The 288,358-nt window shown below is 37.3% G+C and overlaps 10 protein-coding genes and 1 long non-coding RNA gene across 19 annotated transcripts in view; 7 read left to right on the top strand and 4 right to left on the bottom strand.

Moving 5' to 3' along the window:
- Window positions 1–15,782, top strand: part of prkchb (protein kinase C, eta, b) — a 24,765-nt gene extending 8,983 nt beyond the window's left edge. Inside the window, exons 3-14 of the mRNA XM_083561956.1 lie at window positions 1–106; window positions 1,166–1,200; window positions 1,364–1,443; window positions 1,581–1,710; window positions 2,555–2,688; window positions 2,814–2,948; window positions 3,487–3,660; window positions 6,015–6,169; window positions 10,982–11,120; window positions 11,223–11,411; window positions 14,971–15,117; window positions 15,313–15,782. The exon at window positions 1–106 is cut by the window's left edge and continues 51 nt beyond it. Coding sequence (XP_083418082.1) covers window positions 1–106; window positions 1,166–1,200; window positions 1,364–1,443; window positions 1,581–1,710; window positions 2,555–2,688; window positions 2,814–2,948; window positions 3,487–3,660; window positions 6,015–6,169; window positions 10,982–11,120; window positions 11,223–11,411; window positions 14,971–15,117; window positions 15,313–15,459 — 1,571 coding nt within the window. The 3' untranslated portion in view covers window positions 15,460–15,782. The remainder of the gene's footprint in view (window positions 107–1,165; window positions 1,201–1,363; window positions 1,444–1,580; window positions 1,711–2,554; window positions 2,689–2,813; window positions 2,949–3,486; window positions 3,661–6,014; window positions 6,170–10,981; window positions 11,121–11,222; window positions 11,412–14,970; window positions 15,118–15,312) is intronic.
- A 5,115-nt stretch (window positions 15,783–20,897) lies between these two features.
- hif1ab (hypoxia inducible factor 1 subunit alpha b) lies at window positions 20,898–35,623 on the top strand. 2 transcript variants are annotated; one of them, XM_083561944.1, is made up of 15 exons: window positions 20,898–21,501; window positions 28,455–28,657; window positions 29,141–29,280; window positions 29,360–29,444; window positions 29,570–29,679; window positions 30,012–30,214; window positions 30,835–30,941; window positions 31,098–31,245; window positions 31,353–31,672; window positions 32,385–32,608; window positions 32,755–32,874; window positions 32,980–33,275; window positions 33,745–33,850; window positions 34,025–34,142; window positions 34,283–35,623. In XM_083561944.1, exons 1-15 carry the CDS (start codon window positions 21,470–21,472, stop codon window positions 34,432–34,434), a joined length of 2,364 nt encoding a protein of 787 aa, XP_083418070.1. In that variant the 5' UTR covers window positions 20,898–21,469; the 3' UTR covers window positions 34,435–35,623. The 2 variants fall into 2 exon arrangements, with proteins under 2 accessions (XP_083418070.1, XP_083418071.1); XM_083561945.1 differs by lacking the exon at window positions 20,898–21,501 and adding an exon at window positions 23,328–23,347.
- LOC310737628 lies at window positions 21,328–28,889 on the bottom strand. The gene is made up of 2 exons (XR_014536860.1): window positions 27,649–28,889; window positions 21,328–26,730 (listed from the first exon to the last, which is right to left on the bottom strand). It is a non-coding gene; the product is annotated as an uncharacterized lncRNA (long non-coding RNA).
- Window positions 35,624–36,418: 795 nt separating the features above from the next.
- snapc1a (small nuclear RNA activating complex, polypeptide 1a) lies at window positions 36,419–41,170 on the top strand. Of its 2 annotated transcripts, none has more exons than XM_083562016.1 (11): window positions 36,419–36,495; window positions 36,572–36,716; window positions 38,851–39,010; window positions 39,090–39,230; window positions 39,437–39,541; window positions 39,750–39,893; window positions 40,010–40,066; window positions 40,195–40,260; window positions 40,556–40,697; window positions 40,855–40,917; window positions 41,008–41,170. In XM_083562016.1, exons 1-11 carry the CDS (start codon window positions 36,486–36,488, stop codon window positions 41,043–41,045), a joined length of 1,071 nt encoding a protein of 356 aa, XP_083418142.1. In that variant the 5' UTR covers window positions 36,419–36,485; the 3' UTR covers window positions 41,046–41,170. The 2 variants fall into 2 exon arrangements, with proteins under 2 accessions (XP_083418142.1, XP_083418143.1); XM_083562017.1 differs by having other exon boundaries at window positions 40,198–40,260; window positions 41,008–41,169.
- A 2,959-nt stretch (window positions 41,171–44,129) lies between these two features.
- Window positions 44,130–54,434, top strand: sgpp1a (sphingosine-1-phosphate phosphatase 1a). The gene is made up of 3 exons (XM_083561997.1): window positions 44,130–45,084; window positions 48,394–48,483; window positions 51,785–54,434. Exons 1-3 carry the CDS (start codon window positions 44,446–44,448, stop codon window positions 52,334–52,336), a joined length of 1,281 nt encoding a protein of 426 aa, XP_083418123.1. The 5' UTR covers window positions 44,130–44,445; the 3' UTR covers window positions 52,337–54,434.
- Window positions 54,435–56,763: 2,329 nt separating this feature from the next.
- ppp2r5ea (protein phosphatase 2, regulatory subunit B', epsilon isoform a) lies at window positions 56,764–72,627 on the top strand. The gene is made up of 14 exons (XM_083561993.1): window positions 56,764–57,377; window positions 63,858–64,018; window positions 64,718–64,914; window positions 65,015–65,116; window positions 65,271–65,363; window positions 65,539–65,669; window positions 65,780–65,839; window positions 65,928–66,036; window positions 66,931–66,984; window positions 67,075–67,125; window positions 67,476–67,595; window positions 67,696–67,823; window positions 71,288–71,389; window positions 71,479–72,627. The coding sequence occupies exons 2-14, from the start codon at window positions 63,862–63,864 to the stop codon at window positions 71,579–71,581; spliced, it is 1,407 nt and encodes a 468-aa protein (XP_083418119.1). The 5' UTR covers window positions 56,764–57,377; window positions 63,858–63,861; the 3' UTR covers window positions 71,582–72,627.
- Window positions 72,628–79,889: 7,262 nt separating this feature from the next.
- rhoj (ras homolog family member J) lies at window positions 79,890–99,142 on the bottom strand. Its single transcript, XM_083562025.1, has 5 exons — window positions 98,234–99,142; window positions 87,410–87,468; window positions 83,724–83,888; window positions 82,622–82,717; window positions 79,890–82,518 (listed from the first exon to the last, which is right to left on the bottom strand). The coding sequence occupies exons 1-5, from the start codon at window positions 98,439–98,441 to the stop codon at window positions 82,372–82,374; spliced, it is 675 nt and encodes a 224-aa protein (XP_083418151.1). The 5' UTR covers window positions 98,442–99,142; the 3' UTR covers window positions 79,890–82,371.
- A 1,509-nt stretch (window positions 99,143–100,651) lies between these two features.
- On the top strand, window positions 100,652–222,253 carry kcnh5a (potassium voltage-gated channel, subfamily H (eag-related), member 5a). 2 transcript variants are annotated; one of them, XM_083561934.1, is made up of 12 exons: window positions 100,652–100,969; window positions 106,453–106,576; window positions 111,960–112,066; window positions 113,044–113,172; window positions 119,143–119,258; window positions 119,684–120,076; window positions 125,163–125,243; window positions 128,368–128,797; window positions 154,478–154,677; window positions 156,810–157,062; window positions 158,465–158,661; window positions 179,370–183,918. In XM_083561934.1, exons 1-12 carry the CDS (start codon window positions 100,897–100,899, stop codon window positions 180,534–180,536), a joined length of 3,270 nt encoding a protein of 1,089 aa, XP_083418060.1. In that variant the 5' UTR covers window positions 100,652–100,896; the 3' UTR covers window positions 180,537–183,918. The 2 variants fall into 2 exon arrangements, with proteins under 2 accessions (XP_083418060.1, XP_083418061.1); XM_083561935.1 differs by lacking the exon at window positions 179,370–183,918 and adding an exon at window positions 221,204–222,253 and having other exon boundaries at window positions 100,653–100,969.
- A 7,544-nt stretch (window positions 222,254–229,797) lies between these two features.
- Window positions 229,798–253,515, top strand: ptk2bb (protein tyrosine kinase 2 beta, b). 5 transcript variants are annotated; one of them, XM_083561938.1, is made up of 32 exons: window positions 229,798–229,825; window positions 229,997–230,159; window positions 234,349–234,583; window positions 235,982–236,160; window positions 236,371–236,458; window positions 236,567–236,646; window positions 236,812–236,874; window positions 238,701–238,755; window positions 239,404–239,544; window positions 239,662–239,736; window positions 240,654–240,755; window positions 240,844–240,961; window positions 241,229–241,268; window positions 241,392–241,438; window positions 241,554–241,601; window positions 241,724–241,821; window positions 241,918–241,999; window positions 242,157–242,257; window positions 243,192–243,307; window positions 243,406–243,506; window positions 245,186–245,275; window positions 246,151–246,355; window positions 248,672–248,777; window positions 248,881–248,940; window positions 249,041–249,163; window positions 249,311–249,460; window positions 249,618–249,653; window positions 251,424–251,448; window positions 251,565–251,611; window positions 251,796–251,930; window positions 252,033–252,113; window positions 252,375–253,515. In XM_083561938.1, exons 3-32 carry the CDS (start codon window positions 234,398–234,400, stop codon window positions 252,612–252,614), a joined length of 3,018 nt encoding a protein of 1,005 aa, XP_083418064.1. In that variant the 5' UTR covers window positions 229,798–229,825; window positions 229,997–230,159; window positions 234,349–234,397; the 3' UTR covers window positions 252,615–253,515. The 5 variants fall into 5 exon arrangements, with proteins under 5 accessions (XP_083418064.1, XP_083418063.1, XP_083418067.1 ...); XM_083561937.1 differs by lacking the exon at window positions 229,798–229,825 and having other exon boundaries at window positions 229,917–230,159; XM_083561941.1 differs by lacking the exon at window positions 229,798–229,825 and having other exon boundaries at window positions 230,038–230,159; window positions 241,727–241,821.
- A 1,545-nt stretch (window positions 253,516–255,060) lies between these two features.
- Window positions 255,061–263,372, bottom strand: chrna2b (cholinergic receptor, nicotinic, alpha 2b (neuronal)). Of its 2 annotated transcripts, XM_083561972.1 has the most exons (7): window positions 263,026–263,372; window positions 262,758–262,903; window positions 260,581–260,732; window positions 259,179–259,223; window positions 258,744–258,853; window positions 256,648–257,815; window positions 255,061–255,440 (listed from the first exon to the last, which is right to left on the bottom strand). In XM_083561972.1, exons 2-7 carry the CDS (start codon window positions 262,858–262,860, stop codon window positions 255,315–255,317), a joined length of 1,704 nt encoding a protein of 567 aa, XP_083418098.1. In that variant the 5' UTR covers window positions 262,861–262,903; window positions 263,026–263,372; the 3' UTR covers window positions 255,061–255,314. The 2 variants fall into 2 exon arrangements, with proteins under 2 accessions (XP_083418098.1, XP_083418097.1); XM_083561971.1 differs by having other exon boundaries at window positions 262,758–263,372.
- A 2,231-nt stretch (window positions 263,373–265,603) lies between these two features.
- On the bottom strand, window positions 265,604–270,863 carry LOC310737618 (uncharacterized protein). The gene is made up of 3 exons (XM_083562027.1): window positions 270,655–270,863; window positions 267,014–267,574; window positions 265,604–266,380 (listed from the first exon to the last, which is right to left on the bottom strand). The coding sequence occupies exons 2-3, from the start codon at window positions 267,526–267,528 to the stop codon at window positions 266,239–266,241; spliced, it is 657 nt and encodes a 218-aa protein (XP_083418153.1). The 5' UTR covers window positions 267,529–267,574; window positions 270,655–270,863; the 3' UTR covers window positions 265,604–266,238.
- Window positions 270,864–288,358: the final 17,495 nt, after the last annotated feature.

Raw genomic sequence — 288,358 nt, 5'->3', positions numbered from 1 at the left:
GACAGAGGGCTTTAAAGAGGAAGGTGCATCAAGTCAATGGACACAAGTTCATGGCCACTTTCCTGAAGCAGCCTACATTCTGCTGCCACTGCAAAAATTTTATATGGTGATGTTATCACACACACACACACACACACACACACACACACACACACACACACACACACACACACACACACACACACACACACACACACACACACACACACACACACACACACACAATCATAGATACATAAGTGTCATAGATAAATAAATGTGTTGTGAATTAGTTGAATAGATGAATGATGTCACAGAGGTCAGAATTTTGGGGATGTTTTAATTTAAAACAATGGTAGATATCATAACCCATCAGGTCAAAATCTGTGTATGTATGTATGTATGCATGTATGTACGTATGTATCTATGGTCACTTGACTTAGATGGGTTAATTTCTAGCTAAATAAGTAGGTCAATAGTTAAAGTGCATGTAAACAGTGACTGTTTATCATGTCCAATAAAACTCTAGTGTTTCAGAACCTTTTCTTAACCATTTTATCTCGTCCACTAGCCTGGACATTTAAGACAAGGCAGGTTGGAATGATGGATTCATGCTGGTCACACCAAATTCAAATTTTACAATCTGTGTACCTCAGAATAAAATAGAGATTCATCAGACCAGGCAATGTTTTCTAGTCTTTAACGGTCCAGTTTTGGTCAGGTTGTGCCAAATGTTACCTCGGTACATTGATATTTGTGACAGAATTGGTCCAATTCAGCAGTTCATTTTGGCCAATTTCGCTTGAAATGAGTACTGCCCAAAGCAAAGATTTTTTTCACTGCACCTCTGTTAAATGATTGGCTGAATAATTGCATAAATAATATGGGTATACAGGTGTTCCTAATGAACAAATCAGGAAGGTTAGTTTGGTTTTTGGTTGGGAAATTCAGCATTCAATGCAAATTATCAAAAGCAAGAACAGTTAATATGCTTTAAAAAAAAACTGCATTAATTATGACAGTGACAATAGAAAACCTTGGACCCTTACCTTCTTTATTATCTGTCTTTGACTGGTTAAGTCAAACTTCACCAAGGAAAAACTCCATAAAGATAGACAGTGGCTTAAATGCGTGGCCTCGGTTTAACTTCGCAAATCCTGAATGTTTATCTACTATCTCTCTACAGGGGCGTTTTTGGCAAGCAGGGCTACCAGTGTCAAGGTAAACCTCTTTAGAATTGCTCAGATTGTTAAAATACCTTACATGCTCACCAGCTTTTATTGCAAAAAAAAAAAAATAATCTGTAAAATTGGAATAGAGCACATCCAGGAGCAAGGATTGCAAAAGTTCTAACCCAAATACACTTTTTTCCCCAATATGTCAGTATGCACCTGTGTGATCCACAAGAAATGCCACCATCTGGTTGTTAGTGAGTGTCCGAAGATGAAAAAAATAGCAAGTGAGGTATGATTCCATTTTTCCCTGTAATTAACTAAAATTTTCTGCCCAACCCATGAGAATATTTTATAGGGGGGGCAAGAGGGAAGGAATTTGTGAATCATTGACAATACCCAATCATTATAATCTTTTCTTTCTCATAGGGTCCCAGTCAAGGCTTTGGCATCAACATACCTCATCGATTTCATGTACGCAACTATAAAGTGCCCACTTACTGTAACCACTGTGGATCACTCCTGTATGGTCTGGTGAAACAGGGTCTTCAATGCAAAGGTAACGCAAATGCAATGCATGTCCACATTAAAAAAATTTAGTTGAATGGTAACTTTATAGGGTCTTCATAACACATTTATAAGCACTGTGAAATTTATATAAATAGGTGCAACATTTATGAAAGGTTCATATAAAAACAAAGATAAGTTTATGTGACATATTAACTTTATTCATATTCATATTTACTCATACGTTACTTACGTTACATACGTTATTTTATCTTCCTTTTCTTGAAAAGTGTCACAGGTCATATGTCAGTAACAACTCATTTATCACATTGGATGGTAATAAGGCAGGGATACACCCAATGAGAAGTCAGTCTATCATGCATATACACATTTAAATTCGCACAAAGCGGCAATATTTATTAGCCAGTCCACCTATTGGTATGTTTTAGAGAGGTTGGATTAAAGTAAAATCCCAGTGAGAGTGGTACCTCATTAATTATGATACTAGACTTGATATAAAACCAATGTGATGATTTCATAAAGTTTCCTTTAACCCTTACCTGCTTAGCTGTATAAAGGAGATAAATGTAAGTTATTCTGGATATGGGCATCTTGCATATGCCATATAAATATTTCAAATCAGGGACCGTGAAACAATGAGGTGTTAACATTGCTTGCTGGCCCCCTCTGAACCAACCCAGCCTATCCAGTATTATTTCCTGAATGTGAATGGTCTATGAATGTAAAAATATTATGAAGGCTAATTGTAAGAACCATTCAGAAACTAACATTCTTTTATGTTTATTTCTTACTTGCCTCTTGCCTTCCTATATCTGATTTCACATATGCTTCTGAAAGTAGTGTGTGCAAATAAAGCATTTTTTATTTATGGTCAGGTTGTAAGATGAATGTGCATATTCGTTGTGAAGACAATGTTGCTCCCAATTGTGGGGTGAACAGTGCAGAGCTGGCAAGCAAGTTGGCAGAGATTGGCTTGGAAGCAGGCAGACTCAGCAAGCGCCAATCCCAGGTAGAAAATCAGATGTATTATGAAACATGCAACTGTTAGACCATGAAACCAACTAAAGTAAGTACATGTGTGTCTATTGACCTTTTTTAAATCTTTTTTTTTTTTTTTTTTTTTTTTTTCAATAGATAAGCATTTCCACAGTAAAGCCTACAAGTATTAAAAGTCTAGGACAACCTGAGGAGGCTAAGGAGGAGGTTATGAGGGTAGGGATTGAGGATTTTACATTCCTACAGGTCCTGGGAAAAGGCAGCTTTGGCAAGGTGAGTCTCACTAACCTTACAATACAATATAAATATATAGTAATATGCTTTACTTATTATACTTAGAATTATTCTATACTTAAAATACAGTAGCTTGATTTTGTTTCTAATAACACGATGATTGATTATTTATTTTTTATATATTGGCCTTGTTGAACAATATCTATATAACTCATCTACATATTTCTGATCTAGATTTATTTTCAATCTCAAAATGTTTGAGTTTTCTCTATTTATAATATACCATAAGCACTGTTGGCTGGGGTTTTTTAAAAACAGGAAGCAAAGATGTCTATTATTGAAGTACATGACTCAAGTGTTCTATTTTTATTTAAGAATATCACAAGCTCATAAAAATTGTGTTGTTTGCTATAAACAACTAAGAAAAAAAATTTTTTTTATGCAAAACCATCCGATCCTCGTTTAAGGTTACCACCAAATAAACTATGCTTTCAGTCAGGATAGAAAACACCTATTGTTAATCTATGTTTCTGTTAAAATTCAGTATATGTGAATTTGTGTGTGCACACATGTACAGGTGATGTTGGCTCGCTTGAATGGTGATGAACAAGTGTATGCTGTGAAGGTTCTGAAGAAAGATATCATTCTCCAAGATGATGATGTGGAGTCCACCATGATTGAGAAGCGGGTTTTGGCTCTGGCCCACCATCACCCATACCTTACACACCTCTACTGCTGTTTTCAGACTGCTGTGAGTGCCTGAAAAGAGTGTCAAACTCAGGTCCTACAGTAAATCATCCGTCTCCACACCCCCCTGTCCTCTACATCTGCCTCTGTCACACAAACTACATGCATGTCTTCCTTCACCACATCCATAAACCTCCTCCTTGGTCTTCCTCTTTTTCTCCTTCTTGGTAGCTCTATCCTCAGCATTCTCCTACCGATATACCCCATGTCCCTTCTCTACACTTCTGCACAAATGCACTAAATTCACTGAAGAATTAGCTAAATTATACTAAACTCATGCTGCTGGATTGCTATGATCCTCATTCACATGAGGATTTAAAAAAAAAAATTATATTATAGTTATTTCAAATTTTTTCCTTTTACTTCTTTCTTCTAATAGATAAATGAAATTGGATGTAAATTTAAAAGTTTAACACAGCTCATCTCAATTCCTTAATGTTTCTGGCTACATAATAAGCTATCTAGGAGAGATGTGACTCACCCTGAGCATTACCTTGAAGCACTTTAACACAACAGGCAGTTGTTAGTAAATATCAAAGTGTCAACTTAGATTTGCTACAGAGCTCTCACACTCTAAAACAAGAAAAGATTTACCTAGTCTATATAACTTGGCTAGCTAACAGTTTCCGTCACATTTTTCCACCCGCTGGTTATTGGGGTTTGGTTGACATAATGTGCAGATCATTAAAACTGAAGAAATACACCTGATCATTGGGTTTATTTATGCACATATTTTTACTCTGTCAGATAACTAAGCATTTAGCACTACCAGTGTAATAAATATTTATGGAAATGTGAATGTATTTATTTTTTTTTTATTAGAGTTTTTAGCTTGTATGCATTGTTTGATCTATCACACCTGAAACACCTGAAACACACCTGAAACACGTTAATTTTGACCAAAGGTGGCAAAGGTACACACATCCTTCGCTTAAGTAGAAGTACAGATACTCATGTTTTAACTCTTTTTACTCTAGTAAAAGTTGAAGTACTTACTATACTTTTTTACTTAAGTTACAGTAAAAACGTTTGGGCTCTGAAATGTACTTAAGTAAAAAGTAGATATTGCTACTACCTGTTTTAGTGTCACGCTGGTAACTGGACCTCACTTCTTATTAATATTAGGGCTGTCAATCGATTAAAATATTTCATCGTGATTAATCGCATTATTTTTACAAGTCAACTCACAATTAATCATACTTAAGGGCAAGTTAATACTTTTCAAGTTTTTTTATACTTTAATCAACAAGTTCATGGACTAATATGGATGCTTTATTCAAATGTATGTTTATCATTAGTGAAACCATACTCAACATAAATCATTAGGACAAAAATTATTGTAAATGTTTTAAATGTTTATTTTGTGGTGTTTTAAATGACATAAATCATCATGACAGCAAACGAAACCTCTGCTATGTTTCCACACGGACGGTTAATAAAGTGATACCGGAGAAACTACCTTTTCTAACTTTCATACGTATTACATAATCAGAGAATGTAAATTGGTTTGTTAAAAACTAGACCTTTCGAGCCTTTTATTCGAGCCTTTTATGATAAAAAAACATAAAAATCACAAAACGTGCCGGCGCGTTTGCCGACCCGAGATGGTAAATTGTTTGCATTATGGTAGATTTTGGTGCTGATTTGGTAGTTGGTGGATCAGTAAGTAAATGTTTACTGATTGAAAAAAAAAATCGGTGGAGTTTATTTATTTATTTTCATATCTGAGTAAAGAAAGGGCGTCGTGATTGAACGTGTGTTGCATTGGTTTTAATTTAGTTTTTTTATATTTATTTATTTATATCTTTAAAAAAAATAGTCCAACAGAAATGACCGCTGCATTAATTAATTAATTGGGTTAAAGTAAAAAAAAAAAAAAAAAAAAAAAAGAAACTGGAGTATCCCTGTGAGTTCAGGTAGTTCCTTTCCGATCCTTTGATAGCAGTCATTTATTTATTTATTTATTTATTTATTTATTTATTTATTTATTTGAACAACCATATTCAATCAGTAGATGGCAGCACGTGATACATTTTCAGTGCGAGCTTGAAAAAAAAAAAATCTGTCTTCCCGTTAAACACGTGACTCTCTCTGCATACCAGAACTGGCCTACACAAGCCTGTTTTAGCCTGTGCTACTACTCAGGAAGTTCAAGTTCTCAGGCACTGACATAATGACCTGTAATGATTTCTACTGCTTCTTAGCATCTAAATGTCAACCCACACTAAAGCAGGTTATTTACCGCATAAAATAAAGACCAACTACTTAAAGATGAATATGGTATTTGTGCTGCATTTTTATTTTAAACAATAATATTCAACAGTTCATTACATTAGTTGATGTCTGTGTTTTTGCTAGGACCGTTTGTTCTTCGTCATGGAGTTTGTAAATGGTGGTGACCTCATGTTTCACATCCAGAAGTCTCGACGGTTCGATGAAGCCCGAGCACAGTTCTACGCTGCTGAAATAACCTCAGCTCTTATGTTCCTTCACTCCAAAGGCATCATATACAGGTAAAGTACTGCTTCTCAATTATTTATATACTACTATTTGTTTTCAGGTTTGTTCACTCTGTGTGTTTGAATGCTTGGACATAGAGCTTATGATATGTAAATCTTCAAAGTGTCACCCAATGTTTTTGGATTTTTATTAGCTTGATGTCATTCATGAGTGTCTGCAAAAGCAAACTTGCTCTTCACTAACTGTACGTCACAAGTTACTCATTTACAGAAGAGGCTGTTTCACCTGCCGTACTTGTTTGTTTAAGAGTGCGTATGTTTGTACCTGTCTGTGCTGAATTTTACTGGATTGACACACCCCAGCTGATGTTTATGCCCATAGTTGGGTAAACTACAAACTCATCTCACCTTTCCCCTGCTTTTCCCTGCATGATCTATTAGCTCCTATTGGTTCAAGGAAGAAATCCACAACAACCCAAGCCCAGTCAAACGACAGGCCATTGTCTCCTGCTTATTGCACATCTCTAATGGGAGCTTTCATTGGAATGTTTTTGTAAACCTCATTATCATCCAGTCCGTTGCACACTCGTTCCTAGGGCAATTTAGAACAGCCGATATAACTTGTATGTTTTTAGGAGTTGGTAGAAAACCAGAGACCCCACAGGAAACAACCATGCAAACTAAACACATGATCACACCAGGAAGTCAGCAGCTGTGACAAGTGAGCGAGTAAACACCTGCTAATGAAGAATTCTAAGTGGCATTTTTCATTTCCTTCTAAAATCTTTAAAACATGTTGAGGCTCTGTACTGTTCTTTCTATCAATTTCTTTTAACATTTACAGGTATCCTAAGCTAACTTTGGTGTTATAGAAAGTTCTATTTGTTAGTAGTTCAACTAGTAGACTTTATCTTTCTGGAAGTGACAGGATGGTAATAAATTATTAAAAACATTTGCTGATGCAAAAATGATCTGTGACTGCATCAGCAAATTTGTATTCTTCCACGTGGTTAGTTGTGTCACTTAGGAATGCTTGGTTAGGTTATCTGTAGGACAGGATTGTTTATTGCTCTGCCTTTGTCAACCACCACACTTTAAATAAAAACGAAGTATAAACTTACGGGAAATTATTGAGATGGGTAAATATTGACGGAGCATTTTTGCATGGCGGAGATGATTAGTAATGGGTGAGAAATATTAGCCCCTCCATAGGAACAGGTTTAATGTGACATTAATATGAGGAATTATTAATGCTTTTAAACTCCTTTTTCATTTCAGTGTTCAATACAAGTTGCTTGCCTTAGTTTATGCTGTGTGGTCATCGGACAGAGTGCTCACTGACCCACTTAGCTTCCATAGATTAACAATATATAAAGATTAGATTTTAATATAAAAATCAATTAGATTTAAATAGGAAATGCACCGATTTCATTATTTAACTAGTTTAAATAGGCAAATCATTAATGGAACTATATGAATTATATATAATTTTAAATACCTTCATATAACATAATTCCGAGCACATGTTTTTATTAGCTGTTGGTTAGTCATACAATTATTTCAGCTTTGATTTATAGTGTTAGTTAGTAAGGCACTATAGTGTTTATAGATTTGATTTTGTGCTTTTTTTTTGTTTTAATCATTTTGCATAACCATCCTCATGTAAGATGTAGATAACATGTTTCTCATCATGCATCACTGAATGTACAAGAAACAGCGATGCAGCCCCTCGTTGTTATGCTGTGCAACTAGGTTGAGCTTGTCTGTGGTCTGGTTTTTGTTTTTGTTTTTTTTTATTTCTATGCACATACTGTATGCATATCTCATCTGTCTACAGTTAATCCAGTAGTGCTGTAGAGCATGTAGGTGTTGTTGTAGTTTGTGGTTTAGTCTACGTCAGCCTGCTATGAACTCTACTCATGTTCGGGCTTGTTTTTTTTGTTTTTTTAAGATAGACACACGATTACGAAGAAGTGCATAGGAAACATGTAGATTGTTAGTTGACACTTTACAATTGGTTTACCAGTCTTATTTGATCCTGGTGGATAGCTGGTTTTTTTTCCTATTAATTTGTATGGTTTCCTAAGTGGTGATTGGCTGAGCGTAAAATGAGGCCAGGTGATGATCAGGCTTGTGTTTGTTCTAAATGTCATGTAAGGTTTTCACTTATAAACTACACCCATCTATTTCTTGTTTCCATGGTCACTTATTTTAAGTGTTGGTTAATCTCAGTTTATGCATCATACTGTTTTATTTAAATAGATTTATGAAATCTTTTGTTCAGTAAAATATTCAGTGGTGCCTTTGTGTTTTTCTGTTTCTTGCTAAGTGGAATGGTTCACCTTAGGACACTCATTCCTGTAAGTATTCCATCAGTCCTTCAGCCACAGGATCCTACATACATTTCCTCTGCTCTGACACAGAGAATGGAGTGCATGCCTGTATTCGACACACAGCGCACCAAAAGGAAATGAGTCACTTCACAGAGCCATTGCATCATAATCCTGTGCATGAATTCAGTGTTTGTCTAATGAAATGTGGGAATTTTTGCCATCAAAAATCCTTTGTTTTGGCATCAGTGGGGTTTTTAAGATGAATAGTCATTACTGATATGCATGTTAAATATGACTGTCTGTTTCACCATTCAGTCTTGTGGGCAAATGATCCTGGATTAGGAGTGTACACACTTTAATCCAGTGTTAATCTGTCTTTAATCTAATCTCAGGAAGAGTTGGACTAGAAGTTCTCCTGTGGCCTGCTTTGCCCACAGCTTGCTATCTGTGTCCTCTCTTCTCCTAGCCCAGTTCTTAAAAAAGAATGCACTTAATGAAGTATTGAAATCTTTTTTTAATGTTTCTAATGGTGCTTGGATAATCTTTGAATAAGCATTAATATTTTGCATATATCCTTCCCTTAAATCACTGTAACTCAATTTCACTGGGATAAGTCTACGACTGGCAAAGTTCAAGAGGTGAAATTGAAGAGATTTCTATCAGTACACTTTTATATTAGATGGCTAAATAGCTAAAAAAAATAACTGGAAAAAAAAGATCTGATGTGTCTGATGCAAACCTTCCCTGTCTCTCTCCCTCTAGTTTGTGGTTAATGCTTGAAATAGTTACTGCACTGCACCGTACACCCCAGTGCCAGCAGTTCACCATTGTAGACGTGAGAAACTACATGATTTTGGCGTGCCTGCAATTTGCAGCTTTCCACAACTTTTTTTCTCGTCTACAGAGCTGGCTGTCTTCTAAGCCTGGCTTTAGACATCTTCAGTCACTAAACCTGTCTGGGGTATCAGTGAAGTTCAGTGGCCGGCCGTGCATTTGGTACCTGGGCCTCCTGTGGGGACTTACCCGACTTAATTCTCCTCTTAATACCACCACTATAACGTCGCTATTATAGAAACCATCAATACTATATGAAAATGCAATATAACAACGCGTTGCTTTACAGAGAGAGAAGCATTTCACATACGGAGAGTGAATACCATTTTCAGAATCAGAATCAATATTTGTCTAATAACATGACAAAAACATAAAAGATTTAAATAAAATACAACCTACTCACCAAAGATGTGTAATCATAATTTGCACCGCTCTTCAGAGGCTGTAATCCAGTGGTCTGAAATCACTTTCTCTTCCTCCGTCATTCGTTGTGGGCGAAAAAACTTGTATTAGTGTGTGCAGAGCACTACAGATGTGTTTTTCTACACCAAACAATCAGAGGATGGAAAAATGCTAAGGCTAATCTGGGCCAGCTGGGCTAGCTGGCCCTGTGAGGCAAATTTGAAATCTGATTGGTTAAAGAAACAGACCCATTGCTAATATAGTCTAAGTTACATCGGCCAGCACTACTGATTCTGAAGGCCCTGGGCAGATTATACTGACATGGGAGCACATAGAGGCTGAAATCTAATTGGACAAAAAATCTAACATACACATACTGGAAGCAGTGTAGCCAAAAGAAACACTAGGAAATGTTGGGAATAAATTATTACAATACAAAAATTAATTTATGTTGTAAATGTAGGTCAGTGCTTCTGATAGTGTTTAGGCCAGCAGAGAAGGCTTTTATCCTTATTCTGGGTTGTAACAGTATGTAATTACAACTGCCATCTTTTTGTGCCAAATTATTGCCGTTGGGATTCAGAATATCCGTGGCCCTATTTCTTTGTTCGGAATCCAAGCAGTTGTTCTGCCACATGATCAACATTTTGTGTTAATGTGCCCCACCTGTAAGCACACCCATATCTGCTTCCTATCTTCTCTGTTTTGTGGAAATGTTTAAAATGTGTGTAGACCTAAGACAGATAACTGACAGACAGGAAACGAGCCCCATGTGATGCATCGCTATTGCATTATAACACTAACAGTCCATCTGGTTTACAGTACATTACAGCACAGTGAAATACTTTTCACATTTCAGAGCACAGGGTCAGCCATTATATAGCATCCCTGCGGCAGAGAGGCATCTTAAGCACTCATTGCTTTGGGGCCGAAAAGCAGCATGTCTTTTCACATCACTTGACAGTGTTATAGTTCACTGTAAAACATCATTACACCTATTTTACAATTTTATGCAGATTATCTCATTTGTACAACTTAGCAGTTGAGCATCCATTTGAATACTGAAAAATAAAGTCAGCAATGTACGTGGGTCTGATTATTTATACATTTATACAGTATGTACATATGGGAATGTATGTATATATGTGAATTTTGAATATAGGCTTTTAGATTTGTATAATTTTTTTTGTATCTTTGTGCCGTTTTCGATGTCCTTGTTTGTATTGTATAGTAAAGCTAATTTGTATTGTAACTAATTGTAAAATTCATTACTAATAAATTTTATATATTGGTATAGAGACCTGAAATTGGACAACATACTACTCGACAAAGATGGCCACTGTAAACTGGCAGATTTTGGAATGTGCAAGGAAGGGATTACTGATGGAGTCCTGACTGCCACATTCTGTGGGACACCAGACTACATTGCACCTGAAGTAAATATTTTTGAAGAGTAAAAATAATCTAATGTCTGTTTTATGTGTAAGATACACATAGTTTGATGTGTCTGCCACATCTGGCGTGATTTCTTCTCTTAGATCATTCTAGAGGAACCATATGGCGTGTCTGTGGACTGGTGGGCTATGGGTGTCCTTCTGTTTGAGATGCTCTGTGGACATGCACCATTCGAAGCAGAGACGGAGGATGAATTGTTTGAGTGTATCCTCAGGGATGAAGTGATCTATTCATCGTGGCTTAGCAATGAGGCAGAGGACATCCTTCGAGGGGTAAGCTAAACCTTTACCTTAAAGATAGAGTTAGTAAGTTTAAGATTAGGTCAGTGCCTTTACAGTAATGTTTGGCAAAGTTGTCTGTAAATGAGGGGGAAAATAATTAAAAATAGACGTCCAGTCTTTCAAGAAAAGTTCAAGTGTTGCTACAGGCCTGAAAACCTGTACTGGGGTGTGGAGGTGTGAAGTCATCTCTCAAAACAACAATTTCTTTATATTTTGACCCGTGCATCACTTGTCAATCTACATGAGTCATTCAGTTGTATGTATTGCTTAAGTAAAAGCTGATTTCCAGTTACCCATGCTGACTCTTTTGTTTGAAAAACAAACAACACAAGTCACAAATCTTTTTTTCTTTTACAATAGCAAGATATGCTCTGTAAAAATGATTTCCTTCTCCACTTCACTTTTAGACCTGTTTATTCTCTTCCCTCACCCCCAACCAGCCCAAGCATTCAATTACAAATTTGTCCTATGTAGTGGTAGTGCTATTTATAATGCTATGTTCCACTACATTCTATTCTACAATCTTTTATTTTTAATAAGAGCATGTTGTAAAATTGTTTGGATATAAACATGGTAACTTTTAGTGTCAAGATTTTATAGACGAGATTAAGCATGAGGAAACTCTGACCTTTTCCACAAATCAGTTAATATGGTCAATATCATACATTGAATTCAATTTAAATAAATAAAAGATAGTACAGAATCCATCATATTAAATATTCACAATATTGAAAATCTACTTTGTCTTAAAACATTCTTTATTTCCAGTTTAAAATATGGTCTCAGACTGTATACAGTGAGGAAAATAAGTATTTGAACACCCTGCTATTTTGCAAGTTCTCCCACTTAGAAATCATGGAGGGGTCTGAAATTGTCATCGTAGGTGCATGTCCACTGTGAGAGACATCATCTAAAAAAAAAATCCAGAAATCACAATGTATGATTTTTAAACTATTTATTTGTATGATACAGCTGCAAATAAGTATTTGAACACCTGTCTATCAGCTAGAATTCTGATCCTCAAAGACCTGTTAGTCTGCCTTTAAAATGTCCACCTACACTACATTTATTATCCTAAATTAGATGCACCTGTTTGAGGTCGTTAGCTGCATAAAGACACCTGTCCACCCCATACAATCAGTAAGAATCCAACTACTAACATGGCCAAGACCAAAGAGCTGTCCAAAGACACTAGAGACAAAATTGTACACCTCCACAAGGCTGGAAAGGGCTACGGGGAAATTGCCAAGCAGCTTGGTGAAAAAAGGTCCACTGTTGGAGCAATCATTAGAAAATGGAAGAAGCTAAACATGACTGTCAGTCTCCCTCGGACTGGGGCTCCATGCAAGATCTCACCTCGTGGGGTCTCAATGATCCTAAGGAAGGTGAGAAATCAGACCAGAACTACACGGTAGGAGCTGGTCAATGACCTGAAAAGAGCTGGGACCACCGTTTCCAAGGTTACTGTTGGTAATACACTAAGACGTCATGGTTTGAAATCATGCATGGCACGGAAGGTTCCCCTGCTTAAACCAGCACATGTCCAGGCACGTCTTAAGTTTGCCAATGACCATTTGGATGATCCAGAGGAGTCATGGGAGAAAGTCATGTGGTTAGATGAGACCAAAATAGAACTTTTGGGTCATAATTCCACTAAACGTGTTTGGAGGAAGAAGAATGATGAGTACCATCCCAAGAACACCATCCCTACTGTGAAGCATGGGAGTGGTAGCATCATGCTTTGGGGGTGTTTTTCTGCACGTGGGACAGGGCGACTGCACTGTATTAAGGAGAGGATGACCGGGGCCATGTATTGCGAGATTTTGCGGAACAACCTCCTTCCCTCAGTTAGAGCATTGAAGATGGGTCGAGGCTTTGTCTTCTAACATGACAATGATATGAAGCTTCACAGCCAGGATAACCAAGGAGTGGCTCTGTAAGAAGCATATCAAGGTTCTGGCGTGGCCTAGCCAGTCTCCAGACCTAAACCTAATAGAGAATCTTTGGAGGGAGCTCAAACTCTGTGTTTCTCAGCGACAGGCCAGAAACCTGACTGATCTAGAGAAGATCTGTGTGGAGGAGTGGGCCAAAATCCCTCCTGCAGTGTGTGCAAACCTGGTGAAAAACTACAGGAAACGTTTGACCTCTGTAATTGCAAACAAAGGCTATTGTACCAAATATTAACATTGACTTTCTCAGGTGTTTAAATACTTATTTGCAGCTGTATCATACAAATAAATAGTTAAAAAATCATACATTGTGATTTCTGGATTTTTTTTTTTAGATTATGTCTCTCACAGTGAACATGCACCTACGATGACAATTTCAGACCCCTCCATGATTTCTAAGTGGAAGAACTTGCAAAATAGCAGGGTGTTCAAATACTTATTTTCCTCACTGTATATCTTTCTACAGTTCAGAGGCCATTAACCAGCAGAAGATTTACATAACCTTTTACATTAACCCAACATCATGAGGTTGTAAATATTAGCACCAATCCTGCACCATGAAGCCTGGCATCTGCTAGACTATGAATAGAGAGAATAAATGATTTACCTCATTATCTTGGTATGACCCAAACCTCTACTTGCAATTCCATTATCCTGTCTAAAGCCTTTGGCAGGATTCGCCGCCCTTACTGGATGGACAAGTAGAGACAAAGTCAAAGACATTCCAGATCAATTTTTGTTTTAACAGATCTATGCTATACCATGATTTCGAGTCAGTAATTGTGGGGACAGTGTATATGGGGAAAATGCAGCACATTGTAGTGAAGAGATTTGTTTTAAACTAGTTAATAGATTAATTGCTAGGAGATTGTGAGGGTTTGATCTGGATCATATTAAGACTGTTGGTCAGGGCAAGTTTCATTTATGGTTATTTAATCCCGTTCCACTTCAGTAAGGGTTAAAAGGCTGTGCCTGCATGGATCATCCCCTGCAGCCTGTGACTCTAGCTCTGTGGAGAGAAGATTAGAGGGACACACACTGAGGTTTATTGCACCCAGTGCTATACAGTTTCCTTTGGCATGCTGTTTCCTTTTATATTCCTTTGCAGTTTTTTTGCTTGCCAGGATTTGTATTTATTGCTACTCACTGTCTGAATTTGGATCCTTTCAGGTATAAAGAGAAAATAGAGCATAAATTATGGCTTAGAACACATATAATAATGTAATTACCTGTTTCTGCAGTTAAGTGCTATAGTAGATAGAAACACAAGTCATCCCAGCAACACAGTAAACAGTGATTTTCCCCGGTAGTGCATTCGCTTTGATTCGGCTTCATCCCTAATCCCATGTGGACGAGGTTCCTCGTTGATTTAGAGCTCTGGAGGAGAAAAATCTTTAGTTTCCATCTGTGCATAATAAAGTTTTACACTTTCTGGGTCAGCACAAAGGGTAAGAGTTTGACTTTTGCTGACCTGTAGTAAATAGTTTACCCCTTTGGTCTTTCACATCACTATTCAAAAGACCAAATATCCAAATATGAACTGGATTCAGACTGGATTGCAGAATTCAGCAGTGAGCACATACTCTTTTGATTTTCTCCAGTTCTTGACGAGAGACGCTTCATGTCGGCTGGGCTGTGCAGAGAGGGATGGAGGGGAGAAGGCCATTACTTCTCACCCCTTCTTCAGAGACTTGGACTGGGAGAAGCTGAAGAAGCGTGAGTTGGATTCACCCTTCAAACCTCGAATAGTAAGCCAAGCCACCCAACACCATGACACCATCTTGCTTTCAGCACCAGCATTAGGATTTTCATTTAGACTTGTGCTAGGCCATAACTTCTTTAAACCTAAATGCCATGACTGATATGTTGAATGCAGCTGTCTAATATGAAATAGTTTACTGCTTTATTTATAACCACTGCCCTTTTTGCAATGTACTGTGCAGAAATCCTCAGAGGACGTGAACAATTTTGATCCCGACTTCACCCAGGAAGAGCCCACACTCACCCCTATAGAAGAGGCACTAATCCCACTGAATCAAGATGACTTTAAAGACTTCACATACACAGCTGAAGAGCAACCGCATACTTAAAACACAAATATGTCTGTAGTGCTTATTTATACTTAGGGTCATACATGAACAAATTTTAAACATGCCAAAACATTTTTAGTCCTACAAACAATGAAAGTGTTTATTGGAATACGACAGAAGGAATTTGTGCACTGTTTGATTCACTGCTGTCCAAACGCCCGGGAAAATGTAGACCTTATTTTATTTTTAACCCCAACTCTGTCCTGGAATCCTCCTGGAGTACCCATTTTAGTGCTGTGATTCAAAACCTTGGTTGTTTTAGATCCAGAATGTTGTGTTTTCCCTGCTTAATCAAACACATGATTAAATCTGTTCATTATAAATCCTATAATCAACGAGTAATTTTTTGTTATGTTTTAGAAAAACACAAATAGTATTTAATGTGACTTTCCCATGAGAAGACTTAAGTGTGACAAGCCTGACTCATCCCTCAGAGGACTCGCTAAAGAGTCTATTGTCCTCATGTGTTTTATAGAAGAGAAAACATGTAATTAATCCAGAACTGTTGCTTGGAAACCGACTAAGCACAAATACTTTCAATCCAGCGACTAGGAATTGCAGTGAATCCTCTATAAGTTAATTTGTGTATGTTTTTATAATTCATTTGCTTGTTTGTTTAGGATTATTCAAATACTGTGCGTCTGGGTTTAAGGTAGATTTAACTCTTACATGAAACAGGCATCTTGTTTCTTTATGTTCATAAATACCTTATTGCACATTGTACATACGCAAATAACTGTGCACTTACTGTAAATGCCAAAATGGGTACACTTCTTTATTTTGGTCATGATGTTGGCACTGTATATATCAACTGAAAAAAGACTTTTTATGAATTGACTGAAAAAACTGGATAGTTTATGTACACTGATTTGATTCGGCTTATCACCTGCTCTGAGTGTGAACAGAATAAATCAGATTGCATTTTTTCCTACAGTCGAGTTTTTATTAACTACAATCAAAATCTGTATTCAAGAGATTTTAATTAGATAAATAAATAGAATAATTGAACTATTTCCTTTTAGTTTTTTGCCATACGTTATCATTTCTTATGTATCGTGGTTCAGTATACAATGGCAATACATTTTAGGTAAATTATTCATCATGTATTACTTAATTTATGTATATGCAGTAATATATAGTACAGACAAAAAGATCACTTATTAATATCTCAAAAATTAAAGCTTTAAATCCAGAAACAATGTCATGGAGAAAGTCATTGCACGTTTGGAATCCCGGAATTTTACCAAGCAGACTCATGACGTTATTTAGGTATTGTTTTCGTTGTTGTCGTTTAGTTAAAGGAATTGTGAATGTTGTTGCAGCCTGAACACCCTCACATCCCATCTCCTTATCGCCTTGTGCCTGATATCTGTTAGGCAGCTGGAGTTCTTGCTTCCTACAACCTAAATTTAAACACTTTCCTGTAACACTGAGATGGAACAGCCAAGTGTTAGAGCTGCAAACAGCAAGGTGCCATATCTCGATGAAGAGTGTTAGACACATAGACCTCTAGATCAAAGATTTTTCTTAGTGATGCAGCACTACTTTACATAATTCATGCAGTTATTTTCTAAAGGATTTCACAGACATCTGTTGCTACTAGTTGGCTTTAGAGAAAGCATCCCAACTCTCAACATACTCCCATTACCCCCATTACTCCCAGCTGGTTTCGGATAAATGGTTTTAAATTTATTCCGATTATTACAATTTAATGTGATCACAATTTTTATGATCTTGCCCACCCAGAAATAACAGAAATAAAATAATGCTTACTTAAATGATTTTTAAAGCATCATGTGGTGGTTTGCGGAAATGTATTTAATTTCATTTTTGTGGATGGCAAACCGGTTCTCCAGCTGGGGCCCAGGCAAGAACTAGTCTTGTGCTACTTATGAAAGTTTAGCCATGCGTTCAGTAGGGCTGACGTTTTCCACAGCAGTTATGACTGCCAAAAACTGCCTCAATGTGGTTGAATGGTGTCTGTGTGACTCAGTGCACTGAGTCACTGGACTGCCGAGAAGTTCACTGGGTTCTTCACAGATGTAGGCTAATGGAAGTTTCTAGTAATTTGAATTACAAAATATTCTGCACGTTTCGAATGTGAACATCTTTGTCATTAAATTACATCAGTATTTTGGGGTATTTATATTTCAAATGGTTATTCTATATGCTGCAATGATTTCTATCAATAACTTTGTTGTCTGGCATTTTACCTGTAATGAAACCAAGTATTTTTGACCACATTCAATTTTAAAGGTAGTGTATGTAAAACTGCATACGTCCTTATAATGACCATACCACAGTAGCAATAGCTCATGGGGAAAAAAAGCTTTATCTTTAAAGTAAATATGATAGGTATGTTATGTTTGCTTTTTGTCATGCCACAGTCTCTGTTCTTGTCTTTGCGCCCAGCCTATATTTGCATAATAAATGATAACTTTATGATGTACAAGTCATCATAAATAGCTTCTAAGATAATTAATTGACTAACTATTTGACTATATGTACCGACACTGTGAATTTGTTGGCTTATCTGATTAGAAGCATTAGCTCTCAGATATATAAATAATAAGTACAAGACATGAAGTGATTTAAAAGACCAACTAAAGCACGATTTGATAGGAGAAAGGGATAAACTTCCAACCACATCCGTTTACCTATTGCCATAATAATCTTATATCTCATATATGGCCATATATCTTGTATGGGTTTTATAATCCTGCACCCAATATTAAAAAAAAACAATATTCAAATTTGTTTGAAAATGAAAAGTCTTTCATACTTATATTTTACGGCCTACTTTTTACTGTTAGCTAGTTTCTACCATATTTTAGCTGAGTGGGCTCAGATTTCTTTTCGCTTATTCTTACTTTTTCTTTTCAAAGTCAAATAATTTGATATGGATTTGCAGTTTCAGTTCAGTTGTTAATTTTTTTTTAATTACAAAATAAATGAATGGTTATAATGTCACTTTAGTAAAGTTTATCTTTAATTACAGTCGTTTAGTTACATGCATGCCCTATCTAAAATATTGCAGAGGTTCTGGCCACAGTCAGTCTACATTGCTGCTCTGCCTTCTTAATAAAACACAGTGATTTATAGATGAAAGCTCTAGAGATGTTGAGTTCCAGATTCTTATGTGGAAGCAAAATGCAGAAGAAAGAGAAAGGTTAAAGGCTAGAAGCAAAAAAACGAAATGTTAGTGTACTTTTCCTAAAAACAAATGAACAAATAAATAAAGAACCCATGGTAAATATTACAAATTACTCATTCAACTTTGCAACTTTCTGCAAAATATTTTGTTCATTGACATTAGTGAAGGTTTTTGATCATATACTAGCACTATTTAATAACACTATTGATGGATGCATCAGGCGTGTTGACCTTCGTAACCAAATCTGTTCACAAAACTCACTTTATCCTCCTCTCTGACAGGTCAGTTGACTGTACTGAGTGATGTGTAGCATGTGTCTTTGAAAAACAGTGCTATTGCTGGGGATGATATTACACAGGTGGGGGCTAATTAGAAATGAAGGACATATTGACTTGGAGCAGGAACATTTGTCAAGTCATTCAACATTTGTCATTTTGAGGGTCTTTGCTGATAGATGACTGTGATTGTGAAGGTCAAATGTGTGATTGCGGAGGTTGTATTTATCCATAACTACACTCTGTTGACAGTTTATTAGGTACACCTTCATACATACATACATACATACATACATACACACACACACACACACACATGCACACGCACATACACCGATGTACATGTATAACTTTATGACCACTGATCAGGCACAACATCATGACCACCTGCCTAATATTGTGTTGGTTTCACCTTCTGCTGTCAAAAAGGTCCTGACTTAACAGCATAAAATTTTTCAGTAATTTGAGCTACTGAAGCTTGTCTTTTGGATCAAACCACGTGGGCCAGCCTTCACTCCCCACGTGCATCGGTGAGGCTTGGCCGCCCATGAGCCTGTCGCCGGTTCACCACTGTTCCTTCCTTGGACCACTTTTAATAGATACTGACCACTGCAGACTGGGAACATCCCACAAGAGTTGCAGTTATGGAGACGCTCTGACCCAGTTGTCTAGCCATTTTGACATTTGGCCCATTTTAGACTCGCTCAAATCCTTACACTTGCACATTTCTTTTCCGCTTTTAACACATAAAATTTAAGGACAGAATGTTTACTTGCTGCCTAATATATCATACCTACTAACAGGTGCCATGATGAAGAGATAATCAGTTTTATTCACTGGTCATAATGTTATAAAGTCATAATGTTATGCCTAATGTTATGCGGAATCGAAAAGATTTGATGCTTGTTAGGTTGTGTTGTCGTCTATAAGCTGCAGCTTGATAGGTTGTCCAACATTGTATGCTGTCCGCTGCTTGATGTAGTTAATTCCTGGTGAATTTTTCTTCTAGTAGTAAAGCATAAAATTACAATTTAAAGGAAAAACGTTCCGACACGGTCATAACGTTATAAAGTCATAATGGCATGCCTAGTCGGTGTGTCACCACACATGTATAGAAACATCACCTTGTGACCTTGTGTAGGAAAAGCGGTATAGAAAATGGATGGATGGAGATCCAATTAAAATATATATATATATTTTTGTAGAAGCGTATCTTTGGAAAGGTTCTGATAGGCCTTGAAGACAGGTGACTCCTGTTACTGTGTAATGGCTCGGAGAGTTATATACACACAACTTTATTGATTAGTTGGGTACAATGATATGGATTCTGTATTTTGAGGCATTGGGTAGGTATAGACGTATATGGGTATGGTTTGTGGGTGAGTGAGGGTGGACCCTAACCCTAGTGTCGTTTTCTTGCAGTGGATGAAATAGATCACCGTTGGTTGCGGAAACTGAAAGGTTCGATGCTTGTTAGGTTGTGTAGTCGTCTATAAGCTGCTGCTCGATAGGTTGTCCAACATTGTATGCTATCTGCTGCTCGGTGTTCTGGCCTTTTAAGCACACAGCTGAGAGCAGTACACTGTAATGTCACAGAGATAACATCAGGAATTCATTGTGAATTTTCTTCTAGTGGTGAAGCATGGAATTACAATTCAAAGGAAAGACTTTCCTACACGGGTCATAACGTTATAAAGTCATGTTATGCCTGGTGTGTGAATGTCACCACACATGTGTATAGAAACATCACCTTGTGACCTTGTGTAGGAAAAGTGGCATAGAAAGTTGATGGATGGAGATCCAATTAAAATGAATATATTTTTTGGTATTGTTTGAAACACTATGTCATTTTGACTATATTTCCCCTTGCAAAGTTTTTGGCAGCTCAGGCAATTGTACATTGAATTTTGAAGAGGTGCTGTAGGTCCTATAGTCCATCTGTAGTTATACCCCAATGATCAGGCTCCCCTCTATACTTCATTCATCCCTTTTTAAGAGATCACCACACGACAAGCAGTGGGCAGATACAACATGCATATAAGCTCTCACACTTCTATATTTATGTCAGATGTCAATATTGTGCTTAGAGGAAGAGGTTGTGGTGACAATTCTTTTTTTTTAATCCACGTGGACATTGTTTGTTTCCATCTTTAGCCTACACAGATCCCATGAAAAGAGCTGCATTGAGAGAGAGCTTTCAGTGACGTTTCTTGTCTCCATGCCAGGGAGGCATGTGATTGCGCGCCCCCGGAATCATGAACGCGCCGCATTCAGAGTAGTGAGAGTGTGTGAGAGTCTCTGCGTCAAAGATACCCGAGTGTTGGAGTACGAATGTTTTGACCTTCGGGTTTTTCGAGGGCCGACCTCCCTCTTGAAATCGACTGATCGGAATATCGGATCGAGAGCGTCCCAGCCGTGTGGCCCGTGTGTGCCATAAAAAAAAAAGCGTTTTATTTGTAAAGACTCTTGGACGCGTCCTTTATTCTCTCGGCCTCGGGAACCAGGCTAGCGTTAGCCACTCGTTTTGTTGCGGCGTTGGTACGGGGGTAAAACCTTACACACTAAGAGGTTTCACCCAGGAATGGATACAGGAGTTGTCACCGAAAAGAAAAGGTAGAATGAGCGTTTTTTTCTCTCTCTTTCTCTCGTGCATGTATTGTGAGTTTAAATTCCACACAACGCATTTTTAGCGCTAACGCGTCGAGCTAAGTTAGCAAACAACATGTCTATTAGCCGGGTCGCCATTTTGCGTCGAAAGCTCCGTCTGGGGGGCATTTATTTCACTATTTAAGTTTGCACACAAAAACCAAAAAATAAATTGTTGTTTATTAAATTATAAGTAAATATCTGACCAAATCCTGGGGACGCTCCTGTATGAATTATAGCTCCTCTGTGTCCGTTGGTTTAACACTGGATTTGCTTTTTGCGGATTATTATTAGCTAAAAGTGCAGATACCTAAATTTACAGTCTGATCATTACAATGTTGATCATAATGTCATCATTTTTAGACATTTTTAGAGACCAGGTTTGTCTATATTTTATAATAGTTGTATTCAGCGTGTATGTCGGCGTGGCATGAGTTGATATGGAGTATGTACTGTACCAGACTGTACTCCTGCTCCTCATTCTCATCTCTTTATTATTACTATTATAATCCTCTATTATCACTATCTCTTTCTTTAATGAAGTTTGATATCTATGATGATGTTTATGATTTTGACGTTTTGAGTGCATGTTGAATGGGGATCGTAGTTCTTCAGTAATACCTGTGTATTTTTCTTTTTTCTTCATTGTGTAAGTGATGACATTACATTTCACTCATATTTTAGGTGTCACATTCATATCCGACTTCTGTTCAACCCTGATTTACACTCGTATCTAATTCAGCATAGGCTTTGACGTCAACGGGATTTCCTGCTTAGGCTTGTGGCAATACATTTGCCTGCTCTCTACCAGGAATAGGAGTAACTTGTCTGCTATACTTCCTATTTATTCTCAGTTTTGGTATGTTTGGTTTGGTGTGTGCGAGGTCAAAGCCGCAGTAAAAGTTATCATAGTAACACCGAAATGATCCCATTTGGGGTTTCTTTTGTTGTAATTAAAATGAGACGGCATGTGAGACATGCTGTGATAATGAAACAATGGTTTGGCAAGACACAGTCACATTAACTACAATATCTATTAATCCAGGACATACGAGCGTTACGACGCACGGTTTCTCGTACTGTTAGGATTAGTGTAGTGACATTGTATTAGGTGTGATTTCCCCCCCCCCCCCAAGCAGCGTGTCTCATTGACTACTTGGCGATTAACATAATTACAAATAAGCTCATAAGCCACTTAACAGCCTCGTGTTAAGTTTTCTCCACTTTGAGGTTGGTGTCTGCTACTGACGGATAATCCTGCTACTGTTTGTCATCCTTGTGATTTATCAATAGTTTATTAAGTCCTATTGATAATTAATCACAGGAAAGATGTCTGTTAAACAGGGGTTTCCACCGTCTAGACTTAAAAAAAAATAAAAATACAAGTTCGTATACCATCTTCACTCTTAAGCGTTACATTTGCGGCATTTAGCAGACGTCCTTATCCAGAGCGATGTACAAAAGTGCTTTGAGTCTCTAGCAATGAATAAATCTACACTGGTTTGCAAGATTACAAACTTAATATAACTACAAAGCAAACTTGGAAAGTAATTGAAGTGTTTTAGGAAGAAGTAAGTCTTCAATCTTCGCTTGAAGATAGTTAGGTCACGGACATCTAGGGGGGGTTCATTCCACCACCTCGTTGCCAGAACAGAGAAGAGCCTTGAAGTATACTTACCCGTCATTCTGAGAAAAACATTTCTTTACCCAGTGTTGCAAGCGACGCTTTTTTAAATTATGAACCGATCTACCGAGCACAAGATGGCTCTAGTGTGAGACTGAATCGTGTGATTGGGTTGCCCAGGCTAAAAATGTATAGTTTACCTTGGTGCATTAATACATACTAATGGAAGCAAATTCAGACAGCAGCATGCAGCCATGTGATTATCTCTCATTATCTGTGTGTCTGATGCTGTACAATTTGTTTTGTATGTTTGTTGACCAGCAATTTGTTATAAAAGTTGTTCCCGTTTTGTGTTGTACGTAAAAGATAATAGTAGAGTCTGGCTAGCATCATTATTATTATTATTATTATTATTATTATTATTATTATTATTATTATTATTATTATTATTATTATATAACCCCCAAAATGTGTAACTGTATATGTTACTGAAAGGTTATGTGCATAGAGAGTTGAAATCCTGACCGTGTCTAAGCAATCGGTGGCTATTAGTCCAGGAGAGCATATTGAGGTAGGTGGGAGGGATGGCATTGTCTCTCGCTTTCCAGGCAGATAAAAAGACACTTGAAAATTGTGGGTCCCTGTGAACTCATCTAAGCATATAAGGCAGTAAACAGCATTTTCTGAGTTTCTTGCACTGCCTTGCATGAGCAGCTGTTTGAAAAGATTCAGCTGATTGACTTTGCATGTCTTGTAGTAAGCACACACTCTTCACCCTCTCTGGTTGGAGGTGGACAGGTGGACAGTATATTGTCTGACACCAATTTAGCCCTTGACTGATGTATGTAGTGCAGCAGTTAGATAATACAGTGTTAAGTCACCATACATCAAACCACATTGAGTTTAATGCAAATATTGGATTGAAACATGGTCTTCTGGTTGTTGGACTTTTCTCTATTCCAGCAAGGGATCTGAACATTAAATTCGTTTTAATTCACCCCTGAAATTAAGATTTTTTTGGCTAGTTGTCTATTACAAAATAAGGTTTAAAATATGTCGTTTTTATTACCTGATGAGTGAAACCATACTCGGACAGCCAGAACAAGCGGCTTGAATCGATTTCGCCTTCCTGCTATTAGAAAACCTGCTGTGGGGGGAAATGCATGGCGATGATTCTGGTAGTTTGGAATAATTCCTTAGAAATATTGCAGTATCGCAGTGATATCGTATACAGCACATCATCTGAGCTTCAGCACCTACGAAAACACTACACAACACGGTGTTCGGTAATTAACGAGTGCAATGGCTTTTACGGTGGTTATAGTAAAAATTTCAAAGGTTTTAGATTTTTTGATTTCTGATGACTATGATCATCTTAACATAAGTTCACCCAAGATATTTATTCATTCCTAAATAGGCTTGTTGGCTGTTTATCTTTAACTTCAACCGAACACTGTGCGTAGGAAAACAGTTTTATATTGTTGATATAATAGTATCTGTTGATATACAAAATATCCAACTTGGGTCATTTTCCAGTAACCATCGTATAAGAAACAGTTATACAAGGTTTATTACTCAAGGCTATTGTGATAGCTTTGAAATGTCTAGTCTATAACGTTAAATAAATTCATTTTTTAAATACATTTTAGAACTATTGTACTCAGGACGTGAATTTTGAACAAAAATTTAGCTTTAATACCGTAATACTTTAATACACTGTTTATTATGTATGTACTTTATCTGTGTGTGATGCCTATAACAGTTGCTTAATGAAGATTCAGTGTCCCAATATCCTTTTAAATGCAATATCCTCTTTTATGCATTTGTGTAAAAGTAACATCCTTTTTACCATTGTATCGAAACTTATGTTTTTAATTATTATACCTTCTGTTTCACAATCTGCTTTGCTTCCTGGCAGTGTGTTTGCAGTTTGCAGTGTTGATGTATTTCCTTCCCTTTTTTTGTTTTTTTTTGTGCAGGCCACTGACAGCCTGTTCAGTCATTGTTCAAGCAAGTATGATTTTCTAACTCGTTGGATAAGGATAGTGTGACTTGATGACTTGATTTAGGTTGGAAGGCTTTTTATTGTTCTGCTTGTAATATCAGTAGGAAAACTAACCCTGGGGAAAGACATGTAAAAAGCTTCTGACTATTACAGGTTTAAAATGACTTGCCCTTTTATTCCCCTCTGCATGGGAAATTCCATCTTCTTTTCTTCTGTCCTAGCCCTTTCTTCCCCCAACTTTCTAAATGTAATTGGGGCAATATAATGGACAAATGTAGCCATAAAAACCTTCTTTTTGTAAAAGAGGTAAAGATAAACCATTTGTGTTTGACCCCACTGTGCTCAGACATTTTGCCTTGCTCTGTGTTGTCTGCAACAAACAGTGCCTTGAGCTGCATATTCAGTTTTTAGCATAGAAACAAATGAATGATAAATAGTTTGGGGGTGTTTATATATGCAAATGAGCTTGCTCATGCAAGAGCAGAACAATTTAGTTTGTGTTTAGCTCTGCGCATGCACGTGTGCTACATCTCCTCGCGTGTACAGATAGACGTTAAATACGCATTTAGAACTTGTTCTACACACACTTAGTTCAGTTTGACACTTTCAGAAAGACAGGGTGGCTGCTAATGTAAGTCATCAGTGTGGAAAAACGAAGATTCGGCTAATTTACATTTTTATTTAGTTTGCAGGTTTAGACACTCTACCCAGTTCATAGTAATGGCGCAAATCTCATGCTGTTCGTTCACTTTAGCTGCTGCCTGCGTAATTACACACATTGACTGATGATAGCGTTTTACCTTCGTAGAAACTGCGATGATTAGTCGGACTTGTGACGCACATTGACTGACTACTGATTCACCTCATTGTCTAGATTGAAGACTTGCTCCTTGGGGAGAATTATTAACAAGTGAAATAATCAAGACTGTAAATAATAACACAGTAAATGATCAAACCTGTTCTTTTTTCCTAATCCTGTGTGTCAGTCGTCCATGGAAATTGTATTTGCGTGCAGCTTAGAGTGCTAATAAAGAGCAACATTGGGAGAAAAGTGCGGTGCCTTGTTAAAAACAGCACTGTTTTCATAGTGCATGTCTGTTTTTGATGACAGGACTGAAAAGAGTAGTAAAATGGCCACTACCTGGGTCTCTCCAGCATCAAAAAACATGAATTTGAATACGCATTGTGTCAATCATCCATGGCTTGGATTCCAAGAGAGCAAAATTGAGTGAGATGTTGCTCTGCCCTTTGTAGGTTGGAAGCTGTCATGTGATGGGAAAGTGTAGGCCAGTGGCCAAATTGGGTGGTAATCTCAGTATAATTAAATGTTTTTTTCATGTTTAAAGTAATTACATTATATTTAATGGGAGCTGAGATTAGGTGGTGTTTATTTAAGATGCATCACAGCACACCCTGAAGTGGAAAATGTTCTTGGTCCAGCCTCGTGGCTTGCAAATGAAGTTGTATTTTCATGTTGTTAATATATGCATGTAAATCAGTGGGATTTTATTTTTAATAGCGCCAAGTCCATAAGTTTTCGGATGATTCGGATCGTCCAGATTTTTTGCTAGGTTTAATCCCCCCAGTTATCTTTGAGCTTGTGAAAATGTAAGCACTCTGTAAAAATGGCTGTAATTCCTCAATGATTAGTTAAATATTAGCCTGCAATCACATCCTGACTGCTGGATTTAAACCAAATGTGCAGAAATGTTAAAGTGATCGCTTTCATTACGACTTGACTGTAGCGCTACTGGTATTATATAGCAATAAAGCTGTAACATGTATAATGTGTACTCGGCTTCAACTGGTATAGACTGTAGCAAATATGGTCCTTGGGAGATAGAAGATTTTAAGTGCACTCACAGGACACCAGCCCCCTTTTACAAACTTTGCTGCACCTAAGATTGCTGTAGGTTGTTGTGTCTAGAAAAACAATGATTTTGGGTCTTGTGAATGTGAATCCAGCCTCTGTATTGCATCTGCCTTTTAATTTTGACCATGGCCTTGTCAGCACAGTTGTGAATAGCTGTATAGAAGAGCATATGAAGGAAATACAATAGGGATTCAGTCAACAGGGACAAAAACGAATATTTTGAGGACACTTGTTCACACTGTATATTTTTGAAGATTATATTGAGCAATATAAAACAAAAAATAAAAAGAATAAAATTATTTCTGTAGAGAAAAAACTTAGTGTCAACTGCTAGTTCTTTGTTGCCAGATTGTGTGATGTCCTGCTTCTGGATGGCTTTTGTTGCAAAAAAAACACCCCAAAACAATTACATGCTTTTTGTAGTTCTGATTTTGTTGTGTCCACGATGGGATTGTTTTACATTCCCAAAGTTTTATAGTGTGACCTATTTCTTTTCTGCTCATAATTTTAAAATCTGGACATTTTAGTCTTAGACAAATCCAGTTAACTTTTCGAAATGCATTTGGCCAGATTAAGTGCGCTGAGGAAGATCAGGTCCTGCTTCGTTCTGACTTCTGTTTTAAAAATAGTCTTGTTCATCTGCTTCCTAGACAGACAGCGCGCTTGTATTTCACAAGGACACTTGTAGAAGTTGAGCATGTGGGTGGTTACCACAGACCATTTACATTTATTTTAAACTCACTTTAAATTGAAGCCAAAGGGAAATTTTTTTAGAGAAAGTCAGTAAAGGCGTAGGTGAAGCACACGTTCGAGAACGCTACGATAAATTCTTGCGTTAACGGTATTTGATGCATATTTTGCATTGCGCAACTGTGGCGAAATATAGATTATATTTGAAGTGTTGAGATATTAAAATGGCAGGATCTCAATGCATGCTTTTCACCACATATTTTTCTAAAACAATTTTGAATAATTGAATAAATAAATCAGGTTATATTTATATATTTATTACATATATTTTCAGATTTGGCTTGGTTGTGGTATGTGGAAGGAGAAGCATAACTGACCAGAGCATTAACTTGTACAGTAACTTCTGGTTTCACAAGCATTGTATAATTTTAGTTTGTTCTCTGTTTGCAGTGGAAATGTGGAAACAAACTGTGGCAATAACTCACCAAACTTTTGTTTTGGCAACAACGTCTATTTTGCAGCATGAATTTTTTCCACCACATTTAACCAATCGCAACAACAGCTTACATGATCTTTGTTTTTTTTGTTGCCTAAAAAGGAAACATATACATGGGCAATGCAAATGAGATGAAACTGCAGAATGAAACGTGATGACCTTGAATTTAGTCAGGCTTAGCAGGAGCTCTTGTAAATGTACTGCTCTAATAATTTGCTCTTTGTCCTTTCAGGGTGAGCTCAGAGCGCAGGAAGGAGAAGTCCAGGGATGCAGCCCGATGTCGAAGGGGCAAGGAGTCTGAGGTGTTCTACGAGCTCGCACACCAGCTGCCCCTGCCTCACAATGTCACCTCCCACCTGGACAAGGCCTCTATCATGAGACTTACTATCAGCTATCTGCGCATGAGAAAACTGCTGAACTCTTGTCAGTCTAAGGGTCAGTGGATGTTTATAATCCGTTTAGTACTATTTCAGTACTGTGTTATAAAGTCCAAAACCTGTTGCAAAATTTTAGGAATCATATTTAGAGGCAGTGAAAATCCATTACTAATTATTAACTGTAAAGGAAACTATTTTATAAGTTTTGTTCAGGTGTTGGAAGTAGGTGGAATTGCTATTACACTACCATGGAAATCCTTTGCTGGGTAGCGGAATAATCATTAACATTACTAGTGAAGACTTTTATGTAAAGCAAAATCACTTGACACTTGCACAAGTTTAGGTGTTTAAGGTGATCAGTGTTGTTGATTAATTTGTGATCTGGAGCATGGGTTCAGATAATTAACTAGCAGCCCTGTGAAAGTAAGTGTATGAAGAGACTTTATACTAGTGCTGAAGTTGAACAAGCGACATTGGGAAATGTAATAATTGATATGATGATGCTAAAAGTTTTTAACTAGTCTTTTGTGTTTAAATGAAGGAGAGGATGAGTCTGAACTGGAGAGCCAGCTCAACAGCTTCTACCTGAAGGCCTTGGAGGGCTTCCTAATGGTGTTGTCTGAGGATGGAGACATGGTCTATCTCTCTGAAAATATCTGCAAATGCATGGGCCTCACACAGGTAGACATTTACCCAAATTCATGTTCCATCTGCGTGCTCAAAAATGTCCGAGTAATACTGTCGATTTTCTTCGTCTCAGTTTGATTTGACTGGCCACAGCATTTTTGATTTCGCACACCCCTGTGATCACGAGGAAGTGAGGGAGATGCTAGTGCACAGAACCGGTGAGCCAATCGCATTGCCTTGTATCATTTTCATTACATGGTAGCTAAAAGTTTGGTCTTGGTACTAATTAAATTCATTAAGCAAAGGTTAGCTAATGACCATGTGTACCATGCTTAATGTGTAGGGTCCAAGAAAACCAAGGAGCAAAACACTGAGCGAAGCTTCTTCCTGCGCATGAAGTGCACACTGACTAGTAGAGGACGCACTGTCAATATCAAGTCTGCCACTTGGAAAGTAAGTATTAGTGTTCATTACTCCATACCTTCCTAAGCACAGACGTACAGGGAGGCTTAACTTTGGAAACATTGTGAGTCAGGTAAAAGTATCACAATCTTGTGGTCAAACTCCAAGTGTGTATCTAGGATACTAGGCACAGAGACTTTTTCTTGATAGCACTGAATATTATTTTCCTCTTGACTCACTTAACAGAAAAAACATTGTTCGTTACCATGTCAGATTTCTAATGAATTACTTGTTGATATTGGACACACTTTGTCTTTTGGTAAATGTACCATAATTATTCTTGCTCAATCTTGATGATCTGTTGTATTTTTTTTTTTTTTCAGGTTCTTCACTGCACAGGACATGTGCGTGTTCAGGAGCACAGCGACATTTCTGCAGAAGGCGGGTTGAAAGAGCCCTCCATTAATTACCTGGTCTTGATCTGTGAGCCTATTCCCCACCCCTCAAACATCGAGGTGCCTCTGGATAGCAAAACCTTCCTAAGTCGCCATACTTTGGACATGAAGTTCTCGTACTGCGATGAAAGGTGAAGAGAGCTTATTCATACTGTTCTGACCTGTATTTTCTTTTTTAGACCTGTGCCACTTGAATGCATACTACTACTTCTTTTTTTTTCTGGAATTGTGCATAGGTTATAAATCTTTTTATATTATTCTTGCCGCCCATGGATTTATTTATGATTATATAATTTTTAGCCATATTCCTTCAGCCATTCATGAGGATTTAAGCCACAGTCTTGAAAACCAGCTTTCTGATCATGCAGAGTATTTACTGGAAGGGCAGGATTTTGCTTGGCTTTATCACCACCTAGTGGTAGTAAATAGTTATATCCTTAAAATAGTGAAAGACATTTGAACACTGTTCACTTAGTGAAATATCTTGTTCTGATTAGCTCGCATTTAATAATACAGTCTATCAATACAACAAATAGGTTTAAACAGATAACATGCATAGAAATATTTTTTCTATAATTTATATAATTTTCTATGACATTGACGAATGCCTTGAAATATAGGTGGCTTCATTCTTATGTGTTGCAAATTATGGCTAAATTGATGATGTTCTCTATTCCTTGAAAGTGCCAGGAATTAATTGTTCTTGTCTCTTGGGCCTATATCTGAATAATTTTATCATTTTGTCTATCAGAATCACAGAGCTAATGGGACACGAGCCAGATGACCTGCTAAATAAGTCTGTGTATGAATATTACCATGCCTTGGACTCTGACCATCTCAACAAGACTCATCATAATTGTAAGTTTCCCTTAGGTTATCCATGACAACTGACAAGTGTTTTTGCATGCTAATCACACACTAAATAATCAAAGGTTTGTTAGCACTACTAAGAAAATAAAACATTTTTTTTGCCAACAGAATTTTTCTGACTGGGTTTTCTTTCTTTCTATTCAGTGTTTGCAAAAGGCCAGGCAACCACAGGTCAATATCGAATGCTGGCCAAGAAAGCAGGTTATGTTTGGGTCGAAACCCAAGCCACAGTCATTTACAACCCGAAGAACTCCCAGCCACAATGCATTGTGTGTGTCAACTATGTTCTAAGGTAATTTCCTTTTATCTGTAAAAGAACCTGTGGCTTAGGTTGCATTTCTGCTCATTCTGATAAATATGTTTTGCTGTAAAATGTAATGCCACTTGTGTGTTTTACAGTGGTATTGTGGAGGAGGACAAGGTTCTTTCTCTGCAACAGAACTTGCCTGAGAAGGTTGTGGAGAAGGAGAAGGAGAAGGAGAAGGGGGAAGAGGAGGAGAAAGAGAAGGAGAAGGAGAAGGAAGAAGAAGAGCTGCAAGTAGAGCAAAAGAAAAATTCAGTCATGGACATGTTAAAGCACTTCAAGGAGGACCCACTTACGTGCTCTATGGAGAGCCCCAAGAGCCTGTATGACAAGCTCAAGGATAAACCAGAAGCCCTCACACTTCTGGCTCCAGCTGCCGGAGACACCTTTATTTCCCTTGATTTTGACACTGCAGGTTAATACATGCTATTATCTCTACAGTATGAGTACATTATAGAGCCAAAGGTTTGTGGAAACCTGGCCGTCACACTAAACAAATAAAGCATACAATCCTACGGGATGTTTTTGTATGCTTTACTATTACAAATTCCCTTTGTGTGGAACTAAGAGGCTCTAACCCATTCCAGCATGACACTGTCTCTGTGTGTAATGCATATAGTCTACAAAGTTTACCAAGATTGAAGTCAAAGATCTCTATTCACCATCATAAGGATGAACTGGAATGTGGACTGAGCTACAAGCCTCTTCGCCCCAACATCAGTTTGACCTCACTAATGCTCTAATGGCTTAGCGGAAAAAAAAAATCCCAACAGCCATGATTCAGAATGTATTGGAGTCTTCCTGAAAGAATGGCATTTATTCTAACAAAAAAAGGAAGACTAAAACTGGCACCAAAAAGCACTTTGGTGTGATGATAAGGTGTACATCAACCTTTGATCATATAGTACATTTTGAACATGTAAGTGACAGAACATAAAAGTAGTTGCAGTGTTGTTGGTATAGTTGATGACTTAAGTGATTGTTGTTACATGGTATGATTTTCCGGTTATGGGTGGGAAATGTAAATGTAAACCAGTTCTCTAGAAAGGATTTGTTTCAATTAAGCTATTAAACGTAAGCTGAAGCTGAATATACACCAACAGCAGCAAAACCTCAATGTTTTTCAGACTCTGAGATGCATCTGCTGAAGGAGGTGCCCCTTTACAATGATGTAATGCTGCCCGCAACCAGCGAGAGACTTCCTATACCGCTGTCACCACTGGCTCCCAGCGACCCATCTCCAGCTTTGGATAAAATCGAGCCTGGAGCCGAGGAGTTTTCATTGTCCTCCACATCACACCGCACCAAAGACACTGCCAATACTCCTTCCACTTCAGCCAGTTCCTCAGAGGTAAACACTTTTTATATGTTCAGCACTGTTTATACAGAATTTGTACTTTCAGCACGTAGTTGGTGATGTCATTATGATTAAGAAAGATTTTTAATTTTTTTGTTTTGAATGTAAAACAATATTGCTTTCTTGCTGTCTCCCTACAGCCGAGCAGTCCAGCAGATTACTTCCATGCCGATTCAGATATTGGCTCTGAATTTAAACTGGATTTGGTTGAGAAAATGTTTGCTACTGACACAGATGCTAACACCCACTTTAACACACATGTAAGACTGGTGACCATTTTCCAGTTGCCTCTGTGCATGAACACTTTAATATGTTTTCTCTGAATACGTTTCACAGTCTAAAGTGTCCCATTTGCTTTCTTTAAGGAAATGGCCGATCTTGACCTTGAAATGCTCGCCCCATATATTCCGATGGATGACGACTTCCAGCTGCATATCCCCTCTCCTCTGGACCCACTTCCCTCTGTTCCTCAAACTGGTGCTGACATGAACTCCCTTTTCCAGCAGTCACCTTCTCGTCCATCTTCAACATCCAGCTCCAACGGCTCTATAAAACCAGAGCCGTCGTCCCGCGTCCCCTCTCCACTCCACCTGCTGCAGGAAGTGAGCAGCATCTTTGCCCTTGACGACACCCCACAGACGGGCATTCCTCTGGCTAAGAGGTACATTTTCTCCCCACAATTGCCTGTCAGTGTTATTCTTGGTAACGATTGTTTACGAAGAAAGTTTTTTTTTTTTCTCCTCTCTGTGTTAATCATTCACCCTTGACAGAACACATGTCACAATAATTAAAGATGTAATGATCATCTTAACAAATAAAAATGTCAGAACTGGTTGATTGGAAAATGGTGGAACTATTTAAACTATAAGATCTGATTTATGTTTGTATGTTAACATTTTTCTCTGCACAACCAAATTCTCCAAAAAGGTTATTTTTAGAGCGGGAAAAAAGGGAAATATTGCATAAAAACCATACAAATAAAACCATTAGTTTTCAATGCAAAATTGTTTAACTTGACTGCGCAAACAAATTAAATGTTCACGCATTTTGACGTTTATCATGGACTGATATATTTGAATAACATTAATTCTCTTCATTAGTAATAATAAATACCAACTCCTGCTTTCCAGAATGCAAGTGGAGGACCAGGAGCTTTCTGCAAAGCTGTTAACTGCCCAGAATTCCCAGAGGAAGAGGAAGCTGGAGATCACATCACTGTCTGAGGCTGTCGGGCTGGTAAGTCAACTGTGACATGCTAATTGTTTTCAATGAGTTATATTGATACCGTTGTGAAAGTCAGGTTGAAATTAAAGCAAAAAGGGTTATACGTATTCACACAGCAAACAATGTATTTTATAATAGGAATTTTTTCTTACATTTGCATGCACACTAATGTGCCCTTTATCACAGGGTGCTTTGCTCCAATCTGTGGATGAAGCTGTTGAGCCTGGAAAGAGGGCGAAGTTGCTGGAGGTTAAAGGTTCAAGCTTGCTTGGCGGGAACAAAACCATTCTGATACTACCATCTGGTAAGCGATGACCCACTACAAAATAATCATTACTGCTCTTAACAATAGAAGCTGTTATTATTCATAGTAAAATAGTAAATGGAGCACTGTTTGTTTTGCTTTTGTTTTTTAAAGTAATGTCTTGTTGTTTTTCTCTAAAGAAGTGGCCAGTCGTTTGCTGTGCAGCTCATTTGAGATCAGTGGGTTACCACAACTGACACGCTACGACTGCGAGGTCAATGCTCCTCTTCAGGACCGTCACCCCCTGCTGCAGGGCGAGGAGCTGCTACGTGCTCTGGACCAAGTTAACTGAGTCTAGCTTGCTTAGCAATCCTGGACATTGTATCCCTCTCTCTCACTGTATACCCCTTCCCTACTTCACATTACCTACCAAAGTAGAACTATTGCCCCAAGTCTTCACAGTCTGCTGACTGTCCCTACATATTCCATCGCTTTCAGTGGCATCCCTCCATACCAGTGGCCTGGAGGCCAAATCCTTAATGATTTTTAGAGGTGTAATTTATCTTTCTAGTCAAAGCAAAGGATTGTAGCCTCCACTATGACCAAGAGCAAAGTCGAGAGCCTTAATGCTAAACGCACATTTCCCGAATAACATATATTCATTCGTCCCACACACTCTGTGTTCCTTCTGTTTGTGTCTACCCCCCCCCCCCTCCCAGCATTTTGTATTGTAGCTAAAGTCGCACAATAAACTATTTTCGTAAGATAGAATACCAGCAGATCATTGCAATATACGAAACCATTTTTTTATGAATATGTACTTTTAACAATTATTATAACCATGTTTTTTTTCTCTCTCTCTGTTGCTTTTTTTCCTCATTTATCAGTTTTATTTGTATACGGTTACATTTAAGAGTGTATCTTTCCCCCATCCCTAGGCTCCCTGGGATATTGATATTCTTATTGCAATGGACAGTGTAGTTCATCAGCCCACTGTGTAAAAGCAGTTCTCATCAATGTGCAAAAGAAAATCGGAATGCATCGAAAGTGACATTTTTGGCAATGTGCAAATGCCTGTAACAAGGAGTTTCTCACATCCTATCTCAAAGAGGTTGCAACAGAAGTTGAGTTTAATTATGTGATACATTTTTATATTTTTAGCTGTTATTTTGTTTCTGCCATAATAGACGCCTACACTTCACGCTTGTCCTGTGTAATCCAGCAGGGTAGATTTTACTATTATGCTTTGGAAGCGTAATGTAGCGTGACCATGCAACGCTGATAAACAGTTATTCAAGTGTCTAATGTTATATAGAACATTTAATGCTCAGATAAACAAAATGTTTTTCCTTGTGTTTTCCTAAGTTGACTTTGTCCAGCAGATATGTTCATTTTATTATATTTTGCAGAAGGCTGAAGATTTGCTTTTGTGGTGGTTGTACGCTACTGTTCATTTACTTTGGCAGTCTGTACACATACATTTCCTTAACACTAAATGTATTGTTTATTGCATAATCATTAAAGGATAATTGTGGACCAGATTTTAATTTATTCATCATTTATTATTATTATTTTTGGTCCTCGTTTTCTTTAGATTCCCTTTAAAAGAATTGGCAACAGTTAATAAAGTGCTTTCATCAGTAAGCATTGAACAACGTTTATGTAAAATGTTAACACGAGAGCATGCTTTTACATGAATTTATTTTATGTAAAACCCTCCTTGATAAAATATCTAATAAAATAGCACCCATGCCATCGTGTGGCTTACTGCTTTTACAAAACAAGTGCAAAAACAAACGCCAGTGTTCCATTAATGATTTATTATTCCTCATATTTGCAAAGACTGTGGATTGGAATCTGAAATCATACAGAAAGCAAATCGTGGACATTGTATCCCTCTCTTTTCCATCGTATACTCCTTCCCTACTTCACAACACCTTCCCCAACTGTTCAGAATCTGCTCACTCCCTACATATTTCATCGCTTTTAAAGGCATCCCTTCAAAACAGTGACCTGGAGGCCAAATCCTTCACGATTTTAGAGGCGTCATATCTCCTGCTAGGCAAGTCGAAGGATTGTAGCCTCCACTATGACCAAAAAGCAGATGTTTTTCAGAAGTCTCACATGTTGGTGTGATGATCTGGTGTCCAAACACTTCAAATGTTGAATTCTCGACTCTGATTGGTCAAAATTTGAACATTTGTGAAAAAAACAATAGGTTTATATAACATTTATTTTTTAATGAATTTAATATTTAACACACTGCAACCGTAAATTTCACATATTTATTTGCTAGTTAATTACCCGTTAAGCTCCACCCACCTGCTCAGCTTTAATTAGGGCTTTAATTAGGCGAGATTAATTAACGCTAGAACTCCCACCACTTGGCGGGTCTCGTGCGGGATGGCGGCAGGTGAGTTGGATTGTTGTACTTCACGATGCATTATAGCGTTTGTCGTTTTAACGCAGTATTTGATTATTATTTCAAGCTGCCACGAAAACGTGTGACGTCCTTCGGATTCCTTTTAAAAACGACTGTGAGGAGCTTCTGGGGCGCTTCCAACAGGTTGAGTCGGTGCGATATGAGGAGTTTGCGGCCATATGGAGAGCGATGGACTTCTCCAGTGTGTTTTAGTAAGAGCTGAGCTGTGGGGGTTTTGATGTTGATTTTGACTTGCACTCAAGCTTCTAATGAAAATGCATGTACATTTTGTTAATTGTTGCATGGTGCTTTTTAGAAATCGACCACTGGTTAGAAAGTGCTGATTAATTTCCAATAGTTCTGGCTTCAAGACAAATCAGAGGTTTATATAGTCAATGGATTACACAATTAAAAACAAACAGTATGGTCGATTTTTCTTTTATGTTTTGTTAATAAATCACAAATTTTCACCTGAATATCACACTGACCTGTGCTTGTCTTAGCACTGCGGTTAAGGCAGCCGCAGCTTGAAAATACACGGTTAAGACAGCCGCACTTTTTCTTTTTTTTTTCTTTCTTTCTTTTTTTTTTTTTTGTGTTGCGCGTCTAATCATACACTTACGGTATGGGTGGTGGGAGAGGTCAAATTGGATTTAAAGTCGTTTCCGTTATAAAAAAATACATAAAAAATACATAAAATAGCAATTAATTTTTATTTTTTAATTAAAGCACAAATAATACAATTTCTTCTTTGTGGTCTATCTATCTATCTATCTATCTATCTATCTATCTATCTATCTATCTATCTATCTATCTATCTATCTATCTATCTATCTATCTATCATCATCATCATCATCTCAAAGCCCATATTCAAACACTCTTAAATCTTAAAAAATTTTACTGTACAGTTTTTTTTTTTTAAGTAAAGGCAAATTCATTTTAAACATCAGTGCATTTCCAATCATGTTTCACATTCACTTATAAAACATTGTTCTTTTTATAAGTTTAATCAATCTTTCAAATTATTCTCATTTACAGTGTCTCTGTCTGCCTCTGTCTTTAGAGTGAATATGGAACATGATTGAAAATGCACTGATGTTTAGAGTGATTTGGTATAAACTAATAGACAGGGACACTATAAACTGGTATAATTTAAAAGAATGAGCAAACCTATAAAAGAAAAAGTTTAATGTCTTTTAATGTGAAACAAAATGGAAAATGCAGTAAGATTTTTAAATCTTTTGTCTTTTTGTTTATATTTTTTATACCGGAAACGCCTTTGTGAAACGTCGTTACATCTATTTTGACCGCGCCCACCACCAATACCGTAAGTGCACGATTAGACGCGCAACGCAAAAAAAAAAAAAAAAAAAAAAAAGCGGCTGGCTTAAACGCAATTGTCTAGCATACCATTCCAGATCTAGTCTGGGCTCGTCTTGGAAGTCTTTTCACTCGATTTTGGAGTGTGGCTTTGTGCATTTGATATTCAATCCCAAGGTTAGTGAGGTCAGACACTGTGTGGTGAGGACACCTGGAGTGCAGCCAGTTTATACGTATTTATTCTAAAGGTTTTCAGTGAGGGCTTTGTGCAGGCCACTTTTTACTACTTCTTCTACTCCAACCTGGCAACCCATGTCTTCATGGAGCTCACTTTGTGTACAGGCACACTGAAGTGTTGGAACAGTTCTGGGCTCCTTAGTTACAGTGAACCTAATTGTAGTTATACAACATGGATAAACATGTACAATTGTGTTTCCAACTTTGTGACAAAAATCATAGCTCCACAGGTAGATGGGTTTGTCTGGTGTCCACATACTTTTGCCAAAGACGTTTTCTGTAATATACACCTTTTACAATGACCTTTTATTCAAAGCCAAATAATAAATGAATGTAAAAAAAACCCAATTTTTTTTTTAAATGGTCAGATGTTTCTTCTATTGCGAGAAAGAATAGCACTTTCTTTACAATACAATTTTCAGAACATTTTATATGTAACTAAATTAATTTTAAAAAGTCGAAATGCGTAGGTTTATTTTTTGTATAAATTATACACGTATATTTTGTGAAGGATATGAGAAATATTTATGTACTGTCTGGAATATCTTGCCACTCTATTGACTATTTTCTTATAAAAACACTTTTTTTTTTCAGTGTTTCCAGTGGTTTTATTTAACATTGCAGATTTAAACAGTGTACTCTGGAGACTAGTGAGTCAAGTGTTTACATTGCTGTGATGTTCTGGAGGCGTAGCAAGAATCTTTTTCTACATTGCTTCAATATAAAGTTTTAGAATGTAGGCATGCTTTTTGTGTGATTCTTTCTTTGCTTTTCCTCCGTCTCTCTAGTGGTATGATCACAAACTACGAAAAAAGACCCTTTACTCGGCTCGTCTTTACCACAGTGTATGATTACTTCTTGCCCCCGTACAGCTTTCAGATCCGAGTGGGGGCACTGTATATGTTCTACGGCCTTTACTTTACACAGCTTGTCTGGCCAAAGGAAAAGGTGCTTTATCCGACATAGACACCACCATCCCTTTGTCTCGTTTGTTGTTGTTTTATGCATGTCTTCATTTCCCTTGCAGATCTGGATTGCACTGAAGGACTGGATGTGTGTACAGAACTTTCTCTCGGATGCTTTGACCTGTCAACACTTGGATGTTGTATATGTATACAGAAAGCTTTTTTATGAGAAGGCTTTTTTTTATACTGCAATGCCCATCCAGGTTATTGTCCATGGCTGTAGTTTTCCTAACCAAGCAGACAAATACTTGCTGTCATTCATGTTTTCTTTTTTTGAGTACAAGTCGTAAGCCAATATCATGGTGCATGCAAAACACTATTCTTGAACAGATAGAAATGTATGCCAGGAGTGTTTGGCTGTCAATACTTCAAACGTACATACTTCCATGTTTCTTTCTTTGACCAACAGCTCACATTTGATGGAAAGCGCCGTTATAAAAGCAAGAAAATCAATGAGTTGTTCCAGGACCAGAGATCTAGAGTGATGGAACTGGTTAATGCAGGTACAGTGGAGGTGAGCGAAGAGTTTTAGTTGGAAATACATAAAATATAAGTAAAAAAATCACTTTCAGGTTAGTAGAATTTCTATATAGATACCAATAACAGGATATTCCCTTGTAAGATATGATGTCTGTTTATACACTAACCCTCCAAGACCCCCACCCTTCTTTCTCTCAGCACTCCCTCTAGATTTAAGATTGTTACTGTTTGTGTTCTTACAGGAAATCACAAATGTGCATGCTCATTATGAGCGGATTAAGGAGGCACTGCAAGTGTCCACCTCGGTCAGCGTGACACCAGTCAACCTCTCTGTGCAGCTCCAGCAATGTGCGCTTGAGTTTCAGCAGTGGAAGGAGAATACTAAAGTAAGTGTGTTTGTGTCATATTTATTACCAGCACATGTTTGCATTGCATGTGATTGCTGAATGTTGATTATTTCGACAATTTTAAGTGTTGCAATCTCTATGCATTTTGCATCCAGAACTCAAGAAATAAAAGCACTGGCAAAAAAGAGAAGGAAAGCACTCCGCATTTAGAGGTGGGTTTAACCTCGCTGACTAGTAACAATTTGTATTTGGAGCAGTTAATACTCCATGTACTTTAAAGAATATTTAGGTTTGAATCTGAGTAAATGATATTCTTTTTGTCTTTTTTTCCTCTCTCCAGCAGAACTCGAAGAGAGCAGATCAACTGGCTTTAATAAAGTCAAAGTCTTATGGGCATCTAGCAACGGTTTGTCTTATATGTACAAGTGTGTGTGTGTGTCTGTGTGTGTCCTTTAGCCTGGTAAATATCTTATTGTATTAATTGAATATCTCCATATTTTTCTTTTCCATAAGGGAGCACAATTTGGTTTACTGATCAAAATCTTAGGTAGAACCACTGATCTGTGTGTGTGTGTGTGTGTGTTAGGAAGCTAGAAATGAAACAAAGCAGACTGATTGATCAGTTGAAAGGGACATTTGAGGGGGACTGATCAATCAGTCTGCTTTGTTTCATTTCCAGCTTTGTGTGATTTTCATCATAGGCTTCCAAATCAAGACGACACAGACAGGTAGAGATGGACAACTCAGGGTCTGGGACAGACCACACACAAGAGTCATTGTCTCCACACAAACAGAAGCAACTCTCTCTCCGGCAGAGAACCTGGCAAAACCTGGGCAAAAAAGGTCTTTTCCTTTTATTTAAAGATAACTGGAAGTATAATATTCTGTTCTGTTGATTTATTAATACACAAAAAAATTTATATTGTTAAATATAACTATTGATTCTGCAAACAGATTTTTATGAAATTGATGTCATTTTTTTATTTTTCTCAAACCAAAGAGTCAGAAGAACAAAAACAGCAACACTGGCTTCTGAGCACAAAGGAGGAAGACAAAGCTGCTAGTAAGAATTTTTACTACATGAGCCCATAATGAAGATTGTGTGGTAGGATTTCTTGAAAATACTGCTAATTATGAAAATGTTTTATTTTAGTGAAAAGATGCCCACAGAAGAAGAGATTTAAGTGGTGAACTGTGGCACAGTTGTGGGAGTGGGTTTCTTCTCACTCTCTTGCTATTTTTTTTCCACATAATTTTTGATTCTGTAAAAACAGTGGAATTCCTATGAAATAAGAATTCTTTTTTTTTTCTGGACAGCATGTGTATATGCATGTGAAAATGAACATGATTTATTTGTCAAACTGTTTATTAAATAGAATAAATATACTTGGAAATCAATGTTTATTTTAAAGTGGCTATAGTTGTTTTAATGTTTTTTTTTTTTTTTTTTTTTTACATTTAACGGTTATTTATAGATAGACAAACCAATATAGACTCTTGCCTTGTTTTATTAATGTCAAATTTGTCCATTTTTAGACCCTGTCTATTTATTAGAGATCTCTCGCTCTTGCGCTTTCTCTGCCTCCTATTTTTATTTTATTTTTTTATAATTTATTTAGGGAATGGACATGTGTTCCCCATTATATTCTCATGGGCCAGTGATTACATTGGATAACCCAAAGTCTTTATTTGAAAGCAAAAACAGAATAACAAGCTTGTTAAGCACACAAGGTGTGTTTAAAAGTGGCCAGTACCAGTGCTACTCACATTACCATTCAAATCCCCTGCACAGGTGATGCCTCCTCAATTTTTATGCAATATTGTGGCATTTTACCACATCCCTTATCTGTTCTAACCACTGTTTTATTTTATTTAGATCTGGTTTTATAGGAAGGCTACATTTAACTCATTGTCATGTGTAAATCATTTTGTGATCACTTTTGAAGTTGGAGTGCAAATCAGTGTTTGTTTGTCTCTAAGATGTTCACTGGAGTTGCAATCAGGGATCTGTGAAGGATGTACTCATCGTTCATGCAAACCTTTATACGCCATGTATTCATTGTTGCCCGTGCACAGGCATCTTGTGCTAGAATATACACTGACCATGCATAACATTTACATTATAACATTAGGACCGGTCAAGTGAATAACACTATCTCATGGCACCTTTTTATTGAAAGGGATATATTAGGCATCTAGTGAACATTTTTTGTCCTCAACATCTTCAGCTCTGCTACCTCCTGCTCCTCCTCCTGTCTTTTAGTCAATGCCACTGTCTCTAAACCGTACAACATCGCAGGTCTCACCACAGTCCTATAAACTTTCCTTTTCACTCTCACAGATACTCTTCTATCACAAATCACTCCTGTCACTCTTCTCCAGCCCCTGCACTCTTTTCTTCACTTCTCTAACACACTCTCCAGTACTTTACACTGTTGACCCCAGGTACCTGAACTCCACCTCTTCGCCCTTCAAACGCACCACTCCACTGTCCTCTCTCTCATTCACACACATTTACTCTCTTACTTTTACTGACTTTCATGCCCCTTCTCTCCAGCGCATACCTCCACCTCTCCAGGCTCTTCTCAACCTGCACCCTACTCTCACCACAAATCACAATATCATCTGCAAACATCATAGTCCATGGGGACTCCTGTCTGACCTCGTCCGTCAACCTGTCAATCACCACTGCAAACAGGAAAGGGTTTAGAGCCGATCCTTGATGCAGTTTAACCACCACCTTAAACCAGTCTGTTGTTCCTACTTCACACTTCACTGCTGTCACACTGTCCCCATACATGTCCTGCACCACCCTCACTTACTTCTCTGACACACTTGACTTCCTCATACAATAACACAACTCCTCTTGGCACCCGGTTGTACGCTTTCTCTAAATCCACAAATCCACAATACACAATGCAAGTCCTTCTGACCTTCTCTATACTTCTGCATCAACATTCTCAAAGCAAATAAGGCGTCTGTGGTGCTCTTCCTCGGCATTTGCTCACAGATGGTCACCTCTTCTCTCAGCCAAGCTTCCACTACTCTTTTCCATAACTTCATGGTGTGACTGATCAACTTTATTCCCCTGTAGTTACTGCAGGTCTGCACATCTCCCTTATTCTTAAAGATCTGTACCAGCACACTCCTCCTCCATTCATTAGGCATCCTCTCACCTTCCAGAAGCTTGTTGAACAACCTGGTTTAAAAACTCCACTTCCAGCTCTCCTAAACATCTCCACTCTTCTATCAGTATGTCATCTGGTCCAACCGACTTTCCACTCTTCCTCTGAAACACTGCTCTCACTTCTGCCTTACTTAGTCCTATCCACTTCCTGCTTCACCATCTCCACACCATCCAACCCTCGCTCGCTCGCTCTCTCTCTTCTTCTTCATCAGCTGCTGAAAATACTCCTTCCATCTTCTTAACACACTCTCCTCACTAGTCAACACATTTTCATCTCCATCCTTTATTGCTCTAACTTGCAGCACATCCTTTCCAGCTCAGTCTCTCTGCCTGGCCAATCGGTACAAATCCTTCTTTAGTGTCCAACTTCTCATACAGCTCCTCATACGCCTTTTCCTTGGCTTTCGCCACATCCCTCTTTACCTGCTGCCGCATCTCCTTGTACTCCTGCCTATTTTTTTTCATCACTCTGTCGATCCCAATTCTGTTTTACCAACCTCTTTCTCCTAATGCTTTCCTGCACTTCCTCATTCCACCACCATGTCTGTCTTCCTTTCTATTTTCAAATGTCACACCAAGTACTTTTCTAGCGGTCTTACTTCTGCAGTAGTTGCCCAATCAGCACATCTTCACCACCACCACCACCGAGCCTCTCTGACCTCTTCCCTGAATCTCACACCAGTCTTCCGCCTTCAGTTTCCACCATCTAATTCTCCTTTCAGTCCCTGCTCTCCTCCTCCTCTTCTTCACCTCCAAAACCATCCTACAAACCACCATCCGATGCTGTCTAGCTACACTGTCTCCTGCCAACACTTTACAGTCTCCAATCTTCTTCAGGTTGCATCTCATAGAACATAGTCCACCTGTGTGCACCTTCTGCCACTCTTATACGTCACCCTATGATCCTCCTTCTTCTTAAAATAAGTATTCACCACTGCCATTTCTATCCTTTTAGCAAAATCTACCACCATCTGCCCTTCCACATTCCTCTCCTTAAAGCCCTACCTACCCATCACCTCTGTTCCATCTTTATTTCCTGTTTCAAAATGTCTGGAAACAGTTCTGCGGATAAAACACATTGGTGTGATCTTTTGGCCGAGCAGTGCAGGAGCAGTATTCAAAAAGGCTGTCGGCGGGGACCCGCTTATTACGTCATGATTAGTGCGCGTCCCCGTGGCCGTGAGCGCGAGGCTGCAGCCGGATCCTGGAAGCTTGGTTACGTTTTCAGTTGTTACAGCTCGTGAGAGATTAAACCCCGGAACCCATCAGCGGCATGAAGAAGCGGAGAGAAAGTTGGCGTTAGCGGTGTGTTTCTGTTTCTCCGAAAAGCACCATCCTCGTGTCATCGGGTCTGCGCGCGGGCTTGGGATCCGCTCACAGTGGAGGGCCCGTGTCGGAGTAGCAATGGTGACGACACTAATCGCGCGATTCGTCCGCTTTTGCAAGTACCTACAAGACCCTCGACATGTCGCCAGGTTCCAGCAGCTCTGCGGGGTCAGAGGCACGTTTTCCCGCAGATCGGCCGCGCCGGAGCAGACGAGCGCTCGAGATCCGCCGCCTAACGGCGCGTGCATGAAGCGGTGCGATCAAGAGGTCGGGGAGTGTGTAAAACACCACCACGGCGAGAACAACGAGGCTCCCGGGACTAAGAGATTAGACTGCAGAGGCAGAGTAAAGCCTCTCCGTAAGAACTCCCTGACTGATGATGTCGGCCAGGAATTCATTATCGAGAGCAAGTTCCTCTTCTACTTGTTTACGATGGGCACCGAACTGGGCAACGAGATGTTCTTCATCGTGTTCTTCCCCTTCCTGATGTGGAACGTGGACGCGTGTGTGAGCCGGCAAGTGATCGTGGTGTGGGTCTGGGTGCTGTTCTTTGGACAGACCACCAAAGACCTGGTGGGATGGACACGACCTGCTTCTCCACCCGTAGTTAAAGTGGAGGTCTTCTACAACTTCGAGTACAGCATGCCGTCAGTGCATGCCATGACTGGAGCGTCTGTCCCTTTCTGTCTCTTCATGCTCACTTACAACCGCTGGGAGGTAACGGACAGGGACAGAGAGCTGTCATTCAGAATAATGGCAATAATAAAGATCTTGTATACTTTATTTCTGTTAGGGGCATTCTGAAATGTCATAGTGATGCCATGCCAGTGGCATCACTATGACCATGAAACTGATGATACTAAAAAAATAAATAAAAATAAACATATACTATATATATGTATGTGTGTTAATGTTAGTTGTGCTCATTCAACTACAAAAATATTACCGAGATCTCCCACTGATCCTATGTGAAGATGTCTGAAATGCAGTCTATGCACTAGTTTATTTCAAAGCTGTTTAATAGGTTTGAGGTCGAGGCTCTTAAATTGTAAAAACCTTTGTCTCCAGTGACTTTGCTTTGTGCACAGGGGCATTGCAAATCTGTAACAGGTCACCCGAGAGGCCACAAATTTCTGGCAACAGTTTGCAAAAGAACCTCATATAGGCTACATGTACAGTAGTTCACATATATACTGTAGGTCAGGTCCAAATTAATATTTTTTTTTTGTTCGCTATTGAATAAATAATCCCATGTGAAAGTATCTGGAGAAAGTTACCATTTTAAATGGCACATATGCAATCGGTCAATTGAGTAAAATAGTGTTGTAGAAAACTCCAGTGATTTAAAATCTACTCTTTAGCTCTAATTCTCTACATTGGGTGCACATTTTTATACATTTGTCATATGAAAAACAGATTTTTCAGCAGGGAATGTCAGGTGTGTCTTTTGATGCCTTGCTAATGTATGCTAATGCCTTTTGCGCCTCTCGGATTACAGATGTTTATCAGGCTTCATTGCCACCAACCTCTTTGACTGTTCATTGCTCACAGGTTTACCATCACAAGAAGCCTTACAGACTCTTGATATCGAGTTCCCTGTATCAGGCTAGCAAGTTTTTTTTAAACACTTGGATGGCATTTGAAATTTAGACTGATTCATAATAGCCAGTTGTTTTTATCCCGTTCAAGGTTGATGCTGCTCTAGGTTTTTTATATTGAAGTCTTTAGATTCTGTTAATTATTTGACCAATGAATATTGTGTTAGGCACAACTGTATAACATTCCCATCCTGATAGCAGGGTCGTTTAAATCTTAAGGATTTGTCATGATAAGCAACGAGCTGGGGTGTGATAAGTGTATGGCCTCTGAGCTCTTAGATAGTGTGCAGGCAGCTGGGTTCACGGAGGTCATATCCACGGTGGTGTGAGCTCTAAAGTTCATGTAGTAGAAAGATTTTTAATTTTTTTTTTTCGTCCATTCTAAAGGTTCCTATTAGACGTAATATGTACCTGGTGAAAACTAATAGCAAGAGGCTGTACTTTTTTAAGGATCGTGCTTATTTTTGTTAAAAGAATGAATGTTTCATGCATTTCATCCATTATAATTTTTTTATAATTGACAAATGATGTAATATAGGGAGATAATGCATGCTTTACTGAAGGTCTGTTTAATATTTTATTCCGTACCGCTTATATAACAGTGCTTTGTGTTCTGGCCTCACAAACTTTGTTTGCATTAAACTAGTACAATAGAGCAGGTTAAACAAGCCCAGATGTTCTGTTCTGGCTTTATTTGATGTGTGGTTTATTTTTATTTTTTTGTCAAAGTGAATGAATTCCCTGACATTGAGGTGACTTCAGTCATTTACAAAGAAAGATAAGAATAGCAATAGCAGAACACCGAGAACAATGAAGCCGGGTCACGGCTTGACCCTCTTCTCTTTGTGTGTCTTGTCAGCTGTGTTTGCAGATTTAAACATGAAAGATACTGCTTGTACCAATATTTGTGTGAATCAGCAGATATGTGTGTTTCTTTTTTTTTAAACCTCTGTGCAAATCATTCCCATCATTTGCACTTTGGCACACATTTGCTTTGTGCACAGCAGAATGCAAAGCCGTGAAGGTTAAAGCAAGGAGTGGCACTACTGAGCATGTTTACTATTTTGACAGCTTTCTATTAGTTTTTGAATGACTCTCCACTACATTTTAGAAAATGTATATTGCACTTTATCAGATTCACTACAATGACAAAAGTATTGGGACACCATATATTTCCATACCTGGTTCTTCACCAGACTGTTTATCACAAAGTTAGAGGCACACAATTGTATATTGCAGGGGTCACCAACTTTTTTGAAACCGAGAGCTACTTCTTGGGTTCCCGATTAATGTGATGGGCTACCAGTTTGATACACACAGTTTTCAGTTTGAAAACAAATTTGCTCAATTTACCTTTTATGTTATTATTAATAATATTCCTCTATGTGAAAACACTGATCATGCTAATGATTTCTCATAATAATCAACAACACCATGTTGGTGACCCCTGGTATATTGTATATGCCCCCATCACTGTGTAACTGAGTTACACCATTTCTAATAAAAATTGTGCAATCTTTAGCACTAATTGGTTAATTATTTTCTCTTGTGCACACCTCAACATGAGAGGTTGATTTCTTCTTTAGAGAAATAAATGCAAAATAGATAAATTCATTCCTTTTTTTTTTTTTTTTAACTTTCAATTTAATATAGCTTTTTTTCTGCTAATATCCTAATACTGATACTGGATTTACATTATATTGGGGGGAATAAATGTTCGTGGACACCTGATTTTAGGATTTGTGCATGCTTCTTGAACATCCCATTCCACATTTACTCCCCATTTGCGGTTATAATAACTTCCACTCTTCTGGGAAGATGTTTCACTAGATTTTTGAGTGTGGTTATTGAAGTTTGTGCTCATTCAGCCACAAGAGCGTTTCTTAGGTTATGATCTCAGGTTAAGGAGGCCTGGGGTGCAGTCAGCATTTCAGTTCATCTCAAAGATGTTCAATAGGGTTGAGGTCAGAGCTCTATTGTAGGCCAATTAAGATCTTCCATGCAACTCATGCAAACTATATCTTCAGAGAGGTGGCTTTGTGCACAGGGCGGTTGTCATGTTGGAATAGGTTTGGGTCTCCCTGGTACCTGGAACAGTCAGGTGTCACAATACTTTTGTCCATACATTATTATATAAATTAATCGCTGCCTAATTGATCAATTTTCCATTTGCACTGTCTAGTAAGTAGACTCTAGTTTAATGTACTGGTAGTAAAATAAAGCTACAGGGTGAAACTGCTTATGTTGTGTGGGTGTGTGTGTTTGTTTTGAGCTGGCATCTGGCACAAATTATGACTTCTGCAGTTCATCAGTGCCATCAGTAGTAAATGATCTATGTGACAGTTAAAGCAGTCTAAACAGTCTGCATGAACAATGGAAATAGTTGCTTACATTGTCTAAAATGCTTTCTCCTCTCTCTGTGTCTCAGTACCCGTTCCTGTTTGGACTGAGTGTGGCCATATGTTGGAGCTTTCTGGTATGCATAAGCAGAATCTACATGGGAATGCATTCTGTCTTGGTAAGTAAAACTTTCACCAGGGATTCACTTTCATGTCTCACATTTTTACATAATGACTCGAGCATTTTGAAAACATTTTCCTTCCTCGACTCAAAAGCTCAATCATTCACAAAGGTTTGTGATTGTTCGTTCTCTCTCTCTCTCTCTCTCTCTCTCTCTCTCTCTCTCTCTCTCTCTCTCTCTCTCTCTCTCTCTCTCTCTCTCTCACTAAAGAAAGAAAAAATCTAATTTCCATTCAATTATCTATTATTTTCTGTATTCAAGCTTGTTTTGATCCGTTTCAGAATGACCCAGCCAAGACAAAAGAAAAAAAAAATCCAAATAATAAATTCTAAGTTTGACATGTAAAATGAGGATACAGTTGCCCATAAGCTGCAAACAAAAGCTGATTCATAACTGGTATCTGGTACACCTCCGCAGTCCAGACCCCATGGGATGGATATGAATGCTCACAAGCTAAAGCTGTAGATCAGTGAGTCATCATGGATGACTCATAGCATCTGCTCTGCTCCGTTAATAACCGGATGCTGGTTCTGCTAGCAGTTTTGATCCGTTTTCTGCCATGGATCCTCTTTGATTTTGGCACTTATTGTTTTGCTGACAATTAGCGCTTTGGCGGTCTGTGATATCAATTATCCTGACTGTCAGCTTTTAGTCACTGCTGCATTGTGGCAGATCCATGTTACATTTTGTCTGCATGTTTCTTATCTAAACATTGTTTCCAAGTAAAGTTACACTATATGGACAAAAGTTTGTGGACACCTGATAACAAGATTCATATGTGCTGTTTGAGCATCCTATTTCACATTTAGGCCTTTGGGAAGATGTTCCACTAGATTTTGGTGTGCTCGTCGAGATTTGTGCTCATTCAGCCATAAGGTCATTAGTAAAGTCAGGTTCTGATGTGGGGTGAGACGGCGTTCCAGTTCATCCCAGTCGGGTTGAAGTCAGAGCTCTATAGCAGGCCACATAAGATCTTCCACTCCGAACCCGTGTACACCATATCATGGATCTGGCTTTGTGCACAGGGTGATTTGTTATGCTGGAACAGGTTTGGGAGCCACCATATCAATACCATTTTTGTGCCTCCTTTGCAAAAGTAACAGTTCGGAGATCTTGGCTAGAAAAGTAAAGTTTCCCAATACTACACCGAACGCCAATGTCATCATTTGGCTTTGTGTTTAAAGATAAATATAAAAACTAAATATCTACTTTTTATTCATTTTCTTTTTGTATCTATCGATTGCTTTAAGGAGCATGGGCTAACGTATGTTTACGGCACAAAATGTTTTGTATTAGTTATAGATATGAACATTTATTTGGATGTTCAGTGTTCAATGTGTAGTCCCAATCTTCTATCTTTTCTATAGGCTGCATAAAACACATGACAAATTGACATACTTTCATCTGAGATGAGTTATTCATTATTAAGCTCATCTGTAGTTCAACAAGCAATTCAATCTGGAGTTGTTAAGCAATTGTGAAAATGGACCAACATTGTCTGAGAAACCGTTCAAACCGAAATGATCACAAAAACGAACATTGAAGGTATCACTGAGCATGAACACGGATGTGCAAGTCGTTCTGAGTGGATATCTTTACTATAAAAGGTGGTGGTGGTTGTTTTTTATTTATTTTATTTTTTTTTAACTTTCAACAACTCATCATTTCATTACGCAGTGACACGTATACATACGAGATTAATATGAGCTTTAATCTTTCAGCTCATTTCATTCAACGTTCCCCCATACGCCATCAGCCGTCGTGACACGATTGCATGTGTAATGAACGTGAAGAAGGTGCATTGTTTATCTGAATATAGTTTTCCCTAAAAAATGGATTAGGTGAAGAAACTGGAGGGTTAATTTATTGAGCACACATTTTTCTAATTTCTAAAATTTTCTCTATCTACAGCACCATGATTATTATTAATATAATTATTGGTATTAATGTTTTTATGTAGTATTTTATTTAAATAAATGAGACTTTAACGTATCGTATATTAGTAAAGCCTAATAGTTTGATTGTCAGGATACAGTTTATAAACCTTCAATCTAATATCACCACCAGCCACCACTAGTAAGCTGTTAAGTGAATTAGCCCACATGAAGAGGAAGTCAAAACTGCCACGTGAGAGTGAAAACAGGAAGCTATTACGACAGGCCCATAATTACTTCTCTGGAGGTAAACAATCGGTCATTGCTTGTTTTCAAAGCTGGCTGTAGAGTCACAGACTCATAAAATATTTCTATGAATGATCAAAGATGAGGCCTATGAAATTTTGTTTTACTCACCATCTAAGAGCTTGTGACATTTTTGTGTTTGCATGTGGAAAAAAAAGAGCTGTTTGGGGAACTTTTGATTTCACTTCATCTTTAAAAGTGTTGTTAAAGCAGTCTGTTTGGATACGAACACGAAAGCACAAGACCGCACTTCTGGATTGAGGCTCTGACGTAAACTGGGGCTAAACTCACTCGCTCATGCACTTTTGCTGTATACACTCTTATTCACAGGGCACCATAGAAACATGGAAATAAAGGGCACATGCAGCACACCAAGCTGAAATTTGAAGATGGTGTGGATAGATATATGATGCCTAATTGGTAATAATATAATGAACTATCGGGGGAGTGGTGGCTCCAGCGGTTAAGGCGCTGGGCTGCCGATCGGAAGGTCTGGGGTTCAAGCCCCGGTATCGCCAGGCTGCCACTCTTGGGCCCTTGAGCAAGGCCCTTAACCCTCTATGCTCCGGGGGTCCCTTACGAGGGAAATATCAAGGTCCGTGACGTCGGCGTGACGTGGGGCCGCCTTCCCGTGGGCTCACCACCTGCAGGAGGGACCGTAAGGGACGGTGCTGTGAGGATTGGGCAGCAGTCGAAGGCGGGGGCCTGCTTAGACTGCTGCCCCCGCGACCCGAATTACGGATAAGCGGGAGAAAATGAATGAATGAATGAATAATGAACTATCCACTCATCATTTCATTAATCTATTAAGAATCTGGAGAGCTAGAAAATGGTGGCATTCTATAGGAATATAGTGTGTGTCAATATGATTATTTGAACCGGTGCATCGATTCAAAGGGGATCAATTTGCATTACATAATTTGAGTGTAAACTGGGGGCTGAATAATTTAATAAGCCTAAAGAGAAAACAATCTTATGAATAAACAATTTCATGTGGAAACTTGAGGCTTATACCACAAATATTAAGACACCTTATTACAGTTAAAAGTGGAAGACTGGTAGTATTCTTAGTGACTGCTTTTCCATGTTTTATTTTATAAAATTTTTCTGTCTTTCAGGAGGTGATTACAGGCTTCCTGTACAGCTTGCTGATACTGGCTTGCTTTCTCCCTGTGCTGGAAGACATCGATACATTCTACTTATCAGGCAGCATGGCTCCTGCACTCATTCTGCTGCTGCATGTGGGCCTGGCCGTGCTCGCCTTCTCTCTGGATTCGTGGAGTACATCCCGTGCTGACACCGCACAGGCTCTGGCAACCGGTGCAGGGGGTGCACTGGCAAGCAACTTCAACCAGCATCTGGGCCTGCACTTCGACCCACCTGCCTCCTCGCTACCTCTGAAGATGCCCTCCATCACCAGCGCACTGCTGGGACGCTCTCTCCTGCGCTTGCTAATTGGCGTGGCAGTTCTGCTGGCTGTGCGCGCGATCATGAAGGCCATCGCCATCCCGCTGGCCTGCCAGTTATTCGGCGTACCCTCTAACGACGTACGCAAGGCGCGGCAGGACCCTCGTGTGGAGCTTACCTACCGGTTCCTTGTTTATGGGACAGTGGCCTTTTGCTGTGTCTTCCTTGTACCTCTGCTCTTCATCTGTCTGCACTTGGTGTGAAGACACTATCAGGCTTCTGTCATAGTCACTAATGTGGACAAATAACAGTTTTGAGGAGAATATTTTTGGAAGTAGACTGTCTACCAAGCTGGTATTTGAAAGTAACCACTTAATGTTATCAAGTTTAATTTTTATTTTATTTTGTCTGATTTTTAATTTTTTTCTTCTTCTGACACTTAATGTTTATTTTAAATGTTTCTATCCTTAATCTTTTTAAATCTCTTTACTAACCCAAAGTGTCAATGATTTTGCCAGAACACAGAAGACACTTTTAGACAAAGGAGCTTTTTTGCACAACTGTATGAAATGAATGGTGTTTCAGATGAAATCACTAATAGTGAGTTTTAAAATGAGGTGTACAGAAATGTATTAGTGACTGTTAAAAAAAAAACTGTAACTGCTAATACCAGACAGCTGTGTCTTTTACAGGCTTCAACCCAATCTAAAATATGGCAGGCATCCAACATGCAATCCATGTACAAATCCTAAAGTTATATACCTTTTACCTTTCTTCTACCACAAGCCATGGAATATAGGTTGAGCTCTGACTGGGTACTCTAGACCAGGACATGGATTTGTTGCTGAGCCACACTGTTGTCAAATACAAAAATTACAACTAATGCGCCACAGTCAGTAAAAATAAGCCTACATGGTACATCTTTATGGGTGTGGTGAAACTATAACATAGATGTGCTTTAAAACACTGGCTGGGATCCAGCAGTGAACAAAAGCTTTAGCTGAACATAATATTTAGGTGCATTTCTGCTTTGTCTTATGAGGATCCTGTTTGCTTTATCTCCACCCGTCTCCTCAACAGCCTTCCTATTTACACCCATCCTGCACCATTGTGTTCTACAGTACATTGGATCCCTACCAAATTGCACTCTTAAACTTTGCCTGCCCATGTTCAACTTGTATATACAAACCCACTCCTGTGTTGTTTTTTTTTCCCTTATTAGGCCATTTTTTGTTTCCACTATACTTTATCCTGAAGCATTTCTTTTTCTTTACTTCAGAGCAGCTCAATGCAATTGGACTCTGTGTTTGAAGAGCCTCTGTTCTCAGACTAGTAATATGTGGTCATAGTTAATGGTGCAGTGTGTCTTCAGATTTTTATCTTTCATACTCAACAATCATGTCACACTAAATTGTGAGTGAACAAGGAGATGATGATTACTGTTTCTATATTCTGTGTGCATAATTTCAAATATGCTCAATCTAAATCTCTAGCCTCCAGTCTTACATACAATCTCCTGGTTATCAAGTCTGCACGGCCACAGGGACAAAGAGAGAAGACTGTTCTGTGGATCTCTCTCTCTCCAATCTTTAATACAGATGACTGTCATAGGTTTTTTCCCCCTTCTGTTGTGCAAGAAACGATTTCAATCACGTGGTGTCATTTGTTTTTAAAATTCAATAGCCGGAGGATAGATAAATTATAATAAAATGCAATTCCAATACAACCTATACCCAGCCCCTCCTGAGTGTAACATCCAAATCCAATCGAAATGTAAAGTCTGTGGTCGAAATAAAGGTGTTTATTTGACTTGGTTTGAGATTTGATACTGTACATGCAAATATTTTAAAACAATTCATCAATGTCAAAAGTGCATGATACAAAAAGTGTGTGTTATTTCCTACTTTGAATTGGTTTTTTTTTTGCTTTGTTCAGCATGTCTTATCTCAAGTAGACTTGTGAAGTTTACAAAAACATTGTCCCTCTTACAGCCCAGATAAACTTAAGTATTAGACAGTGGTCTTTTTTTTTTTTTTTTTAATAACGCATGGTCAGGGTGTGTCCACAAATATATGATTAAGGAGATTAGGTTTGGGCAATAGAAAGTTATTGGTGGATATTAAATGAAAAACACTGTTTTACTTAAATGAATAATTGTCTAGATGTACTGTTTTTGTTTTTTTCAAGTTTGCAGCTGTTGTGATAGTGATTTTAATCACATTGCTCTAATCACACAACTCAATGCCACTGCTTCCTAATCTGTCTGAAAAATATAACGAGGTGGAAGATATTCACGGAAATGTATTCATGCATACTATGTATATAATATTACTCTACATAAATCACATTATGTTGTACAAATCTCATCTCAATCTGTTTGTATGCGGTTGAAACTTTAGGTGATTATGAAGTGTTTAAGACCAATTCGAGTGTCTTGTATGCAGCAGCTTACGCCACCGACCTTATGGATAGACGACAGAACTATGTGCTTGTGCTGTTCTAAAGCCATAACTAATGTCTGGTGGTTAAGAGAGAATCCTTCAATGCCTGTTATATACACTGCTGTTAATTTCAACTAGATATTATTTCCCAAAAAAATCGGAACAATGTGTAAGTCGCATACAAAGTCCTTAAATGGTCAGATGCTGAACTGAATATGTAAACTAGGCCACAATAAATATAGTATTGGAACATCCCAATATGCGTTGGTAGGTATGTGATGTGATCTGTGCTTTTACAATCAAATATGAGTTGAAGCATACGAGATTTGCTTCATTAGTACTGATTAGGGTAAGCAATAAACTTTTAACACCTAATACATATTTGATCAAAGTACACAAAATGTACAATTATATGCTTCTTATCACTAATTAATCAAATGTACATTTTTTAAAAGACCAGTTGAAGAAAGCTGATGTAACAGTCAAAGACTATTTTCCACAAACATGGGATCGGGTATATTTGGGGAATTTTTCAGAACCTACATTAACATACTATGGTGGTTTTTTTTTTTTTGGATACTTTATAAAGAAACACTTAGTAATAAAATAGGTTTTATTCCTATTGGTTATCTGTGTGCTGTAACATTAAGACTTAGCTTTACTGAGGGACACATACATACATGTTCCAGCATGACAATACTACTTTGGAGAAACCACTATGAAGTCATGGGTAAGGTTGCTGTGGAAGAACTGGAATATGCTGCACAGAAAACTGGCCTCAAATCCACTGATTTTATATATATATATATATATATATACAGTACAGACCAAAAGTTTGGACACACCTCATTCAAAGAGTTTTCTTTATTTTCATGACTATGAAAATTGTAGATTCACACTGAAGGCATCAAAACTATGAATTAACACATGTGGAATTATATATGGAATTATATACATAACAAAAAAGTGTGAAACAACTGAAAAATGTCATTCTAGGTTCTTCAAAGTAGCCACCTTTTGCTTTGATTACTGCTTTGCACACTCTTGGCATTCTCTTGATGAGCTTCAAGAGGTAGTCACCTGAAATGGTCTTCCAACAGTCTTGAAGCAGTTCCCCGAGAGATGCTTGGCACTTGTTGGCCCTTTTGCCTTCACTCTGCGGTCCAGCTCACCCCTAAACCATCTCGATTGGGTTCAGGTCCGGTGACTGTGGAGGCCAGGTCATCTGGCGCAGCACCCCATCACTCTCCTTCTTGCTCAAATAGCCCTTGATGCCTTCAGTGTGACTCTACAATTTTCATAGTCATGAAAATAAAGAAAACTCTTTGAATGAGAAGGTGTGTCCAAACTTTTGGTCTGTACTATATATATATATATATATATATATATATATATATATATATATATATATATATATATATATATATATATATATATAATTATTATTTTTTTGTAGGTTTGGATAGTAAAATAATAATAATAATAATAATGATAATAATAATAATAATAATAATAATAATAATAATAATAATAATAATAATAATAATAATAATAATAATAATAATAACGCCACCTTGTGGTAATTAGGAAGTTTTTTCTTTCCACATTTTTTATTTTATTTTGTTCCAACCTACTAAATTGTAATGAATTAAACTTATTTTATTAGAATTTCTTTATCAGAATACAGTCTTTAGAAATAATTAATAAATAACCTGAGCTGCAAATAATATTATGGAATTTAATTTCATCATACAGTCGCATTTCTGCTCATTATCTATAAAATCATACTGATTAATACCTGTATTGTTTTTTCTAATATCATTATTTAGGAGACTAATGAATCGGTAAGTCATTGGAAATGTTATTTTTATTAATCAGTGTCATGATTTAGGTGAAAAGATCCCTGGTGTGTGTGAAACAAAGGTAATGTAAATCTGTGTTCAAGAATTTCGTGCTTTATATTTTTTTTAATAAATAATAATATTAATAATAATATATTTAAAATAAAGGTTTTGGTTTTCTAACACACTGGACGGTGTTCATCTGAAACTACTCGGATGTGACGTTCCACATTCCACAGCATCCGGGCATTTCTGCTCCGCTCACTTACGCTCAGCCTAACTTGCTAACTGTCGTACGTCATCGACGGTTTACTTTTGTAGGCGTGTCTACTCCCGGCACAAGAGATTGGCAGTTATTTCGACCAATCATTAAACTGAACCTTTTGTCACTAACCAATCATTATGCGCATATTTGACTAAGAAATAGTAAAGTTTGTTGCCGTTGTGTCTGTTTTGAGGCAGAAAAAAAAAAAAGAAAAAAAAAAGGAAAAAAAAAAACTTCGGACGGTTGCTTGTTAGCGTTTGGTTTCAATAAACCGATAACTATTACAAGAAAAAAAATACTACTTAATAACGATAATAATTCTAAAAAGCATGTTAGAGTTCATGTTAGAAGAGTGGGAGATGTAGCCGGTCGGTTTATTCCGTTTACGTTAAGCCGCTCGGGGGGGAACCGCAGCCAGGCTGGGACAGTAGCGGAGGGATTAGCTTCTAGAAGCGGCTAGCCTGTTTGCTAGCTATGTCGAGGCGCGCTCGGGTCGACTGGTAGCTGGCTGCTCCGTCCTTGTTCAGCGCGAACGCTGGCTGCTCTGAGCGGTTTCTTTAATCGCAATACCTGCACGACGGTTATTGCGTTACGGCTGCCTGGATATTTTGTTACCGAGCTGGAGGTTGGATTTGAAAGCTTGCTAGTCCTGTGAAAAGGGGAAAGCTAGCAGGCATTTCACAGCGGCGCTAGCTTACACCGCCCTGAACACGCTCCTGGTATCCAGCCAGCACGATTGGAAAGCTGACGGGTTGAGGTAAATATTGCATCGTTTAGAAGTCGGTGTTTGAGGTTTCAAAACTTTCGACAGTGTTTCGTTCAATCTCTCACACAAACTCTCAATCAGGTGTCATTCTGAAGAATGCAGCAGTAAACCAGAGGCTTTGCTCAGCTCGAGTAGTTTGCATTTGCATGTTATTCTTATAAACTCGTAAAGAAATCAATGATCTTGTTGCATGGGGTTTGCATTTACACGTCATTTATATGCTGCACAAAAAGAGGGTGTGTGTATATCTATGTGTATGTGTGTGTATGTATGTGTGTGTGTGTGTGTATATATATATATATATATATATATATATATATATATATATATATATATATATATATATATATATAGCATTACAGATATATATTGTGTTGATCATTAATGGATCTCAGATTTCACCCTGTGTACCCAAAAGGCTTCATGCACTGTAATTCAGCTCACACAGTTTTTCCCTGTAAACTGCTTGAGTAAGTTATTCCTTATCTGATGTGGTGTACATGTCAAGGGCCTGGTGAGAGAGGTGACAAAGTCCTCCACTCACCCGATTTATTATACAGATTGTCAAAAGATGTTCTGAAGGGATTTGATTTGATCACAAGTAGCATACAGAATGATTCGTCGATCTTGTGTCAGAGCTGCAAATAATAGTGGACTAAAGAAGAAAGTGCAGGCTGACAAAATATTATGGCTTTCACGAACCAAAAGTGAATATGTTGCCTGGTATATGAAGTTTATTTTATGCGTATGCTGAACTGTCTGCATGTCAACATCATTATATTTATTTTGAACACATGCCTTTAATTTGTTTGCAGTCGATATTCGGATGTTTGTTTTCACACTTGAGCAAGAGTTTGTTTATGTTTTCATTGTGTCAACGATTTGCTTCACCTCTAAACCACTAAGCTCATCCATGCACTTTTAGCCAACTTGTTTCCCATGTATTTATTTCATATTTATTTCGTATTGTCTTGAAAATACTATTTATTTATTTATTTATTTATTTATTTATTTATTTATTTATTTATTTTTCTAATGCAAATGCATCTAATAAATAGTCATCTTGTATTCGGGCTTTAGAGTATTACATGTCAATAAAACCATATACCTGCAAAAATAGGTGGCACCAAATACAGGTTAATGAGTTCCCCTGGACTAAAGCAACCTGATAAACTATAGTGGTTTCCAGTACCGGGACTGCATGAGGGCCAGTGACTTTCCAGAACGTACCAGTTCTGCTAAGTGAACCACCATCTGCGGCAAGCGTATGATGCAAAGTTTCAAATCATAGTGATAAATGCAGCCGAGTCATCGAACAACTGTCAAGCAGCCAAAAAAATACGACATGCCAGAATGTAATATACGGAGATGGCAAGCACAAAAATACAGTCTTAAGAAATGTTTAAGTCTAAAGTCTTAAAAATGCTAATACCTGTAGTCAAAGAAAAGCTTACAGTGGTTCTAAAATCGGCCACATCGATGAAATTGACCGGCAAGTATGTTAGTACGTAAGTCTGCTCTGCGATTGGATACTCCAGGCATGGGTACAGACATGTTTTTTCACAATGAGATGGACAGCCTAGGCTCCAGATGACTGCAGGTTATATATAGTATGCCATATGAAAAGTATTTTCAAGTTAAAGCATTTTCTTTATGATAGACAAGAATTGTTCTTCAAAAAGCATTTTTTCCGAAAGGTACACTTTGGGGGGGAAAAAGAGAGGGGGGGGGGTGTCATCTTATATTTAGGGTCTTTTTGTATTTGGGACTATATGGTATAATCCCATATACATTTAAAGTTTGATATCAGCAGATATGTGGTTATTGATTATTTTGACCATCAGAGAATCCATCAATGTGGTATTTTTGTGATTATTTATAAAGTGCATTAATATAAAATATTTTTTAGCTGGCTAGCACAAGGCCTAATCAAATAGGTAATTCTGTAATGCACCTACAGTCTTAATACAGTATTACTGGCATTTATCAGATAAGCATGAGAATGATCAGCTGTTTGTCAAAGCAGATGAACCCAAGGTTACTGCTTTTTTCCCCCCCTGCATCATTTTTTAAATTCCAGCCAGACACATTTGAAAGAAAATCAGAAATATTTGCTGGCTGTCTCATAAGCCCTATTCGAACAGAAATTAATTTACAGGTCCCACTATGTGATTAGATTTTTTCTTGATTGGCCTTGAAATGTTTTTTCTCCATCCTGTTTGGAGATGTTGCCTTTTTATTTTTATTTTCCAAGCATCATTGTAGTCCCATCCGGATATACATCATTATCCTTTGCCAGATTTTAAGCACTTTCTGAAAAAAAAAATGGACACTTCAGGAGAGGCACGACCATAAACCAGTGGTTTCCCAATTAAGCAGCACAGTCGAGATTCTACCACCCAGACCAAGTATATGTTCAAACTGCTAATCATCTCTACTTTTTAATTTCACGTTAGGTATTTAATCGCATTAGGGATTTAAAGAAATGACCATGTGAGCCTATGCGAACATCCAGATTGTTTGCATAGATCCAGATATAGGAAATGCAACCCATTGCCAACTTGTTCCCCCTGTAGAAATGTTTTTGCTGTCAGGATGCAAGCGTTTTATCATTGGAGTGGAAAGGGGGAAAAAATGATGAGAGATATGCACCTGATCCAATCCAAAAAGACTTTTATTTAGACATTTTTAAGGCTTATTAGTCAGTTAAGAACAGTTTTAGCCATTTACTAACACAAAAGCCTAAACTATGGTATTTGGCCAAAAGCGTAGTGTACTATAAATATTTTTTGTGTTATAGAGGAAGAGCTCTGTACCGTTTGTCTGTGCCCTATTTTCCATCCAATATTCCATCAAATACTTTTTGATTACTGTTTTTTTAATTTGACGATGATAAATCACCAAAAGGCTGTTAACACACATCTCATTTGCACAAACTTCTGTCTTGTATCTGGATTTTTCACATTGAAAGAGTCCTTTCTTTTTCTGGATGAAGGCGAAATCAAGTGTTCTTCAGCTGCAGTTGTTTCTGCAGGACAGTCTATTTGGCCATGTTGATGTGTTTTTAGTACAGCTTGCTTCTATCATGAACTCTGTTTGAAGAAAATGCAGTCAAGCATATAGCAGGCAGTCACAGACTACTGAGATCAGGTTGAATTCTTATGCCTTGAGTAGATCTGAAAACCCAAGTCCTCTTTCATTTAAAAGCTTTGGTAAGTGGTCCATTTTTGTTGAGATTGTACCAGTGGTGGCCTCCGAGTCTCAACCTTGGTTGACAGGATTAGTGCAGTATCTGCTACAGCAGGATCCTGGGTTTTTATGAAATGTTTCCCAATGTTTCTTAAATAATCAGTTTTATGTCTTTTACAACGAGTTTATGCATTATGGAAGAAAACATTAAATGTGAGTTGTGGTGGCTGTAATTTGGAGAAACTCCTGAAATGAGCAAGTAATTTGTTTTCTTTTTCTTAAATTTTTATTGCTGAAATTGCAATATGTAAAAACTAAACCCATTCAGCGCATTTAACTGCCATATTACATAAATGCAAATACAAATATATAAATTAAAAAAATGATCAATAAAAATGAATTTCAAATGACTTTTGAAATACAAAAAAAAATGATCCCAAAAGAGCCCCACACTGATTTCTCTCCATTCCTTCATTTTTCATTCTGCAGGATTTTCTGTGTCTACCTGTCCAGGGGTCTCATTTATAAACCTGGCATACGCACAGAACAAGGATAAAAATGTGCCTATGCTACTTTCCATGCAAAGGTTGTAATTTATAAAAAAAAAAAATTGACTGGGAAAAAGTGCACACCTGTAAGTAAACTCTGAGCCCTTCGCATGCACAACCTTCACATGGAAATCTTTTTTTACAAATGAGACCCCAGAGTGGTCCAGAGTTCAGCGGGTGGTGCGTCAGTAATAATGGTCCGTGGGGAAACACAGTGCTCCGTGTGTAGTTAAATAGACTAAACGAAGCATTGAGGCAAATATGTTGCATTTTTGTATTCTAATTAATTGAGTGACTCAAAGATTTGTTTCAGCCCTTCATGCAAGTGATTATTTTATTGTGCTTTTATGTGACAAATAATGCAACTTGATAAAAAGACAGTTTCATGTTAATGCAGGCCAAAAACACAAATTATGTGTAGTGACTGCACATCTAGCTGTTCTGTTACTGCTGCCACTGCTGTTTCCCAGTGGAAATCTTTAAGTCCTGTTCCAAAATATAAGGCTAAATGAGGACCGGTTTTTGCTAATTTACATTTTGTTGCCTGTTTCTGTGGATTGACATAGTCTATTCTATCAGTCTTTATTTTAGAATTTGTTTTATGTTATATAAAGTTGGTTATACCATCATCTGCCTGCAAACTTGATTCTGATTGAATGGAAGGTGTGTGTTTAAACCATTGAATATACAGGCAGTCCATTTAACCACCACTCTGTATTAATGTGCTGCCTTCTTAAAAACTGTAACTATAGTAACATACCAGCATAGTCACATACAGAATGAGGCTTCTGTCCTTTTTACGTGCCATTTAATTTGCATGGAAAATATGGTGATTTGGTAAATGGGCAGAGGCTGAAGATGGAATTGACAAGCTGAAACAGATGATGATAAAATGAAAAATATAACAAAAAGGGCACAATCAGTTGACTCCATCAGAGAAGTCGGTGACATTGGTGCATGTAATTCTCTCTCTCTCGCTCTCTCTCACTCTCTCTCGCTCTCTCTCACTCTCTCTCTCTCTCTCTCTCTCTCTTTCGATCTCACACACACACACACACACACACACACACACACACACGTTTACGAATTACACTGGCAGAATTCTAGATCCAACTAATGAAAATGAACTGTTCTATTTAACTGTTCAGTCAGTTTTGTACTGAAAACTCAATGGCATCTGTGAGTGCTGGCAAATGGTCATGGTAGTAGCATGATAATCCACAGCTACACGTTCAATAATTTTAACATACTCCTTAGAAGCAACCAACTCCAGTTCTTCATCATTCAGGTCATATCATCACGATGTAACAATGAATTGTAAATTACTATTAGTACTGTCAACTAAGATTCATCATTTTGGTTATTACAGGTTATGTAGCTTCTCTCTTTTCCAGTCTTTTAAACCCTTTTATATGATGAATATCAATACAAGACCTTTTTGGGCTCTTCTGTGCTTTTCTGCTTCCATAATCAGAACCCCAGACCTGTATTATTAATCTTAGGCTAGCGCCCTTTAGTCTGGTAGTAATCCACTCATCTTCCACTTCATATTAAATATTGCAGAGTGTCTTGACTAAATTCTGTCTTGAAAACCACTCTATAGGTTTTACCAAATGACCGTATATCTTTTTCATCCTTTCTGCGGGTGTCTCAATATGTGGAAGTTGGTACAGAGACTGTGTTTCTGCAACAAAGTCCATTTTTATGGCTGCTTTCATGCCCAGTAAAAGGTGTTTATTATGGTACTTTACTAATTACTTATATATCCAGTAAACAGTGCAAGATCTATTAGGGAATAACCTGAATGCAGGACTAGAATTTGGGGGTTGATGCTGGACTGATTGTGTATTTGGGGAAAAAAAAAAAAAACACACTTATTCTTTCTTATTTTTTCATAGTTTTAGAGACAGAATGTAATATAACATACTCAAGCTAACAGACCTGAATTTAATGCATAATGCCTTAGAAACCTTACTTCCATTATTAACATCTCTTGTGTGTCTGTTTGCCAAACACAGTGTAGGAATTTCTGTAATGAAATGTGCATCATGACGAAGACCGTTTATAAGATCTGTTAAGGTCAGTAAAGTGTAGACATGTGCAGCACAGGCAGACTGCTAACCTTGGTTATGAACATTTTCAGTTTGGTTGAGGGTCAGTTCTCCTATTAAAAGCATGTCCTTGGCACGCAGCTTTATTCAGTAATGATGTGTGTGTGAAGCATATGGCAGTGAGGAAAACTTCCTGTCAGGTTAGACCTCGTTATTCCCCATCGGGCCTGTGAGGATGTGTTATGTAAGTGTTGACAGTCAGCGGGAAGACCTACATGCTGCTAGCACATCCATCCTTCATCTGGCTAGCTTTACTCGCTGCCTTGGTTTTAACCTGCCAACGGTGTTATATTTCATTGACCAGTGTATGGTATTCATGTGGGCATTGTATTGTATGCTCTATTGAACAATGAGACAACAGTGCTCGGTTTTACCCTAGGGCCAGTTCTTTTGCTTGGGTGAGGCAACCCTGAAAAACAGAAGCTAAAATACAGCCTAACATAACCATAAACATACAGCAGTAACAACATACATTGTGAAAGAAATGCAGAGGGAATGTGAAAGATGTTATTACTTATAAATACAGTGTGTATTCTTTATTTTCCTGACATTTTTGGTTCTGTATGTGCGGTGGTCTTACCTTTGTGATATGGTTTGATATGTTACTTTTCTTCTTTTTTCAGTGCTATGTCTTCAGCAGCCACCACACCCCCATCCGTAGACAAGGTGGACGGCTTCTCCAGGAAGTCAGTCCGAAAAGCTAAGCAGAAGCGATCCCAGAGTTCGTCTCAGTTCAAGTCTCAGGACAAACCCATCGAACTAGTGCAGCTGCCGCTACTGAAAGGTATCAAACCCACCACGTTTCGCGGTCAGGTATTCATTGAGCTCAATACTGCATGAGAGATATTTAGAGAGTTTGTGTGGCCAAAAGTATGTGGACCCTTGCCCATCCCACCCTTATGTGGACCTTCTTAACTGTTCCAAACACAGTTGTATATGTGGGAGCTTTAGGGTTGACAATAACTAAGAAGCCCAAGCCTGTTCCCACATGACTATTCCCTTGTACAAGGTGAGGTCTTTTTAAGGCATCATTTTCCAATGTTATCAGTGCCCTACCCACCACCATGCTCCAGAATGTAATGGATTTCTATTCCTTCCTAGAACTGTAAAACTATTATAGCTACAAAAGTGGTGGGGGCAGAGACCATATTAATGCCAGTGTGGTAATTAAGTGTCTATGCATTTGGCCATAGTTTATTTTAGATGCCTGTTGTTCTGGGGCACAATGTTTTTTCTGTTTAGAGTTCAGGTTTTTTTATTTCTTAAAATAAAAAATAAAATAAAAAAAGAACAACAGATAAATGAAAACTCTGACACAGGATAAGTGTCTTTTAGTGGTTGAGGCGTGGGTTTAATTTCTAACACATCAAGGAGAAAAAGGTGCTGATTTTGTAAAATCATCGGATGTGCATGCACAGAGACACACAGCACACAGTTCTGTTGTTTTTCTCCTCTTTTAATCTCACACTCTCTCTCCCTCCAGATGTGTCTGCCCAGGAGCAGCCAGAGTTGTTTCTAAAGAAGCTGCAGCAGTGTTGCACTCTGTTTGACTTCATAGACACACTGTCTGACCTCAAGATGAAGGAGTACAAGCGCTCTACCTTGAACGAGCTGGTGGATTATGTCACACTAAGCCGTGGTTACCTCACAGAACAGACCTATCCAGAGGTTGTCAAAATGGTTGGTGCTCCAGTCATGTTCAGTTGTCGTTGTCTTCACTTGACATTCGTAAGCAACAGGGCTGTTAAGATGTTTCACCGTGTGTTTGTTTATCTGGTAGGTATCCTGTAACATATTCCGGACACTTCCTCCTAGTGACAGTAATGAGTTTGACCCAGAGGAGGATGAACCTACGCTGGAAGCCTCATGGCCCCACTTGCAGGTGGAATCAAGAGCAACTTTGCAAAATTTAAACCTTTGCACCCACAAATCGTATCATACTGCTCCCAGACATCCTGAGTTGTTTGTAGAATTATGATATCCTAATGTTTATCCTTGGCAGAAAAATGTGACCCAATCCTTGTCTGTTTTTCCAGCTTGTCTACGAGTTCTTCATTCGCTTTTTGGAGAGTCAGGAATTTCAGCCTAGCATTGCCAAAAAATACATTGACCAGAAATTTGTACTACAGGTGTGTGTTTTGTAAATGTATGTGTATTGTACACTTTGCTTAGCTGTTTCTTTTTGTGTGGTCACTGTTACCAAGCATGTATTGCCAGTTCAATATGTGTGTTTCTGGGTGCTGCTAAATAAACCCGCCTGTTGACCAAGTGCCTCTGTCTCCCCTCTGCTTTGTTTGTTCTCAGCTTTTGGAGCTGTTTGACAGTGAGGACCCTCGTGAGAGGGACTGCCTGAAGACTGTCCTGCACAGAATTTATGGCAAGTTCCTCGGTCTTAGGGCTTTCATCCGCAAACAGATCAACAACATTTTTCTAGGGTAAGAAAAGAGAAATCATTGTACTTTATTTAGTAACGAGTCCGATCATATGATGTGGAATATGTCCTCACTGACCTCTTGTGCTCTGTTTTTCATTGCCTTTTCTCCAGGTTTGTGTATGAAACCGAGCACTTCAATGGGGTGGCTGAGCTGTTGGAGATCTTGGGAAGGTGTGTGCCTTTGTAGTCTTTTATAGTAGTGTAGAATGTACACATTCATTCCACGATGAGATTCATGCTATTTTTCTTTCCCTTCTAGTATCATCAATGGTTTTGCACTTCCTCTGAAAGCTGAACATAAGCAGTTCCTAGTAAAAGTTTTATTGCCTCTACACTCAGCGAAAAGTCTGTCCCTCTTCCATGCACAGGTATTCTGGCTTTTGTGCCTGCTTTGCCTGTTTAACTATTTTTTTTTCTTTTTTTGTCTTTTTTTTTTTTGTTTTTTTTTGTTTTTTTTTTGTCTGTGTCATCTTGATCCATGCTGGTGACTAGGATTGCAGAAACTTTCCATGGAAATGAATGTGAATAAACTGGGAATTTAAAAATTGCAGGTTTTCCTATAACATTGTGCCTCCTTCCATACCATAATACAGATATTTTCTTGAATCTAGCACACACAATTTTGTGAAAACATGTCATGTAAATTACATAAATATTGCCTACATTTACGTTTAAATCTTTCTTGTGCCGTGTCTAAGCTATTGTGCAACAAATTATACTAACAGTTTAATTAGTCAGAAATGTTTTTTTTTTTTTATCTGTAGTAGTTTGCATGCATGCCAGCTTGACCTAATAAAATGTTTATATTTGTTTGTATATGATAGTTTGTATACATTTCTAATGAATTCTCATAAATTCCATATAAGTTGGAACCAAATTTGTAATTTTCTAAAATTTCCTAGTTGAAGTTCCCATGCAAAGTTTCCAGAAATTTACTGGAAATGTGCCTCCCCTTTGCACCAATTCTCGTGACCGCTTACTCTTAATTTCACACTGTAAAAAGCAAAGGCCATTTAAAACACGAGATGGATGTATTTCTTTTGCCAAGTTTTGGTGTTTGTGTGATTAAAGAAATTGTTCAGTATCTGAGCAGATTTCTTTAAAAGGGGTGAAATTGAGGACACCCTACAGTAAGTGAGTGAGTGCTCTATAGATTGCCTTGAGGGAGAGCAGTGAGTGGAGTGAGGGGGACTGTATGAATTCTTCACTGCTGCTGTTGTCAGGCCAGCACACACACTTCTCCACATTTGTGTCTCTTACAGCTGGCCTACTGTATTGTGCAATTCCTAGAGAAAGATCCCACGCTAACAGAACCTGTAAGTGACATCCTGCTCACAGCTCTACTGTTTCTGTTTGATAGCTTTTTTGTCCCCCTCTGTGTCTCATTATATTTTTGAACTTTTCAGGTGATAAGGGGCTTGTTAAAGTTTTGGCCAAAAACCTGCAGTCAGAAAGAGGTAAATGACAATTTGTAGCTTGAATTGCCAATATAAATATGCTTGAGCATTTCACAGGAGTTTATTGGGTTCTCTTAGGTAACACTATCGGTGTGTGATTCTTGTTTCTTTGTTGGCTAAGCTAACTGCCAAGTTGTTCACTGAGCTCATGGCTAAAATCAAAACATCAGAGAGGGCCAGTGTGCTGCTCCTGTATCTTCTGCTATGACCCAGTCTTTCGTCTTTGCTCTTGTTGTGCAGAAAAAAAACCCTGTGTAACAACAAAATCGCGCGTGTCGATTAGCTGTTGTTTGCCCCGCGACAGCAGATGCCTGCTCTGTTTTATTATTCTCTTGCTGGCATGTTCTAAGGTTATGTTCCTTGGTGAGTTGGAGGAGATCCTAGATGTGATTGAGCCCACACAGTTTGTCAAGGTCCAGGAGCCTCTGTTCAAGCAGATCTCCAGATGTGTATCCAGTCCTCACTTTCAGGTCATCCCCATACTCACACCTACAAATTTACTTTATACATTTCAGCCACATCTTTTTAACAGCAATTACACTGTATTAACACTTTAAATCTGCTTGGCAGGTGGCGGAGCGAGCCCTGTATTACTGGAACAATGAATATATCATGAGTCTGATAGAGGAGAACTCCAGTGTTATCCTGCCCATCATGTTTGCCAGTCTTTACAGGATCTCCAAAGAGCACTGGAACCCGTAAGTGTACTCAGAATTGGGCATAATTGATGGCTGGATTTCCAGGAGATCTTTATGGCATTTCTGATACATCAACTCCTCTCATGAAGCAAAATGTTTTTTACACTAACTCCCTTTTTTTTAGTGTGACTTTGTTACTTTGTAATGTCCCTTACATGTCTCATAAATTCAAATTTACATTTGTATTTACCAAATACACATTCATACAGAGTACGACATGTAGGTAAATGTTTCTTATCACTGTCCAACATGTAAACTAGACATAGAATATAAAAAAATAAATTAAAAAAGTAAAGTATATTAAAAGTATAACTAAAGTGATAAAATGATAAAAAAAAAAAATAGGTTAAAAATAAATTATTAGGTCTGCAACTAACATTTCTTTTGATAAATCAGTTAATCAGACGATTTTTTTTTATTTTTTAATTGGAGGGCTCCAGACAAAAAATAAAATCAGTTAAGGAGCCATTGGCTCTTATGAGAAAAACAACAGGTGGCAAATTTGTTTTTAAGTGCCACACAAGAATCAACTTTAAAAAATGTAAAACACTTACTTCTTGTCGTGTATACATCTGCCATCTTTTTACAGCATGGCCCGGGAACTGAAGCAATCATATAGGCGGTGTTAAATTGTATTTTTTTTTATCTCTTTCCTTTCTTTTGCGCACGCAGTCCACATGCACGAGACACTGCGAACTCTAACGGTGTTTTCTGTGGCACGCTCTTCGCCATCATGTGATCACGAGACTTTTTATGCTTTTGACTATTGCAGTGTTTTCTTACTGTCTTTTTTTTTTTTTTTTTTTTTTTTTTTTTTTTTTTATAAATGATTTGTTCCGGTAATGAAATCAGTTTTCCCCGCAAATCCTCTGTCCGCATTAGAGCGGAAGTCACAAAACAGTTTCTGCGTCTCGTGATCATACATCAGCCATGAAAACTCTTAGATCCAAAAGGTTTTTCAAATGTCTTTTGGCACTTTTATTTCTGTATTCACTGACAGAAAGATGGTTCTCAGTGTGTCTGTCGTTCTTCCTTTCTCCAGCGCTGGCACAACTGCAGCCTGCTTTTTTAATACCGGTGTGTGTGATCAGAGGAAGAGTTAAACAGAGATGGAGAGTGTTTGTTTGAAAAAGTCGGATATTTTTAGTTTAGTTTAGTTCGATGGGGAAAGCTTTAACTCAAGCCTGCATCTTAGTTTATTACGTCAACAAATTATGTGAGAGGCCATTCCTCACAGAACACCCACATATAAAGTCATAACATGCAGGTTATTCTGTCATAACCTGCAAAATTATATGGTCACAGGTGGCGATCTAGACAGAAATATTACTAGCAATTAATTATTTTTTTGGTCGCAAATGCGACAATTGTATTCGCAGTCTGGAGCCCTGAATGCGATGATTATTATTTTTTAAGCCGTTTTCCTTATTATAACTATATAGAACTGTAATTCAAGAAATGTATGCATAAAAGTGTACTTAAACCTATACTCAATATGTGGCTTTTGCATTATTATTTTTTGTTTGTTGACATTTTAAAGCTTATAGTGGCTGTTTTTTGGAGTGCATGTGGGATTTCTTCTTTTTAACAAATTCACATGTGCTTTTTTGTTTGTTTTTACAGAAAGAAAAGTATTTGAGTATGACAACCATGCTTGGAAAAAATACACAGACATTCTGTTTAGCTATGAAGAAGCTTCTAGAAGAATTTTTTATTTTATTTTGTATAATAATTAAATCATTTGCATAAATGAAATATACACACATTGAAAACAAGCATTTGAAGGTTGTAAAGCCGCAGTAAATCATCTCTGAAAACAGATGTTATGCACAAGCTAACGGGCTTGATTTAAAAAGAGGAAAAAATGCATTACTAAAAACGTGCAACCTGATGCGTGCGAGTCATGACTGAACAGATCCAGTGCTTTATTATCGATTAGTTGTTGAAGCCCTTATACCTGTACATAGCTATACATACACAAATCTATGGCTCATTGATACACGTGGGGAGTGAAGGCTGGTCCGTGTGGTCCGATCCAACAGACGAGCTCCTGTAGCTCAAATTTCTGATGAAGTTAATGATGTTGATGCTGGATGGGTCAGAACTGTTTTGGCAGCAAAAGGGGGACCAACACAAAATTAGGCAGGTGGTCATTACGTTATGCCTGATCGCTGTATATAAAACTATAATCTTAATCAATGACCTGTTAATTGTCTAATTGCCCATGTTATTGTAAAAAAATATGTATGGTGTTTGTTTTCACTCCCATTCATGGTGTGTGTTGTAATTATAATGAATTAAGGCTGTAGCTATCGATTATTTTAGTAATTGATTATTCTACTAATTGTTCCATCGATTCAAATAATCGGATAAAATGTACTTTTTGTTTTGCTTTTTTTATTTGTATTTTATTAAGGCGCAACACTAAATATACAAGAGAAAATAAGAAAGCTCTCTTAAAAGTAACGTTTCCTTTTAGTGCATTTAAGTGCCATATTCCATCAAAATGCAAATAGAAATATATAAATAAATGTCGTTTTCTTTGGTCTGAATCTGTGGAAGCCTGTTTCCACTACATTTAAATATTCTGATTTTTTTTTTAGCTCCCAACTGTGACATTATTTCATGTAAACATCCAACATTTCTGACACATCCACCATGTTGTGGAAGTTTGAAGCTGTTGGTGTATGAACGAGGCTCCTCTGCCTCATCTTGTTCCGTCTCCTCCAGAGCTGATTGTTAGATGAATTAGATGATTGTTAGTTCTCTCCAAGGACTGGAGGCTCAGTTTAATACAATGCGATTATATTGATTGAAAATGAAACGGGTTACAGTGTGTAAATATTTCTTCTACTACAGACCGGGTGACTCTGTCTGATTGGCAAAAAAAAAAAAATTGTAATTTTAAGAATTAAAATATTGTGAGAAAAGTCGGAATTAGGCAAAAAAAAATTAATTTAATGTGGCCCCTCGCAGTTTTCTCTCCGTTCCTCCATTTGTTTCATTCTGCAGCATGTGTTTACCTGTCCAGAGCTGTCCAGAGGTTTAGAGAGTGGTGCATCAGTAATAATGGTCAGCTGTGAAACACACTGCTTCGTGTGTAGTTAAATGGACTAAACGAAGCATAAATAATAATATTTTGACCAAATTTATTTAATTTCTTTTTACATATTCGAATTTCTCAAGTTACTCGAGGAATCGTTTCAGCCCTATAATTAATAGCTGCTGCAGCATCTAAGTGCACGCTGCTCATGCTCAACTGAGGTTGCCATTAGTTTAGTTTTATAAAATCAAATAGTTTATTCGCCCTGGTTGCACTTGTGGTTTGTGTGTTGTTTCTTATGTCCACGGTGAATTTTAATTGCAAAAATCCCAGTGCTGTTTGTGTTCATTCAATGCATTGTTTGCGAACATGTTCATAAAATCAAACTCTCTTTTTTACTTTCCTTTTTTGTGATCACCAGAGCGATATCTGCTTTAATCTACAACGTGCTGAAAGCGTTCATGGAGATGAACAGCGCACTGTTCGATGAACTTGCTGCAACTTACAAATCAGAACGCCAGCGGTACGATTCTTAGCTTTTTGGTCCACACTGGAACTAATTGTGAAAGTCACCTGCAGTCTACAAGTCTCTGGGTTTTCTTTTGGTTTCAGGGAAAAGAAAAAGGATAAGGACCGGGAGGACTTGTGGCGGAAGCTGGAAGAGCTGGAACTGAGACGAGGAATTCAGAACAGCGACGGCATCATTCCCACCTAAACCATTGGACGTCGCTCCATACTTCCATCAAGCTAAAACCAACGTTCTGCCACAGGGACGCCACATCTCCATGTTTCTTGTGCTGCGTACTTTACTGTACACTCCTGCATTTGTTTGTTTTTCCCCCACCAGCACTGTAAAAAAAAAAAAAAAAAACCTTCTCTCCTCTGTTTCCTTTGACAATTTTATGTAAAATTCGAAAAGGACATGGTGTGCTCACACTGGGGGAGAATATACACTTCTTGCCATTACAAAAAAAAAAAAAAACATTCACTGTTAAGGGATGCATTTTGAAAAGCCTTCACCTGAGAACATGAGTCTATATTCTTTTATATATATTTCTGTATAGTGTGTGGTCCCAAAGACTCTCCATAATGGAGTCCCGTTATTTCATGCACTCTTGAGGCCTTCATTCAGTCTTGAATTTCTTTGTCCCATGTCCTTTTTTTGGGGGAAATGTTTGACTACTTGAGTCTAGAAACTTAACACCCAGTACATAAATGTCATTGCAAAATGGATCAACATTTATTCCATTCATGGTGTATAGACAGATGTTGGTCCAGCTCTGGTACCATCCGTGAGTGAGCCACAGCGATCTCTTATCTTACAGCGAAGTGTTTCGCTGTGAATTGCTTATGAAGAATTCAAGATAGACCTTTAAAAGAAAAATAAATTGACCCCATCGAAGACGTTATTCCTCGAAAAGCAGTGTTCAAAACTTCATTCAGTGTACTGGAAAAGTTGATTTGTTTTAACATTGGCAACTCGGACGTCTCCTGCTCATGTCTTTGGACTTTAACGTGGAAGCTCGTAAACCCGTTTGGATTAAGCTAGAATATTTTTTAAGGAGTGTTTGGAATGAAAGCCTGCATATGTGGCGTATTTCTGAATGCTGAACCAGTCTTATTCCTCAATGCCACCCACTATAGTGGCTTAAGACTCAAGCACTTGGAGTTAAAGAGGTTTGTTGTGCTAACAGGATTCAAAATCCTTGTTTCTATTTTATTCTGTTTTATTTCAAATTAAAATCATGGGTGTGGATTTTACATGTGAGAAAGATGTATTTTTTATTGCTCTGTCTTTGGGCCTCTGTCCCTCTCATCAATCTTGTGTGATTTATTATTATTATTATTATTATTTTGGATGGCCCCGCTATGTTTATGTTGAAATTTAAAAGAAAGGGTTTGATGAACAGAATAAATCTTAATTATTTAAAAAAAAATAAATAAATACAGAGACATTAAATAAAACTGTTTTTGTGATAAAAAATAAAGTTGATTTATTTTTATTTTTAATAGGTGCTAAGTTAAAGTTTTTAGATTTCAAGTTTTCTCGATCGTCAGTATAAAAGTTGATGTGACTGACGATTGCTTTAGTATCAGTTATGCTTTGAACGATATGATGATAAAACTGATTTGATTTGCTTTGCAGGTTTTCTGTGGAAAGTGCTGACCACTTAAATACTGTTTTTCAGTTTTGACTTTTTTTCGGCACCAGTAGAGGGCAGTGAACACACAGAATTGAAAAACTATAACTCCTCTAAAATAGATTCCTACAAATATGTATGTAAAGAAAAAGATATTTAAATATCACAGACATATTAAATGGTTTAAAAGTTATATTTGACAAGCGCTACATTATATAGGCAAAAATATTTGGACATCTGAATTGTCCAGTCATTTGTAGTTATTCCAATCTGTTACCACGAAGTTTGAGTCACATCGTTGTATGGAATGTCTTTGGATGCGATTGCATTCAATTTTCCCTTCACTTGAACTAGAAGACGCAAACCTGTTCCAACATTTGGTTTACATGGGGTTGGAGAGGAAGATCTTGAGTAGCCTGCTATAGAGCTCTGACCTCAACCCTACTTAACACTGTTGTGATGATTTGGAACCCCAGGTCTCCTCACCCTACATCATTACCTGACTTTAATAACACCCTTATGGCTTAGTAACAAATCTTCACCACCACATTCCAAAATATAGTGGAACATCTTCCCCAGAGTGGAGGGCATTCTGACAGCAAATTAGGCCTAAGTGTGAAATGTGATGTTCAAGAAATACCGTATTTTTCGGACTATAACCCCGCGGCTTAAACAACGAAGCAGCTAATTTATGGATTTTTTCCTGGGTTTTTCCCGGTATCATAAACCTCAAGCCAAAAAACTGAGCCCCATAACATTAGACCAATGAAATTTCCGAACGGAATCGAAACCACGCACCTCACCTGTGTTCTGAACTTCACGGCATCGGGAGAAAAAAACTTTTTTTTTAAAAAACGCACGACTATGACAAAAGATAAACTGCCGAAAGAAATAGTTGTGAAAGGAAGGAGGAAGACATTGAACAATGACTTTCTTGGTCGGCTACTGTTTAGATACAAGCCGTTGTAGCGCGTTGAGTCTGGGTGAAGGGAGAGCTCACTAACTCCAGTTACAACAGAAATCATATAAGCACAGACAGGTTTCCAAAACTCGTGCTTTTGTATTTTTCTTGGCAACAGCGTTACGGGTTAGTCAAAGAAACTTAGAAATGAGTATTAGAAAATAATAAGCACATAATCCTCTTGAACACACGCAGTAATAGCGGAAAGGCAGGTTATTCCCAAAATAACGCTCTGCTCTTAAAGGAGCCACAACCAGAGGTGGCAAAAGTACACACATCCTTTACTTAAGTAGAAGTACAGATACTCGTGTTTTAAAATACTCGGGTAAAAGTTAAAGTACTGATTATACCTTTTTACTTTAAGTGAAAGTAAAGAAGTCTTGGCTCTGACATGTACTTAAGTAAAAAGTAGTTATTACTGCTACCTGTTTTAGCTGTTAACTGGACCTCACATCATAGATAGATTAGATAGATTAGATAGATAGATAGATAGATAGCCTGCCTAGTGGGTTAATGTCAGTATCCCCACAAGGATGAGTTTGATTCCTGGTCAAGCTGGTTGCTGTGTTGGTAAATAAAACTTCTGGACCTTCTCCCCTCTGAAAACATTTCAATTCCGTGTTGGATTAATTTCTTGATTTCCTGGTCTTTAATGAAAGATAACTCCACCAAATAAAAGGCACTTCTGTGGTAGCTCAGTGGGTTAAAGCTTGTGCCTGAACATGGTCCTTAATATAGTCCATGCTGGTGATAAGGTTTCAAAGCCAGTCCTACATGCCTTCTTTCTTACTGCGCTGGCATGAAACAAAGTATGAACCCTCCAAAAAGCACACATGCTTTTCAGCAGTGGTCGCTCAGTGGTTTAAGGCTTGTGCCTTATCTAAACATGCTTCCAAGTCTGATCTCTTCCATGTTTGAGTGGGTTAAGGCTGGTGCCTCACTGAAGGTGGGGATCAGGGTTTGAATCCTGCTTTCTGCCTGCTAGTTGCGATGTAGGTTATGTTCCATCTTTCTTTAGCTTTATATTCTTGTGTTGATGGTTTAAAGGTAGCTAGACCTGCTCTAAACAACCTTCCTGGCCTGTCTTCCCTGATGGTTCAGTGGGTTAAATCAGGTTTCTTGCTTTTGGTGGGGTTCAGGGTTCGAATCCTGCTTTCTGTCTGCCAGTCACGATCAGGATTCACTTCCTACATCTTTCTTTAGCGATATATTTTTGTTTTTAATGGGTTGAAAAGAAAGATAGACCTGCTTTAAACAAGCTTCCTAGTCTATCCTCACCAATGGTTCAACGGGTTAAGGTTGGTATCTTGCTGGTGGTGGGGCTCATGGTTCGTATCCTGCTTTCTTCCTGTTATTTACAATGTGGGTTCAACTTGTGTTACTTACATCTGTATTCGCTTCCTACATCTTTCTTTACCGTTAAATTCTTGTGTTGATGGTTTGAAAAGAATGATAGACCTGCTCTAATCAAGCTTCCCCATCCTGTTTTTTTCTGATGGCTTAGTGGGTTAAGGCTGGTACTTTGCTAATGTTGGTGGTCAGGGTTCAAACCTGGCTTTCTGTCTGCTAGTCATGAGGTAGGTTAAATTCCTGATTCCTACATCTTCATATTCTTGTTTTGATGGGTTAAAAATAAAGATAGACCTGCTCTAAACAAACTTCACAGCTTGTCCTTCCTGATAGTTCAGGGGGGTAATGCTGGTGCCTTGCTAATGGTGTGAATCAGGGTTCGAATCCTGCTTTGTCATCTGCTAGTCACATCATGGGTTTGCTTCCTATGTCTGTCTTTAGCGTTATATTCTTGTGTTGATGGTTTGAAAGAAAAGATAGACCTGCTCTAAACAATTGTCGCAGCAGGTCCTTCCTGATGGTTCAGTGGGTTAAGACTGGTATTTTGCTGTTGGTGGGGTTCAGGGTTCGAATCCTTGTTTCTGTCTGGTCTGAATTTCTTGCTTTGAAGCCTGAAACAAACGATAAACCCCCCAAAAAAAGAAGGTGTGTTGTGGTACTTGATGGCTTTGTGATAAAAGCCTTGCCTCTGAGCTCAGAGGTTGCTGGTTCGAATCTGGCTTGTCCCCACACTGAGTAAGCTGTGTGGAAAGTAGTGTCTGGTGAGCAATGAGGTAGTTGACCTGCTGCTTCACAGCCTCAGAAAAAGTGAGGGTGATAGGTTTTTGACAGCCTTTTTCCCTATATATGCAAAACTAAGTCGATACTTTTTTGATTGTTTTTGCTTCATAATCCCCTGTTTTCAGCTACTCAGACACCGGGGGGGGCAGATGCCCGGATATTGCCCCCCTGCTTCAGGATACGCCCTCCGAAACCACATCCAACCTTCCACGCAGCCATTTCTGACACCTTCCTTACTACAGCCACCGGAACCTTCCATACTCTTAACTTTGAGCCCTGGCCGGGGTTTGAACCAGCAACTTCTCAACCCAGAGGTAAAGCTCTTCCAATTGAGCCACAGGATCTCCTGCAAGAACCTGATTTTTAGGACCTTTTCTGGTTCTTTAAAAAAAAAAAATATTTTAAACAATTTAAAGGAAATCTAAGGGGTAGGAATCGAACCAGGTGAGTCAGATAGCAGCGACCACTTCACTGACCATTACACCAACACAGGGAGAGGCAAACAAGCCTTTGCTTATTGGACTCTTGGCTTTTCTATAGTTAGGAGACCAGTGTTTTCTCTTAGATCATGATGGTAGAGGGTCAAAACTTCTCCTTCCTGTACATTCTCTCAGTAACTCGAAGTCTATGAGAAGTGACTCAGGTACAAGAACCACATCTTCAACACCTGCACCACTGATATCCCATGATTTGCCAGCAACCAATTTTAATGATCCTTCATTGTTCTGTTTTTAAAAACTTCTTATAATGTTCAATATTAAACTAGAGGTAGGAATCGAACCAGGGAAGTCTTTCATCATAGATCGCTAATGGCATTACTTCAAAACTCAAAACTTTGTTAGACATGTAAATAAGCAGGAAAGACAGAGACAAAGACAAAGAGACACAGACACAGCTTTAGAAAGAGTGAGAAACAAATAGAGAGACAGCAAGAGAGGGACATATACAGTGAGACAGAGACATTTACTAAAAGAGACACAGGGACAATTACATAGAGAAAATAGAGAGACAAAGATAGCGAGATATAGCCACTTCCTGTTGCAAGTGTTTATCCCAAGCGACTCTTAATGATCTCATTTACTAAATGAGCAGCAGTGAGTTAAGAGTTTGCTCAGGTGCCCAAAACTGGCAGCTTGGATGTGTTAAACATTTATCATATTTACAGCATGTGATATATATGTAAGCATATGTACAGTGATTAAATATATATAGGCTATATCAGTGCAGAGACGTGTGGACATCATTTAGAGCCTTTGCTATGTTTCCACACGGACAGTTTGACATATAAAGCACTTAACTGTCTCGCACCGCAGTATCTAAGTGAACTTCTGTACCAGTATGATCCTCCACGCCTACTTAGATCAAAAGGTGCTGGCTATCTGTTGGTTCCTCCAATAATGAAGATTACAGCAGGGGGCAGATCTTTCTCTTATAAAGCCCCGCAGTTATGGAACAGCCTTCCTATCAGTGTTTGGGACTCAGACACAGTCTCAGTGTTTAAGTCAAGGTTGAAAACATATTTATTCAGTCAAGCCTTTAATCAGTAGATATTTTCCTCAGGTAAAGGCTCAGATCTGGAGGGAACATGGATATAGAGTGTTTGGTGAACTGGTATATTTGTATGCTGTCGTCCCCTCACATTCACGTGTTCACTCAGGTTTGTTGATGGTGGTGTGGTGGGTCGTCTCTTATCCCAGAGATCCCTCATGTCTGTGTTGCCTTCTGGTTCTCCCTTTTAGTTATGCTGCCATAGCGAGTCTTGCCAGAGTCCAAACTGCACAGTGACTTTAACTCTCATGCAACAATAGGTACACTTAATAATCCATATCCTTCTCTTCCTGTCACCATCTTTTCCCTCTCTCTCTCTCTCTCTCTCTCTCTCTCTCTCTCTCTCTCTCTCTCTCTCTCTCGTTAAACATGCTCCTGAGGCTCCAGTGACCACTGTTCCTGCCCCTCTCCCCTCCGTGGATCTTCCCACTTCGTCCAGGCCTGCCTCTGGATAGTGTTCTCTTTGACTGGAGGCCACTCTGTGCAGCTGCGGAAGGTTTGTCATCAACGCCTTGGGTGGTTCCATGAAATTCCGGAGTAAGAACGGGAGGATGGATTGGACTGTAGTTGATGTCATCAGTCTCCTACACTGACTCAGGAATACAGTTCGCTTTTGATCATTATCACTGTACTCCGCAACATTTTATACCTGCCACAAATGGACATTCGGTGTAACCCAGATGAGGATGGGTTCCCTCTTGAGTCTGGTTCCTCTCAAGGTTTCTTCCTTATGCCATCTCGGGGAGTTTTTCCTTGCCACAGTCGCCACCGGCTTGCTCATAAAGAACATATTCATTTTTAATCAAATGTTCATTGTTAAAAGCGCTATACAAATAAAAATGAATTGAATTGACAGTTAATGAGGTGATACCGGAGAAAATGCACCTCTTCAAGTCAATTTAGGAAGCTTATATATATATATATATATATATATATATATATATATATATATATATATATATATATATATATATATAAAATTATAGACATTTTACAGATTTAAATGATGTATTTTTTTTTCTGTACGATCAATAAAGACAGTAATTTAAGTTTGTGTCGCAATTATGAGGGAAAAACCCACAAAACGCTACCCAGAGGGTTAATTATGAGAATCATGGCCGATTTTGGTGTTTGATTTGAGACTCAGAAATAAAACAAAAGTTTACTGATTAAAAATATTTTTATCTGGAGTTAATTTATTTATTTTATATCTAAGTAAAGAAAGGAAAAAATTTCGTGCCGTTTAAAATAATTTTGACAGCCATATAATTATATATATATATATATATATATATATATATATATATATATATATATATATATATATATATATATATATATATATATACAAAACGAATTAAAAATGTTACCTAATGAATGTGTGCAGGCTGAAGATCCACATATAGAACACAAGCAGAGAAAAGATGATGATGATCATGATTGTGTCTGTTCTCAGTCATGTTTACATCACTGACTCCCTCTGTCTCATCCACATTAATCCCAAACTTCTTACTGCCTTCTGTGGTGAGTGAGAGTCCGTACTTTATACACCAGTGGATTGAACGTGCAGTAACAGGAAATCGGTTGTTCGGCTGAAATCGGCGCGCAGTGAAAATAAAAAAATTATATTTCACCAAATCAATGGATTAAAACTAAAGTAACAAGTCTGTTTTGAAAATGTAAGAAGTAAAAAGTACAGATATTTGTGTAAAAATGTAATGAGTAAAAGTAAAAAGTTGTCTGAAAAATAAATAGTGGAGTAAAGTACTGATACCAGAAAAATCTACTTAAGTACAGTAACAAAGTATTTGTACTCCGTTACTTCCTACCTCTGGCCACAACATATTTCACCCGTTACACAGACACTTTCGTTAAAGCCTGTGCAAAATTCATTAGTTTCAATGTAGACGGCTTATAGACAGGTGCGGCTTATTTATGGTGCGCTTATAGTCCGGAAATTACGATACATACAAATCTTATGGTAAGGTCTCCACAGTTTAGCATAATCATTGAATCTAAACAGCATAAGTATAAATTAACAGTGATGAAGCTACTTTGCATGATTTCTTGTGTTTCTTGGTCTCTTCTTTATGAATAATCGTAGTATTTCAATATTATGAACGATTACCATGGAACTGTAAAATCCGCAGAAAGTATTTTTTGTATATTCAGTTTCTTAAGTTTTAATCACACCGTATGTTAAAGCTTTAATCATGAAATGTGAGAAGAAAAGCACTCATACACCAAGTTGACAGTTTATTACACATACTGACATAGTAACCAAAACTGCTGTCTTTATGTATAATTGTACAAACCAATACATATACAAAAGTCACCACAATCTAAATTAAAAAAAAGGTTACACAGTTTAAGTTATTGTAAATGTGGCCAGAGCTGCTGCTGGTCCTCTATGTATGATTACAATATACAATTTGTTGCATAGGATGATGTAAGGCACAGTGTCTGAAAAGAAGATATATAAAATAAACCAACTCTGTGCTACATGAAAGGCACGTGGATTCAGGCTCATTCCTCCTGTGTTTAATGGGCCTTTTTCTCTTCGTCTTCGCGAGGAGGTTTCGCGCATCAGAATTCGTCCCTGAGGTGCCACTTAAAAGCAACCAGTGTACAACAGGGCAATTCAGATTAATGCCAGGGCAGGAGCACATTTAAGTAGTACTGAGTAAAGATTTGGGTGTTTGGTGTTATTTCAGAAGCTGGAAAGCTATAAGTGAATGTGAGAATGTATCTAAACTCCTGCACTGTTCTTTTTTTTTTCATTACGAAGCAACACACTAAAGCTCTTGAAGGGAAGGAGTTCAGAGATTTAGCATGATGTAGAGCCCTGGCTGCTCCATGAGACCTTTGGAAAAAAAAATGAGGGAAAAAGGCAAAGCTGTATGTGATTAGGTAGTTCTTAAAGAAGGTCAAAGAAGGAGGTGGATTTGGCAGAAAGGAGAAGTAAACCAGTATATGATTGCTGTTGGAGAAGAGAAAAGAGGCAGGTCTTTGTTGTGTTAAAATGCAAAATCACATCCTGTGGAGTTCCCAAGCACTGTTATTGCAGGAGTGGCAACATGCAAAATACAAATAGACCGTAGCAAATGAATTTTGATCACAAAAGCATTAGAAGAAGAAAAAAAAAAGATAAAAATCTGTCCACTATTTTTTTTAAATAAGCACCAACCAGATACCACGGTCTTGTGATGTTACAGGTCAAAATGTGAGTTTGAATACTGATGATGCCACAGATATCTGTAACCGGAAGGGGGAGTAAAAATTCGGCCTCTTACTCTGGGTACGAATATGGGCATTACTGTCTAACCTGTGCGTGGGAATTATTGCAGAAACAGGGGATGGACAGATAATGTTTTGGTGTTTCCTGTGCTGTAAATATTGGCTGCAATGTTTGCACTCCTGCCACTGAAATCCTTTGTAGTTTCTTCATAAATTACTGTAGAGGATTAAACTTAAGATCCATAATGATGGATTTGGAGTAATTAAAGTAAACAGTTTGCTAAAACGGGTTTAGGTCCACAATTACCTTTAACAGCGTTGCACTTAAATGCCCATCATTAAACAATAGATAACCTCACTAATGATGGAACACTGTGTCACACAGATGAGGATGGGTTCCCTTTGAAGCCTGATTTCTTCTCTCATACCTCATTTCCTTGCCACCAATTGGCTCATTAGGGATAAACTTAGAGGGACAATTATGTGATGCTAGAATTCATGTTCGTAATGTAATTATTTCAGTAAAGCTGCTTTGGGACAATGTCCATTGTTGAAAGAGCTATACAAATAATATTTAATTGAATTGAACAATGTCCTGTGTAGCACCACTAGGGTAAGTGTTGTTTGAAACACTCATCTTGAAAACTGAATTGTTTTCCCATTTCTACCATTTCCTGCCTGTATCTGCTTTCCTATTGATCATTTGGCCAACCTCCTGAGAATTTCCCTTATTAACTATCTCAGACCACAGCTATTCAAAAGAGCATGTTATTGATCCAAGACAATCAGGCTTTTACTGAGTAATAGATTTTCAACATTTGTTTCACGGGCCTTGGAAAGGCCTATAATGTATGAAACTAAAAATAGCTCATGGAAAACAAGACTTTTATTAGACTGGTAATTGGGGAAGTCTCCCTGTGGCAATTCAGAGACCTGTATGCTTGTCTAAAGCTTAAGGTAAGAAAGCAAACTGTCTTTGGTATGAGCACAAGAACAATACTGGGTTGTTGATCGAGGCACTTGTGTCGAGCTTAAAAAAAAAAAAAATCAATATAGTCATCTGTAGATATAGTTTGGAGTTTCCAAATCCCAAAGGAAACTTTTTTGATCACACTATTAGGAGTTGGATGAGAGCACAACTGATAAACACATTGCTTTCATTTATATCCACTCCAAATCAGTAAAGCATGTCTTGTTTGTTCATGTCAACGTCTGTTCGAGTCCAGAAAATGTGCTTTACAGAATGTGTGAAGAAAAAAAAAAACAGCTAAAAGCAGTAAACCCAGAGGGCGGAAAATAATTAATAAAGGAACAGAAGTGTGATTTCTTTTTTTTTTTCTCGTGTTCATGAAAGTTGAGGTGACGCAGAATACTTATTGAACTGAAGGTGCTGAAGGCCCTCGGCTGCGTGTCATTTCCCCTTTCAGGTACTGAAGGAACCGTGTCTTAGACCGATTTTAAAGGGTGATATGCCTCATGGCACTGTGATCATGCAATAGTACAGCAGCTCCTGCATGATATACAGCACCTCTTCTGTTTCTTGGGGCTGAAGATTGTCAGGATGGCCTCGTCAAACACTGTCTTTAGCCCCTTCTGCGTTAGTGCGGAACACTCGAGGTAGCACTGCGCTCCAATCTGCATACGCAACATAAAAACATGTACGAACATGACAGAGACTACCGTCGGTATGCATCTTAGAAAAGGTATGTCAGAGATGAGATGAATGAGATTTTCATACCTCTTTGGCCAGTTTGAGGCCTTGTTCATATGTCAGTGGTTTCTCCTTCATTTGGAGCAAACGGGCAAGTGTCTTTGGATCGTCTCGCAAGTCAATCTGAGACACGCCAAACAAAACGATGTTACAAATGACAACTTTTTTAAAAATATACGTAGCAATATCAATTCTACTACAATCAACCTTAAAAGTGTTTAGTCTAATCTTCGTAATTAGATTGGACTTGAAACCTTTCTTTCTTAATAGTCCACATTTGTTACTGTTAAGACACACTGATAGTCTGTAACTAACATTGACATTTCAAGGCCAGGATGCCAGATTTTATTATTGCAGCTGCAAGGGACTTTCTTTTTCTCTACTCAGCGATTGGAACTGCAAGTCCTATGGTTCACCTGGTGCCATTTTGGCAGTAGCTAAAAACGTTTGCATTTTGATGGACTTTGGAAATGCAATTGATTTAATTGGGATTATTATTTCTTTCATGTACATTCTGTGTAACTGAAAGTGAAAAATAGTTGTTGTACAGAGACACAAAGTTTAATTAACAAAATAAAAAGCAGTCATTTGTTTCTGCAAGTCTTCTGGTACTTGTCTTCATCACCTACACACCAATATCTTTACTCATTCAACTTGGTAAACTTGTTCAAGCTCTGTCAGCCTGAATAAAGATGCTGAACAGGAATTTGTAAGTATTACTACATATTTAAAATCTGTAAAAAAAAAAAAAAAATCAAAATAAATCTCTCATAATAATTAAAACTCCAACATGGTCCTGCATGTCAATATTAGGTGGGCTTTAATAATTTATGTAAAAAGTCATATTCCTGACATTTTTCATTAAGACTTCTGTAATAACCTTTCTGGAACTAGGAAGTATAATGCAATGCGATGAAAGGTAGAGTGATAGGCATGGTGAAATATTCCAGGAAGACCAGTATTCACAGTAAATACAGGCACTCTTGGAACGGTGCTCGACAAATTAAATTAGTGGACGTAAAACTAATTGTTGTATAAATACTTCTGGGTTTTTTTTTGTACATGTTGTTTGGTACAACAGGTGTGAAAAAAAACGTAAAGGTGCAGTCTGTCTGTTCATGGTGCTCACCTGTGTGCCTATGAGGATGTACGGCACACGAGGCATGCAAGACTTGAGCTCGGGAACCCACTCCTCCTGCACGTTGTAATACGAAGCCGGGTTCACCACAGAGAAGCAGATAAGAAACACGTCAGTGTTGGGGTAGGAAAGGGGCCGCAGCTGGTTGTAGTCTTCCTGTAAACAACAGAGGAGATGACAAGAAGCCAAATCCATTTTTTAATCACAGCACGCCTGCTGTTAAAAATCAAACTGTTCAATACAGGAAAGGAGAAAATTAAATATGTTGTACACAATTCATTGTACAATTAGAAAATGCTTGTACACACTGGCAACTTCAATATAATGCAATTATCTAATAAGTCAATCATGTGTCAGCAGTGTAATGTGTAAAATCCTGCAAATTAAGAAAATATATGGTTAATGCTTAAAACATTCATTTCTATTTTTGTATTTTTGTCTAGACGTGACATTTAACAGAAATATGGCAGGAATGTGATTTTATATATTTACTTTTCCCACCTGAGAAAAGAAGAAACCTTTCTATCTAGTTGTGGAGTTCGAGCTGAGTTGGGAATTTTGCTGAAACCTGCCAGTGTGAGTCGATAACACACTGTGCAAAGAACTGGACAGATAAAAAATTGAAAAAAAGGCAACATTTTGCCAATCTTGTTCAGTTTCAGTTCACCTGTGCCCACTGATGCCTCGGATTCCTGTTCTTTCCTGAAGCTTCTCCTGTTGAAGTCTATCCACCTCAACGTTCAGAGTTTTCTGAGATGCTTTTCTGCTCACAATCCTTTTAAAGAGTGGTTATTGTAGTTGCCTTCCAGTCCATATAAACCAGTCTGGCCATTCTCCTCTGACTGCTCTCAAGAACAACATATAGATCTGTTGCTCACTTCATGTTTTTGTTTGTTTATTGCACTATTCGGTGTAAATAAACTCGTTGTGTGTGAAATCTCTAGGAGATTAGTATTTCTGAAATAATCAAACAAGCCCATGGCACCAAAAATCATACCACAATCGATATAAATTTTGCCTGTATTTGCTCTATATTCTGTACATGTTTGATTGATGAAATGCCTGTAATGTTTCTGATAAAGGGATCTGTATCGAAATAGAAAAAAAAAACATTTATAGCACTTATTTTTTTATAGGGCAACATGAGAGCTCTGTCCTGATACTGACTTTTCTTGATAAGAGCCAGACCCTTTAGTGCTGGAGTGCAGTTGATCCCAGGGTAAGTGTTTACTATAGAAGAAGAGTCAAGCATGTTGGAAATGCTCTTCGGTGAAACGCACAATGCCAGTGCAGTGAAGGGCAACACAGAGAGGAATTTCAGTCTGTCGGCACTTCACTACTTCATGGGTATGAAGACTATGTTGTAAAGTGTCATCTACACCCTCTCCAATGATATGAGCTGCCTAATAGCTGCTTAATAAACTGAGGGAAACTTTGGGTTTTAATGACTACATGCTACATGTGTTAAATGGTTTTACATCCACACTTGGCTTGCACAATGTCCTGGTTTACCACATACATACACTCACTGGATACTTATTAAGGAGACCTGTTAATTCCTGCAGTTATCTAGTCAGCCAATTGTGGTCATGCACAATATGCTGTTGTAGCATATTCATCATAATGTGTAATATTTTGGCCATACTGAGATGCTTTTTGTGCTCCCAATAGTTGTAAACAGAGTTACTATACCCTTCCAGGCAGCTTGAAACAATTATACCATGTCCTCTGACCTCAAGGTCACAGCAATCACAGTTTTTTAATGTTACTATAAACAGACACTCTTGACCTGTATCTGCATGCTTTTTCTTTTTTTCATTGCACTGTTGCCACATGATTGGCTGATTTAGTAAATGATTGCACAGGTGTTCCTAATAAAGTGGACAATGAGCGTACATCCATCTAACAAACTACTGCACACAGTAGAAATGAAAGAAAACAGATCTTCAAATAGTGGTCCAATTGTGCGATATTCTTTTATTTTTTTTTCCATATAATGTCTTGTGACTTGAATAAATAATCTTGTGACAGGAGCTACAGACGGGTGATAAAGGAAACAAATGTTAGCTCTGTTTTGCTGTGAAGGGAATTGTACCGCCATGGTTTGGGTCCCCTTTAGACTTTAAGATTTACGACAAATCAATGCAATGTTATTCTGACTGATCTCTTTTATCCTACGATGAAACGTTTCAATGCTAAAATGGAGCTGTCTTCTGTAAGACATCAATTCTCTCTTCCTTAAGGCACAAGGAATAAGGAGTATGGAAATCATATACTGTAAATTAGGGATGTAAAGCAATGCCAATATCTGCAGTTGTTCAGGCCTTCAAATATTCAGATCTGATTCTGTACTCGGATTTAAACTGGATATGAGTGGGGTCATGACACAATGTTGTTTTCATTTACAAATTACTGCAGAAATTATATCTCCTTAACCAGGTACACTGTGGCATTTTCTGGCAAGTTTTCTATCTTCTATCTAATGTGACTGAGTTTGCAAGATAATTATGTACCAAAAATATCTATTTCATCCCCAATTTAAGAAATAGTGATCTTCTGCTACAGTGGACGCCGATAACCATCTAGGAATATTTCATCAGATTTACTTTACTCTTTACATTTTTGTCCAGAAAGATCAAGAAGGTTCACTTTACAGGTAGTCAATCTTCTATTTAGTAACACCCCTATTCATCATATACTGTGACCTTTGCAGTCATCAGATCTCATACGAACTGAACACCTGAGTGATTTTGGATCAATGTCTTAGACAGAGCATCATCATCATCAAGTGAAATAATCATTATTTTAAAATAATGGTCTTCATCCCTTCAATACAGTTGCAGAAATGTGTATAATCTACGAAAAGGGGTTTGGATGGGTTGTCATAGACAAACAACTTATGATACATTTTTCATATTGTTGTTAAATTTGTTACCCACCTGTTACCCAGCTTGGACTGACCCCTTTTTCCAGAGCGACTTACAATGATCTTTTTTTTCTACATTTAAACAGTTGAGGGTTAAGGGCCTTGCTAAAGCACCCAAGAGTGGCAGCTTGGTGATTCTAGTATTTGATCTCACAACCTTAATAAAAAGAAGTCAAACAACTTGGACACTAAGCTACCATGTCCTCACATCCCCCAAAAATGCTGAAGGTAAAATTAGCATTCATGTTCATGCCATCAATCCATCCAGTGAATCGGTACTGCTTGCTTACATTATATCACCCCGTTATGGTGTATGCAACTGACACCACACACTGTAGCCTACAAGCACACAGCAGTTTGAGTGGATAACAACTGACAGCTTTCCTCTCTTCCAGATGGATGCAGGCTGCATAATATTGAGTGTGCCTTTCTTGTGTGTTCCCAATTATGAGACATCTGAAGAAGCTTATTTACTTTGGAGATATTGAGTTATCTGACGCAAAGCAATAAAACCATCAATAACAGTTTGATGATGAAGGGAGTCAGTCCGGAAAAATGGTTAAGGTCATCTATCAAAACGTCAAGTTTATTTGTGAAACAGTCATAATGCATTATGCACAACAGAATGTACCCTTATTTAAGTCCAAACATACTCTATGTACTATTAATGAAATATGTGATTATAGTTTATACTTATTCAAGTATTGTTCTACAAAAAAAAGATAAAATAATTATATAAGTAATCACTTACCTGACCAGCAGTATCGTACAACCCCAACAAGTGCTGTCTGCCAGACACTGTAATATTTACTGTGAAAGAAGCCACATAAAAATGATGAGTTTTTTTGCATCTACAAATTGCAAATAAAATACAGTACATGGTTCCTGAGTAAACCAAAGGCCTACTTCGTTACAAACCATTTAAACATTTCGCTGTAAGGTTTTTGTATTCTTACACGAGCGTATGTTTGTACTAGCATGAGGCTAGCGAGGCAACTGAATGCATCCTACTGTCTACAGAAGCTTGTGACCATAGATTCAGGCGAATCAAAATGACATCATAACAACATAGCCTCAAACTATTTTAAGTTGAGATCTTGTCACGCTTGACTTAAGTTACAGGCTAGCAGCTAGAGATTTTTTTTAAAGCAACCCTGTAACAGGCAGCTGTAATTTTCAACACCAAATATTCAGAGAACAGAAGGATGTACCCGGGTCTGAATGCCCATACGCCAAACCCTGACGAATAGCCAAAGAAAATGCCAAACTGCAAATGATCAAACTAAACATGTCCACATTAACTCACTTAACTCAGTCTTTTAGATGTACACATTTTTTCGATCTCGGCTAATTGTGGTGCAACTGGTGCAATTATGCTCGTTTCTGATTGCTAATAATTGCACTCCAAAGACACATTAACACCCTAGCTAGTTATTAAAATTGCTAGATAACAATGTAGATTAAACCTGCTAATCACATCTTTTCTAATCAGGAAAAAGACTAAAAAATGTGGACGGAAAAAGTTCAAATCTTGATAGAGAAAGTTTATGTCATCATTCCCACTGTGTGCTAGAAGGTATAGAAACAGTACTATCATTAACTGCCCTGGCTGATGCTCCTCCCCATTAAGATTTATAGAATGGACTGCTCTCCCAGTGGGTCTCATTGTTGAAGTTCCCATTTTTAACAATATGGATCTTGATAGATCTGAAAGTGGCAGCGAATGTGCCTCTCCACAATTATACCATATCTACAGAAAGCAACCAAATCTACAGAACATTGTCTTATTTTTTCCCTGGTCACTTAAATACTATAAATTAATGAAGAGGTAATGAAGATTAATATTATTTACAAAGCTTTTACAGTGTATATCTGCCCCACCTGACCCTTCAGATGAGCCACCAGTGCCTACTGTTTACACTGTGGAATTGAGTAGATTGATTGCATTTGGTTAAGTTTGGCTGAAATGTACTTTCTAAAAATAAAAATAAAAAGACAATGGTGATCTTTTGTCTTATCACTTCATTACTTGTACACTCAATATAAGTGGTGTACAATACATCTATCCTTATGGGTGATGAGTCAATAACAGGAGACTAGTGTGATCATAAAGAGGAAAACACACCATGCTCTTTTTTTGGCTTATGTTCTCAACAACCAGCATTCAATAAAGTCATTGTGTGTGCACTAAGCACTTTCTTGGCTCCTTAGTAGGTGCACCACAGGGCTTAGTGAACCATTTGGAACAGAGCCTTTTTCACATCTGATGAAAGCTGTGAATAATAATTGTAACGATCATAACTTCTTTGTCTTTACTGAATTCCAAACCAACTGAATTTTTAATCTACACTGTTAAGCATTTAGAGAAATTATTTGTTCTCCCTGATTAAGTTGATAAAACATGATCTTATAAGAATTGGCCCTTTAGTCAGCTGGAAAAGCTGGAAATTGGCTGGGATTGGAATAAGACAGCTGCTGCAGCTGAAGATGTTTAGTTTTGAAAGTGTCATAAGGAAGGGCATTGTGTGTGTGTGTGTGTGTGTGTGTGTGTGTGTGTGTACAATGTGTGAAACAATATACATCCTTGTGGGTGATAAGCACATAAAAGGACAGTTGTTTTGCTACAACATAGAGGAAAATGGCCAGACACAGCCATGCTTTATTTATTTTTTTTTTGCTGTCTACAACCAGCACTCAGTAAAGAAACAAGTGTGTCAGCTGAGCACTTTCCTGTCTCTTTAACTGCACACTATGCTGTCTCTATATTCCCTAAAGGTTTCACTCTGGGCATTGACACTAGTGCAATGCTTGTAAAAGGCAATATGGTAATTTAAAATTTTCTCCCCCTCATCTGCAGTAGTAATGAGCTGAACTGCTAGAAGCTCCACAGGGCTGGTGAGAAGCAGCAGCAAAATGAAACTTCCCCGCAGATCATGTCGTTACGTCAAGCATTATTGTATCCCTTGGCAGCATGTGGCATAATCTTGAAACATTAGAGATATAATTGATGAGTGACTATGCGCAGTGTGAGGCTTTAGAGCACTTCAGAAATTCGAATCAAGTCAGTCGTGTCTTATATTCACTGGAACGACTGCAAATGGGGCTGCTAAATTTAGCTTCCTCTACAAACGCAGACAAGAGTTCGATCCCAAATACTGCAGGCAACAGCATGCTGAACTGCACTAGGGCGGTGAGAAAGTGCTGAACTCTGCTTCTAAGTCACTTCTACACTTTGGGGTTATCAATTTTTGGTAAGGAACTGAATGACTGCAGCTGTAGCTGATATGACTAGTAAATGGGTGTGAGTGGGGGGGGGGGGGTGAAACTGAGACAGCATTTCATTTGGACATGCTTTGAGGCTGAGTCTCTGTTGCAACGTATCAGCTGTCCCTCACAGCTCCCTATAGAAGCACTGGTCTCCTCCTGAGACACTCTGAATAAATAAGGAGTAGACTGTTGACACACACAGCCTTCCTCTCCTGTGTCCCACTTCGTTGTTTCTGGTGAAGCAGGAAAAGGACAAAGACAAAGAGGAAGAATGAGGGAGAAAAATATTGTGGTTATCTGGGGGTGGTAAAGGGGCCCTCAGCTGTTCCATCCGGTCAGCTGCCTCTCGTCATGGGGCCTGCCTGTTGTACTCCACAGCTTGGAGAGAGAGAGAGAGAGAGAGAGAGAGAGAGAGAGAGAGAGAGAGAGAGAGAGAGAGAGAGAGAGAGAGAGACACATGGTGTTGTTTCAATCATCCCCCTCTAACCAAAAACCTCCACACATGTTGTGTAATGTGATTTGGGGTGTGGATAAGTCTCCAGGCCTCTTACAATGTGGCTCTGTGTAATGCGAGAATGCTTAAAGCGCCACCATGGCTTCTTTAGCTGACCAACCCACTCAGAGGGAAGCACAATAGATAAAATGCTATGAACAGGGCTATTAGTGTAGGTGGGAAAATCCCTCACATTCCAGTACAGTATTAAGCACTGTAACAAAAATATAAACCTGGTAGTGATCGTTGAGCACTTCATATACTAGTGCATATATAAACACATCTTAAACGATTATACAAAAAAATTCACCCTTAACATCTTAGGTTTTTTTTCTTTTCTTCAGTTAAATGATTTTTCAGTGCCCAGTCAACAATTATCAACATTCAACAATGCTTGTCATCTCATTCATGCTAACCTGCAAAGACAAATCTCTTGGTTAGCCAAGATGCACCACATTGCATTCTGGACCTTTAAGTCCAGCCTGCAGATTAAACTACTTCTGCAATTCATTTCTCATTAATCCATTAAAATGAAACTCCTGCTCGTGTCTTGAAGTGTTCATGGTAAAACCTACGCTATATCCCTGATTACTGGAATTGTGCTAGCAACCGCTATCTACTCGTGAGAGTATACTGAAAGCATATTTCATGTGTTTTAGGGGTGGAGTTTTCCGAGTAATGTGGTCACTACTTTTTATGGCTCAGTAGCATAATTCTGTTAAATGCAGCATTTCATTTTGTTATATATTTCTTCACAGCTGGATACACTATACATTACTTTTTTTATACACATATACACATACACACCTCTGTTTTGGTGGAATTTTTGCAAGTGAATGACTTTAAATGTCACTGTTGGAATATAGTATGCCTACAAGATTCCTTTCATCATTATTCTTAAAATAATACTTTTAACTAGTCTTCCTTACATTTTGGTGTGCTGCAGATAGTCACTACAGTCATCACTGGGGTTAAATCATCATGCATGCACAGGGGACAAAGTTTTGTTTAACACCTTTGCTGTATTACCTTGTTTTACGTGCACGAAATGTATTACACAATATATTATTCATACCAGTATAGATTTTAGCATAAACAATATACTTCATTCTCTGCCCATTTGTATATAGAAATGTGTTTATCCACACACAAGAACATAAAGGCGCATTGCATGTTGAAGGTAATCCAGTTATTATTATTGTAATTGATCTTTTGTATTTAATAACAGACAGTCTTTCAGGATATCATAAAGTGCAGGAAAATGAATGTTTCAGCTCATTGATTTTCACTGTGTTTTAGTACAGTTGATTAAACTGGCTAAGAGCAAGACCCAGGTCAATTAATGCTAATTATGCATTTTAATCAAATCATGTCTGTGAAGCTGTGCTCAAACAGTAACGAGGCAAAGCTTTTGATTAGCCGTGCACGGCCATTGCTTACAAACACACTTCGCCAATGTGGACATGGGACTGTAGACAGCAACTCTAAGGGATGTTTCTTGGAACTAGAAATGAATATAAAACGAGTCATAATCAGTTGCTTTTTTTGGCACTTGTTTTTTTTGTTTGCAAACCTGTGGATTTTGAGACTGAGATGCCTTTTGAGACTGCACCTAGATGCACAGCTGGCAGTTGATTGACGCTCAATTTGAAAAATTTCTACAGTCTGGCTTTACATATAAACAAAAGCAGTTTATGCTGGTCACTGCTTAGTATCTGTCTTCGGTAAGGCTAGAGAAGCTATTAAATTATTGATCTATTAAAAACCTGGGTTAATCAGCAATCTCTGGTAGCACTGTCGAGATCTAGTGCTCATGCAAATTGGGCATAAAATAAATGTTGCATTAATGATGCATAAATAGTATGGCATGATGCTGATCTAAGCATAGTGGTGGAATACAATTTTAGCCTGCTGCAGATTGTAACACACTCTATTACGTCAAACAAATGCGTGCTTTTAAACATCAAGTGATATAGCAAAGCCTGCAATCAAGTGTAGGTGTTGACAAGAACTTTTTCAAGGTGCTGAGTGCACTTCATATCCTGCACTCTAATTACACTTTATCTTGACTTTAAATACAGACTTATTTATACAGAAATGTGTTGTTTATACCCTCTCCCAGACTGAGAAGAAGATGAAGCTACTTTATTAGAGACGAACGTATTATGTTTAAATGGTGATTCAAATATTTTTGGAGACGTTGCGGTACGATGTTGCCTAATGCAAAGCATGCAAAGTGTATTATTACTTATTCCACTTATACAGCAGCAGTTTGCCAACAATTATATGTTTCCACTTAACAAATAATATAAAGATGAATTAAATAAAAAAACCTTAAAAATGTGACAAATGTAAAATTTAAGAAATCCAATGTCAATTTTTTGGGGGTTAATAAAATGGTCATTGGTTAGAAAAAACCTGAAGTAATGTAACAGATGGTTCATCAGTGGATGTACGTTTTCTTAGAAAAAGCTGGACATGTATTACGTGTTAGAAGACTTGTGACTGAATGAAATGGTGATGATGGGATAATTGTATAATGTTTTAAACCTTTTGACATTTCTGACATACTTTTTCTTAGAAACATTCTTAGAAACTTAGAGCACATAAAACCCTAAGGACTATCATCTGACACATCCTTGACTCATACTTGTTTAATGTTGTTTAACTTCCACAAGTACATAATGCCAGCTATAAAAATGCTTCATCCTTTGACTAGGATCCCACCCAGATGAGGATGGGTTTTCGAGTCTGGTTCCTTTTAAGGTTTCTTCCTTATGCCATCTCGGGGAGTTTTTCCTTGCCACAGTCGCCGCCCGGCTCGCTTATCGGGGACAAACTTACAAAGAACATCTTAATGTAAAAACATATAAAAACATATACAAATAAAATACAAATACAAATAAAAATGAATTTTATTTAGTTTAATCTGACTTTTCTATGTGGGAAAAATTACATTTGACACAGAATTATGCTTCCAAAAATAAGCTTATTTTTAGACTTAGATTTTGTGGAATGCTTGCCATGCACATCCATGTGAACACTGTAAGAGCGATGCTGTTATCGAACATTAACACCTACTGGCCAATTTGATTTAACAATTTAACAGCTATGTGTTATAAGTAGTTATAATAAACATCATACTCTCATGCAAACTGTACATTACCAATATGAGAAGTAAAAGATGTTTCACTTTTGGTGTGATGTTTTTGCATACATTGTGTATAGACTTTGGATATACAGACTGCCTCTCCTATACAGACATCATCCAATCTTACATAACAGACATTTGCTAGGTAAACTTTTAGCATCTAAAATGTATTTCCATCAGTAATAAGGCCTGTACATTAGCAGGAGAATGAGATCCAACTTATACACAACATGACAACACCAAAATGGTGTTCCTCATCAAAGATGGATATTTTAATTATAATTTTTATATTAGATTCACAATGGTCCCCAAAGTGCCCATGACTTAACAAGGCAATATCACTGGTATATTACATGATTTGTGGCGAGCCGCAAGAGACAATGATTAATCTCGTCAACGTTAACAGTCTCTATGCCGTAGACTGGGAACGCAATCTGTTTGTTTTGGACAAGGGAATTTTGATCCAGTGGGATTTGTGAGCGGAAACAACGGCCTCTCTTCACAGTGGAACTTTAGCCCTACGTCCTTTACAGCCCATGACGTGAGCGAATACATCTAGGAGTGATTCTAAAATGGAAATTTGTTTTAACTGATTGAAAAAGTAATCAGACTTTAAGGAATATAAAAATTGAGTATTTTTTAGAATAAAAAAAAAAAAAAAAATCAATAACTATTTCCTACCATTTTCATGGTACGTTTGAGAAGGTTATCAAACAAACGGGTTTAGCAGCCATTGACCCATATGTGGAGTATATATATGTGTATTGTTTCATCCATTGCAACATGTGTTTAAAAATGTGGTGCCTACTACAATCTCTGCAGTAAACTACTGCTAGTGAAATAATGGCCATTTCTTGTTTAACACTAATACTGCTATATCAACAACAATGGGCTCTATTCAGGGCCATACAAGAGAGCGCTGTGTTCCTTGGCCTAGACATTAAGACACTGTGTGACAGTTCACCCATTTTATTATGATGCTATGTCGAGGCCCTCTCCATGTGGAGAAACTGATGGGGCTAGACCTAAATGGGAACGATTGATAGTCTCTGTGTTTTCACTCAGCCCTGCTGCGCACAACAGAAGAATGTCCCTTCTTTTCCCTCTTGATCTTTTTCTCCCTCTATTTTCTTCTCATCCGTCTCGGTGTTTGAATATCACTGGTAAGGTTTCTAACGTATAGCACATATGAACAAAGCTTGACAAGAAGATTCATAGCATATTTATGACTCCTGATGATTCCAGACAGGCTAATATGGTTCTCCAAACATACCTGGGAATGGCAATGTATAGCTGGACTGAGCTGTCTGAGAAAACTGGATGCAAGTCAGCGATTGGCTAATGTAAATAGATGCAAAGATCTAGAGATTATTACAAGTCCTGCACAGAGATAGGAAGAGATAAAGCAAGACTCCGAATATTTCGCCATCTCAGAGAGTTTTTCCTTGCCACAGTCGCTCATCAGGGACAAACTTACACATAAAAATACCCATCTTATTTATTTTTATCACCCAATTATCTGTGTAAAGCTGCTTCGAGACAATGTTTATTGTTAAAAGGCGCAATACAAACGAAAATAAATTGAATTTCAATATTTAACCATTTCTTATATACACAGCCAGTTAAGGGTTGCTGGTGTCCTTGAATTAACATTCTGGTTAGATATACACCTCGCAGCTGTGGTGTCAAGCCTGTGTCTGTGTTGTTGTCAGAATGGAGGTTCTCCCTGTGTCTACATTGATTTCCTCCAGGTTCTTCAGTTCCCTTCTACCTCCCAAAACCGTACAAGGTGTATTGACTATGCTAAATATTGGCTATGCTATACGTGTGTACGTGGCTCACTGCGATACCATCCCATCTAATGTGCATTCCTGGAATAGACTTCTAAACCTGACCTGGATAAAGCAGCTTTCTGAGGATGAATGAACATGTAAAAACTTTTGACTGACAGTGTATATATTAAATCGTTCTTGCAGTGAGATTATATAGTCGCTGTCTTAGCAACATTTTTGGCAGTAGATTTGAATGCTGTCATGTCAGATTTTCAACAACCTAATCCGAGTAACTCAGTAATATATAATAACAATAACCCAAACCATACATCATATAAGATCATGCTTGATATTTTAGCTTCTTATTTCCAATACACACACACATATTTAGGTACATTTTCCACTCTTTCACGGTATGGGGAGTAAAAGGACAATAAGAAAATAACAAAAGCATCACCACACAGCATCCTTTCTACATTATGATCTGACTACATAACCACCAGCTTGGTTTTAAGAGCCCATAATTGTTTAAAAGGGACCTTAAAATCTGTGGTGAGGTCACATCTGTTTGGCAACGCAGTGTAACTGAACCAATTAAAAATATCTTATACGGCCTTCATTCTTCCGGCTCTCTGCCTTTTAACTGCCACATAAATGCATCAACAATAACAATCTTTCATATGGTGTGGTAGGATTTCTTTTGTCAATTGCCCTGGTGCAATTTAAACAGCACTTCAATTTTAAACAACCGTGACTTGAAACTTTGTGGACATGCTTCTAATTGTTACTTATCCGTCTGTTTATCTAAAGTAGGAGTCACCAAATGAGCTGGACTGCGAGTCACATTTCTTATGAACATATGGTCTTTTCATCACTTTCCAACAGATAATCCCACAAGTATTGAGGCTTTGTGTTTTTCCTTTAAATCTGTGTTTCCTAACTAAAATCCTGGAAGGCAGCAACAAACCTGACATTTGTAGTATACATGAGCCTTGGGAGCAGTGTCAGAAACCAGTACCACTTGTGGGACTATTTAAAAGATCACATCAACAATGGTTAACATTCCATGTCTGGACCACATCTGCAACTCACAGGTTCCTTCATACAGTAAGTGCTGTGATATATCACTATTGTGTCCCCCCCACCCCCACGCTTCTAGCCTTGAGGAGTTCTGCCTCATTAATGCACATTAGACCTTGTAATAAATTTGCCCATGTGCATAAGCAGCTCCAGCCAACAAAAGTTCACAAATAAAATGGTGTCAAGGCCTGGGTGTAATTGTTGAATGTTCTAAATGTATTCTGGCTCTGGACATACTTCAGACACAACTCTGACTGTAAAGAAAAACAGGTGCTCTTTGTCTAGTGTGTGTGAAGATCACAGAGTAACCAATTCATTATTTGTGTGCCGGATTATAATTAGAACGCTGTACAAAGTTTTGTCTTTTTTATAGGGAAGTTTGTGGGGAAAACTGGAATTTTGTCAAATTTCTGTCCTTTTGTTCACTGAGAACTTTTTTTTTTTTTTTTTTTTTTTTTTTTAACAGTGATGAAACTTTTTCCAGTGACGTCACTGTCATGCAAAGAAATAACCAGAATATCAGACACATCGTCCACACATCAGCAGAGTGTAAACAAATCTAAGCAAAAAAAAAATGTAGTTTAATATCTAAACACGTGCTGTGACTGCAAATGTGTTACAAACACTGCCTTGGACTACTTCTCTCTCTCTCTCTCTCTCTCTCTGTGTAGAAAAGGTAAAGAATTAAAATGATAACTAACATATCTAATGGTTGTTAAAGGTGGTGATCATGTCGCCAGACTACAAAACACCATGAATATGTTACAGATTTCAGCTATGGAAAGCGTAAGCTCCACTACAGAACAATCATGTGGTGTCGTAGACGCTATAGCATTTGACATGAGCCTACAATATACAATAAAATGCACTCTAATGAGACTTAATGGGCACTTCTGCTGCCTCACAGTTTCAAACTCTCCATGTAGGTTTCCTCTGTAATCTCTGGTTTCCTCCCTCCTCCAAAAACTTAAAATTTGCAGGTTTTAGTAATGTATAGATTTGGTCCTTACGTTGCCCTTATGTGTAAACATGTGTGTGCACGATGCCTTGCAAGTAGATTGGCTTTCTATCTCAGTGTATACTCCTGCCTCACACCCAGAGTTCTTACCGGGATAAGCAGTGGACCCACAATAACCCTTTTAGGGATAAAGTGCTTGTTAAAGAAGAATGAATAAAGAAGTATTCAGAGTCCGCTCTTCTCGTTTTCATGCTGGAGGTTTCATGCGGGAGAATAATCTGCCTCAACTTTCTACCCTCGTGCTTTTGCTGGTTCTTTTGAGTCGATATCATGTGCCTGAGATCATTTCAGTTCTATACCTTCAGAGCATTCTCTCAACTTTTCCCTCTAGTTTAGTTTAATACAGGGTGATATTATGTGTAAAATCTTTTCTTTTTTTATTTCAGATTGGAGAATAACCCAAATATGCCTGTTTAATGTAACCCTATTGTGGTTCATTGACAATAATGACAGCAGTATGTGATCAAAAGGTAGCACAGGGTATGTTCCAATCCTTTTGTGTGTAATGTGTATCTGTTTGTAAACATCAGTTTGTTTTACTTGTGTGTTTTAAGTCTTGACTGAGGATTAAGTGTATCCAGTCACAAACAGTTCCTCTATCAGGGGCTATTCTTGGGACCCTGGGGTTAAGTGTGCGTGCGTGCCAAAGTGTGTGTGTGTGTGTGTGTGTGTGTGTGTGTGTGTGTGTGTGTGTGTGTGTGTGTGTGAGAGAGAAAGAGAGACACCGGATGCAGAACAACACAATACAATGGAGTACAGTAATTACAGTAAGAGGGATGAAATATTTGTCCCACCTGCGTAGTGGTCGAACACAGTCGGTACATATTCCTCGGGGAAAGCGTCATTGGCGTAGCTCATGATTAAACAGGTCTTGCCAACAGCTCCGTCTCCGACCACCACACACTTCAGCATCTTTTTGACAGAGGCGGTAAAGGGCTCTCCACTATCCGCTCCGTCCTCTGCCCCGGTGCGCTGCTCCCTTCTGGAACTACGGCCAGGCATGATGGTGCTTCTGTCTCTCTATCTCCTTCCCTTTTAGCGCACGGACCACGTTAATCCCTGTCCTTGTGTAGTCTGTAAGAGGACGTTTTGTAAGAAGGGCCTTCAGTTAAACGAGTTCAAACCCCTCAGGATGACTTCTCAAGCCTCTTACCAATCCGCCTGCTCGGTAAACCGCACTGTTTTGCGTCCAGCTTCCAAAACAACCCGCCTGCGGATCCGCCTGCATTTACACACACTCAGTCCACCAGCTCTCATCCAACCCTCTCCGTGTCCGACACTCAAACACTTTCTGTGGGTGCCTCGATTTTTCCCATTTTGTCTCTCACTCTCTAGGTCAGCCTTCTCCATTCGCCGGCTCCTCGTCGCTCGTTTTCAGGAAACTGAAGCGTTCCTTGAGAATGCCATATTAGGCAGGAGTGGGCTGGGAACAATAGGGGCTCTGTCCAAATCCACGTAACAAGGGAGACTAGGCAGTAATACAGCAGCGACAAACACAACGAGGGGACATAATCCAGGTCCCGCAGTTTCCCATTGAGCTAACTCAAAAAAAGTTAACCACTGCAGGCAAAACAGCCAAATCCGACTCGAATCATAATTACATGCGCTAGAAAGACGCGCAACAGTGAAGGTGTGTGTGTGCATATCCACCAATTTATCTGCTCTAATCTTAGACTGTATTCACAGAAAGCATGTTTGGTGCGTAAGCAGAAGAGGGCGTGGCTTGTGGCACGGGGTGGCAGCTGCCACTCTTGAATAAACATTGCCACCCCACCCACACCCTGATTTCAAATCAAGTCAAATGTTTTCCAGTCCAATCCTAATGCAATCCCAATTAATCATATCTATATCATATTAATGTGGAGGTCGTTTGACTGGTGTAGTTTGGGTCTGGGCAGCACCAGGGTGCATTGGCTAGAGTTGATGCCTCTAATGAGCTTGGGTTACTACCTGGGTGTGTTTCTCCTGTGAATATAATATAAATTATCCTAGGTGTAAACGTATATGTGCATGTGTCCTGAGACAGACCGGTTTGCATGTTCCAGCATCACACCCAGGGTTCTGAAGATCCACCACAGCCAGGATGAAAATGCTTACAAGGTTTCTGTGAATGCTTACGTTCATGGTACGGTTCTAGAGGCTTGTGGTGACCTTAAATTAAATCCAAGAAAATATCATAAGGTTCAGTGAATGCTCCTGAGTGTTACTGTATGTTTGAGGTCCGTGGTGACCTCAAAACAAATCCAACAAAAAATAACATTTATCTGACACCTTTATTCAGAGCAACTTACATTTATCTTATTCTGACAACTGAGCAATGATAGGGTTAAGGGCCTTGTTCAGGGGCCCAGGAGTTGCAGGTTGGTCCAGCTGGGACTTGAACTCAAGACTTTCAAAGCCAAAGTCCAACGCCACACTAAGCTACCACCTTGACAAAATATTTTTTAAGGTTTTACTGAATGCTTCTGAGTTCTATGGTTCTACATTTGGCAGACTCCCTTATACATAGAATAGCAGAATAGCTTGGTAATAGAAGGGCTTGAACCCCCAACCATCCAATCAGTAACCCCAGCACCTTAACCACAGAGCTACTACTCCACCATTACCCAGAGCAAATTACAATTGCAACTCATGACCTTCTGGCCAAGTTCAAAACTTCAACCAGTGAGCTACCACTTCCCCTTTGAGAGGCTGTGGTAATCAACCCAAGTCCAATAAAATATCTTATAAGGTTTCCTTTAATAATCTTCTGTGGATTCACTGTATGGTTCTAGAGTCCTGTGTCTAGAGACCTTATCCCATTATTACAAGAGACTTTATGATGGTTGTTTCCTTTCATTTGGCACCCCTGCATCTTGCTCTTTTAAAACACAATTTTATGGAAGTTTGAGAACATTTCCAGAAACAAAAGTATTGGCTACTTCAGATCAACTATGAAGCCAATACAGAAATGCAAATCTGGCTAAACGGTTGCACATTAATTTTGTCCTGTGGATTTGAAATGGTGTCGCGTGTTTATTGCGCATAAAAGCAACACGCAGCAGAATTTAAGGTGAATGAATCTTTCGATTGGAAGCGACACGATCCTCTGCAGCAGATGTGCCATTCCATCTGTTTTCTTTTCTTTTTGCACGTGTGCGAGAATCGCGCTCCGTCTCCATGGCACCGCGCATCGCGGGCCGCGCGCCGCACCTTCGAACCCTGTGCCAGTCTGCGTTCGGCGATCGCTCTCAGTGCGCACGCGCGTTCTCGCGGGGGAGCGCGTGAGGAGCTCAGCGAGCCTGGCAAGAGTCCTCCCCGCTACAGACGAGCTCGTTTAAGCCAAGCGGCAGGCAGGGCGCAGCGTTACCATGGTCTTCTCCATCCCGCCGACACATTCCTGGCCGGTCCGTTTCATTTCCGCGTTTAGCTTCGACAGAGTGTGCGAGCGTGAGGGACCTCGTAGCTGGAGCACAGAATGCACGGGGGAAGAAGAGGACTGGTGGCGCCGCAGAACACTTTTTTGGAGAACATCGTCCGACGCTCAAGCGGTAAGCGCACTCGATTCTTTAGATCGCAGTGATTTGATAAGGACACGCGTGGAATCGCATGGGGTCCTCACAGGACATCACAGGACAATTATTTCTGCCCGAGTGTGAGATGTTCCTTGAGGTGATCAGACCTGAAACACTCTGATCACATCACACATTTTAGTACCAGCCTGCACAAAAAAACATGATATATTGGCTCAAGAATTTAGATAATCTCATAGCTTTAGATTCTGGATGTAGAAACTTTTTTTTTTTGTCTTTGTGGACACCAGCATCAGAATGGCATGACATTTACAGGATGAAGGTTTGGCACAAAAATACCATGTATTTTAGAGTTTAATAGCTTTTTTTTCTTTTTTTTTAATTATTAAAGTTATATATTTTAGAGTTTCTTAATAAAGGATTTCCACTGACATTACATATTATACTATCAAGAAAGTTTAGTCACTGTAAAGATCAAAATAAGAAATAATCTGCATAACACCAATAATAATAATAATAATAATAATAATAATAATAATAATAATAATAATAATAATAATAATAATTATTATTATTATTATTATTATTGTTTCATTATTAGAGTTGAATTAGAATTTCTTTTTTTCTTTTTTTCTTTAAATAAGGAAAGTGTGGGTTATGACATTGCTGACAATATTAATGAGAGGTGCATGATGAAAATGCATAACTTTGCAGCATTTTCAGGGTATCCAAGTAACATACACTGCACAGCGATGAGTTTTAATGTGATGTGTAGTCGCATGAAGTGCTCTATGAGTTACAGTGTTACTGTGTCTAGTGCTGAGGCTATGCAATGGATCTGTAAATGCTTCTTCAAGAGAGTAACTAAGTAAGCCCTGCTCAGAAGCAAAAGCCATTAAAACCCAGGTCCCTTCAGTTGCTCTCCAAGCTACTAGACACGAAAAGCAGAGAAGTGTGTGTATGAAGTGTGTGTGAGAAACGTTGTAAGATCTGCAGAGCAGCAATGCACATTAGATCTCAGTCTATCTGAACTTCCTTTCACTCCATGCAGAACAGGAGAAATGTATAACAAACTGCAGGTACGTACTGTACTTAGTGCTGTGTGTGAGTTCAGAAATACATATGTAGAAATTGAAATTACCAAAAAAATTATTTTAGAATATGTAATGAAATATTTTTATATGGAAAGCTTTTTGCTGATGTCCTGCACCACAGGTAGTGCGGTAGTGTGTGTGTGTGGTTCTACTTTTGTCATTTGTCATTTAGAGGCACTTACCAGCAGATGTCACACATGTTTACCAGTAGAGAAACTGCCTTTCCTGTGCCTTTTACATCCCCAACTCTCACACACACACACACACACACACACACACACACACACACACACACACACACACACACACACACACACACACATATTCTCTCTCTCTCTCTGTCTCTCTCTCTCTCTCTCTCTCTCTCTCTCTCTCTCTCTCTCTCTCTCTCTCTCTCTCTCTCTCTCTCTCCCCTTCTCTTTCTGTAGTGAAAGCATCATTAAAAGCTTGGAATAATCAGACCACAGAACATCATAAACACACACACACACACACACACACACACACACACACACACACACACACACACACACACACACACACACACAGGAGGGCATGTCCAGTAATTATTGCCCAAGTAAGTTTTTTCCCCCTTTACAGAACTCAAATTTGATCTCACAATATACGACAGGTCAGGAATGATCATGTGTCCTGTACACTGAAGCTTTTAACATACAATTCTATCTATTCTATATTCTCAGAAAAAAACAGTATAAACAGATTCCATATGAATGAAAATCTGTATCAGTCCAGCTGTAAAATTAGTGATGTTCAGGGTGTGTTGCTAACAATAACTAATCTAATTATTGTGTGCAGTATGCAAAAATGACGAGTAATTTAAAATACCCGCAAACCAGAGCTTTATTCGATGTTCTGTCTAATGTTATTGGCTTTTACATGCTTTGCTTTTTTATCAGTGTATGTGGTATTTGTATAGTACAAAGTTAACTTACAATTCTATAGGTTTTTACATGAAACCTTCACTCAAGGCACGTGTTAATAGTTTTACAGCTATTCTAGAGGCCTAACAATTCCTCAATAATAATAAAATGATAAAAATGGTAATAAATTAATAAATTGTTCCCTTTTTTTTCTGTAACATGTCCCCACTTGTAGCATGATTAGAGGTTTTGTGTAAATGTGTCTGTGTTATTCCTTTGTAAAGGCCACAGACCAGGTCTTTTTGGTACATTTTGAGACAAAAGGCATACAAAGCTGTAAAAAAAAAAAAAAGGACAAATGTCAGCCCAAGGCAAGTTGCCTTTGCATAACCTTTTCTGCACTTTCAGTACATGTGTTTATTTAAGGACAGTAATGATAGTGACTCGATGGTTAACATAATGAGTCTCAGAGATGAGAGCATGTAAAGCTTTGACTGATGCGAGACACCAGGGATTCTTTTTCCCTTGATAAATTAAATACTGCACTAGTGAGTTGGTTATGAACAGGAGTTGAATTTTACAGACTTCTGGCTTTTCAATTTATTTTTTGTTTTTTAAGTTGTTTGCCAGTGTGTCCTTATGTCTGGCATTGCTTCGCTGTGGCACACACACATGAATAAAGATGGAGACATTGAAAATGAAGAGACGGATGAAACTGGTAGTGTAGAGTATGTGGAGAGAGGATAAAAAAAAAAATCTAAAGCCTTAGAAGTGTGTGTGAAAAGACATTCCAAGGAGCAAGAATGCTGAAGGTAGAAGTGGAGTAAATGTATCCATCAAAAAGATTAAAAAAAGTCTTGGAGTTGCAGAGACGCATTATTGATTAAGAAAAAGAGGCCCACTGTCAATAGCAAGGCTAAAAAAAGAAAGAAGGAAACTAATGGCAAAGAGGACAGAGAGTAAGTTGGAGAACTAAAAATGTTTAATGAAACGTCAATTCCTGTTTGCTTCTGAAAGTTGAGAAAGTCTGGCTTTCCGGATTTTTAAATACATCTGCGCTATGCTGTCTAGACCCTTACATACAGTCTTTGCTCACATACGGTCTACAGTTCAAAAATTAGGCTTTACAAAGAAAAAAATGAATCATATTCACATAGTACTCTAAAAGAGACTGTATGAATAAACATAATAAATTCAAAATGTGTCATCAATATTCATGATGTGTTATTTTTTATCAGATTTTACTGACATGACATTGGAGCTGAGAAACTGTTCACTTTTTGGGTCTAGATGATGATTGCTTTTGGGATTGTTTGGAGTCTAAAGGTACATACAGATTTTTCAACAACCCATCTAACTGCAGTCTGCTGTTCAAGTTCTTGAAATTTTCATCGGAGAAAAGATTAAAATTGACTATTTCTTTTTGCACACGCCAGCAGACCTTTCTTCTCATGGAATGCTGACACGTGTAAAGAGTCAATTATAGGTGAAGGGGGCGGGGTGGGGGGGTCGGGCGGACAAATAGGAATTCGTTTTTGATAAATTATCCTAATTTGAAAAATGACTTAGATGATATTGTCTGACTTGATTCGAACCGATCAGGAGTGATCACACATATTTATGTGAGGCTTTGTGTTAATGTTATGTCTTTCGAGAGATATATGTGCTAAAATCGATACAGACTACATGAATTGCCTTCACATTTTATTAATAGAATACTTACTTAATATCTGTAGCATTTGCTTGGCAAAGGTAAATGTACAGTATGTGTGAGGAAGCCTATGCTTTTTTTTTGCAGACTGTCAGTAATGGAGAGCTGCCTGTTGGCCTCCCACATGGAGCCAGAACCCATGGTGCTGTGTCTTTCATCTCTCTCAATATGGCTCGTATTCACAATACAAACGATAAGCTTTTGCCAACATCCCATCTGGAGGCAGAACACACTTCCTGAATGTGCAGAAATAGCACCTTGAGCTTTACCTAGGACCAGACTTGCAATTAGTACATTAGCTGGTATGAAAAAACAGTGATGTCTGGAGAAATCTAAATAGATTGAGTAAATTCAGTAAAAATACAGTTGTCGACTAAGCTGAGTAATGTCTGTATTGTATGTTTTCATTAGTTTGCCACCTTGTTTTCTTTTCCCCTGTCAAATGAAGTGATATTAGCCAGGTGTGGGCATTTGTGACCTCATGCATGTGGAGGATATATATAGAAGTATATTTCTCTAGTATGCAATGTTGCCATGTGACACAGTAATAAATGCAGTTTAAATAGATAAACTTGGCTAGCTTCATGTGCATGTGATGAGACCTCACTGGTGGTGGTGGTGGGGGGGTTTAGATATGTTATGTGAGTTTTGGTAAGTCCTGAACCTTGCTGAATCTAAACATTACTTTATACTAGATCACCTGTATCACTGAGGTGCCCAACTCAGTGACACTCAGTGACACAGTTTTCATACCACAGGGACTGAACTGTAAGCAGGATTTGGATCATCCAAGCCCTTAAGGAGTGCTTCCTTCCTACTAGTCCATGACACTTGAGCCCTGTTTGTGGCGGCCCCTATAATGAGCCCCCAGCATGCATCCATTGCTTCACTTTGCCCCTCTCAGCTAGGCTTGCACAGCTGGGGGAGGTTTAGAATGGAGAAAATAGTATTTATTCACCCATGAAGAAAAGCAACAACCTCCACTAATGGCTGTCAAGGGCTCTGCATTTTCTTGCCACTTCTACCTCTTTCTATTTTTCATTGTTTACATCGCTTACTTTATTACTCTCATTCCTATTCACCCTCCACCTTTTCTTCTTGGCAAGGATGCGACTCAGCAGGTTGACTCTCTGCACTGAGGCTCATGGCCAAGCTGAGTTGAGAATATTTACACTCTTTGATGTCTCTGTTACAAAATGTGCACTGATTTTTCTCTTTTGCCACAATGTCCTCCTTGTTTGTCTATTTTTATGCCATGTTTCAGAAGGATGTACTTTTGGGCAGAGCTCAGCTTTACCAGGAACATTTGTACACCGTCCGTCCTCTTTTTTTTTTTTTTTTTTTTTTACCTACATTGCTCTTCTATACAGTTTTTTCTATTTTCAAAGATTGTGATGCTAAAACTGCAAAAAATTTATTAATGTGGATACTTTAACATTCACTAATTAGATCTGATTTAGAATTACCCAACGCTGAACACTAATGAACATGGGTGTGTGTATGTGTGTGCATTTGTAAATTTGTCTACAAAGAATTTTTCCTTGCACTGGTAAGACCATGAGTAGTATTGGTAGATTTGGAATGGACATGTGACCTCCTACGACACAGCACAGCAGATCTTAACAACTTAATTGCAGCAGCTCTGGATAATATTTCTTTTATTGTATTGTGAACTTCATATTCAAATACCAGGTGCTTACTGTGCACTCTTCTCCACATAATGCCTCTGAAAAGGGGTTCATTATCAAACAGTACCAGCAGCACTATTGTGCAACTTTATTGTACATTGCTTAATTCCCCAATTTTCTTTTGCAGAGACCAGTTTTCTCCTGGGTAATGCTCAGATCGTTGAGTGGCCTATAGTGTACAGTAATGACGGATTCTGCAAACTGTCTGGCTACCACAGGGCTGAGGTCATGCAGAAGAGCAGTACCTGTAGGTGAGTGTTGTCCATTATCACATCCCTAGAGGGTTGCTGGGAGGACATGCTATTCAAATATCACAATGACAGCCCGTTGATAACCCTGTCAAATCTACACTAAAAACTGATTTAGAGTGTTAAGCCATTGTCAAAAATGCACAATAATGCAATGTAATGTGTTCCTATGTGTAATGTGTTTAATCTTCTTGTACCTCCTATTCTTCACTCCTTTTGCATATGAACTTGATTTGCAAAATCATGGCAACAAAATGTCTTTAGGTTTTGAGAACCAGTTGACCAACTGTCAGATGTCTTATAAAATTTCATAATATTTGGCCAGAAACTATTCTAACTGTCCATTACTATGTTTGTGGTGCTTTTAAAAGTAAATGCCATTTGTTGCATTATTGTTGTTGTTATTATATTAATATTCTACATTTTACTAGAACTATTATAATTATTATTATTTATAAAAATTCTCAGCACTGATATAAAAATCTTTTATTATACACAATATTGAAAAGAAAATAATTGTATTTGTTATCATTCGATCCCATTAGAACTATTTTTCATTTCTTTTTTCAGAACAATGTATGCTAATATTATAACACTCTATTGTTATATACATCTATTTTATAAATGTAAAACTTTCTTAAAAAACAGTTCATTTGCTGTCCTCAGAATTTGTGTTGCTGATTTTTAAACGTTTTTGTTTTACGGCATATAGATTTTAAGTTGTTAGGATTGATGGCATTTTTAAATCTGATTAGGTTCAGGATATTTCTGGATTTCAGGATGTTGCCCCAAACCTGGTTGCCTATTCCAGGTGGTTCCTTTTATAGACAGAGCTTTCAATATATTGAGCCACACATTCTTTTAAATCAACACAGAAATGGTTGAAGAAAGTAGCATTTCAGACCTTCATCCTACTCACAATCTGTGTTTTGAAATGGAGAGGGAAATCCACATACACAAACATAAGAATACAAAGGAGCTTAAAATATCCTGGATGCAGGAGTGGACTAAGATCTCTCTATAAGGGTTTCCAACATTAGATGTTTCAGGAGGAGGCTGTAGTTTTCTCCAGGCTGGGGATAATTTAAAACCAGCGCTTTCTTCCCCCCACAGACAAACAACTTTTTTATTATTAAAAAGTGACCCGGTTTTAGTTTGAGCTAAAAACAAATCAAACAAACCTTATTGCATGTTTTTTTTATTTTTATAGAATCGTCCATTTTAACTTACGGTGCCAATAATTCTGTAGGGCATTTTGTGTATATAATACACAGCATTTTGTTTCCTTTAACTTTTATTGAAGGAAAATATTTTATATTTTTCAAATGAAGGCATTTCTCCCATAAAGCCATGTGAAAATACATCATTGTGCCTCGCTGTGATTTACATTTTTATTCAATTATAGAAAATGAGTTCATCTGAAACCTGCTGTTCACATAAACCAAAGCTAAGGAAGCGCTTCTCTCCTGCACTATTCCTAAATTTCACCCTGGTGCATGGTGCAAATCCGATAAATGGTTCCAATTTCTGAAAAGTTGACAATAAATGTTACGCTTAAGGCTTGCAGAGGACAAGAAGAGTAAGGGTTTAAAATAGCAACTTGGTTCAGCACTTTTTCTCTGTGCAGAATAGAATGTGATCCACTGAGGCTGCACGTATTATGTGTGCCATAGAGCAGCACAAACATTTTAGTGTTTATTTAGCCAGAACAGAATGATCGGATTATATCCTCTTAATTAAAAAGAAGAGCTCACTCTTCTTCTGCAGTGGCACTGCAAATGCTGTCTGCGCTACTGCTATTAAAAAAAATCCTCTCAGGTGATAAAAGAACGGAGAGATTTGCAGTATCATTAAGCTGCAATCAGGATTTGATATTGAGAGGACGGAAAGAGGGTGTTAATGCTCCATTACATGTTCCACTGTATTTAAATTAAAAGTGACCAATTTCATTGTGCACTGACTTGTGGATTCTTCAGGTCAGCGGTGACTGGGCGAGCCATAATTATCACTTTTCTCTGCAGTGCTGAAGGGGAAATGCTACACTCCCCCCCCTTTCTCAGTAGGTGGTGGTTCTAAATTCACCATGCATCACTGCAGTCCTGCAATGTTTGGAGCCAAACTTGTACTGTTTTATTTCACCTGGTCATGTACCTGCTAAATTCCCTAGTCCTCATTTTACGTCCTCTCGGGGTGCCTTGTTATTGCCCAATAAGACCAGGAGGGGTGGAACCACCTACTGAAATGGATAGCCGTCCCAAGTAGCTTAGGGCGCAGAGTGAGGTTTTTAAGATTGAGCTGGTATGAGACTTGTCAGCTAAAGCAATAAAACTAATGTGGATTTGATACTGTATCCTGTGAAGCACCCACAACAGCTCACTGAAGTCATTATGCCTGTATTTCCAAGCTTAAAGAAAGCAAAGTAATGAGCGGAGTGTAGAAGCAAACACAAACTTTAAAAGAGGGAAGAACTCATAGGGATCTGTTTAGTGCTAACGAGTGCAGTAAATCGGTTCGAAATTCTGTATCCACTCACCTGCCCAACCATAATCAGGCTAACAGAGAGAAAGAATAAAAAAAGGAGAACAGGATAACTGTGTCCCTTTTTAGTGAGTCATAGCCACCTGTCTGCAGTCTCCGACTGGCTCCTAAATATCTCTCTCTGCCCAGTTGCCATGGGGACAGCAACTTTCTGATTTCCTCCTTATAAAACCACTTGGAGAACTTTGTGACAGATCTAAAGGATGGCTAAACTCAGTGAGATGTCCATCACAGCGCATTTGTGTTTCTCATACATCCTTTGCATTTGAATCGCCTTAGTAAAGGAGCTTACGTCTAATACCATTAAATCTTGCACAAGGTAACCTACGGAGATGAAGTTTTCTTTATTATATCTTTATCAGCAACAGCTCCAAATAAAACCCTTTTAGGAGGATACAATACGATAGATAACGAGTCTAGTTATGTTCAAGGTATTAATATTATTTTGAATATGATGTAATAACAAAAATAAGTCATACAAATTATAAGGATATCTTACAAATATCTACATACAGTACATAATATTATAAATGTATGTATACACATTTAACTCATTGATTATAATTATATTGGATTTGCTGAGGCAAGTATTTTGTATAAGTAATTCTTAAAAAAAAAAATTTGGTCTAAATATATTTTTAAATATTTAGATAATTAAATGTGGCCAGGATTCTAATAGGAAGAACAACATTACACTTCTGGACATGCTGTTAAAAGAACGTAATCTGCTATCATTGAATAATTTGTTTTAACTGCACACCCTTCCTGTCTTATAATATAAAAATTCCTGCTGCAACAGTTTAAAAAAAATAAATATTAATAAATAATAATAAATAAATAAATAAATAAATAAATAAATAAATAAATAAATAAATATATATATATATATATATATATATATATATATATATATATATATATATATATATATATATATATATATATATATATATATATATATATATATAGCTTTATCTCTGGTTTCTCTGTAGTGGACACACACTGGGATATCTTTCCATAAGATTTTAACAAAACATTTTCCTACGTTTTCCCATTTAATTTGATCAGACATGAATAATATTAAAATATCCCTTTCAGTCATTTCTTTTTGCATAAAAATACACGATTTGGCTTTATTCTCAGGGCTATTGTTATGGATTAATGATTTAATGAAGTTATGCCACAGCAATGTTAATGTTTAGGGCTCTAACACCGAATTCAGCTGAAATTCTAAATTTAGGTTTATATTAATGCATGATATCAACTTTATTATTTCTATCTTAAATAGAGACTTGTATGGCAGATCCTGGACATGAATTTTTTTTTTTTTAAGTATGTCATTGTTAATATGTGAGTAGAAAATAAATTAGTTTTTTTTAGAAGTTGTCTCAAATGTTAGTGCTTTGCAACAGTTAGAAGTAAAGATATTTTGTACTGATATGACAAACTGCATTTTTTTTCTTATTAACCTCAAGAGAGGGAGAAAAAGAAAGACTGTGAGGGGACAATTATTTGTAACTGCAATAGTAAGTGCTAAAAAATATAAGGTATACACTTTTTCATTAGTGTTGCTGTGGTATAAAAAAATAATTATTATTTGGTATGTGCTGCTTTTGGAAAATAATTAGTTGTAATGGCTCACAAACCCAGCATCACCACACCCTGTCGTTTTTTTTTTTTTATTATTTTTTTTTATTGCACATCTTGTAGAGTCTGATACCTTATGTAATCAACACAGAATCAAAAACTGTTTATTGTTGTGATATAAAACACAAAAATAATGAGGCAGTGAAAAATACTAATAAATTAGCCATAAATTGATGAAAATTACCTTACATGATTATAATTAATATACATCCTCAAGGTTAAAGAAATATCTATTTCAACCAAATTTAAAAACTAGCTATTAAACTAGCTTTCCTAATGTTTTTAGAAACACTCATGAGTTAAAACTGATCTATCTTTGGTTTATTTCTCTGAAGAAAAATCTCTATATAGATCCCCTTTAGAAAGCCATCCAAGCAATACCTGAAGAAACCTTTTTCCCTTGAATCCTTTGATACTGCAGTCAGTTAGTTATTATAGTAGTGGCTTGGTTTCATTACTCAGTATTGCCGGCAATGAGAAAGTTCTTTTTATATGATCATAAAACAAAGCACAACTTGTAAATACAGAAGTTACAAGCACCTGTGTAAATGAAATGAGTGAACTTGCCTTACCGATTTATTACTCGATTTATTGAGTACCAATGTCAAAATACGCATTTAAAGCATGCTGATTCAGCCTCGTCCACGAGGGTTTCAGCAGAGACCCTTTGACTGTCATTTAGTTCAACGCTAGGCTAAAATCCAATATCTTAAAATGAGCCCATTAAGAGGCTTAGGTGGGTTTAAGAATTAAAAGTGAGATCTGTGTGTTATGCCCATACTGGCTTGTGTGCGTGTTTATTCAGCCCCTTATTTGATAAAGACAAACAGTGGAACTGTGGGATCATTCAGCCAGTGTCATCACCCACCATACTTAACACACACCCACACACACTAAATTAATTGACATTGACAGACAAATAGTTTGTTGAGTGGCTGTTTGTGTGTTTGTGCTATGCAGCTGTGTTCACTCATCTAACTCTCTCTCTCTCTCTCTCTCTCTCTCTCTCTCTCTCTCTCTCTCTCTCTCTCTCTCTCTCTCTTTTTTCCCTGTTTGTACCTTAACCACCCCTCTCTACCCCTCCCACCCAAATCCTCCATCCTCCTTTCTCTTTTTCACCCGCATCTCTCTCTCTCTCTCTCTCTCTCTCTCTCTCTCTCTCTCTCTCTCTCTCTCTCTCGCCTTACTTCACCTCTGGCAGTTTTATGTACGGTGAACTGACAGACAAGAAGACAATAGAAAAAGTCAGACAGACTTTTGACAACTATGAGTCCAATTGCTTTGAAGTTCTGCTCTATAAGAAGAACAGTAAGTATAACAGGACTTCATACAGGCAATCATTGTGTTTAAGGCTTTTAGCCGGCTGTAGAGTGTACAGCGTTAACAAGCACATACGATTTTGAAGCACTTTAGAGCACAAACCGTTGTTTATTTATTATGTACTTTAGCAGTTAGAGAAAGAGCTTTCTGCGTTCTAAATTCAGTCTTGCGCTGGCAGACATAAGCAAAAAAGTAATGATGATTAAATTTAAATTGATCAGCATACTGAGCACTGTAATAAAATGCAAGGGCTGTTAGGAAAAAGGAGCCTCTCCAAAACATTGAATATTTGCAAGAAATAAAAAGAATCCATTCACGTGAGTACCAATAAAAGCAAGAGCTAAACTGAGTTGTCTTGAGTGGCTGGAATTATTGTGCAGAACCTTATTACTTAGACTCTTAGAAACTATTTCCCCAGTAATTGATGTGCAGTACTCATCCATTCACACCGGTAGATTTGTGCATTCTTCAAGGTTTAATCATTTCTCAATTAGCACTCAGGAGTATAGCTCAGAGAGTCTCCATAATCCTGACTCAGACGTTTCGCAATTATTCATTGTGGATTTTGTGTGTGATAAGGATGCTGTAGACAGTCAAGCCTACATAATGCTTTTAAAGACTGCATTTATCTTACACTTGCCATTTATCTGTGTAGGCATTTAGAATCAATAGTCCTAAAACACTTCCTAAAGTTAAGCCTGCCGAGATAATCTGTGGCTTAATGATCCTTTAGGCAACTACAGAGCAGATTTCACATATTAATAAGTCAACTGTTTCATGTTCCTGCACTCCATTTCTCATATCGCTATTTTCTGTATCTAACCCATAATACCATGCACCAATTTACATTTTCGGATTCCTACTACTTTTATTTTTATTCACTCTGGTCCTTGTACACCCTCTCATATCATATCATCTCATCTCAATTTCTTTATTTTCATACCTACTCTCTTTGGCCAAATCAGGAAGTCCGGTTTGGCTATACATGCAGGTGGCCCCGATCAGGAACGAAAACGATAAAGTGGTTTTGTTCCTCTGCACCTTCAAGGACATAACTGTCTTCAAACAACCCATTGAGGACGAGACCACCAAAGGTAAGACTATAGCAGACATGAGAAAAGACTCAAAATGCAATGTTTGATGTGAATTTTTGCCTGAAGGTTCTGTGCTAAGAAATAAAAAAGTACTACATTCAAGGGTTTAGTTAGAGATCTGTCAATTAGATATTACTGGGTTATTGCTTGGGTACCGGGTTCTTCACTTTCCATTTTCAGTAATATACTGTATATAACACAGTTCATACATACATTTATTGATTTCTATAACATTTCTATAAGATTTCTATATATATATAATAATTAGTCTGGTACTCATTCGACCAATGAAACAATGGTGGTATTGGCGTTTTCACAATGCACACGTAACGGCTGCAAATTCAGAAGTGTCTTAATAATTACAGAGTTCCATTTTAAAAGGAGATTCTGTGTGAAAGGGCCATTACGAGGTCAATTTGTTTCCGAGCTAATATGTGCAGTGTTGCGAAATGTAGCCTGTGTTAGCAGCATAGAGCAGGGGATGGAACGAGCTGTCACTTTGTGTTTAAGAAGACTGTCTTCTTCCAGCAGCACAGGAATGAGCACTGGAAAACTCCACTTGTGCATGTGATTGATGGGTGGTGTCAGATCTATCTATATTTTTTCCTTACTTTATGACCCCTCCCCCCATTTGATGGCTATGTTCCTTATCGGCTTGTGGCTCTGCTAAGTTTAAACACAACTCTGACATAATCCTGGCTTGCAGAATAACCTCCCAAAACCTACTTACACACACACACACACACACACACACACACACACACACACACACACACACACACACACACACACACACACACACACTAACGTTTGCAGTTTTTCGGAGTAGGCTAGGAGCTTCTGTCACATTGTTAGATTGGCAGAACGACAAGCAGGTGCAAGGTGTCAGCTGTGGAACTGAGGCAAATCACACCTGCTCCCTTCTCAAATAGAAATCCAGGGCTAAAGAGGATGAGGATTGTACCTGTTTTCCCATCTTCTTAAATCCACTTGCTGTGTGGTGCTTCTTTCCTTAGTATGTTTTACCTATTTGTCCAAAATGATCATGAAGAAATTTCTGTGTCATGAAAAAGTTCTCGAATCCAAAACCCTGTTGCATACATGGACCTGTTGAAAAAAAGAAAAGAAAAATAGGCACACTGCAAATACAGCTCCAGTTCTTAGTAAACATTACATTCTGTTAATAATTTAATTTGAGCATCATCTTTCTCATACAGACGTAATGTAAAAGTGAAAAATTACATGACTTTTTAATGTCAGCCATTATATCATATGCATAGTATAGTACAGACAGTGTGGTAACACAAAATATTTAAAGGTTTTTATGTGCGTACGTACATCTGCACGTGATAAGAGTATTTTGTACTATTTTCTTTTAGATTGTTTTTATTTTTAGAAAAGTTTAGATCACTACTTTTTAATGTGCAACATCTTTTTACTACGCATAATTTAAAAAAACATGGCTTTCCTTGCTACTTTAAAGTGAATACATAAATTGTGGTAAATGAGAGGCTTTCTCAAATCTACAAATGTATTCCCTCTTGTGAGAATAAGTGTACTCTCACTGTGTGTCTGTAATACAAAATGGAACTGTAAGATTCAAATTATGCATTCTTACCCAAATATATTCAACTTAATTATTACACGTTTGTTATAGGTTTTGAACTCACCTTGGACACTTTTTACAAGGTGGAAGGGTTGCATATATATTTAACTAGTGAACGGACAGGTAAATTGTGGTGTGTCAACATATGACACGACCACTGATTGACTGATCCCAAACACTGCCTCATTTGTCTGCCCAATTGATGCTTAGTAACCGATGATATCTCATGTGACCTCGGTCAAGCTTTCAGCACTTAAGCAGATGTGTCACCGTTTCCCATTGACATATTTTCAATTTGAAGCTTCTGAAGCTTCCTTTGAAAAATTATTTCTTGACATTCATATGTGATATTTGGGAGGAATTTTCACATTTTCCGATCCTATGTATATCAGTAAAACACATGAAAACAATTCCATATATTTCCTTTAGCTATATATATATATATATATATATATATATATATATATATATATATATATATATATATATATATATATATATATATATATATATATATATATATATATATATATATATATATAGTAGATAAGCTTTAAATTTTACTCCTTTTCAAAGGAAACCAAAAAGAAAAACTAGTCTGTCTAATATATTTGAGAACACACAATATAATCAAAGTATGTCTGTCAAATTACTTTTTAGTTGGTTTTACAAGTTGGATTTGGGATAAACTTAAAATGATAAGGAACAGACTCATAGGCACTAAACCTATACATTCTTTAATAAAACTTAATAACATTTAACAATTTCCATTGTTAAAAGATCTATACAAATAAACATTAATTGAACTGAATTGAATTCGACAAAAAAATTGTGTGTGGGTGTGTGTGTGTGTGTGTGTGTGTGTGTGTATGTGTGTGTGTGTGTGTGTGTGTGTGTGTGTGTGTGAAAACACAAGTATGTTTCTTCCACTAGTAAGTAGATGAAGTAAGAATGTTGTCACTCAAGTAATTGTTGAATAAGGAATCAATGCTGAACGTTAATTAACAAAGTAAATCAGTGGTTTTAATTTCAGGTTGTGTTTATGACTGCTGTATCCCACTATTGCTTTGTAGTAAACAAAATGTAGTGAAAAGGTTGGTCTGTCTTCTTACTACTAGTGCTATGTTAAAGATGCAGTGTGCTAAAGCTTCTATTACATGCTCATTATAAAGCTGCCATTGTAATTAGGAAGTTACGTAGTAAAGAGCTATTTTAGAAGCTGCATTCTATATCACTGTGAACTTTTTTCTGTACTTGCCCCTCGGTACGCAGGCTTAGATCTGTGTGTTGGTTTATGAAGCAAACTGAAGTCCCACTTGGATAACTTGCACAGCCACGATCAGGAGTGCATTTAGAGAAAGTTATAAAATATGCACCAGCTTTTCATAACTCTTGAACTGAATGCACACCGGTGTACAGTTTACTTCATGGTTATGGCTTTTAGACTGCAAAATACCTGTGTGCTTTTGTTAGGTAATATTAAAGTAATCTTTAAACCTTTTTGGCTACCAGATACGATCTGTTTGTAAAAAAATAAATAAAAATTCATCTCCTCTTTTCTTTCTTTTTTTTTATGTGATGGTGTAGCCTTATATTGTTTTCAACATTGTTTTTTAATCTACACTCCATACCTTATAATGACAAAGCAAAAACTAGATTTGTGATAATTTTGCAGTCATTCACAAGAAAAAAAAAAGAGTCCACCTGTGACAAATTCAACTTACTGGACACACACACACACACACACACACACACACACACACACACACACACACACACACACACACACACACACACACACACACACACACACACACACACACACACACACACACATTGTTGAATTTGTCACAGGTGGACTCTTTTTCCCCCAACAGCTGGAAATGCATATTAGCATATCTGAGTAAAAGAACAAGTCATGGGGTCAAAGTCAAAAGAGATCAGAATTATGTCTAGGTACAAATCTAAGGAAAGCTACACATTTTTGCTGCACGACTGAAGTGCACAGTTGGCTCTATAATTCTATAGAATTCATTCTATAATGGAGTAAGTTTGGAACAACCAGGATACTTCTTAGAGCTGGCTGCCTGGACAAACTAAACAATATGATTGCGTGGGCTTGTGTGTATCTGAACCTCAGAATCAATTACCATTGGCTATTGGGAGCTGTGCAATATCAAAATGACCTCAAATGTGGAAATAATATGAAATCTTGACAGAAGAGGCTGCTCCACAAAACAACAACCGTGACCACTTATGAAGTTAAGCAGTGAGATGGAGAGAAATTTAGAAGCAGAAAACCCAGAGGCAACAGAGAAGCCAGATAGACATTGTTGTCTCTCCCACTCATTTTCAATCCATGTCCTTTTCTATCTCCAACTCTGTCACTATTTGTTATGATTCCTGCTGACCCTGTGCTGAGCAGGCTCACTTTAACCCAGGCAAAGAAAGCTAAGCTCAACCTAAATGGAATAGCAATTCCCTAGTGGGAACTCCAATCTCCTAATCATCTTGCCTTCAAAAAGCGCTGGGTAGTTTGGACAATTGTTTCTTTCTTTTTTTGCATCCTATTTTTATCCCACTGCTGTCATCTATACCTTCTTCATTTACTTATTTACTTTCCTCCTTCCTATTAGTTGCCTGGTTTTGTTAAATCTTTCAAGTCTCTTGTGGAAATACTTATACCTTAATTCATATTCATCTTCTTTAGATTACTCAAAAATAATGGCCAGATGCTACAATGCTTAGTGCCCGCCTGGCTCGCTTTTCGACTATGCAATACGGCTATTTTATTGGTTTGAATGTTTTGCAGGAACGGCTTGTGCCAATCATTATTTAGGGTTGATTTCCCTTTAGTTATACAATGTTGAGCTTATGTAGCATGTGATTGTGCAGTGAGTAAGCCCCTGTGTACTATTGTTCTAAAATGCATGAAATGGTCACAAGAGGTCTGCTCCACTCTGCGCTGCTTTTCCCATAGATGTTGTTTTTGCTCATTTACGAGATGTGTCTTAAATTGTTGAACAGTAGCAGATTGCTGATGTTCCTTCAATCTGCTTTTAGAGTTTGACACTAAATCTCAGCCTCTTTAGAGACTAAGCAAAGTCAATCTATTCTACTGCAATTTCAAACTAAAGAAACATGTGGCTGAGCACCAGTTCTAAGATTTTTTTTGGTCCTAAGTGATTTTCAACAAAAGAACATTTTACTAATGAAATGTTAATGATGAGGTGCTTGCTTTAAACCTTGTCCCTCGCTTGCTTTCTTGCTTCATGCTTTTATGTGGTCCTGTGCTGCAGTGCTTCCATTTCGAAGTCGCAATTTAATGTTATGGCCTTAGAAGAAAACAGGGCTGTGTCTGGTAGTCTGTTCCTTTGAGGAGAAAAAAACTTCAGCACATAATAAATGGTATTTTGGAATATAGTAAAGACTGAGATTTGGAAACAAGACAAAGGAAGAGAGCACTAGATCCCCTATCAGAGGTTCACCGCTGAAAACAGGAAAGGTATTCAGAAAGACTGCAGTCCTGGGAAATAAGTTAGGTTTAATTATTTTCAGCCGAAGGCCTTCATGCTCTCAGCCCCGATTTGCTAATGGTTTCTTTGTGTAAAAACCTCAACAGACGTGATACTAACAGGGTCTATGGAGACTTGCATATTTTATACGGCAAAATAGCATGTGTTTTGCCTGTTTAACTTTATGAATATTTATGAATTAATTTGGCGTGTTTGAATGCTACAAATTACTACTAATGAAGGGCAGGGGCTGAATTTTCAAAAGCTGTTTTCCAACAGTTAAACACTAAAGAAATATAATTTTACCAAGTCGTAATAGTAAGAGAATGTATGTTTAATATGCCTAATTGCAATAAACCATAATAAAATTACCAAAAAATTATGACTTAATATTAACATTGCTTTCACATATTCTCCAGATATTTGCACATTCAATGCTGAAAACATTTAAAAAGATAATTTGATGGGAATTTTTCCTTCCCATTTATTTTAATAACATAATGCATAAAGTGCAATCTGTATTTTATGTTTTAATGTTTCTTGCTGCCTGTATCTGGTGTTATACTTCAGTTTTAACTTCAGTTTACTGTGTCTTTAATATTTAAGCATTTGCATGAGACAGCAATCACACAACAGATTTTTTAAAAATCACCTACAACCACAGTCACAATCACTTACAACACAAAATATATTAAAATTTACATTTCACCAATAATGAATTTGTGTCTGAGTAGATCATGGCCTCCATATATGTATAAAAGTTTGCGTTTTATGCATGCAGAAGGATTATATTAAAAAAAAGATTTTCTGGTTGTTTATTTTCTTTCTGGCTGGATCTTTCTGTGGTAGGATGGACCAAATTTGCAAGACTAACCAGAGCACTGACCAACAGCCGTGGCACAATCCAGCAACTCACACCATTAAACAAAACTGAAGTGAGCCATAAGCACTCTCGACTGGCCGAGGTGAGTATCTCTCACTCTGTGTCTCGCTCTTTATCGGATCCAGACCAGAAAGGTCAACCTCCTACACTGGACAGCAAAATCACTGATGAGTCACCTTCTTTAAAGGTCTATGCCTTTTGCACACACTATTTTTTCACTTCATTACCATACTCAGGCTAAAGAAAGCCAAATACACATCTTTCAAAGATTTGATATATGTAGTGTTTCATGAAGAGACTTTATGTCCCTGTACTCCTGCTGTGTTATTTCCCAGGGTACCGGTAAAATAGAAAGCTAAAGTCAAGTGGTATAGTAATGATTCTAAAGAGACTCATAGCTGGAGAACAGATCCTATTTTATATAAAAACTACACATTTTAACCCTGTTACTCACATCAGCCATGATCTTACACTTTGGTTCATGAGTGCCTCTTTTTCTCCATCCAGGCTCTTCAGTTAGGCTCAGACATCCTCCCGCAATACAAGCAAGAGGCTCCTAAAACTCCCCCTCATATCATCCTGCACTACTGCACCTTCAAGACCACATGGGACTGGGTCATCCTTATCCTCACTTTCTATACTGCCATCATGGTGCCATATAACGTCTCTTTTAAGACCAAACAGAACAACCTGGCCTGGCTGGTGGTGGACAGTGTGGTGGATGTCATTTTCCTAGTGGATATTGTGCTTAACTTTCACACCACCTTTGTGGGGCCTGGTGGAGAGGTCATATCAGATCCTAAACTCATACGCATGAACTACCTGAAAACCTGGTTTGTCATAGACCTGCTCTCCTGCCTGCCATATGACATCATCAATGCGTTTGAGAATGTTGATGAGGTAAGACTTCATAACACTGTGCATGTACTTGTCTAAATATTCTCAAGTCAGACTTTTAGCTTTTGATAAATAGTCTGGGCATTTAAAAATCACATTTTACTATATTTGGCTAGAGGCCAGATTGATTAAAATTCTAATCAGTGGCTGGCCTATTTATGTAACAATAATAATTTGTAGTGCTGTATTAATATAGTTACATACTGTAATTCTAAGTAAGAATCTCAGCTGATAAATTAGTAACTGCTCCTGGGTGTCAATAAAAGCTGGAAGATTACACTTATTGGATAAATCATCAATTGAATTGAGATTTTGTTCCCACATATTTGACTTAACATCCTTCAGAGCCAACCAAACCATCGCAAATGTCTTATATGACATGCTGGCTGTATGTTTTACTCACTGTCCTAGAAAAAAAACTATATAATTATTTATTAGTGTTAGTTTGTAAATATTTTTTAGTCCAGCCTTGTTACATATATGTATAAATCTCACATTGTTTTGTTGTATTTGGGAGTGTGTAAAAATAGAAGATTGTGGAGCTTGTGCCCAGCTAGGTATTAAGTAAATTTTACATGGAAGACTATAGTGAAAGGCAAAAGCATGCAGTATTTTTGTAACCTGATCTAAGTATTTCATGTGTAAAAAAAAAAGTAGTAGTTTAATAAAAACAAATGTATTTCATTTTTCTATATTTCCATCATGTTCATACTGGTGAATGGACACATTTAAATAATTGTATCATCCGTTCATTTATTCATTCATTCATTCATTCATTAAAAAAAAAAAAAATTATGATATGTTTGTTGAAAAACAACATACATACTGTATAGTGGCCTCTTGCATGCTTCTTGTGAAAATCTAAAACTTCTAAACATCTAAGCAACACAGTCTATATGCAAGATATATGTGGAAACTTTAAAAATGTGTGCATGATATCCGCAAACTCAAATCTCCATTTGATCTCTTTATATTCAAGGAGAACTGTACATTAAATAGAGTTATCCTGACAGTGGCTGAAGGCAAATTGTTACCTGATTTACATTAGATAAACTTATAACCAACAATTTTGATATAGGCCTTAAATTATTTACTAAAAAAAAAGTTATTATTGAATAAATGTATTAAAAATTAATTAATGAATAAGCTGAACACTGAAACAGAATGACTGACTGATATGACAGAAAGCACCAAAAAATAACTCAAGTAAAAGTTAATAACAGGTATCGTTTCTCTGATCCACCTGTGGCTTAAAAAAAGCCTTATACCCTATAAGGACTGATTATGTACTAACCATTTTCATTATCAGTGTCTAGAACTTAGAAAACAGCTACAGGTTATGTAAATGAAAGGTTATGTAAAGCTATGAAGCGTCAGTAAAAAAAAAAAATGCAATAAATGAAAATCACACTAGGCACAATTCCAGAGTTCATGCATGCCTAGTGCATTTATATACAACTCTGACAGTGAGCTACTGTGGGTCACCTGGAGCAAAATACAGTGTGATTCTTGGTTCTCATTATTATTCCTTTCACTAAGCTATAAATACACACAATGTTATACATAGATAATGCAAACTTTACATCTTCCTCCCAGTCTGCATCATTTTCGCGGTCGCCTTGGTAACAGGCGTCATCTCCCATCATGCTGATGCCATCAGTGTACATACAGCTCAGCAACAAGATGAACGCAATAAAGCCAACAAATTGCAGTGCACTGGTTTGCAATAAAGAGCTTTGTCGCTGTGGCATCTGGGGCTCTGTCTGCATGACTTAATCAATCTGATGTGCTTAAAGTGCAATAGACTCTGACACAATGACTGGCATGCAGTAACGTGTACAAAGTCAGGCTGTTCACAGCTATCTCTGGATCTCTAGTGCTTGGCTGAAGGCTACAGGTGCAGGAAAAGCCAGACAAATATAACAATTTATCATTCTATTATTTTGACATTGCAGCAAAATACTTCGGGGTGCATATCTAGCATCCAGTAACATGACAATGGTTAAATCATTTTGTCACATTTTCCTTAAGAGATTGAACACATTTTTGTCTGGGAACAGAGCAAAGAAATGCAGGTTCTACGACAAAGTGCAAAATTTTACCAGACACTCTCATTAGAGTCAATGACTGTTTGCATTTCTTACTTTGTAACAACTTATTTTATTTGTTAGTCTTTTTTTTTTTTTTTTTCCACTAACAACAATTTTTCTGCAAATGTCATTCATTGTTGGGCACGTTGTAATTTATTTTTTGTATGTAACTTCATTGAGTTAGGGAATAGTCATCCTATAATTTATAGTAGAAAATATAAAGTTAAAATACACACCCTTGGAAAAACATGTTAGAAACTTGCTGATTAAAAGGTTTCAGCTTATTTACAATATATTCATATGTGTTACAAACTGTATATCTCAAAAATGCATTATACTTATAATTCAACTTCCTGTAGCACTGCTACCTAACAACTATAGGGCCCAGGATTTGATCCTGAACTAGGGTTTGACTCCATGTGGTTTTTCACACATTCTCCATTTGTTCATGCAAGTTTCCGTTAAATTTCCCCCTGGTGTGAATGAGTGTGTATACAGGGTGCCTTTTGATGGCTGGCACCATCCAAGGTGAATTTTCCTGCTTTGTGCCAGGTGTTACGGGAAACAGTCTCACCAGCAGAAAAGTGTTTGACCATTTTCTGAAATAATTCAACTCAGACTGTCTGTTTTATAGTAGAAGATGTTCTCTCTTCTAAATCTAGATTATGTATATAGAACATTCTGCACAGAATTCCCTTAATGCACCAAATGAAAGCACAAATTTTTTGACTTAATTTGACATTTCAGACTGTGAATGGTGAATTTAGTCCAATAATGTATATCTATATTATTATACTAACATAGTTCATTTTAAAATAAATTGATTAATTGACAATCTATAATCAAAAAATGTAATAAATTAATGCTTTACCTGTATTTTCTTTGTTATTATTTTAAGATTTATAAACTACATGTTATACAATTCAGTCCACTACATTTTGCATGCATTTGAGGTTGAACAACTTTTTAACTAATAGACTTGTAATTGAAAAAAATAGTCAACTAATCATAATTGTAATACTAAAAGAAAAAAAAATTCTGATTTAAAACATCACTATTTTTAGGTTGTTTAATTTGTTCATCAGCAAAAAAGCACTGAAACTATGCTTTAATTAACAGCTATTGCATTTGTAACAGAGGCTACAAATTAAATTTCCAGGTTTTATTGCTTTTTAGGCTATACTGTTAATAAAGAAAAGAAAATTAACAGTACAAAAAAATAACATTGTGTATCATCATGACATTATTTAATCATTATTTTAGAAAATGCAATGTCTACATTTGCATTTGGAGGGGTTTTTCATCCATTTTCAACTACAAATGAGTCTGAAACAGAATCTTTGAGCTGTGTGCTACCTGCGACTCTGAAAGCTAAATATATTTTAACAGTTTGGGTCACAACGGAATTCACTATGCTACAGGCCAAAGGTTTTAGTTAGTTTTAAATTACAACAAAAATAACCGTGAGAGGAATTCCTTCCGGAGTCTCATACACACTTCTCCACTTCATGCAATGTGATATCAGAGTGTTAATAGTATACTAATCAAAAACAAAAAAAAAACATTTTCCCAGCACTGTCTTGCACTGGTGACAGTAGAATTGGCAAATTTTAAAACTGAAAAAGTACAATTAACCTACATTCTTTACTTAACTCACCCAGGATTAGTGAATTTATTAGGTGACTAGACTTTGGACTAATGACTGATCTTTCCCATGGTGTCCATATGAAAGGAAAGACATGGCCAAGAGCAGGATAAAGAGAATGTAAGAGTGAGACAGCTAATATGTTAGAAATTGTTTGAAATTAAATGGAGTACCCTGCAGAAATATGCGTAAAGCTTTCAAAAGATTTTGACTATAAAACACGGAGACTCGTGGAAGTGAGTGTATCTTTGTTTATTGAAACCTGAATCAAATGATTTGGATATGCTGTGACTACAACACATGCTATAAAAATGTCACATCCTGGTTCGCCGCTTGTGACCCCGCTGCATTGTGTTCCCTCGGTTTATAACGAGTTGTCAGCTTCATCAGCACACTTGTTGAGTTGACAGGTGTTATGTGCAGCCACCGTGTGTTGCAATGACAGACCCACATTATGCTCATTCCACACTAGCCCTTTCTCATAACCTGCCCAATCTGTTGCTGATGAATATAGAAAGGTCATGTCATGCACATGTGAACACTGACTATATGCATGTTAAAACAGACTCTGGGCTGGTTGCACAACACATAGCTTATGTCATCTTCCTGGCATGCAGCTGTCAGATCCTTGCCTGAAATTGTCTTCTATTCTCTTCTCCAATGCACTACATTTCTGGCTATCCAAACATTCCTAGAAACTGCCTGAGGTTATTTTAATGATGTATTAATCATTTCCACTGCTCCCATTTTAACTGTTTCTTTTTGTTCACTGATTTGTGTTATTACATCTGGAGCATCAGATACTTTCTAACATCCTCTCATGGTCACTCAATAAAATCCTACATATCAGGACAGATTGAATAAATTCTTCCTGTAGTAAGATTTAATTTTCTCCAACAAACACAAAGCTACCTGGAACCTCTGTGACCAGGTGGGATTAATCTGAGATGTGTTAGAGTCTGAAGTTCTTTATACTGGCTACATTTGTGAGAATATGCATTTTTGAAGGATGTGCTGAGTTCATCGGTACAGGAGCTAAAGAAATCCTCTACTTTTCATAGTCCTTAGTATAAAATTACTCTTTGTTATAGTAGAAGATGTTGGATTAGACATTATTTGGACACATTGGGACACAATATGGCTTTTCCTCTTAGGACTACAATAATCAATGTTTAAAGTTGAAAACTTGTGACCTCAATTTATTTATTTTTCTTTCTGAAGCAAAATATTCTGTTACAATGTTCTAACTTTATTTATATGCAAGTATCCCATATATGCAGGCTAACTAACCACATTTTGCTTGTTTGATTTCTCTGACCTTCAGTAATGCTTTTCATTATTTCGATTATTTCAGGACTCCATCTCTGACTCCTCTGCAGTGGGCCACATACCATCAGCACGGAACGGCACACGCACAGAAGATTCTTTGCTGCCGGTAATTCACTCTTCTCTCCTTGTTGTTATTGTCGTGGTTGTCTCACCATTTCTTTCCACCACCTCCCTGCAGCGTGCAACTTTCTCTATGCTTCGGCTTATTGAGTATGGAGGCATTTAATGGTATTGTAATTTTATGCTAATGATGTTTTGAACAATTCACCCATGTGTTTGTTTGTCTAAAGTGATTTTATATGCGAGGCAATCCAAATTAGCCTGCCGCATTAAAACTGTGCTCTCTAAGAGTCACTGCAGGCACCTGCACTAACACACACACACACACACACACACACACACACACACACACACACACACACACACACACACACACACACACACACACACACACACACACACACTAGAGCTATTACTGAAGCAGTGTGACCTGTTCTTGTTTGGCACAAGCTTCATTATTGCAGAACTGTGGTTGGTTGGTTGCTTGGTTGGATGTCATATGTGGTGAATATGGTTGAATGTCAGATTTAGTTTTTTATTAAAACCAAATATCCTAATAATTGAACATAACAAATTTGTGTGTTTGCTTTGTATGTGAGAAGGTTAAATATGGTTACCACAGTATGTAAATGTTTAGTCCATTTTTCTGGAATCTTATTAAGTAATAATAGCTGTTAAAACATGATTCTACATAGAGCATCTAAACTATTTAAAGTAGGGAACTCTGGGAGTCCATGGAGTATAGCAAAGGGTCCATGAATGTATTTAAATTACGTTTTTCTTTTTAATTACTTTATTACTTTAATTATTTCTTTTTTAGTGTATTCGACTTTTCACTGTATAGATTTAAACTTTAACTACAATATGCTTAAAACAACCTGGCCTATAAATAAGATCATCTGGACCTTTTAGAGTCTGTTGGTTGAGGAATAAAACGTGTCATGGCTCCGAAATATTACCTTGTGATTTGTTACAAACATAAATTACAAGTCAATATTTTATCAATACTTTTAACAAGTTGTAACAAACAGGTATTGCACATTTTTTCAAAATATTTCTCAACACAACATAATGAGCAATAATCACCAATACCCTTATCCTTTTGTCATCATGATAGCACAAATACAAACCAATTCTGTACAAACCCCCTCACAGTTTTTCTATTCCAGTTCTCCAGGCTTAAATCAGATCTATCTAAATCAGCTTCCTTACTGGGAAAAAAATAACATTGTTGCAGTTTGTAAATGCTAAGCATGCACAAATGTAAATCAGATCTCTGAATGATAAATTACTAGGCAAAGTTCCCACTTCCATTAGAAGATTCATAGGATGAATAGCATGCACACGATGATTGGCTAGCAGAATCAATGACTGTCATGTGCTAACAAAAAAAAAAAAACCTCTACACACAACCTGTTTTTATTTTTACTCCCTGGAAAAGACTGGGAAAGTTGCTACTTTTGCATGTTTGAGAATTTGCCCTCATGATTATGTGACAGCTAGAACAAAAAAGCATCGGACTATGGTAGCGTTAATGCTAATTAAAAATGTGAGGTGCATACTGGGGCAGCTATTTATAAATAGTTCCAGGTTGACAGTCTGCCACTTGCTAATGCTAATGAAGATGCATCAATTAGCGTAGCTGCTGCTAGGTCAGTGGTTTCCCCTGTTATCCCAATAAATCTTGTCAGGTACATGAAACCCAGTATTACAGGAAATGCAGGGATTATGTTTTATTAGCTGGAAACCATTACGCTGTCAGCGTTTAGTCTTTTAGAGTAGGCAAAAAATTTGAGCAAAAATTTGAGCAAAACATTTGATTGAAATACATCGTCATAATACGGCTTCATTTAAACCTCTTATTTACACTTGGGGGAGGTTGGCAAGTGATTTTTAGTTTTTGTTTTGTCTAAGGATTTGTTGTTTTAGTCTGTGTGGGTGTACCTGCTTTTTTTCTGCAAAAAAGTTTTAAACCTTTCCTTTTGCAACATGTTGGTTACCTACAATAGTCCAGTTGCTGGTTATTATTTCAGTTTCAGTTTTCAGACTATTGTACAGAATATACAATGTTTGCCTGAGCTTGACTGAGAGAAATTCTGTTCATTTTTACTGAAGCAAGCATATATAAAAAAAACCTGAATCAATTATGCAGAACTCTCACACACATCAAGTAAAATTCCAATCAAAAACTGTCATAGTAACAGTGAATAAATGCTGTAAAAAAAATGCATAAATGACTACAAATCAGTATGTAGTTATGAGGATTTCTGGAGTAACAGCATCGAGTGGGTATTATAATAAAGCCATGCTGTGCACGAGATGCATTGTTAAATTTAGACTACTAAGAATTGTTTCAGGTCGGTGGCTACTCTCTGACATTTCAACTTTATGATGATCCTCCTGTTTCCTCCTACATGAAGGAGAAATAGAGACTTTGATGTGACTGGAGAAGGGGAAGTGCTGCTGTCTATTACAACCTCTGCTCTCCTTCTTCTCTGGGTTGAAAACACATTTAGATCAAAGTAACTATAGGCAAAAGATGGTTAAACTTTTGCTAAAACTAAAAATATTCATGGATAAAATATCTAGAAGACACTATAGCTGCATAAAATGCCCCAAATCCAAAAGGTTCTCACAATATAAAATGTCTTCTGGGTGGTTTGTATGGACCTTATAAATTGTGGAGACTGCTGTAGCTTATAGCTTTGTTCAATCTTTGTATGAGAGGCATTCAAGTCAAACCAGGACATTTAATTTTATGTATGAAAATTAAAGCTAGCATAACTGTACTATACGCAGTAGCATGTGGCTGGTGTGTCCTTTTACTGCTAGTCTGCGCACATGTCGCTGGCCAGTCCAGAGACCGTTAATCAATGATGAATGAAACAGGCTATAGCTATAATGCCTGCAAAGAATCGGCACAGAAAGCTTGAACCATCCTAAGATATATCTTAGGATGGTTCAAGCTTTCTGTGCCGATTCTTTCCAGGCATTATAAGTGTATAAATGTAGCAGGGAAATCGGTCGAAAAATAAATGCAGTTTCCACTCCTTGAAATTTGTTCTTTTATTTTAAAAGTCCTGGTTTGACTTGAACGTCTCTTGTAGTTACACAATACACATTTCACCATTGTGTAAAAAATCTGTAATTTTGCTGTTTGTACCTTACAGGGTCTCAGCAGCCTTTTCAGCTCACTCAAAGTGGTACGTTTGTTGCGTCTGGGCCGAGTGGCTCGTAAGCTGGACCATTATCTGGAGTATGGCGCTGCTGTTCTGGTTCTCCTTGTCTGCGTATTTGGCTTGGTGGCTCATTGGTTGGCCTGTATCTGGTACAGCATCGGTGATTACGAGGTCATTGATGAAGTCACAAACACCATTAAAACAGACAGCTGGCTCTATCAGCTAGCAGTCAGTATCGGTACACCATATCGGTATAATTCCAGTGGATCAGGTCAGTGGGAAGGAGGACCCAGTAAGGACACCCTCTACATATCATCACTCTACTTCACAATGACCAGCCTGACTACTATTGGGTTCGGCAACATCGCTCCTACTACGGATGGCGAGAAAATCTTCTCTGTGGCCATGATGATGGTGGGCTGTAAGTATTCTTCAGTGCTTTCCTTTACTTTTGGAGTTCTTTCCGTTACTGTTGGCATAGGGAGGAATTTCTTAATATGATTGTTATAAACCAATAATGTCTTGGTTATTACTTTATTGAATAAACTTATAGATCAACATCAAAATAAAGTTGCACCTATGCAGACTTAAATTAAATGAAAAAACAAACCCCTCTTATCTACATTGAATAGGCAAATCATTATTCAACATATTTAAATGCTTCTTGAGCTCCCCCTGTGCTGTTGAACTATAAATATAGCAATACAATATTATATGACTTGAATTTGAAAAAGTTGAACTGTGGTTTATTGTAAGATGATTGATATTACCATGGTCCGTCTGAATACTTGATTCTGATTGTATGAAATGTCTTCCTTCAGATTGGTTCAAACTGACATTAAAGTGTCAATGTTGGAAATGTCTATGGTACTGTATAAGTGAGAGAATAAAAGTCAAGGTGTGTGTCATATAATATTAATACTCCTCACAGAGGCAACCACCCTCTGCATAATGTCGGGTGGGTCTTTGCCTCTATACTTTGATTTAAAATCATGTAACACATCTAGCTGTGGATTATCCCTTACTTCGAATGCAGTAGTATGAGGAAGTTGAATTAGCTGTCAGTGATTAGCTATTAGATAAATCTATATGCATTAATCCTAGCTCTACAAATATTGATTTAATGGATAACAAGAAAAATGATCAGATAAGATAAACAAAAACAAAAAAAACAATGAACCATCCATGATTCTAAGAGCTCACACACACTTTGATTTGAGAATTCCAACAGTGTCTTTCTTTTTGTTTGTTTTCTGTTTTTTCCTTAGAGTCATTCTTATTCTATGTCTACAGGGGTGGATGATAAGGATTTTGTGTGCATGTGGGGTTCTGTGTGGAAAAGCAACAACACTAAACTTGAGTGATGTAATAAAAGATGCTTCCTCAGTGACCACCTTCACACTAATAAAAATAACCAGCTTTTAATTAATTATAGTACTGTTGGATATTTTGGTTAACTAAAGCTGCACTGCAATTCAATGCAACAAGGAAAGAAGAAGTGTGTGTGAGCTGAGTAAAAAGAAGTGTGATGCTCTGTGCTCCAGGCAGCCTCGAGGTTTCTTCATAGACAATGGACGCTTCCATCCATGGATGCATCTGTTATGCCAAGTCATTTATTTATTTAAAAACCGAGGTTTTACAGGAAATACAGTTGCCAATACCAAACTATAATTAATAGAAAGGACAGATAAATGTCTAAGAGAATTGCATATACATTACATGTGGTCACAGTTTGTTACAGATGTTTTCCATACACCCCTTTGTGTTATGACAGAACACATACATATGTTGTGCCAATTCCCACACTTACAATGGACTTATGGAAATCACCTGAAAAAAGTACTAGCTGGTAGTCAGGGATGGGCAGTATTTATGATAAATGCATGTCAAATACGTATTTCAAATATAAAATAGTATTTTGTCATTTGTATTTGATAGGGTTGGTAAAAATGGCTTCCTATTTTGTATTAAAAAAATTAGTGTTTTATATTTTTTATAGTCTTAAAATACTGTAAAATTATTTCTGAGTAGTCTACATGATGACATCATAAAAATGCAGCCTCTGATTTATATTTACGATTAACCATAAAATGAATAATTATTTAGATTGAGTAAACTAGTTGCTATGAATACAGGTGCCATCACTTGTAACTAAGTAACTAAATTAGGATAAAATTATGAGTCATTCGCAAACTGTTAAATATTAAACTGTTATGAATATTTGATCTGTTCACTGGTCAATATGTCTGTTCATATGTCAGCTTTATTGCATGACTCGGCCAGAGAAAAGTTGTTGCTATCAAACATTGTTTACTTAATCAGCTGAGTCAATGTAATGGTAAAGGAACAGATCAAATAGGCCAATTGATGGCTCCCTTGTAAAAGTATTTTTTAGTATTTAAGAAAACCCAAAACTACAGTAGTTTATTTGGTACATGGTGTGGCTACTGTATATTGTAGTTTATTTTGATACACGCCATTAATGTATTTGATATTTAATTTTAAAATGTCTTTATGTATCTTTGCCCTAGGTCTAAAATCTAAACTGCTACTGGCATGCTACATTTTGACAACAGCTTGCTATAGTTTAATGAGCTTTGTTCTAGGCTTTGCTGAGTGACTAAACAATGAAATCCTCTGAAATTTGGATAGTCAGAGGATTGGCAGTAAGCCATTATAGCACATTGTTCTACAAGTCTGCATAATTTTTTCTCAACCTGTTCAGATGATAATAATAATAATAATAATAATAATAATAATAATAATAATAATAATAATAATAATAATTATTATTATTATTATTATTATTATTGTCTTCTTTTTGGGAAGAACTTCCTTTATATTCACCAGAATGATCTTTACCAAGTGTTTGACATCTTCCACTACCAGTATCATCATACCTGACACCATCTACTGTTCAATTCCTTGTGCAAAATTAATTCTGTCCTTTCCTCCTTCTATTGCATTTTTCATTTCCATTTAAGAAAATACTATTTGTTCTCTCCAACTGCCCTTTCTCTGCCCAAATGACTGTTTCTGATCTTTCAATCATCTCATTCCTAATCTTTCTCTCTCTCTCTCTCTCTCTCTCTCTCTCTCTCTCTCTCTCTCTCTCTCTCTCTCTCTCTCTCTCTCTCTCTCTCTCTCTCTCTCTATTTCAATTTTCAATCTCTCTCTGCCTCTTCATTCAACTCGCCTGTGCTGTCTCACCAAGTTAAGCTGTATATGAACTGATTGGGCTTGGCTGCACAGGTCTGCACCTTAACTGTGGTGATGAAAATGCTCATCAGGCCATTCACACCATCTCACTGTTTCTGCTGGCTCTTTTGGGAGCACCCTGTTGACTGAACAATCATAAGCACAGTGGGATATGACTGGCCCTGAGCTTTATTCCTGATTACTGTAAATGGGTACTACTGAAGTGATGGAAGGTGTAACAGAAGTCATTTCTTGTTTTATATGTTAGTCAGAGTCCGGTCGGTTTATCCAGTTAGTACATCGAATTGGGAGAGACAGATTTATGACTTTCATTGTCCAAGAATTGCCCAGGAGAGCATGCACGCTTTTTTGGTGCTTTTCCATTTCAGTCAATTTCTTGGTAGTGATCATAAATCAAAAGAAAGTATGGGCTTGTTAATTTGGTGCCCAACAGCGATGCATTTCCTGTTAGTCCTGTTAAGCATTGATCTGGCCAGAAGTCTAGGGCATAGCTTGGCTAATTACAGTTCCTGCCCCACCTCTCCTTATGGACTTGTTAACATCACCCACTACATTTCCAATAAGCCATGTCATGAAGCCCCGAGCCACCTCCTGTTCAAAAAGAGCTTTGTCTCATCTTTATGTCTGATGGACCAGAAGCAGGGAAATCAAGTAAGTAAATTGAGCTAAAAATATATGTACAGCATATTCCTTTCGAACAGGAGGTGGCTTGAGGCTTCATGACATGGCTTATTGGAAATGTAGTGGGTGATGTTAACATTGAGAAGATATACTAAAATGAGAAAATTTATATATATATATATATATATATATATATATATATATATATATATATATATATATATATATATATATATATATATATATATATAAAAAAGCATATGGACAATCAATGGACAATACTATTGAAATTAAACTTGGATATATTCAAGTCAATGTGCAGCTTGTATAGCAATGCAGATTTACTGTCCTATGAAAATAACTCAACATACTGCCATTATTGTCAAAATAGCTGGCAACAAAAGTGAGTTCACACCCTAAGTGATAACAGCTGTACGCCGTGTAACCATGCAAAGCCACATGTCCTATTCATCATGTTCATGTTTTTTTCTGCTTGACGGGACCAGAGAAATTTGTGTATCTTGGGAGCAGTTACAATGTGGTGCTTTGAGTGAAATTCTCTCATACTGACCAATGGATGTTCAACATAGAACTCTCTAAGGATTTAAGAATTAGAATTGTTGATCTCTTAAATGCCGGGGCTATAAGAAGATCAGTAACATCCTGAAACTGAGTTACAGTACATTGGCCAGGGTTATACAGAGGTTTTCCAAAATGCAAGGGTCGATCAAAGAAGTTGAGTCCTCGTGATGTGCAGCAGGTGCAGAAGCTGGCTTCAAAAAACATGCAGGAATTACTGGAACCATGTCCTGTGGATAAGATGAACTTGTTTGGCTCAGATGATGCCTAGCATGTGTGGCGATGTCCTGGTCAAGCATTATGTTTGTAGCATCCTGGTCTGGGGCTGCATGAGTGCTGCTGGTACTGGTGAGTTGCGGTTAAGTGAGGGAAACATGGATTCCAACATGTACTGTGACATTCTAATGCCCTCCAGTCAGAAACTCAGCTGAACGGCAGGTTTACAACCTAATAACAACCCCAAACACACCACTAAGATGACAGCTGCCTTGCTGAAGATGATGGAGTGGCCAAGTATGTCATATTGAGCATCTGTGGGGCATCCTCAAGCAGAAGGTGGAGAAGCACCATGTGTATTATATCGAGCAGCTTAGTGATGTCATTAAAGAAGATGTCTAAGATGGACACAGTTTTGACATGTTCACTTAGAGTATACTCACTTTTATTGCCAGCTATTTTGACAATAATGGTTGTATGATGAGTTATTTTTTTTGTTAGACAGTAAATCTATATTTCTATACAAGCTGGCCATTGGCTATTCTAAAATATATCCAAGTTTCTTTTCTATAGTAATGTCCCTTAAGAAAATACACAATTTTTTTTTTGCTGAAATGTGAGTTGTGCACTCACTTTTATGAGATACTGTATATATGAATTAGATTAGTCCAAGATGTGTGTAAGAATATGAACGATATGTAAAAACATAAGAGATATATACATTTACAATATATATATATATATATATATATATATATATATATATATATATATATATATATATATATATATATATATATATATATACAGTGAGGAAAATAAGTATTTGAACACCCTGCTATTTTGCAAGTTCTCCCACTTAGAAATCATGGAGGGGTCTGAAATTGTCATCGTAGGTGCATGTCCACTGTGAGAGACATAATCTAAAAACAAAAATCAAGAAATCACAATATATGATTTTTAAACTATTTATTTGTAGCAGAGCTACATAAAGCTGGCTCTGATCCTGTTGGTTCTGGTGCTAATGTTCCTTCTTGATGAAAAAAGTTAAAACTGGGATGTGAGGAGTCCCTGATGATGGTGTATGCTCTGCGCAAACATCTGCTGTGTTGAAGGTGCTCAATGGTGGCTAGTTATGTGCCAGTAATGCATTGGGTGGTTTTGTCCATCCTTTGCCAGGCTTTCCTTTTATATATTTTATATACAGCCGTACCACACTGCGATGAAGTTGGTTAGGATGCTTTCGATGATGTAGTGATAAAAGCTCATTAAAATCCCAGGGGAAAGATGAACTTTCTTTAATCCCCGAAAGAAGTATAGATGCTGCTGTGCCTTCTTAGTTGGAGCTTAAATATTCTGGTGCCAAGACAAATCCTCAGAGATATGGACTACCAAGAGCTTAGAGCTGGAGAACTTTTCTACTTTGGTTCCTTTGATGTAAACAGTGATGAACGTGATTAATGAATTTTGTTTCTATAGGGCTGTTAACAATAGACATTGAAGTAAAGCAAGCCAGAGGCAACAATAGCCACGTTTACATGTGCACTTTTTTGTCATTCCGATTGAAAGATTCGGTGGGCTGTTTAAATAAGACGTTATCTAATCCGATATGTTGTGTGCCTGTTTACACGCGCTTTAAATCGGAATGACTCTGTGAAATGGGCACATTAGCCTCTGTCCTGCTGGCCGCAACATGAAGTTCCATTTTTTCTTATTTCTTTTTCTATTTTTATGCAAAGTGTTGCTCTTAATAAAGCAACAGCACAAAATAAAGGGGAAGACTATTGCTGGAAGGTCTGAGAAAAAGACGTGTGCAGGAAGAAGAGTTTTTGGTGGCGGTGTGTCCATACAGAGCATCTCATCACCCCTTCCTCCTCCAAAAAAGCAAAAGCATGTGGATGAAGGTCCATAGTAAGGACTGGTGGGAACGGGTTGTATTGCTGGAGTTTAGTGACCTGAAATAGAAACTAAAAACTTTAAAGTCTTCAACCTGTTTCGGATTTGTTGGACGGTACAGTCTGCACCAGCTTCTTTAAATTTTTCACAAACTGTTTTGCACAATTCCGTATTTCTAACCTTCCTGCCATCCAGCCGCTGAATTATATTTAGTTCCTTTGGGTATTTAATAAATGTGTTGTTTCCGTTTTTTGTTGTTGTTTCAGTTCCAATCCAGTTTGATGTTGCCGCCATTTTGCTTTTTTGACCCCTGACCTCCTGACGTGATGATGTACACGCAAAGTAATTGTATTAACCATTTACATAGCAGAATTTTTATTTTTATTCGGTTTATAGAAGGTTTTTTTTCCACCCCTCCTTAAACCGATTACAATTTCATTCGGTTCAGGCATTTTTATTCCGATTGAGATGTTTACATGGAGTATTTTTATATCATTATTGTATGAAGTTTAAGAAAAGGCAAGCCAACTGAATAAGTTGGAAAAGGTGTCCAATATGAGCATATTGTAAATAGGATTTCTGAGTGAGCACAGGTCAGTCATAATTAGAGCAGAAGTTCTTAGGCACAGCTCCATAGTATTCACTTGAGATTATCCACGTTAGCAGGTATGCATCTCTAAACTGTTTTCGAGAAGTGCAGGGTATCCACATGGGACCATTCACACCAGAAGCAGAAGGTGGGTCACAAGTGCAGAAAGCACCAAGCAGAAATGGAGCATCAGGATAAATTACAGGGGGCCTGGTGAAAAGGGCTTAGTTCAAAGTCAGCAAAGTATTAATTTTGTGATATTTGCTTAACTTTTACTTTAATTACTTAATTAAACCCCTATTTCATGCAGGTCTATGTAACAGCTAATGTTTACAACAGGGAGAATGCACAGAATTCAAGATGTAACCCTTTGTCCTTCTTACCATTTGGTTCCTAATGTGCCAATTACCACACACCATATTGAGCTATTGTACAACAACTACTAATCAAAGAAGGTAAAGGCAAAGACATGCTTCTTCAGGGACATGCCAAACCCGTCAATCCTATTTGCTTTTTTCCACATACATGAACTCAAAGGCACCCACGATTGGCTTGCATTACAGTGACTGAGAGGGAAGAGGCTGTACAGTATCCCTCCCACCCAGAGAACATTGCCAATTTCCCAACTTCCTTTGCTCCAGACCACGGATTGCTGTTGGACTTTCAAAAAACAAACTTGTGATCTTCCTACACTTTTCTGTTGCAGCACTCAGGAGCTAAGTAGGTGTCACCACTTCTGTAATAAAAATATTGCTTAGAAACTGAAACAAATCACTAGGAGTGTGTATGGACATGTATGCTAGATAACACAAAGATGTGTGTGTTCTATGTGATGATTCTGTAAATGTGGTCTGATTGCTGTTTGTTGCTTATTGGACATGCTTTGTATATACAATTATTGTTAAAATGTATTTGTAAAATGTAATAATTATAATATTTAATTAAAAAAATTAAGATTAAAAACTCAATATTTTAAAATAATTACAGCAGGCTTACAAAAATGTTATGCAGCATTTATTACAGGAATTGTTTCTGAGCCAGTTGAGGCTAGTATAAAAGTGGTCAGTGGGATTTTCAACATTTTAACAGCATTTAGAAGACACCCTTATACACAGATATTTATAAATTATATATATATATAATTTATAAATATCTGTGTATAAGGGTGTCTTCTAAATGCTGTTAAAATGTTGATCAGTAAGCCATAAGTAGGATCAGTAGGGCGACCTACTGATCCTACTTATGGCTTACTGATCCAAAGTCCAACACTGAGCTACCACTTTTTCTTTTTTGGGCTTTGATCCAGGTGGAATAGCATTGACAGTGGTGTCATATTGGAATGAGATTGTAGATTCATGCATCCTATCAGTCTTAGATAATTACAGATTCAAACAGATTTAACCATCATTTGGACTGATATTCTAACTTACATGAAAATGTAACTTGAAGTGAAGCCTCGTCATCTTTTTTCCATAAAAAATGTATTTTAAGGAGGAACAAAAAGTTCTTCTTCTTCTTCTTCTTTCGGCTGCTCCCATTAGGGGTCGCCACAGCGGATCATCTGTCTCCATACCACCCTGTCCTCTACATCTGCCTCTTTTACACCAACTACCTGCATGTCTTCCCTCACCACATCCATGAACCTTCTCCTTGCCCTTCCTCTTTTCCTCCAACCTGGTGGCTCCATCCTCAGCATTCTTCTACCAATATAATTCATGTCCCTCCTCTGCACATGTCCAAACCATCTCAATCTCGCCTCCCTCACCTTGTCACCAAAACATCCTACATGTGCTGTCCCTCTAATAAACTCATTTCTAATCTTATCCATCCTCGTCACTCCCAACAAAAACCTCAACATCTTCAGCTCTGCTACCTCCAGCTCCACCTCCTGTCTTTTACTCAATGCCACTGTCTCTAATCCATACAACATCACAGGTCTCACCACAGACCTATAAACTTTCCCTTTCATTTTTGCAGATACCCTACTATCACACATCACTCCTGTCACTCTTCTCCACCCACTCCACCCTGCCTGCACTCTTTTCTTCACTTCTCTAACACACTCTCCATTACTTTGCACTGTCGACCCCAGGTACCTGAATTCCTCCACCTTCTCCAGCTCTTCTCCCTGCAACCGCACAACTCCACTGCCCTCCCTCTCATTAACACACATGTATTCTGTCTTACTCCTACTGAGTTTCATTCCCCTTCTCTCCAGCGCATATCTCCACCTCTCCAGGCTCTTCTCAACCCGCTCCCAACTCTCACAACAAATCACAATATCATCCGCAAACATCATAGTCCAGGGAGACTCCTGTCTGACCTCGTCTGTCAACCTGTTCATCACCACTGCAAACAGGAAAGGGCTCAGGGCCGATCCTTGATGCAGTCCAACCTTCACCCTGAACCAGTCTGTCGTTCCTACTGCACACTTCACTGCCATCACATTGTCCTCATACATGTCCTGCACCACCCTCACATACTTCTCTGACACACCTGACTTCTTCATACAATACCACAACTCCTCTCTTGGCACCCTGTCGTACGCCTTCTCTAAATCCACAAATACTAAATGCAATTCCTTCTGTCCTTCTCTATACTTCTCCATCAACATTCTCAAAGCAAATAAGGCATCTGTGGTGCTCTTCCTCGGCATGAAACCATACTGTTGCTCACAGATGGTCACCTCTTCTCTCAGCCTGGCTTCCACTACTCTTTCCCATAACTTCATGGTGTGACTGATCAACTTAATTCCCCTGTAGTTACTGCAAGACTGCACATCTCCTTTATGCTTAAAGATCGGTACCAGCACACTTCTTCTCCATTCCTCAGGCATCTTCTCACCTTCCAAAATCCTGTTAAACAAATCTGGTCAAAAACTCCACTGCCATCTCTCCTAAACATCTCCACGCTTCTACCGGTATGTCATCTGGTCCAACCGACTTTCCACTCTTCATCCTCTTAATCGCTGCTCTCACTTCCTCCTTACTAATCCTATCCACTTCCTGCGTCACCAACTCCACATCATCCAACCTTCTCTCTCTCTCTGATTTTCCTCATTCATCAGCTGCTCAAAATACTCCTGCCACCTTCTCAACACACTCTCCTCACTAGTCAACACATTTCCCTCTCCATCCTTTACTGCTCTAACTTGCAGTACATCCTTCCCAGCTCGGTCCCTCTGCCTGGCCAACCGGTACAAATCCTTTTCTCCTTCCTTAGTGTCCAACCTCTCATACAGCTCCTCATATGCCTTTTCCTTGGCTTTCGCCACATCCCTCTTAATCTGCTGCCGCATCTCCTTGTACTCCTGCCTACTTTTCTCATCACTCTGTCTATCCCACTTCTGTTTTGCCAACCTCTTTCTCCTTATGCTCTCCTGCACTTCCTCATTCCACCACCACGTCTCCTTGTCTTGCTTTCTATTTCCAGATGTTACACCAAGTACTTTTCTAGCTGCCTCCCTCATCACTCCTGCAGTAGTTGCCCAATCATCCAACACCTCCTTAACACCAATGAGCCTCTGTCTGACCTCTTCCCTTAACCTCACACTACACTCTTCCTCCTTCAGTTTCCACCATCTTATTCTTCTTTCAGTCCTCACTCTCCTCCTCTTCTTCTTCGCCTCCAAAACCATCCTACAGACCACCATCCGATGCTGTCTAGCTACACTGTCCCCTGCCAACACCTTACAGTCTCCAATCTCCTTTAGGTTGCATCTCCTGCATAGCACATAGTCCACCTGTGTGCACCTTCCTCCACTCTTATACGTCACCCTATGATCCTCCTTCTTCTTAAAATAAGTGTTCACCACTGCCATTTCCATCCTTTTAGCAAAGTCAACCACCATCTGCCCTTCCACATTTCTCTCCTTAAAACCATACCTACCCATCACCTCCTCATCACCTCGGTTCCCTTCACCTACATGCCCATTAAAGTCTGCCCCAATCACCAATCGTTCTTTCCTAGGTACACCATCTACCACTTCATCTAATTCACTCCAGAATCTTTCCTTCTTCTCCATCTCACAGCCCAATTGTGAAGCATAGGCACTGATGACATTTATCATCTTCCCTTCAACTTCCACCTTCACGATCATCACCCTATCAGAAACTCTCTTCACCTTCACTACACTCTTACTGTACTCTTCCTTCAGAATCACCCCTACACCATTTCTCTTTCCATCCACACCATGATAAAACAGTTTAAATCCACCTCCAATGTTCCTGGCCTTACTCCCTTTCCACTTGGTCTCCTGAACACACAGCATATCTACCTTTCTCCTCTCCATCATATCAGCTACCTCTCTCCCTTTACCAGTCATAGTACCAACATTTAAAGTACCAACCCGAACCTTCACTCTCCTGCACTGCTCCTTTCCGTGCCGTCTCTGTAGATGTCTTCCTCCTCTCCTTCTCCTCCTTCGGCCAACAGTAGCCCAATTTCCACCGGTACCCTGTCGGCTAACGATACCTGTGGCGGTCGTTGTTAACCCGGGCCTCGACCTATCCGGTATGAAATTCTCATTTGTGATCCGCATATTTGATTTGGCACATGTTTTACGCTGGATGCCCTTCCTAACGCAACCCTCCCCATTTACCCGGGCTTGGGACCGGCACTAAGAGTGCGCTGGCTTGTGCATCCTTAATGGCTGGGTTAGGAACAAAAAGTTAATAAACTTAATTAAATAAGTGACAAAAAGTGACAATAAACAATTAAATACTGTTTGGCAACTTTTCTGCTCAGCTGTATTCATATGGTTTATTATGGATATGATAAATACCGTTGACCTTGACTGTTGATTTCTGTAAAGCTGCTTTGAGACAATGTCTGTTGTGAAAAGCGCTATACAAATAAACTTGACTTGACTTGACTTGACTTGATATGAGACATTAAAAAAAAGAAGTAACTATTGCTATCTACACAAGTGTGTGTGTGTTCTTATAACACCACCTGTGAGAGTATTATACTTTGATATACTGTAATGCATTGCTCAAATTTTATGTTGCCATTAATATATATTAGATTTAATCCCTCCCATCTAATAAACTGACCAGCCATTTCTATTCAAACTCATAAGCTCTCGGGATATAGATATACCTTGGATCTGTAATGCTTTCTGATGCAGTTTCTGATCTTAAGCCAAAAATATTACTACAAAAATAGATTTGTTGAGTTCCCTTACTTAATTTGAAGCAATAAATGAACAGTTTTAAAATTTAATTTCTTATACCATGTTCGGAATATAGATTCCAAGTAAATGGGACCACACTTTTTTGCGGAAGGCAATTTGGCTCTTTTGACTCTAGGGCCTTTGAGAGCATGCAGTGTGTTATCTGACCTGCCCTGTACATTTGCTCATGTTATGGGAAATCACTGTGTTTCAATTTCCCCTTTCGGTGTACTGTGCGTGTGGGGGAGTTCATTGCGATGTGGTGTGTAGACATTAAGCTGTGGCTGGAGACACTGGGGTTATTGGACCGAATGAGTCAAATCAGCCCAAGGAATCCACAGGAAGTGCACTGAAGGATGGAGACGAATAGAGATGCTGGGTTGGGCCTCTGGGTCTAAGTGGTGTGTCAATGCTGCGTATTGATCTGTATTGTGCTGCAGAGAGAGACGATGTGGTTACTGGGGGAGATGCATTTACAGGAGAGTGAGATTGTTTGTTAAATTACAGAGAATAGGATATAGGCTGTAGCTTATTGGTTTATTAACCAGCAAAAAGAAAAAAAGAACAAAACACAATATAGGGAGTTCTTCACCGTGGGGTAAAACTTGGTGTGAATAAACAAAACAGCAAGACATTGCACAAGACACAAACATGTTTTCGCATTTTAATAAACATTTTTCCAGCATACAATGGATTAAATACATTTATACAAACACCCCAACAGCACAATTAAAGCTTCCCAGTGAGATTAGTGCTTTTGCACATTGTATAGTATAGCTCCGGTATATATGCCATTGCTTTCCCTTTTTGGGTGAATGATTTTGTATAATGGAACTTGTATAATGGTTGTTTCAGCTGGTCTAGAGACTAATCTGCACTCAAAGGTCAAACTGGACTGAGTGAGTAGTCCATCTCTAATGACCTTGCTTATGTGGCTAAAGTGCATTCCAATGACTCCTACACCCCTGAGATATAACACTACATCTGTCCAAATGCCTGTAGAGGTTCTTCTTCAGCAGATCATCCGTCTCCATACTACCCTATCCTCTACATCTTTCTCTTCCAAAGTAGCCACCTTTTCTCACCACATTCATAAACCTCCTTCTTGCCCTTCCTCTTTTCCTCCTGCCTGGTGGCTCCATCCTCAGCATTCTTCTTCCAATACATACTACATACTTATAACCTTTTTTTTTTTTTTTTTAATCCTGTCCATCCTCATTACTTCCAATAAAAATCTCAGCATCCTTAACAGAGCTGCTCCCTCCAGCTCCAACCCTTTGTCTTCTAGTCAATGCCACTGTTTTTAAACCATACAACACCACAGTCCTATAAACTTTCCCTTTCACCCTTCTATCACAAATCACTCCGGTCACTCTTCTCCACCCACTCCACCCTGCCTGCACTCTTTTCTTCACTTCTCTAACACGCTCTCCATTACTTTGCACTGTTGACCCCAGGTACCTAAACTCCTCCACCTACACCACCTCTTCTCCCTACAACCACACCACTCCATGGCCCTCCTGTCGTACCTTTTTTTAAAAATTATGTTAAACGATCTGGTTAAAAACTCCACTGCCATCTCTCCTAAACATCTCCGTGCTTATACTGGTATGTTATCTGGTCCAACCGACTTTTCACTCTTCATCTTCTAGATCGCTGCTCTCACTTCCTTCTTACTAATCCTATCCACTTCCTGCTTTCCCATCTCCACATCATCTAACCTTCTCTCGCTCTCATTTTCCTCGTTCATCAGCTGCTCAAAATACCCCCTCCATCTTCTCAACACACTCTCCTTACTAGTCAACACATTTCCATCTGCATCCTTTATTGCTCTAACTTGCAGCACATGCTTCCCAGCTCGGTCCCTCTGCCTGGCCAATTAATCTGTCTGTCCTTCTCTTAAAGCTCCTCCTGTGCCGTTTCCTTTGCTTTTGCCACATCCCTCTTCACATGCTGCCGCAACTCCTTGTACACATGCCGTCTTTTCTCATCTCTTTCTCATCTGCCGATCCCAATTCTGTTTTGCCAACATATTTCTCTTTATGCGTTCCTGCACTTCCTCTTTTCACCACCACGTCTCTTTGTCTTCCTTTCTATTTCCAGATGTCACACCAAGTATCTTTCTAGCTGTACCTTATCACTTCTGCAGTAGTTGCCCAATCGACAAGCACCTCTTCACCACCACAGAGCCCCTGTCTGACCTCTTCTCTGAATCTCACACTATAGTCTTCCTACTTCAGTTTCTACCATCTTTTTCTTTTTTTTTCAGTTCAGTCTCCTCTTCTTCTTTATCTCCAAAGCCATCGTACAGACCACCATCTGATACTGATTGAAACTAGAACTCTTTATGTGCATTGATATCACTGTTAAAAGTCTTCACTTTGACAGCATTATATACAGCACGGATCATGTTCATGTTACCACAAAGTGTGTGAAATGCTCCTTTTTGTATAATGTTTCCAATTGACCTTAGTAAGTAAGTTCACATCTTACATCATCACCACTACATGACTCTGGTGTGCTGGAGTTACCTTGTGCTACAAAGTCAGTTGCAATGATGTCAGCCTGAGAAAGTGTCATGCCAAAGAAATCTGCATCAATTTAGAGACCATGAATTAAATTTGATTTCTTATTCAAACTTGCAATTAATTATGAGCATTGATAGCTGCTGGAATCAACCTTTTTGTTATTTATCAGGACGAATTAGTGTAGGCATCATACAAACCTGTGAACAACAATTTTCTATTATTGTGAATATTACTTTATGATTAATGAACTGTAGAGACATGCATGCTATTACAAGCTGGGTTTGTTAAATTATGAATTCTACACCTTTTTCTGCATGAAAAAAGCACTGAGTTGGTCACAGATATGACCAGGTGACATGGTTGTCATGTTCTTTTGGAGATATCTGCTTGAAAGGGGTTAAAGTCAAGTGGGAAGTAATGTTGGGAAAATAAGTGCAGGCTGGTAGAGAGAAGAAAGGATGATGGACAGAAATGAACTTGGGCTGCAGGCTGTGCTGTAATTACTGCACCCGGGTGGATTAAACATTCTCCTTGCAGGGCGCAGGCATCCTTAGTACCCATGCTAAACAATGTTTTTTTTTGGCCATTAAATAAAGTCCAATGAAGAATAAAACTACATTAGGACTGACACTAGAGGCTACACATGTGTCTAATTGTTTGGGCTGGCAAGTGAGCAGTGATGTACACTTGTTTTTAGAGGCTTTGTGAAAGAATGTCTTTAAGGCAAAATTTTGGAATGATTGCGCAACAAACTTTTAAGTGCTTTGGTACTCTTTTTTTTGCTGATATTTATGCACGGTTTGTCAAGTCAAGTTTATTTCTATAGCTCTTTTTAACAATGGACATTGTCTCAAAGCAGGTTTAAGAATTCTGTTTAATGTTTGTCTTTGTGTTACACACTGGGGAAAAGAACCACTGTCAATTAGCATCAGATGCAGTGACTTAGATAAAATATACTTGAATCAATTTTGGTTGATGCAGTAAAAACTGCTGTAAGCATACAGCAATTTATACAATATTCCTAATTCTTAATCTCAGTACCACTAATACACTCTCAAATAACTGAGATATTGTGAGAGAAATGCATTAGGGGCAAGGAAGTGAGCATCTCACCTCATATACCGAGGAAGCGAGCTAATTAATAGGCCACATAACAACTTTAATGCATTATGCTAAACCAATATAGTGCTTTAATTTTACTGTACTTTTTTGGATATGGTTAATGCATATGTATCTAATCTATCAGGTTCATGCCATGGCCAGAGTTAGACAAGCTAAAGCATATTAATTTAAAAGGTAAAAGACCTGATTTTCACCTGTCTGAATGAAAAACGATTGTTAAAGTTAACCACTCGTTTGACTGTGATGTGTAAAATAGTCTGCTGAATCACATAATGGGATTCATACATAAACAGTTAGAGTGTAATTTTTCTACTTCTAGCATAGTAGAAGTCTCTACAACAAAGCTAAATATAGCCATTGTGTGCCTCCAGTCCCAGGAGTCCCAAAAATATAAAACGCACTCTCACTGATGATTAATTGAGGACAGAAGAAAAAATATCTTTTGCTTCACTTGATGCCGTACTGATTTATGAAATAGCTCATTTTAAAGCATGTAATAGTGCCTTTTAATGACAATGGGACTTGTTATTTCCTCCGAAGAATGTGTGAACATCTTCATTAAGTGTGAATTCTTCATTTTGCTTCTTTGAACATTTGCCCTGTTCTCAGATTTATATCTTAGCTAAGTATTACTGGATTTTTTCATAGCTGACGTTTATTGCTGCTGTGTTGCAATAACGTGTCATTATATTTGTGTCTGCTGACAATAAAATGAATCAAATCTAAATCTCCATTCAGTTTCAAATTTTGGAAACACCGCACACGTGTTTTTGATATAGGAACAAGATTTCTTCATTACGCATGCAAAAGTAATTTGGGTTTGTTTTTATTTATTTAGTTGTTTCTTTAGTGACATTTTGTCCTTTGGCCTAGGCAGTATTTCACTCTCTGGTTCTCTCCAGCTTTTTGGACTATGCATTCTATAAAGATACTGTATCTGTGTGTACTAAATATCATGACAAAGAAACCAGACTGTATTGAGGTGAGCCAAGGATGCACCAGTAAGCTTAAAAAACTGCTCACCCTGCTACCAGTCTCACAGCAAGGAGTTTGGAAAGAGGAAAAACTCTCAGCAAGACATTTTTGTGGGGTTTAGTGTGGTTATATCATGCTGTGCTTAATAATCATTTTAGCATTAATCAGCAATTTCACATCATGCATTCTTTACAATTTGCCAGCATTTGACCATGCAATTTTGCCACTCTAGGTGTAACACAAACATACCACCGCCTCTAAATATGCAGGTAATGACTTCAGTGATAAAACCTAATAGGCTAATTTTGAAAAAATGTAGCGGCTGTTAGAGTAAAGGTGGAAAACAGCTTATAAAAATAAAAACCATAACAAATAGCCAATCGATAACTAGTGTTGTGCTGATGTGCTCACACTTTTAATGCTTACAAAATTGATTAATTTTTTTTTAACATTTGCAGGACACACACACACACACACACACACACACACACACACACACACACTGAACTAGTCTTTAAATAATTAACGATATCCCAGGCTCAAACATCCTCATGTCTATATTTGGAGGTTACAATACGTTTAATAAGATATGACCATTTTTAATGCGGTGACAGTTGCATGTCTTCAGTGTTGGCTTATTCTGAGGAGCGCAGGAAGTTTATTAAAATCACCTGCATGCAAATTTTCAAGTTGTCAGATGTTTTTTTTGAGTTGTGGTGTCATAGGCGAGGTTTCTCAACAGTACTAGCCTGACAACTTTAAACTAAATTATTTGGCTTTAAACCAGAAAAAAAGAAAAATTGAAAATGGGGACAAAAGAAGCACATTTATTTTGTTTTTTTGCTGTCAGATTCAATATCGCAATAATATAACATTACAAGGGAAGATCTTTTGTTACCTACAAGCAGAGTGCTGCTCCAGCAATCTAATTTGATTGCAATGTGAATTATAGTTTAGCATCTTCTTCTTCTTCATCTTCTTTCGGCTGCTCCCATTAGGGGTCGCCACAGCGGATCATCCGTCTCCATACCACCCTGTCCTCTATATCTGCCTCTTTTACACCAACTACCTGCATGTCATCCCTCACCACATCCATGAACCTCCTCCTTGGCCTTCCTCTTTTCCTCCTACCTGGTGGCTCCATCTTCAGCATTTTTCTACCAATATAATTCATGTCCCTTCTCTGCACATGTCCAAACCATCTCAATCTCGCCTCCCTCACCTTGTCACCAAAACATCCTACATGTGCTGTCCCTCTAATAAACTCATTTCTAATCTTGTCCATTCTCGTCACTCCCAACGAAAACCTCAACATCTTCAGCTCTGCTACCTCCAGCTCCACCTCCTGTCTTTTACTCAATGCCACTGTCTCTAATCCATACAACATCGCAGGTCTCACCACAGTCCTATAAACTTTCCCTTTCATTCTTGCAGATACTCTTTTATCACAAATCACTCCTGTCACTCTTCTCCACCCACTCCACCCTGCCTGCACTCTTTTCTTTACTTCCCTAACACACTCTCCATTACTTTGCACTGTTGACCCCAGGTACCTGAACTCCTCCACCTTCTCCACCTCTTCTCCCTGCAACCGCATCACTCCACTGCCCTCCCTCTCATTCACACACATGTACTCTGTCTTACTCCTACTGACTTTCATTCCCCTTCTCTCCAGCGCATATCTCCACCTCTCCAGGCTCTTCTCAACCTGCTCTCTACTCTCACCACAAATCACAATATCATCTGCAAACATCATAGTCCAGGGAGACTCCTGTCTGACCTCGTCCGTCAACCTGTCCATCACCACTGCAAACAGAAAAGGGCTCAGGGCCGATCCTTGATGCAGTCCAACCTTCACCCTGAACCAGTCTGTTGTACCTACTGCACACTTTACTGCCGTCACACTGTCCTCATACATGTCCTGCACCACCCTCACATACTTCTCTGACACACCTGACTTCCTCATACAATACCACAACTCCTCTCTCGGCACCCTGTCGTACGCTTTCTCTAAATCCACAAATACACAATGCAGCTCCTTCTGTCCTTCTCTATACTTCTCCATCAACATCCTCAAAGCAAATAAGGCATCTGTGGTGCTCTTCCTCGGCATGAAACCATTCTGTTGCTCACAGATGGTCACCTCTTCTCTCAGCCTGGCTTCCACTACTCTTTCCCATAACTTCATGGTGTGACTGATCAACTTAATTCCCCTGTAGTTACTGCAAGTCTGCACATCTCCCTTATGCTTAAAGATCGGTACCAGCACACTCCTTCTCCATTCCTCAGGCATCCTCCCCCCTTCCAGAATCCTGTTAAACAATCTGGTTAAAAACTCCACTGCCATCTCTCCTAAACATCTCCACGCTTCTACCGGTATGTCATCTGGTCCAACCGACTTTCCATTCTTCATCCTCTTAATCGCTGCTCTCACTTCCTCCTTACTAATCCTATCTACATCCTGCTTCACCAACTCCACATCCTCCAACCTTCTCTCTCTCTGATTTTCCTCATTCATCAGCTGCTCAAAATACTCCCTCCATCTTCTCAACACACTCTCCTCACTAGTCAACACATTTCCCTTTCCATCCTTTATTGCTCTAACTTGCAGTACATCCTTCCCAGCTCGGTCCCTCTGCTTGGCCAATCGGTATAAATCCTTTTCTCCTTCCTTAGTGTCCAACCTCTTATACAGTTCCTCATATGCCTTTTCCTTGGCTTTCGCCACATCCCTTTTAACCTGCTGCCGCATCTCCTTGTACTCCTGCCTACTTTTCTCATCACTCTGTCGATCCCACTTCTGTTTTGCCAACCTCTTTCCCCTAATGCTCTCCTGCACTTCCTCATTCCACCACCACGTCTCCTTGTCTTGCTTTCTATTTCCAGATGTCACACCAAGTACTTTTCTAGCTGCCTCCCTCATCACTCCTGCAGTAGTTGCCCAATCATCCGGCACCTCTTCACCACCACCAAGCCCCTGTCTGACCTCTTCCCTGAACCTCACACTACACTCTTCCTCCTTCAGTTTTCACCATCTTATTCTTCTTTCAAACCTTACTTTCCTCCTCTTCTTCTTCGCCTCCAAAACCATCCTACAGACCACCATCCGATGCTGTCTAGCTACACTGTCCCCCGCCAACACCTTACAGTCTCCAATCTCCTTCAGGTTGCATCTCTTACACAGAAGATAATCCACCTGTGTGCACCTTCCTCCACTCTTATACGTCACCCTATGATCCTCCTTCTTCTTAAAATACGTGTTCACCACTTCCATTTCCATCCTTTTAGCAAAATCTACCACCATCTGCCCTTCCACATTCCTCTCCTTAAAACCATACCTACCCATCACCTCCTCATCACCTCTGTTCCCTTCACCTACATGCCCATTTAAGTCTGCCCCAATCACCAATCGTTCTTTCCTAGGTACACCATCTACCACTTCATCTAATTCACTCCAGAATCTTTCTTTCTCCTCCATCTCACAGCCAACTTGTGGAGCATAGGCACTGATGACATTTATCATCATCCCTTCAACTTCCACCTTCACGATCATCACCCTATCAGAAACTCTCTTCACCTCCACTACACTCTTACTGTACTCTTCCTTCAGAATCACCCCTACACCATTTCTCTTTCCATCCACACCATGATAAAACAGTTTAAACCCACCTCCAATGTTCCTGGCCTTACTCCCTTTCCACTTGGTCTCCTGAACACACAACACATCTACCTTTCTCCTCTCCATCATATCAGCTATCTCTCTCCCTTTTCCCGTCATAGTACCAACATTTAAAGTACCAACCCGAACCTCTACTCTCCTACACTGCTCCTTTTCCTGCCGTCTCTGTAGACGCCTTACTCCTCTCCTTTTCCTCCTTCGGCCAACAGTAGCCTAATTTCCACCGGTACCCTGTCGGCTAACGATACCTGTGACGGTCGTTGTTAACCCGGGCCTCGACCGATCCGGTATGAAATTCTCATTTGTGATCCGCATATTTGATTTGGCACATGTTTTACGCTGGATGCCCTTCCTAACGCAACCCTCCCCATTTACCCGGGCTTGTGACCGGCACTAAGAGTACACTGGCTTGTGCCCCCCTAATGGCTGGGTTGAATTATAGTTTAGCATAAGGAAGTTAATAAGGTCACAATAAGGCCATACACAAAACTTAATATAAAAAGCTTTCATTTAAATAATGTGTACATTTATTATTTCAGTCAATGTAGATGTTAAGTGCTATATTTATACATCATTACAGCCAAATGTATTTGCTTATTATTTTTATTATTACTTTTTATTTTTACTATTTATGGAACGCTAAATGATTGAATTATTAGCCTTTATTGTTATATAAACTTCTGAAATATACATATTTAATAAACTGAAATATGGTTCTCGTTTGCACAAATCTGTTGACTTACAAACGAGAAGAGGACAAACAATCAAATAGTAAATGCCAGGATTAATATTAGAATTTTGACTTTATTATATTTTGAAGACAAACTGTCAATTACTGTACGGTGGATCACTAGATGTATTATATTTACTATATTTCATACTATCTCACTTTGAATGATTTTCACGATATCATGTTATCATGAGATGACAGGCAATAGAAAGCAAACAATGTTGGTCATTCATTTATTCATTCATCTTTAGTAACTGGACTGAACCACAGTTAAATGCTTTATACCTAGAAGCAATTTAGGGTTGCAGATCCACCTGTGGTAATGTTTTTGAGAGATGGGAGGAAACTGGAGAACCTGGAGGAAACCCACAGGGACAAAAAACAGGAACCCAGATTTAAACCCAGAGTCAACTGACTCTGGCACTGTGAGGCATAAATACTACCTGCTGCATTTGTTGCATTTGACCATAAAATGATCATCATTCACAGTAATCATGTAATTTCATTATTAAATCTGTAGATTTCAGTAAAGAGCAAACAACAAATAAAATAATTCCTAGTGTTTGTTTAATTTGGCACCCATTTTCTACATCCCAGTTCCCTGGTTTGAGAACTTATAATACACTGGTGCACAGCTGGTTGTAGAGTAATTGAGATGCTCCAGTTGGGATTAGATATTTGCTATCTGTACACTGGTGTGATTCGGAGTGTGTATTTGTGCCAATCCAGCAGGCTTTCTCAGTTAGAGCCATACTTAGAGCCATACTCAGCAAAATGCTCTATCTGTATTCTGCCTCTGTAAAAACCCTCTGGCTCTTCAACACGCTTCTCGGCAGTGAGGGTTTTCTGAGAAATCACTTATAAAATGACCTCTGGGCTTAGGCATTTTAATGTTCAAGATTTTATTAAAAAAGTTTGCTGAAGAGAATAGCAAAACAGGAGCCCTAGATGTTGGCCATAAAAGAGCATGCATATTGCACAGTATTGCTTTTTATATGTATCATCCATACCTAGGCGATATCTTAATTTCATCCTAATCTAGTTATTATGCTTTGGGGTGGATGTGAATGTGTTTCGGAGCAATGAAGAGCTTTGAAGGTTCTACAAGTGTACGCTTTCTCTATGGATCTGTCTCAGGACTGTGAACAAGCCTGCAGCACATGTGCCCGAGTGGTGACTCAGCCTGCTGAATATTACATTGGAACTTGGTTATTAAACAGGGAAATATTATAAGATCTCCACTTGTGGGCATACTGTCGTTACAAGACGACAATGAAACTTTTATGCACAGATTCTGGTAAATCCAGAATGTACCTTTAGGGCTATCATAAAGCATGTGTTCAAAGCTGAGAGTGAAATGTTAAAGTCTGTTGATATTGCGAACGATTTTTTCTTCAGGCTGTTAATTTTAACAGAGAAAAGTTGATCCTGACATCAGCTCTTCTCTCTCTCACTTTTTCTGCCCCACTTTTTCTATGGGTTCATCCAGTGGCAGTCCGTGCATTTGGTACCTGGGCCTTCAGTGTGGACTTACCCGACTTAATCCACCTCTTAATACAACCACTATCATGTCATATTTATAGAAACCATCAATACTATACAAAAACGCAATAAAACACTTGGCATTACAGAGAGAGAGAGGCATTTCACATATGGAGGGTGAATACCATTTTACTTAAGCAAGCTCCAAACCTCTACACTACAACTGCAGCTGTGCCACCTACATCATCTGGAGCAGTTCAGAACAAATATTTGTCTAATAACATGACAAAAACAATTTTTTTTTAATAAAATACAATCTACTCACCAGAGATGCATACTCATAATTTGCACCACTCCTCAGAGTCTGTAATCCAGTGGTACCGCTCATATTCACTAGTCTGGAAGTGGAGAACAAACAAGACAAGCTAGCTAGCTTCGGGGTTGGCCGAAATCTCCTCACGATGTCTAGCGTTTCTTGAAAATTGATTTTTAAGTATGTCCGAGACCAAATCAATTTATTTTCCTCTGTAGGCATAAAAAAAAGTCTAACTCAGATATATCAATGTGTGCAGCGCTTTACAGACGTGTTCTGCCAGTCGAACTTTGCTGTAACAGTTTCCATCTGACCAACCAATCAGAGGACGGAAAAATTCTGACACTATCCTGGACCATCTAGCTGGCGCTGTGAGGCGAATATGAAATCTGATTGGTTTAAGAAACAGACCCATTCATAATATTCTCTGTGGTAAAAGGTCCAGCAGTACAGACTTAGAAGGCCCAGAGCAGATTAGATTGACATGGCAGCACAGAGAGGCTGAAATCTAATTGGACAAAAAATCTAACATCACATACATGTACTGGAAGCAGTACAGCCAAGAGAAACACTATGAAATTAAGAGAATAAACTGTTGGGAATAAATGAATAAAATTTCATAAAAAAAATATTTGAATTTAGGTTGTAAATGTAGGTCAGTCGTTCTGATATTGTTTAGGCCAGCAGAGAAGGCTTTGCTGGCACTGACCGATCGCCACTGGGTTCATCAAGGGTCCTTGGAACAGTTGCAAAGTGTTTCGACATTAGAACCATTAATCTTTTCTTAAAAGGAAACCTTTGTTGTAGAGTTGGACACCATAGTGAACAGACACCATGCGTAGTTATTTGTCAGTGTCTAGAGAAAACGTTCTAATAATGATATTATTGCATACTATTTGTTCAACACTTCTACTCTGTGTCCTTTTCTAGGTCTGAGGAAAAATGCTTCTGACTATGTTTGTATGACCTTTAAAATGTTAGTGGTATCAATTAACACTAATCTGTGGATGATCCCTGCATAATTATTTATCTTATCAGACCTGTATTTGCACTGGGCCCTGAAGAGATTTTCTCTTGAGTAGAAATCTACTTGGCTTAGTGTGGTTGAGTGTCTGTGGTTTTTTTTTTCTGCTGATGGCCCTCTAATGCCTGCTTCATATCGCCTAGACAAATATAAAAATAACAGCTTCTGTTCACCATAAAGAGTGAATAATTGGTTCAGTGCTGATCTTCATTTGTAACTGACAAAGTCTTGCCTAATTTATATGCTGCAATAAAACAAAAGCTGTTACTCTCATTCAGTCTGCACTACCATGTGAACTGACAGTGGTTTAGTGTTCTTATACAGCAAACACCAATAACTCTTAATTAAACTCATGCTAAACTAAGGCTGAGCTAATGAGGATACATACTATGCATTATTCAGAAAAACTGCTACAAAGCTTTAAAAACAAGCTAGAGGGTTTGGCAATATTCAGAAATGTGAAGCAATTAGTCTTAGACAGGCAAACTGAACAAAACTAATTTAGTTAACATGGACCAGGCTACAGTCACGATATTAGGAGGCCAATAACATAAACTACCTTTACTATGTGAAATTCCAACACAATGTAGCAGTAGTGTTGCCACCAGGGTTAAACCTGCAAGATCCCTGGTTTAATCCTGAGTTTTTTCTGTGCATGTTCTCTGTGTGTCCTCTGGGTTTTCTGGTGTCTTCCTACCTCCCATAAAACATCACTGGATTGGATAAATGTGTGTGTGTGTGTGTGTGTGTGTGTGTGTGTGTGTGTGTGTGTGTGTGTGTGTGTGTGTGTGTGTGCTGCATTGTGATGGACTGGTCATACATCTATAATGTATTCCCATCTTATGCCCAGTAGTTCTTAGATAGGCTCCAGAATCAGTGAAACCCTGAAAAAGATCAAAGCACTTATTGAAAGGAAGTAGTCTTTAAGAACAAAGAAAAAGATTCTCCTTATAGTTTAACTCCTTGCTTGAATCCAAAGGATTCAACTTGCACTATAATATTCTGGTCTTTAGTATCCTGCTGTTATTTTATTCCTAACTGAAGAGAAGCAAGTAGGTAACAGAGGTAGACTGTAATCAGATCTACCACCCAATGTACTGTCAATTTTGTTCCTTTCTTTTTTGGTATATAGACACATTTGTGTCTTTTTATATTTATCTCCTCTGTGACTAAACTCTTTCTTTTGCACCAGTAAACATACTGGTAATAACACAAGCACAGAGTTTGGGAACTATTTTGGTCTGGGAACCATGGAAACATCGTTAGGATCGCTACAAGTTACATACTGCAGATTTCACATACAAGCTGACAGCATACTGTTTTAGTGATAGTTACTTATTTATACAATTGGGTATACATTCAAGAAAAATAACACATGGATTAATAGAAAAATATCTTTGGATTAAATACATTGATATACTATGATGATACACCAGCATATAAGCTGTTTGTCTCGTATGATTGCATGACATTGTTAGTTATAGTTAAGACATAATAAAAACAAAACAAATATTTAGTCACAGTTTAGACTGTTACTGCAGAAAACACTATGTATTCTAATGACAAAAGTCAAACAAGATAACATCAAGTTTACTCTTCTTACTAAATCACAAAAATATCATTTTAAGCAAATTTAAGCAAAGTCATAAAATGCGGCCTGAAATATCATAGCTTGTTTTTTCGTTGACTGAATTTTAGTTGTCAATTTAGAACAAGAAAATCTCACTATATAACAATGAACAAACTATAAAGCTTTTTTAAAAGATCATCCCCACACCCTTATGCTGTACATTTTTCACATTGCCCCTCATAACTTTGATGTAAAGTTCTATGATTTAAACCATAAAGGCTCCTTTTCTTCATTAGTGTTTCTTCTGTAATTTCAAGGTTGAGTGTCTTTTCACTTCCAGCAAATGTATCTTACGTTGCCTTTGGTGACCATCTTACTTTTACAGCTCTCCTGTATGCCACCATCTTTGGAAATGTGACCACAATCTTCCAGCAGATGTATACCAATACAAACCGCTACCACGAGATGCTGAACAATGTCCGGGACTTTCTGAAGCTCTATCAGGTGCCCAAAGGCTTGAGTGAAAGAGTAATGGACTACATTGTCTCCACCTGGGCCATGTCAAAAGGCATCGACACAGAGAAGGTCAGAAAGCATCTACCTTTTCCTTTCCAGTGATTCATTTGTATCACATGCTGCAAAAAAACCCTGTTTTTTACATTGTTAAAATATGAACCTGTTAAACTAAATGTAATAAAACTTTCAAAAAGCTATTTTTTTCAAGTGCAGTGGGTCACAGTGACCAGCTCCAATTAACACGCAAAAAAAGAAGCCCTTACTTTTAACGTCAGCTTTTGTGGCTACACCTAGATTTTTCTCAAAAATGTTAAAGCTATGGCTATTAAGCTATTTCCAGCAGAACTTAAGCAAAAACAATTAAAGTAAGGCTACATACATACGGCATACATATACAAAGCATATATGCATACTTGTGTGAGGCATGTTCTGATGAAATCTTGTTTGCTTTTTCATTATGTATCTCCATGCTTAATCTATAATTCTTAGCTAGTGAATACAGCCATATCTACAGCCATAATATAAAGCCAGACCTATACACAGAGGTGGCACGCTCACAGATACTTATGTTTTGAAAGACTCTGGTAAAGATTTTAGTACTGACTACACTTTTTCACCTAAGCAAAAGTAAAGAAGTTTTGGCTCTGACTTGTACTTAAGTAGAAAGTAGACATCATACATGGATTTCACATCATATTAATATATTAAGACAAGCATATTTCAAGTTTCATGTTGTTATCTAATATATTCAGGATGAATAACCACAATATAGAACACAAGCAGAGAAAAGATGATGATGATGATGATGATGATGATCAGGTGATCAGGAATGTTTCTGTTCTCAGTCATGTTTACATTGCTGACTCCCTCTGTCTCATCTTATAATGCTTCTTGTTGCATTCTGCCTGGCTCGTTGTTAGCTTGTAGGTTAGCGTATGTCTGTGGTGCATGAGATCCAGTTAATGATGCACCAGTGGTAGGTTGAACAAGCTGCGCAATGACAAGAAATCAGTTGATGGGCCGAAATGAAAATTTTCAGCGCAACACACTTTTATTCACAGCATTCTTTCTTTGCTCAGATAAAAAAAGAAATTACACCGAGATTTTTTTAAATCAGTAAACATTTGTTTTACTGACGTGCCAAGTCTGAAATCGGGACCAAAATCTGCCATGATGCAACAAATTTATTACTTTAAAACATTTACAAGAATATTTTGTCTTTATGCGTTATATAGAATTTTTTCTTTTTTTACTAATAATAAACATACATTTACATAAAGCATCAATATTTGTTCATGCCCATGTTAATTAGAATATTAAAAACTTGAAAAGTATTTATTTGAGATACATTTACAATAGATACAAATGTGTAATTAAGTTGTGACTAATTGTTGGTTAACTCATGACAATCATGCAATTAATCACAATTAAATATCTTTATTTGACAGCACTAATATTAATAGGATGTGAGGTCCAGTTAAAAGCGTGACACTAAAACAGGTAGCTACATTTTACTTAAATACATGTCAGAGCCCAAACTTCTTTACTTTAACTCAAGTAAAAAAGTATAGTCAGTACTTTAGCTTTTACTAGAGTATTTAAAAAGATGAACATCTGTACTTCTACTTAAGTAAAGGATGTGTGTACTTTTGCCACCTTTGTTGTTCAGTTGCTTATCAATGTTCTTAGCAGAAATACTGGAATTTTTTCTCTACCGTTTTTACATTGTTAATCTATTAAGACAAAAAAATAAATAAATAAAAGAAAAACCTTTTAATTGACAGTTGATTTAATTATTGCTCCATACTGCACCAAAATGAAATATTTATGTCTATTAAGAAACTCTTGTTAACGTTATTAACAAGATACCAACAGGAGCTGAACAGTTTTCATTTTTTTTCTACAAAAAGCTAAATCCCTGACCACCAGTGCAGCACTTGTTCTGTACATAAATTTTGTACCCACTGATACACCGCTACATTACACTGCACTTTCTCTGACTTGTGTATATTATTGGCGTGGCTCTTGCTGAATTGTCTCTTTCTGAAATTTTATTGCTGCCATCAAATTGCATTGAAGCAGCACGAGTCTACACTTCACTCATTACACAGTGTTGATTCACTGTCTCATCCATCTGGATTTACACACATCACTTGACACTGCACTCTGCCATGACACTCACACCCTGTTTTTTCTCCTAGGTGCTGTCTATATGCCCGAAAGACATGCGGGCGGACATTTGCGTACACCTAAATCGGCAGGTGTTTAATGAGCATCCTGCCTTCCGACTAGCAAGTGACGGCTGTCTGCGCTCTTTGGCTGTGGAGTTCCAGACCACACATTGCGCGCCGGGAGACCTCATCTTCCACGCTGGAGAGAGTGTTGACACGCTATGCTTTGTGGTGTCTGGCTCGCTTGAGGTCATTCAGGATGATGAGGTTATTGCCATTCTCGGTAAGACAGGTTGCTCTTGCAGCTTTTTGTCTGAAAAATGATTTGACAAGTGTTTAGTGACTGTCACTGCAGTCAGTATACACACTGGAGAGTTTTCGCAAGAGAAAGTCTTAGAAGAAAGCTCGCCTCTGGCTCAGAATACTGATTAATTAAGCTGTAACAGCATATGAAAATCTTTTTAGGAAACTTTTTTGAGTGTAATTTCCTTGAATCCTACTGAATTAGAGAATTTCTGTTTGCATATATTATATTCATGGAAAAATAGATATACATCATTTCTCATAAGGTTCAGTAGAGTGCAGAAACATTTGAACAAATCTGTACTTTTTATAACCAGGCATGTTTCCTTTTGTTGCTGTGAGAAAGTTATTGGAACTGTCTTTTCTTGTTTCAGTCAATAACTTTTTGATGCATAGCCCTTGCTTGCTTTAAGGTTACCTTCCAAGACAAGTAAAAAAAAAAAGCAGACCATAGTGAATTATGCATATGGTTTGTTTCACTGCATTCTGTGCATAATTATTCCGCATAATTGATCTGTAGACACCTGTGCTCTGGCTATTGTAGATTTCCAGTAGCCAGGATTGTGCACAATTGTATTTTTCTCTGTAGACATAGAAATATAAATATAGAAAAAAAATTAAAGATGCAAACTGATATCACTCGCTTAATTACAAATATTTGGTGTGTCATTGCTTGTGTTTGAATTTCCTGTACATCTAATGCGGTATTGAGATTTTTCTTACATTATTTGTAGCAATCGAACAAGGATGATTAGGTTTTAAGTCATAAAAGGAGCATGGGGAGGTTTGGTCAAGCTCTAAACAAAAAGAAAAGAACAATTCCAACTGTGGAAATGTGTCTGTATCCACCAAACATACACACATTTATTTTCAAAAGCAATATTTCTTACATCCTCTAATAAAGTAAGCTTTACTCTGTAATGATTATATCCTCTTGCTATGAAAATATAATGTGCCCTGCGTTGACTCTCCTATTTTTATCGAATGACATCACATTAGGTGTGATTGGGTGCTGCAGAAAGGAACTTAAAGTCTCATTGTTTTAATGGAGAAGCAGCTCAGATGCTCTCCTGCCTTAATGATTATGAAATGAAATAAAATGAGAATGCTGTGTTAAATAACGCCCGCGGCACTTACTTGAACTCACCACTCAGGACCTGCTGAGCTCCTAATGACGCCACTTGTCAAAAGACAGCAATGAACATTGGAGGAAACTAGATTAAGCCCAAAAGAAATTCAGTTTTAGACTTTAGACCAAGGCTTTTTATACAAACTGTGTGGTGAAAGTAAAATGCTTGATTGACATAGCTTTACATGCATTGACATTACAAGAGTTAAAGTAGTCGGCACAAGTGTTTTACAAATTTGGCATTTTTTCACAGGTAAGGGCGATGTGTTTGGTGATGTGTTCTGGAAAGAGACCACTCTTGCACATGCATGTGCCAACGTACGGGCACTGACTTACTGTGACCTGCATGTGATCAAGAGAGAAGCCCTGCTCAAGGTGCTGGAATTCTACACAGCGTTCGCCAACTCTTTCTCACGTAACCTCATCCTTACCTGCAACCTCCGGAAGCGGGTAAGAGCCACACATACATACATATAATAATAAATGTAGATATGCTACAGTATATGGACAAAATTACTGGGACACCTGACTTTTTCAGCCATACATGGATCTTTGGATGTGGTAGCATTACATTTTTCCTTCACTTGACCTGAGACACAAACCTGTTCCAGCATGACAATGCTCCATTGCACAAAGCGAGCTCCATGAACATATGACTTAAATGGGTTAAAATGTAAGTTCTGAGTGGCTTGAAATAGAGCTTTGATCTTAACCCTATTAAACACCTTTGGGCTACACACCAGGCCTCCTCACCCTCACATCAGGGAAGGGATGTACATGGGATGTTTAAAAAAAACCCACATAAAATGTTGTGGTCAGGTGTCCACAAACATTTGTCCATATAATGTATAAGGTTGTGGTAGCTCAGTGGTTAAGGCATCGGACTTTGTATCACAAGTTTAAACCCCACCACCAAGTTGCCACTTCTGGGCCCTTGAGCAAGGCCCGTAACCCTCCCCTGATCGATTATAAGTTGTTTTGGATAAGGGCGTCTGCCAAATGGCATAAATATAAATATTGGATCACATTATGGTATGCTCACAATTAGAAGATTCCTTTATTTCCCTCAGTGTTTTTGGTTAAGTGATAGGGCAGAGTATTCAGACCTTCAGACCCTGGCTTTAAAACTTGGCCTCATGCTGGTTAAGCACATGAATTGTTAATTCAGTCTGACAGCCTGCATGTTGTGCTGAACAGTTTGGCTTCAGAAATTGTTGTAATTTGCTCATGCCAGTCTAAATAGCATTATTTTATAAATTGTTTTTGTTAGTGAAAATAAAAAGGTAAAATGTACTAAAGTATCTCATGCCTAAACAGTCAAATGTACTATTTGGCCAAAAAGATATGGGCACCCAAGCATCATAGACATATGCACACAAAGCTAATGCACGGATGTACTGTATTTAATGTCATTGTATGGTGTAGATTTTCAATTTCCTTAACTGGAACTAAGAGGTCCTTATGCACAAGGAAACATGGTTTGCTAAGTTTAAAGTGAAAGAACTTGAGTGTCTAGCTCAAAGCCTCGACCTCAACCGCACTGAACACCTTTGTGATAAACTGCAATGTTGACTGCACTCCGGGGCTGTCATCAGTGCCTGACCTCACTAATGCTTGTGTCTGAATGAACACAAATGCTCATAGCCCTACTAAAAATCTACTAAACCTTCCCAAATGAGTGGTGATTATTGTAATATTACAGAGGGAATAAATCTATAATCTATTAAATGTTCAACATTCACAATATAGGTGAGCTTATTCTGGTGTCAAATCTGTAAGGATATTCTGACATCATCCGTTCCAGTTGATTCTTTTTTTCCCCCTCATATATAGATTTTCATATCCTGCTATTGTTTTCTCAAGAGCAATGTCCCTAAAGAATTAATAAGAGCATATTTACTACATATTTACATGCAGCCTTTCAAGTTGTAGGAAGATGATCTGTCACTGTGCCTTTGTGACGTTTAGAATGCTGATATGAAACTGCCATGAGAGATATTTGTGGCTAGTTGTTCTATCTTTTTTTTATTTGCAATTCTCACTGCCTAATGTATAAAAAAGTAGGAGTGATGTATTCTTGTGTGTATTGAAATTTAGAAGTGTTTAGAAAAACATTCTGAAGGACATTAAGTAAGACGTAACAGTCATGAGCTCTATTTAAAGGAGGTTTATGTTGTGCATGTGTCTATGCCTTAGATTTTAATGCTGCATGTGGTTTTGCCAGAGTGACACAGCCAGCGTTCCTCCACTCTGTGCACTAATAGCCGGGCGGCTCGGCTGATGAGCTGACTTTACTAAGAAGAAATACCCCCCTACAGAGCGCATCCTGAATAAAGCATGAGTCTGATTATTGGGAAGGACACACAAACACTAAACCACAAACACAGTCTTATCATTACCCTCTGGATGCACACTATTAAAACAAACAAACATTATCTACACGGCACATGATTACCCAGAAGAGCCTTATTTCTCATATATAATACATATACAGTATCCCAAACAATATGGTCAAGCATAATTGTCTGCAGTAATTTAGTCTCACATGGACAAATATAATACCATAAGTTCTTTATGCCACTTATCTAAAAGCCTTCTCTTTGACTCTGCCATAGTGAAGCAGCTTTTATCTAAGAACTGTCATTCAAAACCTCTCACCATGCACCAGTTGCTCTGGTCAGTGGCTTTCTGCATCACCCTGTATGGTGTGAGTCTTTTTATCACTCCTCAAGGTGTCCTCTCTGTGAGAGAAAGGCTCAGTGAAAGCTTACGGAATATCTCTGCAACGAAAGGTTAGCTGTGAAAAGAGCTCCTAAACTTTAACCTTCAATTGCGTATTGATTTTTAGGTAGTCCAGTTCCTTTTATGGAAAACATGACTCCCAAACATTAGACTTACTGGGCTTAAGTAACAGGGTTGGTATCCAAATGCTGGTTTTCAAGTGTCAGGGTTGGATCTGGGATTCTAATCAGTTGAAAATGGTTATGAATTGAGTTATTTTTTAGCTCATAAATTGTCTCACCAAATGATTTATACAAAATACTTCAATACTAAAATCGTAATGACAAATGACAGCTCACTATGAAGACAGTCATTGACTTTTTATTCAGCAGAAAAAAAGATTTTTTTCTCCACACAGTGGAGTTTATTCATACTTGATACTTAATCTGTAAATTCATCTCCAATTAATTATATGAAATTCTTTTATTTTCTGCAAGTATAGGCAACAGTGTCATTTTAAAGACTTTCCGAGCAAGTTCTTGAGTGGCACAACAAGAAAAACACACCCTATTGTCAGCAGTTTTATCATGATGTCACAACTATTGCCAGAACTGTATGAAAATCACTGCAGTATATTCCTGCACTTAAGCACTTTCCTCTAAGCATATTCTCTGTTTGGTAGCTTTTACTAGGAATTAGCAGTGACCCATTATGATGGCTAAAAGAAATCCAAAAGACAAAGTTATTTATATTGATTTTTATAGATTTATTTTTAATCTTGTAATCAATTACCCAGTCTGTGTATGGTATACTAATATATATTTCTTATCTTCTCATTTTATCAAAAAATAAATTAATTATTATTCCTTGAGGCTTAAAAACCTTATTTAAAAATAAGGCTATACTGATTGGCATCTCTTTTGCTCAATTTGCAAAACATCTTCTTGGAACTGTCCCTCTTCCTGCCAATAAACTGAACAACACCGGTTCATCATTCCAACCATTACTGTAAATGAGAAGAATTGCTCTTTCAGCAGCAAGTGGAAAGCCTATGACTTTAGAAATACACATCTGCAGAAGCAGCAAAAGGGAGGATATGTGCTTGCTGTATCATCTATCTTGGACCTGAAGTGTTCTAAAAGAGGCTATGATGGATTTGGCATATAGTAAACTATCCCAATTTTTAAAACCTGTGCATATCTGCAAGGACCTCAAATATTTGGGTAATACATTTTTATTCTTATACATTTCTGGACAGCAGATGATTTATACAGCCTATTTATGTACATGTATGCATGTCTTTTGGAGCACCAGGAACATGTAAAACATGTAATTTAAGAAACGAACATAGAAATGCTTGCCTATTCTGACCCATTGCATTGGGTGCACAAGCAAAGTATTATTGAGTTGATCCTTCTACCCACTACTATGTACAGTATGTTAGCATTTTTAAATGTATTTGTGCAGGACAAGTATTATTATGGCTCTGGTTGTGTAGAGATCAAGTGGTTTATGTGATCCCATGAAAAAGAATCAGTTCAGCTAAAGGACTGGAGTTTAATCCATCTTCCTGGAACATATGAAAGATGCAGTTATATTTTATCTTTAGCAAATAAAGACAATTTATAATAATCATGTTACTTACTTGAGCAGAATTGACATATTTTCCCTTATGAAATGATGATAAAAAGTGTTTTGTGTTCTTTTGCATAGTGTATGTGGTTACAGCTACTAATTAATTTTAATGTACATTTAAAAAAATATCCCTGTAATTAAGGCTATAAATTCCAAAATGAAGTACAAAAAAGTTATTAAATGATCAACAAGATTACTGAGGGATTGTGTGCTTAGGTACATTTATGGGACACTATGTTTAGTAATTTAAATACTTTTGCATATATTTTGAATAATGATACTAAAATTAGGATTTACAATGTATTCTATCTATCTTTCCATCAAACTGGCCTTTATTATTATTTTTTTTTTATTTTTATTTTTTTATTTTTCCCTTTTAAGTTTCCTCTCAAAGCCTGCCAGACAGAAGTGTCAGATTGATTACTCTGGCATGTTGGATCATAGTATAAAGTCCAAACTATGCATTGATCTCTAAACAAAGTTCTCTAATTTATGCTATTCTAAATGGCATCGCTTCCACAAAGGTAATACCCCTCCTACAGATGGCACGCTTCATCTTCAACCGTTCAGTTTGGGCCTTCCAGAGGATGCCTTAATATGGAAGAATGGATCTGTGAATCCGATTGAGACTATAATAGATCTCTCTGTGGTCCCTAGCGGCAGGGACTAATCTGATGATTGGCCTGCTGTGCAGTGGGAGGTGCTGAATGCAGTCTAGCTGGGCTGCTAATATCACATTGTGAGGATGGAGAAAGGACTGGGTTCTGGAATAAGCTTTTCTGAATGGAATCAGTTGAGAACAAAAGATAAATACCTGTCAAACTTCATTGATAGTGACTTCTTACATATGGCTTATGCAATGATGTAAAGCAAAAGTTTTTTTATAAGCATCTTCTGTTGTTCAGATCTTTATCCTTCAGTACTAAGATTCGTATAGACAGAGTGGGTGGAAAATTTAATTTAATTTCCCACACTATCGCAGATAAATATTATCATGTATTATTTGATGAAAAACACAATTGAATGATTTTGATGCAGAACTTTGTTTATTTGAATTGAATTTACTCAAGTTGACAATTATCAGATAATACAGTAGCTATTTTAAGAAGGATAAATAGTGTAATATAATTTCCCATAAATATACACTGTATGCCAGAGGATTATGCACCTTTAAAATTGTGAAATAAGGAATTATGGAATGGGAAAAAACATTAAAGTATTTATATCTGTTTATATTTAAAACTCATAACAGTATTAATGATTATGCTTTGCACACTCTTGCACTCTTCTACAATCTTCATGATACAACTTCAGGTTCAGAGCTTTATTTATTTTATGGAAATGTTCTAAGCTTTACTTGTTGGAAAATATATTATATAGTAACTCAGTGGCTTATTTTTTGCTTTTTGTGATTATTGTAAATGCATCGTGTTGAATGTGCCACAGTATCTATTTGAATCATTTCCCCCTGAGCCTGCTTGTTATAATCAAAGTACTCTTTGGTAATACTGTGTTAAATAAAATACAGATTATATGTTTTTTTGTGATCCCAGAAAATGAATTTGATACTAGTCTCACATAAAGAGCTGCAAGATGTAAACCTCTGTACCAGTTTGCTCGTGTCAAGCTGGCTTTGTGTCTGTCCTTCCTGCTTTGCGAGCTGGAACACTGGAGGTTTTTCAGGTGCCCTGAATTTCTCTTAATTATGATGAAATGTTAACTGGGTTAGAAAATGGCATTTAAAAATTTTGAAGAGTAGGACAAATAGTATTTCATTAAACAGACAGAGTGAGATATTGTAAAATAGCTAGCTAACAATAAAGACGATTATGAACATTGCTATATTCTTTTAACAGAAACAAAAAAAGTATAATAAATAAATGTGTGCATTATACCAAATACGAAATAAAATTTGTTATAACTGAACACATACAAAAAAGAAAGGTAATTTGTGTAATATTTGTGTAATATAATAAGTAATTATTCTTTATTTATTTAATCAAATATTTATTTATTTATTTATTTATTTATTTATTTATTTATTTATTTATTTATTTATTTATGTCTTCAACCGTCATTTACATGTTAAGAGGTGTGTTTTGACAGCATTATACAAATGATACTGTATTTCATTGTGCAAAATAATGGTGATTGCTTTTCCTACAGAGGTTTAGGTTCTGATACCATTATTTACTGATTCCTTTCATTACTGTGCATTCATGACAAACTTAATGGAGTTTGTAAAACACTTACCATCCTGATACAGCTTACTTTTAAGGATGAGAATCATTCAAAATTCTTACAGGCTATTGTTTTATGTTGCTGTAGTTGTTGAGGACATTGAGTTTAGTCTTTATTACTAGACTTTATTACTTTATTGCTAACAATCAGTCAGCTATACTAAAGCACACACGAACTGCAATAAAACAACATCCAGTATGTAAAATATGGCAAATGTAAGTAGTGAGTCACCTTTTCACTGCTGCCCGGATCTAACTGTAATGTGGGGCGATTAGCACTTAAGGCGTTTCTTGACCTGTGTTTTGAGTGTGCATGACTGTTGCACCTCTTTACCTACCTACAAGTGTGCTTCATTTCCTTTACTTATCAAACCTGTGCTGAGACACAAACAGATGATCAGTTCATCACTGACCTGCTGGCTGGCGGTTTCATGTTCGAATGAAACTTAAGGAGTATCACTGGAGAGATGCTGGCCTGAGCACATACTCATGTATTAAAGCAGATAGATTAATATGTTTCTAAATATAGCACCGCATCAGTTCTTTAAGCAGCCATGCTGGATTCGGTCATAGTGTGACATTTATAGTTACATTTACACTCTTGGCAGATATTTGTATCCAAAACAAGCTAAGCAGAAGAGAATCATGCAGATTTGCTCAATTGTCAAACAGTGCCAGCTCTGTAGTCAGTAATCCAAAGCCCTAACCACTAAGTCACCATTGCACCCATGTTCGAACACCGTGCCATCCAATAGTTATGCTTAGCTGTATAGATTGAAGAAAAAAGCTGTTTACTAAACTAAAATCATGTTATATACACTTATACATATACTCACACACTGGTTTATATGGCCAGTTGAAATTTGCTTAGCCTCACTTCCAGGCTACACTGTGGACCAGTGGAACCATTGTTTCACCTTAAAAAAAGGTTTCTTCTAATTTAAGTGCTCTTATCAGCAAACTGCCAAATCTGTCCCTAGTGCACAGACAATGCTAGCGGCATCAACTTTTAGGGTAGACCCTGAAAGGGACGCTTCTAGCTAACTCGGCAAAAACTCCAAAGCATTGTTCACAGTGCAAGATAAGGAGTTTATGCCCAAAGTTTTACACCATAGTGAGAAAACTTTCCAATTACCAGCAAGTAAGCTAAAATTCTAGTCCTAAATCCTATTACAATAATAAATATTATTTTAATGTTTGGCTTTATCCACATTTGTCTCACCTGTAGAAAACATGATCAGTATTTGACAGAAATCTTAATTTTGGTCAAAAGCCCATTTTCATCATTGTTGACGGTTTAGCAACATTTTATTGGTTTTCCCAGACAGCTGCACATACTCTTTGCAAACCAGGATGTCGGCTCTCTTATGTTTCAGTTGTATGCAGCATGGATTTATGTGCATTGCTTCATCAGCTGTTCCCCTAATAAAGCCACCAGTCTCTCTTTCTGAGATATTGATCTCAAGTCTTGAGATTCTGGAGCTTCTAGTGCAACCAGTATGCAAGCAGGTTGCAATTTTTTTTTAAATATATTTTCAAACAGGCATAAGAGCACATTAATGAAATCAGTACATTGTAGAATTGCTCAGTGTATTTTCTTAGCTCTGTTCTATAAAGGCTCCAGCTTCAGTTTTGATAAAGTATTCATAATGCCAGTCTGCATTGTACAGTATTCCCATTTGTATCTAGCACAAGCCTTTGTAAGTGTTTATTGAAGTTATTTTAAAATAATAATGCATTCATCATGCACATTATCTAACTTTATCAAGTCCTGGCAGAACAAACTAACAGTTCACGTTAACAATTGACAAATCGCTTGTGTGACTAGTAGTTTATCTCTTGTGGGTGTATAGTGACCACTGTTGTGGTTCTTTAGTGGGTGTGGACTGTCAAATTTTTATTTTAGATCCAGTAAGCATATGGCCAACACAGCTTCTAAAGCTTATCAGTAAAGACATAAAAAATATTTCTTTTCCACTGTATATGTTTAGGCTTCATACTTGTTTTGTTGGCAAATTAGCAACTCAACCAATTACATACACTCACCAGAGACAGTAATGGTGTTTTGTATTATTAATATCAATTAATAATTGATAATACATTTGTAACACGTGTTCAAGTGTCAGATTAAATGCCACAGTCAGTCATGGTAAGTGTAATAAAACATTAGTAAATTACTTTTGCCTAAAGTGCACATCAATGCACTGTTTTCTGAGGCAGGTTAAACAAAAACAAGATTTCAGATTATTAGCAAGACCTCATCAACCTCTTGACAAGGCGAGAATGGAAAAGAAGAGAAAGCCTGATGCAGTAGGGGGTCTTTTATAAGCTACTGCTAATGATCACATTCATAGTCACCAATGGGATGAACTTTGCTTGTAGTAAAGGAAATGAGCAAATAGGAGTTCTGAAGGTAACCACCCTGGTGGGCCGGAATAAAAGGATATATCCTACCACTGAAATCACATCACTTCTCATTTCTCTTAATGGTACACCACCTTTTTCATCACTGTCAACGCTTCATGTGGACTGTTAAGATTTCACAGCCATAAAAGACTTATTTCACCCCTTTATCTGTACGGCTATTCTTTATGAATGTGCATGAAATTAGATATTGATTAAAGTATTACATACACCACAAATAAAGACCTTAGATGCTAATTTTTCATTCTATTCACGAAAGTTTAAGAATTCAGATGTGGCATTTTGCTGCAGTAGTTGTAAAGAAGGTTACAAGTGTTTCTGAAGAAGCAACAGTACTAAATTGTAGCGGCTATGTAATTTAAATAAGTCTATTTAATAAACATAATCACAGTCATATTGTTGGATTGTCATCAAAACCTGTATTTTTGTAAACATTTTACTGCTTTTTGCACCTGCCAGATGATTATTTGTACTTCTTTCATCTCAGTCTGTTCCAGTGTCCTCCTTACTTTTTTATTTATTGATCACAGAATTGATATTCTATAAAAAAAAATTATAATTTAGTAGTATCACATTTATCAATTCTCTTTACATCTTTAAATCATAGAAAGTACACAGCTCTGCATGCTCTTTTGTTTGCCAGTTGTTGTTTCAGGTGACTGAATTAAAAAATTACTTTTTCCATTATCCCCCTGGCTTCAGCTTGGGAATAAGCTCAAAATGATTTATATTTGACATAATTGAATCCTCAACCAAAATCTGGATTTGTTTTAAGAAATGTATTGTATGTTAATTTACTGTATATGTACTCAATACTTGGTGAGCTCTCTTTTGCTTTAATTACTGCCTCAATTCGGCATTACATGGAGGTGATCAGTGTGTGGCACTGCTGAGGTGGTATGGAAGCCCAGGTTTCTTTGACAGTGGCTTTCAGTTTATCTGCAATCTGAATTTCATAGCGGATCGGTCGAGGCCCGGGTTACCAACGACCGCCACAGATATTGTTTGCCAACAGGGGACCGGTGGAAATTGGGCTACTGTTGGCTGATCGAGGAGGAGAAGAGGAAGCAGACTGGTAAAGAGAGAGAGGTAGCTGATTTGATGTATAGGAAAAAGGTAGATGTGTTGTGTGTTCAGGGTCCAAGTGGAAAAGGAGTAAGACCAGGAACATTGGAGGTGGAGGTTTAAACTGTCCTACAATGGTGTGGATGGAAAAATAATTGGTGTAGGGGTGATCCTGAACGAAGAGTACAGTAAAAGTGTAGTGGAGGTGAAGAGAGTTTCTGATAGGGTTCTGAATGTGAAGCTGGAAGTGCTTATGCTCCACAAGTTGGTTGCAAGATGGGTTGAGGGAGTTAGTTAGATGGAGTAAGTTAGATAAAGTGGTAGATGGTGTACCTAGAAAAGAAAGATTGGTGATTGGAGCAGACTTCAATGGGCATTTGGGTGAAGGGAACAGAAATGATGAGAAGGTGATGGGTAGGTATGGCCTTAAGGAGAGGAATGTGGAAGGGCAGATGGTGGTAGATTTTGCTAAAAGGATGGAAATGGCAGTGGTAAACACTTATTTTAAAAAGAAGGACGTATAAGTGCGGAAGAAGGTGCACACAGGTGGACTATGTTCTATGCATGAGATAAAACCTAAAGTAGATTGGAGACTGTAAGGTGTTGGCAGGGGACAGTGTAGCTAGACAGCATCGGATGGTGGTCTGTAGGATGGTTTTGTAAGAATAAGAGGAGGAGAGTGACGATTAAAAAAAAATGATGGCAGAAACTGAAGGAGGAAGGCTGTAGTGTGAGATTTAGGAAAAAGAAGTTCAAAGAGTTGCGGCAGCACGTGAAGAGAGATGTGGCAAAAGCCAAGGAAAAGGCATATGAGGAGCTGTATGGACACTAAGGAAAGAGAAAAAGGATTTGTACCGATTGGCCAGGCAGAGGGACCGAGCTGGGAAGGATGTGCTGCAAGTTAGAGCAATAAAGGATGGAGATGGAAATGTGTTGACTAGTGAGGAGAGTGTGTTGAAAAGATGAAGGGAGTATTGTGAGCAGGAAGTGAATTGGATTAGTAAGAAGGAAGTAAGAGCAGCGAATAAGAGGGTGAAGAGTGAAAAGTCGGTTCGAACAGATAATAGAAGCATGGAGATGTTTAGGAGAGATGGCAGTGGAGTTTTTAACCAGATTGTTTAACAAAATTTCGGAAGATGAAAGGATGCCTGAGGAATGGAGAAGGAGTGTGCTATTACCATTTTTTTTTTTTTCGGAATAAGGGAGATGTGCAGACCTGCAGTAACTACAGGGGAAGTTACAGGCTGAGAGAAGAGGTGATCATCTGTGAGCAACAGTATGGCAGTAAGGTTTTATGCTGAGGAAGAGCAATATTTGAAATAATTGCTTTGAAAATATTTATGGAGAAGTATAGAGAAGGTCAGAAGGAGTTGCATTGTGTGTTTGTGGATCTAGAGGTATGACAGGGTGCCGAGAGAGGAGTTGTGGTTTTGTATGAGGAAGTCGGTGTGGAAGAGAAGTATGTGAGGGTGGCGCAGGACATGTATGAGGACAGTGTGACAGCAGTGAAGTGTGCAGTAGGAACGACAGACTGGTTTAAGGTGGAGGTTGGACTGCATCAAGGATCGGCTCTGAGCCCTTTCCTGTTTGCAGTGGTGATGGACAGATTGATGGATGAGGTCAGACAAGAGTCTCCATGGACTATGATATTTGCGGATGATATTGTTATTTGTGGTGAGAGTAGGGAGCAGGTTAAAAAGAGCATGGAGAAAAGAGGAATAAAAGTCAGTAGGAGTAAGACAGAATACATGTGTGTGAATGAGAGGGAGGGTGATGATGTGGAGAAGGTGGAGGAGTTCAGGTACCTGGGGTCAACAGTGCAAAGTAATGGAGATGTTAAAGAAGTGAAGAAAAGAGTGCAGGCAGGGTGGAGTGGGTAAAGAAGAGTTACAGGAAGGATTTGTGATAGAAGAGTATCTGCAAGAGTGAAAGGGGAAAGTTTATCAGACTGTAGTGAGACCTGCGATGTTGTATGGTTTAGAGACAGTGCAGAGCATTGAGTAAAAGACAGGAGGTGGGGCTGGAGGTAGTGGAGCTGAAGATGCTGAGATTTTCGTTGGGAGTGACGAGGATGGACAGGATTAGAAATGAGTTTATTAGAGGAACCGCGCATGTAGCACATTTTGGAGACAAGATGAGGGAGGCTAGATTGAGATGGTTTGGACATATGCAGAGGATGGACATGGGGTATATCGGTAGAAGAATGCTGAGCATGGAGCCACCAGGAAGGAGGAAAAGAGCAAAGCCAAGGAGGCGGTTTATGGATGTGGTGAGGAAAAAACATGCAGGTAGATGATTTGAAAGAGGCAGATGTAGAGGACAGAGTAGTATGGAGACGGATGTTACGCTGTGGCGACCCCTAATAGGAGCAGCGGAAATAGAAGATTTTGCATATACAGTTTTGCCTTTTTATTGTGAGAATAATAATGGCTTCTAGAGAATGAATGAAAATAAAATTTCATTTTAAATTCCCTATTGATGTTTAGAGATCATTATGGATGTTTGGAAGTTAGTCTCACTTAAACATTTTTCTTCAGTGCAGCAAAACTGTTAATATATTGCTTTTTTCTTTTGTCACTTAGCTGGGCATTGAAATAATTGCCATAATTATGAATAGCTGGAATAACTAATTATTTAGTGCATGATTATAGTGTAAATTCCTCTTTATGCTCAGGCAATTGGGATATAAATTTGCATCTCTGTTACATTAGTTCTTAGATTTGTGCTGTTATCTGTGAAATATATAATTTTGGATTACAGCGTGTAAATTGAAGCTGTCACCCACATTATATATTATCATATTATGCCAATTTTTGAAGAAGTGTTTATCTGTTTATCAAATGCATTTATTGTTCTTAAGCTTATGACACTGTAAATGAGATAAAAAGCGCACGGATGGAGTGACTAGTACAAATATGAATTTAATTTGGACGCCTGTGTAAATTCACAATGCTTTGTGTTGCTAAATCTGTCTGCATGAATAATACATGGCTTTCATTTGTACTTCATGGGTGAAGATTAGTTCCCACAAATCCAGTATGAATAGGTGTTGGCAGGATTAACTCCTGTTGTGCCAGTAATGGTATAATTATCCTAAACTTGTTATCGGAATGGGAATAGACATAAAATTGGTGTAAAATTTACATGCTTTGAGGAATTACATGCCATGTCACCAAATGATGTCACTTGTATAGTAATGTTCAGCAATTGACTCTTTATAAACTGAAAAAAAAAATTATTATATTTTCTACTTTATTAAGTATTAAAGCATTTGTTAAAATAATTATGATAATTCAGGGGTAAAGTAATCAGTCTATTTGTAGTTTTTAATTTGAAGATCTGTCAAATCCTACATGTCATTTCCAATCACCTTAAATTCTTGTTTAGATTATGCAGTAATTTTGCAATTTAAATGAGAACTTTGCTTGTGTTTAAGACTTTTAAAAAAAAACTATGCTATTTACATGGACAGTGAATACCTGTCCATGAATAACTGTCCAGAATAACTCTGATGTAGCTGTGCAGTTTAGGTTGAGTAACAGCACTGAACTCTGGAAAGCAGTTAGAAGCCACTTGCTAGAAGAACACCAGTGTGAATTGGGAATATAGCGCTATTGCAGAGAACAGGTGCACCCATTAGACACATGCCCTAAATGTCCTCAGAGAGCGACAACCTGGCAGTTCATCACAATGTTATCTGGGATTAAAAAAAAAAATTCCTGACCTCTTAAACCATCAAACATTTTGGGCTACCAAGTAACAATTTGCTGCTGTGTTCGTTTTCTGTGTATTTTAGCCCACCAAGAAAATAAAAGTTCAACATCACCACATACTTGAGTCTGATCACTTGTTATTTGAGGATTGTGCATTCAAACTTACTCATTATCCTAAAGGTAAAATTAATGTTAGACTTCAGTGACTCCAAACATACAACTCTCAGAAACTATCAGAAGAAATATTAAATTAGTTTATGTATATAAATGGACACGAGGAATAAGTAATTATGGCCTTTGGTCTAATGGATGCCCCATTAGTGTTCCAGATGTTTCTTAATGAAGTACTATGTGAAAGGTAAGAGAGAATTGTGATAGTTTGGATATTCTTTTCCCTTTTTTGTGGCCCTGGATAATGTGATCAAAAAACTGTTTATAGGCGTTTCTAATTCTAAAATAAATTCGTTTAAATAGCTTTGTATGTCCTCTCAGCTCCCTACTGTTGAAAGGTTAACCTTTTTAAACTAACTTGAAGTCAAGCTGCATTTACATATGAATTCATTTGGCAGAAATGTTCATTGAAATAGACTTGACAAATAAACTGAAATGAGCTGAGAGTTAAAGGGCTCACACAAGAGCCCACAAACGACAGCACTGGGATTTGACCTCAGTGTAGATGTGTAAATTTAGTGTAAATTCATTGTAAAGGTATTTAGTTCACATATTGATGTGGGTAGTTTTTACTAAACATCTTGAAGGATATGATGATATGAGGAATAGAGTGCTTTTGGCAGCAACGTTAGCAATGTAGGGATCTATTCATAGTGTTGAACAACCAACAGCCAAACTAAAAATATCGTGATGCAAGGAGACCCTTGACAGGCATTAGAAAGTTTAGAAAGACTTGATCTGCTGTGTCTGGATTCAAGTAAATTCAACTGACATTGAAAAACAGACCAAGCAATTCACAAACACCCAGACAAATACTATCGGCCAATCTTGGTTAAATATGTTAAATACACATATGCCATTACTATACATTCACTTCTAGCTGGTATGTTGAGGTTTCATTGTTAACTCATTGACCATAGTCAACCATAGTTTTAATGTTTAATATTTACCTGACATTTTCCTTGTTCTGTTTACCCTAACTCTTAAATTCTGTGAAGCTGCTTTGAGACAATGTCCATTGTGAAAAGTGCTATAGAAATAAACTTGACTTGCCTCGACATGAATTCACCTTTGTGAAGGCTGTAGAAGGATTAAACCCTACCATCTAATTCAATCAAAGTTCTTCATCTTTCATTCCCTTCCTTTTTCAGATTGCATGTGTCAGCTCTTTCCATATATGTTTGATTCAAATCCTTGCTCACATAAGTTAAGCCCAAAATAGTCCAATATTTTAGTCTTAGACATTCTTGGGTGCTATTAGCTGTGTATTTTGGGTCAATATTCTTTTGAAGCACCTATGACCTGTGACTGAGGCAGAGCTTTCTGACACTGGGAAATGTGTTTCACTTCTGAATGCCTTGATAGATTGGAAACTTCATTGTGCTTTGCACAAATTCAAGGCACGCCATGGCAGAAGCAGCAAAGTAACCTTTGTTTTTTTTATTTTTTATTGTAGACTTAATGTAACTTGTCAAAACGCTCTTGATTTTGTTCAAAGAATGCGTGACTAGAAACATTGTGGCTTGCCAAAATGCATTTTAACAAATTCCACTCTGGCGTGTTTTTTTATGTTTTTTTTTAACATAAAGCCCTTCATGGTCTTCTTCCATTTAGGCCACTGTCAATCAAAAAGTTTTCAAAAAGCGATGCATGGTACAAGCAGACACTGTTGTGTCTTGACCTTGGAGTTCAGCTAGTATCTCTTTGGGAGCTTTCCTTAGCTCTTTGTCTATCATTCGCACTATTCTTCTCTTTAATGTGGGGTTGATCTTACTCTTGCCGCAGTGTCCAGGGAGGTTGGCTACAGTCTATTTGCAAGTGTAGTCACAGTAACATCAATCTGCTTGGATATGGTCTTATAGATACTCTAACCTATTTGTGTATATCTGATTTCTTCAGAAAACTTTCTCTGTTGCTTTCTGTGGTCCATGTTTTATTTTTCTCGAAGTAAATAAGCTGAATGATTTATTACAATATCGAAGATGTGTGAAACTAATAAAAACAGTTTATCACTATAATTTGATTATTTATTATTTTATTAACAATTTGTTCAGGCCATTTTTTTTATTCTTATTATATTTCAATATTAAAACAAGCAATTATTTATTTATTTTTACACTTACTTTGTTTTACTTTTTGACATACTGTATTGATAAATAATGTATCAATGTGACAATATTAATGAAGTACATTATTCATTTGAGTTTTTTCTTTTTATGTTGTTGTTTTTTTTTTGTTCACCAAATGTTTCCAAGGAGAAAATAGTTCATTTAAAACCTAGTTCATATTAATGACTTATTTCCTAGGAACAAGCTACACTTAATGTGAAATGAGCTATAAGCAGAGTAGATGAATGCTTGCTCAGCTCATCATCCAAACTGTGTCTTTTATACAAAAAAATAATCCCCTTATTGTGTTAATTTGAGAAGTAAAAATATTGACATAAAAGCAAAACAAAAATAGCGTACATCATTCATCCCAGTGAACTTTGCACGTAATTAATTTTCTAAAGCCTGTTTAGCCAATTGCTGCAAATGTCAAAAGCAGACACAGCATTTTTCATCCCTCCCAAAACATCACTCTTTCTGTCACTGCTACTTCTACAAAATAATTGGATGTGCTGGGTCTAGTGCTGTTTTAACTGAAAAACAATTTGATCTATATTGCTAAAATCAAGATAATTTACAGTGAGGTACTTGCTTGTTTTTTTTTATTATTATCATCATTTGCTTTCATCTGTCTTATTAGTTTTCTGGTTTAAAGACAAGTCCTTGTCTTTAACGGTGGCGATCTAGACACTATTAAAATGTTCTGTTTCTGAAACCATCTCAGCAAGAAAATTCAGCCATCTTCAAAAGCATAATGTGCATGCAGTTTTAAACATTTGAACTGGGTGCCCAGAAAAATCACTTTTAAAACCTGTGTAAGCCAATCTCCAAATACTGGATAAATATTGATATATCATTAAAAGTGAAATTACCAAATCTGAACAAAGCTTCTAATGTGGTCCCCTGGTTTAGAACCAGTACAAATTGTACTGCTGACTCTTGTTTTCTTTTTTCTTTCTTTTCTTTCTTTCTTTCTTTCTTTCTTTCTTTCTTTCTTTCTTTCTTTCTTTCTTTCTTTCTTTCTTTCTTTCTTTCTTTCTTTCTTTCTTTCTTTTCTTTTTTTTTTTTTTACAAAATGTAATTATTTTAATAAAATAGGGCATAGGAGAATGCTTTTAAGTCTTTGTCTAATGGCTACTTCTCTTTATAATGTCCTACTCATTTAAATCTTCCATCATTATTGATCTGTATTGCTTATAAATTACCTGTCTTTTTTTCTCTCTCTCTCTCTCTCTCTCTCTCTCTCTCTCTCTCTCTCTCTCTCTCTCTCTCTCTCTCTCTCTCTCTCTCTCTCTCTCTCTCATTCTGCCATTGCAATCTCTTTGGGTCAGTAATAAGTGATGATTAAATAATCTGATGGCAGAGTGGAGCTAAATTCATTATTTACCTCCTCGAAGATGGGAAATGGCATGCAATTGCAGCAATGCAGTGTGCTGAAAGGCTGCACAGGGATAATGAAAAGTCACATGACATTCTCCACTCTATTTTTACCAACATTGCCCATTGCTTGCTTTGAGGGGATGACATTTTAAAAAATCAGTTACTCTTACTGTGTTAATGCATTAAGCTACTGTGATAGTATTGTACACAGTATGGGATTATAACAAAAAAAAAGGAGTTGTGATAAATGTGTCAACCCCCGAAATGTTTTATTCACAACTTGCTTTTTAACTATTAGCTGTAGCCTCTGAAGTAGACTGACTGTCGGCTGAGACTTATAACCTTGCAAGTACTATTTGGAATATGTACAAATTTCACCCGTGATATGTTTTTCAATTGCATTATTAATTAATTAATTAATTAATTAATGAACTGTAAAGTATAAGAAGAAAAACATCTGAACACTTTGGTTTGTCATTCTTTTCTTTAATTTCACTACAAAAAAAAAAAGTTTTTTTAACTCATCATTTTGCAATCTTAATTTAAATTAATGAGATCAGAACATTTACCATTTACTTTTGCAGAAAACATTGGTACCCCTTAAATTTAGAAAATTGTATGTAAGAACATCTCTAGGTTACGTATGTAACCCTAGTTCCCTAGTCCCAATGCTTCGGGAACGCCTCACGTTGTCCACGCTCTGAATCACGTGTGAAATCCGGCCAATAAACAAGTCGTGGCTTCTGAAAAAGAGAAGGTAAGTGCTGCAGGGATGCAGGGAGTATGGCCTGTTGACACAGCGTCTTGTTCCCTCAGGGAACTAGGGTTACATCAAAACCTAGAGACGTTCCCTTTCAGGAACGTGAGCTGCGTTGAAACGCTTTGGGAATGAGTGTCCAATTACACTATACTGACCAGTCCCTGCCTAGTGTGTCTGAGCACCACCAGTGTGCAGGACAGTGAAGCCAGGAGTGGCTCTGACATCAAAGTCGTAAAACTGACGAAGGTCAAAAGGGTGGACAAGCCTGCAGTGTTGCATATGTCCTGTAGGGGAACCCCCGCGGACCAGGCCGTAGAGGCCACCATACTCCGGGTTGAATGAGCCTTGACTCCAAAAGGAGTGGGAAGACCGCAGGACTCACTAACATTTGATAATGGCATCCACTATCCATCTCCTGAGAGTCTGCTTATTGGCAGGAAACTGGCCTACTGCCGCCTAAGCCTTACCTTCGAGCCTTACCTTCAACCCTGAGCAGCTCCCCATCGCCGCACTCCTTAAACCCAACTATGTCTGCGTAAAGCAAAGTTTGCGGGGAAACGGCACGGGCCGCATATGGGGTCTACTAGGACCTGACGCGGGACGCAGGAAACGCTCATCCACTTGCTGAGAACGGGTTGCTTCTGCTTCTCTAGCTTGGACACATTATTCCAAACTCCTGTCATTACCTCCAGGAGCTTCTTGAACAGCACAGGCTGTAAGGAGTCTTTGAGCTTGATAGCTTCCAAAATTTCTCCCTCCCCAGAGGAAGAATCCCGGGGCTCCACATTGCATTTGCCAGGAGAAGAAAATGCCGGAGCGAGTGCTTTCCTCTGGGAACGGGAGCTTGGCCCAACAGGGGAGGCTGGAGAGGACTTATCCATCTCCTTGCCTTCTGCTAGGTTGGCCTGCGAGCCCCACGACCTTCGGCACCGCTTCGCCTCGGTGAGAGCGGGACCTGAGACCTTTCCTCAAAGAGTGATCTTCGGGAGCAGACTGTGCGTATAGCCATACAGCTACAGCACAGAAAAAAAATCTTCTCTTTTGAGAGCTTATTGAGCATGCTTTCCCAAGCAAACAACACAAAGCTCATATGTGTGTGTGTGTCCCTGTTATGGAACGGGGCAAGGAGAGACACACTTGCGAAAATTTGTTTGCCTTTTAGCCATGGTTGCACAGATTCACACACAAAGCACTTACCTGAACAATCAGAAGCTAATGTCTCTACCATTTCTTAGCCATTTTGTAGCTTCCTGGTTTATGTGACGTTGCCCTTTGATGACGTCACGACTTGCCTATTGGCCAGATTTCACACGTAATTCAGCGTGGACAACGCGAGGCGTACCAAAAAAAAGTTTGACGCAGCTCGAGATCCTAAAAGAGAAAGAAAAAATTGTGTGGGTAATTATGGAGCAGTGTAGTTTTAATTGGAGCATTCAAAACCATTGTGCAAATCATTTTACGGTTAATATAATAGTTGGGTTATCTTGGTGAAATATACTGCTTAAATTTTTGAGTGATAACTTATACTAGTCTACTTAAATCTTAAAATGAAGACCTTTTTGTCTGATCAAATAAAACGAATAAATTACTAGTCAGAAATTTGCATTTACATTTTAAGATCTTACCCATTGTTTTTGTAATTGAGGTTAAGTAGGTAAAAACCTTTGTTGCCGTTGTTCTTTATTCCTCTATTTGACTAAATCTAGGTTCATGTGCAGGTGAACAGAGTTGAAGCTATTTATTATTTTATGCAAATGATTTGAACTGTATCCCAAAGCAAAGAAAATAGAGAGGGCATGTAAAAACAAAATCCGAAAGCTTAACCTGGGATAGTCATTAGATGGTGTGATTGGAACCTTATTAAAAATAACAAGCTGTGTGGAGAATGTCTTCTAAAGTATGCCAGGCTGAGCCATGCGGCTTTCCCTGGGGCACCCAGAGAGAAGCCCAAGTGGCTAATTAGCACTGCCTAATTAATACCATATGCGATCAAAGCTTCTGTCACATGCATACTCATAGCTGAGGAGAGGTAATATACAGAAGGAAAGGTCCAAGGCCTGCGTCTGAATGAAGTGTTGGCTTGCCAGAGGTATTCTTTTTCTGCCTACAGAAGGTCCATTCATCTACTAGGTGATGGACAGTGTGTTGCTTGTTAGCTGTTTGCAACTTAAATATTTAAAAGACCACTGTCTGTTAGAGATTTGCACAAACACTGCATTTCCTTTGGAAAACTCCAGATTCAGCTCGATATTGAGACTTCTAAAATGCAGCTTCAGTATTCCAAACTCTGAAAACTTCTTACTGTTCAAACAATAAGAGAAACTAAATAAGATAAACTATTTATTTCTGTTCCAAGAAAACCATTTATCAGAACTTCTTTCTTTAAATAATAGAATTTTCTTCAGAAAAAAAAAATATGCATAATGTGCATAATATTGACTCCACTATCAAGTACAAACAGATCATCAACCTTATATTTTGATAAAAAACAAACACGTGTCTACACAAAAGAAACAAAGGGATGTTAACTTATAAAAATAAACATAATATGATTCCTATTATATTATTAAAAGTTATTCTTTTATTAATTATTAAGAATAAATAGATGTGGCTGAGTTCCTGTGTTACTTTTAATACACTAATGCAAGCTCACAGTGATAGTTGTAATTTCTCATAATAAAATGATGATGCATGCTGGGTATTTTAGAGACATGGAAAAGTAAAATATGCAAATGTATAATGAGACGCATTACTAATTATATATATATATATATATATATATATATATATATATATATATATATATATATATATATATATATATATATATATATAATATTATATTAAACATTTAATGGGGTTTTTTTTGCAGTAAACAAATTGACTCAGGTAGACTTCAGTGCTGTACAAAACCGACTTAAGAAATTTTACTTTTTTACAGATCGTCTTCCGTAAAATTGCAGATGTGAAGAAGGAGGAGGAGGAGAGGAGACACCAGAAAAATGAGGTCACACTCTCTATTCCTGTGGACCATCCCGTCCGCAAACTCTTCCAGAAGTTCAAACAGCAGAAAGAGATGAGAGCACATGGGTCGATGCTGCCTGACCAGCTGCATGTGGAACACCAGCTTCATCCACTGTCCCACCACCACCGCCATCAGCAGCATCATTATCCTCAGCCACAATACCAGGTGCACCACCCACTCCATCATCACCATGGACCCTCTATGCAAAATGGGACTCCTGGTTTAGGTGGAGGTAATGGAAATGGTGGTTCCACTGTTGTGACTGTTTCACAAATAACCCCAGTTCAGAGTTCTTTGGCATATGTTCAAACAGAGGACTCCAGTGGCAGAGCCTGCCATGAGGCAATGGAACTTAAACCCAGCCTCAGTGTGGTTGACCAGAACTGTCTAAAATTCACTAGTCCTGCCCTAACCAGGGGTGGTGGTGGAGGACGGGGATGGATGCGTCTCAGGAACACAGAAAGTGGAGCCTCACTCCCTCCTTCATCTAACTCAGATTGGCAAAAGAAAGAGGAGGAGTGGGGAGATGTTACCCATCTAATGAGACTGCCCCCAGAAGATTCCAAAAGCCAGGCAGCTGGGGGGAAAGAACCCATGACAGGTCATTCAGACAGAAATGGGATTGACAGTGGAAATGGGGGCACTGAAGAAGCAGATGAGAAGAGTGCACTACACAAGACTGATTCTTGTGACAGCGGTATTACCAAAAGTGACTTACGCATCGACAGGGTAGGCGACTCTCTTAGCCCCATGGAGCGGAGTCCATTTGAGCAACCTAGCCCTGGAGTAGGGGCCTTGACTGCAAAAGGTCTTTCTTTCCTACCTGTGCCTGAGCAGACTCTGCTTCAAAGCACCTTGCAGGAGGCTAAGATGGAACTTAAAGAAGACATCCAGACCCTGAGTGGTCGTCTGTCCAACCTAGAGGCCCAGGTGGGAGAGATTTTAAGACTGCTTTCAGAGCAGAGAAGATCAAGCCCATCATCACAGACTTCAACCCCCAAAAACCAACTCAAATGCCAGGACATTTTCATTGTCTCAAGACCTGTTACTCCGGAAGCAGACAGAGACGATGGGCCTTTTTAAAATCAAGAGAGAAACATTTATTTATTTATTTATTTATTTATTTATTTATTTATTTATTTATTTATTTTAAATAGGTTGGTGGGTTTTATTTATAATGTTACCTCTTCTCAATAAGAAAAAAATAATTTCTACTGTAAATAGATGCATGTCCAGCTGGAATCTGGCCTGCCAATGAAGTCTACTTGAAGAATAGTAATTGCTTGTACATTTATGATTGCATGCAAAATTATTTCAAACATAATTTTTTTATACTTACCCCATGTGCTGGACTATCTCTTGACCGACTAATAATTCAGGGCATTTATCTTCAAGAGCAGAAGCACTGCACGGTGCACACAGGAGCTCTGTGGCTGTAATGAAGGCTTGGTGTGGTATTTAGTAGCACTGCTTGAACAAACCACCTCTGCAGACTTACTTAAATATTTTAATATTTTCACAATTTTTTCCCTACACGTCCCCATGTCTTGTTCATTTCAAGTTTGTCTGACACCCTACAAATCATAGCATGCAGACTGTAGATGGCATTTCAAACGAGATTATTTATCATGTGAAATAGAAACAAAAAAATATATGTAGCTCTTATTTTTCTCAACCTATACCCATAAAGCAATATTTTCATGTTTAATTGAGCATTTGAATTTGACACAGACAGTATGCGAGATGGGTGGGTAAATGCTTTGGTTAGATGTGAGTGCATGCTGGATTTGTAATATTAACTGGCATGAAAGGGACAGCTAGGCCATCATTTAGTTAAAATATTAAAATACATAACTTCAGTGTGGGCTAGGCATCTTAGATGTCTTAGAAGCATGAACATACCCATGTCTATATAATCATAAGCATGAACATAATTCTCCAGCATGGGTAATTGGTCCTTTTGTTACATTGATGTAAACATTGAAGATGTTAAATTGGTAAATGGAGCTATACTCCTCTTTATTTCCTATTTTATTTGCTCCATTACATAAAAAATAATCTGGAAAGCTCTAACAATGAAAACTAAATTTTTTTTTGGTGATGTATCTGAAGAAAGCACTAAGGAAAGATATAGCAATATTGGCATTATCTTCATTTATTGCTAGTGGTTTCCTGAGCTTTGTAACATGCTCACATGGGGTTCATAGAAAGGTGTTTTAGAAATCCAGTGTTAAATAAAGTCATACAGTTAACACTAACCTCAGTGCAGTTACGAAAAGCACGGTGCATATTTTTAATAGGGCTTGTGAGGTTTTACTTTTCTAATTTTTCCAACTGATTAAGTAAATTGTAGGAAAACACATTGTAGTCAGGGAAGTTAAGAGCACAAATCCAGTATTGGATTTGTCCAGACTTTTTTAATAGTAAGTAAGTGTAGTGGGCTTAACAATTGAGATTTTTTCCCTCTGTATACATATGTTTTAGGAATAGTTTAGCATAAATTCAGGAAATAAAATCAACTGGTTTACATTGAATATTAGGATTTATTATTCTAATTTAATTACATTTATTTCAAACCAAATGTTGTGTATATACCGTTTACCAAATATTTGCCATTTTTTTCATCCTAAAATTTTCTTATTACTTTTTGTGGAAACATCAAATTTGCTTAATTATACCGGCCTTAACAATTACAAGCAATAACCGTTTAGTTGAGGCAGTGTTGGTCCCTTGTTTAAATTCCTAGGTATCTATAGACATATAGTGGGAGAATAACAAACTGAAAACACTAACCTTTGCATACACATAGTATTGGAGACCATCAAGATGAATAATTTCCCCTTAAATATGCAAATGGTTCAGTCTGCACATAGATTCATGATTTGATTGCTGTTAATGTAGGAAACTTAACAGAGTCATGTCTTTGCTCAAGAAAACCAGAGTATCACCAAAAAACAAGGAGGAGTTACCATTCGTTTTTGTATTAGATACGCTGCATAACCAAGATAAACAAGTATCTACATGTTAAGGCAGAGGAGGGAGAAGAGGTGAATATGTACTGAATGAAAAGTGATTATATCTTCACAATATGTTGTAAGGTTTTTCAGAAATCTGACATTTGTAAGAATTACTGTAATCTTACACTCATAATGCACATGGTCAGCTTTTTTTGTTGTTTAAATGCTTTTTTTTTCTTCCTTTTTTTATGTGGTTAGCAGTTATTAAGAATTTCACAATGTTTAACTTGGTACACTGACTGCCTCAGCATTTCTAATGAGCATCATTCATGATTCATTTTACTCAGGCTTTGAGAGTGTCTATGAGAGTGTGCTTTATACAAAGTTACAGGTGTATGAGAGTGGAGAATAATGAGTGAAAATCTTTGCTGCAGATTTGTCTTATTAAAGAACCAATAGTTATATTAAAGTCTTTTCTGCATAATTGTTTACTTATCTAAAAAGGCTCACATTTTCTACTGTGGGTCTTTGCCTTCATTAAGAGTATACAAAGTAGCATAGGGCATTACCTTGTCCTTTGTGCAATATATTTAAGTTACTGTTTGTCTCCACTGTACATGACACACGACAGAGTAGCACAAACACTATAACATGCATATTAACATTTTATCCCCATTTAGATAACAGATTTTAAATGATCATTTGTTTTTATTTTCCATGTGGTTGACTAATATTGTTGGCCTCTGCCTTGTAAATTTAAAATGCGCCTTTCAAAAATCCAGCCTGGTTTTTGCCCTGCCAGGCACCAGAACTACTGAATGGGAGGGCTAGATGCTGTCTCTCTTTCCCTGATGCACAATGGAGCTACAGAAATTTGCACAGGGAAAACGTGGGTGTTTGACTGCATGCTGCATTTTTGATGTGTCTAAAACTTGATGCCAGTGAGAATGATGTTTGCCTGCCAAAGTAGTACTTTGCTGCAAATTTTTTCACACGTGTACTAAATGCAAGGGGTCCTGGGAAAGAAGAGTTTTAGTGCTGGAAAGCGTAGGCGATGCACCAAGTGATACTGTACCATTGTGTGTAGTCAGCAAACACAGCAGCCAAGTATTATAAATGATCTATAGCTGGGTGTTGTTTTAAAGAGCAGGGGCTTTACAATATAGCATGCTATTTCTCCCCTCTTATTCTATATCATATTATTACATTAGACAGCTTGGCTGCATGGTACAGCATTAACTTGTGGCAAAAGGACTTTGTCTTATGGCTGAAGGACCAATTCAGCACAGGCTCTTCCTTTTGGATTGTGTGCGACATTGCATTTAATGTGAGACACATTTTTTTAGTGTACCTGAGACTTCCTTTTTATCAGAGTGTAAAAAGATATTACAAAAACATTAGGGGGTGGGGGGAAAATTTTTATTTTTACCACACTGGCATGACTAAAACTATAATTTGTTATATACAGTGTATTACACTGGTGTTAAAAATAAACATAATTGTGCTAATTTTGTCTTCATTTTAATTCTTTATTTCCATCTTTTAACATTAAGAATATTTAAATTGATTGAAATTGTTTTCCTTTTGACTAAGCTCATATGTTATAGCTATTAGTTATATTTTTATCTCCTTTATTAGATAGATATTTTATTGAAGATTAAGTTAAGGCCAAATAGAAAAAGAGAAAACTATTTACATACAGTATGTAACTGTGTTTAAAAACTTGAATTCCTTCTTGAGTTTATGCACACGCATGACAATAAAATAGCATTGTTGATGGCCTTTAAATAAATAGAACCGTCCATCTGAGTTCCTGTGGAAACCCTAAACCAAGGTACCTAAAAGCACTGGCTCAAATCAATGGCACAGATAGTGTTGTTCTTGCAAAACATGGTGAGAACCAGGCAGCTACAGCCCAGACAGTGGCGTATGGTGTTTTTGAAAGAACAGGGATAGCAAAACTTATATTTACTTGAATTTGAAATCTAGGTTTAATAATTAACATAACCAGTCAACTTAATTGTTCTAAGACAGCTAAAAGGACCCATTTCTCCCTGACTGTCAACGCTTTCAAGTCTTTTGATTTCATTTTTATTCTCTCCTCACAATTATTTCTTTTTACTTGTTCAATGGATGTGGCAATGACCTTTTACTCTATTGGCCAAAATCTGCTTGGATCTTTACATAGTATTGTTAATTCAGACAATTACAAATTTGGCAAAACTCATGTTACTTTATAACTCTGGATTTAAACACATACAGGGCAAGTGTATTCTATTTTTTTGCTACAGTGATTGCTAGCTGTTTAAGGGCCGTTTATAATTTTGCCTATACCAAACCTGTATCATGTATGGGTCCATACCTTATTAATGCATACCTAACTCCATACCTACACAAAGATGAAGGAAACTGAGTTGCTCAGAAATGTGCTTTAATCTTAAAGGTATTTAGTGCACATTTTTCTGCTTGTGGAGCCTGCCTGTAGTATTTATTGTTAGCTGAGGGTTTAGCATCATTCCTGGGGGTTGGGGGTGTACTATTGCAGTGCAACACGCACTGCTGGCAGGAAATAGAACAGCTTGTAGCGACTTACCTAAATTGATTAGCAAGCACAATAATATCTGCAACATTTCGAATGAGAGGGTGGCAAGCATTACAATAAATCTACCTCGGTCACACAGTCTGCCATGACATAATGTGTGCTAGAAGAATGGACATGATCCAGATAACTTGATCCCTGTCGGACCCCACTGAACCCCCTTATTCAAGTACAGCAGTCCCATAACATTTCTTGCCATCATAGTTCGGCTGTAGCTCCCCAAAGACACTGTGTTCCAATGTGTTTAGGAAATGAAAGGGCATGACTCAACAATGTGAACAAGTCTGTGGTTGCACACCCGAATTAAAATCTAAAGGCCATATATAATAGAGGGGTTTTTATTAAGGACCAATGTCCTTTTAGTGCCCACTGATCTGACCATGGGGTATAAATTTGCAATTGTTCCTCTGTCCAAATCAAAATAAAGGTCTTGGATCAGAGTGACCAAATGATGGGATTAAAAATAGGCCAGGTCCTGTGTCCCACAGAGTGAGACAACAGCACAATTAAAATATATACCCCTGTGGCTTAGTCATCACAATGCATTGGCAAGTTGACGGCACTCTAAAAACTGTCAGAAGGAATTTGACACTTGTACTTTTTATAAGGTCTACAAAATATATATGTGGGTGCTACTTTATGAAATGTGTAAGTGCTATCTTGCTGATCCATTCAGCAGTTTTGATTTTTAAGACTCAACCGTGTGCTCTTGATTTCAGATCTCCTTGTGCTATTGGCCATTTTAGTGACGAGCCAGCCCAACGAGTTTGCCAGGAGCGAGGTCTTGATTAGCTTAGATCCTAGATGGATTGATAGCTGTGGATTAGTGCACTGTCTTCATGCTTGAAGCAATGCTGTAAGACCTTACCAGAATGTCATCCATGCATCTACATTCAGTGTTTTGGCATTATATCTTGTTACAACAATTATGGTCTGCAAGTGTCAATGACATGTACATGGCCCAAGCCAACCTGTTAGAAAAATATTATTTTAAATACAGTTTTTATGATAAAGTCAGCGCTGAGGTGGCAAACACATTGCTGATGTATTTTCCCAACTTAACCCAACACAGCTTAAATATTGGCTGCAGATAATCAGTCAGACCCGAGGCTCTGTGTACAGTGGATACCGGCTACCTCGGTTTTTATCTAGAAGGAGCATGTTTTATTCTAGAGAAACACACTGTGCTTGTAGAATGGCACAGACTTGCTAGTTATCAGATGATGGGAGATGTAATGGCTGAATAAATTGGTGAGTGAGGGAAAAAAATGTCTTAGTGGAAAAACCAGATGAGGAGTGTGCAGGAGATTTAGTTCCTATGCTGAGACAGCTTCAGTTTTAGCATTGCTGATTTCAACTAAGCCACATACAGTATGATGCCATGTCACCTATTTACTTTAAAAGAAACTAGAAACTTTTTCATGGCTTCTTAAGCAGTCTATCTTCCATCATTGTCCATGAGAGCTTATGACCCACAGACATTTGGGCTCTACATTTTGGGTCACATTTGAATTTTTTAAATTACTGCCAAACTATGTTTTTATGGGAATGAGTGTGGACAATTGCGTCTCTGAGATGATCAGTTATCAGATAATCAGTTTCAAGAGAGTTCAGGCATTGATCGCACAAGTGCTAAACCTTTATTGTGGCTAATTATTCCCTTGGAGCTAAGACTATAAAACTACGGGGACAGTGATTCTGTGATTCACCAGAAATAGTAAAAATCTGTGGGACTTTTACATTAAAGTGAGGGGAAACACATGCCTGCTAAGCAAAGAAAGTAGCAATTGGATCATTTGCTAAGGTAAAAATGGCTTAGCTAAGGGGAAAAAATCAGCAGAGATTCAGTTTGATATCAGTGATCCTGTCAATAAAGTAGTTTAGGTGTGAGTACAAACCACTGATCTAGAAAAACCTGCAGCTATAGTGAGAAATACAGAAAGAGGTCCCACTTGAGGCTGGCACAAGAAAAATAGGGGGCAACCTGTTCCTACCCATAATTTTATTTAAAAGGAACCCACTTACTGTGAGTGAGTGTGGTATACTGAGGGAAACAATGTAAGGAAAGAAATTTAACATGACCAAGAGCATTGCCTCTCAAAAACTGTGAGCCAAAAGAAAAGATTTGATCAAGGCCATTTAGGAGGACAACTAACCTTTTTAGGCATGTATGTAGTAACAAAGGCAAATATTTTAACAGACCCAGAATGTATAGGACTAGAAAAATAAAGGGAAAAATATACATTGCCACATGACTTTGTAATAAATGTTTAAGCATGAGAGTACAGGCACTTAGGCATCCAGGTGTTTCAAGATTCAAGAGTTTATTGTTATTTGTACAGGAAACAACATCTGCTGCCATATGTATGTTTTTTTTTTTTTTTTTTTTACAACATACAATGAAATTCTTAATATGAATTCTCCAGGCAGTCTGACAAAATTTTTTGGCCATAAGGAAAGCAAACAAAAATAACCAATTTCCTAACTTTTTATGAAGCACTTTTAGAACAAATGCAAAAAAAAAAAAAAGTGTGTGCATGTATACACTTACCTGTGACTTTATTAGGTACACCTTACTAGTACCGGTTTGGACCCCCTTTTGCCTTCAGAACTGACTTAATCCTTTGTGGCATAGATTCAACAAGGTACTGGAAACATTCCTTAGAGATTTTGGTCCATATTGACATGATAGCATCACACAGTTGCTGCAGATTTGTTGGCTGCACATCCATGATGCGAATCTCCCGTTCCACCACATCCCAAAGGTGCTCTATTGGATTAAGATCTGGGGACTGTGGAGGCCATTTGAGTACAGTGAACTCATTGTCATGTTTAAGAAACCAGTCTGAGATGATTTGCGCTTTATGACATGGCGTGTTATCCTGCTGGAAATAGCCATCAGAAGATGGGTACACTGTGGTCATAAAGGGATGGACATGGTCAGCAACAATACTCTGGTAGGCTGTGGTGTTTACACAATGCTCAATTGGTACTAATGGGCCCAAAGTGTGCCAAGAAACTATCCCCCACACCATTACACCACCACCACCAGCCTGAACCATTGACACAAGGCAGGATGGATCCATGCTTTCATGTTGTTGATGCCAAATTCTGACCCTACCATCCGAATGTTGCAGCAGAAATCGAGCATCATCAGACCAGGCAACGTTTTTCCAATCTTCTATTGTCCAATTTTGGTGAGCCTGTGCGAATTGTAGCCTCAGTTTCCTGTTCTTAGCTGTCAGGAGTGGCACTTGGTGTGGTCTTCTGCTGCTGTAGCCGATCCGCCTCAAGTGTAGCCGATCCACCTTTACGTGTTGTGCGTTCAGAGATGCTCTTCTGCATATCTTGGTGGTAACGTGTGGTTATTTGAGTTACTCAACCAACCAGTCTGGCCATTCTCCTCTGACCTCTGACATCAACAAGGCATTTGCGCCCACAGAACTGCTGTTTACTGGATATTTTCTCTTTTCCGGACCATTCTCTGTAAACCCTAGAGATGGTTGTGTGTGAAAATCCCAGTAGATCAGCAGTTTCTGAAATACTCAGACCAGCCCGTCTGGCATCAACAACCATGCCACGTTCAAAGTCACTTAAATCACTTTTCTTCCCCATTCTGATGCTCGGTTTGAACTGCAGCAGATCGTCTTGACCATGTCTACATGCCTAAATGCATTGAGTTGCTGCTATGTGATTGGCTGATTAGAAATTTGCGTTAATGAGCAGTTGGACAGGTGTACCTAATAAAGTGGCCGGTGAGTGTAAAGTGTGCAGTGTACAATGTAATCATTATAATTATCAATGTAACCAACCGTGGAGCTTAGGAGGTATATATTATAAAAATTTGCTAATGATAAATATTATACAATAATTATAAAGATTTTGTTGCGACTTTATTGTAAAATTTGTAAAATTTGTTATATAAAATCATGCCTTGTCATGAACATTGTTGCACTAATCATTTTAGTTATGGAAGCAATCAGGCAGTAGGTTTGAAGATTCATACAACCTTCAAATGAAATGTATAATTTCTCAATCCTTACTCCACAAATAGCATCAACAAAGTAATAAGTACCATACATATTAAAAACTTTTGATACTCTGACCCATAGTCATCCAGTGAATTACATAATCTTTCTTAACCTGACAGCACAGTTATTTTACTTGGCGTCATGCTTTATGAATTATGCTGTAGACCTTAGCTTTAATTTTGTGTTCAGTTAGATACTGACTTGTGTCAGAGAGCCTATAATCAGCTTTCAGGTGACCCAAAACAACCAGATATTTAATTCAGAAACAGATCTGGCCTTTGTACAATTTCTTTATGTATCCCCTGCTTTTTATGCTTTATGTAGTTAGAGCAGAAATTCTGGAATTCATATTGACATGCTTATTTACCATTGCATCATGTTTAGTAAGAATGACAGTTCTTGCTGTATCTGTGTAATAAGTGTATAAGTGTAAGCAGGAAGAGCTGACAAAATAGGGCTTTAAGACTCCCGTTCTAGAATGCTTTGTTAAGGTAGAGTTTTAAAATTGTACCACATCAACACACCTGACAACAGTCATCAGCTAAATTACCATCATAGTCTGAGTTCAGTGCATTAGAAAAGTGAACACACAAATAGCTCGAATTGGACCTGAGCTTGACTTTCCTGTCATAAGTCACATTTCTGCCAGCACGCTTTCACATGGAGAAACTATAACATGATGGTGGATCTGTCCAACTCTGACTCTCCTGCTTGTTAAAATGATGCTGGGATGTCTTTGCACATCTTCATGTCATCCCAAAGAGAAATATGGTTGCAATATTGTAACGTAACTGCAAAAACTAAGATATGAACATACAGTAGTTTACATAATTAACAGTGAAATGCAAAATATTGTATAGGGAGATAGCAATAGAACAAGGTTTTGAAGACATGTTGCATCATGGTATTGCTAAGAGAAAGTTTAATTGGCCACAAAACTCTTATGCACTCTAAATGTTCATTTAAACATGAAACCTTGACACCATGAAACATAAATCTATGGTTTAAGCATGCACAATGCAAGCCAATGCTACATGGCTTCAGTGATAAAAGCAGTTCCACAATACTTCTAATCAAAGTCAGGAACTGACAAGCCAGGATCACTATCGCTCCTGTACTACCCATTAATTTAGTAACCATGAGTGAGGTAAAGAGCGACATGTGCTGCAGAGAATCTCAGTGGGGAAGTCCTTGGCGGAACATTCTAGTGAGTGAATTATTTGCCTTTTAAAACTTTTGGCACTGTGGCCAAAACTGGACCTTCTGCTTTTGCATTCTACAAGCAGTCACAAAAGTTTTCAAACATACAGAAAAATTAAGACTATTTAACAAAATGTCTTCCAATATTTTTCATACCTAGCTTAAACATGCAAGTGCAAAAATTATTGAAACAAGTATTAAACAGACTCCCAAAACCGTGAAATAAGCCATAAACACTGGATATACAAAACAGGTAAACTATAAGCAATTATGTGGGCAACACAACAGATATACAAGAAAAAAAAAATTAACAATGGAACATCCAAAAAACGAAATTTAGGTAGAAGTCCAAATCAGTAAACAGGTGTAAATACTCAGTGGTGTGTGTCAGGTCATGTGATGTGCAGGGGCTTATGGGTAATGTAGCTATTGCGATTTCAGCATAATTATATATTTAGGGAGCTGTAGCAAGATTGCACACATTGTTCCTTCTGAACTTGTTAAGAAAAGAGAATATAAAAAAAAAAAAAAAAAACTGTGGAAAACATCCACTGGTGAAAGCACAACCAACATTTGTCTGGCAAACAAAGTCCCCTGTGTATGAAGACTTTAGGGACCTTCTGTAGTTTAAATGCTTTTTGACTACCTAATTGGTTTACATAAAATTTAACACCAGTTAATATTGAATGTTATATAACACCGGAGCTTGCGTCTTCACATAATTCTTAAAAATATCATTTCAGACTTCCTACTGCAGAATATTCTGGGTGCACAATGTACATTACTTGTGCATTGTTGTATTTTTAGAGCTTTGCTTTTCTGAGGAACTGAAAGTACCACCTACATGATGCTCAGCACTGTCACAGTTATGATAGTGTGGAAATAATTTCAGGGAGAGAAGTGCAGGCTTGATATTAAATTACTGTTTACTCTTTATTTGCTTGGTGATGGAAGATGTTTGGTGAGAGTGTGAGAGACTCATATTTTCTCAGAATATCCTGCTCTGCCCACATCTTTTAGCATTGTATCATGCTTTGCCAAATAACACAGTCTTTGCAGAAAGAGAAAGGATACTTGTTTAAAAACTGACTCAAGTGGGATGCAGTTCAGTCTGCCAGATCTCTAAAGGCAGACTGCCAAAGATTTATTTTAATCTAATTAGCACATCAAAATGTTCCACGTCCTGTCGATTCTGTGAAACATATTGCTATTCATCCTCGTAATGGTGCCATATGTATTGGTAGATTTATAGTCTGATTTGACCTTGAAATCTGCTTTTATTTAAGTGTATTCTGCTTTGTAAGAACATCCATATGTGTTTAAATAACTATATAAAACTGTCTACTGTTAAGGATTTAAATGCATAATTTACATTCTAATATTTTAGATTCATTTCTATTAGTTCTAATGGTTATGTCACACCAGTTACAAACGGGAGTGTATATTTTTACAGTGCAATAAGTAAGATCACCAAAGGATGGTGTGTTTTTGTGGTTACAATTGACGATGGTAACAACTATTAGATCATTAACTGCCTTTTGGAGAACACTGCGTTCACACATCTTCTGGATGCCTGTTAAAGAATAGTTGCAACTTATCTGGAACAGATCTAATGAGGACACTCTAATGTCTTGCTGAATGACAAGGCCTTCTATCTCTTGTAGATCTCTTAGTAAGTTGTAGTTGGAGATGGAGTTGGTGAGAGTTGTTCTGCTGACTCAGCAGGGTGGATATGATTGAGCTGCTGGTTTTAATCAAAGTTTCCCAGTGTGATACCTCAAGCAATAATAATATAGAATACATTCTACAATTATTTGGGTTTCTTCTCATATTAGATTAGCTGTCAATTAAACTCTCTTTTCAGGAATCTGGTTTTTGGTATCTGACCACTCAAAGCAACTTGGCTACATAGCTATCAATCATGTTACCTGACAATTCAGCATTTGTTTGGGAAAAGCAATTTTTTTTTTTATTTGTTCAGAGCTTTCAGCCAATCATAGCTTTGTTCAATCGCTGCTATTTTTCATCTAGCCAATCCAGATACCCAGTAGTTAGCATTCGAGAAGTGTTTGCTTTATAAGAGCTACTGCTGGATTCATTTAGACCCCTTGTGTATGCATATTTTGACTCACTCGTGTTAATGGTTTCTGAACAATGTAGAGAACTGTAATTAAAACAATAAATGTTTTTTTAGAACAGGAGTATATGAAAAAGATTCCCCTGCTCAGTCCCATCTTCTTCTTCTTCTTCTTTCGGCTGCTCCCGTTAGGGGTCGCCACAGCGGATCATCCGTCTCCATACCACCCTGTCCTCTATATCTGCCTCTTTTACACCAACTACCTGCATGTCTTTCCTCACCACATCCATGAACCTCCTCCTTGGCCTTCCTCTTTTCCTCCTACCTGGTGGCTCCATCTTCAGCATTTTTCTACCAATATAATTCATGTCCCTTCTCTGCACATGTCCAAACCATCTCAATCTCGCCTCCCTCACCTTGTCACCAAAACATCCTACATGTGCTGTCCCTCTAATAAACTCATTTCTAATCTTGTCCATCCTCGTCACTCCCAACGAAAACCTCAACATCTTCAGCTCTGCTACTTCCAGCTCCACCTCCTGTTTTTTACTCAATGCCACTGTCTCTAATCCATACAACATCGCAGGTCTCACCACAGTCCTATAAACTTTCCCTTTCATTCTTGCAGATACTCTTCTATCACAAATCACTCCTGTCACTCTTCTCCACCCACTCCACCCTGCCTGCACTCTTTTCTTTACTTCCCTAACACACTCTCCATTACTTTGCACTGTAGACCCCAGGTACCTGAACTCCTCCACCTTCTCCACCCCTTCTCCCTGCAACCGCATCACTCCACTGCCCTCCCTCTCATTCACACACATGTACTCTGTCTTACTCCTACTGACTTTCATTCCCCTTCTCTCCAGCGCATATCTCCACCTCTCCAGGCTCTTCTCAACCTGCTCTCTACTCTCACCACAAATCACAATATCATCTGCAAACATCATAGTCCAGGGAGACTCCTGTCTGACCTCGTCCGTCAACCTGTCCATCACCACTGCAAACAGGAAAGGGCTCAGGGCCGATCCTTGATGCAGTCCAACCTTCACCCTGAACCAGTCTGTCGTACCTACTGCACACTTTACTGCCGTCACACTGTCCTCATACATGTCCTGCACCACCCTCACATACTTCTCTGACACACCTGACTTCCTCATACAATACCACAACTCCTCTCTCGGCACCCTGTCGTACACTTTCTCTAAATCCACAAATACACAATGCAGCTCCTTCTGTCCTTCTCTATACTTCTCCATCAACATCCTCAAAGCAAATAAGGCATCTGTGGTGCTCTTCCTCGGCATGAAACCATACTGTTGCTCACAGATGGTCACCTCTTCTCTCAGCCTGGCTTCCACTACTCTTTCCCATAACTTCATGGTGTGACTGATCAACTTAATTCCCCTGTAGTTACTGCAGGTCTGCACATCTCCCTTATGCTTAAAGATCGGTACCAGCACACTCCTTCTCCATTCCTCAGGCATCCTCTCCCCTTCCAGAATCCTGTTAAACAATCTGGTTAAAAAATTCCACTGCCATCTCTCCTAAACATCTCCACGCTTCTACCGGTATGTCATCTGGTCCAACCGACTTTCCATTCTTCATCCTCTTAATCGCTGCTCTCACTTCCTCCTTACTAATCCTATCTACATCCTGCTTCACCAACTCCACATCCTCCAACCTTCTCTCTCTCTGATTTTCCTCATTCATCAGCTGCTCAAAATACTCCCTCCATCTTCTCAACACACTCTCCTCACTAGTCAACACATTTCCCTCTCCATCCTTTATTGCTCTAACTTGCAGTACATCCTTCCCAGCTCGGTCCCTCTGCTTGGCCAATCGGTATAAATCCTTTTCTCCTTCCTTAGTGTCCAACCTCTTATACAGTTCCTCATATGCCTTTTCCTTGGCTTTCGCCACATCCCTTTTAACCTGCTGCCGCATCTCCTTGTACTCCTGCCTACTTTTTTCATCACTCTGTCTATCCCACTTCTGTTTTGCCAACCTCTTTCCCCTAATGCTCTCCTGCACTTCCTCATTCCACCACCATGTCTCCTTGTCTTGCTTTCTATTTCCAGATGTCACACCAAGTACTTTTCTAGCTGCCTCCCTCATCACTCCTGCAGTAGTTGCCCAATCATCTGGCACCTCTTCAAGTCAAGTCAAGTCAAGTCAAGTTTATTTGTATAGCGCTTTTCACAACAGACATTGTCTCAAAGCAGCTTTACAGAAAACAACAGTGAAGGTGAATGGTGTGCGTTTGTCCCTGATGAGCAAGCCGTGGCGACAGTGGCAAGGAAAAACTCCCTTAGATGATATGAGGAAGAAACCTTGAGAGGAACCAGACTCAAAGGGGAACCCATCCTCATATGGGTGACATCAAGAGTTTGGTCATAAATCTTTCAACAATACAGAACAATTTGTGATCATCATAGATCCAGCATCAGCTTCTCCATGCCAGGGCCTTTAAACACTCGGCATCTACTTCTCCATGATCATCCATAGGTCCATAATCTTCACGAGGTGGGACGTGACTGGAGCTGGCCAAACCTCAGGATGCCTCGGGATGGGGAGAGAAAGAGAAGCAGTGGAGAGGAATTAGCGTAGCTGCTGTTCATGATATTAACAGCACAAGTTGATAATGTGCATGTAATCATATATTCTTCACCACCACCAAGCCCCTGTCTGACCTCTTCCCTGAACCTCACACTACACTCTTCCTCCTTCAGATTCCACCATCTTACTCTTCTTTCAAACCTTACTTTCCTCCTCTTCTTCTTCGCCTCCAAAACCATCCTACAGACCACCATCCGATGCTGTCTAGCTACACTGTCCCCCGCCAACACCTTACAGTCTCCAATCTCCTTCAGGTTGCATCTCCTACACAGAAGATAATCCACCTGTGTGCACCTTCCTCCACTCTTATACGTCAGCCTATGATCCTCCTTCTTCTTAAAATACGTGTTCACCACTGCCATTTCCATCCTTTTAGCAAAATCTACCACCATCTGCCCTTCCACATTCCTCTCCTTAAAACCATACCTACCCATCACCTCCTTATCACCTCTGTTCCCTTCACCTACATGCCCATTAAAGTCTGCCCCAATCACCAATCGTTCTTTCCTAGGTACACCATCTACCACTTCATCTAATTCACTCCAGAATCTTTCTTTCTCCTTCATCTCACAGCCAACTTGTGGAGCATAGGCAATGATGACATTTATCATCATCCCTTCAACTTCCACCTTCACGATCATCACCCTATCAGAAACTCTCTTCACCTCCACTACACTCTTACTGTACGCTTCCTTCAGAATCACCCCTACACCATTTCTCTTCCCATCCACACCATGATAAAACAGTTTAAACCCACCTCCAATGTTCCTGGCCTTACTCCCTTTCCACTTGGTCTCCTGAACACACAACACATCTACCTTTCTCCTCTCCATCATATCAGCTATCTCTCTCCCTTTTCCCGTCATAGTACCAACATTTAAAGTACCAACCCGAACCTCTACTCTCCTACACTGCTCCTTTTCCTGCCGTCTCTGTAGACGCCTTCCTCCTCTCCTTCTCCTCCTTCGGCCAACAGTAGCCCAATTTCCACCGGTACCCTGTCGGCTAACGATACCTGTGGCGGTCGTTGTTAACCCGGGCCTCGACCGATCCGGTATGAAATTCTCATTTGTGATCCGCATATTTGATTTGGCACATGTTTTACGCTGGATGCCCTTCCTAACGCAACCCTCCCCATTTACCCGGGCTTGGGACCGGCACTAAGAGTACACTGGCTTGTGCCCCCCTAATGGTTGGGTTCCCCTGCTCAGTGCCATGCTGCTTGTTTTTCTTTTGAGTGATGAAGTGATGCAAGAGCAATGCAGTAAATGATTCACTTATCAGTGTGATGTATATTGTGCATGTCACTACACTTTTATACTGTTTTGTATTGTATTTTACCTGTCATGACATCATTGCTAAACTTAAGAAATTTGGAGGGCCAATCTGTGAGCTGTAAATATGTTTCATTTATCATGCCTCAGTAGTAAATCTGGGAATGGGAATGAACCAATTTTAACCATTAGCGCGAAACAGTTCAACCATAAATGCAAAATGAGTAAAAAAAAATTGCATAAAGTGTTATATTTACAGCAATGACTCTTGGAAAATGAAGCTATCAGGCCCTTCTAATATTTTTCAGATTACAGCCATGCCCAGAATTATAGCTAAGAACAGTAATTGGACATTAAGCTCATTACAGCATGGCATTGCTGTAAAAAGCAAAGCAAGTGGGATGAAAGTTTCACTTTACAGTGTGCAAAATTTTATATATATTACGAATGAAAAGCAATACCTGCAACCTTTTTTACTAGTGTAATCGTTTTCGCACTGGCATGGAATATGCTCCATAGGAGTATCCTGACTATATTTTGTTTTCTTTCCGTTTTTGTACATTCTTGGTGCATTTCCCTTGGCTCAAACTTTTATAATGTTTGTGTCAGCTCTATCCTCACTCATTTTTCCCAAATATATACAGTATATGCATGTGTGTACTCGATGTACTGAAAACAAACCCTTCTAATTTAAACCCAGTCTATATATACTTTGTTTACTTTGACAATCAACACTATCTACTATATCTTACCTCTTTTTGCCCCTAGACTTACATAAAAAGCTGTCTCAGAGCAAACTAAGGCTCACAAGGTTCTACATGTAGAGTTCGAATACAGTCAACTAGCATTTGTCATGGCTGGAACCAAGATTGGTATTAGTTTAGATTAGCCAGTGTGTGCCATTCAGCGTGTGCCATCACAACTAAGCTGCACAACAAAAAACTAATTTCTGATCAGGCAACTGATTCTCCATGGTTACATTGACCAAGACATATTCTTAATCATTCTGAGCCACCTTATCCATTTATCTAAAATGAAAGCAAACCTTCCTAGAATACCAGCTGTTAGATGTCAGATGAACTAGATTCAGCACTGTTAGTAAGGTTTCTTGAAAAGCCACACCTTATGCTATATCCCAAATTATAACTGGACAAAAATGTATTTTTATTTATTAGGAGCAGTTCAAAATCTTTTAACCTAGTTTCTTGGGTGGATTTTTGAAATCCATGTGAATTGCTGAAGTTAGATAAAATAAATAAATAAAATAATATAGCATATAATGCCTATTGAAGTTGGTTAATGAGATTTTATGGCTGGGAAAAGACTAATCAAAATGATATACTGGAATTTATGGCCATTATAATTGTCATGCGGGGATCAAGAGACCGAAACCGGAGTACCACTTAAGAGGTTAAATAGTCTTTGGGAAACAAGCAATAGCTAGGAAGCAACAGTACCATAAAACGGGTCCTTATCACGGGTAGTCCAGGTTTATAAAAAATCCTATTATTCAAATCCTATATTTAGTTTGATCATTCAAAAGGAGAATAAATACAATTATTGTATGCAATTATGTGATTATTTGATTATCATGAAATTATCACGCATTTATTTGATCATCATTATCATGTACTAGACAGATGCAAATGCAGGTTTAGGCAGCTTTAATAGTAAAACAGTCCAATGTAAATCAAGCTCAGATTTAAAAACAAAAGGTCAGGAAATCAATAAACAGAATAATCAAAGATAGGTGAAAATCATAGAGGCAAAATAACAAAGACAATAGCAGGTTATATAAGGTTATATTTCACAAAGTTCTCAAAGTAACAAAGTTTTTTTAAAGTGTGCCTGTGGGTGCAAATGCATTTGAAAACCGATATGCTTTATCAATAGCTTGGAAAGTGTGAATGTTGTAGTGTGTGGATTTAGAGTCCATAGTTTGAAGGCTAGTGTAAAGACCGCTGGGAAACTCTGAGACTGACAGTGATGGACTGTTTCTAATATTAAAGCACATACAGCATAGAGCAAGCAGCAATGTTCATAACATCATAAAATTGTTTTTACCTTGTTGTAATTAATACTGTATGTGTATATACTGTACAGTATACTGTACATTTATCTGTACTGTATTTAGTCTCTCTCTCTCTCTCTCTCTCTCTCTCTCTCTCTCTCTCTCTCTTTCTTCATGAGTATGTGTGTACATTTCTGGTTTTTGAAAAAAAAAATGGATTTGGTTGTAATAACAGTGCCTGATGGGGATTTGGTTCATGTTGTGAATTATGACCACACTTTTTAAAGAGGCTGTAATAGGGTATTTGTAATAACATCTAGGTGCTATGTTTTAGTTCTGATAGATGAGTGTTTACAGTTCTATAAAACATTGGACACACTGTGTTTACAATGGATTTTTCTAGTGTTACTCCAACAGGTAAATATAATACAGAAGTGGATTTTGAAAATAGATTTTGCACAGTTGTAATTTCTCAGTATTGATTGTCCATAATCAGATAATATAATGCTCGGCTATTGTATATGAAACATTAGATTCAATAAGATCTCAGACAAAATGTTGAACCTGTGAGACAAAGATATTTTTAAATGTATGTTCATTAAATTATGTAAAAACGTCTGGTATTGGCTATTGCTCTTTCAAAATTAATTGCATTGCTAGTCAAAGGTTAATAATTCCACCACGGTAACATTACACAATATTCCAAGAGGTATGTAACAAGCATGGACCAGGTGCATGAGCCTGCTGTTGCTTCTAAACCATTATCTTTCCTTGCTTACTCACTCGGTCTCATCCATTCTTCCAGTTTTTCCCTGAGCTCCCTACACAGATATTCTGCATCCATGGTCACTGTAGTAAATAGAGTTGTAGCACAAACTAGATTTTTAGTAGAAGCTGTATCACAACACTCATCACAACAAAATTGACACATCTGAAAAATACCTTGGTACTGAAACTGATTAATGTCTTAAAAGATACACATTTCTTCCTTGAGACTTCATCGATGATAGAGGACACATAAGGTCATAATCCTTTTCATTTCTCGTTTGTCAGTAACATGCCCACATTGCATGTTTATGCTGGAGGGAATGAATAAGGTATGTGTGCAACTGAATATGGCTTCTAGAGTTCTTGTTTTGTTTACTTTTTTTTTTTAATGAGCAGAGCCAGTCCATTGTTTCTGCAAGGCCCCAGGCAAGATCATGACCACTAGTTCCTCCAACATAGATTTGACCAGGTAATATTTCTATTAGGCTAAATGCCACACTATTTGAACTGTACGAGCAGATATTTAATTACTGATTTAATTAATTTCGTCAATATGTCTAAATGAACAATGTGTCAAATAACCTCCATTCCATTCCTTCAGTCAGAAACAAAACACCTCTGATATTATTTGGCTCAGGGACCATTATAAACACAAAAGTAACACTGACATAATAATGAGATGGGGTGAATGTGTGTGGCATGCTGGTGCAAGTCTAGTGGTCTAGGATTTTGAAACCATTTGGACAAAAAAGAAAAAAAAAATAGGGTATAGGGTAATATACAGTATCAATGTTCTTGCATTACAAAGTGCACTTAATAAAAAATGAATAAACTAGTGTACAAGATGGGATGTGAACCTCATATCCACTGTCTGCTCAAAGCTCTCCAAATCTATGGCCATGATCAATTTATAAAAAAAAAAAAAACATGCAGAAATGAACAAACATTTAACTGAATCTCAAGCCTAGGTGGTTATTTGTGTAGCCACATGCTTTTACTTTAATTCACAATTGACCAAATAACCACTGTTCAGCAGGAACTAGACAGTTGGATCTCTTCACCTGACTGCCTGATTTAATTGCACCTAATTCGGGATAGAGGTTGCTCCTGAGGACGAATTTTGCAGCTGACACTGTGACTTGGAAGGCTGTCAGGAGCAATGAAGCATGCTTGTTCTCTGGGAATCGCAGCCCCTGAACCACCTGGGACCCAAATGCCACCAAACTGGTGTCTTTCTTGCTGTTTAATAAAAAAACTACTTTTTGAAACTTGTAATTTATTACTCTGTATTAAGTTGTCTTATTACAGAGTTCTGATGTTAGATCAAAACTTTAAACAAAGGCATGATGGCCAATCGGATGGATATGTAGACATGCATGGAGTGTGGGATAAAGAATGGCTGAAATGTTAAGTTGAGCTTTTAGTTGTATTAACAGCTTAATTTTCTTGAAAATTCTGATACAATCAGAAAAATCAGACACCATCGTGTTAAAAAAAGCCATTGCTGATAAGCTGTGCAAAGACAGGTCTGAATCAAGTTTTTTTTTTAAGTCTTTAATCTTTTACTGATTTTCATCACTGATTCTGATTCATAAACCAGAATCAGAAAGACTTTTATTTTTTTGCCAAGTAAGATTTCATTCAAGGAGTCCTTCATCCTGTGGCCCTACTGAAAGTAAAGCTTCAGCAGTATTCCCAAGCTTATTCATTACACTGGCTTTCCTTTCAATATTGCTAGTGAAGGGTGTGTGTGTGTGTGTGTGTGTGTGTGTGTGTGTGTGTGTGTGTGTGTGTGTGTGTGTGTGTGTGTGTGTGTGTGTGTGTGGGCGGGTGGGTAGGTGGGTGGTTGTTTGTTTTGATGAGACCTGGCTGTGTGCTTCCCCTTTGTTTATCTGCTTCGGTAATCATGACTCCATCTTTATAGTTTCACTTAACAAGGGCTACAGAGTTCAGCCCCATTAAAGACTCATTCCTTGAGACAGTACCAGTGCTGTTTAGTATGGGTCAAGCTGAGGCATAAAAGTTAAATAAAGTAGTAATAATACATCAACTGGAATTTGCTGTCTATGTGCTATGGTCATAAACGGAGCAATGTAAAGCATGGCCAGAGAAAGACAGTCAGACAACATCTGGATTTCCTGACAGGGTATATGGGTTTTTTTTTTGTTATGGTCATGCAGTATTGTGATTAATATTACACATCATAGGAAACAGAGTTAAAGAAAGAAAAACTGACAAAAGCTAAGTTAAATAATTTTTTTACAAACTAGAGCAGCTGACTGGCGATTCACAATATAGTGAGATGCATTATGTTCATTTTAGTAACTCTTGAACAGTTAATAATGAAAATGTACATAATCCTGCTGTTACCATAATTTCTTCAAATTGATAAAGAAAATGGTTAAATGGTTCACATATGTGGATAATTCCCTTTCAAAATATATTTTTTAATGTCAACCCAGCCAGAATAATTATTTTTCAATGTAGGCTGAGCTGAATAGCAGAGTCATTATATAATATCACTATAATTTCTAAAGCTATGAATATTGTTTCGTATATTTCCTACAAAACGGAAAAATCATATCGAGTCATGATAGTACCAATTTTGCCACTGTTTCAATGGCTTACATTTTGTTTAGACAGCAAGAGGATGTACAAAATGAATGGCCTTAATAGATTATTTTACTGCAAACACACACACACACACACACACACATACACACACACACACAATAATAAAAACTATATTGGGTATTTGGAATATAAAAAGGGAATAGCAGTAAAAATGTACTGACTGTAGGATGGTCTGTTCATACAGTGGGGTAAAAGATAGACCATTTTTTTAATCATCTCTACATGTTGAGACATGCCTTATAAGTAGAACTCTTTCAATCTGCTAGTATCTCCACACATACTGAACATAACTGGTAATATAGTAAGGAAAGACAAAAACGATACACATCTCTACTAAATTCCCCAAACTAAATTAATTAACTGGCAAGGGTTTTGTGACCTGCAACATGTGAAATTGATTCATTTATACAGAGGTGATGCAATGTTGAACAAACACAATAAATTTGCTGTTATTAGCATTGAGCTAGTGCAAAACTCTTGTTAACTACCAAACTGAATAATAATTTCCATGTATGTTATTATAGGATTGTCTACTTAAAAAAGATGAACACAAGGGTTAATACAAAGTCTAAAACAAATTAGACTTATTTATATTTCACTAGCGAGCTTTTCTCATTACATGACAACTACCAACTGGGGAGGGGGACAGCTAACATAAGCTTCCTCTGGGACACATGAAGCCAGTTAACTGAATCTTTTTCAAACAGCTGTTCTGGCTGCACCACAGATTAGCATTTGCACACTCAGAGGAAAATGCAATCTGTCCTCCACAATTTCAGGAGTTAAGGCATATCTCTATTATAGCTACCGCTAAAATGTCCAACTAATATTAGATTTTTTTGTATTAATGGCATGGAGTGGTTTGTAATCACAAAACTTTTCTGTAGAGTGCTGTGGTAGCATCATTGTTGTCTGGTAATCAAATAATAGACACCTTAAATAAAATAATATATGAAAAATAAATTTTGGTGTTTCTAATTAAATATTATTTTGTTAATGAGCTTTAACTGGCTGATGTTATTACCTTAATAATTATTAATAAAACCCAAAACCGCAAAATAAAACAGCTACATCAAAATGGTTCGAACATGATTTAAAAAATTAATGTAAGACTGTGCTCTCGTGTAAATTGCAGCAATACTAGCTAATCATTAGCATATGTTTATTATGCAACTCTGTGATGCACCATGAGCAGCAAATCAAAATGACACAGCTGAATGATTTCACACGTGCCTGCGAAAGTATGCTGAGGTGGCAAAAGTAAAAGTACAGATACTCAGTTTTTAAAGTACTCTAGTGAATGTTGAAGTACTGACTACACTTTTTTACTTGAGTTAAAGTAAATAAGTTTGGGCTCTGACATTTACTTAAGTAAAAAGTAGCAATTGCTACTACCTGTTTTAGTGTCACGCTGGTAAGTGGACCTCATGTCATATAATATTAGCTAACATTTGCAGAGGCAGCAAAACAGGTTAAAGAACAAACTAAAGAACAAAGCGGCCAATCAGGGGTTTCAGTTAAAGAAAACAAGTAAGTTCCAGAAGAATATTTAATGATTAAAAAGATTTACTTTTTTTTTACTGCTTGTGGATGTTGGATGTGGATGTTAGATTTTTTGTCCAATCAGATTCCAACCTGCTGCCATGTCAATCTAATCTGCCAAATGCCTTCAAAGTCAGTACTGCTGGCCTTTTTACCTTAGTCTTTATAATAAACAAATCTGTTTCTTTAACCAATCAGATTTCAAGCAGCTAGCTGGCCCAGAATAGAGTGAGCATTTTTATGTTCTCTGATTGGTTGGTCAGAGGGAAACTGTTATGTTGTATTTTATTTAAATTTTTTATTTTTTTATCATGTTATTAGACAAATATTGGTTCTGAACGGCTCCAGATGATGTAGGTAGCTTAGTTGCGGTTGTAGTGTAGAGGTTTGGAGCTTGCTTTAGTAAAATGGTATTCACTGTCCATATGCGAAATGCCTCTCTCTCTGTAATAGCATTTGTTGGTATATTGGGTTTTGTATAGTAGTGATGGTTTCTATAATTGCGACGTGATGGTGGTATGAAGAAGTGGATTAAGTCGGGCAAGTCCTCATTGAAGGCCCAGGTACCAAATGCACAGCCCATCTCTGACATATAGAAAACTGGGTAAAGGAAAGGATCAAGAATATATAGCGGTGGGAATATGGGGTAGAGGTCAGGAGATGGTTATCATAAATTATTATAACCCTTGTAAAAAAATTTGAGATAGAGAAGTTAAAGTTAAAAATTATATGGTCAGGATAGACAAAGAGTAACCCAGCCATTAGGGGGGCACAAGCCAGTGTACTCTTAGTGCCGGTCCCAAGCCCGGGTAAATGGGGAGGGTTGCGTTAGGAAGGGCATCCAGCGTAAAACATGTGCCAAATCAAATATGCGGATCACAAATGAGAATTTCATACCGGATCGGTCGAGGCCCGGGTTAACAACGACCGCCACAGGTATCGTTAGCCGACAGGGTACCGGTGGAAATTGGGCTACTGTTGGCCGAAGGAGGAGAAGGAGAGGAGGAAGGCGTCTACAGAGACGGCAGGAAAAGGAGCAGTGTAGGAGAGTAGAGGTTCGGGTTGGTACTTTAAATGTTGGTACTATGACGGGTAAAGGGAGAGAGATAGCTGATATGATGGAAAGGAGAAAGGTAGATGTGTTGTGTGTTCAGGAGACCAAGTGGAAAGGGAGTAAGGCCAGGAACATTGGAGGTGGGTTTAAACTGTTTTATCATGGTGTGGATGGGAAGAGAAATGGTGTAGGGGTGATTCTGAAGGAAGCGTACAGTAAGAGTGTAGTGGAGGTGAAGAGAGTTTCTGATAGGGTGATGATCGTGAAGGTGGAAGTTGAAGGGATGATGATAAATGTCATCAGTGCCTATGCTCCACAAGTTGGCTGTGAGATGGAGGAGAAAGAAAGATTCTGGAGTGAATTAGATGAAGTGGTAGATGGTGTACTTAGGAAAGAACGATTGGTGATTGGGGCAGACTTTAATGGGCATGTAGGTGAAGGGAACAGAGGTGATGAGGAGGTGATGGGTAGGTATGGTTTTAAGGAGAGGAATGTGGAAGGGCAGATGGTGGTAGATTTTGCTAAAAGGATGGAAATGGCAGTGGTGAACACGTATTTTAAGAAGAAGGAGGATCATAGGGTGACCTATAAGAGTGGAGGAAGGTGCACACAGGTGGATTATCTTCTGTGTAGGAGATGCAACCTGAAGGAGATTGGAGACTGTAAGGTGTTGGCGGGGGACAGTGTAGCTAGACAGCATCGGATGGTGGTCAGTAGGATGGTTTTGGAGGCGAAGAAGAAGAGGAGGAAAGTAAAGGTTTGAAAGAAGAATAAGATGGTGGAAACTGAAGGAGGAAGAGTGTAGTGTGAGGTTCAGGGAAGAGGTCAGACAGGGGCTCGGTGGTGGTGAAGAGGTGCCGGATGATTGGGCAACTACTGCAGGAGTGATGAGGGAGGCAGCTAGAAAAGTACTTGGTGTGACATCTGGAAATAGAAAGCAAGACAAGGAGACGTGGTGGTGGAATGAGGAAGTGCAGGAGAGCATTAGGGGAAAGAGGTTGGCAAAACAGAAGTGGGATCGACAGAGTGATGAGAAAAGTAGGCAGGAGTACAAGGAGATGCGGCAGCAGGTTAAAAGGGATGTGGCGAAAGCCAAGGAAAAGGCATATGAGGAACTGTATAAGAGGTTGGACACTAAGGAAGGAGAAAAGGATTTATACCGATTGGCCAAGCAGAGGGACCGAGCTGGGAAGGATGTACTGCAAGTTAGAGCAATAAAGGATGGAGAGGGAAATGTGTTGACTAGTGAGGAGAGTGTGTTGAGAAGATGGAGGGAGTATTTTGAGCAGCTGATGAATGAGGAAAATCAGAGAGAGAGAAGGTTGGAGGATGTGGAGTTGGTGAAGCAGGATGTAGATAGGATTAGTAAGGAGGAAGTGAGAGCAGCGATTAAGAGGATGAAGAATGGAAAGTCGGTTGGACCAGATGACATACCGGTAGAAGCGTGGAGATGTTTAGGAGAGATGGCAGTGGAGTTTTTAACCAGATTGTTTAACAGGATTCTGGAAGGGGAGAGGATGCCTGAGGAATGGAGAAGGAGTGTGCTGGTACCGATCTTTAAGCATAAGGGAGATGTGCAGACCTGCAGTAACTACAGGGGAATTAAGTTGATCAGTCACACCATGAAGTTATGGGAAAGAGTAGTGGAAGCCAGGTTGAGAGAAGAGGTGACCATCTGTGAGCAACAGTATGGTTTCATGCCGAGGAAGAGCACCACAGATGCCTTATTTGCTTTAAGGATGTTGATGGAGAAGTATAGAGAAGGACAGAAGGAGCTGCATTGTGTAATTGTGGATTTAGAGAAAGCGTACGACAGGGTGCCGAGAGAGGAGTTGTGGTATTGTATGAGGAAGTCAGGTGTGTCAGAGAAGTATGTGAGGGTGGTGCAGGACATGTATGAGGACAGTGTGACGGCAGTAAAGTGTGCAGTAGGTACGACAGACTGGTTCAGGGTGAAGGTTGGACTGCATCAAGGATCGGCCCTGAGCCCTTTCCTGTTTGCAGTGGTGATGGACAGGTTGACGGACGAGGTCAGACAGGAGTCTCCCTGGACTATGATGTTTGCAGATGATATTGTGATTTGTGGTGAGAGTAGAGAGCAGGTTGAGAAGAGCCTGGAGAGGTGGAGATATGTGCTGGAGAGAAGGGGAATGAAAGTCAGTAGGAGTAAGACAGAGTACATGTGTGTGAATGAGAGGGAGGGCAGTGGAGTGATGCGGTTGCAGGGAGAAGAGGTGGAGAAGGTGGAGGAGTTCAGGTACCTGGGGTCAACAGTGCAAAGTAATGGAGAGTGTGTTAGGGAAGTAAAGAAAAGAGTGCAGGCAGGGTGGAGTGGGTGGAGAAGAGTGACAGGAGTGATTTGTGATAGAAGAGTATCTGCAAGAATGAAAGGGAAAGTTTATAGGACTGTGGTGAGACCTGCGATGTTGTATGGATTAGAGACAGTGGCATTGAGTAAAAAACAGGAGGTGGAGCTGGAAGTAGCAGAGCTGAAGATGTTGAGGTTTTCGTTGGGAGTGACGAGGATGGACAAGATTAGAAATGAGTTTATTAGAGGGACAGCACATGTAGGATGTTTTGGTGACAAGGTGAGGGAGGCGAGATTGAGATGGTTTGGACATGTGCAGAGAAGGGACATGAATTATATTGGTAGAAAAATGCTGAAGATGGAGCCACCAGGTAGGAGGAAAAGAGGAAGGCCAAGGAGGAGGTTCATGGATGTGGTGAGGGAAGACATGCAGGTAGTTGGTGTAAAAGAGGCAGATATAGAGGACAGGGTGGTATGGAGACGGATGATCCGCTGTGGCGACCCCTAATAGGAGCAGCCGAAAGAAGAAGAAGAAGAAGAAGAAGGATAGACAAAGAGTAGTATGGTGTGGGGACTTAAATGCACATAATACACTATGGGGGGGAAGATACTTAAATGCTAATGGTCAAGTTGTTAAGGAATTAATAGAGGATAAAGGGAGCTGGTATATTTTAATGATGGAAGGGGAACAAGGATAGACACACATACAGGAATGGAGACTGTGTTTGATTTAACACTTGTCTCAAATAATCTGGGAGGAATCTAGCATTGGGAGTTATTGGTTATTTAAGTTATTGGAAAATTGGTATTTGAAAAAGCTAATTGGGCTAAATTTGAGGAAAATATGGCAACAATTAATTTAAATCAAGATATTGATATCCTTAATAAAAATCTTTGTGCAGAAATACTAAAAGCGGCATCAGAATCAATTCCAAAATGTAAAGAAAAAACAGGAATGTGTAGTAAAGCTGTAAGTAATAGAAATAAGGCATTACAAATTCTTAAGAGAGCACATAATTATAACCATCTCATACTATTTAAGAAAACTTAAGCAGTAGTAAGGAGAACCATAAGGCAAGCTAAAAGAGAAAGCTGCCAGGGTTTTTGTAGTGGAATTGGTAGAACAACCTCAGTAGGGATATGTGTTGAATATGATAAAGAGAATGGAAGGTGTAATAAAAAAGAATTAGAGTACCCAGTATTAGAAACAAAAGGAGAAACAGTGGTAACAGATAAGAACAAAACAAAAATGCAAGTACAAACATTTGCACAATTCATGGGTCAGGGAAGTTAAGTAAGGAAGGAAAGAGGAGAAGAGAAATAACAAAAAGAGAATATACAGAAGAGCTGGAAAGGAGAGAAGGAATGGAAGACCTATATGTAAATAAAAAACGTTCATCCCCATGAAAGGTTAAGTTTGGATATAGTATAATGAGACGTCTTAAGAATAGGGCTGTGGGAAAAATGTTTGAATTATACAATAGAGTATGGGAGGAAGGAAGACTTCTAAAAGCTTGGAAAGAGGTGATAATAATCCCTATAAGTAAGCCAGGGAAAGATCCCTCTAAACCCTCTAATTATAGGCCGATAGCTCTTACATCAAGTGTTTGTAAAAATTATGGAAAGGATGACTATGGAAAGGTTGACATATCTATTGAAAAAAATAGGAATAATATCAAAATATCAAAGTGGTTTTAAAAAAGGAAAAGGAACAATGGATCCAATTGTGTGTTTAAAAAAATTAATTAGTAAAGCACAGATACATAAAGAATAAGTAATAGCAGTATTTTTGGATGTCAAAAAGGCATATGATATGATGTGGAGAGAGGGATGGAAAAAGGTGAAAGAATATACAATATCCATAAAAGATTTTTTGGCAAACAGAAGTATCCAGGTAAAAATAGGGAATGAAATGTCAAAAACAGTCCAGACAGAAAATAAAATTCCAGATTGGAGTGTAATAAATCCACTTCTTATGTCTTCTTTATTATGATAAATGATATGTTAAACCAAGTAGAACCAGATATAGGTAAATCCCTGTAGGTAGGTAGACCCCATCATATATTAATAGGAAGATATAAGAGCCAATTAGGAAAGTGAAGGAATGGGCATATGACTGGGGATTTAAATTTGCAGTGGAGAAATATAAAACAGTAATTTTCTCTAGGAAGAGGGTTGTCCCAGAAGTGAGTTTGAAGATGTATGAAAAAGCAGTGAAAAGGGTGAAGGTATTTAAAGGTTTTATATTTATTTTGTTCCAAATCCTATATGGATGGTACATATAAATAAAATATTTAAGAAATGCCAGAAGGTGTTGAATATCATGAAATGTTTAAGTGGAATGGAATGGGGGGCCAGTTTTTTTCATAAAAAAATATTTACGTACCACTGATCTGATCTGTGTTTGATTATGGTTGTGTGATATATGGTTTTGCCTCAAAAATCATGTTAGAAAAAATTCAAGCCCAAGCATTGAGACATTAAGTGCTGTGGAGCAGTAATGACAACACCCATTCCAGCTTTGCAAGTCTTGGTAGGAGAGATGCCACTAGAATAAAGTAGGAAACAATTTATCATCAATTACTGGGCCAACCTCCAGGGGCATCAAGATCAACATCCAACAAAAATTGTCTTACAGAACTGTTGGGAACAAAATGTAAGACATAGTTTTGGGAGGAGAAGTAAAATATATGCAGAAGAAGTAAATAATATCAAGATGAGCCTTACAGTGGCTATTCAGGAATATGAGCCATGGGTTTATGTAAACCCTCAAGTAGATTTGCATTTGTTGGAGGTAAAAAAACCAGAGATCTTGACTTGGCATTGGCATTTTCAATATATACCAGAGTCCAATACCACCGGCATATACAAGAGTATACATACGGCTCAAAGGATCAAGAACGTCAAACAACAGGGGCTGCATTTTTAGTCCAAGTTTGGGGTAAACATTGGACCAGTAGAGTTAAGTGAACTGTCAGGTTTTTTTCTATCAGTCTAATAAACAAAGTAAATCAAAATATAAAGTATATAGGTAGGTCAAGAAAAGAAGAGACCATCTACAGTATAAGAATAATGTTGGGGCACTTAAAATATAAATGGCACACTTAAAATAATATTGAAACACTCAAATGGGTAAGGGGAACAGTGTTGTAAAAAACATATTTCATGTATTTATTGAATGTAGGAAGTACGAAACACAAATGAAGAAAAAATGATAGAAGAAATAAAGAAAAATGAAAACAAGAAGTACATTTTAGGGAATTAATAAAAAATGGTGATAAAAAAAAGTGAAATAAATAGTAAAGCCTTCTTTGACTTTATTAAATAGTCAGGTCTGATAAACAGAATATAAAAACTCTGTTCCACACCCTGGAGCAGAAGGTGGTGTTAATGCACCAATTAAGCTAGTGCCAGCCACCGTAAAAAAAACAAGAAGAAGAAAAAAGAAGCAGAAAAAATTACATAAATCATCAGGACACCAAACAGAACCTCTGCTGTGTTTTCACATGGACGGTTAATAAGGTGATACCGGAAAAACTGTACCTCTTCTAACTTTCATACAGATTACATAATTAGAGAATATTCACTCTTGATGTGAATTAGTTTATTTAGACATTTCGAGCTTTCTATACATATATTTATTATATCTGTGAATTCATTGAGATTTAGGTTGTTTTATGTATGTGTCTGTGAAGAGAGGTGACAGAGACAGCAGAGAGCGCACCCTGTCCGTTTACTTTATTTAAAAAAAGCACACCGTTTTGTTGTTATTATGACTGTATAAAAGTAGATTTATTACAGATTTCGAATAATGTATTGCTCTTATCTGTACGATCAAAAAAGACAGAGTAATTAAAGTTTGTTTCGGCGTTATGAGGAAAAAATTGCAAAAGATTTTGGTGCTGATTTGAGACTTGCCGCGTCAGTAAAACAAATGTTTACTGTTTAAATTGTAAAAAATATTTAGTTTTTTTAAAATCTAAATAAAGAAAATACGTCGTGAATAAACGTGTATTGTGCTGAAGGTGTAATTTCGCCTCTTTGATTTCATTTATTTATTTAATAAAAATGATCAAACAGAATGCATTAATCACGCGTTAATGAAACTAGTGCCGTTAAAATAAATTTGCGTTAACGCGTTAATTTTGGCAGCCCTAATTAATAAATTAATACAAAACTAATTTTAGATTGTGTTATCTAATGTATGTATCCAGGCTAAACATCCACCATATTAAACACAAGCAAAGAAAAGATGGTGATCAGGAATGCCTTTGTCTGTGGTGTGTGAGAGCCAGGAAATGATGCACCAGTGGTTCAATTTATATTTGGTAATTTAATTGTGACTGGCGCTTGGCTTTATTTGTTTGTTTGTTTGTTTGTTTGTTTATCTACTTTGTATGTATTGTTTTTTTTCCCAGGCATACTTTCTTTTTTCACATCTGTCCTATATTTCTGTATGTTTGTGTGCGTATATATATATATATATATATATATATATATATATATATATATATATATATATATATATATATATATATATATTTACAAAAACACATATACAGAAATAAGTATTGATACCAAAAAAATTTACTTAAGTACAGTAACAAAGTATTTGTCCTTCATTACTTCCCACCTCTGGAAGTATACATTGACTTTCTTTTTCCCTACCTTGTGTCTGTTGTATGATAGGGGAGCACTGGCTGGTACCTCTGAATTGGCAAAGAACAAGACATTTTGTCTGTACAAAATGTGCAAATAACCTTTTAAGTCTATCAACTAACTATGTTAACTGCTGACTTTGTGTTTTCTGTTATCATCACCAGTGTTGTGCTAGTTACTAAAAAAATAGTAACTAGTAACAGTTACTCGTTACTTCATTCAAAAAGTAACTCAGTTACTTTGTTGATTACTTACACCAAAAAGTAATGCGTTACTGTTAAAAGTAACTTTTTTGTTACTTTTTTTAAAAAACCTTCTTTAATGTTCCCATTAATGCCCTTTTATGCGTTATGGTCTATACAAACACAAAACTGACTTAAACACAAAGTAATTTTTAAACACAGTATTTAAACAGTATTTTTTATTTTATTTCAATCAGACCAGCACAAACTGAATATGTCACAAGGATTTCTAAAATAAATAACAAAAAAAGCTGAATGATATATTCACAATCAAAAACTAAAGTGGCTTCTGCATCATAAAAGCTGTTGTGTTGAGCTCTTAAAAAAGTTCCTTTCACAGCTTAAGTATGAAAACTATCAACAATGTAGAACAGAACACCGGGTTAGCATCTAGCTTCTAGCTTCATCGAGGCGTGGAGTTTCTGGAGGTGCTGCTATCGCAGTATATACGACTATCGAACCGGAAAGACACAGCTTACATTTGGCTAAAAAGTTTTTGTCTTTATACTCAACTAAAGTGAAATAATGAGCATATTTCCACTTTAAGAAACTCGTCTCATTACTGCCGCACAGACCTGAATAAACGGAAACACGCCCACAGTTCGTCTTCTTTGTGTTTACAATGGTTCATCCTCCAATCCTACAATGCGTCGCTGCTGTAAACAAGTCAGACTGTAGGCTACACTCAGCCAAACTTCATTCATTTAAAAAAGTAACGGGTAACGCACCATATGGTAACGGTAATGGAGATCCTTATTTAAAAAAGTAAGGCGTTATAGTATTAGTTACTGTCAAAAGTAACGCGTTACTAGTTACTAGTAACGCGTTACTGCCCAACACTGATCATCACTATTTAAATACCGCTGTTTATTGTAAATAGCTACAAATAATAATCTATTCTTTTCTTAAAAAATTCTATTGCAACTGTACAGCATTTAAGACCTCCTACATGCTTTATATGAACCTCTTGTCTACTTTTAATATGCTGATAATGAACCTTACTTGCAAATTTCTTAAAGACTAAAAAGATATATATATATATATATATATATTTTTTTTATGCTTCATTTCCTTGTAGCCTGATAAAAAATTAAGATTACAAGGTTAGGATTAGTTAATAGGATGCTTCTGCATTATTCCTACTGTCCTTTAAAAGGCTGCAGTGAAACCATGTGTATTATTAATTTAAGATTTAAGATCTTTCTGATTATACCAAGAGAATGAGTCAAAGAATTGATTATAATGGCCACAAAACATTTTGACTCAGAGCTGCGCAGCACAATATTAATGGTTAATGATCTATTTTATTTTGTGATATAAACTGGGATAGTAGACATAGCCAACGTATATACAAACTTCGCTTTGTTTGTTGTTTATGAAAACAAGCTTTTAGTTTCCTAAATGCTTAATCAATTTTTACTGATCAAACTGTTAAAACTAGAAGTGAGAGAAGTTTATTGCTGTGCCTTTTTTATTGCCCTAAATACCAAATGTGTAGCATTTGAGCAGAACAAAGCAATAATAGCCTACGACTTCGTGAGTTTGTTTTTGCACCATTTTCGTGCATTGCTAAATTGTCAAAGGATTTATTGTAAAACGTTATGCTTTTAATATACTTTAATTCTGTATTTTAGAGAATTGCAATATATATACTGCAAATTCAATTCTCTATTATATATAAAGAATTCTCTGCAAAACACACAAAGTAAATATACGGCCAAAAACAAGAGTGTTAATTAATCTATAACCTCTGATTCCTTGGTGTTGCCTTCTTCATGGAACCATGCATGCTGACTGGTTTCCCTGGCAACAGCAAGTGCCAGCCAGTAGTGGAATATCTACAAAACTTCCTGCAGTAAATGTCCACCTGCCACAGGAATTAGTGAGGGGCCTCGAGCACAAGTTTTTTTTTTTTTTATATATTTTTGTCCTGGTAGAACAGAATAATACCATGCACTTTCATTATTTATGTGGAGAACACAGTCAGGCATTTTAAGTACAAATGCATATATTGTTTAAAAATGCATTTACATTTGCAACATTTAGTATATGGGCTTTTGCAGAATGACTTACTGGAGTGCTTTGTAGTCTCAAGCCAAGAGCACATCCTCATGCTAGCAAACTGGGTCAGGATCTTAGAATACCATTATGCAAAATGTTGAACCAAATGGGAATCAAAAATTAGTACAACAATGTAAAAAGAATCTGGATTTCATGCTTGTTTAGTAAAGTGGTGACTTTTGGACTGAAAGGGGAAGTTCAAATTCCCAAGGGGCCTTGTACTCTAAGAGCATTGTCTGGCTGGGGTGGGTTTTTTTTTTTTGTTTCAGGTTACTAAGCTGGATCATGACAGATATGCTGAGATACTTTAAAATCTTAGCATTACATTATTTTAAAATGTAACTGCTAGATTTAGATATTGAACCCTGCAGAGAAAGAAAAAAAAAAGTCAAACTCATCAAGAAGCTTTACTAAGAAGATACTACCTTATTGACCTTTCTAGATGTCAGCAGGCACTGAGCTGATGAAATAACAATATGTCACTGTGTGACTGTCAGGGTTTATGCAGGGAACATGGAGATCTTGTATTACCTGCAAACCTAAAACATACTATGTCACTCAGTGCAGTTTTTTTTTATTACCTTATGCTAAAGATAGAGAATGTGTATACGAGAAGGGAAAAAATGAGGCAGTGCAGAGCACACTGGCTGCAGTCTAAACTTAGGACCCTCAGTCTGAACTAAATTACTAGCAGTATTTTCTCTGCATTCTGGCACATGTTTAAGCAACCTAATTACACTGAGGAAATATCAGTCTTGTCTGTCTATTTCTTAGCACTATGCTGGAATGCATTGTTCTCACAGAATCAGTGTGATAAATTAAGTAAAATTTTTCTAAACATTGTTTTATTTCCATAACTACCATAAGTCATTTGAATGTTAAAAGAAAACTAGGGTTCAATTTATATTATTCACAGGAGGACGAAAAAATTATTCATTCTAATTTTTCATTAAGGTGAATAGTACCGTACAGTTTTTTTTGTCTTGTGTTTCATCAAGCTGTTCAACTGTTCAAACAGTTCAAATCAAACCAGTGGATGACAGGAAGCCATGATCACCGCGTGCCACCTTTCTTTTTCAGCCAGTGAAGTGGAAGTTGTCATTGGATGAAAGTGGATCAATGCTTTTACTCTCCTTCATTTTTAAAAAGGTCAATTCAGTTGAAAGTTTAATGTGCTTTAATTGGAAAAACAGAGAGAGGTAGATGCGGTTTGTAAAAGAGCAGTCGCAGCGCTTTAACGGATGCCCGTGCCTTCTTCCCAGGAGAGAGCAAACAGACAGCCCAGGAAAGGTCAGGGAGCAATGCTGAGAGCTGTGGGAGAGACCCCACTGAGCACTGGCTGAATAGGAGCAGACATAAAAGATCATGAGAGAGGAGGGAGAGTGAATGAGAGATATGAGGTGTTGGATAATCCAGTGGTCAGAGAAAATGAAGGTGAATCTTTGTTTGAATGGGTGGCAAATACTGCCATGCTGACCTGAAGCCTTTCTTTTTGCACTGCTCACACCAGGAGACAAAGTGTTGGGGAAGACAGTATTTACACTATAGTGCTAAAATAGAAAAAAAACAAACAAGAAAAGAATAGATGAGACATTATATTTATGTTTCTAAATAAGCTGACATGTCATACAAGTAGATCATTGTTGAATATCACGGTTTCCAAAACCATAAGTGGCTCTACTGTTTGGGTATTTAAGTAGATCAGTTTGTATTTATTTGGATCAATAATGTATATACATCCCTGTCTATGTTAGCAAGTGTAAACATCTTGAATATAGTCGAATTAATATAGTATTTCTTTTGATTAGATTACAATACAACAAATATAAAATAATTAAACTAATTTAAGCTATTTGGTTTCTTCAGTCTTAAAATAGTCTTTTTCTGCAGGCAGATAGTGTTGCTTCTTTGAAGAAAAAAGAAGAAAAAAAAAAGAAAAAACTCATCAGAGTTCAACAGTTAAATAGCATGAAATAGGTTTAATGAAAATTATATTTGCTTTGTAATAGAAAATAGTGGATATATTTGTCTATATAAAAAATATTTCCATGTATTTATTTGCAGTAGAGTTTTCTGTCCACATTAATTGCTTTAACATTTCTTTGTGAGAGTTAATTAAATAGTCAACTGGGAACAATGTTGTATTTAAACTATATTGTTTAATTGTGTATACAGAATTATAGTTTATACAGCTTTGTGTATTATTTGTGCCGCCCCCCCTTCAATTAATTAGTCAATTAATTTGATTATAATATACTTCATACAAATTGAACATACTCTTTTTTTTTCATATTAAACCTGAAAAATACTAAAACCAAGTTCTACAATACGACCAAAGGACCTGAATTAACAAAAAATTCTTATTCTTAATCATTAAAAATAGACTGTTTAATTATTCATATGAAACCTTTTATTAAAGATAGCCTGTGTCTCTGATGTAGAAATAGCAATAATTAAGACACAGTTTGAAACTTCAATCTATGATGTTGATGATCTTACTTTTAAAGTAATTATGGAGCTTCAAGTCTTCAGGTTTGTTCTCAGTAAACTGCTTTTATAGTTTTACTTTGCTTTATGTACATAACATAGTCACTAATGATGTCAACAGACAATTATACCACTTTGAAAATGTGTTGAAACTTGAGAGGTTTAAAAAAAAAAAAAGTACTGTAAAAGCCTGTTACTATTTTTTTAATATTAAGGAGTTAATACGGTGCAGCGTCACCCTGAGCCCACAAAAGTTTTGAATCCTTGTTGAAATGCTGTCATGCTGTCCTAAATGGTTTGTAATGGAATATTAGTTCATTGTTCATGAGAAAAATATTTCACTGCTTTGAGGGATAAAAGAGTTACTTTTAGGCTGCATTCCAGATCATCACATGATATTTAAATCTTGTGATTAGAAAGCACTTGGAAAGAACTTGACTTAATTCTGGCATTTAGCACATTGCAGTAATTTTTTTATATTTTTTTTTAGCAGAATTCAGGGAAGATTTGCGTCATAAGAAGTGAGAACAAAACAAACGAAGGGGGTTTGCATCACAGAGTGCACATAGGCCAGCCACTCAATGTTTAAAGTGTTAAAAGTCTTAGCAGCCAAGAAAATCTTGGAAATTAAGATTAGTCATATACTAGTTCTGCTTTTCCAAATGTGGTTTAGCTACTTCAAATTCAAGATCCTTTTTCATGGTGTGTTTATTTTCTCTACACTGATTCTGTATATCTGTATATTTCACAGAGTGACATGACTGGACAATCTTGGAACTGAAAAAAGCATTACAGAGATCTGGAACAAAAGTCATGAAATTCAATCCAACATCATGACACAAGTGCTGTGTCTTTTTGTGCAGTGTACCTTAACCCAAAATTCAACCTATTTTTAGAATAGTGTGCAAAATCCTGTATTTCTGCAATATTGTATAATGGATTACTGTCTGTTTAAAACTGTGAATCTAAATGAAGTTACTCCCCCCATCTGGTGCTGTTTTGCCATTGCAGTTCTGGATAAAAGCAGTAAGTCTTGAGCAGTAGACAGGATATTTTTTCCTTATATATGTAGTGGCTTGTGAAACCTTTCATACTGTCCGAGAAACGTGTTCCATAAAATGTTAGCGTTTCAACATCTGGCTACCCCCAGATGTAAGAAGGGAGAAAATGTTCACTTAAAGATTCCAGTATAATTTTACTGAAGGTCTCTGCATCCAAATCTCAATTTACAAGTTAATCTGATTATTAGATTGGCAAATTTTAAATAATGAATAATTGTAAATGAGTTCTCATTTTCATTATCTGCATAATCTACATCAATCTCTCTCATCACCTGTGGTAAAGTTTGCACACAGTGGTTACACTCTCAACTGATCTCTGTTCATTATAACATCAATAGAAAATCATTCATTCAGTTCTGTTCTGTTATTGTCTGGCTATTATTTATATTATGTCTTAATATTAATTTATACAGTTTCACTTCTTTTGCTGATGTAATGACAATTAGTGTGAGACATTTTGATAACTTTGAGAATTTTGGCCTATGTCCATTTTGTTATAGCAGAAATCTGATCAACTGATGTAAGAAAATAACAGCTAGCAAAAAGTTTAGCCATCTTTAGGCAGACTGATAGAATTTAGTGCTTAATTTGATAAACAGGCATCTTAGCAGATGTGAACTTTGCAGGCAGGTGCCAAAAAAGGTTTGGAAAGTAGTCTTCAAATTGTAAAAGGCAGAGATTACAAAAGTACACACATCCCTTCTCATGTAGAAGTACAATACTCATGTTTTAAAAGACTCTGGTAAAAGTTGAAGTACTGACTACACTTTTTCACTCAAGTAAAGAAGTTTGGGCTCTGACCTATTTAAGTAAAAAGTATCCATTAACTACTACCTGTTTTAGTGTCACACTGGTAACTGCACCTCACATCATATTTATATATTAATACAAAAGAATTTCAAATTTTGTTACCTAATGAATGTATCCAGACTGAACAAATACCATATAGAACACAAACATAGAAAAGATGATGATCAGGTGATCAGGAATGTTTCTGTTCTCAGAAGTTTTAATCACTGACTCCCTCTGTCTCATCCACATTACCCAGACTACTTGTTGCCTTCTGCTGAGCTCATTGTGAGCTTTATAAACTACTCTACTACTGTGATGTGTGAGAGCCAGGAAATGATACACCTGTGGTAGATTGAAAATGCTGCACAATGACAGGAAAAAAGTTGACAGACTGAAAACAGCATGAAATGAGAGGAAAAATATTGATCATGTCACCAAATAGATTAAAACTAAAGTAACGAGTCAGTTTTAAAAATGTAAGAAGTAAAAAGTACAGATATTTGTGTAAAAATGTGATGAGTGAAAGTAAAAAGTTGTCTGAAAAATAAATATTGAAGTAACGTACTGATACCAGAAAAATCTACTTAAGTACAGTAACGAAGAATTTGTGCTTCATCACTTCCTACCTCTGCTAAAAAGTCTACAGTGTTAAAGTAAAATACACTCATTTTCTCTTAGGCACGTCAAAGTAGAGTGTCTGTAAAAAGTTTGACACCGCTTAGTCTTTTATTGTTTTTAAAACACATGCATCTTCCTTTTGTTTACATTCAGTAAACTAAAAACACACCATAATTGGACAGTTATTATGTGGTAAAATTCTGTAGACAGATGAGTCCAAATCGGACATTTCTAGATCTAGCGAAAGACAGATGAACAGGAGAAAAGATGTTTGTAGACTGCCTCACACCCACAGTCAAACATAGAGGTGTAAGCTTAATGGTTTGGGGTTGTTTTGAAACAGGGAAGGTTGGAGACTTAGTCAGAGTATAAGGAATATTACACCTACATGGCTACTATTCCATACAAGAAACAGCTTGCAATTCCATCTGGACTGCGGGTAATTGAAACCAAATTTACAACACAATAATACAATGACCCGTTCAAGCTCTGTAAGTGTTAGATGGAGTTTTACCTGTCATGGAATGGTCTGCCCAGTCACTGCACCTAAATTTGATTAAACTGCTGTGGGATGAACTGGATCACAAGGCGAGAAAGAAATATCCAACTAATGAAAAACAAATTTGGCAAGTTTTACAAGAGGCATGGCAAAGTATTGCAGCTGAATGTTTAAAGATACTAATTTTCCAGATGCCTAGACTGTGTAAAGCTGGTTATTCAGGTTAAGGGAGAATTTTTTAATGAAAATGAAGCATCTGTACATTTACAGTATATCACTAAATGTTTGTACCATTCAATGACATAGATTGTTGTACATAATCAAAATTATAATTTTTTTTTTAAATGATAATATAGAAAATATAAAGTTTTAAAAATTTTCACAGGCACTGTAAATTATTGGTAAAATTTTTTAGTTTTTTTGTTTTTGTTTTTTACACCAGATATTCAACTATTTTCAGATGGACTGCATTAATGTTATCAGATTTTTCCTTTTAGATAAACATATTTTAATATTAGCTGAATGTATAATCAAAATATTGTATATTTCTATAAATTTATTCCGCATGTTATGCCAATAAAGCACACACAAATCTGTTATAATTATCCATTATTAGTTGTATAGTTACCCAATACTGTTGAATTACAGCACATTATCAGATATGATTATGGTTATATATGTCTCCAGCTATACCCACAGATAAGGCTGTTCGCCTGAACAAATATATGTGTTGTCATGTGATTGTGGATTATATAAACCTTGTAAATACAAATCTGAATGCATTACTGGACTAGGATCATTTGTTCAGCTGTGTCTAACAGGGCTGGAGGTTAGGTCTGTCAGCTTGTAACTGTTGTAATGTAGTCTAATTAAATGATGATGTGGGTAAAGCAGCTACAATGTCCCAATGTGCATTAGAGGACAGCAGGAGCAATAATAAGCACACTGTTCTCTGAAAGGCAGAGGAGGCTGTAATTGGAGACTCAGATACTACAGGTGTGATGTCCTACTCTCTAATGTGGGGTTGGCAAGCTATAAAGAAGTAGCAAAAAGAGACAATTAAAATGACCCTGCACTGGAAAAAAAAGCAGTGATGTGTGGAGATGGACCACCTACAGTAATTTGTGTCTATATGTGTGTTTGAGTGCACATTTAATACATAAATGATGCAAGGATTGGGATGCTTCTGAATAGTTTGTTAGAGAGAAAAATAGTATTAGGGTAAATTATGTAATAGTGTGAAATAGTTTGAAGATTTGTTTCACTTTCTGCAATGAATAACGTTGGTAACTTTTCAAAATAGCTCATTAATGAATGCTTTTCTAACTTTCCTAACTTATAAAGTGCTATGATAGAAGTTGTATGTTCTATGTTGATTCACCTTTAATGATTTAGCAACTAATAACAAATTACGGTGGGGTCAAAATTATGATGACTTCTAATCCAAAGTGGAATAATATTTACCAGCATCTACACAAAGAATGAAACTAAGATTAACAGTATCTATATATAGTGTGCAGTAGGAACGACAGACTGGTTTAAGGTGGAGGTTGGACTGCATCAAGGATTGGCTCTGAGCCCTTTCCTGTTTGCAGTGGTGATGGACAGATTGACAGACGAGATCAGACAGGAGTCTCCGTGGACTATGATGTTTGCGGATGATATTGTGATTTGTGGTGAGAGTAGGGTGCAGGTTGAGAAGAGCCTGGAGAGCTAGAGGTACGCTTTGGAAAGAAGGGGAATAAAAGTCATAGAAGTAAGACAAACGACATGTGTGCAAATGAGAGGGAGGGCAGTGGAGTTGGTGCAAGGAAAAGACGTGGTGAAGGTAGATGAGTTTAGGTACCTGGAGTCAACAGTGCAAAGTAATGGAGAGTGTGTTAGAGTAGTGAGGAAAAGAGTGCAGGAAGAGTGGAGTGTGTGGAGAAAAGTGACAGGAGTGATTTGTGATAGAAGGGTATGAGAGTTTATTGTAGAAGAACTTTGCATAGTTATCAGTCAGCCTTCTTTTCTGTGCAGCAGTATCTGCTGTCTGTTTCATATTAGCAACAAATTCACAGTGACATAAATCAGTTTGTTTTATCCAAAATAGAATGAGCATAGGCTGGAAGTGAATGAATATATAAATCATATAATAGCATGTCAGCAGTTTCTGCTTATTTAAGTGAGGCAGAACTCCTGTCACAAATATCAAGCACTAAATCTGATCATTTCACCCATTTCTCCATGTTAATCTACTTGTTACATCCTGTCTCAGGTCAGCAAGATCTCCACGATTAAATAAAGGTGCAAAACTGTCGATTTGCAAGATGTGCAAGCAGAAAGCAGGTAGAGTCATCGCTCATTTTCACACATTAGCACACACACATCTTGTACTTTTCTTAAAGAAAACCTTTTTATCTTTGTTTCTAACCGAATGTTTTTCTTTTGCTCAGACTCCTCATATTGCATTCTCTGTCTGCATTGTGATGAATCAAATACTGAATGTGTGTCATAGCTAGGCTGTGGCGTCAGTGTAGTTTAGACGCTCATAGAAAAATTACAGCTAGTTCAAATGCAGTATACAGTATTAACTATCAAATGTGTACCTACGGATTCAGATCAACAATTTTACAGTACTTTGAACAAACGCATTCTGCCTTTATTGTCAGCCACACAGAAGTGTGTGCGCGTATTTGTTTTGCTATGAATCTCAGTACAGTCTCTTGCGTTTTAATAAATTATGTATTTGTGCTCCTGTCTGCCTTTCTGAGAAAAGATTCTGAAGAAACTTTTCTGGTGTCTGGTGAAGAATGCTGAAGCAAAAGGTACACATGATCATTGTTACATGATAATTAATTTGAGGTTTGCACAGCTCTTCACACTCTTTACTAGTCTTTTCAGTATGAATTAGCCTGTAAATAGACCATGCATTTTCAAAAATCAGTAGGCATTCTTTGCAACTATGTATAGTCACAAATAACATAAAAATTTGTCCGACTTTTTTGCCTCACACGCTGTGTCACTTTCTATTTTGTTCTTCCTTATCTTTCTTACCTAATGTGTGTAAATAAATGTGGTAGTATAGTAATTGTATTAATGATATAGTACATTTGTACAGTGTTTCAGTTGTGCACTTTTTACTTGAGTGTACTGTTACTATGGAAGAGAACATCAAGAGAAGACAGATTATAAATTCAACTGAAATTTATACAACTGGAGCATGAGATAAGCCAAATCTCCCCTCTTTTACTTTTTATCTTCACTTAAACCATGTTGACAGTAATACAAAAAGAAAAAAAAACAGTAGAAATCCACAAATGCCAAATATCTTTAATGATGTTTTCTATCTTTTACTGTCAGGAACGTAATGATCTGGAATTTATTCATACTTGGTTTTAATACAACTAAAATACTCATGTTTAGCCTGCCAACTGCAGCTTTGTTTTTTTTTTTTGACTGTGTTACTCATTTTTAGTTTCAAGGGTTCATTTTGAGTAAAAGAGAAAGTGTTTTTATCCTTCCCAGAATATACACAACCCTACAAACTGCTCCTTTACCAAACTGGCAGTGCCACACTGAACTGTGGATATGATTTTGAGGATGTGCTGATCTTTCCTTTCCATTCTCTGTAAAAAGAAAAAAAAAAAAGTATGTGTTAAAAGTGTCCCTGAGGGATTTGTAGACTACTCTTAGTGATCTTTGTGTATTTTGTCTGTTTATGCAACTGTCTTGATTGACATGTCTGAGCTGGAGCACATCCAGTCAAATACCAGCACCAGCATCAGCACAGCCAAGGCAGGATAAAGAAAAAATAAAGAAAATAAGAAAATATCAGGAGAGCTTGAACACTGCCAAGATAAACTGGCAGTTAAAATGGATAAAACAGTGTTACAAATCATATTTTATATAAAGGAGCATGAGAGTTAAATTACAATTTCTATGTAGTTTAAGCTTCACATACACATGATAGTAAAAAGAAATAGTCATGGTGGGAAAAATCTGGACGGATGGAGTTGTGTTTTTACACATATAATACTGCACAAAAGTCTAAGGGCGCAAGCAAATAAATGCTGTACGGTTTAGAGTGGGACACTCTAGCTACTCTAATCAAACCCTGGCAAACCACATTTTCATAGACATGAGGTATTGTGCTGGAACAGGATTTCGCTCCTTATTTCCATTTAATGTAAACAGGAATGCTACAGCATGTAGTGCACATATTGCACCAGCAGTTTGGGGACGACACCAGAGATAACATTTCAGATGACCATTAACATTTGGCTTTATAGTTTTCAGGAATATTTCTGTTTCAAGTTTAAAAATGGAAACAATTCTTTAATGTTTAGATTGGTTTTAAGAAAAACAATAATAAAAACACGGTCTGTTAATGCTGTGTTTGTATCTAAGTAAATAGTGTCAGAGAACAATGACTAAGAGAACAATAAATCCTCAGGCTTGATGACTCAATATCTTCTCAGTGTATATGCAAGATCTATGTGAGTTTGTCTGAAAGCAGTTGATGTTCCTGTGCTTCCTTACATGAGCCAACATCTTCAGAATAATAATTAAATGAACAGAGGATGAGAAGAATCAGTGGTATGGAATAGAAAAGTAGACGTATAATGATGATGTTGATGTTGATGAGAAGGAGGAGAAGAAAATGACCAGGCCTGGAAGACTTTAGCCACAGGTTCCATATGATGTGTGTATCATGTATCATCATAAAGTCATTAGTGCTCCCCTGCCCGCTCTCCAGGACTTGTACCATACAAGAACCAGGAACCGGGCAGGAAAAATCACTACTGACCCTTCGCACGTTGTTTACCAAAACTGCCAGACACAGGAACAGTCTCTTTCACCCTCATTAATAACTTACCTTAGCTATATTCCCTCCTTTATATCTATAAGTACTGCATTATCAGAACTGTCAGTCATCACGTCATCTGTATTTGTTACACACACTACTGCTGCTGTATATTGTTCAAAGTTTTAAAGTAACACTTAATCGTACCTGATGCACAATACTGTTATTTGCACGTCCGTGCACTCTCGCACTTTATGTACATCACTGATCTGTCACATACTCTGTATTCCTATTTAATACTCGTACTGCAGAGGTGGCAAAAGTACACACGTGATAAGGTTTTAAAGCCAGTCCTACATGCCTTCTTTCTTACTGCGCTGGCATGAAACAAAGTATGAACCCTCCAAAAAGCACACATGCTTTTTAGCAGTGGTCGCTCAGTGGTTTAAGGCTTGTGCCTCATCTAAACATGCTTCCAAGTCTGATCTCTTCCATGGTTGAGTGGGTTAAGGCTGGTGCCTTGCTGCTGGTGAGGCACAGGGTTTGAATCCTGCTAGTTGCGATGTAGGTTATGTTCCTGCTTTCTTTAGCTTTATATTCTTGTGTTGATGGTTTAAAGGTAGATAGACCTGCTCTAAAGAACCTTCCTGGCCTGTCTTCCCTGATGGTTCAGTGGGTTAAATCAGGTTTTTTGCTTTTGGTGGGGTTCGGTGTTCGAATCCTGCTTTCTGTCTGCCAGTCACGATCTCATGCTCTCACGATTTCTGATGGCTTAGTGGGTTAAGGCTGGTACTTTGCTAATGTTGTTGGGCAGGGTTCAAACCTGGCTTTCTGTCTGCTAGTCATGAGGTAGGTTAAATTCCTGATTCCTACATCTTCATATTCTTGTTTTGATGGGTTAAAAAGAAAGATAGACCTGCTCTAAACAAGCTTTCCAGCATGTCCTTCCTGATAGTTCAGTGGGTTAATGCTGGTGCTTTGCTAATGGTGTGATTCAGGGTTCGAATCCTGCTCTGTTCCTGCTAGTCAAGTCATGGGTTTGCTTCCTATGTCTGTCTTTAGCATTACATTCTTGTGTTGATGGAAAAGATAGACCTGCTCTAAACAATTGTCGCAGCAGGTCCTTCCCAATGGTTCAGTGGGTTAAGACTGGTATTTCGCTGTTGGTGGGGTTCAGGGTTCGAATCCCTGTTTCTGTCTGGTCTGAATTTCTTGCTTTGAAGCCTGAAACAAACGATAAACCCCCCAAAAAAAAAAAAAAAAAAAAAAAAAAAAAAAAAAAGAAAAGAAGGTGTGTTGTGGGACTTGATGGCTTTGTGATAAAAGCCTTGCCTCTGAGCTCAAAGGTTGCTGGTTTAAATCTGGCTTGTCCCCACACTGGGTAAGCTGTGTGGAAAGTAGTGTCTGGTGAGCAATGAGGTAGTTGACTGTAAACAAAGGCTGTGAAGTCCTGCTGCTTCACAGCCTCAGAAAAAGTGAGGGTGATAGGTTTTTTGACAGAATTTTTCCCTATATATGCAAAACTAAGTCGATACTTTTTTGAACGTTTTTGCTTCATAACCCCCTGTTTTCAGCTACTCAGACACCGGGGGGGCAGATGCCCAGATATTGGCCCCCCTGCTTCAGGATACGCCCTCCGAAACCACATCCAACCTTCCACGCAGCCATTTCTGACACCTTCCTTACTACGGCCACCGGAACCTTCCACACTATTAACTTTGAGCCCTGGCCGGGGATTGAACCGGCAACCTCTCAACCTAGAGGTAAAGCTCTTCCAATTGAGCCACAGGATCTCCTGCAATAACCGGATTTTTAGGACCTTTTCTGGTTCTTTTCAAAAACTTTTTAAAACAATTTAAAGGAAATGTAAGGGGTAGGAATCGAACCGGGTGAGTCAGATAGCAGCGACCACTTCACTGACCATTACACCAACACAGGGAGAGGCAAACAAGCCTTTGCTTATTGGACTCTTGGCTTTTCTATAGTTAGGCGACCAGTGTTTTCTCTTGGATCATAATGGTAGAGGGTCAAAACTTCTCCTTCCTGTACATTCTCTCAGTAACTCGAAGTCTATGAGAAGTGACTCAGGTACAAGAACCACATCTCCAACACCTGCACCACTGATATACCATGATTTGCCAGCAACCAATTTTAATGATCTTTCATTGTTCTGTTTTTAAAAACTTCTTATAATGTTCAATATGAAACTAGAGGTAAGAATCGAACCAGGGAAGTCTTTCATCATAGATCACTAATGGCATTACTTCAAAACTCAAAACTTTGTTAGACATGTAAATAAGCAGGAAAGACAGAGACAAAGACAAAGAGACACAGACACAGCTTTAGAAAGAGTGAGAAACAAATAGAGAGACAGCAAGAGAGAGACATATACAGTGAGACAGAGACATTTACTAAAAGAGACACAGGGACAATTACATAGAGAAAATAGAGAGACAAAGATAGCGAGATATAGCCACTTCCTGTTGGAAGTGTTTATCCCGAGCGACTCTTAATGATCTCATTTACTAAATGAGCAGTAGTGAGTTAAGGGTTTGCTCAGGTGCCCAAAACTGGCAGCTTGGAGGTGATAAACATGTATCATATGTACAGCATGTGATATATATGTAAGCATATGTACAGTGATTAAATATAAAGGCTATAACAGTGCAGAGATGTGTGGACATCATTTAGAGCCTTTGCTATGTTTCCACACGGACAGTTAATGAGGTGATACCGGAGAAAATGCACCTCTTCAAGTCAAGTCAGGAAGCTTATATATATATATATATATATATATATGTATATATATATATATATATATATATATATATATATATATATATATATATATATATATATATATATATATATATATATATATATATATATATATATATATATATATATATATATATATATATATATATATATATATATATACAGTGGGTACGGAAAGTATTCAGACCCCCTTAAATTTTTCACTCTTTGTTATATTGCAGCCATTTGCTAAAATCATTTAGGTTCATTCTTCTTCCTTATGAATGTACACATAGCACCCCATACTGACAGAAAAACACAGAATTGTTGACATTGTTGCAGATTTATTAAAAAAGAAAAACTGAAATATCACATGGTCCCAAGTATTCAGACCCTTTGCTCAGTATTTAGTAGAAGCCCGCTTTTGATCTAATACAGCCAGGAGTCTTTTTGGGAAAGATGCAACAAGTCTTTCATACCTGGATTTGGGGATCCTCTGCCATTCCTCCTTGCAGGTCCTCTCCAGTTCTGTCAGGTTGGATGGTAAACGTTGGTGGACAGCCATTCTTAGGTCTCTCCAGAGATGCTCAATTGGGTTTAAGTCAGGGCTCTGGCTGGGCCATTCAAGAACAGTCATGGAGTTGTTGTGAAGCCACTCCTTTGTTATTTTAGCTGTGTGCTTAGGGTCATTGTCTTGTTGGAAGGTAAACCTTCGGCCCAGTCTTAGGTCCAGAGCACTCTGGAGAAGGTTTTTGTCCAGGATATCCCTGTACTTGGCCGCATTCATCTTTCCCTCAATTGCAACCAGTCGTCCTGTCCCTGCAGCTGAAAAACACCCCCACAGCATGATGCTGCCACCACCATGCTTCACTGTTGGGACTGTATTGGACAGGTGATGAGCAGTGCCTGGTTTTCTCCACACATACCGCTTAGAATTAAGGCCAAAAAGTTCTATTTTGGTCTCATCAGACCAGAGAATCTTATTTCTCACCATCTTGGAGTCCTTCAGGTGTTTTTTAGCAAACTCCATGCGGGCTTTCATGTGTCTTACACTGAGGAGAGGCTTCCGTCGGGCCACTCTGCCATAAAGCCCCGACTGGTGGAGGGCTGCAGTGATGGTTGACTTTCTACAACTTTCTCCCATCTCCTGACTGCATCTCTGGAGCTCAGCCACAGTGATCTTTGGGTTCTTCTTTACCTCTCTCACCAAGGCTCTTCTCCCCTGATAGCTCAGTTTGGCCGGATGGCCAGCTCTAGGAAGGGTTCTGGTTGTCCCAAACGTCTTCCATTTGAGGATTATGGAGGCCACTGTGCTCTTAGGAACCTTAAGTGCAGCAGAAATCTTTTTGTAACCTTGGCCAGATCTGTGCCTTGCCACAATTCTGTCTCTGAGCTCTTCAGGCAGTTCCTTTGACATCATGATTCTCATTTGCTCTGACATGCATTGTGATCTGGAAGGTCTTATATAGACAGGTGTGTGGCTTTCCTAATCAAGTCCAATCAGAATAATCAAACACAGCTGGACTCAAATGAAGGTGTAGAACCATCTCAAGGATGATCAGAAGAAATTGAATGCACCTGAGTTAGATATATGAGTGTCACAGCAAAGGGTCTGAATACTTAGGACCATGTGATATTTCAGTTTTTCTTTTTTAATAAATCTGCAACAATGTCAACAATTCTGTGTTTTTCTGTCAATATGGGGAGCTGTGTGTACATTCATGAGGAAGAAGAATGAACTTAAATGATTTTAGCAAATGGCTGCAATATAACAAAGAGTGAAAAATTTAAGGGGGTCTGAATACTTTCTGTACCCAGTTTATATATATATATATATATATATATATATATATATATATATATATATATATATATATATATATATATATATATATATATATATATAATTATAGACATGTTACAGATTTGAATGATGTATTGTTTTTATCTGTACGATCAATAAAGGCAGTAATTTAAGTTTGTGTTGCCATTATGAGGGAAAAACCCACAAAACGCCACCCAGAGGGTTAATTGTGGGAATCATGGCGGATTTTGGTGTTTGATTTGAGACTCAGAAATAAAACAAAAGTTTACTGATTAAAAATATTTTTATCTGGAGTTAATTTATTTATTTTATATCTAAGTAAAGAAAGGAAAACATTTCGTGTCGTTTAAAATAATTTTAATTTTGACAGCCATATATATATATATATATATATATATATATATATATATATATATATATATATATATATATATATATATATATATATATATATATATATATGTATATATATATATATGTATATATATATATATATATATATATATATATATATATACACACACATATATGGCTTTATATATATTGAAAATGTAAGAAGTAGAAAGTACAGATATTTGTGTAAAAATGTAATGAGTAAAAGTAAAAAGTTGTCTGAAAAATAAATAGTGGAGTAAAGTACTGATACCAGAAAAATCTACTTAAGTACAGTAACAAAGTATTTGTACTTCATTACTTCCCAACTCTGTCGTACTGTCTATATTGTCTTACATTGTCTTGCCTGTTTTGTCTTTTATAGTCCAAGCTAAATGTATAGTGTTATTTATGTCTGTACTTTTGAGAGTCACTAACAGCTGGAAACAAATTCCTTGTGTGTGCCAATAAACCTGATTCTGATTCTGATGTTACATGTAAAACTAATTGATGTACTTGAATTTATAAAGGCACTGCTATCAGATCATCTAAACGATGTTTGTTCCACAGTAAAAAAAAATTTGCCAGAGTAAATGACTCTTTTTATACGGGTCAGTTACTACACTGTTATATAAAGAACCAATTGCCATTTTATATTTAGCCTATTAGCCGTAATGTGGTAAATACATGTAAGGTCATTTTCTGCCACAAGATGTCAGTATTGTAGAGATGTACAACTTTAAGATGCCTGTGTCTAAAGCTTATGTTGCAATATGTACTTTTGATTAAATAGTACATAGATATTTAGTTTATAGTGTAACAAGTAACAAAGTGCCCAAAAAGTAATATTACTAGGCTACATTCACACATATAATAGCCTATTCATTATTTAAAAGTTTGCATCTTTTCAACGTAAATAAGTATAAATATTCCCTCACAACTTGTGTCTAACTTTTGCCTTGACAACAACCTCCAACTTCTCCCATATCTTCTTGAGATCTTTCCAATTGTAAAAACATTCTTCCCGCTATCTCTGTCCGAATTCCGCCAAATTGCTTGCTCAATCTTTGCACATTTGTCTTGGCATGAATGCAGGATCACATTGTGCTTTCTTAAGATCAGTTGTGGATATTGAGAAGGTAAAGCTGCGACTTAACTCTTTCTGTATGTTTTTTCAAATTGTTATTGAGTCTTGAAATTCTGGAGTTTTTCGACCATGTAAAACAGAGGTGCACTGACCCATTTCACACAGAAACTCCCTGCGGATTTTACAAGCAGGAGTAAACTTTTCATCTCCTCCCCCATTAAAGTTGCAGCAAGTTGCAGATGGGAACTAGGAAGTACGAAGGGCAAGTGAAGCTGAGGCGTGGCCTGCGAGTCCCTTCACCTCCTTCTACCTGAACACGGAACGAGTGGGAACACTGAGCAGGACTCTTCTAATGGCATGAACTGCACTAAAGGCAATTATACAAGGTAAATGATCCAGCAAGTATTATTTATAATACTCGTATATTAGTGTTTTTTTCCCTTTTACTAATACAGGATTTCTTAATTATAGCCCACATTAAAACTGTCAGGTGCTCGTGGCATGCATGGGTGTGCTTGCACAGTACTTCCATTTATGTCAGGTGCTTTTGGCATGCATGAGTGTGCTTGCAACAGACAGACCCTCCATTAATTTCTGTCCCTATAAATATATATATAAAGAGAGAGAGAGAGAGAGAGAGAGAGAGAGAGAGAGAGAGAGAGAGAGAGAGAGAGATTAGGGATTTGGGTGGAAAAGAAATGGTATTATAAATAAAAATGTGTATATATATATATATATATATATATATAAATAACCATTTCTTTTGCGATAATGAGGGCTTTTATTTAAATTGAAAAGAGAAACTCGTATATTTTTCCTGGCTGTAAAGACCTCTTCTCAGGACATGTCTGCGCAGGCCAGGTTGTTGCACTGCACATTCCACTGGCTCAGGTTATTAGTGCCAGCAGCCTGCTCCACTCTCAACTATGAGGACAGAAAATTCTCTGGAGATTTTTCCTTGACCCCGAGCTTTAAACGTCAACTTTTAAATTGTACATTTAACGTGTACAACTCGGAGTTTAAGCAGCAGTTGTAGTCTTTAATAAGATTACTGTAACTATTTTAATCCTATACGTTTGTTTCAGATTTTGAACACACTAAAGGTGCATACTAAAAATGCACCAACACAGCAGTGCACTGCTCGAAATGACAACACTACAATATCCATGCTTGTCTGTGCTATTTCGCATAGTATTATATCATTTCTACTTTTCTGTATGATACTGATGGATATGGTTTGGTGGGCTGGTGGCTAAGCATTATCCACCGTTTAACCATAGACCATGGACAGGTCGATCCTGAAGTATCAGTACTTTCGATACTGGGGTGGTATCAAGAAGAATGATTCGTATATTAAAATATCGATGCTATCGAGTTTAATATTTACTTAACATGAATCTGAACCTTCTGTCACTCTGTTCTTTCTGAGAGAATTTTTTATTTTATATTAAAAACCAGGGGAGTTGATCAGTTAAAAAAGAAACATAAAAATGTAATTTTCCTTAAAAAAAAATATATATATATTGGATGGAATGGAAATTTGTCTGAATGATAATGTTGAAATAAATGTCCAGTCCATTGCAGTCTATTTCTTTTCAATAATAATGGCTTCCAAAAACAACAGGTGTTGGTATCAATATCGACGACACTGGTCTTGAACGTACTTGTATTGTATTGTATTGTATTGAAAAGATCCAGGCTACTCAAGCCCGGATAAAATGAGAGGGTTGTGTCAGGCATAAAACATGCGTCAATCAAATATGATCCGCTGTGGCGACTCCTGAACAGGAGCAGCTGAAGTATATCAGAAACAGCGGCATGGGCCTGATTTCAGAGAGATGACTCACAGTGACCTATTCTGTTGTTAAGAATAACATTTGACAGGATTAGCAGAACAAGGCAAAGTCATTTAGTCTGTTTACTATAATCCTTTGTGTTGATACATTGTTATCTGTTGGCTCATAGCATTGAGATATATGCCTGCAGCAACTTGAAACAATTACACTTAGCAAGTTCTGACATGGTTGTCTGCTAGGAAGTTGCTTTTTGATACTGATGGTTCATATAGTAAATATGAAAATACACACTTAGAAACATTTCTTCTAGAAAATATTCTACTTACAGAAAAACTTGCTTTATAGGGAATAACAGTATTATAGGGTTCTAGTGGGTAAAGGGTACCTCTATATGGACAAACATTTATGTTTTCAGATTCATTTTGTTATGTACAATGTGTCTTGCTCATGTGATACTGGTATTCTTTTAAGGGAAAATTACATTATGTTTGTTTAAACCTACCTCTTACATATTAATGTGAGCAGATTGGCATCTAGCATAGATCTAGCATAGATGTCCTAAAGCTGAATGGCAAGTGGGGTATAAAAGCTATCCAGATGTTTACCAAAAGTAAAAAACAAAAACGTATGAATCAAACAAACGGGATATCAAAGAGTGGGGTTAAAATAAATATGCGGGAAAACTATGACATCTGTGTAATTCTAGAATTAGCAGAAGATCTGACCTTAAAGGCACATGAAGTTGGCATTCAAAGATTTCATCTTATTTTTGCTTTTATTTTACGATTTTTTTGGTGTAATATTTTAATGAAAAGGTTCTCATGTGTTTTTGCACTGATTTTTAAAGAAATATATATTTATTATAATTGTTTTTAAATAAATGTTTATTTATTTCTGCTTTACGACAACTGCTCATTATGTTTACCTGATTGTGAAAAGCGGTCCTCATGTGATCTCCAAATGCCTCAGAAGTGATAGAGCCACAGAATATTTCTTGTAACAGTGTAATAAAAATGTAATCTCGCTAGTTTTCTCAACTAATGTCAGATCTAATCACCATAAAAGACACATAGTGTATTTCAATAAGAAAAAAAAAAGATTTCAGTAACATTATTGCTTATTCTTTCATCATTCACAGTAGGCAGACATGATCATTTTTTCTTAGTGGTTATTTCATGTTCATATAGATAGCATCCAGCTCTTTTGCTGAAAAACCTTCTTCTCATTTTCTCTGTTCTTCTCAAGTGCTACCTGTTTCTGAAAGCAATATGACCTCTGGAGGTCAGATCTCACGAACATGTTACTATTTGCAGGCTTCCAAAAAGCCTAGTGTTTGAGTTGATGGAGAAAAGGTAATTTAGGTTTTATCTTATATTCTAAGCATTGCAAACACAAAAAAATAGATTTATTCTTTTTTTTTTAACCAATTAAACAGTGAAAGTGCAAGGTATTTTTATTGTAGGTAGGTAGGTATTGCTACTCAGCTTTGAATGCAAAGAATGTAATTGCAATGTGAATAGTGCTTGGCAATTCCCTTGAAGGATCCTATAGATAATGTGAGAAGATGTCTGTGAAAGTAGACATGTAGCTTCAGTCTAGTGAGGAATTCATTGCTCCAGGCTTGCGAAAACAGCAAGGCGGGACTCTTGACAATACACGCACACACACACACACACACACACACACACACACACACACACACACACACACACAATGCTGTGCACTTCCCGATTCGACAAGAACCCCAGCTGACAAATGTAAACATTGACATTAAGAATAGCCTTGTAGGCAATTTATCTTCTCGGTGAGTTGGTAGGGCTCTTCAGGATAGTTTGAATATAAATTATACAATTGTCTTGTCGAGAGTTGTTTACCATATTGACAATGATTTTACCACCAATTTTCGAAATGTGTTATACACGAATACAAAAATACATTACTATAAAATTATCATTTACATTAGTGACATAATCTTGTTAACTTGGCAACGGATTATATAACATTTTTGGATAGCTTTTTGCTGCTGAAATCTCATTTAGCTATGTAGCTATGATTCGTTTTTAATTTTTCTGGTAAATGATTGGAAAAGATTAAATGAGGACATACAAACATACTAGAAATCACTTACTTTTGCTGTAGGAACTGGTGGCGCCAAGAGGCTTAGGCTGAAGTTAAGGCATTTTATACTCTCATCAGACCTGAATAGAATGTCAATAAACAATGTATTTTGTTGGGCACTGGATTAAGTATAATAAATATTTGTAATCTTGTCATTATTAGTGATACCGCCATTATTTAAAAATTTAAATCAAACGTTTAAGAAGTTGTGATCATTTCCGAGTGACTTTTTCATGTACAGTACAATGACAGGGGAGTGAAAGCAAAGAGTTGTGTTTGTTTAGGTATTTCAGGGCAGTCAGTAAGAGCAAACATGAACATTTTAGCCTGAAAGATTTATGTTTTCAGATCCTGCACTTTGATGTAAGATAACATCAAGATACTTGGGATTTATAATTTTTTTTAACAATGTTTAATTTTGTTTACTAATCTGCAGGATGTCCTACTTTTTATATTTTAACATTGACTGTAATTGCATTTTCCACAACTGTGTTTTTTTTCTGTGTATCTTCATTACTTGTTCTTCTATATACATAAGCTAACTGTTCCAGAATATGTTTAAATGATATTGGCACTGTAAAGTACCCACAGTGTAACTAAGTCACAGTGTAAGCATGTTAAACATATTTTGTGAATAAATCTGTGCGTGTGTTTTCCACAGGCCTGTCGTGGGTGTGATGGTGTTCTTTTTACCATAAGCAGTTTTCAAAATGTCAGGTGATACAACCACACTGTCATGGAAGGTGCCAAGCCCAGGCTCTGATGGGCCTAGGACCCCTGTGTTTGCCTTTGCTGGAGAGGGAGGTCCTGTGAAAATTCTTAAAGTATGCTTCAGCAGCAGCAACAACCTGAAAAACTTCAAACTTGTCAAATGTGATAGCTCCTGGCAGATAAGGGTAAGAGTCAAAGTTAGTGAAGTATACAAGAAAGGTTTTCTATAAGGAGAGTTCTTTTATATAAGGTTCAATATGTGTATAAAAACTAATACTATCTATCTGTTAATTATAAATTTTTATTCATTAAGTAAGTACATACACAGAAGATAAATCCAAATGAACATTTGCTGTGGCCTCTTTTTGGCTTTGAAAGATTACTTTTGCGCACTTGCACAAAGTGAGGGATTTGGTAGGATCCGAGTCAGGTGTATGATTAACCAGGTGCTAATTACATATGTAGATTGAAACACAGTCATTAACTTAAACGAAAACAGTTGTCTAGGAGGCTTTAAACTGGTTAAGGAACGGCAAAACTGTTCTTCTCTGCTAGGGTGAGGTGTAGAAGACAGTTTCATGTCACTGTTCCAACATTGCAAGTCTGGCCAGAAGTGGGCTTCATACAAGAATGCGGCTTAAAAGCCATCCGTCTGTTTTGGAAACAAGGCTAAGCGACTCAACTATGTACCAAGTGTTCTGGACTGATGAGTCAAAATCTGAATTATTTGACTGTTACTGGAGGCAAGTTGTTTGCCGAAGGGCTGAAGAATGGTACAATAATGAGTGTCTGTAGGCAACAGTGAAGCATGGTGGAGGTTTCCTAAAAGTCTGGAGCTGCATTTCTGCAAATGAAGTTGAATATTTGGTCAGGATTATTGGTATATAGAAGAACAAGGAGTCCTGAAAGTAATATTTTTGGCCCCCACAGAGTCTGCTGTGACCTAAACCCTATTAAACACTTTTGGGACAAATTAAAATGGTGACTGCACCCCAGGCCTTCTCACACTACATCAGTGCCTGTCTTTATTAACACCCTTGTGGCTGAATGAGTACAAATATTGTGAGGATATTTCATTTAGCTGTTTCTTAGCGACACACTTCAATTTTTTTTTTTTTTTTTTTTGTCTTATTACATTCTATAGAAAGACTTTGAGATGTTACACAATGGTAAAAGTAACTAAAATAAAAAAAAGAAATACATACTTTAGTTACAAAAAAATAAATATAATAAGTACAGAATATACATTACACAGTTTGTTTATTGAATAAATTAAAAGGGGTGCAAGTTACTCAATTCACACAAGCCCCTGGTGTTTTTCACACACTACTATTTTCCTGGAACACCACACCCTTTTCTTATTTCTTGATTGATATTTATATTGAGAGTTAAGTGAAGTGCATAGGGATAACACAATACCTTATATAAATAGGAAATTTATAATAACACATATGCAGGCTTTCAAATGGGCATCTGTATACCTAGAGCCAAGAACTTGTCATTTACTGATAAATCACTTGAATTGAAGTTTCCAATTCCTTGGTAGACACAAATGTATTTCTTCTGTTCCTGTTTATTATCAGGCCATTATCCAATCCATCCTTATCAGTGGGCGTTTGGGTCCCAATGTGCAAAATGCTGGTTGCTTTGGCCTGAGACTTAAACACTTGAAGTCTGAGGAGTATCACTGGCTACATCCTGATTTGACAGTAGGTGAGGTGGAGCTGCGCTACGAAAAACTTCATTTAGAGGCAGAGTGGAGGTGAGTAGCAAAGCCCAATGCATACACAAAGTATTTTGTGAAACCCAGAAAGATAGAAGGCATGATATTTTCACTAAAATAATTGCAGTAGGATGTTCTGTGTATTTGCATGGATTTACAGGGTGAATAAACATGAAAATCAGTATAGTTAACTATATGAGCTTTACATGATGTTTTGTATTTTTTCTACTACTATTGCCTGTGTCACAGATATGACCTGAGGATACGCTACATACCAGCTAATTACTTGGAGAAGTTTAAAGATGACAGAACTTCACTGTTATATCTCTATCATCAGGTTACCATGATAATACACAACAGACTAAAATTATTTTCTTCTGCTTCGGTTTGATTCATAGATAATAACTGGTGTTAATATAATGTGTTGGTGTTTGGTGTGGAACAGGTTCGCAGTGACTACATGCAGCATTATTCTAGTAAAGTCAGTGATGGCATGGCATTGCAGTTGGGTTGTCTGGAGATCAGGTAGGACAAATAATTAATTTAAAGCATTTTTATGTAAAACAATTACATATTTTTATTATTGTATAAAAAATGTATTTTTATTGATTATTAGCCATGATATTTCTAAAATCCTGTGTTGACAACAATTCTACTAAAACTGATTTTTGTTGTTAATCTTCTTGGCAGGAGGTTTTACAAAGACATGAATGCCAAAGGCCTTGAGAAGAAGTCCAATTTTGAATTGTTAGAGTAAGTCATATGTCAAGCCTTTGAACTCCTTAATCAATAATATTGTTTGGTTTTCTATAACAGCACATTGGAAAGTGTTTTCTTTTTCTTTTACCACAGCATGTTTCGCAGAGCACATTTTGTGTACATTTTGTAATAAATGGCTTAGAGACTTAAATACTTTTTTTGTAATTGTAGTGATATAACAAAATTTGTTTAGTAGAAAGGGCTAAATCCTATGGAAATCACTTTCCACCACATAAAAAAAAGTTCAGATTTACGGTATTTTTCGTCATTCTGACTTTTTTTTTTTTCAATTCTGAGTTTATTCCTCACAATTCTGAATTTTGTTCTCACAATTCCGACTTAATTTCGGAACAATTCCGACTGTGACTTTATTTCTTGTCAATAATGTGGGTTTCATTTTTAATCTGTAAATATTTCTGGCACTACAGAGAGGTGACACTGCCTGATTGGCCGAAAATAATTGCGAGGCATTAGGAGGGAAAAAAACGTGGAATTAGGCAAACCTCTTTTTTAATGAGGCAGGAATGGACTTTCATATAAATATTCTCTTTGCCCCTCTCTGTTTTCTCTTCGTTCATCCATTTGCCATTCTGCAGCGTCTTCTGTGTTTACCTGTCCATAACGCGCTCCCGAGTTTAGCTGGTGGTGCGTCAGTAATAATCGTCCGTGGGGAAAAACAATGCTCCGTGTGTAGTTAAATGGACTAAATTATTTTTTGTATTCAAATTACTTAAGAAACTTGAGTATACATACAAAACATGTTTATAACTTAAATTTATTCTTATCACATGTTATAACTTTCATTGTGCTATAACATACAGTATATAAAGAGGTATTTCCTAGTCAAGCTTTTTTCCTTTCTTGTGTTTAGTAAAGCAAAATATGAAGCTTGTTGTCCTAATGACAAAACTACAAACCTCAAAGCCAGTTTTTTATGTTTATGTTAAACACTTGCTGTTTAAATCCCTGTTTAGATTGTTAATATACAAATAATAACAATAATTAGAATGACCTGGCAGCCTGTGGTTCAAATCAATTTAATACAATTTCTATTTGTTAGCACTTTTAACAATAGACACTCTTCCAAAGAAGCTTCACAAAAATTGTATATTTATAAAGTATACTCAATACATTTTTCAATAAAGACTGAGCCAGTGGCATCCATTGACAAGGAATAACTTCCTGAGATGGTTTAAGGAAGAAAGCGTGAGAAGAACCACACTCAAAAGGAATCCTCATCTGGGTGACACCGAACTTCCATTCGTTATAGTTACACAATTTATAAGGTTTTCGGTTGTCTACTGATGTGCCCTTAAGTACAAACCTGTTTATGGCAGTTGCAGCACTAAGCTGTTTACATTAATTGCAGTCCAAATTCATCCACAGGTTTCTTGAGTTTAACCCCACAGTAACTTTATGACTGGTCATGTGGAACCATCCTTAGCAGCAGCGAGCGGTCTCAAATTGAAGAGAGCTCCATCGGGGTGTCAGGATGAATCAGACAAGTTCAGAAAAGCAGAAAGGGACAGGAGCACTGGTACATCAGGAGCATGTTTAACTCGACAGAGAGAAAGAGAGAGAGAGTGAGAGTAGAGAGGGTGACAAGGAGAGACAGAGAAACCTGGATTATGAGGTATCCTTATAGTTACATAAGAGGTACAATTCCTGTTAATCGATGATGACATTTCTGAGGCATGCTGTTATAGAAAATCAAGCATTTGGTTTTACAATGAACTTTAACAATCACATCACATGTACTGTATCATGACTGTATTGTGAGTAACTGTATTGCAACAACTGTGTTCTATGCTTTCTTCCAGGAAAGAAGTCGGGTTAGACCTTTTCTTTCCACAGAAACTCATTGACAGTATGAAGGTGAGCATTAATTATACTATTAATTAGTTACACTATTAATTTAAGTCTTTTAATATGAAGGTATGGTTGTAGTGTATTTACAATAGTCACACTTACAAATCTAAATATTCCTACTTAAAATGTTTTACATTGATGGGCAAAAATGAAGTAAAGACCAATAGTGTTAAGCCCTGAATACTCTAAATGAAACAAATTTAGAAAGAAATTAGAAATGTACAAAAGTAGATCTTCTTGGGGTGTCTGCTTGACACAGTGTCTAATGTTGGTCACTATGGTCAAAACCCCACTGATCCTCTTTAGGATGAACTGGAGTGCTGACTGCATCTCACATCCACACTCCTCAATCAGTCGTAGTGCCTAACCTCACTGATGCTTGTGGCTGAATATACTGTACATACATCTTAAAAACCCAACTCAAAATTATAATGGAAATCTTTCAGAAGATTTGCGGTTATTATAATTTTCAGGCAAAGGGAAACAATACCTGGAATGAGATCTTCAGTGTAAACATATGGGTGTAATTGTCAGGTTTCCACATACTATTAGCTATATAAAATATCTAAACCATGAGCAGTTATTGGTTTTGATTTGGGTTCAAAAGCTGTGCTGGACTAAATGGAGGTCATTCTTGTTTTTATGTAATTGTAGCCGAAGCAGCTCAGGAAGATGATCCAGCAGACGTTTCAGCAATATGGCACACTCAAGGAGGAAGAGTGCATGGTCAAGTTCTTTAAGACCTTCGGTGAATTCATTAACTTTAATGAAGAGGTTTTCCCTTGTGAACTAGTGGTGAGTGTTTGATCCAATGATTGCTTGATTAGTTCATCAGAGTTAATTAACTTAGATGCATATGACAATTACTTGGGTCTAAATAATGTTGAGGTCATTGCTGTCATTTTCCTATAGCAAGGCTGGAGTCTAACAGTGGATTTGGTCATTGGGGCAAGAGGTATTCGCCAACGAGCACAAACAGATTCATCGGTAAGACACCCAAAAGCTGTATATCCTTTCAAATGTATATGTTCAGAAATAACCTAAACAGATTTTCATGCTGCTCAGCCTTGCATACCTCTTAAAGAAAGTCATATTTCACTGATGGAGCGTATTATATCATAATTACTGTGAATGCATTTCTGAGCTATTGTTGGCAGCATTGTGGCAAATAATGAAAACTGTCTGATAATATCCTACTGTAGCTGTCAGTGCTTTTAAGTCTTTAAGTAGTCTGCCTCTCTGTTGCAATTTTACTGAATGTGCTATTAATCGGTTAATACATTGAGAGTTTGAATAAGATCATTCTGGACGTGTCAACATTGTCAGTATGGCTATGATCTGTCTATGGCTAAGTCTGGCCAGTATTTGTGCATGATAAGCAAATGTTTTTTCTTCATACCTAATTTGTCCTGAAATAAGGAGTAGGTGGATTGGCTAGGCTAAATTAGTTATGTATAAGTAAATAGGTATGAATAAGTTTGTGAGTGTGCATGGTGCACTCTCATGGACTGGTGTCCTCTTCAGTGTCTTCCCTTGACCAGGATAAAGTGGTTATTAAAGCTGAAGAGATGATTTTTCACTTCTGTTTATTATCCCTATAATATAAACTAAGATAAAATGTTGATGTTGGATTTTTATATGGTACATGCCTGCACTATTCCTAAACATTTTGCAAAGTCTTACGATTTTTACATACCAATTAGTCTCGTTTGGTCTTTTTCATGACAGTGCTGTGAATTGTAGCCTGAATTTTGTTTAGCATTGTTTTAAATGAGTTAACACATTTCAAGATACCATAATTGTTTTAGCAGTAGAAATGTGATATACTTGAAATTGGTATCAGAATGTGAATGTTGACTGCAATTGTATTATTTATAATTGGATTTATTTTTTTTTCTTTCCAGATAGTGTGTCTAGCAGAATTTAAACAAATCCGAAGTATTACGTGCACTGCAAAAAGTGACAGCAAAGCTCTGTTAGACATTGACATCAAGGGAGCCAAACAGGTAATCATCTCACTGTGAGCTCTAATCTATCAAATGTAGTTTATAAAATGCCTCCATCATAACATTACTGTGCCATTTCGCCTGCCAGTCCCTTTCAGTCAATGTGCCTACACTGGCAATGGCAGAAAACATGGCCGACCTGATTGATGGCTACTGCAGGATTGAGAACAACACAGATTTATCATTGATAGCCCGGCCCAATAAAAGTAAGTCAGATAGGTGCAATTTATCTCTCCAGGTCTTATGTAAAGTGTAAATAATTATATATTTTCGTGTGCAATAATAATGTGCTGAAGAATAATTGATGATATAGTTGTGAAATTACACACGATTATATTATATTATTATATATTATAAATGTTAAAATGTATAGCAACAGTTATAGCCTTATTCTATTCTCAATCCTAAAGATTTAACCGCAATAAAATATGATTAAGTCATAAGAAATAACTACATAAGCTTGACTTTTGTAGGTACAGAGCTCCGAAACTCCCTTCCTGCAATCCCCCAAGGGTAAGTGAAACTAAATACCTTCTTCTTGATTCATTGGATTCAACACAGCTGTAGCTTATAATATTGCAGTGTATTTTTTTTTCTCCCATTTGCTGTTGTTTGACCCATTTTCACATTTTATAGTATACTGTTACCTGAATCTGTGAAAGAAAGTGAATGGCACAATAGAAGTAAGTACCCATGTTTGCTCTTTCAGATATTGGTCCTTAACATATTAACTTTTCATTTACTGCCCAGTTTTGCTTTATGAATAACTTTACAGCTCACATCATATACCTTTTTCAGATTCTGATATATACTCTGAAATTATGGATGAGAAACCTCTACCTCCTGGTATGTCAAATGCTTCATTTTAGTGTCTGAGTACTGAGTGCTTTTTTTTTATTATTAAGACATACTACTGTCACCCATCTTTACATTTATAAGCACACACAATCTTTATGCTTTGTGTTTAGCAGTGAAATATGGAATCTCTAGGAAGTCCATCGTCTTGGGACGTATTTTGGGTGCAGGTTTTTTTGGAGAGGTCTTTGAAGGAGTTTACAAAAAAGAGGTGAACTGATTACTCATGTTTATACTTCTTCATCATTGTGCATGAATAAATATTATAGAGCGGATGTTTCAATAATATTTTCTGTCTATGACTTAGAATGGTGAGAAGATCAAAGTGGCTGTCAAGACTTGTAAAGAGTGCTCACCTGATATCATGGATAAATTCATGTGTGAAGCAGGTAGAAGTTTTTGTTGTTTGTTTTTAATAAATACACTTTGCAAGAGAAGGACAATTACTGAAGTGAATTATTCAAAGAAATAAAAATGGTTAATGAAACTCTCAGTAGCATTTTTGTCATTAACTTATTTATGTTTCTGGCTTATTTAATGATTTAGGTATTATGAAAAAGCTGGACCATCCTCATATTGTCAGTCTGATAGGTATCATAGAAGAAGAACCTGTGTGGATCGTCATGGAGCTTTACCAGTATGGTGAGGTAAGCATCAGAAACACCACACAGTCCGTATAGAAAATATCAAGAAGTTTTTTTACTCATATAATCCTTATATAATTACATATGTTATTGATGAGCAGGCCAGATGAATTCAGATACCCTGTGCATTTTGAAGTAACATTAATATTCAAGTAGGATTAATGTACAATATTAGTTATATTTGTTTTAAAAAACAATCTTAATTATTGATAGCATAGACTATTAAGAGAGAGTGGTTATGGGTTTTCTGTGACCTGTAGTCTTATTTTGCATTTTGCATTTAATCGTCATGATTCATAATATGGTCCATTAGTAATGGTATGTCTATGAGCAGGTCTTCTTCGAAAGGTTAGAAGCTAATGCAAGTCTGACTGAATAAGGTAGAGAACAATAGCATGGACAAATGGTAAATGGGGTTAAAAGCAAAATTGCCAGACAAGGCATTTCAAGCATTTAAAATGTATTTTATTGCGGCTAGTGCTACGGATTCAAAATGTAAATTTTTTTTTCTTCATTTTGCTACAAGTTGTAACATATATGCAGATAACTATGTTTGTGACAAATAAGCAGGAAGTATTGTGTACCGTTACACCCATAGTATATAGTGATGACAGCTAATTATTGCCAGTAAATTGTACATCATATATTAAAATGTATGATGCAGTTTTCCCTATTACAGGCCTCTTACTTAACGATAAGAAATGTATTTGTTTCCTATGCCTTTTTAATATTTTTATATTAATTCGCTCAATACCATCGCCACTTCCACTACTGTCTTGCATACCCCAGAAATAACTCAAGGCTACAGTATGCCACTGCTATTTTGTAATGTAGCCCCTCAGCTTAGAAAGTCTTTGCTTATAATCTGTTCTGTTTAATGTTTTGTTTCAAGGGCTTAATTCTTGAATGTTGGTTTTTTTGTTTTTTTTACTTTCAGCTTGGAGACTACTTGAACAAAAATCTAAACACGTTGACCAATGTCACACTAGTCCTGTTTAGCCTGCAGATTTGCAAAGCTCTGGTTTACTTACAGGGAAGGAACATGGTACACAGGTATACTACACTGAGTTCTTTGGATCTCTAAGCTTTCTTTGCATATTTAAAATGAAAGATCAAGAACAAAATTAGAGTAACTTCTATATGTTTAACAGAGACATTGCAGTAAGAAATGTGCTTGTCGCCACACCGGAGTGTGTAAAGCTTGGTGACTTTGGCCTGTCTAGATACATCGAGAATGAGGAATATTACAAAGGTAAGCCTTGACTGATTTGTAGCCACATAAAAGCACCGGGCCGTTCAAAGCCCTGCAGCTGCTTTATCTTAGTCAAGCAACCTCAAGCAGAATATTAATGATGGCATGCTCAATAGCCGTGTACCACGGAATCAATTACTAAGATGGAATGACTGTATAATCATATCCATTCATGTATTATACTTCCTTTTTATTTAAAGTATGGTTTTGTATTTACTGAACTGTTGTGTACGCTCTAAACAAGGTTTAGCTGTGGCACATTTGTGTAACGCTGTTGCGGTGTGTGTCTCAGTCTTTGATATCACAGCGTTCATTAGAAAATTTTAAAACAATAAATATGTATATGTGAAGTCGTCCAAAATATCCAACAATTATGTTATTAACATACATTTTCAATGCAGATGGAGTTAAATATGATTCTACGAGCACTAAAAGCTAAGCCTTGAATAGAAAAAAACATGCATTATTCTGGTACAGATTAGGTTACAATACACAGGAGTCTTTTCTACATTATTTACCTCATTTTAGCACATATTGTATACTTCTTAAAGTTCCTTTTAAGTTCTGACCATTCTGACAGCTCTGATGCCATTCATGTGCATAACGTAGTGGTCAGTCCATAGTGAAGTATAGTTGATGAGCTGCAGCTTGAGTAAAACGATAATTAATGTTGTCACTAAAATTGCAGGAGCATTCTGAGGATGCATCATGTTGATATTGCTGACATTTCAGCATGTCCGGGCAGATAAACTGATCAGGAATTGTCTGGGGGTGGATCTTCCTGCCTGTTTGATTTCACCAGTGTAGGCAGTAAATTAACAGGAAATAGGAGACAAGCCAAAGATTACAATTGATTACAATTACAATTTGTTATTTTACTCGGAAGGAGGTTGCGTGTAATTTGTTGTAATTCAAACATTTTAACACACATCTTAGCTTAGCTTAGAAAAAAAAAAACACATGATGTGTTTCGCTTTGTCCTATGTAGCATACAGTATTGCTGCTGTAGGTGTTTGTTTAGATAGCCCACATATGTAGGTATTGCTGTAATTATTGTTCTGGAATTAGGTCTAACCTATGTGGAACAAAAAAAACATGCACTAATAATGATATTTTTTATTGTAATGGCATTATGATACCATAGTGCAGTGTACATTAATATTTTTGTAGAGAAGAGTTTTAAGCCGAGCTTTTGGCAGTGTATGACCTTATCAGTGGTTAAATCTGACAGAAATCTGAAAAGTTCTATGATCCCTTACAGGCAAGTAGTTCATGTAGTGAAATGATGCAGGCTTTTGGCTCATGAGTTGGTATGTCATTATTCGCTAGTATTTAAACGGACATATTGGCATACTTTTGCATAGTTTAATGTAACAGTATTTATGGCTTTCCAGAAATAACAGTATTATGGTATTCAAGAAATAAAATGCACAGATGTTTTTTATCGGTCTCTTTAAAATGCTTTATAGTGCATCACAGAAGTACACAGTGCTGTCCTCAGATCACCTTTATGTAATCAGTAACTTGAAAACTTAAAGGCATCATGCACACATGATTATATTATGTAGACTTTTTTTTCCGTTGTTATATAATTGGTATAAAAAAAATAAAATATATAAAAAATGATGTATATTAAGTTTAAACAACTTTACAGAGTTTTACATTTTCTATTTCTTCAGCCTCTGTCACTCGATTGCCAATCAAATGGATGGCCCCTGAATCCATAAACTTTCGTCGGTTCACCACATCCAGTGATGTGTGGATGTTTGGTAAGTTGTCTAATGTTATACTTGATCAGATTTTCAGATTACTTTGAGTACTTTGAGTAGTACATAAGTATAAATATTTATATCCCACCATGGCAAAGAAATGAAAAGAAAGTGAAATGTTTAGCAGACAAAATTACATATTCCCCTCACTGCAGACCAAAAACTCAATGGGCTGTGGAGTTAAAGGGGGGAAGGTTAGATTAATAGATTAAATCTGGATCCACTGGCTGGACTTTTCGTTTTGCAATCTTTAAAATTGAGAAAAATGTAAATGCGAAATGAAATAATATTCAAATGTAATAAATTAATAGCTGGCTAATTCTCTGATACATCTTACTGAGTCTTCCAAAGGCAAGGGTAGACATGTCAGCCTATGTGCCTCTGTTTAGAAGAATAGACATCCTTTGTTTTAATTCCAGCATTCCCTTTGAACCTGTGTACTCAACAAATTTGGAAATTTTATGTGATATAGTAAGATAATGGATAGTGCTGCTTCTGGGCTTAAATAATATTAGACTTGCCTGCCTTTGAGAACCTGAGCTTTAGACTTCTTTGAGTTATAATCATGGACTCAGTCTCTCTGATAGGTAGTTATATATAGGAGAATTGCCCTTCTAGATCACATCATCAATTTTGAGATATGAGCCCAGCAGAAAGATGATCCCTCTGTGGTCTGCTGCTAAAGGTCCATGAAATTAGGTCTTAACTGAGAAACCTAAGAGTAAAGTGCTTTGTTGGTTAAGTTCACCCATAATTCTGTACTTTGCAGTACTTTTGCTAATTAGGTTAGATCCACATTCTTTAGATGTGGATTTCGGTATATTGCTCATAAAAAAAAAAAACTTATTTGCTGCTTTTGTGCTTCTCATGTCCAGCTGTCTGTATGTGGGAGATAATGAGTCGAGGGCAGCAGCCTTTTTTCTGGGCAGAGAACCGTGAAGTGATTAACCAGCTGGAGACGGGCATCAGGCTACCTAAGCCAGATCTGTGCCCTCCTGCTTTGTACTCACTCATGACGCGCTGTTGGAGCTACGACCCCAATGATAGGCCGAGCTTTACTGAGCTTGTCTGCAAAATCAAGTAACCCATTCTTTATCCCTAATATATATATATATATATATTATAAGATATATCTTGTCAAGAGACAATACTATAAAAATGAAACTTTTTGGTTTAGTCAATGTGCAGCTTGTATAGCAGTACAGATTAACTGTCCTCTGAAATTAATTCAACATACATCCATTATTGTCTAAATAACTGGCAACAAAAGTGAGGACACCCTAAGTGAACATGTCAACACTGTGGTCACGACAGTGACCATGCGTAGGAAGCAGGAATAACTCAATCATGTCTTTATTGAACGTTAAGCACACACACAAGTCTGGAAGAGTTACCAACTGTAATGCGGGGTTAATCCAGAATGCGGGTATATTCCGTATAGCGGGTATAATCCACAAACCGAGTAGAATCCTTTGCATTCAGGACAAGGAGCTGGAACCAGCGGGGAATGCTGGCGGTCAGGAGTCCGGTAGATCATTGTATTAACTTAGTAGTTCCGACAGCGAGTGAGGTTGGAATGGGACCTTATAAAGGAGAATGGTAACGAGGGACAGGTGTCTTGCCACCCATCCAGGGTTGAAGGAGGAAGCATGGAAGAGGGAAGTCCCGGACGGGCCCGCACTACCAAAGATCCGAGGAAGGTCGGGTGCCAACGGCGGGAACCGCGGAGTTCGATGCGAACTGCCGCTGGCTGAAACATCCTTGAGGCCAGGCAAGGACTGAGGCGGAGTAACGCCCTCTGCGGAGACCTGAGGTGGGGCGACGCCCTCTGCGGAGGTCTGGAGCGGAGCAACACCCTCTGCAGAGGTCTGGAGCGGGGCGACGCCCTCTGCGGGAGGCTTGGAGCAGAGCGACACCCCCTGCGGAGGTCAGGAGTGGAGTGACGCCCTCGGCGGAGATCGGTAGCGGAGCGACGCCCTCTGCGAAGTTCGGGAACGAAGAAACCACCTTGTCGGTGATTAGGAGTGGAGCCGAGCGGCACGTTTGGCGGAACTCGGAAGCGGCGCGGCACGCTTGGCGAAACCCAGGAGCAGAGAGGCGCGCTCGGCGGAACTCTGGAACGGAGTGGACCGCTCGGCGGAACTCTGGGGCGAAGCGGCGCCCTCGGCGGAACACTGGGGCGAAGCGGCGCCCTCGGCGGAACTCTGGAGCGGAACGGCGCGCTTGACGGAACACTGAAGCAAAGCGGCGCCCTTGGCGGAACACTGGGGCGAAGCGGCGCCCTCTTTTTGGCTTGGCGGCAGTGAGACACCTTCATGGCTCCCGGTAACTGTCTCTGGTGAGTCAACACCCCCAGCGGGACTCATGAACTAAGCGGCACCCCTAGCGTGGAGAAACGGCTGGGCGATGCCCCCAGTGGGACTTGGAGCCTGGACGTTGTACTCCGTAGGGCTTCGAGACTGGAGCTTGGGTTGGCGCCTCCTGCCATCCTGGACTGTAGTAGAGGTCCGCCATTATCATCCCAAACCTTCCCTTGAATTGCCAGATGAAATTGGCGTACGAGCCAAAATTGCCTCCGTTCGCGCTCCACAATTTACTGGTTTGCATGAGCCGGAGCCGGCAAACATGACTCTCGAAGAGCGACAGTGAGCTTCTGGGTGGTATCCGAAGCTGGACAGAGCGGCCTGTCCATTGCGGTAGAGCGATTCCTTTTCTTTTGGTTTTAGTCGGATCTTCTGTCATGGCAGTGACCACGCGTAGAAAGCGGAAGTAACTCAATCACGTCTTTATTGAACGTTAAGCACACACACACGAGTCTGGGAGAGTTACTAACCGCAACGCGGGGTTAATATTGAATGTGCATATATTCCGTATAGCGGGTATAATCTGTAAAGCGGACATAATCCGTAAAGTGGGTATAATCCACGAAGCGAGTATAATCCTTTGCATTCAGGACAAGGAGCTGGCGGTCAGGAGTCTGGTAGATCACAGTAGTAACTTAGTAGATCTGACAGCGATCGAAACGGGACCTTATAAAAGGGAATGATAACGAGGGACAGGTGTCAGCGATTAGCGCCGGGAGCAGCTGAGAAAAAGCCGCGGGGGGTGGCGTGGCAGGAGGATCCCTGACAACTGTGTCCAATTGTCAATATTTTGTGTGAGCACCATTGTTATCTACCACTGACTTAATCCTCCTGGGATTGTGAAGATTGAGAAAATATACTAAAACGGTGAAATGTGAGTGGTGTACTAATTTTTGTGAGAGACTATATATATATATATATATATAGAGAGAGAGAGAGAGAGAGAGAGAGAGAGAGAGAGAGAGAGAGATTTGTTATTTATTATATTTCTGTTGAAAGTAAAATGTTAATTTAAGCTTTCTGAAAAATCTAGTGATGTACACAAAATGGAGAAGGACCTTGAAGCAGAGAAGGAGAGGGACAGACAAAGAGCCACCAGGTTTCTAGAGCCCAAGTTCATTAGTGAACCACCTCCAAAGGTACCAGGAGCTCTCTTGTGATTTATCAGTGTGACTCTTGACTTACAAGTAAGCCTCAGATTCATCCCTGCATTCATAGCTGTCTATCTCTCTGTCTTTTCAGCCCTCAAGGCTAAACCCTGGTCGCTTTGGGAATACGCTCAGCATTGGTCTGCACATTCAGGTATTCTGGGCATTAATTCAGTATATGAGATATTAATCTATTTGTGTATAGACAGTCCTCGGGTTTGTTTTCCTTCAATGTATTGTGTTTTCTTTTACAGCTAAATGAGGCATTGTGTGCTAGTTCTCCTGATCTGGCTAGTCCATGTGACTATCAGTCTCCTGTAGACTCGACCAATATCCTCACAGTTCCCAGCATGCCTGTTCGGCGCCTCAGTTTGGGAGTAAGACTGTTTTCAAGCTAATTGTTTTTTTAAAACATTTTATTGACATTCATAGTGTGGTTTTGTGTAAATATCCCAGTTTGATCTTTTTTAACTCAATGTCTGTCCTTTAAATGACTTTGGAATGCTCTTTCCTTTATGGTAAAGGAGGGGGAGTTCAGTGTTGGGCCATCCAGCATGGAGGATGCACAGCGCCTGTGGCAGTTGGAAAAGGAGAAGTTGCAGGACACCATAAAAAAACAAAAGGATGACATGGTGGAGGATAAACAGTGGCTGGAAAAAGAAGAGAAGCTTCTGGTATACCTGAAGATCCTTTTCTGTACCATATACATTAGAACTATCCATAAACTACATATTCCTTATATTTTAATATTTTATTTTATCACTGTTCTTTTTGAGTATGCCAGATATATGCACTGTGATTCATTTTCTTCTTGCTCTTCCCCTTTTTAAGGACCCTAAAATAAATGAGAGTTCAGTTGTTAAGATGGTAGGTGGTTTTAAATCTATATTAATTTTATTATATGGCATGTAGAGCTACTGAGCATTCCAAATAAGCTGGGCAGAATACTCTATGATGGAAGATATATGATGTAAAATACTGTTTATGCTTAAAAGTTTCAAAGACTTCCAAGCCACTGTACAACGATATATATATATTTCTTAAAGTATTGGGTCACTTCACCCCAGGTCTCCTAACCTACATCAGTACCTGCCTTTCATAAAACCCATGTAGCTGAACACAAATAATCGATAAGCAAACCCCAAAATCTAGTGGAACATTTAGAATGATGAAGGGAAATATAAAAGCAAATTAGGACTAAATGTGGAATGCAATGCTCCAAAATAACATACCATACTTATGACCAGGTGACCCAATACTTTTATACCCAATATAGTGTATATATTAATTAGGGTTGTCAAAATGAACACGTTAATAACTCATTAACGCAAATGAATGGCACTAATTCTATTAACACAGCACACATTTGTTTGACCATTTTTTATTACAAATATGAATAAATATTGAAAATTGTGAAATTAAAACCGTCAATGCAACACACATTTATTCATGATGTCCTTCCTTCCTTTAGATATATAAAAAAAAAAATTATAATCTGTACCCAAAAAAAAATTTTTAATCACTAAATCACTAAACATTTGTTTTACTGATTTGCTAAGTCTCAAATCAAGCACCAAAATCCGCCATGGGGCACAGGTCCGGCAATTAATACCGTCTGTGTGGAAACATAGCAAAAGTTTTCCTGATGATTTATGTAATTTAAAACACCATAATTACTTTAAAACATTTACAAGAATATTTTGTCTTCATGCTCTATGTTGAGTTTGTTTATACTAATAATAAACATACATTTGCATAAAGCATTCATATTTATCCATTCCCATGTTGATTGGAGTATTAAAAAATAAGTATTCAATTAAGGTTCATTTAGGACAGATCAAAATTTGTGATTATGTTAACTCATGACAATGTATAATATATACGTATACCTTTATAAATACCTGTATTTGAAACAACAAAAGATGGGCTGAAGAAGCCTCACTGCTTCAGGATCAGAACATTTTGATTCATACATTTATTATTTATGTGCAGTATTTTTCAAGTGCTCTGTTGAGTACACTAAGAAAAAAAAAACAGAAGGATCTGTATGTGGAGAGTAGTCTGCCAGCTGAAACCTGTGGACTAGATATATGTTATATAGTATTGTGGAGAGCACTTGGGCAATGCTTAGTTTTGTTTGAAACTAAAAATATTTGCATCAATGTGCCTCAGCTGCCCATGACCCTGTCACTGGTTCACCACTGTTCCTTGGAGCACTTTTGATAAATACTGACCACTGCAGACCAGGAACATCCCACAAGTGCAACGGTCGTCTAACCATCAAAATTTGGCCCTTTTCAAACTCACTTAAATCTTTACACTTGCCCATTTTTCCTGCTTCTAACACGTCAACTTCCAGGACAAAATTTTCACTTGCTGCCTAATAAATTCCACCTACTAACAGGTGCCACGATGAAGAGATAATTAGTGTTATTCACTCACAGGTCATAATGTTATGTCTGGTCAGTGTATATTTGTCCTATGTTGCATTTTATGTATTAATAAATAAAACGTATTGGGAATGTATGTATTTAGGTACACTAGAACTTTGGGCCTTATTGAGCTGATATAATGCATACTCAAAGAGAAAGCAAAAGACTTTAATCAAACCTTTTTCTTTTTTCTGTTCAATATTAGGACTCAGAACCTCAGCCTAGTAATGGTAAACCCTTATTTTAATCCAGATTAACAGATAGGAGCATTTTACTCAAATGCCATCAATGTCCATGATCCAGTGTTTGACTTTTTTATACGTTTCTCTATAATCTCACATTGTAGACGAACTTCAAAAACCTCCTGAAAAACCCCCACGAATTTCCGTGCAGGTATTATCATATTTTACACATCTTCCGGCGACCACTCTGATTATAATCTGTATAATCTGTAAAGCGAATCTGCTCTGCGAGTGCAGTCAGAGTTCAATCAGCCACTTGAGTGTTATAATATTTTGGATGACTGATCAGCATTTTAATTTTGCTGTTGTGAATCATTGCCTTCTCTCTCTATCAGCCTGCCGCTACAGCAGAGCTCGATCGCTCTGAGGACAAGGTGTACCAGTGTGTCATGGATCTGGTTAAAATGGTAGTGCAGCTGAAAAATGATGTGAACACACTACCATCTACTGAGTACATATCCCAAGTCAAGGTAACACTGGGAGTTCGAAGCCATTTTAGGAACAGATTTAGATTTATCCAGGTGTCAGTTTGTATTACTGTGTTATTATCCTTTCATATATTTTTTTAACAGTCTGTTGGAATGACATTGAGGGATTTAATGTCCAGTGTGGATGATGTTCTTCCATCTTTACAAGGAGCTATGAGGACAGAGGTAACTTTCGAAATTAGCTACTATTTCCTACAGTTGCCTTAAAGGCACTTTTTTTAATCTAGTTGGAGGTTTTTCCTAGTTTAATATCCTAACTTTTTTTCTTCCTTCACACTTATCTCTCTGTACTGTAAAACTACCCTTAAAGCTTAAAAAAGGCTTTCCAGTTACCACAGGAAAGTGGAGCCCAGGTTATAAGAAAGTGATTAGAAAAGTGTCTGCGTGTTATCATGTGGTTGATGTCGTGCCTCTCTGGGCTCCTAGATTGGGGGCACACAGAAGCTGCTGAATAAGGACATGGCGGAGCTGATCAGTAAGATGCGGCTGGCCCAACAAAACGCTAACACCTCTCTAAAGGATGAGTGCAAAAAGCAGATGCTGGCAGCAGCTCACACGCTGGCCATGGATGCCAAAAACCTACTGGATGCAGTGGACCAGGCACGGGTACGTGCCAACCTTGCCAAGCCCAAACCTGAGGATGCAGTATTTCCTGATGCAGATTAGTCAGAGATAAAGCAGGGACAAGCTTGGTTCAGTTACAATCTGAATCCTAAACTATTTTCTGTGCAAAAATTTACTGTACATGTTTAATCTAAAAGCTAAAAGCATTGTAAAGTGGTACAACAGATACTGATTTTGTACTTTGAATGGATTTTAAAGGTAAAGTACAATACATTCTCTAGGTACAGAATACATATGTCATAAAGTTTAGCTTTTTTTTTTCTTTTCAGTTCTAGATTTTTCTGAATAAAGATTGCATCTGAAATTGACTGATTAGACGAAGGTTATCCTTTCATTTCAAAAAATTTTTTATTTAGTCAGGAAAACCTACTGTGCCTGGATATATATTCTGCTACAAACTCCAAGAAGTATGATCTTTTTTATAGCTTCGTTATGTGCCATAGTTTAGAGTGTGAACTGAATTTTCTTAGAGACATTTCAAGCTAGATTTTATATGTATCCCGGAGAGCAACCTTGCTTCTCGACAGTGAAGTAATATATTCGTCCATCTTCCTGTATTGAGCTGTCAGGTGTGGATGCAATCAAATACATATCTTTAAATGCAGTGTTAGTGTGTTGCTGTATAATTATGATGATTATTATTGGTGTAAAACATTTAAAGCTGTACATTGGTCATAACATTGCTTTTCCTCATTGCAGAATTATGTACTCTATACATGTATAGAGAGTGAAAAATAGTATCTACATTCAGATTATTTCAAAACTCTGGTACGGATCAAGGATATTTGACAGGGGTGCAAGCAGGAGGTATATCAATTTATGTCAGGTTTCATAACTGATATTTCAATATTTTAGATTCCATGTACATTTTCACAACAAACTGTGAGCTAATAAAAAAGCTGTTGAAATATATGGTATCAAAATAAAAACCTCATCCTCTGCACTTTTTTTGGCATTTAATAAAAAAGTGTTTTTCCAGGTGTCCCTACTTTAAATAATTATAATTATAATTGTATAACATCTCAGGGTTACGTTTATTATATGGCTGGTTAGTCAAATATAGTTTATGTTGGATTTCATGACCACAAAGTGTAAAGAACAAGAGCACAATTCATGTAAAAAAAAGTATAAATTTCGATCATCTATAGATTGAAAAAGTAAACCCCAAATCAAATAATATCTGCAAAATGTTATTGTTTTTAAACAAAAGCATATACGTTTAAACATTTTGCCTTTTATTACATCTGTGAATTTGCTTGTATAAAGTGAATTTTGTTCAAGACTGTTTTTAAGTTCCTTGTACAAAAGAATAATAATTAAAAAAAAACATTAACTGGCTATATGATAATTGCAGTATTCAATTACAAATGCTTCTTTATATACAGTTAATATATTTCTGCTTACTGTGTATGGGGTATATACTGGATTTTAATATTGTGATTGACCACAACAAAGACGGATGTGTCAGCCAAAAAAAAAAAACCTCCGCTGAGTAGCTCCTTTTTTAGATTTGTGTTTTGAGTGTGTGAGTAAGTAAACTGCTTGAAATGTTTTTCAGAAATTCTCGGTCTACAGGATTTATTCGACATACCTTTGAAAAATACATTTAATTTTAAGACACCTGGATATAGTGTATGCTATTAGATAAATAAAAACAAACAAGAGGAATAAAAAAATTATTAATCCCCTGTATGTGCAACTGGATGGTGTCCTTCTGCATTAATAAAAATGCTTCTAATTTGCTTCATAATAATAGTAATAATTTATTATTTTAGTGAAGCATGTAAGGAAATAATTTACCAAATGTTTACAGTTAATAAAAATAGATATAGCTCAGTTTACTTATTTGTTTGTTTGCATTATGTATGCAAGCATGGTAAAATGAATACAAGGATTCTCTACTTTGAAAAACAGGGAATTACAAGTTGGAGATTTGAAGCTCTGCTGTTCCAACATGGCCATGAACACAGTGCTTATTAACTGTAATAAACCTGTGTTGTGGTAAAATGTATGGAAATGTCAGTTTTAAAACTATTCTAACTCGTATTCTTTAATTTATTCTTTGATTTTTATAATTTATTCTTTAGTCTCTTTTAAATCTTTACATCTATCTTTTAGAAATTAACTTTTAAAAGTTTCCATTCATCTTCAGTAGTTGTTTGGTCAGGGTTGTGGTGGCTTGAGGCAGGACACATCTTGAATGGGGAAGGAATGCTGTATGTTTAATTGTTAAAAAAAAAACGTGGGTTCCCATACGTAGTAGTTTTACAAAATCTGGCCCTCAAACACAGTCAGGTGTGGAATTTTTAATGAAGGACAGCTCACAAAAGCTTTTTTTCTCTCCCAGCTGTTCCCCATGGTCTGGTCAAAGTGTCAGCAAATGTCACATCCTCTAAATTTCACCGCATCAAAAGTTATTCCATTGATTTTTGAGAAAGAAAGATAGATGGACACAAAATTAACAACTTTGTTCGCACTCATGCAGAAGTCCTTTTTGAAGGTGCCATATTTTATTCATCAGGATTTATTGCAAGGCTTTACATTCAAAGATAAATTTGCTTTCTGGGCTCTTGCACGGTGCTGATAGAAATTCTGCTCCATGATGAATTTCTTGCCCTTCATTTAAATATTTTGCCACAGTTTCCATATTATTCATCCATGTGGCACACTCGGTCACTGTCGGTAATGACAAGTTTTTCCTCAGCGCCCAAACTGCTTGTCTGCAAGTTCATGTAAGTGGCTCTAGATCATGCCAGCCAGCCATGGGGGAAGAAACAGGCCGATGGTACCCAGCAGACAAACGATGATGAACATCCACAGGAAGATCCGATCAATCACCATGGCAACATACTTCCAGTCCTCTTTAACCTGCATTTCAATATCAAAGAGTTCATAGAAAGGCAATGTTGAAGTTCTCTTGTGTGTCTTTTTATTATATGAGTGTTTCATTAGAAATGTATCGTAAGGAATACAAGTAGACAAATCAAATAATCTCTCACCAGGGTCATTTTATAGTACTAAGTTAATACAACTGAATATGAGGTATAATCTTGATGATGGTTTTTCATTCAGTGATAATTGTTATTGTTTTTTTTTGTTTTTTTGAACTTGGGTGGGTATAATCATGAGATCAGGTAATCTGGTGAACATTATGCCACAAATCTATTTAACCTGAATTCTCTAATACAGTGGCCCTTGGAACTGGCCAACATAAAAAAAACTTACCTGTGCTCTCTCTCTCTCTCTCTCTCTCTCTCTCTCTCTCTCTCTCTCTCTCTCTCTCTCTCTCCTACTCTCTCTCTCTCTCTCTCTCTCTCTCTCTCTCTATATATATATATATATATATATATATATATATATATATATATATATATATATATATATATATATATATACACACACATACACACAGTGAAAGTAAATGATTTATATAGAAATAAACTTTTTTCATTAGGTGACTTTTGTCACCTAATGTTTTTCCTTTCATTCTTAATCAGGATAAAATCCTGAAATCTTTCAGGATAAAATATTCATTCAGTCAAATTACTACACACACCCAGTCACACCTAGGGGCAATTTGGCACAGCCAATCTTCAAACCTTCCTCTTTTCTGACAATTAAATATCATTGGAAGACCCAGACAAAAAAACTAATCAAATACAAGTACAATATATACTGTAAACCATGCTCAGAAGCAAATCTAGGACCTGGAAGCAATTATCCCAATTGTGCCATCAACCCACTTCGACTGTAAATTTCCTTGGCAGTAATGTTGTTTCTCAAGAATTAAGTTATGAATGTAGATGTAGGCTGAACATCTTCACTAGCATAGTAATGAAATCTTTCAGTGTGGCATTCTCTGCTTCCGCTTTTAGAAGTAACTAGATGTTAAGATGCTGTATCTTTATATCAGATTGATATATGTGAAAGAATACAGGGTTAATACAGGTTTCTGAGCAAGATAAACAATTAATCTCTTCATTCGACTAAAAGATTTGCATTCTCCATGGTTTCAGGGTGAAAACAATAGACCAGCATTTCATAATTATGAATAATGTTGCCTTTTTTTACTCACACTAAAGTCGGCATCTTGTGCTCTCAGATGATCTGCTATGTAGTGAACTCCCTCCAGAGCTTGTATTATGCTCGGAGAGAGAAGGAATTGGTCATTGTCCGATTGCCGCATGGTATGGTTCACTCTACCCCTTGGAAGCCTGGAACCCAGCACTGAATCATGTCTCATAGAATGTCCATGTTTCAGAGGCAGAGAAGAAGGAAGAGAAGGAGGGAGTGGGGGAGATGGAGTTGGGGTGGAGCCGGGTGGACGAGGAGAAGGAGGGCGGAAGGAGAGAGAGAAATTAGCAGACAGTGTTCCCAGCTCTAGGTCTTGATAGAAGCACTGTGTGCATGTTTCTTCATTTTTAGCCACCTCCCTGAACCAGTTGGCTGAAGTGCTGAGACATGGACCAACAGGAGCCCCAAGTCCTCGTGACCTTTGACTTTTCAGGAGTAGCAGTCTTTGCCGACGCCGTCCATAGGGAGCCGGCCTGCGCATAAAGAGCCAGCGTGGGATGATGTCAAGGAAGATAGTATGCACCCAACTTGGCATCTTGTGGGTACCTGGTGAGCGATGGTGCACATTCAGCACAAACACAGTGATGATTATAGACAATGTGACAAAGATCATGGTGAAAAGTAGATACTCTCCAATAAGTGGTATAACCAGTGACGTAGACGGGATGATCTCTGTGATGAGCAGCAGAAAGACGGTGAGAGAAAGAAGGACAGAAATGCACAGCGTGATTTTCTCACCACAGTCTGATGGCAGGTAGAAGACCAGCACAGTCAGGCAGGAGATCAGCAAACATGGAATGATCAGGTTGATGGTGTAAAAGAGAGGAAGGCGTCGGATAATGAAAAAGTACGTGATGTCTGGATAAATCTCGTGGCAGCAGTCGTACTTCTTGGTGTTGTATGTCCCCACAGCATTGACAATGGCCCATTCGCCGCTCTCCCAGTAGTCCTTAAGATCCACAGTGGTCTCTAAGCGCTCTAAATCAATCTTGGCTTTGTCATATGTCCATGAGCCAAACTTCATTTTGCAGTTTTGCTGGTCAAAGGGGAAAAAGGTGACATCAATGCTGCAGGAGCTTTTGTAGATGGCAGGAGGAACCCAGCGCACTTTACCTGTGTGGAAAAGGTGAGCTTTGGTCATGTGGGTCACAGCAAACTCTCCATCTGCACTGAAAAGAAAACACAAACTTGGGTTGCAGATTGTAAATTGTAACACACATACACACACACACACACACACACACACACACACACACACACACAGACAATAAATGATGAAAGCAAACATCACAGTTGAAAAGAAAGGTAACTGAACGAGGACTAGGTAACTGAACTAATCAAAACATTCATCATATATGAATAACTAAGAAGCATTACTATTTTAATAAAGTCAATCTGTTCAATCAAGCTGTAATACCACTAAGGAACACCAGGTGGTGGTGTTTTGATATAATTTTATAATTTAAGCGTATTAAATATCTTATTGTATTACACTCGTTGTAACAGGTCAGACAACCTTACTTGACCTTCTTCACTGAAAGCCAACTCAGCATTGTACCTACACTATAGAAAGTTCTATCATCCATCATACATCCATTTCTTGATGTTCTTATAAATACGCATTAAAAAAAATCGAATTTGGGCTGACCTGGTTGGATTCCCTTGTAATTTTCAGGCTCACTGCAAATCAGTCTAACCTTCTTTTCTCACAATGATTATTCATTCATTTAAAAGCTGACTAAATGGTTTAATTAGTATGAATTTCATTTCAAACATATGCTATGGCCTTCACAATCACCACATTTGGGAATTTTGAACTGATGTGTTATAAAGCACTCTACACCAGCTCCTTCATAGACAGAAATATATTTTGAAAGTATTGTGTTCTCTCCACTAGTACAGTTCCAGAGCCATGCAGCATTTAAAGTTGCTCTGACAGCTTGTGGTGGCCAAACATTTCACCAAGACACTATATACTGGATGTTTCCCTTCTGTACCTGACTCTGACTATATTGAACTATACTGACTATATATATTTTTTACTTATTGCAAGTAGTTGGCATATAAACATTTCGAGATTATATTAATATCACTCACTTGTTGTACAGCACAATGTCTGGAACCCAAATGAGCTCAGATGGCACCCTGATGGACGTCACATTGTCATAATCAGAGGGCTTCCAACGCAATTTATAGTCATTCCACTCCTATGAAAGACGCTAGAGGTTATTATTTCTGTTTTTATCACAGTGTAAATTTACCCTTTCATCTTCTATATGGATATTTGTACCTCTGCAATTCAGTCAAAGTCACAGTCATCACTGTACACCAGCTATGACTTTCTTTATGAATCTGAATGTGGCCTTACATAACATCCAGATTTAACTATAAATCCCTAATTAAATCTGATTTCTAACTATGACCTTTAATATAAAAATCTAAACTAGTTAGTAGCATTTGTAAAGGCATCATTTTAAATCTAAACAGATTTCAAAACACTTAAAACGCTTCCAAATTCAACATTTGGCTCACCTGCTTCAACCAGACATTGGTTGTCATCATTTGGTTTTTCTCATCCTAAAGCATAGAAGGGGTGTAAAAAAAAAAAATGAAGAAGGAAGAGAAAGAGAAAAGTAGGTGGGAGAGTATGAGAAAGAAAGCTGAGGCGGTTTGTTTCAGCATCAACATCTGAAGTATAATATCCTGATGAACTGATTTCAAGGAAGTTCTGACTCATCAGGGCTATCAGGTTAAAGGTGCTAATGTGGTTTTCTGGGAAGCTGATGTAACTACCCTAGTTCCGTCGTAAAATTAATATTTATAATGTGTCGATAGAAGATTAGAAGACTTCAAAGAAATAGAGCTTTCTGTTCCCTTTCTCCTTACAGTCTTAAATTGAATTTGGATACGGAGACTATGTGCCATGTGCAAGCCATCTTGGCCAGCTGCAATATCAAAAGCTGGCATATATACGTATATATTATTTAAAAAGTCTGCTGACTACTGCACATCAGAGCTGTCTGGCTACCAGGAAAAATATATGAGAGGGCCAGATTGTATATACAATGGACAATTTTGATAAAAACATGCATGCTTAAGCAAGAAATATATATATATATATTGTATACTGTGGTTCCTGTGCAGCAACAACAAAAAAAAAGCTATACATAGTTCCACACTGAAGCCTCACTAGTGTACAGGTCTGTTAGTAAAACCAGAGTGAGCCTTCCATCATGGAATCGGTTCTGATAAATTACAAATTCAATCCAGTCAAAGTAGAGGCTTTTTATAATCTGCCGTATATCTTTGGCGATGCAGGTCTGTCAAAGTGAAAATTAAAATAGGAAAATCAATCCTGTTTATTTATTGCAGTATTATCTTGTCCTTGTGTTAATGAAGGGCTTTCAGTCAAATATGTCCTTATACAAAAGCGATCAATAGTAGACCACATAACACCGTAATCTATGTCAAACAACGTACCGGATATAGAATTGATGTTTAGAACATTACAGTAGACATGACACATGTGTTTCATGATACGATCTCAACTAACATAAAGCCCACTGGTAGAAATGCAGTTACAATGATAAAACAGGGATCTACACTGGTACTCACAGAAGATATACAATGTGCTTTGACATACAGCTCACACGGAGCGCTGAAGAAGCTGCTCAATCAGCTGTTTGCAAAATTAAGCCTGTGTTTCACTTAGTGAGAGATTTAACACAGGCTCTATAATTGAACATGACTGAAGTCCCAAGTACTGTATTAGCCATGATTTTATATTTCGGGCTGAAATAAATCAAAATTGAATTAAGAAGTAGGAATTACAATAAACAAGGGCATAAAAAAACAATTTTATTTATTGCTTTTTTTGCCTAGCAGGTTTTCTATATGTTTATTTGTTTATTTGGTGTTTTGCTTTAACATTTACCACATCAATAAGCTGGGCAATGGACAAGCCAAACTTAACGATGACCACGTCTGAGGTGTTTGGCACAGGCCGCGACCACTTGTTATATCCAACGAAAAGCTTCTTAAACAGTTCATCCTCAGCAAAGGAATGAGTCTTCTCATAACAGGACACTGCCAATGTAATAAAGATTTTTTTCAGAGACAGAGCAAAATATCAGATTTTTTCATTCACAAAATCAGAACATTGTAAGCATGAGGTTTACAGAGATTCATGGTTTATAGCATGTACAAAAGCAAATCCATTTTTTATGAGAATTTTACACAGACATGTATCGCTAAAATCTGTGGAACAGTGGGGAACTGATTTGGTATGCAAGTGAATATGTTGTTCTAAAGGCTGCACACCACTGATCTAATGAGTGTCAGTTCCATGTCATCTCAACAGATTAATGCCATATGCTTACTTTGTCAAAATTTCAGTTGCTGGAAAAGGTCTAAAGGTCCAATCATCCTCTTGGCATTTATAAAAAAAAAACGTTTTTAAGCTTTCCCTTAAGCTTAATTAAATTCATGAGGATGACAGTCCATTAAAAGATTAAATGAAAGGTTCAGAGACTGTATTACTTGCATGTTGAATATATCAAAAGACAACTTAATCACATGCAATTACACATAACATTGCCCTAAGCCTCTGTATACTGTATAACTTATTTTCTTAGTTTTCCCGTTTTATTACCTTTAAGTAGATGCAGTAGTAAATACACATTCCGACATCCATTATGATACTGTATTTTATGCCAGAGGCTCATAGGTTTTATGTTGTTTTGGGCAGCACAGACCTTATTTAGTAACCAATGCTTTTCTTGTAAGGGATCATGTCTTGCAATCCCTGTGTTGCATCATTGCACCTGGCACATCTGCCCTTTTTTTCTGTGACTGAGAACTTTCCTAATTTAGCAAAAAGATGTATTTGGCAAAGCAGCTGAATGACCAAATTCAAGCCTTAATTCCAAACTGCACTGATCCTACCTTTGATCCCTGGGGGGATTGCACTGAACGTGAGAGGACAGCCGGTCGGCATGGCTGGAGTAGCTCTTGCAGCGTAGTGTGATTAGCTCAGTCTAGCACAGAGCTCCCTGGGGATGGACTAGCTTATCGATTACAGCACATTAAATAAATCAACCTCTGAGCAAATAGCAGCATCTCATTATCAAGTCAGATTTATGGTCGACATCAAGCTCAGTAAGCCTTGTACGATGTTTGAGAACAGAATAATAAAACATTGCTTATACTCAAAATCTGTATACAGATCATTATAATTATATATAAATCAAACTTCTCTAAACGTATTTTTTATTGTATCGCTCCAGTATTGACTATTTAAACTTAGGGACTTTAGTTCTTTATGTGCTGAAGTCAGACGATTTACTAGCATTTTGTCCCCACTGGAGACCCGGGCATGGGATTTGTGAGAGTCTTAGATCAAGTGGAAAGATTCATCTATAGAGATTGATCCATGTGAGGGGTAGATCAAACCGCACATCATGCAAGGCTTTGTAATGATGCACTGCTCTCGTCTGCTTTAAATTCTCTCTAGTGTATACATATGCATGAAACATTAAGTTTCTGTTCGCACATAATGCAAGTAGCGTACTGTATTTTTTATCTCACTCATTGACATTCTTGTGCTTGCTCCACTTGCGGTTCACCCACCAAACTGTCAGGAAACTGAAATATATTCACTATATAAGCGCTAGTCCTAATGGGCTGCTGCAAAAATGTAATGTGGTAGACAGGTGCAGTACAGAATGCAACTACAGTGGTGTCGTCTTAAACGACAGAATAACAGTTCAGTAAGACAAAAAAATGGTGGAAGGATACGTCTTGGAGACAAAACCCTTCCCGGCATATAGATTTTTAGCTGTAGAAAGTTGTTTAGATGGAAAATTACAGGGGCGAAGTCAGAGTTATGTTTCAGTGTTGTCAGGCAACCCTTGTCTCCTTTCCTGTCTCCATAAATGTGTGTAATATTTTTGTAATAATATGTTGAGGATTAGTTCACTGTACACTTCAGTACAAAATATTATACAATAAGCATAAAGAGAACAAATAATAAACATTGAAATGTATTTGCATTTCTAATTAAGTATTAGGAATACAAGGTTTACAAGAATACAAGGTTTCAGATCAACTTACTTGCTTGCCACAGGAAGCTCCAGAGCAGAGCGCTCCTCAGTGAGACCAGGAGATTCCCAACGCGCTCCATCATACCGCTACATTTGGCTCTCCATGCGCGCATTCAGTGCTTTAGACGGAACTTTTCCATCCTCTGCCATTTTAACCTTTCAGTTTCAGACATTTTTATCCTTTATATTAAACTAGTAAGTTATCACTCTGTCCTTAATTGGACGATCAATTAAAGCATCATATTGCATTTGGTATATTTTTTAAAGTGTGTGATCACCCGTAGCGCCTGCCAGGTCTAATCAACATCCACACATCTGCCATGCTGCTCCACTCCCATATCGAGCTTCTCAGTACACGCAGTCTGTAACAAATCTGAAATCCCAGGTTAGAGCACCTGTAAACTTCCTGTATTACATTTTTATTCTATTTTTTTTTTTTTGCCTTCATCCCGATTGGAAACTGCTGCTCCAAGCGCGGTGAAAAGTTTTTGCGTGTGCGCGGTTTTTACCCCCTGCGCGCGCGCGCCTACTCGTAGTTCCGGTCCAAACGCTTCTCAGCCTCCCGTCTCCCAGGCGACCATGCTCGCGCGCTGTGCTGTCTGTCCGTCCAGAGTGACGTCGACAAAAAAAAAAAAAAAAAAAAAAAAAAAAAAAAAAAAGAAGGGAGGCGGGAACTTCGCGCGAGTTTTACGGTTAACACACACGCGCGCACACGCTGGCACACGCGCGAGCGCGAGCGCGTGCACACACACACACACACACACACACACCCTGTTAAAAAATGATTAATGAATGTTAACAATATAATCCATCACAGACAATCTATTGTTTTAAACTACAAACACCGTTACATACCACCAGCTGTTCAAACCACGACATATTTCCAAACCGGTTCAACTGTTTCATGTATTTAATGTTACATCATTATATCATTATGTATTTATATTATCACAACCATTCTATACACTTTAGAAATCTGAAGAATAATGTCCTAATGGTCCCTATTGGTGGCCAGTGCCAAGTTGCCAATGTCCTTAATGGTATCCACTAAATATAGCATGCCACCAATAGAAGACAAGCTACCAATGAAAAAAGCAGAAACTATCACAGTTTCCACTGAGACCAATTTAATTCTTGTAAAACCAAATTCTTGTTAAAACTAATAAAAGGCACCGATAGAGGAAAACAAATTACCAGTAGATACCTGCAGAAACCAATGAGACCAATTCGATTATTATTGGAACCATTTTAACATAAACAAATTTTGTAAAGGTTTCTAGCATTTTGTTTGTGTTCTGTTTTTGTAGGTATTCTATTCGACAGTCGTTTATATTTTTAATTTAATAGAAATTCTTTCTTATATATTTTTAATTTAAATGTATTGTTAAATTGTGAGATTGTCAACTTGTATCTGATTAGGAACTAATGTGTGAAGTAACACTGCAATGAGTATAATGGGGGAAAAAAGGGGGTTATTCTCCTGGTAGGAATACATCCTGGACTGGACAATAGTTTTTGTTTAACTGTTCCTGGTTGATTTGAATTGAATTGTCTTCCTCTTCTGATCGCACCCTGATCAGTGTTAGAAAGCAAAGACTACCTTTTATTTGTCAGAAAGTAGACTTTAACAATATTTCTGGTTAGAGCAAAAAGCTACATTTGCAACACAAGAACATTAATTAGTAGTTGTTTTTTTATATAGATTAATAAAAAATCATCCCAGCATATAAGGCAAATATATATCACTTAGTTCAGGATGTGTAAACACATTTAACAGATTTATATAAGAACTGAATTTTAATTCGCTCTAATTTGAAGTGTGGAACTGAACCTTATAGTTCCATATCACAGCTAGAGGGCAGACACACTAAATTCTGAATCTTCTTGTTAACATGATATCCAAAGGAGGGTAATATGATAAGGTCATCTCCTATAGGCAATACAAGCAACCAAACAACCTTTTGGGAAGGGGGGGGTTGGTGGGTGGATGGTTATAACAAAAAAATCAACCTGGAATGTGGAATGCATCATGCTCCTTGGTTTTACAATTGGAAAACAGGGACAGGGTTCCTTTTTGCCTCTTTGTGAGTGATTCATTCCAGCTGGTTTGAGAAGCTACACTGATAACCATATAATTGGTTCTCATTTGGAGCCGAAACAACGTAGAAAGGTCAGCACAGTGTTAGTAATTACAGTTTAAAAAGGGAATCTTTCCTTTATTTATTTTTTTTTACTTATTCTATTCACAGATATGCCTGTGCTATTATTTGCTAGATAAAACAAGCTGTAGATAACCATGGCATTTATGAATGGTGATGATGATAATTATTAATGTATTTCAGACAAAATTCGAATTAGTAAATCATTGGTTCCTGAGCAGAAAAATGGACACAACACATGACTATATGCTGAATAAAATGCATACATTACTATATTACACATGATTTTATATTAAACATTATTTGAGTTTAAGGTGGTATGCAGAAGGTGCTATTACCTTTGAAAACTGCAAAGCATGAAATTAAAGGCAGAAAAAACTGCTTAATCAGTTTTAAAAGTATTAGTGTAGAAATGTATGCAACAATTTGTAAATTGCCATGGCTTGCATAAATTTGAATGGGTTTCAGACTGTAACACCTTAAACTTCTGATTATTACTCATTCAATGACTTTATATATGAATTTGTCAGTAAAATCAAAATAAAGTTATGCATTAAAGATAAGTGGAATGTATGGAACAGCTCCTTGAAATTTCAGGGCTTTTCCACATTACATATGGTCTGTTGTTACATTTAGTGCAATTCACAATTTTGGTTTAATATTTGCACTTTATTTGAGAAAATAAAACAACAAAGACTGAGATTAAATTATCACTTTATTGTGTACATAAGAATATATCTAAATGAACTAAATAATGTCCAAAGGCATGTAAATAAAGTATAACCTACAAAGCATCCCTGCTCTTTAATCCTGCAACCATGCACTCATACATTCTGCACACATCCCATTTCCAGCTGGTCAACATAAATCATACTTTACACAGTGTTTTGTTATGATTAATAGAAAGGAATTAAACAATGGTGATAACAAGCACCCTTGCTGCTTTGGCTGCCAGATGAGGCTCCATTTGTTTTTCTATGGCCTCACTGTCATTTCTCTTTTTCTCCTCTCAGCACACATATATCCGCACTGACTGAGGGGCCCAAGCTGTAGACTCTCCATCTGTACCCTAGCACCAAGAAAGCCATAACACAAAGCTAGCTGTCTGGAATTAAAATACAGTTGTATTAGATGTCAACACTTGTTTTAATTCATAACATTTAAACTTGTGCAAAACAATGAACCTTTATAACCTAGCATATAATAAAGTGATCTTCTGGATATTTTATTATCACTTTATTAAAATTCACTTAAATATTTAAATTATCTGATTAATGCTTAGATTCAAGGTTGTAATGTTCCACAAACATGACAGTTTTTCTTTTGTGAGATTTATGTTCTTTTGAGCTTCAAGCCCTTTCTCAGTTGCTCCGTTATCTGCAGGTGAAGGGTTCGTGAGGACGTCTCCAGTTGGTTGGCGATGTCTATTGTCACACGCAGCATCCTTTCAAAGGTCAAAGAGTCTTCAGTGATTCTAATGGAGAGACACAAAGCAGAGTTTATATTTTTTAAATTAATTATGTTTAAAAACAGAAAGCATGCACAGATGGAAGCCAATATGGTCTGAAACAGTTTTAGATTTAGAGGCCTGCAAAGGGCTAAACCCACATTCTTTCCAACTGTTAATGCAGATGATGGAAAACCCAGAGAGCACAGACAAGCCAAATCTCCACAAGCTAGTCTGGAGCTTTTTTGCAGTTGTCATTGTACCTGTAAGTTAATAAACATATACATTTGTACAATATACATAAGTAGGAAGGTACAGGCTTTTCAACTGCAATTCCTTTCTGATAAATTGAGTTAAAGAAAATTAAGCTTCCATACACTGTGATGTATAAACTATATAACTGAAAATAATCATAAATAAATAAAATAATTTTAAACAAACAAATTTAATCATTAATATGTTTAAAAAATAAATGAATTAATTAAAAAATTTTAATCTTTTGCTCATTCAAGGGTTAATATTCCTTTCACTGAAAACCTAAAAAGATAGAAATTCAGTACCTGAGTAAATAACCTTGCACCAGTAACAAATTGTTTATGGGTGAATGATTTGTTGTTTTATATAGATATAAAAAATATATATATTTGCTGTTCTACTTACTTCTGAATTCCAGCAAGGTCAGCTCCCTCTAGCTGGTTCTCCAACTCCTCTGTTGCTTTTCTCAGCACTCCTACACAGCTTGCATGATTCTCCTTAATCCCAACAATATTTTCTTGAATAATGTCTTGATAGCTCTGATCCCCCATTTCTGCTCCAACAAACTGGATCAGATTCTCCATTACTGCCTGATTCCCATGCTGGAGGGCTTTCAGATAAGCCATCTCCTCCTTGGCCACTTGTAATCGCCTGGACATAGCCTGGCTGGTGTGGAAATTGACCGAGCAGCCATCAGCTTTGCTGTCTGGAATGACTTGAAAAAGAGACTTGGTCCAGTTTGTGCTCTCAGGGTTGGGTGAATCATTATAGACTGTGTTTGGAATAGGAGTTGAGGTAGAGGTGAACAAAAACTCTGGCATACTGCCTGATCCCCAGTCCCCTCCATCACCACTCTGGCAGTGACCTAGTGTCAGTGTGGCTATGAATAGTAATACACACAGCATACAGTGCTGCTCCATTCCGGCTGATGATAAAGAATCACTTTACTATGGTGACCTTTCAAACCTGTAAAGAGTTATAAATGAGACCATAACAACTGAAAAATGTAAAGGCATTTCAAATGTGTCAACAATGACCAGGTTATTCTTAAATAAAGTAGGTGTTTTCAACTGACATCAACAAAGACCTCAACAAAGAAATATAGGGTTAATAAATTATATTTGACTTGAGACTCCATTATATCTGCCCTGGAAAAAACACAATTTGGGTGAAAAATTGAAAATTTAAGCTTATCCGAAGCTTATATATGTATGTTATGTGTGTATAAAGATGAATGGATAAATAAACTATATATATATATATATATATATATATATATATATATATATATATATATATATATATATATATATATATATATATATATATATATATATATATAATTATTATTTTCACAGTTTTAACTTATATATAAACACTCTGAAAAATAAATAAATAAATAAATAATGACAATTTCTAAGCTCAGAAGGTCCAGCCAAGACATTTTAGGATCTCGTTTGACTTGGAGTTTTGACTTTGATGTTTCTAAGAGGTCAGTGCTACATTCACTGTTATATGTGCCAGCTGTGCATTCACCAGTAAAGTGATGTTTTGGAACATGTGGTATGAATTTGACTAATATTATGTGCACCAAGCACAGTTTTTATAGGCTACTTCTAAGCTATAGACTGTTGAAAACACTGATAAAGACAGTTTATGTACTGCGCCATTGTATAGGGATAAATGTGGGCTTTCTTTTGTGGAAAGAAAATGCATAAGAAACATTGTGCAGCTAATCTTTCAACAAAATGTCAATTTCCTTGGTTTTATAAGGTGACTAAGGGGCAAACACAAAACGAAATAAATAAATAAAATAACCCCCTAGGATTTAAGGATAACAGTTTAATGCTGTCCTTAAAGCCCTGATCTATGTTTTTGCCTCAGACTTTTCTCTAGTGACATTAAGCCGTTTACACCACAAGGGTGATCTTTACATTTTTGATAAATACATGTCAGTATGCTCAAGATTTCAATTTGTAGATAAGATAGACACACAGAAAACTTATGTGCCAGAGATAAATGACTTTGGGTAATTAAAAATGCAACAAATAAGCATTTGGTTGATTTATAGCAAGTACCACCATTTGTAAGGTCATGAGAAGCAACGACACAATCCAATTGCGATTTGAGTAGGAATCTTTTCATCACCTTCTCATTTTAATCACTTCATCATTTTCTATCTTCTTACATTACACCCTTCTCTTTGAATGACCTGTTTACTCTTGAATGCATCACCACTCATCAACATATAATAACTTTTTTTTTATTTTATTTTTTTACACTCCTGTGTCCAGGTTCTGGAGGAACGTTGTCTCATTTCACTGTGTACTGCGTCAGCTATATAGGGTTGAAATGAAATAAAAGCTTCTTGACTTGACTTAACTTGAAATATTACAATCAGAGCAAGAAGATTTCTTATAACAATTGTATAATATATTTAGGTTACATTATAATTCACTGTGTTCAGTAGATAATTTACATGTTATAAAGTAGAAGTAGAAAGAATTCCCAACAATTATTTTACACTTTAAAACGCTGCACAAGACATGCGCCCTGCTCTGGAAAAGTGATTTCATGTGAGGGTACAGAGGAAGTGAGAGCAAATGCATGCTTTTGAACAGCCCCCATGTCTATGCCATGCCAAAACCCTACAGACTCAAAGCAGTTGGTTGTTCAAATCTGCTGACTGATGTGGGCTCTTTAGAAGGCAGATCATTTACACAGTAGACTCAATTGATCTGTAATAAATAGATTTTCTGACTTTAAGACTTTCACAGATAAATAATGAACTATTTAATATGAAACGCTGCATAGTTTGATATGAAGAGTCTTGCATAAATATTTGATAGTAATTGTGTTTTGAACCACATGAGATGATTGTAAAAGTCTTAAGCTAATAAGATATATAGTGCAGTTTCTGTGTTTAACATGTAAAACATCTTTTTAAATATAAATTGGCAAAGATATGATCAAAACCCATACAAAGTGTGTGTGTGTGTGTGTGTGTGTGTGTGTGTGTGTGTGTGTGTGTGTGTGTGTGTGTGTGTGTGTGTGTGTGTGTGTGTGTGTGTGTGTGTGCACACTCAGGTTAGCCCACTTTGCAAAGAACAATGGCTAAAATGTCTAAAACAGATGTAACTTGATGTCTCACATTATAAAAAAGAAAATAGGGTATTTAATTGGGGGCACAAAAGACTATTGCTTCTGCCCTTTACATCTCATTTGGTTCTGTTTATTCGACCATCGCACTGTGCACTGTTTCTATTTAAGGATATAAATGCCAGAGCAGTTTATTAAAGTGGTTAATCAAATGTAAATGCAGTAAGGATCCTTACAAATAGAAGGCCACTATTAACCTCAAGTATTCCTAGCGAATTGTACCATAATCTCTTTCTTGGAATGGCAAAGGGAAAACTAATCAGCCTGTTCCATACTGAATGCCAAAGTTACAGCTGGGCAGAAAAAAATGTCATAGTCCATGAACAAAATAAAGAAAACGACTATAAAACCACATAAAACAAAATGGCTAAATGTGTGTTTTATCCCATGCCTCTATAATTGCCATGGATTACTTTCACTTTCTTTGTTCTAAATACATTCACTTATCAGTTCCACCTATCCTGAATTTCTTACACACATGCAGAATGAGAGGCACCTTTTTCCGTTTAGAAAACATAGAATGCAAACTGGATAGTCAGATTCAATACAGTCATTCGTAACATTTGTTTTGCATCTGTTTTATTATTTATCTTAGTGCATAACAAAAATGCACATATATTTTTCTGGCTCATATCTTAAATTGAACTATTACTATAACTATTTTTTTTTAAAACCTCTGGTATTTCTGCATAATGTGCATTTCTGACCTACAGGTTGGTCCAAGTAATTTACAGGCCTTATAGGCATTAGATTTTGTCATGAAGGATGTGCCTTATATATATAAAATATAATATATAAATATATTTCCTTTTTATCTCATGCAAATCAGAAAACAAACAAACTAAAACTTCACAGCTCGAACAAGAACAAAAGTTTAACAAACTTACCGAAATTCTTCAGGGGTTAAAAGTTACCACAAAAAGAAAGAAAGAAAGAAAGAAAGAAAGAAAGAAAGAAAAAAATCAATCCATCAATGACTTCATCGCTTTCATTCCAACGTAATGTCTGTAGAGTTGTAGAGTTGGTTTGGAGTCCCAAACGTCTTTAACCCTGCCTGGTAGTTACTGTCTGGAAACTACTATTGCAGTCAAGAGAGAAAGACAGAATGAAAGAGGGAGACAGAAAAGTGCAGAAGGAAATAAGGGGGGGGGGGGGGGGTTAATCTAGTACACATCTGTGCTGAGCTTTTAGACAGAGAGTTTTACTGGACCAAGGGAAAGCCCTTTTTTATGTTAAGTTTCTCACAGTTTTTTTTTCTCACTGAATGTATTAGTCAATACTCTTAAATATAACTGGTAAGTGATAATAATTTGAAGTTCTCTGCATTAATAAGTTGAAATTATTTGTTAGGTTTTCTTGTAGATGTTTTAAATACAGATCCACCACTAAGCATTATTACTGCTTTTTACTACCTTACTGGTTTTAGAATGACAAATACAACCAAAAAGCTGTCCAAATGCTTGAGCAGATATCTCAAATTTCATTAAAGCTGGTGTATCTTTTTGTCACTGGCATCTAGAGTGGTGTTTTGGACGATGTTCTGGGTTAAAAGCGATGAATATTGAAAGGCATTGAATTAAAAAGGCAAGGAATTGGATATCAGAGATGATTATAATGGAAATGGTATAAAACGTCAAAAAAATATTTATTGCAAACATTGCAGGTATGCATGTGTACATTAAATTCTTAATGACAGACCACGGCAAAATAAATTTTGTACAGACCTGTGCACTGCATATTTTGCAATAAGTACTAATATGCTTCTATTTACCAGCTTGCAAACATATTTATAGCTACTATTTAGGAGGCTTTCACTAGGGGAAAGAGCCTGAGACGCATCGGGTTCAGAGCAAGAGCAGGAACTGCACTGTGCTGCTTTATTGCACCTGTCATTAATGATGAGTCTGTTCTGGAGGGAGAGAGGCATAAAACCAACAAGGAAAAACCACTTCTTTGTCATGTTGTGAAAGTGCAACATGTGGTGTCGTTTATAACATTCTCCTGCTACAAGAAGGCACAAGATTCATGATTTTATGATGACATTAAATGATTTTTGTTTTGTTCATAGCATTTTTTTTCCTTCCTTTTCTCTTCTTTATTACATTTTGCTTTCAGGGTAATACCTTTTGTCTATAATAGCCTAAAATCAGGGCAGGAATAAATCTAACGATATAACAAGCCAAGAAAATTTAATAGGCTACGCTTTTTCTCCTAACACCTTTAAGTGTTATACTCCATTTAATAAATTTATTGCTATCCAAAGAGCTACTTATAAGGTAAAATAGATATACATACTGAAGAGATATACAATGCCATAACAAATTGAATCTCTTTTAATAATAGTAATAATAATAATAATAATAATAATAATAATAATAATAATAATAATAATAATAATAATAATAATAATGCCATAACAAATTGAATCTCTTTTACAATATACACACAGTTTGGAACACAGATAATAAATGAGAACACAAATGAACTAGTATGTATTTAATCTTTTTAGAAACCAATGTCAGTAAAAATGTATATACATTTAAATTCTAATTACTTTTTAGGGAAAAAAACATCCTTTCAATAAAAAAAAAACATTTAATATATGACTAAAGCATGGTTTAAAGCATGGTTCATTTTGGTAATTATTTTTGTTAGTACAAAAAAGGCACTTAAACGTGAGAGTAATAGTAGTATAAAATAGTAATTTTAGTAATTAGGAACAAACACACTACTAAAGGTTTAATTAAAAGCACTTAACTGGTGCTTAATTTTGTTATTTAGTATTTAGAGCATTAGTACAGGAAAGGCATAAATGGGACACTACCACAAACCTAAGTTTCAGACGATCTTTTAAGACTTTCAACAACTATGATTTTGGACCAAAATAAGTTGGAAAATATGACTGCACTGATGAATTTTAAATGGCACCCTAACTCCTCGCACCCCCAATCCATCGCTTAACATTCTCAAATGCTTTAACAATGTCCATACAAAGAAAAATGAAGAATTATTTCAATCACCAGTCACTGTTCATTAATTACATCAGAAATATTTTAGCTTTTTTATTTTTTTGATTTATACATTTGTATCACTGTTGAAATGAGCCTCTGGCTCGTTTTGGTTTGGAGTGCAATGGTGTTCTTACTAAAAAACTTTTAGTATATTTTACTGGTTAAACCTTTATTTAGACCTTGAAAAAGTATTTGGTACAAATCTTGGCAGTCTTTGTCTCTTACTATATGCTACAGTAAATGTCAATCAAACCATCACCTGCAAATTTTTACTTCAGGTTTAAAGCATTAAATGCAGAAAAGACCCTGTTTAGAATTAAGCCAATGTATTTAACAACTTGAAAATAATCCCTAATTCCAATTTATTTTAAAAGAATGCTGAGGCATATTTACTATATGTAACTAATATTCGTCATCTAGAGACTAAATGATGTTTTCTAAATTCTAAATTCACATAAAAACCTGGCATTATAAAATTTTAAAGGTTAAAAGATTAAATATAATTGAGGTTAAAAAATCTTTTAACCTTTTACCTCTTCTTAGCTGCATTGTATACAGTATAACTAAACCTTATGGCTTAATTATGAACAGCTAGCCACGACTGTACATGTACTGTAATGCTCTCACCTTGGCTGCAGAAAAAAAATAGGCATGGGTCAGCAATGTTCCCTCCCTGCACCACACATTACTTAGTTTCAGTTTCAAAGTCAAAGGGCTAGAAAGTCAACAACCTCAGCATACACCTTTTCTGGGGGTGCTGGGGTTTTATACACATATATACATATATATGCTCTATGAACAAATATAGTGGGATACTAGACTTTTCCAGGAATATAAAGAGCTTGGATTTGGACTTCCCCAAACGCAGTGGATTGGAGTGAAAGGTCTTGAGTGGTCTGCTTTTGAGCTCTGACCTCAACCCTGTTGAACACCCTCAGAAAGCTGACTGCACCCCAGGCCTCCTCAACCTACATCTTAACTTACACCCTTGCAGCTGACTAAGCACAAATCTTATTATGTAAAACCACACTCCAGAATGTAGTGGAACATCATCCCAGAAGAGTGAAGTTCATTATAACAGCAAGTGGTAAAATATATATATATATATATATATATATATATATATATATATATATATATATATATATATATATATATATATATATATATATATATATATATATATGAGATAGAGAGTGATAGAGACAAAGATCTCCAAAATGGAAAGAACAACTTCAGGGCCTTCATGGATCATATTCTGTGGTTAATGATCTCTGACCTTACAATAAATAGTAATTTCCAGAAAAGCCTGGGGTGGGGTTCACAAATTTATCAGCAGTATCACTTCTAGCATGCATAATAGTCATTGCTAAATCCATACATGCACAGAAAGTAGTGATGAATAGCAAAATGCAGAACAGTGATTCTAATGTGAGAAAACTGATCCACGGCTAATAGACAAAAAAGGCCACCTACGGTTTCAATAAAAATGCTTGCACTCTGGTAAAGCACACTCACAGGATTTAATTGTAAAATGCAGACTAAAGATTGCAGAAGCACAGAGAAAATATGCAAGTATGCTAAAAGTATGTTAATCATGCAGCACTCCAATGAACTCCCCAAAGAACTTTATATATTTTGTCACTGCTATGAGGCAATACAGTAATGTTTTTTTTATTGAGATCTTAGATATCGTTGTCATTTTTCTTACAGACACAAGGTGTTAAGTTGCTAGCTGCACATTATGTTCATTTTGCATGAGGCAAGAAAAAGAAATGGAAAGATTGCTGTAGTATTTATAGCAAATTATTGCAGTACATGACTCTGATCTTGATGCGCATACTATCGAAGAGGTTTCCATATTTTTTTTCTGCATCACCTTGCACTTAGAGAGTTAAATGCAGACCATTTAAGACTGAAGCTGAAGGAAAGGATGCAAATCATGTCCCACTCAACTGCACAAGGTACTAAACTTCATAAATCTAAGGAGATTAAATAGCATGAATAGCTGCTGAGCTCATGCACGTGGCTTTTATATTTACCTTATCAGCGTTTTTTTACTTCTTCATCTTATATGTATCTCGATTCTCATAACTCTCACCTTGTGAAAGTTCATTCTGGGAGTACTTCATATCTGTCTTTATAATGCTGTCTGTATCAGCTGTTCTTTTTTTTCAGCTTATTTTCAATACCAGTAAAACCTCTAATTTGAACGGTAAGATATATACTAGAATAAAGCAGATGTTATTTCAAAGTGGTTTGGCAATTGAGCCACTAGTCCAGATATAAATATTCATCGCCTTTTTGGCTTTATGTATGGTGGTTAAAGATGAGCAAGAAACAAATTAGTTTGTACTGTATAGAGCCAATCAATTAAATGCACTCATATCTGCCTCCATAGATGATTAATTGTTCTAAAAAGCCTTGCTGACAGCTTACTGAGCTGTATAATTTATTTGTGAAACAGATGCCTATGACGGATAAAGGAATGATCTATTGGCTACTGAGAATCAGGAATTGCACTTGTTCTTTTTGGTGTTATCCAGTAGAGTAGGGAGAGAAAATGGTGTGTTTTATGTTCCAAGCAAATGTTTTATTATAGTAGGTAGCTAGTGGTTAAACTCTGTCATTCTTCTCACTAAGGGTAACAACATCCCCCTTGGCCCACCATGAAATGATCTTTAAAAACGCATTGTGTAAGATACTGAATTGCATGGTTTTGACATGGGAACCATGTGTGTATTTAATTCAGCAGTATTGTACTAGCTAGAATATAAGACTGTGGTAAGTAAGGTACACTATATATAAAGCATTTGTGGACACCTGAATATAAGTCTTGTCAGATGTTCCACTAGATTATAGAGTCAGCTTTTGGAGATTTTGCTCATTTAGCCGAAAGGGCACTAATAAAGTCAGATATTGATTTAGGGTGAGGAAGCCTGGGTGCAGTCAGCATTTCAGTTTATCCCAAAGTGTTCCAAACCATGGAAACCATACCTTAATTGAGCTTGCATTGTACAGAGAGACATTATCATTCTAAAACAGGTTTGGGTCTTCTAGTTCAAATGGACAGAAAATATAATGTTACCGCACCCAAAAATATTCTATAAAATTGGGTGCATCCAACATTGTGGTAACAGTTTAGCGGGAAAAAATACATATTGCTGAAAGGCAGATTAGCTAATTCTTTTGTCTGTATGGTGTATCTAGGCAATATATTTCTCTTTTCATTTATATGTATTTTCAGTGGCAAGAAATATCATTCATCATTTATTGCATTATTGTCTAATAAAGTTATTACTCATTTTGATCAGGAATAAAACAGTATACAAACCATTTATAACATACTAAAAATGTGGATGGTTGTTAGGCAAGTGAAAGGCTGCTGGGCAATAGATCACTTTTTTCAGTATTGCCATGGTAGCTCTCTTGCCCAGCTGTTTGGCTATAACAACATTGCTGTGTTTCTGTCGCATTGAATATGAACTAACATAAGAGCATTTGAAATCCCAGAGGGACAGCTGCACTTCAGGATTGACAGATGTATACATTTCCCTCTACACTGGTGCCTGGAAATCTGCAGTCAGTGGAAAGTAAAAAAAAAAAAAGAATAATAAGAAATGCAGTACTGGTGTTGAATACTAATTGCTGATGGTTTTTAACACTTGTGTGTCCAATCATTACTTTAATTTATATGGTAGACAAAATTATCTAATATTTAATTAAATACATTTGGAAAAATAATAATATTATATAAATAGTTTATTATTATTATTATTACTATTTTTATTATTAAATATTTGACAAATGTGCTGGGTTGTTAGTGTCTAAAACTGAGCTGAGTTGACAGTGACAAAATAACAAATACAATTTTGTAGATTCCTTTTATTACCTTCCCTATGTGGCCTGTTCAGGTCTAATCAGGCATTACTAAAGTGCACTTCATATAAAGAGTGGTATGGGCTTTAAACAGGACAATGCTGCCTACTGGATTATCTCAGATTTCAATAAAACTAGCTGATGGAAGAAAAATTTTCAAAGTCAAAAGATCCTTTGTGAACATATTATATGTGAATTGATGTGAATGTGTGGTAATTTGATACACACTTTTACCCACCTGACCTATCAGAATTGCCCTTGATAATAATTTAGCTACTCACAAAGATATCTTATTTTATATTGCAAGCATTTATAGTCATATACTATAAATATACTATAAATATGAATACAAATGATAATAAAAGGGGTCTTTCTTTCCCATGTAGTACTTCTAACCACCTTGAAATAAATAAAAAATTAAAATAAAAAAAAAATTTTTTTGCTGAAGAGTTCTGGGATTTAAAGAGTGGGATAGTGTTTGATTAGCTAAGGTTAATTAGTTGTGTTTAGGTTAGGACTAAATTCTCTCAGCCACCACTCTGGTAGATTGCAGGTCTAATGGCTGAAAGAGGAGACTCTGCACCTTGGACACACTTGAGTTCCATTACGCTGATTGTTGGCTCCACATTTATGCTGGCAAGCATGACATATGGTTCTCTCATTTACCTTACGGATTTCTATGTGCTCTGTGGCAGCATTCAAACAAAAGGACAGCAAAGCCATTTTGTCAGGTTTACTAATGATTCTTTGCAATTAGTCGCCACTGTCCAATTAGTCATCAATGAACTTAAAAAATATTTTTTTAAAGACTGGTTTTTGTCTTAACCATTGTTTAAGCAGATCATTTAGTTTGTGTGAATGCACTCTGTTGACAAAGCAATCATCAAAAAGATGGTCTGTGTTCTCACATAATGAAGCAATACTTTTAATGCTATTCCTCTTATTTAAGCAAGTAAGATAATCACTATTATGCATTAGGTACAAATAAAAATAACACTCTAGGTGTTAATTCAACACTGACCATTTTGCTGTGCAGCTATGAAGCAGCAATTTATAATGTTTTGCCCTGAAGCCTGAGAGAGAAAACACTCAAGTCTGTTACCAAATAGCTTCGTTGATTGCGGTCAAGTTTTAAGATGTGTGGGTCAGATAAGTGATAGAGGGCACAGAAAATGTGCTGCGAAGCTGCCTGATGCTATATTTACCTGCAATGGCCACCAAACTGTGTATATATCCAGCACACACTTTTGTAAAAAGAATAAATACCTGCAGCTTCACTACAATTTATAACAGATTATAGATATTTATGACTTTTGTATTAAAACCAAACTAAAGACTTTTCATTATTTTTCTAACGGCCCCTTTAATTAATCCCTGTCACTGCAACTGAAGCTCTGTCCAGATTACATCACTTCTTCCAGAGAATACATTGATGCTTTATATAATTTATGCTTTATATTTTTGACAGAACATATGAATGAATTAAAGAAAATGAGTCAGAAAGTGTTGGCTGTAAAAGTCCCTTAATGTCTCTGTAAATAATCTTTAAAAATAGACAAAGAGAGTGGTTTGCTGATTTGCATTGACTATGCATGGTCACTTGTTCATGTTATGAGAAGGTTAGTCAGTGTGCAAGTGTGTATACCTGTGCATGTTTGTCAAAAGCATTCAAGCTATTGCTGGTATTTCAGGCAAACTTAGGAAAATGGGATGAGGGTAAATAGGCAGGCATGCAAGGTCACAATCAGAAAACCTAATAATCTATTCACCACTGGCAACCTCCACAGGAGGACCCCAGGGGGTCAGTAAAGCTGTAGGAGCCTGACATCAAGAGCCTTTTAATATTTTATTTTACAATATAGAATATAACTATATGGACCACATTTATCTATTCATTCATTTATTATATGTGTTGGCACCATGCACAGCAAGTCAATCCAGACTTTTCCATCACTAGCCACAGATTTTAACTCCACTCCAGATGTCAAAAATAACAACACTTTCATTATACTCATATAGAGATAGGAATGCAGATTAAACAACCCAGAAACCCCAGAACCATGCAGTACCTTAAACAACAATCATTGAGGCACACAGTTAAAGGCATTCCCCAAATTCACAAAACATATGCAAACCGGATCCCCGGAACCATATTCCAATGACCCTTCACAAGACTGTGTCCATGGCTTTTGCAGAACCCTCCTGAAAGTTTTCGCAGATTCCTGTAGCATTTTCTTCACATTTTCTCTTCACCCAAGTGTTAAAAACATATGTCATAAGATGGTACAGTTAAATATGGTGATCTGGTACCACGGTCTTTCTGCACAACCAAAGCTCAAAGTGTTTATTATTGAAGATACATAGCATGCATAGCTGTCAGACAAATATAAATTAAAATTTAACCCAAGATTAAACTGTTACTCAAAAAAAAAAAAAACCTCTTCTCTTTTGTCCAATGAAAAAAAATCTAAATTCAAGGCCCTCAGACCAAACTAACAAGTATTCCCAGAGCTGCCTGAGACATCTGTAATAATGACTGTAAGAAGCATAGACCCCAGGTTAAAACAAGAATTTTCTTATCAGAACCCCTATTGTGTGTGAATATACTATCAGGCTGACTATATTTACTCCATACTTTTCAATCTCACATACTATTTTCCACACCAGCTTCAATTGTATACCGTTTTATTTCAGCCAAAACTGTGTATCCACCCCATTAACATCCCTCCTGACATCCACCCATTATCTTGCAGGAGGTTTCAGAAATTTGGATGAGGCACACATAGACCCTCCTACATAAAGCCAACAAATCTGTCATTTCTGGAGATTTATAACCTCCAATTAAAAGAGCAGCAAATGCCTTTTCAATATAAATTTAAAGTTACTTTTTTTAATGTCCAAGTTCTGCCCACTTCTACACTTTACTAATAAATTAAGACTTTTAATAGCTTAACCCTCTCTGTCTGTTATTAGACTGTGGACTTTATTAATATGTGCCACTAGACTACTGGGAGGATAAATTTAAATGTGACTATCAAATGTAACAGAAGCAGGTGGAATAACATCAGGAACTCTGTGAAAGCAGGTGATCCCACATATTTGATGATCTGTACAGACAATTTCAGATGAATAACACACAATTTATTTTAATATATATTTTTTCTGATACTTTCAAAAGCTATAAAACGTCTAAACAACCCTGTTAAACTGCAGGTTCTTTAATGTTAACAAAAAGGAAAGATAAATCATGTCAGATATTTTTCATCTTTAATTTAGTAAAAAAAGCATGCTGAAAAAAAAAATAAAAACACTTCACGTGCACAATGATAATGAGGATGTGACTGATTAAAATTAACCAATTACAATTTTCTGAAAAAAAAAATATTTTTTTAATCATGAATTTCTGTTTGCTTTTTTTTTTTGGATAAAAAAAAAATAAAAATAAAAATTGCTAGGTGAAATTAAGGGTGAAAAAAAGTTTGTTAGCTACTTGGATAATATACAATTATTCAATTCACTGGCCATTAAAAAAAGACAAAAAACCCACAACAAACTAACAGTAAACATTTTTAATATGTATTCACCTTTTTAAACACCATTTTAATGGAAACAAATGTAGTATTACTGTTTAACTCTAGATATAAAAGGTGGAGCAGGTTGACAAAGTAAGAAAGAAAAACATCTGATTTAAAGGTATGCAGAAGGTATAGAAAAATATCATAACCTTATCAGACTTTAAGGTGTGTTGAAAAGTGACAGAATGATGACTGATGATGACTAAAGCCTCCAGCAGGAACCCAGTGGGAGAAAATAGAGATAGCCAGCAGGAGATAAAAAAAATGTGTGAGCATCATATCATTCCCTATCACATAGAAGGAAACACTTCCCCTTAAAAAGTGATACATTAATGCTTTAGAACCAGAAGTTCCTTAAAATCACTTAGGATGTTAGCGATGGTAGAGGTATCCCACCAATAACTGTTTGTATACACTCTAGAATTGTATGGATATACATATAATTTTAACACTGGTGGCTTTGTTTGATTTTCAGAATTTCAGAACTTCAATTCCAAATAATTAGTATCATATGGGGTTTGCATAAGACATAAAGGACAAGTAACAGAATCCAAAGAAATTATATTTCACTTTTAGGACTATTTCTTTTCATGGCCAAGCTTTACAATATTTAACCATGAAATGTTTAATATTATATAAATGTTTTTTTTTTTTAAATCTACTCCTGGCACTTTTGGTAAAATATGGTAGGTTATACAATAGTAAACGTAGGAGTGGCAGGTCATGTTAATTAGCTGGATAGACTATTTGGGCCATCTCGATATTGATCAAATGTATAGGCATGTTTCCAGATGCATCTGTAAGCTAATTCAAAAGGTCAATTTATATTGTTTTATTTAAGCAAACATCAATACAAGTTCAGCGTATGCATATGTACTCATTAACTCATGCCCTCATATGTCATAAAAGTCAGATGGAGTAATAAAGATTGCAGTGACTTGCCTAATAATGAGCAAGTAAAAAGGGTTGAAAAAAGGTCAATGTTTGACCCTGTGTGTCAAAATAGAAATCTGCATTATATATTGGTCAAATGCTAAAATATTGAATGAAGCATGTAGGCTAGCAATAAATAATCCTAGATAGAAAAGCCAAATGGAATGGACAAGTGTGCCTTTTTTTCAATTGTTGTGAGCTTGGGCAATATTAAAGCAATTTTGAAGATACTCAATATAACTACATATATATTTCTAATTTAGTTTTTTTATCTATTGGGTGCAAGAGGAGGTTTCAAACATGCAGACAAAACCAACATTTTAGAAAGCAGGTATTCAGCAAACAGGAAGAATAGATACAATAATACTTTGTGAACTTAATCACAAATAGCAAGCTTTATTACAATCACCAACATATACCAGGAACAAGACTGAACAACACGTCCTGATGACTTCAGTGTACATGTTCTTATATACTGTGGGGTTGATTAAGTACATGTGTGCATAATCAGTATCTAGAACTACTGATAGTCATGTGACCTGGATGTTGATTGTGAGGCTGATGGGAAATGAAGTTCAAGGTAGGCAGTGATGTGCCAAATATTATATTGACCTTTCTTCCTTTCTTCATAAAACCATGGCTTTTTCTGTTGAATCAGTCTCACACTGAATAATTATATTAAGGGCAGTAACAGATTTCTTTGGTTACAGATATCAAAAGGCTGTCAGTCTAAATTCAATCTAATACTGTGGCACTTTTTTATGTCTGAGGACTAAACACCTGGCAGTAGTTAACATGGACTATTCAAACAATCGCTGGACTATTGTTAAACTACACACAATCACTTCAGGGTAAACAAGATGAATAAATGAGAATGAAAATGGGGTCACTTTAATCTTTCACAATAGTGTTTTTCAATCAAAGTCAGAAAATTTAAGAATAAAGATTCTGCATGGCAATTTTGCAAAAAGTTTAAACTTTTGACCCAGTTATTTATTCACATTCTTCGAATTATAGTTACACATTTTACATTTTGAGAGCAATATGTTTATAAAGTAAATTGATAATTGTAGCTGGTCATAGGATGTGTCTATTAAACAAATCAATCCATGTACTGCAAAGCAGATTGGGTCAAACAAATGAGTTTCAAGAAGCGTGTTTCAGTGCTAATGCCTCTGGCAAGAGTTTTCAGTTGACCAAAAAATAAATAGTTTTTTATATATGATTGCTGAAAAGTTTAATGTAGAATGTTTTCTAACTTTTTGAATTATTATTTATCAAACCAAGTCAAAATGACATTTCCTTGGTTTCATGAGATGCTGTTGTTCATGTTTCTATACTACTTGACCTTGACCCTGGTAAGTTCCTTCTCTATTTAAAATCGAGAATGTTCAGAGAGAATGGATGAGACAATGCTCTTAAATAAATTAAATCCATCTTAGAATTACAAAGCCTGTCCAGTAGTTGGTCAGGGTTTGCATACACAATGAAGAAAGCATCTCCTCGAGATCCAGCATTTTCTAGAAATCCAAATGTACAAATGTGTCTGACTTTAGTCATCAGCTACCAAATAGCAAAACCAACACCAATAGCTTTTTGTCTTCATTAAGGACCTTAAAACTTGACTGTGATTGGTGAGAGGGAATGAGATATTGACATAGGGAGACCATCATCAGCTCAAGAAATAACAGTGGGAGAAAGAAGCAATAAATCATCATAGATGAAGATGACACAAGTAGCTGGAGCTGCTTATTAGGCCCATGGTGTGCTGTGTGTCATATACAACATGCTTTTTATAACTCTCTCTATGAATGTGGAGGTTGGATTACAAGTTGAAATTGCTTGAGATAATCTAAATCCAAATAATCCTAAATAAAAGACAGTAGAGGTCAAAAACGGTGCAGATGTATGTATTTAAAATGTGTGGTATGTATACAAATATATACTCTATATACAAATATATACAAATTATACTCACAACAGCAACACAGATAAACTCCAACTGTAGCTCCAATCAAAGTACCAAAATATCAGTAGCTTTCTATTGCATATATGTGATCTTCTGTGGAAGAGGAGAGGAAGAAAGCATATTATGGTTGTAGGACATCAGTATTTATTGTAATATCTGTGTCACATGACTTTGTTGAAACAGCATTGAATATATGAACACACTTAGAAGCAGGTATCCAGAAATTCAATAGACTTAAAGGGATCAAGTAGAAATACGTTCATATTTCACTCAAAAAATAAGCAATTTTTGTTTGTTTGTTTGTTTGTTTTTCCAATTTCTCTGGTTGTGATCAGAATAAGAACTCTGATTGCATTGTTCAGACCTAAGGAAATTGTTTTCCTTTTTTCAAGGTTACAGCTGCCTCACTGCCTGATTTTTTATTATTATTGTTATATACAGTGTAAAAAAAAGATAACTGCAATGAGTGTTTGCAGGGAAATAGAAGGCTCTTTCTAGAGATTTTTACTCAGTACATCCATTGTATTCATAATTTCAAGTCACAGGTCTTTTTAATAAAATTCTAAAGCATTAATATTTTGGTTAAAAAACACCGAAAATTTACTCTAGACTGAATAAATTAACAGTAATATGAAATTGCAATGGGAAGGAAGCTCTTTGCCATAAAATGCAAAATAAATTTTCCATCCAGTTGACTGATCCAACTAATCATTTACTTACAATAATTATCCAGTCAGGTGTGGCAGGAGTCAAAATCTGTAGAGCAATGATGCTTAGGTCTAGAATTGAAAATCCCTCTTCTAGACAGTGATAAAAATATACAAAGCCATATATTTAGAGGAAAGTGAGTGGGAGTGTATGTAATAAACTACCTGACCTGGAAAGATGACTGCTTTAGTCTTGTATTGATTACTGCATGGGTTGAAACTCAGGTGTAAGTAATTCATTAGCTTAAAGCTGTCTTAATTAAACTTCCAAATTACTTGCACTGATAAAAGGTCACTCATATCTCATCCATGGTGTCTAATCCAGTCACCCTATGCAATTGGAAATCAATACATGTCTCTGTTTCTGATGTGTACCTTTTGGTCAAAACGCTAGCAACCTTTGTTTTATAAGAAATGAATAAGAAAAATGATCATTTTGAGTTTGAAAGTGTAAGTAACTGGAAACAGAAGTCATGAATATTTGCAAATGAAGAAATAAAAATGGCAGTAAAGATTTTTTTAAAGAAGTTGTTTATAGTCATTGAGCAGTAATGCACAAAGTAGGCAATATTCAAGCTCTAGTACCTCACTTAAATGACACCACATAAAAAAAGCCTAGAAAAAAAAATACAACTGATTTTATTATATAAATATATTACGTGTATGTGTTATATAGAGTGTTTTATGATTAAAATTCGTTCTTACAAACTGCGAGCTGATAAGTCTCAGATTCCATCTTATTTGTGTTTAACATTATCTTAATATGTCATTTATTTTGTTTCCGCTAGGGAGTTTATGTTTTATAACATAATTTCTCGAAGTGTTTTATTCCACTTGTACGCAGCACATTCGTCTCTTTCAAATATTTGTCTTATTCTTGACTGGGTATCCTTCCTTTTTTTATACCTGCCTAAAGTAAGATATGGTAATTTCTCCCTCTCAGAAAAGCTTTTACAACAAGCTGTTTTTTTCAGGTCAATTAGTTATCCATTAAAACTAGTGTCGGTTTCCACAGTTAAAGCGAAAATTATTTGCAGGCTGTTTTATTTTTTGATCTTCAGGCTACAAACTACATTTCTAGTTTTAATGCTTTTTACTGCTTCAATGTGCACAAAAAAATTATCATTAAATTATGTTTCACTAAGACACTAGGATGTACTCAGCTGAAATAATTGATTATGAATCTAAGAATGGACTTTATGGTATGGAAACCCTTTATAGCTTAATGCTGCATGGTGGATATAATCTTCACAGCACTGTCTAGTTTTTCCTACTATGTTCATCTCCTGGCTCAGTTGAATGTAAAATAATGAATATGGATCAGCCTCTTTGAGTTGGCATTCTCCAGATGGGTAGAAATGAATAGTGACATGCAAATTGCAGCTCTGAAAATGTTCTTTTATACAACAATGGACAAGAATGAATTCTCTTTGCCACAGTGCAGGAATTCTGTTTATATTTGTTTAAAGAACAACAGAAATAACAGCATATATCTGTTGATATCAAAGTATGCAGAGTCCAATAAAGTAAAAAAAAGAATTAGCATAGTCTTGTGTTGTCTTTGTGTGCAACTTCTGACAAATCTCATGTCTGAATGGAGAATCATTCCATACTAAGGTACACTTCTTTTTCTTCTTCTTCTTCTTTCGGCTGCTCCCATTAGGGGTCGCCACAGCGGATCATCCGTCTCCATACCACCCTGTCCTCTACATCTGCCTCTTTCACATCAACTACCTGCATGTCTTCCCTCACCACATCCATGAACCTCCTCCTTGGCCTTCCTCTTTACCTCCTACCTGGTGGCTCCATCCTCAGCATGCTTCTACCAATATAATTCATGTCTCTCCTCTGCACATGTCCAAACCATCTAAATCTCGCCTCCCTCACCTTGTCACCAAAACATCCTACATGCGCTGTCCCTCTAATAAACTCATTTCTAATCCTGTCCATCCTCGTCACTCCCAACGAAAACCTTAACATCTTCAGCTCTGCTACCTCCAGCTCCACCTCCTGTCTTTTACTCAATGCCACTGTCTCTAATCCATACAACATTGCAGGTCTCATCACAGTCCTATAAACTTTCCCTTTCATTCTTGCAGATACCCTTCTATCACAAATCACTCCTGTCACTCTTCTCCACCCACTCCACCCTGCCTGCACTCTCTTCTTTACTTCTCTAACACACTCTCCATTACTTTGCACTGTCGACCCCAGGTACTTGAACTCCTCCACCTTCTCCAGCTCTTCTCCCTGTAACCGCATGACTCCACTGCCCTCCCTCTCAATCACACACGTATTCTGTCTTACTCCTACTGACTTTCATTCCCCTTCTCTCCAGCACATATCTCCACCTCTCCAGGCTCTTCTCAACCTGCTCACTGCTCTCACCACAAATCACAATATCATCCGCAAACATCATAGTCCAGAGAGACTCCTGTCTGACCTCGTCCATCAACCTGTCCATCACCACTGCAAACAGGAAAAGGCTCAGGGGCGATCCTTGATGCAGTCCAACCTTCACCATGAACCAGTCTGTCGAACCTACTGCACACTTCACTGCCGTCACACTGTCCTCATACATGTCCTGCACCACCCTCACATACTTATCTGACACACCTGACTTCCTCATACATTACTACAACTCCTCTCTTGGCACTCTGTCGTACGCTTTCTCTTAATCCACAAACACACAATGCAATTCCTTCTGACCTTCTCTATACTTCTCCATCAACATCCTCAAAGCAAATAATGCATCTGTGGTGCTCTTCCTCGGCATGAAACCATACTGTTGCTCACAGATGGTCACCTCTTCTCTCAGCCTGGCTTCCACTACTCTTTCTCATAACTTCATGGTGTGACTGATCAACTTAATTCCCCTGTAGTTACTGCAGGTCTGCACATCTCCCTTATTCCCATACTAAGGTACACTAGATGGACAAAAGTTTGTGGAAAATCCTATTACATATTTAATCCCCATTTGCTGTTATAAAAACCTCCACTCTACTGGAAAGATGTTTCAATAGATTTTGAAGAGTGCTTATGGAGATTCATGCTCATTCAACCACAAGGGTGTTAATAAAGTCAGGTATTGGTATAGGATATGGAAACCTAGGGGGCAGTCAGAGGGAAATAACAATTGAGTGTAGTGATTTATTGTTTTCTTCAGTACTGCACATAACTTTATGTAATGTGAAGATAAACATCACTATGATTTTTTCTATTATTGATCTGAATCAGAAAACAAAGCTATCAAGCAATTCAACAAAGCAGTCAGACTTCTGGGGTGCCTTGCTATCATTAGCTTGTATTGATATATTTCTCTCTTCTTTTCTAGTTTTTAAAATGCTGGCCATGCAAAGCACTCTTGTTAATTAGTATCCATCCCCCAGTTAGATTGCACCATGCCAAGTCATTCTGATACCACACTTTATCTGAGCCCATAGCGAGAGGTGCAGAGTTTTTAATTTGATGTAAGTGACTGCTTGTGTTTTTTTGGAGAGCTTAAGGTTTAGTCAACACCCAGTAATAGACCTGGGATTTGTGCACAAGCACCTAAGTGATGAGATGATAATATAATATTAATATTAAGTGGCCTAATGTGACTTGTTCAATCTTAACTAAAACTCACTCTGTCTCTGGTTGCTGTTCAATCATATTGTTCTGAGTGTCTTGTACATGCATAAGAATCTGTATGAGATTTGTAGAGTATATCAGCAATATAAGTCCAGTTTCATACAGACATAAAAATAATCACATATCTGGTATTTACACAGGTAATCTTTAAAAACTAAACCTTTTCTGTGAGGAGATATGTATTTAGCATGTATGGAGCTGTCAAGGCTTAATGATAGTAAAGCTGTCATTTTCTGACTTTTTGTCTTTTGTGGATTCTCAGTGAAATGACAACCAGTATTTTTGGTCTTATTAACTGCAAAAAGGAGAAGAATGAGTGGTTTGTGAAGCAACATCTATTTGGAACGTGTTTCTACAGCATTAAATGTAAGGAATAAAATAATAAATTAATAGAAAGCATAGCATGTCCTTTACTTAATCAGAAGTTATTATTTATTGCTATTTTGCTATAGTTTAGGAGGATTTTAATCTCTTGTACTGTGCTGCACCACACCACCCTGTTGTGTTTTATACCTTACAGATTACCCATCGCAAAAAGATCATATGGTTCTGTAGCGGGATACTGATGAATGGACCACCTTGTGTATAGCTGTCTTTCAGTGGCATTTGATTGACAGCAGTCAATAGTATGATTAGTTAATGGCTGAATAATGAGAGCTGAGTCTGTATAAATGATTTGAGACTGGGAAGTCTCTCATCCGTTTCAAATTCATCATTATAACCAGCCATTAGTATGCTAGCTCAGTGGTTTATTTTAAACATGCAAGCAATAGCCTTTATAGATGCTTGGCAGAGGTTAATGTCAGGAGTAATGGCACTGGCGGCAGATGGGAATAGCATCTTCAACATGCAACAGTGTGGGAGATTCCTCAATGGAGTGCCTC

This window comes from Silurus aristotelis (assembly GCF_946808225.1).
Source record: "Silurus aristotelis genome assembly, chromosome: 15".
NCBI classification, from domain to species: domain Eukaryota; kingdom Metazoa; phylum Chordata; class Actinopteri; order Siluriformes; family Siluridae; genus Silurus; species Silurus aristotelis.
Note: the sequence above shows the minus strand (reverse complement) of the source record. Positions and strands in the feature narration are given on the sequence as shown.

What these genes read in the sequence shown, in the direction of transcription:
- hif1ab (XM_083561944.1), top strand. Translation starts at nt 21,470, where the DNA reads ATGGATACAGGAGTTGTCACCGAAAAGAAAAG. An exon ending in GATGCTAGTGCACAGAACCG is followed by an intron (nt 29,445 to 29,569) that starts GTGAGCCAATCG and finishes CTTAATGTGTAG; the next exon opens with GGTCCAAGAAAACCAAGGAG. An exon ending in ACACCCACTTTAACACACAT is followed by an intron (nt 32,875 to 32,979) that starts GTAAGACTGGTG and finishes GCTTTCTTTAAG; the next exon opens with GAAATGGCCGATCTTGACCT.
- ptk2bb (XM_083561938.1), top strand. Translation starts at nt 234,398, where the DNA reads ATGTCAGGTGATACAACCACACTGTCATGGAAGGTGCCAAGCCCAGGC. An exon ending in ATAGCTCCTGGCAGATAAGG is followed by an intron (nt 234,584 to 235,981) that starts GTAAGAGTCAAA and finishes GTTTATTATCAG; the next exon opens with GCCATTATCCAATCCATCCT. An exon ending in TGAGAAACCTCTACCTCCTG is followed by an intron (nt 241,602 to 241,723) that starts GTATGTCAAATG and finishes CTTTGTGTTTAG; the next exon opens with CAGTGAAATATGGAATCTCT.
- kcnh5a (XM_083561934.1), top strand. Translation starts at nt 100,897, where the DNA reads ATGCACGGGGGAAGAAGAGGACTGGTGGCGCCGCAGAACACTTTTTTG. An exon ending in CAGAAGATTCTTTGCTGCCG is followed by an intron (nt 125,244 to 128,367) that starts GTAATTCACTCT and finishes TGTACCTTACAG; the next exon opens with GGTCTCAGCAGCCTTTTCAG. An exon ending in TGAGGTTATTGCCATTCTCG is followed by an intron (nt 157,063 to 158,464) that starts GTAAGACAGGTT and finishes ATTTTTTCACAG; the next exon opens with GTAAGGGCGATGTGTTTGGT.
- rhoj (XM_083562025.1), bottom strand. Translation starts at nt 98,441, where the DNA reads ATGCCTGGCCGTAGTTCCAGAAGGGAGCAGCGCACCGGGGCAGAGGAC. An exon ending in TGTGTTCGACCACTACGCAG is followed by an intron (nt 87,469 to 98,233) that starts GTGGGACAAATA and finishes CTTCTTTCACAG; the next exon opens with TAAATATTACAGTGTCTGGC. An exon ending in ACATCCTCATAGGCACACAG is followed by an intron (nt 82,718 to 83,723) that starts GTGAGCACCATG and finishes GGCGTGTCTCAG; the next exon opens with ATTGACTTGCGAGACGATCC.
- snapc1a (XM_083562016.1), top strand. An exon ending in TTGTCTGGCCAAAGGAAAAG is followed by an intron (nt 39,011 to 39,089) that starts GTGCTTTATCCG and finishes TTTCCCTTGCAG; the next exon opens with ATCTGGATTGCACTGAAGGA. An exon ending in ATACTGCAATGCCCATCCAG is followed by an intron (nt 39,231 to 39,436) that starts GTTATTGTCCAT and finishes TTTGACCAACAG; the next exon opens with CTCACATTTGATGGAAAGCG.
- sgpp1a (XM_083561997.1), top strand. Translation starts at nt 44,446, where the DNA reads ATGGTGACGACACTAATCGCGCGATTCGTCCGCTTTTGCAAGTACCTA. An exon ending in TCACTTACAACCGCTGGGAG is followed by an intron (nt 45,085 to 48,393) that starts GTAACGGACAGG and finishes TCTGTGTCTCAG; the next exon opens with TACCCGTTCCTGTTTGGACT. An exon ending in TGGGAATGCATTCTGTCTTG is followed by an intron (nt 48,484 to 51,784) that starts GTAAGTAAAACT and finishes TCTGTCTTTCAG; the next exon opens with GAGGTGATTACAGGCTTCCT.
- LOC310737618 (XM_083562027.1), bottom strand. Translation starts at nt 267,528, where the DNA reads ATGGAGCAGCACTGTATGCTGTGTGTATTACTATTCATAGCCACACTG. An exon ending in GACCTTGCTGGAATTCAGAA is followed by an intron (nt 266,381 to 267,013) that starts GTAAGTAGAACA and finishes TCTCTCCATTAG; the next exon opens with AATCACTGAAGACTCTTTGA.
- ppp2r5ea (XM_083561993.1), top strand. Translation starts at nt 63,862, where the DNA reads ATGTCTTCAGCAGCCACCACACCCCCATCCGTAGACAAGGTGGACGGC. An exon ending in ACCAGAAATTTGTACTACAG is followed by an intron (nt 65,364 to 65,538) that starts GTGTGTGTTTTG and finishes GTTTGTTCTCAG; the next exon opens with CTTTTGGAGCTGTTTGACAG. An exon ending in TGTCCCTCTTCCATGCACAG is followed by an intron (nt 66,037 to 66,930) that starts GTATTCTGGCTT and finishes TGTCTCTTACAG; the next exon opens with CTGGCCTACTGTATTGTGCA.
- chrna2b (XM_083561971.1), bottom strand. Translation starts at nt 262,860, where the DNA reads ATGCGCGCATGGAGAGCCAAATGTAGCGGTATGATGGAGCGCGTTGGG. An exon ending in CCAATGTCTGGTTGAAGCAG is followed by an intron (nt 258,854 to 259,178) that starts GTGAGCCAAATG and finishes CGTCTTTCATAG; the next exon opens with GAGTGGAATGACTATAAATT. An exon ending in CACAAGATGCCGACTTTAGT is followed by an intron (nt 255,441 to 256,647) that starts GTGAGTAAAAAA and finishes ATTGAAATGCAG; the next exon opens with GTTAAAGAGGACTGGAAGTA.